This window comes from Doryrhamphus excisus, linkage group LG17 (genome assembly GCF_037039965.1).
Source record: "Doryrhamphus excisus strain RoL-2023G ecotype Guam linkage group LG17, RoL_Dexc_Guam_v1.1, whole genome shotgun sequence".
Lineage (NCBI taxonomy): Eukaryota > Metazoa > Chordata > Actinopteri > Syngnathiformes > Syngnathidae > Doryrhamphus > Doryrhamphus excisus.
In genome coordinates, this window is record NC_136373.1 from 4038431 (window position 1) to 4326788 (window position 288358).

Genomic DNA, 288358 nt, shown 5'->3' on the forward strand with positions numbered 1-288358 from the left:
AACTCAATAGATTGCACTATGGAAAGCGGCAGGATGTGTATCAGGGTTGCGGAATGTGATAAAGCAAGCTAGCTAAACATCATAATGAGGATAGATGATAAGCTAATGTAGATTTGATCTTTTTTTTTTAATGCCATGTGATTGATATTTGAGGTACTACAACAAGACACTTTGAGTTATTATGTTTATTATATTATTATATCATCTCCAACATTGGGTAATACCGGCATAAGGGTAACTATCGGGGTGTAACTCCATCTTTGGTGATTTTTTTTTTTTTGTGGTTTCAAAGTATTTCCAAGCTGGTATTTGGTGTGTGGTATATAATCTATGCTACCAACAATTGTATATTTTATGTGCAACAGGATCAAAAAAAGGTGTATTTTCTGTTTCACTATGAATGTCAATGAAAATAACTAAGTAGTAATCATCTGTACAGTGCGGTGTTGTAATAAGCCTGCAGGAATACACGTCTCAAACACCGTAATCCTTCACGAGGTATGTCAGTCCATCCCGGAGGGGACATTTCTAAAGTGTTTGAAAAGTGTTTTTGTGGAATTTTACATCCCGCATAGCGAATGAAAGATCAGCTTGGCTGATTTACAGTCGAGAGGAGGTAGAAAAGTCGTGTTTAGACACATGGGCATTTCTTCCAGGGGATTTAGCACGCTCATGTCTGATTTAGATCCTTGTGCAACTTTGCACTATTATTTCAAAAAGTGTACTTATACTTATAATACTTATTTTGGGGGTACAAATCACCACCTGTTCACGTTATGTTCACACACATGCACACAAAAGGTTGGAGAGATGATCTTTTTGTAGGAAAATAAGCGAGCTGTGCTAAGAGGAGACCTCAAGAGTTGATGTATGTTGTTTTGACACGTGTGTGTCCACAGGCCTGAAGGTTGCAGCTAACCAGAAGACACGGGGGTCAGCTTCAAGTAGGGGTCAGGTCAAATATGAGTCCTTAAGTGACAGCTCTGGAATCCGAATTTACGACACCTCCGAGTGGTTCAATATGTGGAGCGTGTTTTATAAGGTTGACGTACAGTTGATAGTAGCAGGACTACTTGTTGAATTTGCGCTCACACCTTCTGACACATTGATGAAAATTTGACGTAATTATCACTGTAGTTGCACATCACATTTTTCCCCTATTTTATAAATAAAAAACTGATTTCTATCTGCAATTAAATGTGATTAATTCTGAGTTAACTATGGACTTAAATGTGATTAATCACGATCAAATCTTTAATCATATATAATTTAATTTGTTGTTCTTAAAATTTGTTGTGGAACCTCTAAGGTTAAACACAAGCCAGCTTCTGGATTGTTCAGCTTTAGAGACAGTTTTTCCCGAAAGGAAATGTCGGTAGAAATAATCTGTTCCAGGGTCAAGCTGTGGGCATGATGTGTTTGAAGTCACAACTGTCATACAAGTGTAAAATATGAGTCCTTAAGTGACAGCTCTGGAATCTGAATTTACGACACCCCGAGTGGTTCAATATGTGGAGCGTATATAAAAAACGTATTTCTATCTGCTATTAAATGTGATTAATTCTGAGTTAACTATGGACTTAGATGCGATTAATCACAATCAAATCTTTAATCATATATGATTTAATTTGTTGTTCTTAAAATGTGCAGTGGAACCTCTAAGGTTAAACACAAGCCAGCTTCTGGATTGTTCAGCTTTAGAGACACTTTTCCCCGAAAGGAAATGTCGGTAGAAATAATCTGTTCCTGGGTCAAGCTGTGGGCATGATGTGTTTGAAGTCATAACTGTCATACAAGTGTAAAATAATAATAATAAATATAAAATATAAAAATATAATTTCTCCTACTTATAAATAAAAACTGATTTCTATCTGCGATTAAATGTGATTAATTCTGACTTAACTATGGACCAAATGCGATTAATCACGATCAAATCTTTAATCAATTGACAGAACTAATTTCAAAATATTTTGACAAATAATAGACCATACTCTACCGCAAAACAGTGATCATTTATGAATTCATTAAGTTTTGAAAACCCATGATATAATAAGAGAGGGATCATGGAGCCACGATATTGCAAGGGAAGACTGGACGACAACAACACTAGTCAAAGATCCTCTATGGATATATTAGATGGATATAAATATAAAGAAGGAAAGGAAGGTTGAAGAGCGATCTGTTGCTTTTACAGCCCCATTATTGCTCTGCTAAGCAAATGTTGTTGCACTTCTGACCAGGTTTGTGTTAGACGTTGGCACGCACACACACACACACACACACACACACACACGTGAAATATGGAACCAATTACTCTACTGAATTTACCTGCAGGCGACCCTCATTGAGCTCACTGTTTGGACTTGTGTAATCAACACCAACCCTGTGTGTGTGTGTGTGTGTGTGTGTTTGGTAAAGTGTTATGAGAGTGGCATATAGTTCATTGATGGTCAGGTATAAATGAAGGCGTCATAAGAAGATGATAATGTATACAAGTGTGCCACGTTCCACGAGTCACAGTGAGTTTATATAAATAAAGCAATAATGTACGCCCCTTACACACCATGGGACACTTTAACTACACCTCAACATCGACATTTTCTTGATTTCTTGTTCTTAAAATGTGCAGTGGAACCTCTAAGGTTAAACACGAGCCAGCTTCTGGATTGTTCAGCTTTAGAGACACTTTTCTTCGAAAGGAAATGTCGGTAGAAATAATCTGTTCCAGGGTCAAGCTGTGGGCATGATGTGTTTGAAGTCATAACTGTCATACAAGTGTAAAAATAAGAAGCAGAGATGAGGATGCTGAGGTTCTCATTGAGAGTGACCAGGATGGATAGGATCAGGAAGGAGTACATCATAGGGACATTACATGTTAGAGGCCTTGGAGATAAAGTCAGAGAGGCAAGACTGAGATGGTTGGGACATGTAGAGAGTCACAGTACATGTTGGAGTACAGAGATGAGGATGCTGAGGTTCTCTTTGAGAGTGACCAGGATGGATAGGATCAGGAAGGAGTACATCAGATGGCCATTACATGTAAGAGGCCTTGGAGATAAAGCCAGAGAGGCCAGACTGAAATGGTTGGGACATGTCCAGAGTCACAGTACATGTTGGAGTACAGAGATGAGGAGCTGAGGTTCTCTTTGAGAGTGACCAGGATAGACAGGATCAGGAATGAGTACGTCAGAGGGACATTACATGTAAAGTCAGAGAGGCCAGACTGAAATGGTTGGGACATGTCCAGAGTCAGAGTCACAGTACATGTTGGAGTACAGAGATGAGGAGCTGAGGTTCTCTTTGAGAGTGACCAGGATAGACAGGATCAGGAATGAGTACGTCAGAGGGACATTACATGTAAAGTCAGAGAGGCCAGACTGAGATGGTTGGGACATGTAGAGAGTCACAGTACATGTTGGAGTACACAGATGAGGATGCTGAGGTTCTCACTGGGAGTGACCAGGATGGATAGGATCAGGAAGGAGCACATCAGAGACACATTACATGTTAGAGGCCTTGGAGATAAAGTCAGAGAGGCCAGACTGAGATGGTTCAAATGACACATCGTCTCAGTTATGGGGTTAAAGGTTTGTGGTGGTGATCCGAGCGATTTTAAAACATGATAGAAGACATGATACACCACAGTGTCTTGAAAGGACAGCACAAACTGTCTCTAAACAAATTAAAGGATGAGCATGGTGGTCCTGTCTTCCAGCAGGGAGTCAACCGGCAGCCACATGAAAAACATCTAAACATCAACAGAAGATGTTTAGGCATGGAAAAGGCCAATAAAAGGAAAGTCTTAAAAGGGTCAAAGAAGACACAAAGTACCATGATGGATCTTTTCAAGACTATTTAAATTACATGTCATCAACAGTTGATAGACTGTTATGTTGTTTTTATACTTTCCTGTGCTTAGGGTTTTTTCGGGCTTAATCATGTATGTCAAGTGTGTTCCAGTTTGTGCATTGTTAGCGCCCATGTGCTAGCTGTTTCTTAGCTTGGATGTATGGTCATATTTCACATATGGATTGTGCCTGAGGAACAAAATTCCAAGAAAAGTACAGTTTCCCTTTAGACTTAAAGGGGATCTATTATGCTTTTTCAACTTTTCTGACCTATAAATGTAGTTAGAATGTTGTATTCTTGTGTTAAGCGATGCCAAAGTTTCAGATAATGAGGTTTGTGTATTTAGAAGTGAGTACGGGATGACTCAAAACGCTCGGTTTCAGAGGGCGTGGTAAAACTGACCACTTTGTGATGTCACAGAGAGTAGACTTCCATATATGGGCGTGGCTGTAAACTATATAAGCTCTCGGCCTTCCCCAATGTTCTGTTTCCCCCACACTTCATTTTTTACACGTGTATGACATTTACGGCTATTCAAATGTTACTTAAAAGAATCAGTAATTGAATTCAAAGCAGTAATACTACATTGAAGGTGTTTTATTGTTTTTACGTTACATGACTCAATATTCAAATAAAACATTAAAAGTGGCAAAATTGCATTTACATTTGTTTTATTCAAGACTTAAGGGGAGTTTTACATGTTTTATTTTTATTTAGTTTGATTTTACATTCATTCATTCATTTTCAACCGCTTATCCTCACAAGGGTCGCGGGGGGTGCTGGAGCCTATTCCAGCTGTCAATCACAATCACAGAGCACATATAGACAAACAACCATTCACACTCACATTCATACCTATGGACAATTTGGAGTCACCCATTAACCTAGCATGTTTTTGTCATTAACCTAGCATGTTTTTGTCATTAACCTAGCATGTTTTTGGAATGTGGGGGGAAACCGGAGTACCCGGAGATAAACCATGCATGCACTGGGAGATCATGCAAACTCCACACAGAAATGACAAAGGGTGGGATTGAACTCAGGTCTCCTAGCTGTGAGGTCTGCACGCTAACCACTCGACCACCGTGCAGCTGGGGTCTTTTACATTTGTATGTCAGTAAAACACTTGCCTGTGCAGTTAATAGATTAGTTCATTAGATTATTAAATGTGAATTTAATTATTTTTAAAATTAATTTAATTAATTTAATTTAAAACAAGTTGGAGACCAAAGCCTTTCCATGCATGCTATATTATGTCCATGTGTTTGTGTCTGTGTGGATTTATGTGTGTATATATAATATATGTACTGACAGGAGTTGTAATACTTCCCTCAACACTCCGACCTATCTCCTAGGTACTGACTGTCTGCACATTATCCCTCAGCATGTACTATGTGTGTGCAGTACATGCACGCGTGTGTATCTGCGTGCACAAACAAAAGGGAAACAGGCGGTACCGGTGTACATCATAAATAAAAGGTCACAGTTGTATGTTCATAGCAATAGCATGACACGATGCACAGAAACACATGTTGACTGGGAGATAAGCTGCTGGTCGTAAAACTAGCAGAGTGACGGGTGTGTGAGATTTCATGGCGGACATCAGAGAAGCATATGTGCTTTTAACTCCAACGCTCCTTACATCGCTCCTTTAAGATATTCAATATGTCTGATGAGCTTGTAAAGAACTAAAAATCAGATACACGATACAACATATTAAAATGACATTGAACCCTTTCAGACTCAAACACTACTCAAATATATTTTACATAACAGGAGCATGCTGTTGTTTTTTTAACGTGGAACTGCATTTTGGGGGGAATTTTATTTCTTAAAAAAGAGTCAATGTGAGCTAGCTAACAACGGACGTCATGGGAAATATCTATTTTGACGCCGTAGCCCTCACAAAAGTGTTCCATTTACATAAGTGACTTGTGCTACTACGATATTGTTATTGTAGCAGCTAACACAATTTTTTTTAGCTATTTAGCTATAATTTAGCTATTTAACTATAATTTCTCAGATGGAAGAGTGGATACCTAGCTCTCAATTTCGCTACAAAAACATAACTCCTTTGCCGTCAACATTTCTTACCTTAGGACTGGAGGACACGTTTTGTGCTGGAAGACACAGCCATCCCAAGGAGCATGGACATCGTAAGTGTTGTATCAATACACATAGCCCTCACAAAAGTGTTCCGTTTACATAAGTGACTTGTGCTACAGCGATATTGTTATTGTAGCAGCTAACACAATTTTTTTTAGCCATAATTTAGCTAGTTAGCTATAATTTCTCAGATAGAAGAGCGGATACCTAGCTCTCAATTTTGCTAAAAAAACATAACTCCTTTGGCGTCAACATTTCTTACCTTAGGACTGGAGGACACGTCTTGTGCTGGAAGACACGGCCATCCCAAGGAGCGCGGACATCGTAAGTGTTGTATCAATACACCTAGAAAAAAAGTTTGGTTAATGTTTATCAAAATACATATAGTATATCAAACATTGCAATGTTGTTGTGTTTTTTTAGAGGGCTTCATAGTCAAAATAGTCCCACTAGACTTGGAAAGACATGTTTTCATGTTTCACATAAGGATTGTCAATGATTCGAAAAATTCACCCCAAAAAGGTGCAGTTGCCCTTTAAAGACCTACTGGAAAAACCCGAGTCAAAGATCCTCTATATCAGTTCTCATCAAACTACCAAAGAGGTGAGGGTGGTGACCTTGTCACCTTTGTGCCACGGCAACAGCCTGCAGGCGTGCACCCTCAGAGTCCGTGGGATCCTGGGAAGGTGCAGGAATGTGTGATTGGAATACTCATAGCTTAGAGGGAGTCCAGAGAGGATGGAGGTAAGCAAGGGATGGATTAAATGACAGCAGAACACACACACACACACACAAAAATCACATTTGCAGCACTAAAGAGAAGTCTAATTTCCTGCAGACTTGAACTAACCAAAAGTCTTCACCCAAACATTTGCATCACACTCAGATGAATCTGGTGACGGCACACAACACAACGTTGCATACCGGCTGCTAAGACGTGACTGAAGGGTGCTGAAAGGTTTTCACGCAGTCATGCATGCCATGTCAGAGTTGAAATACTAGCGACTACGTTTATCCTGGCCTCGCACGGCACACTGGTGAACTGGGTTGTCTCTGACAGTGTAAATCAACCGCAACACACACACACACACACACACACACAGCTGCCAAAGCGGCTTAACTGAAGATACAACTTGGGAATAAAGGGGAGAACACCGGAGAACAATGTCCGAGCGCTGTTTTCACCCTACACCTTTGGGTTAAAAGATCGTTGACGTGTTTGGAAAAACATTTCAACACACGGCCATCTTTCATTTCAAGACTAAAAAGCTGTTTACACTAAAGGTATTATTGGATCCTACAGGTGTTAACACACTCAGGGCCCACTGGGATCACTACGCAGGGACCACACGGTATACGCTTCTATGACACGATGGATGGATGGATGGATGGATAGATACTAGATTACTGGATGGATGGATGGATGGATGGATGGACTCTAGCCTCTTCTTGAGTGTATAAAAGACCAGGCAGGGAAAGGAAGGGTGCTTTTTTTGCAGCTGCGCTGTAATAAGACCCGCTTACTTGTAGGCATACAGGGACTGCAGATAAGCCCGGACGTCTGTATTAGGTATTGTTGTCAGGAATAAACAATCTGGTTCCCATTCTATAATTTGGTTCTTTCAGATTCCCTTATCGGGGCGGCACGGCTGTCTAGTGGTTACCGCGCAGACCTCACAGCTAGGAGACCAGGGTTTGATTCCACCCTCAACCATCTCTGTGTGGAGTTTGAATGCTCTCCCTGTGCATGCGTGGGTTTTACTTCGGTTTCCTCCCACTTTCAACTTCAAATTGTCCATAGGTATGAATGTGAGTGTGAATGGTTGTTTGTCTATATGTGCCCTGTGATTGGCTGGCCACCAGTCCAGGGTGTACCCCGCCTCTCGCCCGAAGACAGCTGGGATAGGCTTCAGCACCCCCGCGACCCTCGTGAGGAAAAAGCGGTAGAAAATTAATGAATGATGAATGAATCGAAAACACAGTAAGAATATAAGTAAATCAAGGTGGTGAGAATGTGTTGTCAATTAGCAGCAGCTGATCAATGCTAGCAGGGAATGATTTAATGAATGAGGCTGGAATGAAGGGAAAGAATCAAACAGGTTTGTTGTTCACACGAGGCCTCTGATGTGGGCCCAGAAATAAATATTTAATCATGGAGGCTGTTTTTTTTTTCCTAGCCTCTTCTAAGATGTAGCCAGGAAAGAGAGGCCCTCAGTGTGCTTAGTTGCTTCATTGTCAACAAATGTTTCCATTGAGTGGTGGACTCTCCCAGCTCTTTACATTCCCAGCTTTCATTCAGGTCCGTGCTTCACGGGTGTAATTCATTAGCGGATCGCACACATGAAAGCTTGCACATACAATGGCTTGTGAATGAGGGTGACACATATGTGCCTTTCAGTTCAAGGCTTTGATAAGCATTCGTCACCCTGAATGAGTTTTTTTTTCTTACTGGTTGAAACCATGTGATAATGCTACTTGCAGCGATCACATGTACGCGCAAGGAAACAATCAAGAAATACTTCAGGTCAAGGCTTTGATAAGCATTCGTCACCCTGAATTAGTTTTTTTTTTCTTTCTGGTTGAAACCATGTGATAATGCTACTTGCAGCTATCACATATAGGACATAACTAAGAAATACTTCAGTTCAGGGCTTTGATAAGCACTTGTCACTCTGAATGAGGTTTTTTTCTTTCTGGTTGAAACCATGTGATAATGCTACTTGCAGCGATCACATATACGTGCAAGGAAACTACCAAGAAATACTTCAGTTCAAGACTTTGATAAGCATTCGTCACCCTGAATGAAGTTTTTTTCTTACCGGTTGAAACTATGTCATTTTGCTACTTGCAGTGATCACATATACGCACAAGGAAACAACCAAGAAATACTTCAGTTCAAGGCTTTGATAAGCACTCGTCACCCTGAATGAGGTTTTTTTCTTACTGGTTGAAACCATGTGATAATGCTACTTGCAGCTATCACATATAGGACATAACTAAGAAATACTTCAGTTCAGGGCTTTGATAAGCATTCGTCACCCTGAATGAGGTTTTTTTCTTTCTGGTTGAAACCATTTGATAATGCTACTTGCAGCGATCACATATACGTGCAAGGACATAACCAAGAAATACTTCAGTTCAAGCTTTGATAAGCTCTCGTCACCCTGAAAGAGGTTTTTTTCCTTACCAGTTGAAACTATGTCATACTGTTACTTTCAGTTATCACATATACGCGCAAGGAAACAACCAAAAAATACTTCAGGTCAAGGCTTTGATAAGCACTCGTCACCCTGAAAGAGTTTTTTTTCTTACCAGTTGAAACTTTGTCATACGGTTACTTTCAGTTATCACATATACGCGCAAGGAAACAACCAAGAAATACTTCAGGTCAAGGCTTTGATAAGCACTCGTCACCCTGAACAAGGTTTTTTTCCTTACCAGTTGAAACTATGTCATACTGTTACTGTCAGTTATCACACACTATACGCGCAGGGACATAACCAAGAAATACTACATCTATCTCACACAAGTAAGTGGTGTACTTGTGGTGTACTACTTCAACTTTAGTGACTGGTCACTATTTGGAGACACATTTTAAATTATTTGCAAACAGCAATAACACAAGAATCAAAAGCATCCCTCTGGGTAAAGATTTACACGAGTGCTACATGAGTGCTGCTGACCCTCGGGGGCTGTGATTCATTGACGGGGAAAAGGAAATTCCAACATGCACTGTGACATTGTGAAGCAGAGCATCCTATGGAGTATAATGTGGCGCAAGAGCATGCAGCACAGCATGCATCGTCTTCCTGATAGAGACATTTGGAAGCAGAATCTGGGCCGCATGGCAGTTTTCCAACAGGATAAGGAAGAAGATGCTGAGGAAGCTGAACGTGATGGTGATGGAGTGGCTAAGAAGTACGAAACCAAATTGAGCACCTGTGCGGCACCCTCAAGCGAAAGGCCACTGTTGTATATTCCATTATTTCCTATGGGAACGTTTGTTTAAAAATGTGAAAGTTCGAAAGGTTTCAAAGTTCATGTGCACGTGTGAAAGACTTAAATATGTGTCACCAGCGCCCCTTCGTGTCACACACAGCTGTTTCCAACCTCAACATGTGTCTTTCAGAATAAATGCATGGCGCATGGAAGGAAAAACAAGTTAAAAAGACTCCCTGTAGAAATGCAGGAATGTGGAACCTCTTCAATCTCCCTCTGTCACGTATCACCACGCTCCTTATGCACACACATCATGCAAACATGCACACAAATGAGAGACGCGGTGCACATGGTCAGCACCTGTCCACTGTCTTTTATGAGCCGTGAAGCCCACTGGACACACATTAAAACTCCCTCCTGCTTCTCCCACCCCAGACATTAAAAGAGTGTTTGGACTTAGCGTAAAGTCAATAAGCACAACAAAAAAATAGCAAGTTTTACAGTGTATTTTGTGAAAAAACACACAAAAAAATGACAATTTCTAGACAGATTTAGTACCAGAAATATAAATCGTCCGGCGCACCAATGTGCGCAGCCAATTTGGTAAACTGTGCTGCGCCAAGATGAGCGAGATGTGTCCACATTTTGTGACAATTTCGCGACAAAACAGCAGCCTAAAAGCTCACCAGCTTTGATCTGGTCTATTCTTGGCGCAGTCGAAGCGCAGCCGGCGCAGTGTTAAATTGGCTGACAGGCGTGCAAAGCACACCGGCAGATTTTTCATGGTGTCATTTCAATGCAATAAACACAGCAACCACTACTTAATGTGGGTCTGTTAGTTGTAATGCACATACAGCTTTTTTTTAAAAAAAACTTGTGTCTGTTTTTGTTTGTTTTTAACACGTTTTTACATTTTTCAAGGGCGGGGGTCTGTTAGCTTTAATGGCACATACAGCATTTTTTTTTTTTACTTTTGTCTGTTTTAACATGTTTTTACATTTTTCAAGGTTTTTTTTTTATGTCTATTCCATTTATAAAAGATTCCCATGCAGCAAACTGGACAACTTCACGGACAAGTTGCTGACAGCGTTGAGATTATCAGGAAGTCAAAGCTCATGTAGCGCTGTGAAATGTGGTGGTTTTTTTTACCCATTCTACAGATCTTACCTTCACTCAGAGGTGAGCGGAGGCTTTAAAAGGATTAAACATGATGGACGAGCTGGGATTAAAAAAGGCAAGGGAAGAGATTTTCCCTTTGAGTGGAATTGTTCCAGCCATGTTTTGACTCTTGGCGTAAATCTGTCAACAGGACAAAATGATGTGTGATGCATGACGAGAGACATGAGATGAGAGAAAGAGAAAAAAAAATAGTTTCCACTGTTTACTGTTTCTACAAACTTCCATCAACAATCCTCAGTCACCAATACCAGAAACAACTCTATGCTACAAATAAAGAACCTAAAAAGCAATAATAGTCTCAAATAGTATACTGTATGTGTCACTTCAGCTTGTTTATGAGCATCAAACATGAGAAAAGACTTGAAGGAAAAGCTTCCTTCTTTGAGCCAAACTATTTCACGGACAACAACTTTGGAACAAAAGGGGAAAAGGCTTCGCTACACATCTTGAAAAATGTTTAGTGGCTAACTGTATGAAACTTTATATCCAATGTAATGCTAAGAGTCTACTGGCCAATGCAATTTCCTGTGGCGCCGAGTGTCACCAATAAGGTGCCTAGTGGCGTGCAGTGGCTCAAACTGGCTCGTGGTGGACCGTAACGGCGGCAAAAATTCAGTTTGGCGGCAAGAAAATGTCAAAATCTTATAAATCTTTGTCGCACCACTTGCATCAAGCAATCAGCGTGACGTGTCCATCAAGTGGAACTAAATGTCGCAAACAATCCGACTATTGGAATCCACTGGAATGTAATGGCGCAAACCAAGTTGCGGCAATGATGCTAGGAGTCCACTGGGCCGGCGCCAGTTGGTGCTAGTTGGTGCCAATGCAATTTGCTGTGTCTCCAATAAGGTGCCTAGTGGCGTGCAGTGGCTCAAACTGCCTCCCAACTGGCTCGTGGTGGCCCGTAACGGCGGCAAAAATTGAGTTTGGCGGCGAGAAAATGTCAAAATCTTTTAAAAAATCTTCGTCGCGCTGATTGCTTGATGCAAGTGCCGCAAAGTGTCCATAAAGTGGAACCAAATGTCGCAAACAATCCGCCTATTGGAATGTAATGGCACAAGCCAAGTTGCGCCAATTATACTCCACTGGGCTGGCGCCAGTTGGAGCCAGTTCGCGCCAAAGATTATGTGATTGGCGGTTAGTAGCTCGCTGTGGCTTCACTACACATTATAAACGAAAGGGACAGCTCACAAAGCTTATTAGCATATTAGCAAATGTACATTATAAACATAGGACCTTTCAGTCATTTAAGGGGGCACTACATTCTGGAAGATACTTGTCATGGTGTGGTTTTTTTTTTCCAAAATGCTTCTCGCGGTCTGCCTTTTGTTCTTTTTTTGCTTTTTGTCCATTTTCTCTCATGCCATTCATCTCATCATGTTTTTATCCCCTCATGCCCGCCAATGTTCCACTCCTGTAGTGAAAGACGAGCCGTCTGGCAGCCATCAGTGTGAGAGGCCTGCTATTATCCTCTACAAGGTAGGACGGACGGATGGAGACGATAGGAATATTGAGGAACAAAGAGGTCCTTCACTGGGAGGAACTCGAACGTGACATTCCACAGACACTCATGTCAATCACAAGTAGGAGGAGGCTGACCTATAAAAAGCACAGCAGGTAGGACGTCCAATGTCACTGAGATGAAATTCCATTCCTCTTCCCGGCCCATCAACTCTTGGCAGATAATACAAGCGGGCCAATGGTGACTATACATAAGGGCCCCATGGAAAGATATCTCACCGGGGGCCTCATCAGCAGGACCGCTAGAAGCTTTCTGTAGAAGATGTTAGGACTGATCCACCACCACACAATATACTGACTTATGACGTGTGTCCCAAGGAGAGAATGCAACCTCTGACCTCCAAAAGAACGGACAAAAGTTATTTTCCTCTGAGCAAAGTGACGGCGTACAAACATGCACCTATGGGAAATTCAGGTTGCCATGATGATGCACGACCATCTCCCTCAAGGTCTGAGATGCTGACGGTTGAACCCCTCGATGGCAAACCACCCAGGTTAGCGCTCCCTTGGTGAGGTCCTCACCTTGCGCTCACCTTTTACGCTTTGACACCTCATCTTGCTGCTGCTACTCACATTAAATGTCAGCTGTGGCTACGTGACACTAAGCATCGAGCTAATGTGCAATTTCCTGCACCTGGGACTGCTTGTGATCAAAATGTTTTGAGGGACATGATAGTATACCGTATTTTCTGGACTATAAGTCGTTCCGGAGTATAAGTCGCACAAGGCCAAAATGCATAATTAGGTAGAAAAAAACATACATAAGTCGCACAAGGCCAAAAAATGCATAATTAGGTAGAAAAAAACATACATAAGTCGCTCCGGAGTATAAGTCGCACAAGGCCAAAAATGCATAATTAGGTAGAAAAAAACATACATAAGTCAGACAAGGCCAAAAATGCATAATTAGGTAGAAAAAAACATACATAAGTCGCTACAAAGTATAAGTTGCACAAGGCCAAAAATGCATAATTAGGTAGGAAAAAACATACATAAGTCGCTCCGGAGTATAAGTTGCACAAGGACAAAAATGCATAATTAGGTAGAAAAAAACATACATAAGTCGCTCCGGAGTATAAGTCGCACAAGGCCAAAAATGCATAATTAGGTAGAACAAAACATACATAAGTCGCTACGAAGTATAAGTTGCACAAGGCCAAAAATGCATAATTAGGTAGGAAAAAACATACATAAGTCGCTCCGGAGTATAAGTTGCACAAGGACAAAAATGCATAATTAGGTAGAAAAAAATATACATAAATTGCATAAGGCCAAAAATGCATAATTAGGTAGAAAAAAAACATACGTACATAAGTCGCGCCGGAGTATAAATTGCACAAGGCCAAAAATGCATAATTAGGTAGAAAAAAAACATACATAAGTAGCTCCGCAGTATAAGTTGCACAAGGCCCCATTATTTCCAATGGGACAAAGAAATCTGTAACCTATTGTATGTTGTTGTATTTTATAAACCATCTGAGCGTTTTTAATATTTAAAAGATTTAAAAGCACTGGGTGTTATTATATTTTGTTTCTTCTTTCCCTGCCTGACCTTCACCGTCTCCTCTTTTGTGGTGGTAGACGGCTTTGGAACAAAGATGAGACAATATTTGTGTACATTTGAAAGCCAAAGCAATGGGAATGTGTATTTACATGAATCCAAGAACTAATTGAAAGCAGCATCATTCCTGCGGACACGTCGTCAACGATGTCCGATGGTCACGTCTGCTATGAATAAAGATTCATTGTAAATAAACTTGATTGTGTCCTCCTGGTCACTGTTTTTATTCCAGTGTTTGAACATGACATTTAACCTACGCCCCTGGCCCCTGCCTGGAACCGCCCTGAAAAGTAGCCATGTTTTGTCTAAACATCTGATCTTTCACCTCCAGTCCCGTCTGAGGGTCACGGCCAGCAGCAGGATCAGTAGGAGTATCAGTAATGATAAGAGCATCATGTCAGTTACATGCAGAAAGGATCATTGAAAAGAAGAAAAAAAAAGTCTAAGAAATTAGGCTTTAAGGTCGGGGGGGGGGACATGTTTAACATTGGAGTCATTTAATTATCTCTGCTGCCCTCTAGTGGCCAGAAATGGTATTTTAGTATTATGGTGGACAGCTTAAATTTACTTTTACGCGACCCTCGTGAGGATAAAACGTAGAATATGAATGAATGAATTTTATGTATATATTTATTATATATTTATTTATTTAAATATATTTATTATTTCACCTTTTAATTAATATGTAATATTTAAACTTATATTTTGGCTGGCTTAAGAATTATTATATATAGGCTGCAAAAAAAAATCCAACAATACTACAATACGATGATTACTGATATTAATCATATAATTGTTGACTGCAATATCACAATTGTCTTGGATTAAAATGTCAATTAACGGTTGAAAAAGTATTTTTTTTTCATTTTAAAATAAGTAATTTATTACCTTGTAATTTCAGGCTTGGCTTGACTTAAAATGACATCCACAAAATCGTTCCAAAACCCCTAATGGCGGAAGTAAGGCTAAATGCATTTATTTTGAAACGCATCCGCCGGAAATGAACGTCACGCTGAGGGTACTTTGCGCACACACCAGCTTCTGTTTTGTTTACATCTCTTTTCCATCTACTGCTGCTTCTAAAACGGATTCTCCCGACTAACCATTGTGGTAAGAACAACAGAATAGAAACCGAGTGTGTTTTTTTTTCCATTATTTCATGTGACCCAAACGAGGATTCTATTGTGTGGACGTTATCGAATTTGGGCTGGAAGCTAAACATGCAGCAGCTAGCCTGCTAGCATGTATGCTTTAAAAAGGACATGATTAAAACTAACTTTTAGGATCTTAATCAGGGATTAACTGTACTATGGCGAATGGGTTTTAACTGGCCGCCTTCAGAGTAATATTTGATTTTATGTTTAAGAGGCGTGCAGAAGGACTTGGCTTTGGTTTAGCTACAGATCAGCATTAAATATAAAGATAAAAGCCAATGATAAACGTCATAAGGAATGTAAAGTATTAAATAAACATGTTGGTAAGAATATCATTTATTAGTTCACAGTAACTAGCTGGCCATCCTTGCAAAATGTATTATTTTGGTAAGAAATTACCATATTGTGATGATTTCCCAGTTAAATTGAGAGCCCTACAGTGGATATTTCATATTTTTATGTATCAATTATAGGCCAAAATATGTTCCTAGTTTTGCTCTAGTAGTTTAATTATTATGGAAGATTTCCACATAATTCACATTTTTATGTATCAATTATAGGCCAAAATATGTTCGTTTTTTTCTAGTTTTGCTCTAGTAGTTTAATTATTATGGAAGATTTCCACATAATTAATATTTTTATGTATCAATTATAGGCCAAAATATGTTCCTAGTTTTGCTCTAGTTGTTTAATTATTATGGAAGATTTCCCACATAATTCACATTTTTATGTATCAATTATAGGTCAAAATATGTTAGTTTTTTTCTAGTTTTGCTCTAGTAGTTTAATTATTAAGGAAGATTTCCACATAATATTATTTATATATATTTACACTTCCTAGATGTGCCTCAAATTATTTTTAATATTCTTAATTGCCATACAAGTGTAAAAAGAAGTTAACCAATGTTAATATTGACGTGTAGAGACAAAAAAAACCTGATTAAAGGTTAAGATTAAGCTCTAGATGTGCCTCAACTCATTTTTAAATTATCACGCAGTAATCTTAATATAGAAACCTGCCCTTTTCTGCGTCTCACATCCAGACAATCTATCCTGATCTTCACTTCAAGGGGAGTTTTCTCGAGACTTGATTGACAGCTGGATCGTCTTGACACTCCGGCAGCAGAGGAAGAGGGAGACATGAGCGAGCTGACGGACTTTCAGCGAGGCCAAATAGTGGGCGCCCAGCTGGGGGGCTTGTCGGTGCGAGACACGGCCAAGTTGTGCGACGTGTCCAGTCGAACGGTCATCAAAGTGATGAGCGTGTACAACAACTACGGACACGTTGCGCTGGCCAGGAAGAACCCCAAGGTCAAAGGGCAGAGCAAAAAGAAAGCCTCGGCTAATGGAGAAGGCGGCGCTATTGGGAATCCACTCTTGGACGCGGACTTACTCAAACATGACGAGCAGGAAAAGAAAGTCACTGAGAACCATGAGGAAGACAAGCAGTAAAATAAACTGCATGTGGACACTATACTTCATTACGGATGGATGCCCAAGTACTACGGTTGGGCGATATGTATCACAATACATATGTATCACAATATTACGATATAAAACGATATCAAATTTAAATTCAGCCGAGTCTTTTATAAAAAACTACAAACCTTAAACCATATAATGAAATTATAAACAAACTATAATGCCTCATCGAGCCACAGTCGCGCTAACACACAACCACTTAGCGTGCTAAACTAAGCTAACCCATGCTAGCTTCTATTCACGCTCTGTACAAAGAGATTCAGCCAGTAATATAATTAATTATAATATATATATACATAATTTATACCAGTATGTCATTTCCGTATCATTAGAAGAAGGTATATAAAAAATATCGCCCAACCGTACTAAGTACTGTATATTCATTTAGCCATTAGTTACTGGACATCCACCTCTGTTTACTGTTTTGTTTTGGGTTTTTTTAATAACAGTTGCTCTTTGCTTGATTTAATTATCTGTAAAAAAGTTGCAGCATGTGTTCAAAAGGTTAAAAAAACGTTTTGCGGATGATAATTTTATGTTCACACGTCTTATTTTGGTTTAAATGAAGACAAATAACCCATGTTTGGGTGTATAAATAAATAAAATAAAAAAGATACAATTTCTGTTTAAACTTCATTTGTGTATATATTCTGCCACTACAGTAGTTTCAATTATCATTCACATAGTTTTCATAGTTCTGTTTTTAAATAAACTATAATACATTAATTTGGATGTGATGCCTATGGTTTTTACACACATTTGCTAAAAATATTGACTCAAATACTTATTGTTTCATGCCAAATACATCAATTATAGTATTTTATGAAGGAAACATTTAATTGCTTTTTAATAAATTGTTCATTTTAATCTCTACTCCCTTCATTAAGTTGTTTTTTGCAAACACCATTAATGATAAAGATAAAGCTAAAGATGGCCGCCATGTCATTTCCAGCCAGCTATCAATCAAGTCATCAATCCCAGCTGTTGTCAGTGAATGAGCAGCACGGCCAAGCTGACTTTATAGTGGACCTTCCTCCACATGACTTCTTTTATTTGACATGCCGGTTCTTAGGGGGGAGCCTGCTCACCTTTCTTGGGCTTCAAATGAGGTGACGGACGACATGGTGGACTTGTACAAGAAACGTTTCTGCCATAAGACAATTGCTGCTTTCTCCAGCGAGGAGGACCAAGAGGACGATGCACAAGATGAGACGGTGAATTTAACTTTAATTAGCATTCATTTGAATTTGTGTACTGCACATGACGTGAGTAGGGAGCGTTTTTACTATTAGTCACTTGCCTAAAAAATTAAAACTACGACTACTCCTCCCTCCTCAGGCAATGGACTATTACTGCGCATGTGTAGATTGATTCCGAAACAAACTTGGCATGTTTGGCTTTCAGTAAAAAGATCCGTTCATTTCGCTCAATTGGTCGTTAGCCTGTGATCTCCCCCCTGTGCATAGACCCGATCAGCAGTGTCGAGTCAGTCCGTTCACTCATGTTCACGTTCGTTAAGACTCAACAGCGCAACAACACGTGATGACGAGTGGTGTGCCGGTCATGAACGAACGGGTTAAAAGAACTAGTTCTTTTTTGTGAATGGAATGAACGCAGGCAGATCGTCCCGCCCTGGGAAAGGAACGGTGAACTGATTCTCCAGCCAATCCAAAAAAGCATTTGCGACTGAACGGCTATTTTCGGGGAGGTGACCTCGTACATTCCCTTCACAAAAAAGAACTAGTTCTTTTGACCCGTTCGTTCATGACCGACACACCACAACCCAGTAGCGATGCAATAGTGTTATAGTGCTGCTTTTCATAAAAAAATATCAGTATTAAAGTGTAAAACTATATTAAATGTTGCAATTACAGTAAAAGCATTGAGATGATTGACTTGTTAGGTAGTAATAATCTCCCAGGTGGACTTTAAGGACTTTATCTGTCTTGGGAAATATAATTTTCTCATTCACACTTCTTAGTAGATGATGATACATATGATTACTATTTCAAATAGTTTTTGGAGGGAGGGGTATGTAAACATGGCTACGGTATGTAAATACCAACTTCAGTTTCAATTTCAAAAGCAGGAAATGTGACCTAAACGGCACACTCACCTTTTTGTAATAATGGGAATAGAAATAAAAAATAGTGCTTGGTTTGCCTTGAACAATGGACTGTAAAATTACGTCAGTTATTTTGATTTGCTGGAGGAGGGGGAGCAGGAGGAAGAGAACCCAGAAGATGAAGATAAACCAGATCCGAGCACGCTGACCGATGACGACCTTAAAGCTGCATTACTTGTGCATGGCGTCAAAGCCGGGCCTATAGTGGGTATGCTTGGAAAACACACATTCAATTGAATTTGAAGTTGCTTTATCTTAAAGTTTTTTTTTAACATAAATGAGAAGTAATGTGTTTATGCTGTAGGCTCCACCAGGCCCTTGTATGAGAGGAAGCTCAAGAGGCTCCAGGCTGGCAGACAGGAGCCCTCCAAGACCGAGATAATTCTGTTGTGTTCTGACAGTGAGGAGGACAATGAAGCAGGTACTACAGTATGACCAGGTCATGTTTCCTGTTGTAGTAAAAGGCAACTATTTTTTTATATTATCTGAAGGTTGCAATGGACCAGAAGAACAAGAAAGCAGCCAGGTGAGAACAAGTTTGACACAAAATGGACAGGAGTATTGGCACTATAAAATTCAAGAATGAAAAAAGAAACATCAATGTAAAATAAAAAATATAATATATTGTTGTATAACAATTACAGTAATACTAGTAAAAAATGTATTAGTATTTTTTTCAATAGTAAAATTTAAAAAAATTAAATATTATGTCACTTAGAGTATAGCAGTTGCTTTAATGTAGATTGCTTGATGTTGTTGCTAGGCAGAATTCATAGGGCTCTGTAATAACTGCTCCTTAGGCCAATAGAAAACTGGCAAATTGTCACCGTTCAATAAAAAAAACATTGTTTCATTGATGGAATCATTGCTCTGTATTCAATATAAAATTCAATATAAAATTTTGATTGAAGACGTTAGCCTAACAGGAAGCAAATAGGTTTATATTAATATTTGTATTTTTATGTACTTTCTACCACAGAATGGACATTATGGTTATCCACAATGCTTTTTGCCTTCATCAAAACTGGTAATTATTCATTCATTCATTTTCTACCGCTTTTAAACAATGATTTTTTTATTTTTTTAAATCACAGTTGGTCATTTAGTCATTTTTTCCGCTGTAGTGTCCTGTAACTTATGTCTCCCGGCATGCTGAAGCCAAGCAGTCTGTGGGGAAGGTTACCAAATCCTCAATGCCAAGTGTTCCCACCGCCAATGGAATGAACACCGCATCAACTTCACATCAACGCTCCGGATTAGAAACCAAGGCAATTATGGCTTTACTCGACCTTGTTGCTTTCAATGTTGACGTTTTGGGTCATTGGTTCAAATAATAGTAATACCTAATCTGTCAGGTTCTGGCTGAATCCATCCAGACTTCTACCTTACCAAGCAGGAAGTTCAGCATCATTCAAATGGTTGAAGAGGGAAGTTACGCCTCACCTTTTCACCTTGCTCGATTCGAGTACAGTAGTCTATTTTATTTTCATGTTTTTCTTTTTTAACCCCTAAACAGATGGAGAGTCGGAGGTCTGATGTGAATGAGAGTGAAGTTCATGAGCATCTGTCTCCAGCCAATAGCGTTAGTGGATATAGATTTATTATTTTAAAAAGTGCCATGTACTGCAGTAGTTTTCAGCTGTTTTAAATACACAAAGTACTGTATGTGAGTGAGTATATAGCCTTGATGTTGGACACAAAAGTTAGTAACTGTAGCTTAGCTATGCAAAATTACGCTCATTTTAACAGCAACTTAATACCCGGTTAGGCTTTTTTTCTGAAGAAAAATTGACATTTTTCAATTTTAACACAATTTTAAAAGTCACTTTTGCATTTTTAGTTTAACATTTAGTCTCTGTGTCTTTATGTGTTTTAGTCGGACACGATGTCAGCGATGGATGAGAGGAGGCGGTCCCAATACTACACTCCAATGGTGTCCCCTTATAAAAGGAAAGAAAAGGTGCTAACTTTTAATGGGGGGTTATATTGAATTCATTCATTTTTTTTACCGCTTTTCCTCACGAGGGGTGCAGGAGCCTATCTTGGGCATGGTACACCCTGGACTGGTCGCCAGCCAATCACAGGGCACATATAGACAAACAACCATTCACATTCATACCTATGGACAATTTGGAGTCGCTAATTAACCTAGCATGTTTTTTGGAATGTGGGAGGAAACCGGAGTACCCGGAGAAAACCCACGCATACACGGGGAGAACATGCAAAAATGGCAGAGGGTGGGATTTAACTCGGATCTCCTGGCTGTGAGGTGTACGTGCTAACCACTCGACCGCCGTGCAGCCTTACTTTGACTTATTTGACTTAAAAATTAAAGGAGAACTGCCCTCTAAAAAAAAAAAATAGTACCCAGAGAAAACCCACGCATGCACAGGGAGAACATGCAAACTCCACACAGAGAACCGTGGTCTCCTAGCTGTGAGGTCTGCGCACTAACCACTCAACCGCCGTGCAGCCTGTTGTATTGAATTAATTATGTTGAACATAATTAATTAATTAATTAAACACTAGTCTGTGCTGCTTTTCATTCAACATCTTTGACCGATTCATTTGCGTGTGCTTTCACAGGACCCAGTCAACGATGCTTTCAAGGACATTAAGACCACACCCATAGTGATCAAGTGAGTGACAACACAATTTAAAATTCCAGCCTTCATCAAGTAAACTGTGGCCATCATAAAACGGGCATTAAATGTCATAGAAGGGTACTTATGGCTTTAGAACGCTTGTTTTTTTTCCCCCCACTTGTGGCAGCGCCACCTGTCGTCGGCCCATCAAGGGTGCAGCAAGGAGGCCCATCCGGTTCACCTACCCTCAAACCCCAGTCAGCCCCACCACTCAGGAGAGAAGGGAAGTGCAACGCCGCTTGGTCCCCATTCAGATCCAATTTGCGGTGTTCATCTTCATCGCCGTGCTGCTTTTTATTGTTGATGACGGGCCTCTGAGTCCACCCTTGGCACGGATATATAAATTGATGCTAAACTTTGGTAGCGAGGGGGCATAAGCAGTCTCGGGACAGGACTAAATGGTTTGTCTTTACACTTCTGAGCATACTTTAAATATATTGGAATACACTATATTGTGGGGTATATAGCACAATTCTATTTTTTTAGGTTTATGTTTTTGGTGAAAATATTTTAAGTCCAGTTATATTTGCTTGTGTATTTTTGTCTTTTTAAAAAACTTTTTCAATAAAGATACTTTGCTATATACAGTACCTGCACTATTGTGATCATTTAAAACAGTTACTGCAAAAGAGTTCAACCAATCCTAAATAAAAATGTCTATGTTGAATTGGTTAGACAAAGGCCAACACAACTTAATTAAGAAACCATTCCCAGCTGGGTTCAAACTGAATTAGTTAATGGCCGCCATGAGCATTCCACAAGATCCAAATCCCTGTTGTAGGCTCACGCTAACTCTGTGCGGTGTACCTCCGGCTCTGGTGACTATATAGCACAATCTGTTGTAGAATACGTTTTAACATTCTTTTGGACACCTTTTTTGGATATCAATACAAGAAATTGTTAATAGTTACAGTGACGGTTTGGCTAGCTAACAAACATTGTACACTCAAGGAACAATATGAAGTAACTGAATGCTATTTAAAAATGACAAACATGAAAAAACACGTTTTTGTACTTACTGTGTGAAGTCAAAAGGCACCAAAAAAACACAAGGGTAGTTATTTTGAAAAAAATGTCATCAATGTCGCCAGATCTAACGAAAAAAATCGCCAAGTTACTCATAGCTTCAGCAACAACTTGTTTACTTCCGGTTCGCGCGGTTCGCTTCGCGCGAAAAGCCTTCTGTGTAATGTAGTAACATCGACATTTATCAACAAAATTAATATATTGTATATTGTATGAATTATTTGAAATTGTAGGTAAAATTGCCTGCAGATGTGAATGAAATTACGTAAATGTATTTAGTAACATCCTAAATGTAAAATATATTTTTGTGAATATTAAAAATTATTTAAAGTAAAATGTTGTCGAAGTTCAAATATCTTTTTTTACACATAATGTTATAACACTATTGTATATTTTTCTAAAAAATGCGGTTGTCCTAATTTTAGGACTAACAGTTTAATGCCAATTTTCCTTTTTTTTCCAACTATAATATTAGCGTTTTCATCCTTGTCACTAATTGGCTGGGAGAAATCACGTGTGTGTGGTATACTACCTAATTCTCAGACGTCCATTTTGGCTCAAACTGACTTCAATCTTATATTAGATGGAAGAAAATAACAGAAAACATTTATTTGGCGTACAAGGCTTGTCGTGTTAATGACGTGAATGACTGTTACTGTTTATGATGACATTTAATTAAATATCTATTTTGATATCGTATTTTATGCTGTCCCCAACAATCCCGGAAGTGCAACGTCACCGGTAAACAGTCGCGACTTCCTAAAGATGGTGTACTTGTCTAATGGTGAGTTATTTTCTAATGCTTTTTAAGTGTGTTAATCTTGTTTCCACGTTACGTCGACCGAGGTTGCTTTAGAGTATTTATTTTAGTGTTTTACAATTAGTCTTATGAAATGTGACGCGAGTATGGAGTTAGTGTTTGTAGCTAGCTAGCTAGCTAGCTAGTTCGCTATCATGTTCTTGTTGAATGTTCAACAAATAACCAATATAACATCAATGTACTTGTTAACATATATGTTCCATGTTTTACGTTCCGTGCTTGATTTGTTTGAAAAATAGGTGAAACGATTGGCTTATGATCGATGCTTGATTTATAAGGTTATGTGTTTCATTACTGACGTATCTTTGTTGTTTGTGTACAACAGGCCAGGTTCTGGACAGCAGAAGCCAGTCGCCATGGAGACTGTCCCTACTGGTTGACCTGTTTTGGGGAGCAGTGGAGTTTTTAGGCCTGTTGTAAGTGAATATTGGTATTGTTGACCCATTGTAAGAAACTACGTGTTTGTAATACTACCCTTTTTCTCCCTTTCCAGTTTTAAAACAATAATTCACCCGGACCTGACAAAGCATGGCAATAACCGTGACTGGTCACGCTTTTCTGATGGCAGAGGGTAAGCACAATTACTTTATTTTAGAATAATATACTTTAAACATTAGCTGAGAATCAAGGTTTCCCGTCTGAGGCAATTTAACCGAATCTAAGTGTTGCACACAAGTGTAAAAGGAAGTTAGCCACTCTTAAGAGTAGACTGTTAACAATAAATGATGTACTCACCCACAGAAACGAGGCACTTGGCAACATACTGTATTTTCATTCTTCTCTTGTTGTTGGCTTTTTAACCATATTTTCTGTTCTGCGGTCATCACATTGTCCGGTTTGGTCATTCTCTGTCACAGTCCTCCGGGTCCCCCTGGTGGTCGAAGGAGGATGGGAAGAATCAACTTTGGCGGAGGTCCCAGTCCTCCACCGATGGGCGGAGGAGGATGAGGAAGGTGAGGCTGCAACACACACTCACCTCATATTCGGTAAACCTGCACAATCTAATGAGATCTAGTACAAAAATTGTTTAAAAAGTAAGAAATCATATTTTTAAATTGGTATTTTCAGATAGATATTAATGTGATGCAGTAAAAGCTTAGAAAACTGCATATTGTTACCACAATAATATATATATTGTACAGTAAAAACATTTCTGTTGCGAACCACTGCATTAATAAATCAGTACAGCGCATTATTGCCTTTTTAATAGCTATCATTGGGTTGTAATATTTATTAATAGAATAAATAATCTTGTTTTTATAATGCCTGTTTTCCTGCAGGTAAACGCCTACACTATTAAATGTGTAGGCGTGGGGGCCAGCGAACTGAGTCACAGCACTGAAGCCCCTCCTTCTCCAGCTGCCACTGTCTTCAGCAGTTTCCTGACGCCTTTCTGGGAATTCCTACACATAGGAACCAGAATGGCCGATCCAGCAGCTCCTCACAACCCCCAAGTTTGCCCCATTTTTGATTTTTCTGAAGCTGTATGACTAGATAAGTTACATATTTTGAGTGTTTTCGGTCGCTGCATGTTGGCAAAACAGTCAGTGGGAAAACATATTGTGAAAATCTGCAATCAAATCTCCATTTGAGAATTTCTGTGTGGAGTTTGTATGTTCTCCGGGTACTCCGGTTTCCTCCCACATTCCATAAACATGCATCTTAGGTTAATTGGAGACTTTAAATTGTTCTTAGGTATGAATGTGAGTCTGAATGGTGATTTGTTTGTATGTGCCCTGCAACCAACCACTCCTCTACCCCTGCTATCCTAGTGACGACAAGCAGCGTATAAAAAGAATTTTCTGCCCTCTACTGGAGTTTGTGCTGCATGTTAGACGGATATTAAAAATGATATACTATTTGGTGAAAATAAAAATCTTCAAAAATGTCATGTGTGAGTTAGTTTTCTCAACAAAATTAACATGTCGTCATATATTTCTGGGGAAATACAGCAAACAGATGCCTGGTACTCTCTACATTTGAGTAAATAAGCATCAATGACCACTGAAATATGGAAATAAAATTCACAGTTGCACCCCCACTGCAAATTATATTTTCCTGTATGTCTTAGTTACTTAATGTACTAATATTCTAAGTATATAGGTGTATAAAGAAGTGAAGTGGATCTTTTAAATCATGCTGTGTATAGTCAAGCTATAATGACCCAATAGTCCATTTGTGTTATTTACAATAAAACAAATACTGTTATTAATTACAATACTGCTAAGACTGAAGCTTATGAAAGCTAAAATGTATTTAAATCAAATATGATTATTTTGTGAAGAAGTAACAACAGTGTTTATTTTTAAGGGACATCAATCCACATTCTTGATGGACATACAGTACATGATCACTCTGACGCAGATGTACAGAAATCCCCTCATTTATATCTAATCCACCGTTTAATGTGATGTAATGTTTTATTTTGCCTTCAAAAAAACTGAAAATGTTTGTTTTGTGCATTTTTCTTTCGTAAACGTGTGCTTTCACCAGACAAAAGCCGCTCGCTCACGAAGCATCCGAACACCAAACCGCTGCCACTCCCGCTGATGGATCCACATTTCCTGCGTGGTGTCCAGGCACGCCAGCACTGCTCCGCCCTTCCACGATATCAGACGGGGGTCCATGTCCTGCAATGGTGACAATAAATAGTACATCATTATAAAATATGTTTATGTATTCTTTTACCGGCACGGCGATCGAGTGGTTAGCACGCAGACCTCACAGCGAGGAGACCAGGGTTCAATTCCACCCTCGGCCATCTCTGTGTGGAGTTTGCATGTTCTCCCCTGTGCATGCGTGGGTTTTCTCCGGGTACTCCGGTTTCCTCCCACATTCCAAAAACATGCTAGGTTAATTGGCGACTCCAAATTGTCCATAGGTATGAATGTGAGTGTGAATGGTTGTTTGTCTATATGTGCCCTGTGATTGGCTGGCCACCAGTCCAGGGTGTACCCCGCCTCTCGCCTGAAGAAGACAACTGGGATAGGCTCCAGCACCCCCGCGACACTCGTGAAATTACCTGAATGAATAAAAATGGCTGCTGGAATGTAAATACATATACTGCATATATAGCTACAGTACTACAGTAAGAGTATTATGCCGCATCAACCAGACAATACACTACCAATGTATGATGCAGAATATTAACCAACTACTATGCGAGCTCAAAAGACTCAGTAAGTGGTATGAATGTGAGTGTGAATGGTTGTTTGTCTGTATGTGCCCTGTGATTGGCTGGCTGGCCACCAGTCCAGGGTGTACCCCGCCTCTCGCCCCAAGACAGCATCCCCCGCAATCCTCGTGAGGATAAGCGGTAAAATAATGAATGAATGAATGAATGATGTTTTGATGCAGATTTGGAGTGGCCAGAAAGGAGCAGGAGGGGATAGAAATGGAAAAAAAGAAAATGTGGGCAGATGTCAAGTGGCTCCACACTTTTACCTTTGGCCTGGTGATAACTTCCACATTGTCTACAAGCCTTCTGAAGGAGGGTGGCATCTTGTTGATGATGCGGTGAAGCAGGAACTCCTGAGCCCCGTGAAACATGAGCCCACCCCCCACCACCAGGATGGAGCTGTACATCTTTCGCTTGGTCTCATCCGACACTGTCGACAGAAGAACAAGACGCCATTTTACATTGACTTGACTAGTTCTGTTGACACTTCCTGCTTTCTACACGTGCTTCCTTTTACCACAGCAGTCGATGCTGTGCAGGATGGCTTTATCCAAGCCCAGCGCTTTGCCTTCAAACTGGCTCATGATTGCCGTCTTCCTGGAGAGGTGTGTGGACATTGGCTCCTCCGTCTCCCCGACCCCCATCAGGCACTCCGCTTGGGCGGCCCCGATCTCCATCTCCCCCTGCACGGCCCCACCGCCGCCGCCACCACTCCCTCTGGGCATCTCTGATAGCTCCCCAACCCCTCCTTGGCCACTCATGTCCCCGTCTAAATTTCCCCCTGGTCTTGAGAGCGCCTTTCGATCTGAGGCAGACTTGGAAGACTGTTGGAAAAAAAATAATAACAAAGGATTTAAGCTACTTTAAATCATATTTAAATCATATACCGTATTCTCCCTTGCAGCTAATACAAAATCCAAGCTATTTTACCTGGTCTTGTTTACTATGAGTGGCCAGTAAATAGAGCTCATCATGAGGGTCCTCGGGGTCGCCTTGGGAACGGTACTGCAGTGACGTCATCTTCTGACCCACGATGCCAAAGGTGCTTGGGTAGAAAAGTCCCATGGGTGCCTATTTCACATGAAGGAAAGATGGAATACTTTAATCAAGCGCATGTTCAGACATGTAGAAGTAGATTTAGTTAATAAGTACCTGTAATTTCTCATCTCCGAGGCGAACCTGATAGAGAAGAGCTGGAGCATCTGGGAAACGTGTTTGGAATTCATGATCTTGTAGTCCAGATATATCCTAATACGAGAAAATATTTTGAAATGATGTGCAAGATTTTCAAAGAAATAAAGAATTGATCATATACGGTTTGCCGACACATACCTGGTCCAAGTGGCAGAGGGTCTCTTTGACTTGTTGCAGCAGCTGACAGTCCAACCTGTTGGAGAGCTGACAGTCTCGGTAGGGAAATCCTGCCCTCTGCAGGAGCCAGAAGAAAATGCGAGTCACGTCCGAGCCGCCGTACGCCAAAGACAACCTGTCAGGTACAAATAAGGGAAAACGCTGAAATTAATTCATTCATTTTCCACCGCTTATCCTCACAAGGGTCGCCGAGGTGCTGGAGCCTATCCCAGGCGGGGCAACACCCTGGACTGGTGGCCAGCCAATCACAGGGCACATATAGACAAACAACCATTCACACTCACACTCATACCTATGGACAATTTGGAGTCGCCCGTTAACCACATACTGGTGAGACCAGCCATGTTGTTTGGTCTAGAGCGGGGGTCTCAAACACGCGGACACTAGTTTGAGGCCCCCGCCTTGATATGAAAGTTTAATGTTAGTGCGGCCCGCGCAAGTTTAAAAGGATGCTGTATGGTATCATGTACCCAGAAAAAATTATTACGTTTGATTAATGTTCATGTTAAAAGTTAAATAACTGTTAATAGTTATCCTCCCTATCCGTGTGGAAGTGGTAAGTTTTTAGCTTTTTTAAGTTTAAAGGAAATAACTTGGAGGCTACCGTTTAGGTCGCTAGCTCTCTAGTTTGCGAGTTAGCATGTGTCTCAAGACCCTGCAGTTGCGCAATAGTATGTTGTAAATCAAAAAAGTATAAATGTGACTATAGTCGTGTTTTGTCATGTCTACAGGGCTCTAATAATGCTTTGTTCATTTTAATCTGAAAAAAATAATTTATCTACCCACCAACTATATGTGGTTTCTTAAGTTTTTATTATTTGCAGTTTTATTGTTATTATTATATTTATTTATTACTGATTGATTTTCTTTCTTCTTGATTTGTCTTCTTGATCTTATTTTGTGCAGAAAAATAAAAATTAAGATAATTGAGAATAGTGGAATGTTTTATCAGCGCTTTTATTGTAGAAAATCAGAACCAAAGCACTGAAAAAGTTTGTATATTTTTCTGTTTTTAATAAATGCGTTTTTTTGGAAAACCTGATCTGGCCCAGTCTCACCCAGACCCTAGCTCCAGTGGCCCCCAAGTAAATTGAGTTTGAGACCCCTGGTCTAGAGACAGCGCCTCTGAGGAAAAGACAAGAAGCAGAACTGGAGGTGGCAGATATGAGAATACTGAGGTTCTCATTGGGAGTGACCAGGATGGATAGGATCAGAAAGGAGTACATCCGAGGGACATTACATGTTAGAGGCCTTGGAGATAAAGTCAGAAAAGGCCGAGGGTGGAATTGAACTCGGGTCTCCTAGCTGTGAGGCCTGCACGCTAACCACTCTTCCACCGTGCAGCTAACGCTAAAATGATTTACTTAAAAACCTTACCGATGCCATCAAATTCAACATGCTGACCTGGAGTTCCGATGTGAAACTCCGTCTTCCACGCAGCAGAGACTGGTCTTCTGGTCTCCGACGTCCACGACGCAAGCGCTGCTCAACCCGCTGCCGAATGTAGCGCACACAGACTCTTGATGCACGATGATTGCTAAACAGAGACACCGGACAATAAATAAGACAAACCTGTGGATTTTTTAAGCAGATCCCCGTCATAAATGGAATACCTGAGAAGTCCATATTCAGGAGCAGCATGGAGACCAACTCCTTGACATGTTGCCTATTGTAGATGTCAGGCACCAAGAGGATGCATCTGTAATACTGAGGATAATCACTAAGCATTAATATGGCATGAAAAGTAGAATACAACTCATGGTCTTTTATGACAAAATATTGAACTTGTGATTTAGCTGTTTTGGGGGCTTTCAATGACCATGGGAATCCATGGGTACCCATTATAACATTGCATGGTCATATCACCTTGTACTTCGGTATGTGACAAAAAAAATAAAATTAAATAAAATTAAATAAAATTAAATAAAATTAAATAAAATTTAAATGTAATTTATTTTTTAAAAAACTTAAATTAAATTTAATTAAATGTAATTTAAATTTAATAAAATTTAATTAAAAAAAAAACTTACATTCTATTAGGAAAGCAGGAAGTGAACAAATGTAACAGTTACTGATTGTAAAAGTACCAGATGGAGGGGTAGGATTTAATAAGCTTTGCTTCTTCCTACTCCTTTTGGACATGTGGAACTGTGAACTGATTATGTGATGCATTCAATTGTAATCTGATGCATGTTCAAATGAAATTAAACCATTACCATTACCAAAGAAATATTGTGATTACACCCACGGCCCACCTCCGGGCATGCCCACTCCGCTGTGATTGGTCACATGCCCAAAGTGCTTTCTAACTATGAACCATATAAAGAAGTCCGCCTCTCTGTGACATCACAAAGGGGAAGTTTTACCACGCCTTTGGAAACCGAGCATTTTTGAGCCATCCCAAACATATTTCAGGGCTCACTTCCAAATGCACAAACCTTGTTATCTGAAACTTTGGCATTGTTTAAGAAGGACGAAAATGCATAATAGGTCCCCCCCAAGCCTAATTAAGAGACCATTTTTTTGGCTACATGGTTCATGACTGCAATGTCCCGTACCTTTAAGTCTTTGAGGGGTATCTCCAGGTGCTTTTGAATAACATGACTCCAAATGGTCTCAAGATCGGCCAGGACCGCCGTCAGTGATCCTCCAGGGCCGGCGTGGACGTTGAGCTGGCCTCTCACTATAGGCCAGTGGATGTTGTAACAGTCTGTTGTCTTCACATACAGCGCCTGCAAGATGATAAAGGAAATAGTTGGGGTTTTTTTAGGTCCTGTTTACCATCCAGATTCACTATACTGACCTCCTCTCCCACCAAGTGCGGCGGATGGTGGGCCGTGTTGGTCCACTTCACTCTGGAGCTGCTGTCCAACACTGCAGGACGGATCTGACAGTTGTATGCTCTTGCCTATAAAGACAAGAATGGACACTTAACACTGGACTGCACGTTAATAATGCTCAGTCAACCAGTATAATATAATAATGCCATAAAAATAATGCCATAAAATGACACACCTGCTCAGCAGACACCGGTGTCCTCCTCACGCCATTGGACATCTTCTTGGACCAAATGGCCTGGTCTACCATTTTCAGTCCGTTCTGCCTCTGCTCATTACTCTCAGGTTTCTGTCAGATAACATAAATGGATAATGAAAATGAGGTCAAAAAGCAAATAAATATGGAAAATCTACAAGTGACGTACGTTTAGACCTTCCCTCAGCAGCCACGCGTCTTCATATCTGGGCTGTGAGCTTTGCTTATGTCGGCGTGCTATCACGTGCGGGATGGTTACGGGCTGATTGTCGGTTGCTCGGCCTATGCGGAGCGTCCTTGAGCCAGGGTGAATGATGATGATATAGTTGCTCTGTATTTGCTGTGAAAATGGACAAAAGGTAAAGAAAACTGTCTATTGTATAGGGTAATTACATTTTAAGTGTGTATCAAGAGTTAAAAAACTTGTTCATAACTTCTCTTCAAAATACAATTGTTTTGTTTTACCACCAAGAAGAATTCTTAGTCAAAAAGTAAGTGGCCCGTACGGGGATCGAACCCGCGACCTTGGCGTTATTAGCACCACGCTCTAACCAACTGAGCTAACCGGCCATGCTACATCATCTCCAAGATTGAATATAATTACAATAGTAAAACATGTGCACTAATGAAAAGTCATTTACAGGATAAAATAGCAATGAACGATCAACTAGCCAACTCACCTCCTGGAGGGGCTCCGTGATGGACGGCGGGGCGATGGGTCTTTTCACCCCTCGCTGCTCCCTTTCTTTCTCTTTGTCTCGCTCCTTTTCTTTTTCTTTTCCATTATCTTGTTCCTTTTCAGCCTGAGTCATGACCTGCGTCGACTAAATTGATGTCGCTGCCTTAAAAAGCTATCTATAGCAAAGATTTAAACCGCCTCACTCAAAGCACGTCGGTCACCAACGGAGAACATTACTTCCGTATTTGGTCACATGACATGAAATAAGCCACACCCCATTGCAATGTAATTCGCTGCTTTAAGGGCTGCATTTTTTGCGAAATAGCACACACTGACCCCTTCAGGATAAAGCGGTACTGCAAGTGTCTTGCATTTGAAATAATAAGTAAATACAGTACAATAATGTACATATAAATGTCACATTTTTATATATTTTATAGTTCGAATTGCAATTATGACATCACATTTACATTAAAGACATTACACAGATTGTAGAAAGTTATGGTGTATAATAATAAATACTTCTACAGTTCAATGGACAACTAGTAATATTTGTTACTGTTCGTTTATGTATTTTTCATGACAAGTGGGGTCCCCTGGGTTATTTTCCCTTTGTCTTTGTCGTCAAAGTAACTTGATCGGCATCTAGTCAGTAACATGTACAAGTCCTATTTTGATATGTCATAACTCGGGTAACATCTTCATATTAATAAACCACATATTCAAACATTCATATACAGTAAAGTCTCGTTATATCGATATTCTCTGGAGTCGGAAAAAATACCGATATAACCGGACTATCCATATATCCAATCCTGCGCCGAACTGCATTAAAAGTGGGCAATAATGCACTCGACATTGTTCTATAGTATAGAACAATGTCGAGCAGCTTGCCTGCAACAGAAGAACCAACTGCGTTCGTGGTTTCTCTCGTGTGTATAGATTCTATACAGGCATGTGTTTGGCCAGCTATGTGGGGCAAAGATTGATTTAAGCTGCTTTTGTATTGATATAAGCAGACCAAATTGGCTGGCGGGAGATGAAAAGGGCATCGTAGTAACCGGATTATCATAATAACCGGGTATCGTATTAACGGAACTAATTATATCATAAAAGACTAGAAATTTGCCGGGAAATGAAAATAGTATCGTAATAAGTAGTAATTTGTTATAACTGATATCGATATAACGAGACTTTACTGTATATCAAACAGTGATGACAGTAGTCAGTGGTTGAGCTTCGCTGGAAGCCACAACACAATCCCTACTTAGTTTTCCTACAGCATCTCTTAACTTCACCGTACTCTTTCCACTGTCAGGTCCAAAGACAAGATCTGCCCTCATCTTCCCATCTTGCCTCGAAGTGTGCAGACTCCTGCAGAGTTTGTTTAAATCCTTCAATAAATAAAAACGTTTGCAGGCGCTGAGTTCCGCAGCCGGGTAACTCTTGTCCTTGTGCTTGCCTAGCTGTAACACCCAAAACTTAGCAAGCTCATTAGCGTTCTTAGCGTGACTCGCCACCATGTTGAGGGTGAGAGGGTAAAGGTCGTGAGCTGCAGCTGTTGCGGAAGGTCCCGTGGCGGCGAGGTTGCAGGGATCAATGTAGCTTGGCTGTAAAAAAAAAAAAAAAAGGAAAAGTGTTAAGTCCGGATCGGATCCTCGGTTCATTTGACATCTTCTTACCGGTGGACAGATGATGAGGACATGCTGTGCAGCTTTGACTTCTTCAATGAGCCAACGCATGGGACCGACTTGTGCAATTCTTCCCTGCTGCCATACGTCGATCGCTACGCTGCAGCTAGCATGCTTCTGCAGAAACTCTGCCAGTACCATGACGGCTTTCTGGAAGGCTGTGCTCTCAGGAGGGTACACCACGAGGACAGACACGGGAACACCGGACGATATAGGCAACCTTTTAAACCCCAACGAAAAAACCAAGTGTCTTCCACATCTTTTAGCTGATTGGAAAAGGAAATTCACATAATTAATAATTTTTTTTATTGATGCATGTATAGAGGTGATTCACTTACACAAAATGCATCCAGAAGTGAGGATCATGCCAGCAGTGAGTCCTAAATAAACGGTCACCAATATGTTGCTAGAGATGTGTGAAGGCTCTGAATCAATGAACAAAATCGTTATCATAACTATTTAATTAGTAATACATTAATCAAACGTATGCATAACTGCAGCAATTGTTTGTTTTACCTGAATGGGGGCTCTCTGTGGTGACGTCAGTTAGCGTTTCCTTACTTTTGGGGTGAAAAGTAGGCTTTGGTGCAAGACCTGCAAAACCTGTTTTGACATATTTACCCAGACATGATAATATGATGACAAGGGCTGTTATTGCACCATAGCAATACCATTGCATTGATACTTATATACTTATTTATTAGACTTATTTATTAGACAGAGATAGGTATTGTCTTGAGTAACCCTAGTTAGATTAATCGTCTGTTCACACCATCTTAGAATGTGATTTTATTATTATTTTTTTTTTACAAGGAGGTCAGCAAAAGGAGAACAAAAAAGTGTACTTGCCGTGTATGGGGCGAGGTATGAACAACGTCTTGAACTTGTAAGCGGGGCCGCTGCCCAGCGGCGGCAAAGGAAGATTGGCTGCTTGGATTAAGTTGGAGCCGTAGTTTGCTTTCACCAAGTAATGAAACCATTTCTACACGGAATGAGAGACAACAGACAATCACAATGAATTGAATGGACTAATGAAAAAGATCCGCCGTGGCGACTCCATAATCAGGAAAAAAGACGAAAGACGAAACAAATATAATTATGATTTTTTAAAAACTATATTATTGATTTTATTGAACATTAAAAGCAGAATTTTATATGCGTTCTAAATTTTATTTAATTGCTTTTTATTTTTTTATATATTATATATTTATTATAATATATATATATTTATAATAATATATATTTTTTTATTTTTGTTTTATTGATTCTATGTAATATTAATACAAAAATAATTGAAAAAAATTAATCAATACCAAAACACATAATTATTTCCAAATATAACAAACTACATGGACTACCCATGTGAGATATATGTATATTTGTATCAAATAAAAATAACAGTATTTTATATTTATTATACTTGTACATACATTACTATTATTATTAAAATTAATTAATTTATGAGAAAAACAGATTTTTATTCTTTTTAAATGGAATAGAATAAATGGACTACCTGAAAAAAATATTTTTTTATGTTTTATTTCATTTGTATAAAATCCAAATAATTTTGTATTTTATATTTATTATTCATATATTTTGTAAGTAATTATTCACTTACTACAAAAAAAAACTTTGATTATTTTTCAATGTAACAAACAAAATGAATGGACTGCTGTTGTTATATAATTTTTAAATGCCTAGAACATTTGCATTAATATTCAACTATTCCACTTTTGAACGTTTGAAGGGCTTTCACTCAGTTGCAGCTAATTATTAAAAAAAATCATTTCATAATTGTTGTGTTGTGTCTAGAAGCATTTTGTGTTGCACTGACAGTTTGAACTATTGGACTTTGTCTGCAAGAAAGTCGCTCTTATTACATAAGAATTACTAATACATAACTCTAGTACTAGTAATACCTGATGTGACCCGGTGATGTCAGCCTCGGCCAAAGGTGGAGTATATTCACAGAGAAGATCAGTTTCCCCCATTAATCGTGTCCCAATCAGGTATTCAATGCTGGCTACAACAACAACAAAAAAAACACAAACATGCTGACCAAATAGTACAATAGTACAAGTAGTACAAGTATCATTTTATGTTATTAACTTAATGATGGTTACCGTCAATGTTGATAGCCCAGCTTACATTCATCATGTCTTTTTGGGACACTTTCACCAATTCAACCTTTAAATCTGCCAGCAGAGATGGGCTGAGATGACTGGTGGGGGGAAATTCTGTAAGAAAAGACAATTACATATATAATACATACTTAAATCCATCATATTGTACAGCAGCAAGTGTTACACTACTTAATGTTAGCACACAGTACTCTGGTTTACGTTCCAAAAACATGCTAGGTTAATTGGCTACTCAAAAATTGTCCATAGGTATGAATGTAAGTGTGAATGGTTGTTTGTCTATATGTGCCCTGTGATTGGCTGGTGACCAGTCCTGGGTGTACCCCACCTCTCGCCCCAAGACCCTAGTGAGGATAAGCCACATAGAAAATAGATCCCTACATAGGTATAGCACATAATTACGACATTATGTGATTTTCAGAGTGTCCACGAATGCATCTCACGGCTGTCTCGTGACAATAAGGAAGTGTCCTTCCGAGGAGCAGTAGTGTGTATATGCGTGTGTGTGTGTAAAAATAAATTCGGCGCCCGGAAGCTAACTTGGTTGTAACCGGAAACTGCGCGTTTACAGGAACACACCACTATACCTAGTAACTATTATAACTATTCCGATTTTGCTTCTTCAAACAATTCAATTTTATACATTTTTATAGGCTTTGCTATAAAAATGTCATACTTGAGAGACAAGGACTCATTATTAGTTATTTTGCATACATTTACAATCCATAAGAACGAACCACCTAGCATGTTTAGCATGAGTGTAGTTTATTTTGAAACTCACAAGTCATTTCAGGTGTTTTCCGGTTACACTGAACTGAGCTTCCGGACGCACCGAATTCATTTTTCCCACACACATACACACACTGAATAACCTAAGTTTAAACAATTTAAAAGTTTAAATGTTGGTCCGTGTGAATATTATATATGTGTGTGAGCGTGTTTATTTGCGTGTCTGTACACGGCTTTTTTAAATAGTGTACCCATTATCAGTATGTGTGTGCGTGTTTATGTGAATTGTGTTCGTGTGTACAGATTTTTTTTATGTGTTTTGCCCTATTTCGGGGCCTATGTGCAAAAAAATCAGTGTGTGTTTTGAGTACATTGTAAATGTATGATACAGCACTTGATTTAACGTAGTTCCACACACACAAACACACGAAAAACGAAACTGAAGTCAACCTACCATCATATTCCCGACACTCCATTGTCTGTAGAGAACCGGCATAATATGAATATGAAAATGATTAGTTAAGAATGTTTAAAACGGAGCAGTCGTCACTCGATAAACCATCAAAGTAACTTACAACCTCTTGTGACGTCACCAGGGCTGAGGCCAGATAAAAGCTGGCAAAAAGGTGTCCTCTCAACATGATGATGACTCAGCCGTGTGGACAGAAATGAATTAATAGATTCGGTGTTAGCTTTTATGTAGGAAATAAATAATCTTGAGGTGGAAATAAAAAAAAACAACCCACACAAAGATTAAAAAAAAAAAAAAAAAAACACCGCACGCTGTCAGTGACAGTTCCGACAGAGACTCCGCCCACTTCCAGCCTTAACAACCAGTCTGGACTCTCGCCTCGTCAAACGGTAAGCTGCATTTATTCTTTTATCATTAATTACCATCTTGTTGCCATGCACTGTCAGTCACACGCCTTTTGTGTTTTGTTTTTACACCATGAAGGAAATATGCCTCTCTATGCTGCAAGTTTCTGCAAAATGAAAAATAATGCATATTAAAAATCAAAAGTATTGCTGGTGCTTTGCACTAAAAGTTTACTTAAGTCTTTGTGGGTCATGAGTGAGACTTAGGACACTGGACACTGATAAGACATTGTTGAGAAATTGCTTTGCACATGCAAAAAAAAACACTTGCAAAAAATGCTAAACTGGCTCCAAAACAATTCTGTAACTTTCTTTTTTTATTTTTGGCCAGTTTAAAGACAGTAACTTGATATTCCAGAATGCAGGCTGAAATTAGTCTGAAATTTAAGCCGACTGGTGTAGATTTCCTGACCCACATAATGCACGTAGTATATGTAGTTTATGACTTGACTTATATTAATTATTAAGTCAGCCTTATTGTATTCATTTATACATTTCTTGGTGTATTGTGTGTTTTAGCTGCTTTTATATAGTAAAGCAGTCATTTTATATGGTTTTATATGTATATCGGTACTTTGGTCAGCACTTTGAAAAAAAGAGGTTTAGTTAAACATTCATAGCCTATGAAATCAATGAGTGACCACCGATGGCTAAAAGAAGGTCAGGTAGCCGTGGGAATGGTAATAGTGTAACAACGGGATGAGATTATATATGAGATATGGCAGCAATGGAACACGGAGATAAAGGGTCATAATGTCGTTGAATTGTAACAAATCGTCATGCACGTGCGGTCAGGGGCGGCAGGTGAGGTAGAGCGTCACTTGTCATAATAATAAACAAAAAAAACAAAAAAACAAAAGTAGAATAGTAACATAAAATATATTTTAAAAAGCATAAACATGACTCAGTTGCACGGTGGTCGAGTGGTTAGCGCACAGACCTCACAAGGGTCGCGGGGGTGCTGGAGCCTATCCCAGCTGTCTTCGGGGCAAGAGGCGGGGTACACCCTGAACTGGTGGCCAGCCAGCCAATCACAGGGCACATATAAACAAACAACCATTCACACTCATATTCATACCTGTGGACAATTTGGAGTCGTCAATTAACCTAGCATGTTTTTGGAAGTGAGGAAACCGGAGTACCCGGAGAAAACCCACAAATGCACGGGGAGAACATGCAAACTCCACACAGAGATGGCCGAAGTTGGGATTGAACTCGGGTCTCCTAGCTGTGAGGTCTGCGCGCCAGCGACTTGAACGCCGTGCAGCCTTATGGACAATTTGCAGTCGCCAATTAACCTAGCATGTTTTTGGAATGTGGGAGAAAACCGGAGTATCCGGAAAAAACCCACGCATGCACGGGGAGAACATGCAAACTCCACACAGAGATAGCTGAGTGTGGGATTGAACTCGGGTCTCCTAGCTGTGAGGTCTGCGCGCTAACCACTCGACCACCGTGCAACCTTTAATACCTTTATTAGATCTCTGTAGACATGTTAGTTAGCCTCCAATTAGCTTCAAAATATGTTTCAAACGTACCGGGGAAGAAGAACCAAAAGTCAGAAACTTACCACTTCCACACAGAATGGGAGCACCATTGGAAGGTGCTTGTCGCTGACACCCTTCCACAAAGGAAAAGCCACTGATTTTGTTTTTGTCTGCTAGAACTAACTCTGAGGTCGTTCCAACTGTCCAATGATGTTTTCTCATGTTCCCACTTGCAGCTGAGCGGTCCACTTAGAACCAGAATGTCGTCTTTGGCCATGTTGGGCCTAACTGGAACCAGACAATTTTGCAGAACGACCCGTTTGCCTTATCGCTTGTTTGTCCTGAGTACCGGCGTTCCCGCTTCCGCCTCCAACCACCATCGATGTCTCAGCACCGCAGCTCCTCGTCAGAGTCCAGCATCACCTGCAACCCAACACAAATCGTACAGTTACATCATTGTGGGGGCGGGGTCAGCGGGATGCGTCCTGGCCAACCGCCTCACTGAGGACGCCGATGAGTCTGTTTTGCTGCTTGAGGCGGGGCCTAAAGACATGTTGCTGGGGAGTGTACGCTTGTCATGGAAGATCCACATGCCAGCGGCGTTGACCTACAATCTTTGTCACGACAGGTACGACAAACACGCGTTGGTTCATCTCGCCACCGAATAGCTAAATGGTGTTCTGCTACGCTCCCAACAGATACAACTGGTACTACCACACTTTGCCTCAAGCCCACATGGGAAACCGGGTCATGTACTGGCCGAGGGGGCGCGTCTGGGGCGGGTCGTCGTCGCTCAACGCTATGGTGTACATACGTGGCCATGCTGAGGACTACAATCGCTGGCAGAGGGAGGGGGCACAAGGTTGGGATTACGACCATTGCTTGCCTTACTTCAGGAAGGCTCAGTGTCACGAGATGGGGGAAGACAGGTACGTGACTAAAGAGACTTCTTGGAATCTTCTCAACTTCTTTTTCCTTGCAAATATTGTGAAGAATAGTATTCTTCTTCAGAGAGCTACTGAGTGGGTTCCGATTAAATGACAAAATGATACCCCTGCAGGTACCGCGGAGGTAGCGGTCCGCTCCACGTATCCCGAGGAAAGACCAACCACCCTCTTCACAAGGCTTTTATTGAGGCGGGACAACAGGCGGGGTACCCCTTCACCGAGGACATGAACGGATACCAACAAGAAGGCCTGGGATGGATGGACATGACCATCTTTAAAGGTCAAAAATGTCTGATGACAAAAAATGTAATTCAAAGCTGCCTTAAAAATATACACAATATTCATATTTTCATTCATTTTCTATTTGCTTATCATCACGAGGTACACCCTGGACTGGTGGCCAGCCAATCACAGGGCACATATAGACAAACAACCATTCACACTCACATTCATACCTATGGACAATTTGGAGTCGCTAATTAACCTAGCATGTTTTTTTGGAATGTGGGAGGAAACCGGAGTACCCGGAGAAAACCCACTCATGCACGGGGAGAACATGCAAACTCCACACAAAGATAGCCGAGGGTGGAATTGAACTTGGGTCTCATAGCTGTGAGGTCTGCACGCTAACCACACGACCGCTGTGCAGCCTTATAACATCAAATTCAAAATTTCAAAAATATTCAAAATAATTATATATAAAATTATTAGGGCTATCAAATGATGTTAATCTGATTAATCACAGTTTTTACATTAATTAATTAACAGCTACATATTAAATTAATATGTCGAGCAAGCTAAAAGATAGCACGCAAGTCTAAAAATAAATTTTTCTAACACTAGTCTTGTTAATAGTAGAAGAACATTTGACAGTGTTATTATGAGTAATAAGGGGTTGCATTCAAAGACATCATGTAAAAATTTTCTGTGTGTTTTATAGTATGCACACATTACAAAACCGAATTAACCTAGCATGTTTTTGGAATGTGGGAGGAAATCGGAGTACCCGGAGAAAACCCACGCATGCACGGGGAGAACATGCAAACTCCACACAGAGATAGCCGAGGGTGGAATTGAACTAGGGTCTTCTAGCTATGAGGTCTGCGCGCTAACCACACGACCACCGTGCAGCCTTAAAACATATAACTTGAAATTCAAAATTTCAAAAATATTCAAAATATAATGATATATAAAATGACTAGGGCTGTCAAATGATGTTAATCTGATTAATCACAGTTTTTACATGAATTAATTAACAGCTCCATATGAAGTGAATATGTCAAGCTAAAAAAAAATCAATTTTTCCAACACCAGTCTTGTTAATAGTTGAAGAACATTTGACAGTGTTATTATGAGTAATAAGGGGTTGCATTTAAAGACATCATGTAAAAACTTGTTTTCTGTGTGTTTTCTAGTATACACCCATTACAAAGCTGCTTTTTTTTTAATTTTTGGAGTGTCCCAGAATACATCTTGTAATGATGGGTCAATGATTGGCAGCAACATATTTTTCAGACATTCTCACATTTTAAAACAAAAACCAGAAAATGTCAGCTTCCCAAAAACTGCTGTAAAAATACTAAATACAATTGTTTTCCTATCTTACTACTGCACCCTTGAAGAGAACAGAAAAAGGTAAGAATTTTTTTCTGCATGCTTTGCATGGGAAAAAATTAGCGCCATCTGGTGCACAAAAAATAAATATGTTTATATTAGATAAATATGGACTCAAAAACTGCATTTTAATTGGTTTTCAATGGGAGCTTTGACAAATTCCACCTAAATTCATTCAATGTCTTGAAACTAAAACATTGTACGTCACTAGGATCTCTTCAGGGTTCTAACATTCATGCTAAATCATTTTGCAGGGAAGCGATGGAGCACAGCCAGTGCCTACCTGAGACCCGTCCTGGGTCGAGCCAACCTGAAGACAGAGGTGCGCTGCTTAACCACAAAGATCCTGTTTGATGGCCGACGAGCTGTTGGAGTGGAATATATTCAGAAAGGAGAGTTAAAACGGGTAAAAGCTGCAAAAAAAAAAAAAAACGTCACTGATTTTGGTGCCGTACACAAACTCCCAAATGTTCTGCAGGTGTTTGCAGATAAAGAGGTGATCTTGAGCGGCGGCGCCATCAACTCGCCGCAGCTTCTCATGTTGTCTGGAGTGGGAAACGCAGATGACCTCAAGCAACATGGCATCCCTGTGGTCCAACACTTACCTGGTGCTTTTTGCTTAATATAGAGAAAAATAATAAGTCAGTTGGAGTAAAAAATATGTTAAAATGTGTTTTAAAAAATGGGTTAAAAATGGTAAAATTAATATTTCAGGTGTTGGCAGCAACCTGCAGGATCATTTGGAGCTGTATGTCCAGCAACAGTGCACTCAACCCATCACACTCTACAAAGCCCAGAAACCTTTCCATATGGTCAAAATAGGCCTGGAGTGGCTTTCCCTGTTCACAGGTAACCACACAAACACGCAGACATTAAACACAACAATTACAGTTAACATTTTGCTCATTTATTATTATATCAAATAAACATTAAAGAAACTACTATGATTATTTTTCGGCCCTTTGTATTGAGTTGTGGACTCCTATAGAGCAGCCAAACACAATAACCAGCACAGAAAGCTTTCCAGATCTTCCAGAATCTGCGCCTATTTGCTGCTTCCCACCCTTGAGTTGTGGACTCCTATAGAGCAGCTAAACACAATAACCAGCACAGAAAGCTTTCCAGATCTCCCAGAATCAGCACCTATTTCCTGCTTCCCACCATTGAGTTGTGGACTCCAAAAGAGCAGCTAAACACAATAACCAGCGCAGGAAGCTTTCCAGATCTTCCAAAATCTGCACCTATTTACTGGTTCTCACCATTGAGTTGTGGACTCCTATAGAGCAGCTCAACACAATAACCAGCACAGAAAGCTTTCCAGATCTTCCAGAATCTGCACCTATTTGCTGCTTCCCACCATTGAGTTATGGACTCCTATAGAGCAGCTAAACACAATAACCAACACAGAAAGCTTTACAGATCTTCCAGAATCTACACCTATTTCCTGCTTTCCACCATTGAGTTGTGGACTCCTATAGAGCAGCTCAACACAATAACCAGCGCAGAAAGCTTTACAGATCTTCCAGAATCTGCACATATTTGCTGCGTCCCACCACTGAGTTGTGGACTCCTATAGAGCAGCTAAACACAATAACCAGCGCAGAAAGCTTTACAGATCTTCCAGAATCTGCACCTATTTGCTGCGTCCCACCACTGAGTTGTGGACTCCTATAGAGCAGCTAAACACAATAACCAGCGCAGGAAGCTTTCCAGATCTTCCAAAATCTTCACCTATTTACTGGTTCTCACCATTGAGTTGTGGACTCCAAAAGAGCAGCTAAACACAATAACCAGTGCAGAAAACTTTCCAGATCTCCCAGAATCTGCACCTATTTGCTGCTTCCCACCATTGAGTTGTGGACTCCAAAAGAGCAGCTAAACACAATAACCAGCACAGAAAGCTTTCCAGATCTTCCAGCTCATTTTTGTGTTTTTCTGCTGCTGTGTGCGTCATCTCCAAGGTTACGGCGCAACGGCTCACCTGGAGAGTGGGGGCTTCATCCGCAGTCGGCCGGGTGTCGCCCATCCCGACATCCAGTTTCATTTCCTGCCCTCGCAAGTCATTGACCACGGGCGCGTAGCCTCCAAGATAGAAGCCTATCAGGTGAGTTTTTATTTGTGGACTAGATCCCAAATGGTCCAGTCAAGGAACTTGTACTCAAATTAGACTTGAGTCATAATTTAAATGACTTCAAATTTGACTTGACTTGGACTTGCAAAATACCGATTTTTTTTTCCCACATCTGCAAATTGATGATGTTGTAAAAGGAAGTGTGTGTGCAGGTGTGGGTGGGTGATTGTTCAGATAACACACCTAACACTCACAGTCACATCACGTGTCATTCAGGGGTTGCTCTGCAAGCGGAATGTTCCTAGGAAGCGTCCTCCTGGCATCATTAGTCAGAAAGTCGTTAGGTCACATGGTGACACAACTGAATCTAATTAGTTTCTTCTCCTTTGGAATGATACTAATAGAAACCGTAAGGTGGTTTTATTGTTATAAGGAATTTTTTATGACCTGGATGAGGTTATTTTTACTCTGGTACAGTGCTAAAGTGCAGTGGAGGAAGTTAGGGTTTGTTACCACTATGAGTCTAATTGGTGAAGAGTTCAAAACCAACATATCAACCTCATACTTTGGTATGTGACAAAAATATATTTTTTTAAATGTTTTTTTAACAAAAATAAAAAAATATTTTAAAAAAATTAAAAAATAATAACTTAAACTATATTCGGTATGTGACAAAAATAAAAAAAAAGAAATTAAAAAACAAAAAAATTTAACTATATTAGGAAAGCAGGAAGTGAACAAATGTAACAGTTACTGATTGTAAAAGTACCAGATGGGGGGGTAGGATTTAATAAGCTTTGCTTTTTCCTACTCCTTTCGGACATGTGGAACTGTGAACTGATTATGTGATGCATTCAATTGTAATCTGATGCATGTTCAAATGAAATAAACCCATTACCATTATTAATTAAGACAAACAACCATTCACACTCACATTCATACCTATGGACAATTTGGAGTCGCCAGTTAACCTACCATGTTTTTGGAATGTGGGAGGAAACCGGAGTACAAAAAAAATAAATTAAATTAAAAATTAAAAATTAAAAATTAAAAATTAAAAATTAAAAATTAAAAATTAAAAATTAAAAATTAAAAATTAAAAATTAAAAATTAAAAATTAAAAATTAAAAATTAAAAATTTTAACAAAAACAAAAAACAACTTAAACTATATTAGGAAAGCAGGAAGTGAACAAATGTAACAGTTACTGATTGGAAAAGTACCAGATGGAGGAGTAGGATTTAATAAGCTTTGCTTCTTCCTACTCCTTTTGGACATGTGGAACTGTGAACTGATTTTGTGATGCATTCAATTGTAATCTGATGCATGTTCAAATGCAATAAAACCAAAAACTGACATCAATTTGTGTCACAATCCTACAGTCTTGTACAGTTCAGTTCAAATACATCATGAGGTAGTCAGCCACATCTGTTCGAGACCCCGGCGGTTTGTAACCGTACCGCACTGATCGCAGGTTCATGTTGGACCAATGAGAAGCACCAGTATTGGCTGGATGAAGCTGAGGAGCACCAACCCAACGGACCACCCCATTCTGCAGCCCAACTATCTGTCGACTGGTAAGTTCTCATCTCTTAACAACATCCGAAATCCCCCGGTTTGAGTCTCATGCTTTATTCCTGGCAGATATTGACGTTTGGGAGTTCAGACAATGCGTCAAACTCTCCCGAGAGATTTTTGCCCAGAAGGCTTTCGACTCATTTCGCGGCACCGAAGTCCAGCCCGGATCTGGTGTCCAGTCCGACGCCGACATCGACAGCTTTGTACGGTCCAAGGCTGATAGCGCGTACCACCCATCCTGCACGTGCAAAATGGGCGCACCCTCCGACCCCATGGCAGTGGTCGACTCGGATACGCGGGTGCTCGGTTTGGAGCGTCTGCGCGTGGTTGACGCGTCCATCATGCCGAGCATCGTCAGCGGAAACCTAAACGCTCCCACCATCATGATCGCTGAGAAGGTGGCGGATGTCATTAGAGGTCGGCCGCCGCTTGTCGATACGCAGGTTCCTGTTTATCAGCCGCCAACACTCAACACGCAGAGATAAATCCCGAACGCTGGTTTATATTTCATGACTTTAAAATCATTCTCCTTTTACACAGAACACGGGTCCCAGTTTTTGTCGGACCGTGTACAAATTTTATGTGTTTGGAGATCTCGACATGAGCCAACTCTTTTTTTTATTTTGATGCTTTTAAGACCTCTTTGCGATTTTGCAAAATAGTCGAAAGTCTGAACAAGAGATCCACCTGTGCCTTTCACACAGATAACCGTAAACTGACTTTGTTGTCCAAAATCTAGCCTTAATGCTGAAATTTAGACAGGTTAAACATGCTTTTTAAAGTTGTGTGTGTCTGTAGCTTTAATAGGCACCTATTATCCTATTGTGTTGTGGTCTCCTATAGAGCAGCTACACACAATAACCCGCACAGAAAACTTTTTAGATTTTCCAGAATCTGCACCTATTCCAGCTGTATTTCCTTTGATTTGTACTTCCTGCCAAAACAGTTCAATTTATTCCACCAACGGCCCACCTCAGGGCATGCTCACTATGCCGCAAAGTGCTTCCTAACAATGAACCATATAAGGAAGTCCTCCCTCTGTGACATCACAAAGGGCCAATTTTACCACGCCTTTTGAAACAGAGTGTTTTTAACCATCTCGAATGTTTTTCAGTTCCCACTTCCAAATGCGCAAAACTTATTATCGGAAAAGTTGTCATGGTTTAACACGAGAATACAACATTCTAACTACATTTATAGGTCAGAAAAGTTAGCAACATTAGCATAGCTTTGTAAGCTACAGAAATTACATTCACCTTTTAACAGAAACATCATGCTAGGTGAGCCTATTAGCAAATAACAAACAAAAAGATCAATACCACGCATCTGACTGACTGACTGTTTTTGGCTTTATTTTAAGATGTGTAGAGAAGCCTTGTTTTTTTTGCTAAGCTGCAGCTGAAGTAGTAGACTTACATGTATTAGTTCATGAGTATTCATTATTCATTAGAATATTTTTGCATTATAGGGGGCCTTTAAGTAATATTTTTAACTACGATACAAGTCAATTAATGTCAAGGATTCAAAATACAAAAACATTAGCTTTTCTTTGATAGCATTTTTGTTAGCATTGAATGTTTTCATCAAACAACATCCGTTTGGTATCCCCCCCCCCCCCCCCCCGTGTCGTCAAATACAGTAAATTGATGTTTCAGTGTGTTTCTTTGCTCGATCTGATGAAATCACTTATCAGCGAGGTCTTCCTTCCTGTTCCAAAATAGAACAGAGGGGGGGGGGGGGGGGTCCTGTTGTAGCTTCGTTAGCTCTGTCAGTCCTACATGATATTTATATCATTTCCTGAACTACTTTGATTCGCTCAAATGATTTGAATATGATCAGCCTTGTGGGGTTTTTTTCCCCCCAGATTTGATTGCATGACTTTTTCTTCGTTCTTTCGACTTCCATCCTAACAAGAAACATTTGTGTTTTGGGCATTAATCCCCTTTTGCATTCTTCCGTAATTATTTCTAGCAAAACAGATGCTGTGCAGCTGTGGTGCTTTTTTTATTGTTGCTTTATTTACACTTATTTGCTGTTTTCTCATTTCAAACTAAACTTCTACCCATAGGACATAAGGTAAAGGGAATTTATCCATTCCAGTGTCAAACTCTGGCCATTGTAAACCCTTCAGTAACTGTTTTAAGTAACATTTCACATATTCTTAATAGGGGTGCAACAATACACAAAATTCATGGTTCGATTCTGTTAATATAAAACCGAAATTACCTTGCATTTTTTTAATTAAAACTTTAAATTAACAGCATTTTTCTCACCTTAAAAGTGCATTTCTGATGCACACATTCTTAGTAGCAGAGTAACTATTACAAATAAATGTTGTAAAGAAATGCTACATGCTACATTTTGTACAGCATTATCAATATGAACGTATTCGATATGAGTCATTTTGACCAAGATACTGTAAAAAACATCAAAGGTTCGTCTATTTGTGCCAGGTTGAGCAGGAATGCTGGTGGATCACAAACAAGATGCTTTGATTAGCCTGCTGCTGTGTTTAATGTAACTGTGATACACAGTCCAGTGGGCCCGATGCATTTAAAGGCAATGAGAGGCGTTCATTTGATTGGTTAAGATTACACTCGGCTGTGTTAAACCCTCTCACGCCTTCTCTCGTCCCTCTTTGCCATTTGTGCCAGTGGGAGGGACGAGGTGTGGGTGCGCCGGATTGCGCTGCTCATGAAAATTACTAAATGCACTGGCCATAACCCATTGGCACCTGCACCTGGTCTACGAAAATAGAGCCCTATGTCTTTTAGCAACATGTTCACTATATATATATATATATAAACTTCTATTATAGTGCTTAATTAAATGTAGCAAGAATGATATGTTGATATGTTTGTTTGACTTTCGGGACATATTATTACAGCAAAGAAACTCTCTACTAATTCCGGAGTGTATGACTTTAGAGGTTCCAATGTGCACAAATAAATAATTAATTATATAGAATATATATACAATATATATATAAATACCACAATAGTGTTTTTACATAGTAGCATCTAATGGTGAAGGCTGTAACGTTGAGCATAACAACCATTACTGTTATTTTCATTTTACTTTTGAGCATGAATTCAAGTAATTGCACCTTAAATGTACTGCAAAAAATGAATATATGTAATTTGTAATAAAATGATGTGTTTTTCGTAATAATTAGCTTTGCACTACGCTATGAGGAATCTTAGCCCTATGTTTGACATCAAATATCTGTATTGTTAAATAAATGCGTTATTTCAGCAAGGTTGTTGCTTTCATTAGTGTGGAAAAACTCAACTGTGGCTGCACGGTGGAGAAGTGGTTAGGCCACACAGCTAAGAAACCCATGTTCGATTCCCTGCTCGGCCATTTCTGTGTGGAGTTTGCATGTTTGTGCGTGGGTTTTCTCCGGGTATTCCGGTGTCCTCCCACATTCCAAAAACATGCTAGGTTAATTGGCGACTCCAAATTGTCCATAGGTATGAATGTGAGTGTGAATGGTTGTTTGTCTATATGTGCCCTGTGATTGGCTGGCCACCAGTCCAGGGTGTACCCCGCCTCTTGCCCGAAGACAGCTGGGATAGGCTCCAGCACCCCCTGTGACCCTCGTGAGGAAAAGCGGTAGAAAATGAATGAATGAATGAATTAAAATAAAATAAAATAAAATAAAATAAAATAAAATAAAATAAAATAAAATAAACTAAAATAAAATAAAATAAAATAAAATAAAATAAAATAAAATTACTCCGGTTTCCTCCCACATTCCAAAAACATGCTAGGTTAATTAGCGACTCCAAATTGTCCATAGGTATGAATGTGAGTGTGAATGGTTGTTTGTCTATATGTGCCCTGTGATTGGCTGGCCACCAGTCCAGGGTGCACGAAGACAGCTGGGATAGACTCCAGCATCCTTGTGACCCTCGTGAGGATAAGCAGTATAGAAAATGAATGGATGGATGGAAAACTTCAACTTCCTGTTTGGAAATAACACTGCTACAATATTTCTGAACATATTCACCAGTCAACCAAGATGGAGAATATTTTATATTTTATCCCCACAAAAGGACTTTTTTTTGGACATGTCACAGTTGGAGGGATTCTGAATGGCTGAATTTAATTTGGTTTTAGGTTCTTTTTGCACACTGACACCTATTCTGGCTCACCGAGGCAGAGCCCCACGCTTGAACTTGAAGATAGTGACATCATTTATTTGTAAGCCGACACACTTTGTCACTTTGTCAAGCAGGAAAAAAAAGAAGAAGCTAAACGCTAACATAACTTGTCCGTCATGCAAATACAAAAATTGATTATGAAGCCTGTCTGAAGGTAAGCAACATTTCTTTCTAAGACCACAAGCTGCTATTTGAATTAAATGTCAAGGTCAAAGTCATGACAGGAAGTATCGCCAATTCGGTTCCTCTGAAGTACTATTCCAATTCAACATGGCCGTAATACTAAGTTAGTAGTCGGTGTATGCAACGAGAGTGAATTACATCCTTTCCTTTCGGAGGATGTTTCCACCTTGATGTTGCCAGTCGGCGTGAGCTATCAATTTAAAACTGAAAACATGACAGGGTCAGGGTTGTAAGACGCAAAAAAAAAAAGCAGCCCCCAATTGGTCCCGGCAGCCCATTGATATGCACGACCACGTCGCTACGGCGGTGACATATCAATCACGCCTAAAAACAGTAGGCGGCTTTATCATCTACTTTCCTCTTAAATTGAAGCGGGATTTATGACAGCGGCATCGCCACATATTGAACAAGCATACAGATGGAGATCGTAAACCACTTTTGTTTTGTTAGTCTGGGGGAAAATTAGTTGAGGGGAGACTGGATGGTTGGCGGTGCTGCTATGGAAATAAAAGCGGTAAAGAAACACTAAAGCTCGTACCGAGTCATCCATATGGCTCCTGGACATCAACTCCACCGCAATGAAACACTCATGATAAAATATTTGGACAGAAAACACAGAAAAAAGGGATATGAAAGCCAAAGAAAAAGCAAAAACATGCAGTATAATGAAAAATCCAATTCCAAAACTCAGCAGAACTGACATTGAAGTATTAGTAATACTGCCTAAATTATTACCATTAACGGCCACATACAGAAAAACTGTAAAAAAAACAAAACAAAACACATCCCATAGCTAACATCATGTCATAAAGCAAACTGGCAAAAACAGACACAACAGCGCCTCTTCAGGTTGCAGCAAGTAGTGCAACACTCCATTTCACCTCAATTGCTTCATTCATTCATTTTCTACTGCTTTTCCTCACAAGGGGATGCTGGAGCCTATCCCAGCTGTCTTCGGGCGACAGGCGGGGTACACCCTGGACTGGTGGCCAGCCAATCACAGGGCACATATAGACAAACAACCATTCACACTCACATTCATACCTATGTCGGCAATTTTTTTGGAATGTGGGAGGAAATCGGAGTACCCGGAGAAAATCCATGCATGCACGGGGAGAACATGCAAACTCTACACAAAGATGGCCGAGGGTGGAATTGAACCCTGGTCTCCTAGCTGTGAGGTCTGCGTGCTAACCACTTGTACGCCGTGCCGCCCTATTTTATTTTATTTTATTTTATTTTATTTTATTTTATTTTATTTTATTTTATTTTATTTTATTTTATTTTATTTTATTTTATTTTATTTTAAATATTTGTATATTGTACAGTATATTATTTTTAATAAATTTATACATAAATGTATTTAATTAATCAACCCTGATGGCCAAGCAAGATGGCCGAGGGTGGAATTGAACACTGGTCTCCAAGCTGTGAGGTCTATGTGCTAACCACGTGACCGCCATGCTGTTTTGTTTTATTTTATTTTATTTTATTTTATTTTATTTTATTTTATTTTATTTTATTTTATTTTATTTTATTTTATTTTATTTTATTTTATTTTATTTTATTTTATTTTATTTTAGCTTAGCTTTGTTTTGTTTTATGTATTTTATTTTATTTTATTTTAAATATTTCTATATTGTACAGTATACATATTATTTTTTTAATTAATGTATACATTCATGTATTTAATTAATCAACCCTGGTCTCCAAGCTGTGAGGTCTACGCGCTAACCACTTGACCGCCGTGCATCCCCCTCAATCGCTTCAATACATGATTAATAACCATCAATCAATCCCACTCAATTGATCTCATATTAACAATCAAGTAATCAACTGATTAATATGCTCATGTGGAATTGGGATTGAATGAAATCCAGAGGTGCTGTGAGACGTGTAAATACGGTGCAGGCATTCAAGGTGAGACGGCGTGTCTGCAGCCAACTCATCGGGGAGAGTGCCGCAAGGAACCAGCACCTCCTTCCTCCTACCTCCTCCTGTTAATCCATTTGTTGGGGCCAAAAAAGGGGACACACAAGCAGAGTGAAGCAGCTGGAAGAGAAGCCGGCAGAAGTGGCAGAATCTGTCCATCCACAGAGAACACAAAAAGGTGAACCCTGCTTCTTTTCATGGCTCCGTTCTTTTTCTTCCTTATTTCTTTCCAGTCAGACGCGAAATGTCATGAACTCATTTTTGGCTTTTAATTATGTTTTAATGATCATGATCATATCTTATATCATTTTATTTCTTCAAACTGTTCTTTCTTATCTCACAGCAAAGCAGAATTTACTTAAATTATTTCTACCATGTTGTTTTTCTCACAACAGTTAAACAGTTAAAATTCATTCATTCATTCATTTTCTACAGCTTTTCCTCACGCTGGAGCCTATCCCAGCTGTCGCCAGCCAATCACAGGGCACATGTAGACAAACAACCATTCACACTCATATTCATACCTATGGACAATTTGGAGTTGCTAATTAACCTAGCATGTTTTTGGAATGTGGAAGGAAACCGGAGTACCCGGAGAAAACCCACACAGAGATGGCCGAGGAAGGAATTGAACTCGGGTTTCCTACCCGTGAGGCCTGTTTGCTAACCACTCCACCACCCTGCAGCCTTATATCAAATTTCATTAATTCATTCATTTTCTACTGCTTTTTTCTCACAAGGGTCGCGGGGGTGCTGGAGCCTATCCCAGCTGTCTTCGGGCGAGAGGCGGGGTACACCCTGGACTGGTGGCCAGCCAATCACAGGGCACATATAGACAAACAACCATTCACACTCACATTCATACCTATGGACAATTTGGAGTCGCCAATTAACCTAGCATGTTTTTGGAATGTGGGAATTGAACTCGGATTCCTACCTGTGAGACCTGCGCTAACCACTTCCACACCGTGCAGCCTTATATCAAATTTCAAAAATATTTAAAATATAATGATATATAATATTATTAAGTTTAGATTAACTTTTAATCAGATTAATCATGATTAATCACTAGACTTCACCATACCCGCGACCCTATTGAGGATAAGCGGCATAGAAAAAAGATGAACGGGATGATTCATCAGTATTAGTAACTAGTAACTGAAATACGCATTTTCACTGTATTTGATGAAGAGAAATATAAATGACAGGACAGGATTATATGTATTTCGATGTATTAACGGCTCCATATGAAGTGAATATATCAAGCAAACTAAAAATCAATTTCCAAAAGTCAAGTTATTTTATACAACCCTTAATCCCAAAGTGGCCTTAAAGGGCTTAAAAAAGTAAATACAAGAATAAATATTTAGGCCCTGTTCACACAGGAATTGTTCCCTAGTGGGCTTGGAAAACCCGAGGTCATTACTTAATATAACAGTCCTAGTCAGAACACTAAACTCATCACGCAGCAACTTAACACTTAAATGGTTTTACTCTGAAATTTCAAACATGTACCAATGAAGGAAAGAAAATAATGTACTCACACTACCGCTTAGGGTGAGGATGAGTTCCTTTCGGAAAATCGAACTCTTACTGCACATTCGTCATGTGATTTCCTTTCTTTTTTCTTTATGTCTTTTATTGTATTTTTTATTTTTGTTGTTTTTCTTTCTGTTGTAAAGTTGACTTGTGTTGAACTTCCGGCTGCCGAGCAAGTTATTAATAGGCTGAAAATCGAATTTTACGCCGACCTAAAGTCCTCTATACCTGTTTCAAAGACCACCTGCCCCCCCCCCCCCCCCCCCACTGCAGCCAAGCAAAGGTCGATATTGTGGACATGCGGTGGCAGCCAATTAGCTTCTTTTTCTTAGGCCAGATGGGATTATATGGTCATACACTGCAACGACGAACAGGAAATCAGAGCCCAACTCAAACAAAGAGCCATTGTGACCAGTGGAAGTAAGAATGTTCTATCCTGAGAGCTCCACTCGGGACCTGGAAGGACTTTGACAGTACTTCCAGGTGGCACAATACAGCCAGTGTTGATATAATGGGATCCCAAGGGGTGGACCCTGGGAGGGATCCGTGCACCGTGTTTTAACTCATTCATGAGCCTCACGTCTCTGAGGGCGTCCATTCCATTCCAGAGTCAGACCCGACAATTCGTGTGTGAGTCTCTGTTTGCTAAGCATGCCTGCGGATGACGTCAGCCCCATTAGGAAAAACCCTAGCCCGCCAATCACTATTTATCAAGGCCTGGATTATGTGATTAAGGCGGTGTGATGGATCAATTGATTAGGCGTCCACCTTGACAAGATGTTTAACTCGGGAATTCACAAGAAGGCTGCCGGCTAAGGTTAGCTAGGTTAGCGTTAGCTTAAAAATGTTTGGAACAGATGGCTGGGTCGTCAATCTTAATCAGGCCAATGCAAAATAATAAACATGTTAATGTTTTTAATTATTATCATTCGTTCATTTTCTACCGCTTTTCCTCACAAGGGTCGCAGGGGGTAGAGTATAACAGTATTACTTTCTAAAATTGTGACAATTTTATTTTGGCAAAAAAAAATTTTTTTTTGGGGGGGGGATATCTTGCGAGAGGCAGTGAGTGGTTATCATGTTGGCCCTATGTGTGTGTGAATGATTGTTTGTTTATAAACAAACTAGCCAACTAGCCTGCCATTGGCTAGCAACCGGTCCAGGGCGGATGGATGGATCTTGTCGATAAAAGTCAAGAGCATTAAAAAGAGCATTTTATTTTATTTTATTTTATTTTATTTTATTTTATTTTATTTTATTTTATTTTATTTTATTTTATTTTATTTTATTTTATTTTATTTTATTTTATTTTATTTATATTTCATTTTCTACCGCTTATCCTCACGAGGGTCGTGATGGGTGCTGGAGCCTATCCCAGCTGTCTTCGGACAAGGGGCAGGGGTACACCCCGGACTGGTGGCCAGCCAATCACAGGGCACATATAGACAAACAACCATTCACACTCACATTCATACCTATGGACAATTTGGAGTCGCCAATTAACCTAGCATGTTTTTGGAGAAAACCCACGCATGCAAACTCCACACAGAGATGGCCGAGGCTGGAATTGAACTCGGGTTTCCTAGCTGTGAGGCATGCTCACTAACCACTTGTCCACCGTGCAGCCAATGTACATGTACAAAAAGCACTAAGATACAAAATTTGGATGCGTGCATAGCCTAGTCGGTTATGCGGGAAAAGTAATATGCAAGGACGCTGTCAAGGCGCTTGTTGCTTTCCAAAAATAATGGCCGCTACTATACATATTTATGATACATTTCTGTGGAAATTCCAATTACACCCCTGCCACACTGCTCTGACAATATCTTACAGAAAAACGTACAAAAGTAAATACAGCAGTCTGGAATGACCAACAGCGTATGGAATCGATTACAACTGGACTGTTCAGGTTGTCTCAGAAGACAAGATGAGATAGCCGTCCTATGTAGGAATACAATAACATGGCTGAGAGAGAATATGATTGCTATAAAAGTAGTTATATACACAATATTATTTTGGAATTTCTGCCTATAGCTCCATGTTTTTGCCCGCCCTCAATTTTTTTTCCTGCCTTGCAGTGATGATGCATGAATAGCCGAGTCGGGGATGGGAAGAATGTTCTATATCTATGTGTGTATGAAATGGAGTGGGCAGGTATATTTTTATTGAAATATTATGTAAGGGAAATGTGTTAATAATTTTTTTATTATATTATACCTTAAAAAAAACTGATATTGTGTAAAAGCTTTTCTATTCTCCATTTTATTAATTATATAAACGTTGCAGCCATCTCAGTCTGGCCGCTAACATGTAATGTCTCTCTGATGTACTCCTTCCTGATCCTATCCATCATGGTCACTCCCAATGAGAACCTCAGCAACCTCACCTCTGTACTCCAACATGTACTGTGACTCTGGACATGTCTCAACCATCTCAGTCTGGCCGCTAACATGTAATGTCTTCATGATGTACTCTTTCCTGATCCTATCCATCCTGGTCACTCCCAGTGAGAACCTCAGCAACCTCATCTCTGCACTCCACAACATGTACTGTGACTCTGGACACGTCCCAACCATCTCAGTCTGGCCGCTAACATGTAATGTCCCTCTGATGTACTCATTCCTGATCCTATCCATCATGGTCACTCCCAGTGAGAACCTCAGCAACCTCATATCTGTACTCCAACATGTACTGTGACTCTGGACAGGTCCCAACCATCTCAGTCTGGCCGCTAACATGTAATGTCCTTCTGATGTACTCCATCCTGATCCTATCCATCTTGGTCACTCCCAGTGAGAACCTCAGCAACCTCATCTCTGTACTCCAACATGTACTGTGACTCTGGACATGTCCCAACCATCTCAGTCTGGCCGCTAACATGTAATGTCTCTATGATGTACTCCTTCCTGATCCTATCCATCATGGTCACTCCCAGTGAGAACCTCAGCAACCTCATCTCTGTACTCTAACATGTACTGTGACTCTGGACATGTCTCAACCATCTCAGTCTGGCCGCTAACATGTAATGTCCCTCTCATGTACTTTTCCTGATCCTATCCATCATGGTCACTCCCAGTGAGAACCTCAGCAACCTCATCTCTGTACTCCAACATGTACTGTGACTCTGGACATGTCCCAACCATCTCAGTCTGGCCTCTAACATGTAATGTCTCCATGATGTACTCCTTCCTGATCCTATCCATCCTGGTCACTCCTAGTGAGAACCTCAGCAACCTCATCTCTGTACTCTAACATGTACTGTGACTCTGGACATGTCTCAACCATCTCAGTCTGGCCCCTAACATGTAATGTCTCCATGATGTACTCCTTCCTGATCCTATCCATCATGGTCACTCCCAGTGAGAACCTCAGCAACCTCATCTCTGTACTCCAACATGTACTGTGACTCTGGACATGTCCCAACCATCTCAGTCTGGCCTCTAACATGTAATGTCTCCATGATGTACTCTTTCCTGATCCTATCCATCCTGGTCACTCCCAGTGAGAACCTCAGCAACCTCATATCTGTACTCCAACATGTACTGTGACTCTGGACAGGTCCCAACCATCTCAGTCTGGCCGCTAACATGTAATGTCCTTCTGATGTACTCCATCCTGATCCTATCCATCTTGGTCACTCCCAGTGAGAACCTCAGCAACCTCATCTCTGTACTCCAACATGTACTGTGACTCTGGACATGTCCCAACCATCTCAGTCTGGCCGCTAACATGTAATGTCTCTATGATGTACTCCTTCTTGATCCTATCCATCATGGTCACTCCCAATGAGAACCTCAGCAACTTCATCTCTGTACTCCAACATGTACTGTGACTCTGGACATGTCCCAACCATCTCAGTCTGGCCGCTAACATGTAATGTCCCTCTGATGTACTCTTTCCTGATCCTATCCATCATGGTCACTCCCAGTGAGAACCTCAGCAACCTCATCTCTGTACTCTAACATGTACTGTGACTCTGGACATGTCTCAACCATCTCAGTCTGGCCTCTAACATGTAATGTCCCTCTGATGTACTCCATCCTGATCCTATCCATCCTGGTCACTGCCAGTGAGAACCTCAGCAACCTCCTCTCTGTACTCTAACATGTACTGTGACTCTGGACATGTCCCAACCATCTCAATCTGGCCTCTAATATGTAATGTCCCTATGATGCACTCCTTCCTGATCCTATCCATCATGGTCACTCCCAATGAGAACCTCAGCACCCTCATCTTTGCTACCTCCAGTTCTGCTTCCTGTGTTTTCTTTAGTGCCACTGTCTCTAGACCAAACAACATTAAATTACACTGTGCTACCAAATGCTTTTTAATTGCATTTTATTCAAACAAGCTAAAATCAATTAAGTATGTGTTGAAATCAATGAACTACCTCACCTTGTTAGACGGTAATTGCTGCCTTTCCATATTTTGCCTTAATTGTCATTGTCTGTATTTTACACACAATAATCAATAGTTATTCAGGTCTGCTGAGTCTGTAGAAATATAATACTAGAGTGGGCTGCCTGAGGTCAGAAGACAAGGTCAAGTGTAAACGTGGCGTGCTGTTAAATAGAATCTGGTTTTGGGGTGCAGGAACACGAGCATGCTGGTGCTGTGTGTGTTTGTGTGTGAAGGGGGGGGGGTGGCATTGTCTGACCTTGTGAGACTTCAACATGGCCAGATTTTATATAAAAAAATAGATTACCTCTGCAAACAATGCTATTCGAATTTAATCCATCTTTTAAATATATGAATAAAGTAGAATGTGAATGTTTTGTCTAAATGTCTATTTTCTCGTCACCCGCCTCCAAACAGGCAAGAAGAGTGTTTGGCTTCAGCACTTTGGTGCTTTTGTTCCATAGAACAATGGCATGAACGGAGTGAGCCCTTTTGTCAGTCTCTATTTTAATCTGTCAACGGTATTGGACACTGGACTATTTCGCCTGAGGCCTTTCCAACGTTACTTGGTCGTGTCGAAGAGCCAGAAGAGCCAGTATTAAGTCATAATTTATTAGAGTCCTAACTGTGTTTATTTTATGTAAGTAATGGAGCAAAGTCGGTGTAGCACTATAGAGTGTGCATACAGGTAGCTTGGTTGCTAATGGCCATTTCCCACCACAATCTTTTTTAACATTTTTTAAACACTGGTAGTCCCGCAATAAATGTTACCGAGCGCTAAAATGCTAAAGCTACTATGTCTATTGAGAGACATCTTGAAGTAACCTCTTTTCTTCAGAAACTTCGAACTGTTCAGTCTCTATTTCCGAATCGGATTGGGGATCCAACACATTTGGCTGTATGTTAACAACGGAAATTTTAAAAAGATAAATCACTGTTTATTATCAATTCCCTTAAAAGTTGGGTTTGGGAATACAAGAACCATGAAATCCCCAAAAAATACAGCTGAATAGGTGCAGATCCTGGAAGAACTAAAAAGCATTTTGTGCTGGTTATTGTGTGTAGCTGCTCTATAGGAGTCCACAATGAGCATAATAGGTCCCCTTTAATTTGTGAAGCAAATATAGGCTAGCTTGTATAATTATGTGACGACTAAACCCGAGTGTAATTAATGCACTGTTGAATTAATTCAGTTGGTCGAGTATTCTTTATTTTAGACAAAAGAAATAATGACAAATTAAATGATTGTGATCTTATCTCCAGAATTCTGAATCTTTTCAATTAGCAGATCTTCCTTAAGTTGATGAGATTTATGATAACACTGATAAGAATACCATTTGAAATAATGATGTTTTATATATATAAATTCAATGTTTTTTTATTCATATTTCCCACTAACCTCCACTTTTACATTTTGCTCATTAGCATAGAGTTCGATACTGTAGTTTAATAATCTATGTATTTCATTTTTGTCATAATGTAAACAAAATGCTAAACACTTGAATCTCAACCATAACAAAAAAAAGGCAAAAAAGTCATTCATGCTTTTATTTTATCATCGAAATTGGACCACGGACCTCTCACAAGGTCTGTACTAGGTCAAATGAGAGAGATCGAACAAATATTGAAAAAGTGTGATAAGTCAAGCGCTAACAAGGGGGATGTGCATGAGTGCTCTGCTAAACGGCGTAAGGGGACAAAATGGCAAAAATCAATACACACACACACACATAGGCGCACACACCTCCACACACACGCACGCATACACTTAATGATCAGAGGGCACAAAGCTGTTTTGATGGTTAATGGCATTGTAATGGCAGCACTGTCAAAACCAAACATTTATTTCTGGGAGGTGATAGCATTATTATTAAAATATGAATAAATAAATAAATACCTGTGTTATTAGCATTTTACCACAAATCACCAAGGTTGTTAATGTGTATTATTTGTTTACCTGATAGCTTTCAGTGAAAGTACACAAAAAGGTTAAAAAAAAAAACTTTTTTGTGCTTTTTCCCTCCAAATTTTGGTGCAAATTTAATTTAATTTAATTTAATTTAATTTAATTTAATTTAATTTAATTTAATTTAATTTAATTTAATTTAAATTTTCATTCATTCATTTTCTACCGCTTTTCCTCACGAGGGTCGCAGAGGGTGCTGGAGCCTATCCCAGCTGTCTTTGGGCGAGAGGCGGGGTACACCCTGGACTGGTGGCCAGCCAATCACAGGGCACATATAGACAAACAACCATTCACACTCACATTCATACCTATGGACAATTTGGAGTCGCTAATTAACCTAGCATGTTTTTGGAATGTGGGAGGAAACCGGAGTACCCGGAGAAAACCCACGCATGCACGGGGAGAACATGCAAAAATTCAAAAAAGGCTGGTCTCCTCGCTGTGAGGTCTGCGCGCTAACCACTCTTTATTTTATTTTATTTTATTTTATTTTATTTTATTTTATTTTATTTTATTTTATTTTATTTTATTTTATTTTATTTTATTTTATTTTATTTTATTTTATTTTATTTTATTTTATTTTATTTTATTTTATTTGAGTTTAGTTGAGTTTAGTTGAGTTTAGTTTAGTTTATTTTGGTTTAGTTTAGTTTATTTTTATTTTATGTAAAATATTTGTATATTTGTACAGTATACTATTTTTAATTAATTTATACATTTGTTTTGTTATTATTATTATTATATTTTTAAGGCCTCATGAAGACCCTGTTGTCATCTTGCCAGATTGATTAGATTATTGTATAATCTGAATGTTTTGAATTCTCGCTTCCTGACACTTTTTTGTCTTTAGGTAAGCCAACAGTGCCTCTTCTGGTTGCATCTAAGTACTGCACTCCATTTTATCTCAGTTTCTTCAAGACACGACTAAACATAACAACAAAATTCCACTAATCATCAAGCTGAACAATCACTTATGGTTATTTTTGACATTTCTTTAATATCCCATTGAGTAATGCACAAAACTCAACGAAGAAATATGCAACATCGAAATTGAAGCCTTGGTTAGGAGGTTTGCGTCCTACATGTGAAGGTGTCAGAATGTCAGATGGAAATATTAGCGGGAAGTTCTCGCTCATAAAATATTTACGTGCCTCCAGTAATCAATGATAGACATTTTATCTTCTTTGTAACCTTTATGAAATTCAATAACTAAACAATATATTGTACTTCCTTTGACCGATGAAAAAAACAGGTTAAATAGTCTTAAATATTTTTAGATCATTCCAGCCAGCCAAGGCGGAAGAAAGAGTCCCACTGATCCCAGTATACACACCAGTACAAACATCCAGAGGAATATCCTGTCGATGACCATGGCGACATACTTCCAGTCTTCTTTCACCTGGTGTAAACAAACAAACAAACAAACAAACAAAAACAGCAGTGAGGAACATGGAAGACTTCAATATTCTTTTAGGCAGCTGTCAGTTTTCACCCTTGATTGATTCTTCATGAATGGCTGACTTTTTTCATGAGGGTGCATCTCACATCTAAATGTCATTCCATATCTGAAGGTGTCTCTTATGAAAAATTCAGGGTTGAATTACCGAGGGTCAGTTGTTTTTCTGACTGACTTTCCAAAAAAAAAAAGACAATTAATTACCAATAGGACAATGATTGTTATTATTTTGATGTAAAGCCTTAATTTAGTTCATAGGGTACTTGTAAATAAATAAATAAAGAAATAAAGAAATAAAGAAAGAAAGAAAGAAAGAAAGAAAGAAAGAAAGAAAGAAATCATTTTAATTTTAATTTTAATTTTAATTTTAATTTTAATTTTAATTTTAATTTTAATTTTAATTTTAATTTTAATTTTAATTTTAATTTTAATTTTAATTTTAATTTTAATTTTAATTTTAAAGAGATAGGGTACTTGACAAATAAATAAGTGAATAAATAAATTTTAATTTTAATTTTAATTTTAATTTTAATTTTAATTTTAATTTTAATTTTAATTTTAATTTTAATTTTAATTTTAATTTTAATTTTAATTTTAATTTTAATTTTAATTTTAAAGAGATAGGGTACTTGACAAACAAATAAGTGAATAAATTTTAATTTTAATTTTAATTTTAATTTTAATTTTAATTTTAATTTTAAAGAGATAAGGTACTTGACAAATAAATAAGTGAATAAATAAATTTTAATTTTAATTTTAATTTTAATTTTAATTTTAATTTTAATTTTAATTTTAATTTTAATTTTAATTTTAATTTTAATTTTAATTTTAATTTTAATTTTAATTTTAATTTTAAAGAGATAGGGTACTTGACAAACAAATAAGTGAATAAATTTTAATTTTAATTTTAATTTTAATTTTAATTTTAATTTTAATTTTAATTTTAATTTTAATTTTAATTTTAATTTTAATTTTAATTTTGAAGCAATAGCGACTTGACAAATAAATAAATAAATAAATAAATACATTTTAATTTTAATTTTAATTTTAAATAAAAAAAATCTTTCAAACATTTATTATAAATTTTATAATAATTTGTTTTATAATATATATTTTTTTATTAATTTTAAAAAGAAAAAAATGTAACTACATAAGGAAAACAGGAAGTGAACAAACGTAACAGTTACTGATTGTAAAAGTACCAGATGGAGGGGTAGGATTTAATAAGCTTTGCTTCTTCCTACTCCTTTTGGACATGTGGAACTGTGAACTGATTATGTGATGCATTCAATTGTAATCTGATGCATGTTCAAATGAAATTAAACCATTACCATTACCATTACCATTTCCTGAGAAGTGATGTTCCATATCTCAAAAAAACAGATTCGTCAACCAAAGACTAGTTGGCCTTGGCGCCTGTCCTTGCCCATCACCCACGGGACTTCCCTGCGTTCCCTTCCATCAGGCCTGGCGACAGGTTGAAGGACCCTGTGTCCCACGTCTGAGCATTCCATATTTTGCTTTGTTCAATATTGAAATATTTCTGGCCACCTTATGTTGTATATTTGTAATATGAGGTTTCCAGCTCATATTTTCATTTATTATGATCCCCAGAAATGTATTTTCCTTCACCCTTTCAATGTCCACACCGTCTATTTGTATTTGCTGGTGTGTGTCCTTTCTGCGGTGAGCAAACAGTATGATTTTAGTTTTACTTAAGTTCAAGGACAATCTATTTATCATCAAACCATTTTTTTAGTGTGTAACCATTTCTTTTCTGATATTTCTAATGATTTCACGTTCAGTGGTATAATCCGCAAATAATACCAGCTTTAAGTCTTTGGTGACTTTGGAGAATAATAATGAAAATAGTATTTAGTGAAAGGCTAACAACTCACCGAGAAGTCATCGTCCTCCGCCCTGAGATGATCGGCGATGTACTGAACTCCCTCAATGGCTCGTTGGACAGCCGGCGAGATGGACGGAATCACCGCCTCTTGTTTCGTGGACTCTTCTTTGAGGCAGTTTGTCTGGGTTTTTTGCTTGGTTCGGTCCGCAGACCCCGTCCAGTTGTCCGCCGGTCCTTCGTTGTGCAGGCAACAGTAACGGAAACTTCCCGATCGACACCGCTGCTCCGCTTTCACAGGAAACTCCCTCTGGTGGTCGCTCATTTGCTCCACGCTGTGGGAGCGTCCGTTCGGGGAGAGTGTGTTAGCGTCTTCTTTGGGGAGGCTGCGAAGGGGACCCAGCGGCAAAGTCGGGGGTAACGACAACTGAGAAGAAGACAAGTTGTGTACCCGTTGGAGATTGGAATACTGTTTAATGGGCGACTGGGAAAAGATGTTAGCTTTAATTGGGGTTTTTTCCTTGAGAGGAGAAGAAGGCGGAGAAGGGGAACAGATGTGGATGTTCGGACTGTCGGATGGAGTCTTCGGAAGGCTTTTCTCCACTTGTCTTATATGAGTAAAACCCGTTTCCACGCCCATCCAGAAGGTTTCCGAATTGCCCGTTGTGGATATCCCGGTGGGACGGTGCATCATTTCAATTAGCTTCTTGCAGTGCTGCTTCGCCGTACCGGGCGGTCTCTTCATGAACAGGACTCGGGGAACCATGTCCAAAAAGACCCTTCGTACCCAGTGAGGCATTCCGTGGGTTTGCGGTGACCTGTGGTGTACGTTCAAAACAAAAACAGTGATAATAATGGACAGCGTGACAAACACCATAGTGAAAAGAAGGTACTCTCCGATGAGCGGAATCACCAGCGACGTAGACGGGATGATCTCGGTGATCAACAATAGAAAAACCGTGAGGGATAGCAAAACCGAAATACACAACGTGATCTTCTCGCCGCACTGCGACGGCAAATAAAACACCAGCACGGTCAAACAGGAGATAAGCAAGCAGGGGATGATGAGGTTGATGGTGTAGAAGAGCGGCAGCCTCCGGATGATGAAGTAGTATGTGATGTCTGCGTAGATCTCCGTACAACACTCGTACTTCTTGGTGTTGTACTTGCCCACCGCGTTCACGATCACCCACTCTCCGCTCTCCCAGTAGTCCATCTGATCCACGTCACTGGCCATGCTGATAAGGTCGATCTTGGCTCGGTCGTACGTCCACGAGCCGAACTTCATTTTGCAGCTTTGCTGGTCGAAGGGGAAAAAGGTGACGTCGATGCTGCACGAGGACTTGTAAATGGCCGGGGGCATCCACTTGATGCGCCCGTCGTGGAACAGGTGGGCCTTGGTGAGGTGGGTCACGGCAAAGTCGCCATCAGCGCTGCGGAAGAGACACAAGATAAAGTGTATTGGTTAGCGGAACTCTTAACTGCAAGACTACAACCTACAAGATTGTTTAAAAAACATGGCCGCCATCAAGCAAAACATTTTTGCGGGGGCACCGGTAGGGTCCTTGCTCTGCTCCGCATGTTCTCCCTGTGCATGCGTGGGTTTTCTCTGAGTATTCCGGTTTCCTCCCACATTCCAAAAACATGCTAGGCTAATTCTAATTAGCGACTCCAAATTGTCCATAGGTATGAATGTGAGTGTGAATGGTTGTTTGTCTATATGTGCCCTGTGATTGGCTGGCCACCAGTCCAGGGTGTACCCGTGACCCTAGTGAGTTGCATAGAAAATTGATATATATATATATATATATATATATATATATTATATATATTAATGGTGTAACGATACACAAACTTCATGATTTGGTTCTGTTTCTTATGGTTCAATAATTTTCTATATAAAAATAATAGGGCGGTCAAACGATTAAAATGATTAATCAGATTAATCATGGGCGCACACATTAATTAATCGTGATTAATCATGATTGATCACCAGCCGCACGTTTTGGGTGATTTGTTATGATTAATCGTGATTAATCACCAAAACCCCGGGTTCAATTCCACCCTCGGCCATCTCTGTGTGGAGTTTGCATGTTCTCCCCGTGCATGCGTGGGTTTTCTCCGGGTACTCCGGTTTCCTCCCACATTCCAAAAACATGCTAGGTATACATGGTATACATAAACTTAACATAATGAAGACTATACATTATTAATCATAATACACTTAGTATACAATAGTATACAATCGATATTTGGGTTATGGTTTTCTCATGTCCACCATGCTGCCTTCTCGCAAGATTACTTATAAAAAATATATATATTTTTTGCCAAAATACAATTCATTTGTCATAGAAAATAATACTGTATTAATACAGTATTTCACAACAAAACACAAATTTATTCTTACGAGAATATTTATTCCTGATGCACCTGAACGCAATTCATAGATTTCATGTTCTCTTGTATGTCGTCTTGACTGCTTTGTTTTCATAGTTGTACAATTCACAGGTTACTTTTACCATCAAAGACAGTCTGGAAACCACAACTACCACCTTCTTGACTTGAGTTGTTTCTTTAATTCACTATTGTTTCTCACTTTTTTTTTTTTTTTTTAATCAAAATGCAGACACTTTTAACTTTCTTTGGTTCCAGAAACACTGTTGAATTCAAGAAATACCTCATGACAAAACAGGAACATGGTGTCCGTGTGATGTCTTGCTGCCACGATGCGTCTTGGGGAACAATAGTCTTCAATGAAGGTAAAACTCATCTTAAATGTTCATTTAGCCCCATCATTCATAACTTATATGTATTTAGAATTGTTTCTTTGTGTAAGACTATAATTGTAATGCTAAAAATGTGTTTTTGAGAGTCATAGACGGGCATTATAACTTCCTGTTCTGGTTGCCATTTTGTTTGGTAGCTAACAGAAGGCTATTTGATTTAAAAAAAAGGACGTGTTCTGCTCAAAAATACATATACGGCATTATAAAATACAGACAGTGTGTTAATGACACACAAAATGCATACAATCCAAGTCTAAATTGTGGCGTAAATTTTTGTTGTTAACCCAAAAAAACATGCTAAAAGTAGCGATGCTAATTTTTATTTCAGCTAGTTTGCTACCCAGCCAGGTTGCGATAGACGGAACATGAACTTAGCATATTTTCATAGTGTTCCTTTTGAGTCCCCTTTAAAGTTTTACTATAAGTTTCATAGTCCAGAGGCCATTTAATCAGCTGAGAGCACAATACGCTTTGTTTGAATGACAAGTCGATTTGGTAATCGTACCCTGCAAATCTTGTCATGTCTAATAAATGTCATTGTTATGTTGGTCATTGAGAATTCCCTTTCACTCATAATGGCAGTCACAGTGAATGCGTTTTATCTGAAGCTCTTTGGAAACACATTTAATTACATTTTATTCTCCTCAGCCTAATGTATTGCCTCGTGCAATGTTCCAAGTTTGTTTATGGCCGTCGCCCATCAAAGATGACCTTGTTCGCAGCTAAAAACTACTTAACGGCACTGGCACAGGAGAAGAGTGTTGGCGGCGTCATCTTGTTTTTGTCCACTAACGCCTTTTCTTGGAATCGAATCAGCAGATTCCGCACATTAATGTTGATGTGATTATGCTTGCCTCAAGGATGGCGCCGTTTAAAAAGCATGGATCATTCTGAGTGACTGCATGAAGCCTTCATAATGTTCTACCGGAGGGTTTGGATGATGAATCCATTTATGAAGTTATGATATGATGAAATTTGTAAATTCTGTCCGTACGGTTGATTCACTATCAGGTAATGTACTGTCAATTATTTGACAATTCATACACTTTTAATTCTCAAAGACTAGGTGGGACCAGTCAGATCAGATAGGACAGCTTTAGTCTGAAAGCTCGGTGCAAGATCCAATCGACTTGTCCTCTAAAGGAGCAGGCAGGCTTTTTTTGGACTGTAATATCCACATTGTATTGTCGCAATATTACAACATATTTCCCAGAAAAATTGCAAGATTATGACTTTTTCAAGAAATATCAGATTTTCTTCTTGTATAATTTTTTTACGTATTTTCCACAAAAGTCCGAATTATAGCAGTACCAAGATTTTTTCTCATTAAAATGTCTGCGTGTGCAAAATATTACTTTATTATGTAAGAATTAGGGTTGTCAAATTGATCCGATTAATCACAGTTTTCACATTAATTGATCATATTTAATCATCATATTTAATCACCATATCACACTATGGCTGAAATAAGTCAATTCTATATATTTTATTGAAAGAAAATACATGACAGGGCAGGATTTGTATGCCTTAACAGTGCTAAAGTAAATTAAATAAAAAAAATCTGTATTGTACCTGTATATTTCTTAGGTATAGCTTTTGAGTGTTAAGTTGCTGTGTGATGAGTTTAGCGTTCTTTGTAAGATGGGTTTGTAAGCTTGTTGATCAGCTCAAAAAAAATCTGTATTGTACCTGTCTTGTAAATTTCTTAGGTATAGCTTTTGAGTGTTAAGTTGCTGAGTGATGAGTTTAGCGTTTTTTTTGTAAGATGGGTTTGTAAGCTTGTTGATCAGCTCAAAAAAATCTGTATTGTACCTGTCTTGTATATTTCTTAGGTATAGCTTTTGAGTGTTAAGTTGCTGTGTGATGAGTTTAGCGTTCTTTGTAAGATGGGTTTGTAAGCTTGTTGATCGGCTCAAAAAAAATCTGTATTGTACCTGTCTTGTATATTTCTTAGGTACAGCTTTTGAGTGTTAAGTTGCTGTGTGATAAGTTTAGCGTTTTTTTTGTAAGATGTGTTTGTAAGCTTGTTGATCGGCTCAAAAAAAATCTGTATTGTACCTGTCTTGTATATTTCTTAGGTACAGCTTTTGAGTGTTAAGTTGCTGTGTGATGAGTTTAGCGTTTTTTGTAAGATGGGTTTGTAAGCTTGTTGATCGGCTCAAAAAAAATCTGTATTGTACCTGTCTTGTATATTTCTTAGGTATAGCTTTTGAGTGTTAAGTTGCTGTGTGATGAGTTTAGCGTTCTTTGTAAGATGGGTTTGTAAGCTTGTTGATCGGCTCAAAAAAAATCTGTATTGTACCTGTCTTGTATATTTCTTAGGTATAGCTTTTGAGTGTTAAGTTGCTGTGTGATGAGTTTAGCGTTCTTTGTAAGATGGGTTTGTAAGCTTGTTGATCGGCTCAAAAAAATCTGTATTGTACCTGTCTTGTATATTTCTTAGGTACAGCTTTTGAAGATGGGTTTGTAAGCTTTTTGATCGGCTCAAAAAAATCTGTATTGTACCTGTCTTGTATATTTCTTAGGTATAGCTTTTGAGTGTTAAGTTGCTGTGTGGTGAGTTTAGCGGTTTTTTTTGTAAGATGGGTTTGTAAGCTTGTTGATCGGCTCAAAAAAAATCTGTATTGTACCTGTCTTGTATATTTCTTAGGTATAGCTTTTGAGTGTTAAGTTGCTGTGTGATGAGTTTAGCGTTCTTTGTAAGATGGGTTTGTAAGCTTGTTGATCGGCTCAAAAAAATCTGTATTGTATCTGTCTTGTATATTTCATAGGTATAGCTTTTGAGTGTTAGGTTGCTGTGTGATGAGTTTAGCGTTTTTTTGTAAGATGGGTTTGTAAGCTTGTTGATCGGCTCAAAAAAAATCTGTATTGTACCTGTCTTGTATATTTCTTAGGTATAGCTTTTGAGTGTTAAGTTGCTGTGTGATGAGTTTAGCGTTCTTTGTAACATGGGTTGACGAGCTTGTTGTTCGGCTCCTATCAAATAAAGAGCTGGACATGTATGGCTTATAGGTGTGGCCTATATATTTACAAATCTATTTGTGATTAAATTTAGTGGTTGTGCCTTAAACGCTGGTGCATCTTATATACCAGAAATTAGGGTACTTTTTTCCCCCTGAAAAAAACTATTTTATTCTGAAGATTATGCAAGACCACACATCCTTTGCATGGACTTTCCGTGCATGATTGTGCCTAATTTGAACATGATTATAACTAGCGGCGGAGGAAAGGCTCACTTGTTGTAGAGGACAATGTCAGGCCTCCAGATGATCTCTGAGGGGATACGGATGGAGGTGACATTATCGTATTCCTCCGGATTCCAGCGCAGCTTGTAATCATTCCATTCCTGAAGGGAAACATTTATCATTGTTACTATACCGCAGCACCGTATTGGACTGTTTAATGCGCACATACCTGCTTGACCCAGACGTTTGTGGTCATCATCTGGTTCTTCTCATCCTTGTTCGGTGTAAACAGAAATGTTTGAAATGAATTAACTTGGAAATAATATCTAAATAATAATAATACAGTAATACTTGAGTGTTCAGAAGCAAGGAGAATATTTTAACACGGTGTAGCTGCAACGTTTGGCAAGCTTGCTGACACATTGCATCGGAGAAGACAACTTCTCCCAGCTACTGACTCGCACTGGCAGGCATGTTCCTGTCTTCTAATTGTGAGTGCAAGGCACCTGAACAATCCAGGCAGGTTTTTGCATTTTCAATTTCTCAGCATAAAAAAAAAAAAAAAAAGTATGCCACCGCTGGCAACACATGTCAGGTTTTTGCCCAGAGTCGACAGGATTTATAGAAAATGTATGTACAAATTTGCATTTAATTTTCCACAGGGCCCGCAAACATGACTACATAATAGGAAAAAAAATAGGAGTTAGTAAATAAACAATTTCCCCATAGAATAATAGTACTAAGTCATTTCTACAATAACAATGAAGTGTAATATTTAAATAAATGTATTCATAGAGTATATTTCCATAATATCAACATACATGGTATACATAAACTTAACATAATGAACACTATACATTATTAATCATAATACACGATATTTGGGTTATGGTTTTCTCATTTCAAACATGCTAACTTTTTATTCTACTGCACGGTGGTCGAGTGGTTAGCGCGCAGACCTCACAGCTTGGAGACCCGAGTTCAATTCCAATCTCAGCCATCTCTGTGTGGAGTATTCCGGTTTCCTCCCACATTCCAAATCGGCGACTCCAAATTGTCCATAGGTATGAATGTGAGTGTGAATGGTTGTTTGTCTATATGTGCCCTGTGATTGGCTGGCCACCAGTCCACGGTCTCGCCCGAAGACAACTGGGATAGGCTCCAGCATCTCTCGTGAGGATAAGCGGTAGAAAATGAATTAATGACTACTTCAACACACCAACGTTCCAATTTTATTCATCGCACAGTCATCAACACAGCTTGTGTACTTCCCTGTTCTTACCCATGTGTTTGCCGCGCACAGACCTCACAGCTAGGAGACCCGAGTTCAATTCCAATCTCAGCCATCTCTGTGTGGAGTTTGCATGTTCTCCCCGTGCATGCGTGGGTTTTCCCCGGGTACTCCGGTTTCCTCCCACATTCCAAAAACATGCTAGGTTAATTGGCGACTCCAAATTGTCCATAGGTATGAATGTGAGTGTGAATGGTTGTTTGTCTATATGTGCCCTGTGATTGGCTGGCCACCAGTCCAGGGTGTGCCCGAAGACAGCTGGGATAGGCTCCAGCATGTACGCGACCCTCATGAGGATAAGCGGTAGAAAATGAATGAATACTTCTGAAAAGTATCGAGAACCATGAGGAACCGGAATCGAAACAAAAAATCGGAACCAGAATTACTCAAATTGAAACAATGACCAACCCTAGACCTGTATCAGATTTTTTTCATATCAAGATTTTTTTTTTTTTAGATTTAAATCCGATATATATCCAAACTACTGGGGTCTGAATAGTGATGTCATCGTTTAGCCGCGTGAGATAAAGGTACTCACCGATGTAGGCAAAAGTTCGTCTTGTCTGAAAATTATTTTTAAAAAATGTCAGTGAAGCAACTCACGTCAATGTCTCAGCACTGAGTCATTTTACTTTATTTGGCTTTTATTTAATTTAATTTGACAGTAGTAAATGTTATTTTTTTACTTTGCTCTGTATAATATATTTAGCCAATGAATGTCAACAATTCAACTAAGCAGAAGTTCAACTAAATTATGACAAAAAAGATTTACTGACCACATCTATGAGCTGAGCGATGGACAGTCCAAAGTGGACCAGAACTGTGTCTGACGAGTTTTCCACTGGCCGAGAGAGTTTGTTGTAACGCACAAACAGATCCTGGAGCAGCTTCTCCTCGGCATGGGCCCGCGGTCCAGCATAGCAAAACACTAGGAGAGAAAAGCAATGAATTAGAAACAGCATTTTGAAGAATTTTTGTGCCATTTATTGATTCACATTTTTTATCCATCTTGGTTATGTTGAGTGAATATTACCGTATTTTCTGGACTATAAGTCGCACAATGCAAAAAATGCATAATTAGGGAGAAAAAAAAAACGACACTGACTCTGACAATGATAAGAGGGACCCCGGCATGTTTGATGGTAAAATTGGCCAAAATACAGTAAGTGTATTGTTACCGTATTTTCCGGACTATTAGTCGCACTTTTTTTTTCATAGGTTGGCTGTTCCTGTGACTTATACTCCAGAGCGTCTTATAAATGAAAAAACTGTTTATGTTGTTTATTGTGTTAGCATAACTTACACCTATTGAGCCTGTTCTCTATTCTTTTATTATTGTTAGAACTTGTCTGTCTAATGTCTGTTTTGGTCAAGTAGTTTGTAAAATAAATAACCCCCCAAAAATGCGACTTATGTGTGTTTTTTTTTTCTACCTAATTATGCATTTTTTACCTTGTGCGACTTATAGTCCAGAAAATACCCTACATGGCGAATCGTAGATTTTTGAGAAAATTAAATGTGGAATATACAATATATTGGGTTAGGTTTTCCAGCTTCCATTTGATAACCACCACCTTTCATTCTAGAAAGCAAAGGCAAGACTAGAAAATGACCCACACAGTCAACGGGCGAGGCACAATGTAATAAATAAATAAACAAATAAACAAATAAACAAATATAAAAACAAACAAACAAACAAATAAATAAATAAATAAATAAAATAAATAAATAAATAAATAAATGGAAGTCTGGCGCAGTGCAGGCGCACCCGCGCCTCCATCCCTCCCACCACCCCCAGTCATATCAGTCATGTCATCTATTCCTGATAGTTACCGTATTTTTTGTACTATAAGTTGCTCCGTAGTATAAGTCGCACAATGCAAAAAATGCATAATTCGGTAGAAAAAAAAACATACATAAGTCGCATTTTTTGCAGGTAATTTATTTTACAAACTACTTGACCAAAACCGACATTACGTCATCTTGGAAGGCAATTTCTAAGAATAATAAAAGAATAGAGAACAGGCTGAATATGTGTAAGATATGCTAACACAATGGTTATTCAGCTACATGAAAAATAAACATAAACAAAAAAGGTGTCCAGTGTTTATGTAACATTAACAGTTTTTTCATTTATAAGTCGCTCTGGAGTATAAGTCGCAGGAACAGCCAACCTATGAAAAAAAGTACGACTTATAATCCGGAAAATACGGTACTTATGATAACTGTAGTGACCTGGAAAAGATATACCATCACATTAAGACAACCTAAGGGGTTCTAATGTCAAGAACTAACACATTTTTGTTAAAATGTAGTCTTAATTTGTTTGCTTTTTTCTGCACTGAAATGAATATTACACAAGTTACTCACTAGCTCTCTGGCTCGGATGTTGTTGTTGCATGCAATGTAAAAAAAAAAAAAAGAAGGCGACCTCCGTTAGACCCAGCTGGCGTCATGGTTACACGAGACAGAGGGGAACGGCAAAAGAGAAGGATGGATGTGCATCAGAGGACACGCTGTGCCTCCACCCACCCAACACTCCTACCTGTGCACCCAATACACCAACCTCCTCTTTTTTAGAAGCAACTCACATTACAGAGAAGATGACCTAGCCGGGTCCCACAGCAATTAGAGACGCGTCCCTAAGCTTACGTGTCTATTTGCATTCTCAGCGCTTTTTTTTTTTACCCCCCCCTCTCTTCATATTGAGTAAGGCTTTCCTTCTATTTGAGCCATTCATCATCATAGCAGTGATTCGTGGAAGTGACTTGAATTGCATCATGTTGGGAACTGATACTACTGCATTATTTAGTATTTCTGATGTGATGCATTCATAGAAATAGACTTGAATTGAGTTATTCTATAAAACGTAAAAAGCACAAGTTATGTCATCACCTCTTTTTGTCTCGAGCACAATAAAGCGTAAAAGACGTATAAATATATTGAGCATTCGGGTTGAAAGGAACGTACGTTTTTGGTAGCGAATTAAATTGATTGAGTGAATTAGTTTGCTGTCTGAAGAAGTATGGAAAGTTTAGCTACAGTGGGAATGGAATGGAATGGAATGGAATGGCCTTTATTGTCATTATACAAGATGTACAACGAGATTGGAGAGCTTCTCCTTTCAGTGCAGTAGTCAAGTTTAAAAAAAAGTATATAAAAGTAGAGTAAAAAAGACAATTTACAAGCTATATACAATAACCTTAAAGCCAAACACCTTAAAACTGAACAATTTGTTGTTTAACCAGAATTTTCTGGGGGAAAAAGTCAAATTTTATGTTTTTTTTTGGTGTATTTTTTATGATGCCAACTAGCGGTGTCACAAGATTTCTTGTAAAAAAAAAAAATATTCATGGACTTTATGCCTGGGACAATAATTAATTAATTAATCACACAATTAATAAAAAAGAATATGCTAATTTTGCCAGTTTCAATATATTGCCATGTGCATGTGTTTGTTTCCAATGTGTCTCGCAGGAAGAGAGTTCACTAGTTACTTTGGTTTTAGCACTTTTTAGCACACATTTATTCCATAGAACAATAGCATGAACGGAGTGAGTGGCTCAGTGGGTAGCGGCAGGGATGGTGATTGCAATATTGCAATATAAAGTAATATATTTTTATTGTACTTTTCAGGGGACCTATTATGTTAATTTTTCCACTCTTTGTATTGAGTTGTGGACTCCTATAGAGCAAGTACACGCAATAACCCGCAAAAGATCTTCCAGAATCTGCACCTATTCCAGCTGTATTTTCTTGGATTTGTGCATACCGACAAAACGGTTTGCTTTAATGTATTCCCCGCTGGTTGAGACCCCTAACTAACCGTGTAGGAGGAGCACTCATTGTCGTACACACTTTGTCAGAAGCACCGCTGGCATCGGTAGTGAAAATGTGGTCATTACACGTTTTTTTTTTTTCAGGATTACCGTGTTCACAATGTTGGTGCCGTGGAGCTCAGGAGAACCGTAATGCGATGGTGCTGCGTCCATATTGCCTGCCTGAGGAGCAGCACTCATTGTCGCACACACTTTGTCAGAGGCACCGCTGGCATCGGTAGTGAAAATGTGGTCATTACACGTTTTTTTTTTTTTTTCAGGATTACCGTGTTCACAGTGAGCACAATAAGAGTTCAATTAAATGTTGCAAACTTAGCTAGCATCTTAATGAATAATTGTAAAAGTAAATTAAGTTAAGAACAATATCGATATCTTAGCACTCAGTCCAAGCTGATGTCCTGTCCCTTCACTGTCCTTCAAACAGGAACCCTCAAATGTATAAGGCGCAGGATCAATATCTTATTAAAAAGAAGCATTTTTTCCCCCCTCTTTTTCCTTCCCCTTCCCGTGTTCCCATGTGACACAAGCAGACAGGTGTCCATCAAAGCGACAACAACAACATACAGTATAAAGGAGGTGTAACCTTTGCTTCATCATCATCAGCAGCAGCTGGCTACAATGCGGCAGATATTAAATGGAGGCGTGCTAAAAGCAGCGTAATGGCTTCAGATGGGAGGGCCAGCGGGGTAACAATGTGTGGGTCAAAGCAGGGACACGGACTCTGAGAAGAATATGGAGAAAATGTTGAATATCAGTCCATTTGATGGACATCAACAAAGGAAAACTGCACTTTTTGGGGGGAATTTTCTGTCTTTTGGAGAGGTTCAATTCCATTCCATTCCATTCCATTTTCCTCCGCTTATCTGAGAGCTGTCTGTTTTTATCTCTTTTTATAGCTTTAGAATGCACAAAATGTGTGTTCAAGTCTCACATAAGAAATGTCTATAATGGAGAAAGTGCTTTTTTCCTTTAAACTGATTTGTAATAGAGATGAGAATTACAAATATTTACAGTAAATGCTTTAAATTTTAGTTGGTGCATTTATTTTTAAATAAATACATGACTTGGAGTGCATGAGAAAGTGGAGAAGACAACATGGTCCAGTATTACCAAGTATATTTGTGATAACACAGCAGCAACAGAGACAATAAGGGGTATTGTGATATTGTAATAGTGGTAAGGAGCTAATTGCTAAGCTAGCACTGATGACCACACCGAAATTTGAGTAGTAATATTTTAAAATATGCATAGCTAGCCGCATGCTGGGAACTCATAAGTGGACTCACTACCATCTTGTGGAGTTTATATTAAAAAAAAAAAACATCAGGAAGTTGCCTACAGCCACATATGTTAATGCTTATGCTTTTTGAACCACCACAAATTATCAAACAGAAATCCGGCGACTATCGGAGACATGTTAATTGGAGCATTTTCAATCATCATCAATATTGTTGGAGACCTCAAAAGTAAGCAAAAATACTGCATTATTATTATTATTGTTGCTTATGTTACTTGCTTGTACAGATAATAACATACGTTTGACTTTCTTATATATCTCATGTTCTCGCTGTGCATGCGTGGGTTTTCTCCGGGTACTCCGGTTTCCTCCCACATTCCAAAAAACATGCTAGGTTAATTGGCAATATGCATATGATTAAAAAGAAGTGGAGACATAAAAACGTACTTCTTAAACTGCAGTTTTTTTGCATTCTACTGTCATACGAGCATAAAAAGAAGTTTAAAAACAGTACAATAAAACTAAAATAAAGCAAAACTAAACAAAATGACTTTAAGTAAATTCTCTTTTAACCCTAAAAGTGAATGTACTTCTTGCTGAGGTAAGGAAGTTTCGGCAAAATATCAGTTCTCAACAAAAAAAGGAACAAAAGGCAATATATATATATATATATATATTAGCCATATATAAATTTAACCACTTTGGTTTCCTCCCACTTTCCAAAAACATGCTAGGTTAATTGGCAACATGCATAGGGTTAAAAAGAAGTGGAGACATAAAAACGTACTTCTTAAACTGCATTTTTTTTGCATTCTTCTGTCATACGAGCATAAAAAGACGTTTAAAAACAGTACAATAAAACTAAAACAAAGCAAAACTACACACAATGACTTTAAGTAAATTTCGGCAAAATATCAGTTCCCAACAAAAACAGGGACAAAAGGCAATATATATATTTTAGTCATATATAAATTTAACCACTCCGGTTTCCTCCCACATTCCAAAAACATGCTAGGTTAATTAGCGACTCCAAATTGTCCATAGGTATGAATGTGAGTGTGAATGGTTGTTTGTCTATATGTGCCCTGTGATTGGCTGGCCACCAGTCCAGGGTGTACCCTGGGTGTCTCGCCCGAAGACAGCTGGGATAGGCTCCAGCATCCAGTAGAAAATGAATGAATGAATGAATTATATCTCATGCTTATTTACCATCAATTGCTAATACATTCATTGACTAGTATTTCTAGTATAAGTATTTCTATTTACTACATGATTTCCTATGGGACAAATTCAAGTTAAGTGATAAGTATAAAAACAACATTATTGATTTAAGCTAATTTATTTGGTTTATCAGTCCAGGAAATTAGCCCAAGTAGCCATTTTTCGCTTTTATGTTCTAGTCGTTTGGTTCATCCAGGTTTAGTTTGCCGCTCGTTGGTATGTCGACACTACCGGACCCAATTCTGTCCCGGTTTGATCAATGTGTTCTCTTAGGCCAATAGTGCACAAGCAGCAAATATGTGTTTGCACTCCGCCTCTGCCAGGGCTCTTTAGCAGGTCACCCAAACAACAGCTCAAAAGAAAAAAAAATCATATATATATATATATATTTGTTCAGCATTTGGACACTGAATAAAAGTCATTAAAAATCATAAAAAAAAGAAAGATTACTTATTAAAAAGCAAGGTCCCTCAAATCTAATCCTGATTTTTTTTCCCATAATGATGCATTAAACTGACATATTAATGGGTACAGAATGGCCCTGATGGAATTAAATACAATATTTATATTTTCATCCCAGTCTGGAATGACTTAAAGTTTTAAGACGGGACACATTCCTCAAAAACACACCCCGATATTTAGTCATAGTAAAAAAAAAAAAAAAGCATAATTACCTGGAGTACATAGATTGAAAAGAAGTAAGCAGAGGCATTTGTTTACATCCATGGTCCTTGTCAAGCAGCGGGACGTCGCCATAGAAACAGTGTGGTCTTTGCTTCAGCGGAGCTTATTAAACAGACAAACGTTAAATGAGTTAATGTCAGCTCGCCGCCGTTCCTCCTCATCCATCTGTCCGCCCTCCTCCCGCCTCCACACTCGTGTCACTCTGATGTCCACTTTTGAGTTTTTAGACAAGAGCGACGCCTGCTTGAATTCAACACACCAGGGAAGGAAAGTGTCTCCTCGCTCTGGTGGAATCTTTGCCTCAAGTGTCTTACGCTTCCCTCCTCCTTTCTACATGCATGACTCCCTCGCCGTGTCTATCATCTCTGTGCCTCCTCCCCACCATCCCCACCCCCCCTCGCTCAGTCTCTGCCTCCCTCTATTCCATTTCGAGCCCCACACTTCGATTCCACTGAAAAAAAAAACAGTTTATCATTCACACTAGTACCAAGAGGTGCCACAAGGTTCTATCCTTTTCCCCTTTCTGTTTTCTACAATTCACATTACTGCATCACACTGACACGGATGTCCACTTTACTTTACTTGTTGGGGACGGTCATTAGTGTTAACTGCCATCTTCATATTAGAAATGAAAAATAAGACTCGAAATAACGCTCAAAGTCAAACTCCACGGTGCACATTCTCATGCGTGGAAACACAAAAGAAACGTGACAAATAATTAATGTTGGTGAATTAAAAAAAAAAAACTCACAAACTTAAAAAAAAGTGCTCCCAGGACAGAAAATAGTCCAAAATTGTGTTGAAAAAAAAAAAACTTAAAAAAACTCACACTAGTACCAAGAGGTGCCACAAGGTTCTATCCTTTTCCCCTTTCTGTTTTCCACAATTGACATTATTGCATCACACTTTACTCCACTTTACTCATATGAGTTTCTATTGTAAACAAATGTCAGAGTTCCTACTATAGTGTGTGTTTATTAAGCGCTACTAGGGTATCGCTAGCTTTAATGCTAATAAGATTTGTTAGTCCATGTTTGTCAAGTGCTCCCAGGACAGAAAATAGTCCAAAATTGTGTTGAAAAAAAAAAAAACTTAAAAAAACTCACACTAGTACCAAGAGGTGCCACAAGGTTCTATCCTTTTCCCCTTTCTGTTTTCCACAATTCACATTATTGCATCACACTGACATGGATCTCCACTTCACTCATTTACTCAATAATGCATGCTTCTACTGTAAATAAATGAGTTCCTACTATAGTGTTTATTAAGCCCAACTAGGGTATCGCTAGCTTTAATGCTAATAAGATTTGTTTGTCCATGCTTGTCAAGTGCTCCCAGGACAGAAAATAGTCCAAAATTGTGTTGAAAAAAAATCTTTAAAATACTCATACTAGTACCAAGAGGTGCCACAAGGTTCTATCCTTTTCCCCCTTCTGTTTTCCACAATTGACATTATTGCATCACACTTTACTCCACTGTACTCAGATGAGTTTCTATTGTAAATAAATGTCAGAGTTCCTACCATAGTGTGTGTTTATTAAGCCCTACTAGGGTATCGCTAGCTTTAATGCTAATAAGACTTGTTTGTCCATGCTTGGTGGTCCAAATTTGTGTTGCTATGAAATAATAAGTAGTCTTGTCCAACCAAAAAACTCACACTAGTACCAAGAGGTGCCACAAGGTTCTATCCTTTTCCCATTTCTGTTTTCTACAATTGACATTATTGCATCACACTGACATGGATCTCTACTTTACTTCCACTACCAGTTGTTCTCATATGAGTTTCTGTTTCGGTAACACCTTGAGATAAATAGAAAGACTCCAAATAATTCACAAAATTAAAGTTACACGCTACACTTATTCATGCATGGGGACGGTTATTAGTGTTAACTGCCATCTTCATATTAGAAATGAACAGAAAGACTAGAAATAACGCTAAAAGTCATGTGTGGAAACACAGAAGACTCGTGAAAAATAATTAATTTTGGTGAAAAAAAAAACTTTAAAAACTCACACTAGTACCAAGAGGTGCCACAAGGTTCTATCCTTTTCCCCTTTCTGTTTTCTACAATTGACATTACTGCATCACACTGACATGGATCTCCACTTTACTCATTTACTCAACAATGCATGCTTCTATTGTAAATAAATGTCAGAGTTCCTACTATAGTGTGTGTTTATTAAGCCTGCTAGGGTATTGCTAGCTTTAATGCTAATAAGATTTGTTTGTCCATGCTTGTCAAGTGCTCCCAGGACAGAAAATAGTCCAAAATTGTGTTGAAAAAAAAAAACTTAAAAAAACTCATACTAGTACCAAGAGGTGCCACAAGGTTCTATCCTTTTCCCCTTTCTGTTTTCTACAATTGACATTATTGCATCACACTGACGTGGTTCTCCACTTTACTTCCACTACCAGTTGTTCTGATATGAGTTTCTATTGTAAATAAATGTCAGAGTTCCTACTATAACGTGTGTTTCTTAAGCCCTACTACGGTATAGCTAGCTTTAATGCTAATAAGATTTGTCCATGCTCGTCTCCGGCAGTGTGTTTGTGTCTCCAAGAAGCGTTTTATCCAGTGATGTGAGATGCCACTGATTACTTTGTATTGTACCTTTTATGAGCACTTTCAGCGTGACAGATGACACACACTTAATAAGCAACCTTGACATTTTTATGCAAAGCTTTTAACTTTAGCATTAAAGTATTTTTTTCCAGCTGTTAAATATCTCTAACAGATATTTCTTTTCAATAAACCCACAGAGAAGAGCCTCCGTAGCGCACATGTCGATATTTCCACTCTAATGAAAAAGCAGCTCTCGGGATCCAGTCACGACTATTCAGCACTGATGTGCCAACACCACCCTGAGGTACACCGTTCTTTGTTGTTCCTGGATTTTTGTGTACAGTATGTGGAGAGCTGATAATGTGAGAGGAGCTCAGCAGTTGGTCGCCACCGTGGGTGGAAATGTGGCTGAAATTAGATAATTACTGACTATTTAATACTTAAACACAACAGAAGCTCTTTGAGAAGCTTAGAGGAACCTAGAAGGAACAGGAAGTTGTCCATACACACACGGCTAACGAGGGCTATTTACGGTAACACCTTGAGATAAATAGAAAGACACCAAAATCCAACTTTCTCATGTGTGGAAACACAGAAGACTCGTGACAAATAATTAATGTTGGTGAAAAAAACGTTAAAAAACTCACACTAGTACCAAGAGGTGCCACAAGGTTCTATCCTTTTCCCCATTCTGTTTTCCACAATTGACATTATTGCATCACACTGACATGGATCTCCACTTTACTCACATGAGTTTCTATTGTAAACAAATGTCAGAGTTCCTACTATAGTGTGTGTTTATTAAGCCCTACTAGGGTATCGCTAGCTTTAATGCTAATAAGATTTGTTTGTCCATGCTTGTCAAGTGCTCCCGGGACAGAAAATAGTTGAAAATTGTGTTGAAAAAAAATCTTTAAAATACTCATCCTCGTACCAAGAGGTGCCACAAGGTTCTATCCTTTTCCCCTTTTTGTTTTCCACAATTTACATTATTGCATCACACTGACATGGATCTCCACTTTACTCATATGAGTTTCTATTGTAAATAAATGTCAGTTTCTACTATAGTGTGTGTTTATCAAGCCCTGCTAAGGTATTGCTAGCTTTAATGCTAATGAGATTTGTTTGTCCATGCTTGTCAAGTGCTCCCAGGACAGAAAATAGTAAAAAATTGTGTTGAAAAAAAAAATCTTTAAAATACTCATACTAGTACCAAGAGGTGCCACAAGGTTCTATCCTTTTCCCCCTTTTGTTTTCTACAATTGACATTATTGCATCACACTGACATGGAATATCCACTTTACTCATATGAGTTTCTATTGTAAATAAATGTTAGAGTTCCTACTATAGTGTGTATTTATTAAGCGCTACTAGGGTATCGCTAGCTTTAATGCTAATAAGATTTGTTTGTCCATGTTTGTCAAGTGCTCCCAGGACAGAAAATAGTCCAAAATTGTGTTGAAAAAAAAAAAATTAAAAAAACTCACACTAGTACCAAGAGGTGCCACAAGGTTCTATCCTTTTCCCCTTTCTGTTTTCCACAATTGACATTATTGCATCACACTGACATGGATCTCCACTTTACTCACATGAGTTTCTATTGTAAACAAATGTCAGAGTTCCTACTATAGTGTGTGTTTATTAAGCCCTACTAGGGTATCGCTAGCTTTAATGCTAATGAGATTTGTTTGTCCATGCTTGTCAAGTGCTCCCAGGACAGAAAATAGTCCAAAATTGTGTTGAAAAAAAAATCTTTAAAATACTCATACTAGTACCAAGAGGTGCCACAAGGTTCTATCCTTTTCCCCCTTTTGTTTTCTACAATTGACAATATTGCATCACACTGACATGGAATATCCACTTTACTCATATGAGTTTCTATTGTAAATAAATGTTAGATTTCCTACTATAGTGTGTATTTATTAAGCGCTACTAGGGTATCGCTAGCTTTAATGCTAATAAGATTTGTTTGTCCATGTTTGTCAAGTGCTCCCAGGACAGAAAATAGTCCAAAATTGTGTTGAAAAAAAAAAAACTTAAAAAAAACTCACACTAGTACCAAGAGGTGCCACAAGGTTCTATCCTTTTCCCCCTTCTGTTTTCCACAATTGACATTATTGCATCACACTTTACTCCACTTTACTTACCGAGTTTCTATAAAATGTCAGAGTTCCTACTATAGTGTGTGTTTATTAAGCCCTACTAGGGTATCGCTAGCTTTAATGCTAATAAGACTTGTTTGTCCATGCTTGGTGGTCCAAAATTGTGTTGCTATGAAATAATAAGTAGTCTAGTCCAACTTTTGATCAATTTAGGGGTGTGTCTGAGTATTGTTGTCCAGTATCTGTGTATGTGAACAACAGTAACGGGTTGAATATGGATTTCATGGTAATGATGAAAGCCCCGAGGGGATGAATCATACGTAACAATGTCTGAATTATTGATGGTGGTCCACCATTGAAGAAAGTTTGTCATTGATCACAACACTCAAGTACATTCTCACTGAAGTCGTGCTCACCGTGCTGTGGACCAGCCCGGGGGGAAGTGACATCACTACAGAGGGTCAGCTACACAGCACTCAACAATGCATGCTTCTTAGTGATTCATATCTACTGCTTTTTCGAACTATGCGTACTCTCCCGGTGTGAACACCCACCCACACACACACACATACACACACACGCACACAGGGATGCATACATAAGCACCCACCACTCGCTAACGCTGCAGATCACCTGTCAATCACAGCTTTAAAATAAACCTTTTCTGCACTTTTGTGGATTTTATGTAAAGCAGTTATACTGTCAAGTTATGCATTGTAATAGTAATGGTTTTATTTCATTTGAACATGCATCAGATTACAATTGAACGCATCACGTAATCAGTTCACAGTTCCACATGTCCAAAAGGAGTAGGAAGAAGCAAAGCTTATTAAATCCTACCCCTTCATCTGGTACTTTTACAATCAGTAACTGTTACATTTGTTCACTTCCTGCTTTCCTAATATAGTTTTTTTTTCTTTTTTAGATTAGATTAATTTAAAAAAAGATATATTATTTTAAAAAATATTATTATAAATTATTATAAAATTACTATTATAAATTATTAGAAATTATTATTATAAAATTATTATTATACATTTAAAATATATATATATATATATATATATATATATATATATATATATATATATATATATATATATATATATATATATATATGTCCCGCTTTCTGAATATAGTTTACTTTTTTATTTTTTGTCACGTACCGAAGTACTCGAGTACGTGATATGATCCCCAAATGGTATTTTAATGAACACAAAAAATGGCAATATCTCCAGTTCAGGAAAAAAAGATAGATGATGCAAGACCGGGTTAGCAACAGGAACAAGAAACTTGATTCAAATCCTCCGGTTGGCTAAATAACCCGAATGGCAAAGTGGCTAAAGGTGCGCCTTGGGGCGCCGCCCTCTCAGGAAGTCAAGGGGATGTCTAAGCGGGAAACAAGAGCGACAAAACGGGTAACCGAGGTGAAACAAAACAAGACAACAGAACCTAACAGAACTCGGGAAGCCGTGCAGAACCAAGACAGTTCTTGACCATCAACGGAATACTCGAAGGAATACTTTGAAGACCTTTCTTAAACCCCCCGAACACGATGAAGAAGCAATGCGTGTGACTGAGGTGGTTGTGATTCCCAACCAATGTGTTTTGTGGACTTGGAGAAGACATCTTGTCGAGGATACTCCAGGAGGATTGGGTATGGGACCACCTGATTCTAGCGTTTTGGTCCCTCTTTACTTAAGTAACCCCAGCGACTAACTAAAACTATTCCCATCACGGAAGTCTGACCAGAAATGGACTCACAGGACCAAGATCGTGGTAAGTCAACTTTGATGTACTACAGTGCTAATGGTGGCCAGATGGTTAATTGTACGAGACCATGGCTGTTTTTTTTTTAGGTTGAGAATCGTGGAAGATGGACTCACAGGACCAAGATTGTGGTAAGTCACCATTGATGTACTACACTGCTAATGGTGATCAGATGGTTTACTAGACCATGGCTGTTTTTTTCTGAGGTTAAGAATCATGGAATCCTCATACACAAAATATGAGGAATATTCTGACTTCTCAGGTTCTGGACAAATGCGATTAACTAAAACTATTCCCATCACGGAAGTCTGGCCAGAACTGGACTCACAGGACCAAGATTGTGGTAAGTCACCATTGATGTACTACACTGCTAATGGTGATCACATGGTTAATTGTACGAGACCGTGGCTGTTTTTTTCTGAGGTTGAGAATCGTCGAATCCTCATACACAAAATACTCAGGTTCTTCTCAGGTTCTGGACAAATGCAAATAACTAAAACTATTCCCATCACGGAAGTCTGGCCAGAAATGGACTCACCGGACCAAGATTGTGGTAAGTCACCTTTGATGTACTACACTGCTAATGGTGATCACATGGTTAATTGTACGAGACCGTGGCTGTTTTTTTCTGAGGTTGAGAATCGTTGAATCCTCATACACAAAATACTCAGGTTCTTCTCAGGTTCTGGACAAATGCAATTAACTAAAACTATTCCCATCACGGAAGTCTGGCCAGAAATGGACTCACAGGACCAAGATTGTGGTAAGTCACCTTTGATGTACTACACTGCTAATGGTGATCACATGGTTAATTGTACAAGACCGTGGCTGTTTTTTTCTGAGGTTAAGAATCGTGGAATCCTCATACACAAAATATGACAGAACAAAAGTTCTGACTTCTCAGGTTCTGGACAAATGCGATTAACTAAAACTATTCCCATCATGGAAGTCTGGCCAGAACTGGACTCACAGGACCAAGACCGTGGTAAGTCTCCAATGATGTACTACAGTGCTAATGGTGATCAGATGGTTTACTAGACCATGGCTGTTTTTTTCTGAGGTTGAGAATCGTGGAATCCTCATACACAAAATATGACAGAACAAAAGTTCTGACTTCTCAGGTGTACGATATTACAATTTACACGTCTCATGGGGCTCGTAGAGGGTCCAAGGAATCTTCAGGTCATTTTCATGTATGCTAAGAAAATGAAATGAAAATTTAGACGGAAACATTGGTTGTATGCCTTTTTTTAAAAAAAAATCATTATTCAATATGGACACAGACGCTCTCATGCATGCTAAGAGCTAAGATAAATATTGATGTAGCTGAGAGGGAGCGGAACATGGGATGAACCATTTTATTTGCTCTTTTGGTTTATTTAAATAAAGCAGAGCCAATTCTGAGCTGCTAGCGACATTTTCAATGCAGCTTGGAATCAATACGGTTTTCGTTGTGGATAAAATCAATCAATAAATAAATACACACAAACATAACTGAGCTAAATTTAATTTATTTGTCAATTTATTTATTTTATATTTTAATATTTATTTTACTATTTTATTTCTTATTTGATCTTTTAGTTTTGGATTAAATTCAATTTGTACTTTTATTTATTGTATTTTATTTTTACTTTTTGTTATTATTATTATTTTTTTATTATTTATATTATTTTATTTTTACTTTTTATTATTAATGTATTTATTATTTATATTATTTTATTTTTACTTTTTGTTATTATTATTAATTTATTTATTATTTAAATTATTTTATTTTTACTTTTTGTTATTATTATTTATTTATTTATTTATTATTTATATTATTATTTTAATAGTCTGTGCAGCACTTTGGAAACTCTGTTTATAAAATGTGCTATATAAATAAAGTGGATTGAATTGGATTGGGATCAATTGGTTGTTTTTTTTTTTAAACATAGCATAGCCTCGGTAGACTGCTTTCAATGGTCTCCGCCAAAGCTAAGCAGCCACAAGAGGTATGACAGTAAAAATCACATTGTAATAATAATAATAGTGGCTGTTTAATTCCATTTTAATTACTGTACACAAGGCACCTCCCTTATAATCCTCTGCAACATTGTCGGGCATGTGCTATTATTATTATTATTATGTTCAAAGTACCGGCATAAAGCAATACTCTTTTTGCATGCACTTTACAGTATATCCTCTCCCAGGCGTTTTTTTTATTGCCTTCTGACTGAAGATCACATTATCCAGCAATATAAGCAGCACATAGCTTGCAATATTGTAGTAAATTACAGTGTCAGCCATATTGCAGGCACAGCTTTATGTATGCTAGTATAAGTACATACTGTAGCCTATAATCTTATAGTGAGTGTTTATGATGACTTTTTGCTAATATAAGACGCCCTTGCAAAAAAACAGTGGGTACTCAAATGAGGCGGTGAACGCACCTGAGGTTGATTACCCTCGTCGGGTACTTAAGCTGACTGCAGAAAGCTGGGGAACGACGGTTTTGTACGTTACTCTATGTTAAACTTGTCGCTGCCTTGCTTCCTGGTCTCTTCCTTGGCACTTTTTGTTAACCTTCTGGATTTAATAAATTCTAAGTTTAACTCACTTGCCCGCGATCCAGACTAAACCAAGAATGTGACAATATCACCATAATTATTAGTACTACATGTATTTTATTAATGTACTGTATTGGGACATATGACTATGACAACATACCATTAGCAACATGCTACATAATGATACCAATATTAATTCAGTATTTTTTCCTTAAAGGTGTTTTTGGTTTTTTTTTTGATCAAGTTCCGTAGCTTGTCAAGATAAATCAAATCCTTCCGAATTCCACAGAAAATTCCACAGATCATAGTATCTGGAATTAGTCCATGATCTGGATCAGTCTTAGATATTTGGAAACTTTTTTTTTCCCCAAGTTGTTTGCCCATTTAGGCTGCACAATGGTCGAGTGGTTAGCATGCAGGCCTGACAGCTAGAAGACCCGAGTTTGATTCCACTATCGGCCATCTGTGTGGAGTTTACATGTTCTCCCAGTGCATGTGTGGGTTCCAAAAACATGCTAGGTTAACTCCAAATTGTTCAAATTGACTCCAAAAGGTTCACGCACCGTAGTTTTTAATATACTTAACTGTCAAGTGTAAAAAGAAGTTAACCACTGTATAATGAAGCTTGGAGAGTACTTGCCTGATGACATGTATAGGATTAAAAAGAAGTGGACAATAAAAACGTACTTCTTAAACTGCATTTTTTGCATTCTACTGTCATACGAGCACAAAAAGAAGTTTAAAAACAGTACAATAAAACTAAAACAAAGCAAAAATACACACAATGACTTTAAGTAAATTCTCTTTTAACCCTAAAAGTGAATGTACTTCTTGCTGAGGTAACTAAGTTTCGGCAAAATATCAGTTCACATCAAAAAATTGTGAGAAAAGACCATATATATTTTAGCCATATATAAATTTAACCACTCTGGTTTCCTCCCACATTCCAAAATACTTAACTGTCAAGTGTAAAAATAAGTTAACCACTGTGTAATGAAGCTTGGAGCGTACTTGCTTGATGACATGTATAGGATAAAAAAAAGTGGACAAAAAAAACCGACATAAAAACGTACTTCTTAAACTACATTTTTTACATTCTACTGTCACACAAGCACAAAAAGGAAGTTTAAAAACAGTACAATAAAACTAAAACAAAGCAAAACTACTAAGTAAATTCTCTTTTAACCCTAAAAGTGAATGTATTTCTTGCTGAGGTAAGTAAATTTCGGCAAAATATCAGTTCTCAACAAAAAATAGTGAGAAAAGGCCATATATATTTTAGCCATATATAAATTTAACCACTCCGGTTTCCTCCCACATTCCAAAAACATGCTAGGTTAATTAGCGACTCCAAATTGTTCATAGGTATGAATGTGAGTGTGAATGGTTGTTTGTCTGTATGTGCCCTGTGATTGGCTGTACTCCGCCTCTTGCCTGAAGACAGCTGAGATAGGCTCCAGCACCCCCTGCGACCCTCGTGAGGATAAGCGGTAGAAAATGAATGAATGGTGGACCGGGACTTGACTTGTTCGACATGAGCAGGACTGACTCGGGTTCTGCGGATATTTTCCTATTTTCAAGTTAACTTTTTACCCCCTACAAAGTGTTTTGACTTTTGACATGTTTTCCAGATGGTGAATCTGTCAGTTCGGCACATTGTTTAAAAAAGGCCACATATAGAGAGCGAGACACACACACACACACATACACACTTACACACATACACACATACACACACCTGAACCTTGTTGCCATGAAAACAACAGCAGGTCCCTTTCAAGGCAGACAGATCATGATGGATATATTTTGAAGGGATGAGAGATGGAGGAGAGAAAAGTTGAAGTTGGCTCTTAACTTTAAATTAAAAGACGAGAGAAGGTAACAGACGCTTTTACAATGAATGTGTCTTGGCAAAGGTGAAGGACACACACACACACACACACACACACATACAAGCTTGAACTGGACATGTTCTTTAGAGACCGCTATCATTTTAGTATTGACATCAGTGTTATATTATATTGATATATATATAACTGATATATTTATATTATATATCATTTTCTAAAATTTCTACAGGTTTTTTTGGAGGCGTCAAAATCAGTGTTTTCTTTGAAACCAACCTACATTCTACTGTCGATTTATAAAGACCACAATAAGCTAAAAACAAACTCATTTTTTTCTAATGAAACAAGAGAGTTTCTTTGTTTCTTTTGGCTTTTTTCCTGATTACGGAGTCGCCATAGTGGATTTTTTTATTTTTGGCTTGAGTTTTAAATTCCGGATGCCCTTCCTGATGAATACCGATGATGCTTACTAGTTGAGATTCCTCCTAAGTCCAGAACGCTAACCACAACAGATTAATTAATTAATTAATTAATTTTCTATCGCTTTTTCCTCACGAGGGTCGCGGGGGTGCTGGAGCCTATCCCAGCTGTCTTGGAGCAAGAGGCAGGGGTATACCCTGGACTGGTGGCCAGCCAGCCAATCACAGGGCACATACAGACAAACAACCATTCACACTCACATTCATACCTATGGACAATTTGGAGTCGCTAATTAACCTAGCATGTTTTTGGAATGTGGGAGGAAACCGGAGTACCCGGAGAAAACCCACGCATGCACGGGGAGAACATGCAAACTCCACACAGAGATGGCCGAGGGTGGAATTGAACCCTGGTCTCCTAGCTGTGAGGTCTGCGCGCTAACCACTCGACCCGCCGTGGTTAAATTTATATATGGCTTTGTTGAGAACTGATATTTTGCCGAAACTTCCTTACCTCAGCAAGAAGTACATTCACTTTTAGGGTTAAAAGAGAATTTACTTAAGGTAATTGTGTGTAGTTTTTGCTTTGTTTTAGTTTTATTGTACTGTTTTTAAACTTCTTTTTGTGCTCGTATGACAGTAGAATGCAAAAAAATGCAGTTTAAGAAGTACGTATTTATGTCTCCACTTCTTTTTAATCCTATACATGTAATCAGGCAAGTACTTTCCAAGCTTCATTATACAGTGGTTAACTTCTTTTTACACTTGACAGTTAAGTATATTAAAAACTACGGTGCGTAATTTGGAGTCGCCAATTAACTCAGCATGTTTTTGGAATGTGGGAGGAAACTTTCGTGCCTGTTATATACAATATTTTTTATACACAATACAGTTATATACAATCACAGGGCACATATAGACAAACAACCATTCACACTCACATTCATACCTATGGACAATGTGGAGTCGCTAATTAACCTAGCATGTTTTTGGAATGTGGGAGGAAACCGGAGTACCCGGAGTAAAAACCCACGCATGCACAGGGAGAACATGCAAACTCCACACAGAGATGCCCGAGGGGGGAATTGAACGCTTGTCTCCTAGCTGTGAGGTCTGTGCGCTAACCACTCGACCGCCCCATCACTGTTATATAAATGTTATAATTATATATTATAACATCATCCTTAAAAGGATGATGTTATAATTATAATAAGGAGGTCGCCTACAGCCACAGCAGTTATTGTCAGTGTTTCTCGACTTGGTGTTACAGACCCTGCCGGTTTGTTTTGTAGACTCCAGTAAATATCAGTAAATTGTATATTGCATGTATGTAAATGGTGTACTGTTGCATATTTAAGGTACAAACGATAGAGTTCAAGACTCGGTTCATTTATTAAAATGATTTTCTAAGGTGACAGACTGATTATTTTCTCCATCCTTTCTTTTCTTTTCTATTCTCTATGGGTGATGTCAGGATGAAATGTTATTGATGGATTACCGAGATTTCGTGGCAGCCGGCATGCTGGGGATCGAACACGGGACATTTCAGTCGCACCTCATGCTGCCCACTTGACTGTGATGGATGAGGGAGCTTCTCGTAACATGCCACAAACATCTCAGGCTGTCCGGGAGCCCCCCCCCCCCGGTGTCATGTGGCTCACTCAGTGACTTTTAATATGCGCTGGGAGTTTTCCTCTAATTCACTTGACATTTTAGAGCTGCCTTTTTAATTCTGAGCCATCTCTGATGAATCCGAAAGCAGCAATGCCCAATTCCTGGTGAATGCCTTCATGGCACATACAGCTGAGTGTCGTTGGCATGACGGTAAAAGCTAATTTTATGTTTGCGAACAATGTCGCTGAGTGGAAGCAAATAAATATTGAACAGTAGAGGGCAAAACATTGATCCTTGTGGAACTCCGCAATAAATAAATGGGAGTTTAAACACTAGCATGCAATTAGAAATACTCTCAGGGTCGAGATTGGTTAGTTTTTTTGAGTAAAGGTCGAATTACCGCGGTCAATGCTGTAGGAAAGCGATAGATTTATAATATTTAAATTTTAATATAATAATATTCATAATATTCATAATATTAATTTAAAATTTAAAAAAATGAAAAAAAAGAAAAAATAAAAAAGAAAAAAATAAATAAAAAAAATGAAAAATTAAAAAATAAATAAAAATGTTTTTTTTAAATAAAATATTAAAACATTTAATTTAAATTTAAAAAAGCGGTAGAAAATGAATGAATGAATGAATAATAATATTAATAATATCAATAATATTATTAATAATAATACTTATATTATTATTATTAATAATAATATTAATAATATTAATGTTTACTTTTAAAAATAAAAAATAATTTAAATTTAAAAAAGCGGTAGAAAATGAATTAAAAATTAAAAATTAAAAATTAAAAATTAAAAATTAAAAATTAAAAATTAAAAATTAAAAATTAAAAATTAAAAATGAATCGAAGGACCAAAAATTGTGAACAGCTCTTTAACGGGTTTCCCAAGAAGCGGGTCAAGCAGACATGTTGTCTGTTTTGTTACGCTAGGTTTTGTAAGCCCATTGAGAGACTTAAATAATAATTCTTAGTAGGATAGGCTCCAGCATACACCCCAAGACCCTAGCGAGAATAAGCGGTATAAAAAATGGATGGAGTTCAGAGCTATACAAGCTATACACTGACTACTCTAAAGCATATGCAAGTTTACATTCTATGGTATTGTCCCATTAGCATCAAGTCATAACAAACCATTGAAAATGTATTTCACTTATTAATTTACAGTAAGAAACCTTAGAGAGATTGTCACCTCACATCAAACCCATTTGGTGTGTCCTTGCCTGCGGTAGCAAAGACTATTTCATTCATGAAGGTATATACGGCCTTTTTTAAACGTCCAAAACACCCATCTTGCTTTCAATCAGAGCTTCCTCTGTCAAGGTTGATCTCGGCTCTCGATAGATCCGCACGCATTGCGCTGCAAATGTTGGCCGCTTTTAACTGGAAATGCAATAAAGTTGACTGTGAAAGAAAGTCATTGCCATGTCAGATCTCTTTTGAAGCCTTGCTTTGCCGTCAATGCCATCATGACACTCTGACTACTTGGATAAAATGACACAAAATCCACTTTTTTTGCCAAGATTTTGATTTTTTAAAGGATGTGGTCCTAAATTTAATTTCATTTTAACGCTTCTGAGCAATAAATTGCTTATGAACACATACGTCTTCCCCATTCTAATGAGATAGAATGAGTTAATATGAGCTAGCTAACAATGCACGTCATTGTGACCTACTTACTTCGACAATAAGAATAACAACAACAGCACGCAGGGCTCACAGCTAGTAAACCCGAGTTCAATTCCACCCAATTCCCCATTTACTACACTAAAACGGTCTGAAACTTTAATGAATGTTAAGGAATGTTTCCTCCCACATTCCAAAAACATGCTAGGTTAATTAGCGACTCCAAATTGTCCATAGGTATGAATGTGAGTGTGAATGGTTGTTTGTCTATATGTGCCCTGTGATTGTATATAACTGTATAGTGTATAAAAAATATTGTATATAACAGTCACTAAAGTCATCATACAGCAACTTCACACTCAAATATACAAACTTGTTCCAATATTAATATAAAAGAAAACCCAACTCCTTAAACATTTTCCCATACTGTATTGCATCTGAGCAAATTGTCCATAGGTATGAATGAGAGTGTGAATGGTTGTTTGTCTATATGTGCCCTATGGTTGTATATAACAGTATAGTGTATAAAAATATTGTATATAACAATATAACAGTCACTAAAGTCATCATACAGCAACTTCACACTCAAATATACAAACATGTTCCAATATTAATATAAAAAAACCCAATTCCTTAAAGGTATTCCCATACTGTATTGCATCTGAGCAACGCATTCATTGGGGTGCTGCAATGACGTTAGCCCCTCACAAATAAAGACACACATCATCAAAAGTATAAGATGCAGATGTATTTACTACACTAAAAAGGTCTGAAAGTTTAATGAATGTTAAGGAATGTTTCCTCCCACATTCCAAAAACATGCTAGGTTAATTAGCGACTCCAAATTGTCCATAGGTATGAATGTGAGTGTGAATGGTTGTTTGAATATACGTGTCCTGTGATTGGTTGGCCACCAGTCCAGGGTGTACCTTGCCTCTTACCCGAAGACAGCTGGAATAGGCTCCAGCACCCCCGCAAGGATAAGTAGTAGAAAATGAATGAATAACAACAATATGTTTACATACATGTATGCAAAATGCAAACACATCCTTATTGGAAAAGGGCCAAGCTATATTTAAAGTAATTAGTCATGTCAGTGTTTAGCATCGATACAATGGATGTGGGATGAGCCAATGTGAAGAATGAGATCAATCCATTTTGGTAATTGTGTTATGATAAATGATATTATGTGTCTTAGGTGGATTTACTATATGGACACCTACTGTCACTGTTTTTTAATTTTATGAATTACTATATCATACTTCCTCAAATAGTGGCCATTTATTTACTTAAATACAAAGATTAGCAGGGATTTATTTGAGGTCATTTCTGTTGTATCATTTTTTTTTTACAGTTTGAATCCCTGCGGCTTTTTACAGTGATGCTAATTTGTGGTTGAGTTCTGGTGTTGTCGTTTTGTGCAAGCGGCCTAATCAATGATGTCCGATTGATTTGATACTGATAGCGATACGGATCTGATACATTATGCAAATGCAGTGTGTTATTAATTTATTGTAAACAACTGTAACGTTTAGAGAAGTTCTCAATAATTGACTTAGTGTTGTCGCGTTCCAATACTATCCCAGTAGTGTCTATTATACGATGACAACATGTACTGTAGATTTATGTTCCGTTTTCCAATCTGAATACACAGTAGAGGCTATTAGCTTTGTTTTTGTTCAAGTTGTGTTGCACAGCTCGTCCTTGTAATAAAAGACAGGCAGACCTTAGCAATAAAAATAAATGATAACTTATGTTATTTATACAAATGTTTATCCCCAACCCAACACATCATTATGTATGTTTGAGGAAGGTCACTCGACCTTGTTAAGACATTGAATCCCTTTTTTCTGACATTAATTATCACCATAGAATATAATACAAAGACAGCATCTGTTGCCAGGGGCAAAAAAAGGTCAATTATGTCTCAGGGTCCACATTTATAATGATAAGAGGAGAATACATATGTATTTATGGGTATTATGTCCCTGTCAGTCCATATGTTGCATCATCATTAACGCTTCCATTGATCACAGAGTCTAGTTATTCATCAGTAAAGGGTCATCACGCCACCCCGTCCCTCTAATGACACTGTTTGAACACCAGTCTCTCTGAATAAATGGTGTGTACCATTGCTACGTTTATTATGAAAGCACAAAAAAAAACACATAAGTATATAGATGAAATCTTACAAGATATGCTAATGCATCCTGCAGGAATTGCAAGTACATAAGCCACCATTTATTAATGAAAATCAAATCTTATTCAAGTAAAATCAATTTTTTGCAAATTAATTGGCTCACAGCATGCATACCCCCCCCCCTTAAAATAAAAATGCCAGTGGTAAGCAAATCTACTATATGCTCAAATGTAGCTCCCCTTTGCCCCCTATTGACACATTACCTCCATTGCACCATAATTGCAGGGAAGTCTGATGCGGCTTATTAAAGATATTTAACCCCCAAAACCACATGGAAGAAATAATAATTTCAAAAAAAAATACTGCAGTAACCATTTAATGAGCATTAAAAACCATCTTCCAAGTTTCTGATGTACATGTGCGTGGTAAACCCCCAAACACGGTGCCTCCATTAAATCTCAGTATCTCACTTTTCACATCATTATTTCATCGTTTAGAGGCAATACATATTTGGTACATTTAAGAAGTTGGGGGAGCTGCTATTTTCATACAGGAAAGATATGGAAGCATAAGTTAAAAAAAAAAAAAGAGAGTGTTTCATGTATCCATTCTATGGAATCTCCCAGCATCACTCCCTCCTACATATCAGTCCAACATAAGACAACACGACAACCACAGTTAAACTTTCCATCTGTAAAGTGGAAAATGAAGAAAAAAGGGAATATTTCATTCAAAAGATGAGTCATGGTTGATGACGCAACTTAAAAACACAAGATAAATTAAGCCCAAAAAAAGTGTGCCAAAAAATCATTGTTTTGGCCCAAGGTGACCCCAGCTGAAGACGTAAACTGTCCTATCAGAAAAAAACATCCTCTGGGTCTCCATCCAAACATTAAAAAAAAAAAAATCAAATGAGGGGTGGCAAGGAAGGAAGAAGAGGCCGTTGTTCTCCGTTTGGACTGCAAAAAAAATACCTCCTCAAAACACCAGTCAGTGCTTGATGGGAAAAAATAAAATTGTGACAAAAAACAAAAAAACAAAAACAGGAGCAGTAACAGAGTCAGTCAATCTTGACGGCGGCGTAGATCTTCCTGATGAACATGTAGGCGGCGTAGAAGCCGATGGTGCCGGTTAGCAGCCAGAAGGAAAGAACCATCAAGGCAGTGTAGCCAAAGTACAAGAGCGAGGGGATGAACTCCACAATGTCCAGCTGAGGAGGAGGCAAGAGGGGACACAAAAAGTGAAGCCGAGGGGACAACGGAGACGCCCGCTTCACCACATCCAGCGGAGGGCACTATTTTTCATTCTTTTAATAACCGACAGTTGGATCCTTTAAACCGCTGATAGTGGTCTTCCTACATTTTTTGGTACTTAAAAAAATGCAATCTTGAGGTGGTTGCAAAAAGTGTAAAATTAATCACTGTTATGATTATTATTGCAACATAAAAACATCAGTGGGACTGCACGGTGGACGAGTGGTTAGCACACAGGCCTCACAGCTAGGAGACCCGAGTTCAATACCACCCTTGGCCATCTCTGTGTGGAGTTTGCATGTTCTCCCCGTGCATCCGACTACTCCGGTTTCCTCCCACATTCCAAAAACATGCTAGGTTAATTGGTGACTCCATGTTTTTAATATACTTAACTGTCACACTTAACTGTCAAGTGTAAAAAGAAGTTAACCACTGTATAATGAAGCTTGGAGAGTACTTGCCTGATTACATGTATAGGATTAAAAAGAAGTGGAGACATAAAAACTTCTTAAACTGCATTTTTTTTTGCATTCTACTGTCATACGAGCACAAAAAGGAAGTTTAAAAACAGTACAATAAAACTAAAACAAAGCAAAACTACACACAATGACTTCAAGTAAATTCTCTTTTAACCCTAAAAGTGAATGTACTTCTTGCTGAGGTAAGTAAGTTTCGGCAAAATATCAGTTCAGAATATCAGAAAATAATGCCATATATATTTTAGCCATTCCTCCCACATTCCAAAAACATGCTAGGTTAATTGGCGACTCCAACTTGTCCATAGGTATGAATGTGAGTGTGAATGGTTGTTTGTCTATATGTGCCTTGTGATTGGCTGGCTGGCTACCAGTCGAAGGTATACCCCTGCCTCTCGCCAGAAGACAGCTGAGATAGGCTCCAGCACCCCTTGCGACCCTTGTGAGGATAAGTGGTAGAAAATGAATAAATAAATAAAAAACATCAGTGACATCCTGTCATATAGAGGATCTTTGCGGATCTTAGGTCAGTAGGTCAACCATTTTGGTGACGTCCTTGTCTTTCATTATTATTATGCACAAAGATAAGCCCACCCCCCCATCAGCCCTTAGTATTATGAAAATATGGCCTCCAGAACAATTTGTGTGCCATCATACCACATCAACACCTTGTGGGCGGGACTAGCATATGACCGTTTGACTTTATTAACACAATGTGAGTGGGCGTTACCTTGTTGGCAAAGTAGAAGACGGCGTACACGAGGACATAGAAGGCTGACCCTCCTGAAACTAGGAATGTTCTCCACCACCATCGGTAGTCCTTTAGCAGAGAAAGTATATGTTGTAAAGGTGAGTTTTAAAAAAAAGTCAATAATAACAGAACAATAATGCTACATAGTGTATGCTGTCTGAGAAACAACCATTGTATAAACACACCTGGCTGCTATTAAAAGAAATAAATGTATATATGTAAATGTAAAACACTAATTACCTCTGCACACAACTGGAAATAAACCATAACAATGCTGATCTGAGAGCAGGAGACCACCAAGATGATGAAGACCAGAAACAGGAAGCCAAAAAGGTAATAAAACTGATTCTCCCAGATGGCCTAAAAGCACACACATACATTGATGATGATGACGTTATAGCCATAGTAACTAAGAAAGTAAACACTCCATTGAAATGATCATACTCACACTAAAAATGAAGAAGAGCTCAATGAACATGGCACCGAATGGGAGGATCCCAGCCATCAGGATTCTAATCAAGAAGAAAACATTTTACATTTTAAAACATATACGGTTTTTAAATCAGCTAAAAAATGACAATGTTAACACTCGCTTACCCTACAAACTTGTTCATGTACCAACGCTGTTCTGGAACCTGCCGAGGGATCTGATTGGTTCGTACAGGGTTGTCGTATGGCTGCTTACGGAAGCCAAAGTAGTATCCCAGGTAAACTAAAGGCATAGAGATACCAAACCACATACACAGCAGAGCCAGCATGGTTGGGAAGGGCACCTGAATGTAGCATGGATCGAAAAAACAGAGCAAATAAAGTCAATATTGTTGATATTGTCTGCCATTTTTTGTGAGTCAAGGACTATAACTCACCGCCCCCGAGGAGTGCTCCCCCCAGATGAAACAGTTGAGTATGAAGCAGATGCCAAAAAACACAGCCGGATACAAAGTTGCAGTCTACATGTTATAAAATAAATATTTACACGCATATCCACGGAGAAAACAGGATGTCAGGTTTGCTTAGTAACAATGGAGACAACTCACACAAAACGCTCCTTTCTTCCACCGATGGCCTTTCAGTGTGCGGTACAGTCTTCCTGCAAAGTAGCCTCCAAAAACACTACACAGTAAAAACATTTTAAGCATGAGACCAATATATTTTGATATTTTGGACCAGTATGCAATGGTTCTTACCCCATAAACACAAAGAGGAAGCACGCAGTGGTCATCAAGGCTCCTCGACTGGATGGAGACAACATACCCAACATGGCAACGACTACATAAACACAAAGAAGGAACACTAAACAGTCAATTAAACTCCTTATAAAGAAAGACATCAACAAATATTATTAAAATACTCACATATCACAATAAGGATCATGCAAAACAGCTGGATCCCTGACCCCAGCAGCGAGCTGAGAATCATGGGGTACTGAGGCGGCCTGAAGACATCACCGTGAACATTCTTCCATCCCGACTCCTCCATTGTGTCTTCCTGTTTGGAAAATGGCCGAACAACAACATGGCTGCAGTAAGCTGGGCTTTAAAGGCGTAGAATCGCTTCCACCAAACAACTTACAATGTCATCCTCTCTGTTGTAATTAGCAATGTCCTTCCTCAAGGTTCTGATGATGATCATACTGAGGATACCTGTGAAAGAAAGGTAATGGCGTACACTTAGAAGAAGCATAGAGTGGAGGTGAAAACCACCAAAGTGACTTTTTTTTAACTACAGTATATTATATTAATTATATATAATATTATTGTTATATTTCCACATTTTACATAATAATAATATAATAATTATTATTTTAATTTTATTATAATTATTATAATATTTTATTATTTTTAAAATATTTAAATATAAATATAAAATAATAAATAATAATAGATTGCATGACAATTTTACAGATACAATACCAGGTGGACTGTTACGTGTAAAATATATAGTCTGCCCCCCCCCCCCCCCCCCCCGTAAATTTTGTCATATCAATGCGGCCCGCGAGTCAAAAAGTTTGCCCACCCCTGATCTAAACCCTTCTATACGCCATTCATAAGTCCAGTTTTATTAAAAAAAATAAAATACATATCTATATAAAAAATGTGCAGAGCTTAATTATAAAATATTAGCAAGATTGAACTTTATCTTTTCCTGTTTCAGCGAATGCTGAGATATGACGTAACACGCAGCTCGAGATGTTCTTTGATTTTAAAAAATGGAGGAAAGCAATCGGCACTGGACTGCTGCGGAAAGTTGGTTTTTATTCAAACTAAATTCCAAGACTGGACGAACGGAAAACTGGCAATACGGAGCAACAAGTGAAAGAAAAACTGGAGGAAGTCGGTATCACGTGATGTTGGTGTTTACGTTTTACTGCGTATGCCCCATTGACTATTCTGGTTGATTATAGCGGCGCATGTAGACACGCGATTGGAATATTCCTTTCCATGGATACCATTGCTTTCGGAAAGGTCATTCGGAAAGAGAAAAACGTGGCTATTGTAAAAGCCCATGAAATGACTAGGGTAGGGTCCCTTTACAAAATGCTACACCCACTTTGCCAACTGATATGTGTGTGTGACTGACAAGAAGAAAAGCTCCGAATTGCTTGGGGAGAAATTGTCTTTTCCAGACTATTTTCTTGTTCCCACCGCAGTGGTGAAAATCCTGGAGATAAACTGGTTCCATTAGCAGGCGTACTCGTGTGACTTTCAAGACAAACTTGCCTGACAGGAAGAAGACGACCACCACAGAGTTGACGATGGAGAACCAGTGAATCTGTACGTCGCTCATCGTCAGGTACGTGTCCCATCGAGAGGCCCATTTCACCTCACTCTCCTGCAAAGGTCACACAAGTCAGTGTAGTCATGTCATTATTTTTTTTTTAGTTACTAGCCACGTTTACATGAGGAGTTTTTCTACATGCGGCGCTATAATCAACCAGAATAGTCAATGGGGCATACGCAGTAAAACATAAACACCAACATCACGTGATACCGACTTCCTCCAGTTTTTCCTTTCACTTGTTGGAATAACTCCGTATTGCCAGTTTTTCCGTTCGTCCAGTCTTGAAATTTAGTTTGAATAAAAAAAAAAATTCCGCAGCAGTCCAGTGCCGATTGTTCGCCTCCATTTTTTTAATCGAAGAACGTCTCGCGCTGCGTGTTACGTCATATCTCAGCATTCGCTGAAAGAACGCACCCGGGAACAGGAAAAAATAAAGTTCAATCTTGCTAATATTTTATAATTAAGAAGAATAATTTTCTTTTTTAATAAAACTGGACTTATGAATGGCGTATAGAAGGGTTTAGATTCTGTTCCAAAGATGGCGCTAATGCACATGAAAGCTGCTTGCCACCCGCCAATAAACAACAGAAGAAGAAAAACACCACGAAGAAGAACGCACCCGTTTGAGCGGGTACAAGATACCTCAATCGGATTGGGGAAAGGAATATTGCATCCCTGTGAATCCCTTTATATATTCATTCAGATTGGCACTTTTCTTTCAGAATGAGGTTACATTCTTTCCGTTTGAGCAAATAACCCGAATGGAATTGGAATATTTGGGTCCATGTAAACATGGCTACTGTTACGTCTGATCTTTTTGAATTGAGTAATGAGCGACAAACATTGAGAAGGAGCGAATATATATTTTTTTTTTTATGGGTATGGCGTGTAATCATTGTCATTGTTATTCAAAGGGAATTTTATACAGTCACTCACCTCCCAGTGCACAGAGTAGGTGAAGAGGACCTCGTTCTCCTTGGTGGGGTCAATCTCCTGCGGAGAAGAGCCACTGGCCTCCGGCAGGGTGCAAGTTTTGTCCTTTTGCACAGCCTTGAGATCTGAAAACAAGTTAATATTTTTTTTTTAAGTGATCGTATGGACAAAATTGGAACCAATGGGTGCTTCCACCTACCTTCTACTTTTACACTTTGGGGTATGACCTCAAATCGCACCACTCTGTAGTTATGCTGCTCTCCCTCCTCCAGCTTTTCCCTGTGGAAGTACAGGATGAAGGAGAGGTGGTTGTGCAGATAAACCTTCGAAGGGTAGAGAAGAAAAGTTACTGAATTGTTGTGAACAAGACATCTTCATTCAATACATTCAACCTACCTTGTTGTTGTCGACAAAGCCCAGTCTGTAGCCGTGTTCAAACTGGATATCTTTAACTATGTCCTTTCTCTGCTCCTCTTCAGCTAATGCTTCCCTACTGAGATACACCTCCAACCTTGTGGCCACCGGCAGGTTATCTGCAATTCTACATACAGTTATGGAAAGTGATGTGGGTTATTATCAAGAAAAACAGAGAAATTGATAGAAAAAAACAACATTGGTCTAATAATATCTTCCATGACTCCTTATTTCTAAAATCACAAATTTATTAAAAATAAGGCTAAAAATAACCAATTACCTAAAAATGTCATCCAATACTTCTCTACAAGAGAGGAGAAATATGGGGAAGAACTAAATCTGAAACACTTATATGCGAGGACTACGTTAAAAAGCCATAGCATTTCAGTATGTGGAATGAAACTATGGAATGGATTGAGTAAGGACAAAAAAAAGAAAAAAATTAAATTAATAAAATTATTATGATTATTAAAATTGTATTATTATTATTATTAATTTAATTTATTTTTAAAAATAACAATAAATACACGATAAATAAATAAACAATGAAAAAATAATTTTTATAAAATAAATACATTTAAAAAAATACAAAAAATACATTAAATCATATTAGGAAAGCAGGAAGTGAACAAATGCAACAGTTACTGATTGTAAAAGTACCAGATGGAGGGGTAGGATTTAATAAGCTTTGCTTCTTCCTACTCCTTTTGGACATGTGGAACTGTGAACTGATTATGGGATGCATTCAATTGTAATCTGATGCATGTTCAAATGAAATACACCATTACCATTACCATGACTGTAAGTAGAGGTGGTGTTAGGGCTGTATATGTGTATTCATGTATAGTGTAGGTTGAAATGAGCATTACAGAGAATGGCAAGACTCACAGGTGAACATAATACTCCTCGTGTATCCTCTCTGCAAACAACTTGCTCTCTGCTTTGCTGAGCTTCTTCTTGTCGCACACCACCTCACATTTCTTGTCCTTGTTCATCGCTACGTCGAATGGTGTGTTCACAATACGGTCTCCGCGCAACACCTCACCTGCAAAAAAAAAAAAAAAGAGTGAGTTGCAATATTATCGAGTAACATGGAGAAGGGTATAGCTTTTATCTTTCACTTACCAAGGTTTTCTCCCTTGTAAACAATAGACGACGGCTTACAATATGGCAGAGAGTAGTATTCATAAGGAAGTTGAGTACGGGAGCTGGTCATCTTCACAGCCTGTGAAGCAAATAATAGGATTTGCTTAATTATTATGCGAAATAGACTTTTAATGATGTTGACAAAATTCTTCTTCTCTTGTTTTGGAGTTTGCATATGGTGATCACTCATCCTCTCTCTTAAAATATACTTTAACGCTTCCCCTTAATAGTGTGCGACCAGGAGAAGATACTAAGATTTTGGGGCTGTGTATGGTTCCTCCACACGTTCCCATAGTTTACATTATAAACTATGTGTCATTTCTTCCCATTACCCAGAATTCAATCATTCAGTCCATGAAAGAACACCAAAAAAATAGACAGTTGCAACAGTGTTCTTACCTTAATATCTACAATGTCTCCTTCATGGAAGTCCCGAGGAGCCACTCCAGGAACATAGAAGGGTAATACCACAGGCAACAAGGACAAGAGAAGCAAGGCCCACCATGTCTCCTGGGAATGCACACAAAACACCTCAAATAAATTAATCGAAAGGCTGGATTAATCAGAATCAAAACTGTATCCGGGCATAAGTCAATGCATGCTCTATTAACAATATGGTTGCAATCCACCAAACAAAATGGAAGGTCTTGAGCTTTGGTTCAGAAGTGTATAAATGTAATGTCATTTTGCACAACTTGATTTATAACTGGCACATTATCAGTACATGTATTATCTTCCGGGGTTATCATTAATGTACATTTAGACTTTTTCTCACTCGATATAATCAGTGCCTTGAGAAACTACGTGATCAATAATTGTGAAGTTTGATCAGCCTTCGGTATTAGCTATAGGGTGTAGCCTGGGATGCTAACAGCTAACACTTGGGAAGCTAACACTTTCTGGTCATTTCAATGAATAAATGAATAAATAAATTTGTCAGCAGCCTCAAAGGGGTCGTTCTATAATTTCAACTGCGCCCAATAGACCTGACAATTAAAAGCAGGACTGTTTTGAAACGGTTTCATCCCCTCTCCATAAAGCTAAAGTGACGTTTCTAACTACCAGGAAGTTAACGGAAGGAGCGTCAACATTCAAACAAACAATCATGTCTGGACGTAAAACGTATCAAGTCACCACCAAATAGCTATATTTCCAGTAAAGCGGACGTTTAATCTACCCATCGTAACAACGCGTCTCTATTAAAAGGAAAACAGAACATAAGGAATGTTTAGGCTGAAGAGAAAGTGCTTGACGCTTCACTCACCATAGCCGCGGCCGCCATTTTGAATACGTGTCATTCGTGACGTCACTATGATACTTTTTTTTAAACCTCATCCGCGAGTGAGTTAAAAGAATTGTGTGAATGCTGAGTCATACATCTAAAAATCTGCTTTTTTTTTTTAGTTTTATCATTATTTTATCATTAGCTCCACTAGCCTAGCTAGCCCCAAATTTCTGAACTGATTTTAACCACTGATACATCAAAATAAAAAAAAAAATTCAACTTAATTCCATATTAATTTTTTTTAAACCCTCTTGTCAGATAAAGATACTTTTACTAATGTTTCATTAATCAAGTGACATGTAGTAATATAGTTAGCATAATGCAGTTATAGATTTGACAACAGAGGGACACATAACATAACTTAATAGAGCATTATAACAACATTAGTGTGTGATTTAATAAGAGTATTTCAACATAATTAGTATGTGATATATTAGAGGGCTTCATAGAGGTAGTAGTGTTAGCACAGTGTGCTAATATAATTAGATTTCAGTGTTTAGTGATTCAGTAATCATAGCAGTATTAACTATAGTAACAAAATAAAAAGAACAGTTTAAGTGGGTCAAAGGTCGTGCAAAGCATATCATTTTGTAAATCTAATACCAGTTTGTAAGTTTTTTTTCCTTCTCTTAACAGGAGCGTAAAGAATACGCAAAACATTAAGGCTCGTTTAAAAAAAAAAACAACTTGATGGGAAAATGTTCTGTGTAAAATAGCGACAGTAAAATCCGGTGGAGGTAGTGTGATGGTCTGAGGCTGTTTAGCTGTTTAACACACATAATACTGAAGAGTGTGATGTAGTATTCCATTAAACACAACAGTAGATTGCAATATATTGTCATATGGTTTTTATACAGTGCTTTTCCTAGTAACGTTAAAATCTCGTTTACCACTATATATTTTTATTCATTATTAAAATATTTTTATTTGAAAAATATTACAATGATGCATGGAGCCGCCGACTAGAACAAGCAAAAAACTTCAGTAAATAATAAAAACACAGCATCACACATTGCTGTCCCTTGATTCAAATCAAAACATTCCAGACATTATAAGCTGTTTACTACTTTAAGCTGTTGAGTCATGTTTTCCTTTCCGCTTTCTCATGCACTCCACATTATTATTATTAAAATTTTAAACATGTTGTTTGTAAGTACACTTGCCGCTATTCCAACATCGGTTCTGCTGCGTTGTGCAATATACTTGTGTATAAAAGTCAACTTTCTCATGCATTCCAAATCATTATGAAATACTAAAATACTGCCTCTTTCCAATTATCGCCTGCTTCTAATTAAAACCGGTAACTCAAAGATTGAGTTAAAACTGTGTATTGTGCATTTTCTTAATCTCTTGAATTAGTTTCTACCATACTTAAAATACATACAATGCATATAAAACATACAGTACAGTAAATGTGTGAAAAATATAGTCAAATGTATGTTGACAAAACCTATTCCAAGATTCAGATAAAGATGGACACACAGAGGACATCCGTAGGCGTGTATGTAAGCATTAGGAAAATACTATAAAGTTTTTTTTTTGTACAAAAATATTATGAAACTACATAGTGGAGTCTCATGGTTGCTGCTGATACTGGCTCTCTGTGGCTGTGTAGAAATCCTCCAGGACGCTTTGCAGGTAATCAAAGGTGGGACGGTCATCCGGTTTGTTCTTCCAGCATTCCAGCATGATATCATAGAGTTCTTTAGGGCAACTGTCCTGACGTTGCATCCGGTAGCCCTTCTCCAGGGAACGTATCACTTCTGGGTTTGTCATCCCTGAATAATAAGGGCACAGGAAGTTAAATGTTGGAATTGGGTAAAACATAGAAATATCTGATGGGATGATCAGTGGATGAAAGTTCCTTGACTTTTCAAAAGTGACTCCGCTGAGGAGGAGATTAGAGATGGGGACGACGCAGTTGTAGCGTTAGCATTATGACCAGGCTAAAGGCTAGACTATGACTAAATCATTATTATCATTAATTAGTGGTAGTTATGATTTTTTTCATTTTAAAATGCATTTGATTAAAGTAAAACGCACATTTAGGGCTTAAATGAGTGTTGTGTACAGAAAATGTGTACATGTTGGCATGTCTGTAATATTTGCCCGTTGAATTTTGTTACATTCATTCATTCATTCATTTATTTTCTACCGCTTTTCCTCACGAGGGTCGCGGGGGGTGCTGGAGCCTATCCCAGCTGTCTTTGGGCGAGAGGCGGGGTACACCCTGGACTGGTGGCCAGCCAATCACAGGGCACATATAGTAGACAAACAACCATTCACACTCACATTCATACTTATGGACAATTTGGAGTCGCTAATAAACCTAGCATGTTTTTGGAATGTGGGAGGAAACCGGAGTAATTAAATGTATATATGGCTAAAATATATATGGCATTTTTCCCCTTTTTTTTGTTGAGAACTGATATTTTGCCGAAACTTCCTTACCTCAGCAAGAAGTACATTCACTTTTAGGATTAAAAGAGAATTTACTTGAAGTCATTGTGTGTATTTTTGCTTTGTTTTAGTTTTATTGTACTGTTTTTAAACTTCTTTTTTGTGCTCGTGTGACAGTAAAATGCAAAAAATGTAGTTTAAGAAGTACGTTTTTTTTTCTCCACTTCAGACAAGTACTCTCCAAGATTCATTATACAGTGGTTAACTTCTTTTTACACTTGACAGTTAAGTATATTAAAAACTACGGCGCGTGAACCTTTTGGATTCATTCATTCATTTTCTACCGCTTATCCTTACCAGGGTCGCGAGAGGGGGGTGGTGCTGGAGCCTATCCCAACTGTCTTCAGGCGAGAGGCAGGGTACACCCTGGACCGGTGGCCAGCCAATCACAGGGCACATATAGACAAACAACCATTCACACTCACATTCATACTTATGGAATGGTCGCCAATTAACCTAGCATGTTTTTGGAATGTGGGAGGAAACCGGAAGAAAACCCACACATGCACGGGGAGAACATGCAAACTCCACACAGAGATGGCCGAGGGTGGGAATTGAACCCTGGTCTCCTAGCTGTGAGGTCTGCGCGCTAACCACACAACCGTGCCGATAAATAAATGCCTTGCCCCCCTCCCAAATCAACATTTTAGTTTGAGTTTAGTGAAAACTCCGCTAGAAAAGGCACAAGATAGCTCCACTCATCGCTCATCTCCGTGCCCTCATTCAATCCCAAACATCAATCACTGTTAGTATGCAAATGAGCAGGTCCACATGGGTGATTATTGACAGTATATATTGACAGATATTGATAGATATATTGTAGATATTGACCAACACATCTCCAATTCACTATAACTTACCTGGGTATGGCGTACGTCCATAACTGATGACCTCCGTCAGTAAAATCCCAAACGACCAGACATCTGACTTGATAGTGAAGCAACCGTAGTTGATGGCTTCAGGGGCTGTCCACTTGATGGGAAATCTCGCACCTGGAAACCAAAACAAAACAAATTACTCACAAGTTTCCTAACAAGACGTTTAATAGTAATGACGTACCTTCTCTAGCTGTGTATTCGTTGTCTTCGATGATACGGGCGAGGCCGAAGTCGGCGATTTTGCACACTAAAGCTTTATTGACCAAGATGTTGGCAGCCCTCAGGTCTCGGTGGATGTAGTTCCTCTGCTCGATGAAGGCCATGCCCTCTGCGATCTAAGATGTAATACGTCACAGTAAAAGAGTCAGATCGGATATACTACTAGCAGGGTCGGCAACCTGCGGCTCGGGGAGCTTCCTTGTTTTGGAGGTGAAGACTCGAGAGGTGAACACTCAAGTTAAGCTCTATGGCACTATGGAAGGACAGTGATAGAAGATCTTGTTTGACAACCTTCTGCAGTGTGTTTGTCAGCGGGACTGATAATATCAACGTGCTACTGGCATTTCAACGGATACCAAATACCTAGGAACCATAACCTTAACTAATCTGCATACTTAAAACCCTTAATCATAATACAACATTAACCGCTTCGGATCTACAGATGAACCTCACCTGGGCAGAGAAGTCAATGAGCTTGGGAAGCGGGACGCGACCGCCTTCATCGCTCTTGAGGAAGTCTAATAAACTACCTGTTGGCACAAGTATACACATGTTAGGCTTGATTGCTTTAACGCCACGAGTATCGCTATGTAGAAGAACAAGATTCATTGGTGCTGTGGACTGCGAACACAAACAATTCATTCTTGGCTTTAACAAATGGTGCGTTCCATAAAAATGGGACATTTCGGAACTATGATCATGAAAGCTGCAATGTAAAATCTGTCCTATTTTTGTTTATACTGTCAATAATCACCCATGAGGACCTTTGTGTTTGCTCATTTGCATACTAACAGTGATTGATTGGATTGGATGAGGGCACGGAGATGAGCGATGAGTGGAGCTGTCTTGTGCTTTTTCTAGCGGAATTTTCACTAAACTCAAACTAAAATGTTGATTGGGAGGAGGGGGGGGTATTTATTTAGCGGGCGTTGATCCCTAAATGGGCGGCACGGCGCTCGAGTGGTTAGCACGCAGACCTCACAGCTACGAGACCAGGGTTCAATTCCACCCTAGCGGGGTTTTCACTAAACTCAAACTAAAATGTTGATTGGGAGGGGGGGGGGGGGGGCAAGGTATTTATTTAGCGGGCGTTGATCCCTAAATGGGCGGCACGGTGTTCGAGTGGTTTGCGCGCAGACCTCACAGCTACGAGACCAGGGTTCAATTCCACCCCAGCAGAGTTTTCACTAAACTCAAACTAAAATGTTGATTGGGGGGGGGGCAAGGTATTTATTTAGCGGGCGTTGATCCCTAAATGGGCGGCACGGTGTTCAAGTGGTTTGCGCGCAGACCTCACAGCTACGAGACCAGGGTTCAATTCCACCCTAGCAGAGTTTTCACTAAACTCAAACTAAAATGTTGATGGGGGGGGGGCAAGGTATTTATTTAGCGGGCGTTGATCCCTAAATGGACGGCACGGCGGTCGAGTGGTTAGCACGCAGACCTCACAGCTACGAGACCAGGGTTCAATTCCACCCTTGCGGAGTTTTCACTAAACTTAAACAAAAATGTTGATTGGGGGGGGCAAGGTATTTATTTAGCGGGCGTTGATCCCTAAATGGGCGGCAAGGCGGTCGAGTGGTTAGCGCGCAGACCTCACAGCTAGGAGACCAGGGTTCAATTCCACCCTCGGCCATCTCTGTGTGGCGTTTGCATGTTCTCCCCGTGCATGCGTGGGTTTTCTCCGGGTACTCCGGTTTCCTCTCACATTCCAAAAACATGCTAGGTTAATTAGCGACTCCAAATTGTCCATTGAATGTGAGTGTGAATGGTTGTTTGTCTATATGTGCCCTGTGATTGGCTGGCCACCAGTCCAGGGTGTACCCCGCCTCTCGTCTGAAGACAGCTGGGATAGGCTCCGCGACCCTCGTGAGGAAAAAGCGGTAGAAAATGAATGAATGAATGTTCCCTAAATCCACGGAATTCGAACCCATTGTCCAAAAGCTGTCCAGTGGGCTGCTATGTGCAACCCTTTAATTGACTATTACAGCAGTAAAAAGCATTGTATTGTATGGAGATGCACCTTTCTCCATGTATTCAGTGATAATATAAATAGGCTCCTCCTTCGTGACCACAGCGTTGAGTCTGACTAGCTTGTCGTGTTGCAGAGTCTTCATCAGATTGGCCTCGGCCAGGAAGCCCTCCACCGACATGCTTCCTGGTTTCATGGTCTTCACTGCCACCTTGGTGTGCTTGTTGTACGTAGCTGAACAACAAAACTACATTTTAGCTTGACGCATTCAAGGGCTAACACAGTAGCAATAAAATTAATAAAATATATATATTTTTTTAAATTACCAAGCCAGACTTCTCCAAATTGTCCAGCACCGAGCCTCTTCTCCAGCTTCAGTGACGACCTCTGGATTTCCCAGGCATCTTTCTCCCAGGGTTTCTCCGGTTTGGGGTTCAGACAAGGGTTGGTTAGGGTTTGGCAGAGACCATCACCCTGCTCTGGGAGTGGAATATATATAAGTATTACAAATAAATATTGTATAATTTAGATATATGGTATTATTGTGTTACACATTATGTCCGCTAGATGGTGCTGTACATCAACACATACTTTTAAGTCTACTAAGGCTGATATATGTAACTATATAATATGTATAACAGTAATACTCACTCTTGTAATGTTTGACCAGGTCCTGCAGGGTGCTGAAGGTGATGCGCGGAGAGATGTAGAATCCTCCATTGTCCAGCATACGTATTTTATAGTGTTTGACGGTATCACCTGATGGGCCATCACTATCTCTGACTGACAAAGAGAAGCTTCCTGTCGTCGAAGAGAAAAAAATGTTTTTTTTTTAAATGGCTATCCTTTTGAGCAAACTATTCAACTCATTCATTCATTCATTCATTCATTCATTCATTCATTTTCTACCGCTTTTTCCTCGCTGGAGCCTATCCCAGCTGTCTTCAGGCAAGAGGCGGGGTACACCCTGGACTGGTGGCCAGCCAATCACAGGGCACATATAGACAAACAACCATTCACACTCACATTCATACCTATGGACAATTTGGAGTCGCTAATTAACCTAGCATGTTTTTGGAATGTGGGAGGAAACCGGAGAAACCGGAGAAAACCCAGAGAACATGCAAACTCCACTCAGAGATAGCTGAGGGTGGAATTGAACCCTGGTCTCCCCTATTCAACTCGATCAATTCAAATATTTAATCAAAGTGAAAGCTACATGTGGCTGTACTTTTTATGACTTTTCTTACATTTCCCGTTGCTTTATTTGCACTCTAACTGAACCTACGGAGGATTTGTATACTTCCTCTTCCTCCATTTTGTCAATTCTTTACTATTTCTAATAATACATGAAGGGAACAAGCCCATGTTTGCTACCTTTCTGGTCACTTTGTAAACTTTTTAAATATATATATATATATTACAGGAGTAATGTTTTTAAGGACCTACTGCAAAAATAGTAGTCAAAGATCCTATATACAAGAAGAGTATGCCACTGTTTTTTAAAATAAAAACCCTACTCATAGATTTTCTGTATTGTGTGTGCAGTTTTTAACCAAAACACACCAGTTAAAGATCATCTTGTATAACAACAGTGCTCAAAGGTCAAAGGTTACATTATCGGTACCCTTAGGTAAACTTATTTTGCAGCCAGAGAGATCAGTAAATTCATTAACATCAATAAAAAAATAAAAAAATGCAGTTTCTAAGGACTAACGACAATAATTGTGAGTCAAAGATCCTCTATATAACAGGAGCGCACTGCTTAAAAAAACACTAACCCTTATTGGTCTCGCTGTCTCGGATCATGAAGGATCCGACTCGGTTCCCGGGGGCCAGTAGCTGTCTCTCAGCGTCTCTCCTGCTGATGCCCTTGAAGAACCACCTTCAAAAACGCAAACATCCATCAGCGCAAAAACCTCCCCAATGCTCCGGAAGGTGACACGGTCATATATTCTATCTTGTTGCTTTCAATGACTTAAAGTGTGAGTCCACTTACTCCTCCGCCTCCAGGGTATCTTTGGCTACGTAATTACTAGGGATGAAGCCGTCCTGACCGGTACTGATGGACATGGCTCTCCACCACTCCCCTGATCTACAGGCACATCATTAAACAGCATTCGTATGATGGACAGTCATATTAATCACTCGAGGTTCTGTACTCACTCCTCCAAAATCCGGAGTTTGTCACCCTTCTTGAAGCCGAGGTCTCCATCGTGGATGGCATCGTAGTCATACAGCGCTATAGCGATGATGTCCCCTGTAGGGATAAGGTTTCCAAGTTGAACAGGTCAGAGTCAGTGTAAGTTAAAATGCTTGTCATTTAGAAACCATGGACCTGTTCTAGTTCTAGTGACATGCTCTCGTCAAAGATCATTCCCAGGTTCCTCGGTTTTGTTTTAGCCGAGAGGCTCAGATCACCTAAAGGCTGGATAGCAGAGTTTTGTTTTGTTTTTTCCAGCGTTCAGCTGGAACAGACTGTTTTTTCCTGCTTGCTTTAATTCCACCAGGTAGTTGATTAAGGAGGTCCGTTTGTGGACCCCAGAAGATTCAAAGGAGCAGTACAACTAAATATTTTCAGCAAGTAAATGGTAATGGTTTTATTACATTTGAACATGCATCAGAAGGGCTGCACGGTGATTTAGTGGTTAGTGTGCAGACCTCACAGCTCGAAGACCAGGGTTCAATTCCACCCTCAGCCATCTCTGTGTAGAGTTTGCATGCGTGGGTTTTCTCCGGGTACTCCGGTTTCCTCCCACATTCCAAAAACATGCTAGGTTAATTGGCGACTCCAAATTGTCCATAGGTATGAATGTGAGTGTGAATGGTTGTTTGTCTATAGGGCGACCTGTCCAGGGTGTAACCAGCATCTCGCCTGAAGACAGCTGGGATAGGCTCCAGCACCCCCCGCGACCCTCGTGAGGATAAGTGGTAGAAAATTAATGAATGAATGCATCCCATAATCAGTTCACAGTTCCACATGTCCAAAAAGGAGTAGGAAGAAGCAAAGCTTATTAAATCCTACCCCTCCATCTGGTACTTTTACAATCAGTAACTGTTACATTTGTTCACTTCCGGCTTTCATAATATAGTTTACGTTTTTATTTTTGTCACGTACTGAAGTACAAGGTGATATGATCCCAAATGGTATTTTAATGAACACAAAAAATGGCAACATCTCCAGGTCAGGAAAATAAGGTATTTAAAAAAGATTTTTTTGTATTTTTTCAAATGTGTTATTCTTTATTTTTTTGTATTTCATTTATTTTTTGTCACGTACCGAAGTACGAGGTGATATGACAATACAATGACATAATGTGTACCATATTAACTGTCAATATAGTGATATATATAGCACATCATGAACAGAATGGGGCCCAGGACAGAGCCCTGCGGGACACCACACAGTACATTTCCGGGCTCTGACATTATGTGATTGGCAGGCACACTAAAACTTCTGCCAGCCAAGTATAAAGTTGGGACCTGACATCCCAACCATGAAGGAATAATGCAAATAAATCTTATTGAGCGCTGTGCGTGTCCAAATTTTAGCTAGCAGTTCCAACCACGGTATGGGACGAGGGTCAAAAATTTAATCGCACATCAAAAAGTGTTGTAATAATGTTAAGTCATTATTAAGACGTTAAATTTGACAACACCATTTTTTAGAAATTTTAAATATAATTATTTTAAAATTCAGTTAGTTTGTCTTTAGTGAATGGGCTAACCTAGCATGATGTTGCTGTTAAAATGTGTGTGTAATGTTAGCACTGAAGCTCACTTAGCTATGCTAGTGTTGCTAACATTATATCTTCCTGTCCCGCTCCTTAACGTTACATTGCTGTATCTGCTATACTGTACATTTTACATACAGTGTATATGTAAATAAAGTACACAGTAGCACTTCTTAGAGTCACACACTTTGTCTGAGAGAGGCGTGGACAAATACAGCTAATTAGCATTAAAGCTACAGACGCACCCTAATACGGTATTGTGGCACCTCTGACACGTATTTAGAATTTTTGAAAAATACTACAACATGACGCCGAGTGCTAGACATGTGCTATACATAGCGCTACTGTAAAAAGATGAAATACACACAAGATGCAGAAAACAAGAACCTCAGGGAGGCAATACAACAGAGGAAGTATGCAAAGAGAGATTGCGTGACGCACCATCTGTTGTGTTGTGTGCACTGGGGGGCATTTTGTTCTGGAAGACACAAAAAAGGGTGAATTTTAACAGCATTATTTTTCATAGTACAAGTACAAGCATTTTTTTTTGACAGACAGGAAAGCCCATGTCTTATCAAAGTAAAAAATCAGGTTGCCGGGGAGAGTTTTGGCTTTAAAATTGTATAACAAGCATCCAGGAAGTAAAAGTGCGATAATGCTGTTATGAACAAGTTGACTGATATCTTAGTGGTTGTTGCCTAATATTGAAGTTTTAATCCCCTTCTGCCACTTCAGCTTTCGTCACTTCTTCTTTCTCAACTTAGGCCAAAAGACACAGGAAGTGACAGCCAGGAGGAACTGCACATTTTTTTTTACAGACATGAGCGGTTGTTGTTGTCTAATATGCAAAAAACGGACACTCTTACGGGTCAACAATGAACAATAGCGACAATAAATACTGTATAAAGTATAGTACATATATACTATAGTACAACAGGGGGTATATGTATTTTTCGTAAGTATGTATGTATTTTTGTACGTTTTCAAGGTCAGTCGTTGTTAAGCTATGAGTGATGCCTCAAAATGTGACCAATTGTGTCCAATGTTCGCTGAGACACACAAGCACCAGACTTGGTTTTTGGTTTGAATTATATCGCAAAAGGGGGCGATAAACGGGGGATTGTTGTATTTGATAATGGTAATGGTTTTATTTCATTTGAACATGCATCAGATTGCAATTGAATGCATCACATAATCAGTTCACAGTTCCACATGTCCAAAAGGAGTAGGAAGAAGCAAAGCTTATTAAATCCTACCCCTCCATCTGGTACTTTTACAAGCAGCAACTGTTACATTTGTTCACTTCCTGCTTTCCTAATAGAGTTTAAGTTTTTTTTGTTTATTTTTTTATTTATTTTTTGTCCTGTACCGAAGTACGAGGTGATATGACCATACAATGACATTAATGGGTACCATAGTAACTGTCAGTATAGTATAGTATAGTATAGTATAGTATCGTATAGTATAGTATAGTATAGTATAGTATAGTATAGTATAGTATAGTATAGTATAGTATAGTATATAGTAGCACATCATGACTGGTTCAAGCTTATTAAATCCTACCCGTCCATCTGGTACTTTTACAATCAGTAACTGTTACATTTGTTCACTTCCTGCTTTCCTCATAAAATAAAAGTTAAAAAGTTTTTTTAATTTATTTTATTTGTTTTTTTTAATCCCAATATATTTTAATTTTAATTTTAATTTTAATTTTAATTTTAATTTTAATTTTAATTTTAATTTTAATTTTAATTTTAATTTTAATTTTAATTTTAATTTTAATTTTAATTTTAATTGTTTACCACCGTAGAGAGACATGCTGAATAACAAATTCAGCTGAGATTTACATAAACCTTGCAGTGATATAAGTGATGTCTCACTGTGTAGGTATTTTGCGCGAATTCAAAAATGTTACAACCTTTCGAGACTTTGGAGGCCCCACTCGACTTTTTGCACTTGCCTGATAAATTGTAATCAAATCACCTGCGCTGTTAGTAAATATGTAACTATAGTAAATGTTCAATCGTTAATGATACTTCAAAAGTCAAAACATGCACACATCCAAAGTCAAGCAGTCCCCCGGGGGAAGGGGGATGGGGGGCGGGGGGGTCATAAGTGAGTCATAATTGTCAGTACAACTAAAGTTACTGCTGCTTACAGCTTTGGAGTTTCCTGTTGTGGGATCTTTGACATAGTGTGTCGTCTGTGCACTTGTCTGCACCTCGTTGTTCCCTTTTCCCAGACGCTCCTGGTCCTTCTTGGAGCCCACGCAGCCCATGGCGCTGTCCTGGTGTACAGTAGGGGGTCTTTGATGCCACCTAGGAATAAAAGTTCAACAGAAGGTTTTAGATATAGGATTTAATGTGCAGACGGAACATTTGAGCCCCAGACTTCTGGTTAGTGGTAGAAACCTAATTAGGTAAAATTACGCACAGGTGACCCGAGTTCGATTCCACACTCGGTCATCTCTGTGTGGAGTTTGCATGTTCTCCCCGTGCATCCCACTACGAGCTGACTAGTGATATAACGTCTTTCAATATTTTTAACTAATAATAGACAATGGGGGCTGCACGGTGGTCAAGTGGTTAGCGCGCAGGCCTCACAGCTATGAGACCCAAGTTCAATTCCAATGGAGTTTGCATGTGCTCCCCGTGCATCTCCCCGTTTTCTCCCACATTCCAAAAACATGCTAGGTTAATTAGCGACTCCAAATTGTCCATAGGTATGAATGTGAGTGTGAATGGTTGTTTGACTATATGTGCCCTGTGATTGGCTGGCCACCAAACCAGGGTGTGCCCCGCCTCTCGCCCGAAGACAGCTGGGATAGGCTCCAGCACCCACGCGACCCTCGTGAGGAAAAGCGGTAGAAAATGAATGAATGTGAGTGTGAATGGTTGTTTGTCTATATGTGCCCTGTGATTTGCTGGCCACCAGTCCAGGGTGTACCCCGCCTCTCTGGGACCTATCCCAGTTTTTTTTCGGGCTAAATTAGTACTGGTTTTCTGTAACTAAGTCTTGGTACAAATAGCCTATGATTAGAGACTGGACTTGACCTGTCTTGTCTGGACTGGAGACTTGGGATTAAAGATTTGAGACCTTTCATATTTAATAGTAACTGTCCAGAATGATGCCTTTGATTTCGATTATTTTTGATCTGACAGTCCAGTCCAGAATGTATAAAGATTGAGTTAAATTACTATTATTATTAATAGCCTATAATACTATTGGCATCTTTTTGTGTACAAGGTATTATAACTTGGATCTTGAACGCCCGGCGCTGTGCATTCTGAGTTTTACCAATCGGAACAGATTGTGGTTGAACTTCTAGGAACCGCTGTGCTGTATGTCCTGGATGATGCATCTAAAATGTGACTGCAAGGCATATAAAAGACATCGTGTCAGAGGATAAGCTTCAGCAAAGACAAATATGCCTTATGGCGTCAATCTGCCAAGTCAGCTGACTGTGCGCGTACCAAATCTGGAATGCTGTTTGCTTGCTTTCAGTGACTGCAGCTGGAAAAGACACATCTTTAAATCCTTTAAGCCTGATTTGTGTCTTTAGGTATGGGTATGTATGCTATGTTTACTTATGTATACAAAGGAAGGCTATTGCTTTGGATGGCGATTTTAAAAGAAACCCAGGACTCAATATGCATTTGTCCTTATGAGTCCATGCAGTCATAGGCTGGTCTTAATGTCAATTATCACCACTACAAGCCAAACACAATTATGTATTAATTGCAGATTAAGTACAGATTAACCACCTGAAATTAAGGTAAATAAAAATACAGTACCAGTACAGAACAAGAAGTTTTCAAAACTCTTCAAACTATTAAAACGATGCTTTGCTGTGTTCAAGTGACAGGAATGAACATGCAGAAGCGCTAGGTATCGAACACCAACCACTTCTACCAAGTTTGCTTTCTACCATTCATACAGAGACCGGGATGAGATTATTGAACCAGACGATGGAGTTTAATACGCAAACTACCATTTTTACCCAGATTCTAATCATAGCGGTAATCACCTATAATGCTTGGTTATACCTGCGTGAAGACTAGCACACTAGCAACTAGCTCTGACTCAGTTCGCTTTCCTCAAATTCCTGTAAAATACTTTACTGATTCTAGAAAAAGTGCTTATCTTATATTTGCAGATCTAGAGATTTATACAAGCAAAAACAACAGATGGCAGCAAGCAACTCGGAGCTTTTCTTTCCGTCACTCACGCACACACCAGCGACCTGGCGACACACACCTACTTGAGTTTGCTTGTGGGTATTTTTTTATTTTTTATTTTTGCATAAGGCTGCACGGCGGACTAGTGGTTAGCACACAGACCTCACAGCGAGGAGACCAGGGTTCAATTCCACCCTCGGTCATCTCTGTGTGGAGTTTGCATGTTCTCCCCGTGTATGCGTGGGTTTTCTCAGGGTACTCCGGTTTCCTCCCACATTCCAAAAACATGCTAGGTTAATTAGCGACTCCAAATTGTCCATAGGTATGAATGTGAGTGTGAATGGTTGTTTGTCTATATGGGCACTGTGATTGGCTGGCGACCGGTTCAGGGTGTACCCCGCCTCTCGCCCAAAGACAGCTGGGATAGGCTCCAGCACCCTCCGCGACCCTCGGGAGGAAAAAGCGGTAGAAAATGAATGAATGAATAATTTGGGTTATTATTTTTGCATAAGTGGGTCTAGAAAAAGATGGGTGGTCTAGAGCATTTGAAAAAAAAAAGCTGAAATGTTGATGTTAATCACAAATAATAACACAAACATATAGCATAATACATATATACTGTTTATTGGGGACCTCCGATATTGGCTTTTTTGCCAAATACCAATATGCCAATACCAACTCTCAATTTCCGATATCAGTGATATCAGTCGATACCGATATGTGTAACATTCATTTTCTACCGCTTATCCTCACGAGGGTCGCGGGGGTGCTGGAGCCTATCCCAGCTGTCTTCAGGCAAGAGGCGGGGTACACCCTGGACTGGTGGCCAGCCAATCACAGGGCAGATATAGACAAACAACCATTCACACTCACATTCATACCTATGGACAATTTGGAGTCGCTAATTAACCTAGCATGTTTTTGGAATGTGGGAGAAAACGAGGAGATGCACGGGGGGAAGAACATGCAAACTCCATTGGAATTGAACTCTGGTCTCCTAGCTCTCCTAGCTAACCACTTGTTGGTTAGCGCGCCATCTTGGGTTAATAGTTTTGTGTTCATTGCTTAGTGTGGAGTGTTTAAGTTTCTCGTGTGGAAGTGGTAAGTTTTTGACTTTATATTTTGCTCCAACTCAATTTCATTCATTCATTCATTTTCTACCGCTTATCCTCACGAGTGAAACACTAAATTTAAAATTAAAAAATTGTAGATGCTAACTAGTTAGCTTAGTACTTTTCTATATGTACTGAGCGTAGGTTGTCTCATATGTCCCTGCAATGATACTGTAGCCTCTAAACCAAGAATAGGACTATGAAGGTGACTATAGGGGAGTTATTTTATGTCTAGAGGGCTCTAATGTTGACATTTATCGTTTAAAGTTATGAAGAGCTTTTCTATGCTCTATGAAAATATACAGTTAATATTGAATCCTACTCAAACTGAGAACTATTTATCCTTGCTGATATCACAATCTTACTGTGCTTTATTGGAATGAGTAAATATTGGACTTCTGCTAAAACAAGTTAGCATTCTGCTAAAACAATTTCATGCTAGGTTTAAAATGGAGAATTTGAGTTGAATGTGCTAGGTTGTAAATAACATTAAATTGGACCTTACTTATAATTTTTAGTATGCATATATGCTGTTTTTATAGCATCATTCTTTGCTGTATGTATGATTTATGTACTTTTATTTTAGATGTATTTAAAATGTCTCCCTCTGGCAGGCATTAACAGTGACGTCACGATATTTACAAAAATTAGACTCACCTCAGCTTAAAACCGAGCCGTCAAAAAGATTTCCCTCGTTTTACCAGTAGGTTCCCCCGATCTAGAATAGTCCACATTTCGTTCTAGAAGCTACCATTAGAACTGAGGCGTGATGCTGTGACTACTGAACCGCACCGCATCAATGCTACCCCTTGGACGAGGAAGTTGGGAGTGTGCTGTTAATCTTCACTGAGCTGATAAAAAAAAAAAAAAGAGGAACCGAGCGTCTCAGCATACATAGACCACACTCTCAGAATCGTTTACACTAATTTCGGACAAATGATAATTAAAACCAAAACGTTTAAAGTATTTTTTTTAGCATATTGAAATTGACCACGAAATCTTTATTTTGAAAAGGCTTCGTTCAACGTGTTTACCGTAATGCTGCGCATAAACTGGAATCAGGAAATGGCAATAAGGGTTGCTGGGCTTTAGTTTTGGGGTAGTAACTCTTAGAATAATGGGGATATAAAAACACCAGCATGGCGTACAATTGGGACCAACCTGGGACCAGTGGTACTTGTCTATAAAGGACAAACATTTTTGTCTTTCACCTCATTGAGATTGGTGTACTCCTTGTTCCGCCATGTTTTCTAATGTAAAGCTATCATGATGCCAGCCTGCTTTGTGCTGGGGGCCGGGAGGGGGGGGGGGGGGTCACATGCATGTGTTGTAGCAGCAATAACACATGACAAAACTACCAGCTCGTCAAGCATAATCCTTAATCAGCATCCAGGATTAGAAGGTTCGGATGAGAAGAGACGGATGAATGGCGATATGGATGATGCGGGGATGAGGATACAAATGTAAAAAGTCAAATGAAAGAGGGAGATTTTTTGGGTATGGGGGGGGTGGGTGGTAGAATCTAAGAGTTTTAAAAAGAAAGAGAAAAGACAATGAGGGATAAAGAGTTGATGGCGCCCCCCCCCCCATCTAATCCACACCCGCATCTGTTCGCCCACTATCGAGTCGCCTCGTGTTGGTCCTCTGCATTCAAAAATACTCCATCCATTTTTTATGCCGCTTATCCTCACTAGAGTCGCGGGTATGTTGTTTTGTCAAAGATCCTTTATATGACATGAGAGGCCTATAGAAAAAATGGTAGCCAAAGATCCTTTATATGAACTGAACTGGTGGTTTAGTTTGATGTCATTCATGGGCAGGATTTGGCACACGGGCCACCAGTTAATTAACACTCACACTTGCATACTTAATTTATTGACAGGTGTCTGTCACTTGTACAGCCATTATAAGTGAATATATACGATGAGTACTCGAGTTCATGTAAAAATATATTCTCTTGTGGTCTCATTTCCTCTAAATGACGACTTTAAGGAAGCAAAAGATCGAAAAGTGGGAGGGCCTCCTTTTGACGAAGATCTTTGACCTCCTGAGAAACCTAAAATCAGAAGTCGGCTTTAATTTATTACACCGACTCCGCTGTGATTGGTCACACTTCCAAGCACTCCGGAGGACTTCCGGACTACTGCCGAAACTCACATTCTAATTTTGTCGATAAAGGAGTAAAAAATAAAAAATAAAAAATAAAAAATAAAAAATAAAAAATAAAAAATAAAAAATAAAAAATAAAAAATAAAAAATAAAAAATAAAAAATAAAAAATAAAAAATAAAAAATAAAAAATAAAAAATAAAAAATAAAAAATAAATAAATAAATAAATAAATATCCAAATTCCAAACTACAAAATACAAAATCCAAATTCCAAACTACAAAATACAAAATCCAAATTCCAAAATACAAAATTTAAAATAAAAAATTAAAAAATAAAATTTAATAAAGTAAAAAAATACATAAAATTATATTAGGAAAGCAGGAAGTGAACAAATGTAACAGTTACTGATTGTAAAAGTACCAGATGGAGGGGTAGGATTTAATAAGCTTTGCTTCTTCCTACTCCTTTTGGACAGTTTGATTTGATATTTGATGATGTGATGCATTCAATTGTAATCTGATGCATGTTCAAATGAAATAAAACCATTACCATTACCAATAAAACCTTTTGGAGTGCTACTAGTAGCAAATGAGCCACTGTTTGGAAACACCTGACTTACCATGTATGAACTCAAAGAGTGGTACCGTGTGTTATATGTTCAATTCACTGAAAAATGACATAACATTGAGAAGTTATAATAATGGAAACTAATGCTTATCGAGGTGACGGGTGAAATCAATATGTTCCAATGCACAACTGCGATCAAATGAAATGCAACAGAAAAATAATAAAAAAAAAAAATGCAAATCTAGATAAAGTAACACAACAACAACAATAAGAAGTCCACAGGGACTAAGAATAAACCCGCTCTGATGCCGTTTTATCACACGCGTCCTTCCGCATGAACACATGCTGTCACAGCTGTACGTGGAAAGTTAACAGTTGCAAAATGTCTGCATTTTGAAAATGAAAAAGGGGAAGAGGAAGTTGTTTTTTTTTTTTTTTTCTGACTTGGTCACTAGAGAGACTGAGTGGATGGTAAAAATAACCAGAGGATGACGGCAATGCCGGGAAAGTGAAATAGGTACAAATGTGTGACATGAATAAGATTACAAGATGTAGCGTGAGAATATCTGTAATACCAATGGCAGTTGAGACATACTAGCTTAAGGTGAATACACCGTATTTACTTGCATATAAGACGCCCTGTGAAGCCTTTCTTCCTGTCACTCACACACAGCAAAAACCATCAGATCTAAACTAGCATGATGAGATTATACAAGAGTGTTGTTGTTCCTATTGTTACATTAATATTGTTATAGAGGGGGCGTCTTGTATTGGTAGCCACATGCTAACTGTCTTCCATTCCTGTCACAGGGAGAGTCCTCTCTGTCCTAAATGTGTTGTATGGTTGACGTCATTTGAGGTTTTCTAACATGTGGAGAAAACTAGCAGATGACACGTGGAAGCAATGCGCAACAATCTGTTGAGACACCATAGGACTGACAGTTAGACGACTGCTTTCACATATGAATATGAATATTATGATCCAATTATCCTTCTAGGGAATTCTGAATGACCAAAAATGAGCTTAAAAGTGGATTTTGTTTTTATATATAACTATTGTTAACGATATACTATAACAGCAGTTGTATGATGCAATGCATGATATGCTGCTTGCTGATGTGATGAAAGTACTTTATGGTAATCGTAAATATAGCAGTACTTTGGTGACGCAAGAGTGGGCAAACTGCGGCCCCAGAAGCCACATGCGGCCCACTAAGCGTTTGAATCCGACCTGAAATTCAAGTATTTCAACACTTAATATACAAACTGGCAACATGACTTGCAAGTTGGATATCTTGTATAGTAAAAAAAAAAAAAAGTAAAATTAAATTACATATTTTGATATGGTCTGGTTTAAAGTGCTCCCAAAAGAAAAGGGAGATGGGAACATACAGCTGATAGTATAACACTTTTACAGATAATATTAAATCAATTCAAATCCTTCAAGGAAAATTATAAGCATAAAATAGTGTGTTAAATATATGTTCTGGCCCCCCCGGACAATTTTGTTCTCTTAATGCGGCCCAAAAATCTAACTATTTGCCCACCCCTAGCTTAGAGAGTGCATGATAGGCTGCTTCCAAATTATAAAAATGTACTACTCCTTGTTGTATATATTCGGGACACAGGATGCAAACTTCCAATTTTCCGATTTACCTCGTTTTCTTTCATAATTTGCCTTATATTTTGACACTTAATAAATTCAGATATCACTCTTTTTAAATATTGACTGTCCTGGCTGGTTTATCATACCAGATGGTGATAGAATAGTCAAGACAGTGCATGATAGGCTGCTTGCTACGATGTTTCCACATGAAAAATAGTAGAAATTTGTCTCCATTACTACTTTTATTATTGGTGTTATACATTTTGATAAAATAACACATTTGGATATCGTTCCTGTTCGGTTTCTCATATCATCAAATAGTCAGGATAGTGCATGATAGGCCGCTTGCTATGATGCTTTTACATGAAAAATAATAAGCTGTATTTGCTGGTACTGTATTTAGAAAATACAGTACCAGCAAATTTGGGTATAGTGACTATCCCGGCCAGTGTGTTGTTGATAAGGTAATAGTCACGACAGAGCATGATATGCTGCTAGCTTTGATGGCTCCAAATGAAAAACAACATTTTCATAGAATACAATTTGCTTGCAATTTTCATAATTTTCTTCTTCCACTATTTGCTTTATACTTCGAGTTTATAGTTTTTTAATAGTCAAGACAGTGCATGATAGGCCGCTTGCTATGATGCTGTCACATGAAAAATAATAAGCTGTGCTTTTTGTTGTCATTTACTAAGAAAATACAGTACCAGCAAATTTGGGTATAGTGACTATCCCGGCCAGTGTGTTGATGATAAGGGAATAGTCACGACAGAGCATGATATGCTGCTTGCTTTGACGGCTCCAAATGAAAATCATTTTCACAGAATACAATTTGTTTGTTTGCAATTTTCATAATTTTCTTCTTCCACTATTTGCTTTATACTTTCAGTTTATAGTTTTTTAAGAGTCAAGACAGTCCATGATAGGCAAACCAGGCCACTCTATCCAAATCGAGATTTGTCTCCATTAGTACTTTTATTATTGGTGTTATACATTTTGATAAAATAACACATTTAGATATCGTTCCTGTTCGGTGTCTCATATCATCAAATAGTCAGGATAGTGCATGATAGGCCGCTTGCTATGATGCTTTCACATGAAAAATAATAAGCTGTGCTTTTTGTTGTCATTTACTAAGAAAATACAGTACCAGCAAATTTGGGTATAGTGACTATCCCGGCCAGTGTGTTGATGATAAGGGAATAGTCACGACAGAGCATGATATGCTGCTTGCTTTGACGTCTCTAAATGAAAAACAACATTTTTATAGAATACTACTTTTGTTATTGGTGTTATACATTTTGATAAAATATCACATTTGGATATCGTTCCTGTTCGGTTCCTCATATCAGCAAATAGTCAAGATAGTGCATGATAGGTTTTCACTGAATCGCATAAAATCCAAAATGACCCTCCGTATATTGGAGCAGGAAAGCAAAAAGCATTTACATAGCTGACCAATAAATGCATAAAAACTGTTTGTTAGTTAGCTAGAGGTCTTGTCCTGATTTCTCCCCGTCATCTTGACCTTCTTCTCTGATGTCATGTCTGTGATGAAATTAGAAGAATGCATTAAAATATGCGATATGAGTGAAAAAGACAAAAAAAAATACTAGAAATGATGCTTACTATCTGTGTCTGAGTCCGACTCCCTGAATGATCTCTTCTTCTTGTAGCGTTGGTTCTCTTGTCCTGATGGACTCACCACCTTCTCTTGTTCCTCCTCCTCCTCTTCTTCCACTGTCTCATTCACTTGCTCCTCAGAGCTCTCTGGTTCCGCTCCGTCCGGTGATGACTGTTATGAAACATATTTGGACTTTTGGATTCAAAGATGACTAGGCTAACGCTAATGTTTTGTATCTTCTTACCTTCCCGTTTGTTGATAAGGAGTCTTGAGTTTGAAGAGCAGAGTTCAAAGTCTCCAGCACTACGACTTTTCCGAAGATGTTACGTGACTTGAGTGAACGCCACAATACGATATTGTTATATAAATGGAAGATGTACCTGGACGTAATGATATAGTCAGGGCGGGGACCTTCTTCCCATGGATTTGCTCCGTTTTTCCGTTAGCTTCTTCATTCTGGTCCTGGTCTTTTATCACCTGCTGGGATTCGAACATCTCATAATAAATCTTTATTGTGACTTATTTGGACCGGTAGAGTACTACCTTGTGGTTTGCGACTTTCTCTTGTGTAGGTACAGAAGTGGTAGGACTTGGAATCGCATCCTTGTCCAGACTATCTCCATCCTGCGATTCCGGAGGCGTTTTCCCAGATTTAGACTTCCCTCTGTCAGATAGATCTAAAGGACCATCGCAGAGATCCCTACGACCTTCTGAAGAAACCCGTTCAGCACTAATCGACTGATTGTTTTTCTTCTCCTGGGACTTTGCCGGTGTGTTGTGTCCCATGTGCTCCAGTAGATTCTTCAAGCGGAAAACCACGGTGGGTTCTTTAGCCGGGGAATGAAAGCCAATCTGCTTGTGCCACTGAGACCTATACATGTGCTCCCGAGGAACCGGAAGACTGGTATGTGGGCTGGTTGGGACTAAGTTGGGAAAACGAGGAAGACTGGATTTGGGATAAGGGTGCATCATCATGTTGGTCCATGCGGAGGATTCAGGAAGAACCCAAGGGACTGGGACGGGACTGCTTTTGATTGGCTGAGGGCGGCAAGGGACGGGGGCCTTGAGGGGATGCCTGCGGGGACTCATGTCGGCATTCATTGGGGGGGAGGAGGTCTTTTGTAGAAGAGTTTGAGGTGGAATCGGAGGTTCGTCTAAGGTTTCCACAATATGAGATCTAAGGAAAAATCACCAATATGTTAATTGATTGACAGCCCTAATTATTTGATTATGGTCTAAAAAAAATATTGGCAATAATGCCATAACGTGAGATCTACGTAGGTTTGTAGGAAATTCTGTTCCATCATGTTATCTTACCTCCTGTCTCTTGCACACGTTGCGTTGTGTTCAGTCTTCCAGGTTGGCAACGCGTAAGTCGAAAGTGAAATAGGCTTATGGAAGAACAAATAAAAACAAAACAATGGCTTCATTTGACTGAACATGCCATGTTTTTTATGGTAATTATTTATCACGCAACTCCTTTTTTTTTTTAAGCGGATAAGGTTATCTTCCTGACCATCTGTCCAGAATGCGACTAAATACCATCCTTCCTTAGACTTTATGTTCAAGTCTTGTCAAGACAAACCAGTTATTGGGCCCTAAACATCCACAATTTTACATATTACATATTACATATAACATATATATTATGCAAACAGTTTGACCCTGGAACCGATTCCATTTTCATAATTTCCCATGTGTGTGTTTAACCTCATAGGTTCCACTGTACTACAGTAAACCTCGGATATATCGGATTCAATTGTTCCCACTGGTTTTGTCCGACATAAGCGAAATCCGTTATATGCGTAAATCGGATTTTATCCATTATAAAAAGGCACTTCCTTGACTATGTTTCCAATGTACCTGGACTGGGCAATGAAAAGAGACGTAAGGTAATGAGAATTGAACTTTATTGGACTCTAAGCATAACAAATTGTTAATTAAGCTAGGCCCTGTTACGCCCATCAGGCCTATGTTATTTCCAATAGTGAGGTATTGACGTCACTCACTTTTATATTTGTCCTAAATCTGGAGCCAGGAGAACGACACGATGCGGCCATCCGATATATGCGAGGGAAATTGGAACGGGACTGGAGATTTTGTCCGAAATAGGCGAAATCCGTTATATAAAATCCGATATCTGCAATGAATTTTTATTGGAAATGCATTACAGAAAAATCGCTCGTTGTGAGCGAATTTCCGATATATCCGAGTCCGATATATCCGAGGTTTACTGTTTGACAGTAAACCAGTAAACAGTTTGACCCTGGAACCGATTCCATTTTCATAATTTCCCATGTGTGTGTTTAACCTCATAGGTTCCACTGTACTGGTTTCAGCATTACATACATGTACCGTAACAGGAATAGTCATGGATGTGAAACTCAATAAACTTACAATGTGACTCGAGTTCATAACCCGTAGTTGTCTGAACTCTGACTGATGCTCTGTTGGGTCAAAAAGAAACCATATTTAATTTAAAATAATGATATATTCCTTTACTGTAACTCTCACCGTCAGTTCTATGATCTGTTTTTCTTGCAACATTGCCATCTGTTGGCTGATCAGGGTGACTGCTGACTGTTGTCATGGCGATGTGTGACACCGATCCGGAAGAGGGCGAAAGGTCAGGGGAGATGTTTGATTTAGCCTCCAAGGGTGTGTTGCTGTGCGAGGAGAGACCGACGTTTTAATTGACGAACCGATTATTAATATGTCACCATATGTCACTCACTGAAGTGCTTCTCTTAAACTGCCAATCTCGTCTCTCAGTCTTCTGTTTTCCTTTTTAAGGTTATTATTTTCTCCACCTACAATACACAGATAGAGGATGGAACGTTAAAGCAAAACAGCAGATAAGGAACCCGGTACAGGGATGCATGCCGCATATTTGTTTTTGTCAACTTTTTACATTCATTCATTCATTTTATACCACTTATCCTCAAGAAGGTGGCAGGGGTGCTGGAGCCTATCCCAGCTGTCTTCGGGCAAAAGGCGGGGTACACCCTGGACTGGTGGCCAGCCAATCACAGGGCACATATAGACAAACAACCATTCACACTCACATTCATACCTATGGACAATTTGGAGTCGCTAATTAACCTAGCATGTTTTTGGAATGTGGGAGGAAACCGGAGTACCCGGAGAAAACTCCACACAGAGATGTGTGATTGAACTCGGGTCTCCTAGCTGTGAGGTCTGCATGCCAACCACTTCTCCACCGTGCAGCCCTCAACTTTTCACAAATTATAATAAATTACTGTCACTACTGTTTTGGTAGTACTAATCTTTTCCATACACTAAAGCGTCCTTTAAATCCATGAATAATTCAATCACTCGTCTATTTATTAGGAAAGTCTACCCAAGATTGTGACGTGCTGGAGGGTCTGCATTTGCGAGACTTCAAACTCCTGCTGCCTCCTTTTGGCCACTTCCTGAGTCACGGTGCATCTGTCGCATAGACCCGCCCTCAACCTGCAAGCATGCAACACACACAAATTTAGTACAACTATAAGCCATAAATAACATACATAAGATAAAAATACATGTTAAGTTTCACACCATACCTGTTCTCCAGAGTCTTGATGTTCTCAGTGAGTAATCTCTGCTGTTCTTTCATCTGTTGGTTCCTTGTGAACAGCTCCTCCATTCGCTTTGTATCACTAATAGACCACATATACATATGTTGTCTTTTTGATGACCAGTCTAAAATGCTGTTATGAGGTATGTTAAACTAATCACCATCACTGTTTAATACAATCCTGTATTAATGCAACTATTATTATTATTACTATTATAATTTGTGGCTTATGTATTTCCAGATGTTCTGTTTATTTCTATTGTGGACATGTCCCAACCATTTCAATCTGGCCTCTCTGACTTTATCTCCAAGGCCTCTAACATAATGTAATGTCCCTCTTCCTGATCCTATCCATCATGGTCACTCCCAATGAGAACCTCAGAATCCTCATCTCTGCTACCTCCAGTCTTTTCCTTCATTGTTCTGAACTGTTTACCCCAAGTACTTAAAATTATCCATCTTCTGTATCTCTACTTGGCTGCACGGTGGCTTGTGTTTAGCGCTCGGGCCACACAGCTAAGAGACCCGAGTTCGATTCCACCCTCAGCCATCTCTGTGTGGAGTTTGCATGTTCTCCGGGTACTCCGGTTTCCTCCCACATTCCAAAAACATGCTAGGTTAATTAGCGACTCCAAATTGTCCATAGGTATGAATGTGAGTGTGAATGGTTGTTTGTCTAGATGTGCCCTGTGATTGGCTGGTACCCCGCCTTTCGTCTGAAGACAGCTGGGATAGGCTCCAGCACCCCCCCAACCCTCGTGAGGAATGAATGAATGAATGTATCTCTTCTCCCTGTAACCTCACTCTTCCACTTGGGCCTTCTTACTCTTAACCATTGCTAAACCTGAAAGTTTGAAATATGAAACGACAAGATTATTCTCTCTCACCAGCCCTTCTTGTTGGACAACTCTTGGACCTTCATCTGCCACCCTGCAATCAAAACAGTGCACCCTTTTTAGTAGTATTTATATTATAAATTATATTTAAATTATTACTATTTATATGTTTTTATTGTATGACACACTTACCCTCAAGCTCTCGCTCATGGACCTCCCTGAGTTTAACAAGAAGCTCATTGAAGCTCTCCATTGCCCACGTTGTCACCTTTGACCTTAAGAGTAATGGTAATTGGTAAAGTCAATGGAAATACTGCAGAGAGGTGTAGAATCTGGAAGATCTAGAAAGCTTTCTGTGCGGGTTATTGTGTGTAGCTGCTCTATAGGAGTCCACAACTCAATACAAAGTGCTGAAAATGAGCACAATAGGTCAGTTTAAGGGCGGCGTGTGGTTAGCGCACAGACCTCAACAGCTAGGAGACCAGGGTTCAATTCCATCCTCGGCCATTTCTGTGTGGAGTTTGCATGTTCTCCCCGTGCATGCGTGGGTTTTCTCCGGGTATTCCGGTTTCCTCCCACATTCCATGAACATGCCAGGTTAATTGGCGACTCCAAATTGTCCATAGGTATGAATGTGAGTGTGAATGGTTGTTTGTCTATATGTGCCCTGTGATTGGCTGGCCACCATTCTAGGGTGTACCCCGCCTCTCGCCCAAGCTGGGATAGGCTCCAGCACCCCTCGCGACCCTCGTGAGGAAAAAGCGGTAGAAAATGAATGAATGAAGGTCAGTTTAAATGATTATTATTGTGTGGAATGCTTTGTGGGTAAGACAGTGTGAAGCAAGCGAGTACTTCAGGCGTCACCCCCCCCCCCCAAATTATTTGGTGTGAAATAATGTAGACAAGGTTTATAATGTCACCAGTGTGCTGTGTTGATGTGCACATGGTTAGAGCCCGAGGAGGGCAATGCAACCACATTTTGCCTGTCAAATTTGGTCGTCATATTAACGATAATTACAACTGGCTGGACCGGTCCTGCCGCCGGAGTGTTTATGTTTCAAGTACACAGCTACTCGGCTTTACATTTTTTTTTTTACGGCCCCGACTACTGTGCACGTGTCAGTACAGGAAGTACAGTAAGTATGTGTGTGCAGGGAAAGTAATGAAGTGTGTCAGAATAGGAATATATGTCACACCGCGCCCACTCACCAGGCCCATATAATAACGTTAGTGACGATTCTGTGTGCTTTTCCAGTGCATATGATTTGATTGTTTTTGAAGTCAAGTATAATCCATTATTTTATATTTTATATTAGCCCATATAGTCCGAGTTCTGCAGATGACCGACTTTGTGGGTTGTCAATATTCATTTTTCCAACACCCTGTTTTCATTTCACTTAGTTTGCAAACCTTTATTTGTAATATTGGTCACCATTTGATTCAAGAGAATATTTGATATTTTGTGTTTGTCTTTTTTTACATTGAAGTCAATTTTGTGTTGAGATGTTTTATAAAAACAATGTTTCATAAACAACGGCTTATCCATATTATCCAGTCCAGTTAAAAACCTTAATATTATCTTTGAACGGTACACTTATTATCCATAAGAGCCTCTTTCCGTCTGTGATTAATTGTGATTAACTACAAACACTTGAAATGATCTTTGAATGGTACACTTATTATCCATAAAAGCCTCTTTCCGTCTGTGATTAATTGTGATTAACTACAAACGCTTAAAATGATCTCTGAGCGGTACACTTATTAACCATAAACACCTCTTTTTATCTGTGATTAATTGTGATTAACTGCAAACACTTGAAATGATCTTTGAATGGTACACTTATTATCCATAAAAGCCTCTTTCCATCTGTGATTAATTGTGATTAACTACAAACACTTAACAAAATCTTTGAGCGGTACACTTATTATCCATAAAAACTTCTTTCTATCTGTGATTAATTGTGATTAACTACAAACACTTAAAATGATCTTTGAACGGTACATTTATTATCCATAAAACCTCTTTCTATCTGTGATTAATTGGGATTAACTACGGACACTTAAAATGATCTTTGAGCGGTACACTTATTATCCATACAAACCTCTTTCTATCTGTGATTAATTGTGATTAACTACAGACACTTAAAATGATCTTTGAATGGTACATTTATTATCCATAAAACCTCTTTCAATCTGTGATTAATTGTGATTAACTACAAACACAATTATCTCTGAACGGTACACTTATCCATAAAAACCTCTTTATCTATGATTAATTGTGATTAACTATGGACACTTGAAATGATCTTTGAGTGGTGCACTTACGTATTATCCATACAAACCTCTTTTTATCTGTGATTAATTGTGATTAACTACAAACACAATGATCTTTGAACGGTACATTTATCCATAAAAACCTCTTTCTATCTGTGATTACTTGTGATTAACTACAGACAAGGTTCGATTAATTGTGATTAATTGCGATTAATCACAGCACACCGCAGGGAATCTTTTCATTCTTTCTCCTCGTTAAATTACTGCTTTTGCTCTACTACAGTTTGTAAAGTTATAATGTAATCACTGTCAATAAAAAAAATATAAGATCAGTCATCAATCTATTATTTTTTTCCTTAATGTTTTGCTTCATGATGATTTCTACTCCCGGTAAATGTGCATGTTCATTCAATCGCACTCACACAGGACGGGGGAAATAATGTATTTAATTTCAACCAGCTCATCATTAATATTATCGTTATTATTTATTTATTTTAGCCAGCTTTGACTATACGTAGGTCTCCATTTTGATGACTGCACTGCACACTCCCTCTCCAACAAGTCGGGATTTGTCAGGTGAAAATATCATCTCTGTGCTGCAAGAAAAGACCTGTCTGCCACTGATGGTCTCTCTCTCTCACACACACACACACATATAGACACTACAGGCACAGTATGACCAAAGCATTACTGCATACATTATACCGCATTATAATATGATGCAGGCATTCGCCTCCCATCCAGACAAATGATGACTGACTCATTGATCATGTAGAAAAATGAATCCACCCAAAGTTATTAATGAGCCTACAGTATGTGCTAAACTAGTCCATGGAGGCCATAAATAGACCCCATCCTCTCAGTGGGTATCACTACCCACCTGTCAAGCCAAGCCATTACCCTGAAGGCACCATCTGTCAAACTCACCTCATACACTGTCCGATTCTTCCTCTGGTTTTTCCCCGACGGATAAACCGGGCGATACGTCCACACAGAGGAAAAGGTATTGCAAGTGATATTGCCTTCTTACACCCTCCCATCCTTCATCTCCCCACCCTAGGAAACCAGTCTGAGCGGTCGTTCCCTTGAGGAACACAAACACCGGGGCCTGGGCAAGTTCTCCCTTGATATTCCGGTTCTGCTGAAATCTCACATAACAAGCCAAACCAGTTTCATGAAGCCCTGTGGTGATAGTGGGACGGGACCGACGAGGCAACCGGCGCAGACACGGTGCATGGCAATCAGACGTTTGTCATTGATATTATCGAAGAAAGACACATTTGAACCTGCAGTTTGTTCAAATTGTACATTTTGAATCATAACAATTATTTTTCCTATGATAACTTGACCAATCTCGTCCAACATTGTCTCTAGCACACCCAAGTATAAGAAGTATAGAACAAGATACAATATGATACATTGCCACCATGTATGATATTTCATACTATTTTATATTTACTAATTAATGTAGTGATGTAAGGTATTTGCGTATGAACCAATCGGGGTTACATAAAGTCTTCGGCGGTAATAATAAACAATTCGAATGACATTTAAAGGATGTGGAAAAAAGGCAGTTTCCTGATTCCTAAACCGGTTTTCTGATGACCAACTTCCAAAGGCTCATTAGGGCCAAACTGTAACATGAAATCATTCATTCATTCACTTCTATGCCGCTTAATGAGCTTAATATACAGTATAAACTGAACTTATATATATATATATATATATAAAATATAAACGTGTATTAGTATAAACTTCAACTCATTTCTTCAATATTTTTTGTTAATTTTTTTTTAGTAATAGTAAGACTTTATTCTCATGATATTAAAACATTTTTCCTGACCTAATTAAAAAAGAAAATTACAACTTTATTTGGTTTTGGTTGTTTGTCATAACATTATGACACTATTTTTCCTCAGAATATTACCTAAAATAATTATTCATCTAAAAAAAGATCCTTGTTCATATTTTGAATTATTATTTATTATTTATTATTTATTATTTATTATTTATTATTTATTATTTATTATTTATTATTTATTATTTATTATTTATTATTTATTATTTATTATTTATTATTTATTATTTATTATTTATTATTTATTATTTATTATTTATTATTTATTATTCAACTTATTCTATATTTTCTTCTCGTAATTATTCCTGTAATATTTTGACTTTATTCTCAAAACATAACTTTTTCCACAACCTAACTTTCCAAGAATTACAATTTTCAATGTATTTTCCATGAAGATACTCCCTAATAATACTGACGTTAACTTGTCATGGACTACTTGTGGGGGCGTCTGTACTGTGTAATGTGCATTTTATTCCACAAGAGGGTGCTATTTAACCTAAAACAGACCACCGGTCAGCTTATTTGCTTTGTGGGTGGAGCTAAACAGTTGGCTGTGAGTCCCGGGGCGTGCAGCACCGCTGGCGCAAAGGTGAAAGGTCAAGTCCGCCATACATCAACCCTGTCCTGTGCAATGAAAAACAAGTCAAGGGTCTTTAGTAATTAGCAAATATGATTTATTCAGCTTCTGTGTGCATGGGACGGTCATTGCTATGTATGTATGTGTCCATGCAGTTGATAAGTGAGAAATGCTTAAGAGCAAACAGTGCGGCACAACTACACAATCCTATCAGTGTGTGTTTTACAGGGTGAGTCCATGTCGCTGACTGTTGTATTCACTGTGTGAATCAATCGAAATGTGCAGTTACTACGTCTGGAATACATTTTTTAAAAATCGCAATTTATGTTTAATTAACAGCTTTGAGTAGTTGGTGTATTACACTATTGACACTTGACAAAAATATCTCAGTCTCCCCCTAGTGGCTGGCAGTGAAAGTTATGAGCGGGTGTTAAAAACAAAATTAATTAATTGAATTAATTGAACAAATTTTTTTTCCCATAGAAAATAATGTAAATGGAACTGTTGCCATCATCATAGATACTTTTAAAGCGCGTCTATTATGCTTTTTCCACTTTTTTGACCGATAAATGTAGTTAGAATGTTGTATTCTTGTGTTAAATTATTCAAAAGTTTCAGATAATGAGGTTTATGCATTTGGAAGTGAGCCCTGAAAAAATTTTGGGATGGCTCAAAACGCTCTGTTTCAAAGGGCGTGGTAAAACTGCCTCTTTGTGATGTCACAAACGGGTGGACTTCCTTATATGGTTAATAGTTAGGAAGCACTTTGGTGTGATCTGTGTGCCCGGACGCTGGCAAACCGTTTTGGCAGGAAGCACAAATCAAAGGAAATACAGCTGGAATAGGTGCAGATTCTGGAAAATCTAAAAAAGTTTTCTGTGAGGGTTATTGTGTGTAGCTGCTCTATAGGAGACCACAACTCAATACAAAGGGACGAAAAAAGTAACATGTTCACATTCTCAAATTCTAGCACACTAACAAAGTCTATCGTTCAATAAACATTGAGGGAAGCAATGTTACAATTTACAGAATGCATATTGTATTCTGCGTCCTTGTGGTGTATTAGATGGATCTATCCGTGCTGTGTTGTTTGTATGTTATTGTATTACAGGGTGTGCAGTCCACATTAGCCAAAGGAGAACCCGTCTATTGTGTTATGCGTCTTAATTGGCTACACAAAATTGTCAATCAATCTCCTTTTGCATCATACTAAATATAGCTAACTGCGTGGGATGCTTGCTAATGTCAATAAACAGTAGAAGAAGAAGAAGAAAAAGGTAAACAGACTACATGACGCTTTGGATCAAGGAATAGGACGGCATCAGGAAGAATATATTTTTAATTTTTCTGTTTAACAAGAATACAAAAACGTTACAGCCAAACTAGATTGTGTCCAATTTAGTGGATTTATTGTTAAATTATTATTATTGTTAAATGGAATTTTAACTTTGAGAGTGTTTAAAATGTGATCAAATGTTATTGACTATCTATTTTTATTCTTACTTATTTTTCAAACTAGCTAGCTGCGTGCGATGCTTGCTAATGCCAATAAACAGTAGAAGAAGAAGAAAAAGGTAAACCGACTACATGACGCTTTGGATCAAGGAGTAGGACGACGTCAAGAGGAATATATTTTTTATATTTCTGTTTAACAAGAATACAAAAACGTTACAGCCAAACTAGATTGTGTCCAATTTAGTGGATTTATTGTTAAATTATTATTATTGTTAAACGGAATTTTAACTTTGAGAGTGTTTAAAATGTGATCAAATGTTATTGACTATCTATTTTTATTCTTACTTATTTTTCAATCTCCTTTTGCGCCATACTAAAACTAGCTTACTGCGTGCGATGCTTGCTAATGCCAATAAACTGTAGAAGAAGAAGAAAAAGATAAACTGACTACATGACGCTTTGAATCAAGGAGTAGGACGGCATCAGGAAGAATATATTTTTAATTTTTCTGTTTAACAAGAATACAAAAACGTTACAGCTAAACTAGATTGTGTCCAATTTAACGGATTTATTGTTAAATTATTATTATTGTTAAACGGAATTTATTTTTATTCTTTTCGTGGCATGTATTTCAGAGGAATGGTACTTTTTTTTTTTTTAAAGTTAAGTCCGTCACAGTGATTGACTATTCCACTTGCCACCTCATCACCACCGCCACCCAAACCACCACAGTGTTTACACTCCAAAGTGCCTTCCATGCAACACCCCCCATCGGAGCCTCCATGCTTCTCTAGTCAGGGGAGATTTAAAGCCATTTTAAAGCCACAATCATTCCTCCTTAGCTGAAACGCAAATGTCCAATTCCAGGCTGTTAATTTGCAAAGTGTCTGCTTGTGCGCCGCGCAGCCTTGCTCTCCTCCCTCGAGTGCCTGACATGCTTGGAGCTGGATAAACATTTATGCAGCAGTAATTTTTAAAGGCCCTCTGTGGTGTCTTGTAAATCTGCACGCGGCTTTTGATGCCTTATCTGCTGCATGTGTGTGTGTGTGTGTGTGTGTCAGCCATGCTAAATGATCACTGCTATCTGCAATAGGATAGTCACTAACAAGCACAAACACACACAGAACACATGACTTCCTATAGCAAATGAATGTAATTCTCAATTTTTTGGAGTGCCCTTGAGCAACCGACACAGGTGATTTACGGTGCATTCACTCTGCGTCAGCTTCTCGGTGATTTAAACTTTGGTGCCGGGCGGTTGAAACAAGGCGGCTTTTGTGTCGGCGCACAGCGTCAATATATTAATGATAAAGAAAGCTTTGCACTGTATGAACACAAAAATATCGTATTTCACTTTTAAATATCAATCATGTTTGTTACTGGGAAGATAATGTTTTTTTTATTAAGAGTAGCTACAACTCATTGAACTTCTGTTTATTTTTTTTCTTCATTTGGTTCCTCAATTTTATGTTGATTTTTGTTTTTTATATATTTTTTTTATTATTTTTATTTTAGCTTTACTGTAATTTTTTTTATTTTACACTTTCTGTAGTTACACTCAAAATTGTTTAGTTGTATTTACTTACTAATTTTTTATTTTATTTATACACCTTTATTATTAGTATTCATATTAAATATTTTTGGTATTTCATATATTTTATTTTTTATTTTTTTGTGTTTTTTTTATTCTATTTGTTTTGCAAAATACACAGAAGTGCAGTAATAAAATAAAGTGCATTTATTCCTTCCTTCATTTATTTTTATTTTATTTATAGATTTTAGTATTGTATTTATTTTTCAGTTATGTAAAGATGCACTCATATTTTATATGTATATTTTACTTTACAATCATATTTTGTCTGTTTTTGTTGTATTTATTTAACAACCCATTCATTCATAAAAAAATATTTAATTTATTTATATTTAATGTTATTTAAAATCAGATTTTTTATTTAAATTTTGTATATTTTCTCATATTTTTATTATTTTTTGTATTAAAAATACTAGTACTACAAGTGTTTAATAATAATTAAATTTTTTGTCTGCATTAATTTATTTTTCATTACAGTTTTACTTTTGTAAATTTGCACACATAATTAGTTATCCTTTTTTGTATATCACAATTATTTATAAATTAAATAAAACTAAAATCATGAATTAATACAGTAATTTGCAATTAACAAAACAAAGTAATTAAAGTGGCTACTATTGCAATGCAAAGCATATGGCAAATAATATGGCTTCAAATGCAAGTGTTTCTCTTCGGCATGACAAAATTCATTTTTCACAATGTAAGCGACCAAAACGATGATGTTAAGTCCCCGTAGACGTGTTCCATGTTTATGTAAGAACGAGAGTGAGGGTGATTTACAAGCGTGTGCTGGCTGGTGCAGGTCAAGGTAATGATCATAAATAAGAGGAGGTTGCAGCATGAACATCATAACAAGTGTAAAGCGCTGGTTAGAATTCCTTCAAGCCGGGAGTGTCGTAACTTACGGCACCTTTTGTGTAAAAAAGGGGCCCCTTGGCATTTTCCTATACATTCATTTAATGTGTGATGCGGTCAAATTTCACATCAAAAGTAACGTTTAAAGTAAATATTATATCCTAGTCCACGTGCTCATATTTTTTTGTGTTTTTTGTCCCACTGTTGTTTTCTGTTTCTATTTGAAATGTGTTTAAAACTTATTAATATCATACCTCCATCAAAAAGTAGGGATGATCAGACTTTACAAAGATCTACCTCCTATTATATGATATTATATTGATATTACAAAACACAAACATATGACTGGTGTGATGGTGGTTTAAAGCTGCAGGTTTTTCACAATTAATATGATTTTTTTTCATTGCATTTTTGACTTTTTAATGATATTGTCGCTAGAACCTGTTAACAAATGTCATCTCCGTCACTTGTTTGCGGCTCTTTTTGAAAGAAGAGGCGTTTAAAGACTTGTTATTGAAGTTTTTGTAAAAAAAAAAAAAAAAAAAAAAAAAAAAAAAACAGGCTTCGCTACACATCTTAAAAATAAGCATGGAGCTTTGCCAATTCTCCATCAAAATTTTGATGAATTTTGCAAAAATAATTTTGCACATGGGCGGCACGGCGGTCTAGTGGTTAGTGCGCAGTGCGCAGACCTCACAGCTAGGAGACCAGGGTTCAATTCCACCCTAGGGCATCTCTGTGTGGAGTTTGCATGTTCTCCCCGTGCACGCGTGGGTTTTCTCCGGGTACTCTGGTTTCCTCCCACATTCCCACATTCCAAAAACATGCTAGGTTAATTGGCGACTCCAAATTATCGGTATGAATGTGAGTGTGAATGGTTGTTTGTCTATATGTGCCCTGTGATTGGCTGGCCACCAGTCCAGGTTGTACCTCGCCTGGGGTAGGCTCCAGCACCCTCCGCGACCCTCGTGAGGAAAAAGCGGTAGAAAATGAATGAATGAATGTTCAAAATAGATCAAGTTCACAGGTCTTCAAAAAGAGGTGTGGCTAAACCTCACAGATTTAAAGCTACAGACACACAAAATGCTGTGTTCCCATTTGTCCGTTTTCTACACCGCTTATCCTCACTAGGGTGGCGGGGCTATGCTGGAGCCTATCTCAGCTAACTTCAGCCCAGAAGCATGGTACACCCCGGACTGGTCGCCAGCCAATCACAGGGCGGTGTTCAAGTCAAAGAAAGTCAAACTTGACTCCAGTTTCTGTGTGAACAGCTGTGTGTGTTAGGTGTGTATTGCATTGTAAAGTTATGATATGAATGTTTCCCTCACGTCTATTTGCAGATTACGTCATGTAGAGCAACACAATATTAGAATTAAACAGTACAAAATCGCTTATACAGGGTCGTCTTATACTTGGCTCAATGTCATACATCTTGTTGGATTTCCTTGAGAACTTACTACACTTGTTTATCAAGTTTGATGTCCTGTTGTTGTTACTCTGACGTCTTCCTGCCTGTACCAGCCTACTTCCTGTGTGGCTCCGGCAACCAGGACGCCTGTGGACTTCCTCCTTGGGATTAATGGATGACTCTCCTGATTTAAAAACAACAAAAAAACATGTTTTTCTCCTTGTCTGTTTCAGCTTCACATATAAGTCCGCATATAAGTTCACATAGTATAAGTCCACATATAACTCCATATATAAGTCCGCATATAAATCTGCATATAAGTCCGCATATAAGTCCGAATATAGGTTCACATATAAGTCTGCATATAAGTCCACATATAAGCCCACATATAAGTCCGAATATAAGTCCGCATATAAGTCCAAACATAGGTTCACATATAAGTCCACATATAAGTCCGCATATAAGTTCACATATAAGTCCGCATATAAGTCCGCATATAAGTCCACATATAAGTCCATATATAAGTCTGCATATAAATCCGCATATAAGTCCGCATATAAGTCCGAATATAGGTTCACATATAAGTCCGCATATAAGTCCGAATATAGGTTCACATATAAGTCTGCATATAAGTCCACATATAAGCCCACATATAAGTCCGAATATAAGTCCCCATATAAGTCCGAACATAGGTTCACATATAAGTCCACATATAAGTCCGCATATAAGTTCACATATAAGTCCGCATATAAGTCCACATATAAGTCCATATATAAGTCTGCATATAAATCTGCATATAAGTCCGCATATAAGTCCAAATATAGGTTCACATATAAGTCCGAATATAGGTTCACATATAAGTCTGCATATAAGTCCACATATAAGCCCACATATAAGTCCGAATATAAGTCCGCATATAAGTCCGAATATAGGTTCACATATAAGTCCACATATAAGTCCGCATATAAGTTCACATATAAGTCCGCATATAAGTCCACATATAAGTCCGCATATAAGTCCGAATATAGGTTCACATATAAGTCTGCATATAAGTCTGCATATAAGTTCACATATAAATCCGAATATAGGTTCACATATAAGTCCACATATAAGTTCACATATAAGTCCGCATATAAGTCCACATATAAGTCCGAATATAAGTCCGCATATAAGTCCAAATATAGGTTCACATATAAGTCTGCATATAAGTTCACATATAAATACGCATATAAGTCCACATATAAGTCTGCATATAAGCCCACATATAAGTCCGCATATAAGTCCACATATAAGTCCGCATATAAGTCCACATATAAGTCCGACTATAGGTTCACATATAAGTCCGAATATAGGTTCACATATAAGTCCACATATAAGTCCATATATATAAGTCCACATGTAAGTCGGCAACCATCCGTCTTCATTGCGTGTAATATAGATGGACAGATGGCCTCTGGGAAATACATCGTGGGGGCTTTCCAGTCGACCAGACTGATGGACTGAAGTCAGGCGGAGAGAGGTGGCTAACAAATGGCTCTGTGATGGTCAATATTAGGTCCACCTCCAAAAAAGCGAGTTCCCCTCTGTCTGGGTAGACGGATTGCCCTGGTCTTGGATGAGGGGGGTGGGGGGGGGGCGTGCTGTGCTTAAGTCAAGGGAGCATTAGCGGAGAAAAAGTCCTGATTTATATGCTGGTGGTAGGCTACAGTCTTCACATCTATAGAGAGTTTGTTCGAAGGCCTTTTGTAAAGTGTGAATTTCGTCTTACATTTTGCTGATTTTGGTCATCCCTGCAATTTTCGGTGGGGGCTAAAATTCAGATGGTAGTACATCACTCTACGTTTATCAATGGTACTGTCTGGGTGTTTTTAAAAAAATGTAAATTCCCCATTCAATGCACCGATAACTCTCACATTCACCGCTCATCACCTTGCCCTCACAACTACAATTACAGTAATTAGTTAAAGCTAAACAAGCTAAAACACAATCAAAGCCAATCAATGTCCACTTCAGGACCATTACATAAAAAATACAAAATATTTTAGCAGGTAACGCTAAATGTTCCAGATTGTTACTTGAATGGAATTATCATAACTGACTTATTCATTCATTCATGTACTATGCTGGAGCCTATCCCAGCTGACCTCGGGCGAGAGGCGGGATACACCCTGGACTGGTGGCCAGCCAATCACAAGGCACATATAGACAAACAACCATTCACACTCACATTCATACCTATGGACAATTTGGAGTCGCTAATAAACCTAGCATGTTTTTGGAATGTGGGAGGAAGTCGGAGTGGTTAAATTTATATATGGGTAAAATATATATGGCCTTTTCTCCGTTTTATTTTGTTGAGAACTGATATTTTGCCGAAACTTACTTACCTCAGCAAGAAGTATATTCATTTTTAGGGTTAAAAGAGAATTTACTTAAAGTCTTTGTGTGTATTTTTGCTTTGTTTTAGTTTTATTGTAGTGATTTTAAACTTCTTTTTGTACTCGTGTGACAGTAGAATACAAAAAATGCAGTTTTTATGTAAAGTTTTTTTTTGTCCACTTCTTTTTAATCCCATACATGTCATCAGGCAAGTACTCTCCAAGCTTCATTACACAGTGGTTAACTTCTTTTTACACTTGACACTTTTGGAGTCAATTTGAACAATTTGGAGTCGCCAATTAACCTAGCATGTTTTTGGAATGTGGGAGGAAACCGGAGTACCCGGAATAAACCCACGCATGCACGGGGAGAACATGCAAACTCCACACAGAGATAGCCGAGGGTGGAATTGAACACGGGTCTCCTAGCTGTGAGACCTGCACGCTAACCACTTGTCCGCCGTGCAGCCCAACTGATTTATTGTGATCCAAAATCCACTTCCCTCACCCTGCTTTGGCCTCATTGGCTGTCCAGGAAGCGGCCACACATCCTGAGAGCATCCAATGAGGAATGAACATTTAGCCAAGCCAATCAAACTTCATGAGAAGAGAGAGTGACAATGAGAGTGTGAGATGCTGGGAAAATATCTGGCCTGTGTTTGGAGGCTCCTTCCTGGCTGACACAAAGCAGAACCTCTCTGATGGGAGAGGGGGAAAAAAAAAAGCAATTAGGCAATGACACCATGGAGTCCTATACGGATCCCACATCACACTGTTTTCATAGGCTCTCTGCGGACCGATAAGGGGGCAGCCTCCGCCATTGGCTGAGGCCGAGCTGACAAATAAAGGAGGCAAGGAAGAGTGATGGGAGAGAATGGAAAAGTAATCCTTCCTCATTTTTTGCTAGCTAACTCCTCCATTTCCAACACATACGGCTGTATGTTAGAAGCGGACATTTTAAAAAGATAAGCAGTTTGTTATCAACTCCTATGAAGTTTGCAGCTAGCATCACACTACACTGGAAACACTTGGGGTTGGGCATGCCTGGAGGCGGGCTGTGGGTGGAGTAAATTAAAACGGACCATTTTCACAGGAAACACAAAATCCAAAAACATACAGCTGGAATAGGTGCAGATTCTGGAAGATCTAGAAAGCTTTCCTTGATGGTTGTTGTGTTTAGCTGGGTGTGGGCAGCTACAATGTGGAATAAATTAAAACTGACCATTTTCACAGCAAACACCAAATCCAAAAACATACAGCTGGAATCGGTGCAGATTCTGGAAGATCTAGAAAGCTTTCCTTGATGGTTATTGTGTTTAGCTGGGGGTGGGCGTTCCTGGAGGCGGGCTGTGGGTGGAATAAATTAAAACGGATAGTTTTCACAGGAAACACGAAATCCAAAAAAATACAGCCGGAATAGGTGCAGATTCTGGAAGATCTAGAAAGCTTTCCTGAATGGTTATTGTGTTTTGCTGGGGGTGGGCGTGCCTGGAGGCGGGCTGTGGGTGGAATAAATTAAAACGGAGTCGTAAAGAACCAAATTATAGAATGAGAACCAGATTGTTCATTCCTGACAACAATACCTAATACAGATGTCCGGGTTTATCTGCAGTCCCTGTATGCCTACAAGTAAGCGTGTCTTATTACAGCGCAGCTGCAAAAAAAGCACCCTTCCTTTTCCCTGCCCGGCCTTTTATTTACGTTAGTCCCTTTTTTGTGTGGGTACGTGTATAAGTATCTTTTGTCTGTATTTGTGAGACTATGTTTGTTTTAGCTTTTATCTTTAGCTAGCAAAATTGAGCAAATACATTCAAACGTTAATAGTGCTTATGAGTACATTGTAGCAACATAGCAACATTCTAAAACTAAATGTACTACTCTCTACGGTCAGTTTGTGTACTTCATTTTTAAAAAAATGACATCGAGAGGGCACCTACAGCCACGGCTGTTAATGTATAAAGGCTAATGCTTCTTTTTAGTCTTTCTTTCTGTTTTTTTTGGACCACATTGACATTAGAGAAGTAGACTAAATGAGTCTCTGGGAGATGAATAAAGTATCTGTCCATCCATCGCGCCATCTGTCTAGCTATAGTTGTGCTATGTGAGTGTGTGTGTCAAAAAGGCCCAACTATGAGATATCCTTCACTTGGACTCAATAAAATCTAGTTCCAGGCCTTCTTGAGTACCTGAAAACTTAGGTAACCGCACATAAAATGCTGTACTTCCTAAAACAATATTTTGATGAATGCTAACACTTCAAGCACATCTTGATTGTTTAACTATGAAATCCATCGTGGTGGTGTTTAAAGGTACTATCATAACAACTACTTATACCTAGTAGTAGCGCACGTGGGTGGTCCATAAGCATAGCGCTTCATTCTTTTTGGTCTATATTCCTCTCACACTCCTCCACCTTTATTCAGTCATTGCATCATCAGGCTCCCTAAACAGGGCAAATTGAAGCAAACACGTTCCGATAACATTCCTTCATCGTATTTCTTTTTTTGGGGTCATTTTCCCGTCATTGGACTTTGTTGTTTTCAAAGGCAAACTTTCTCTTCTCTTTTTTAGCAAGAAATATGAGGTCCGCTAAAAAGCATCACCAAAGTCGTAAACAATTGTCAAGTGAGAGGGAAAGCAGAGCGAGCACAAGGCCCACTTTGAGAGCACATCAAAGGCATGGACACGCACACACACACACACACACACACACACACACCGGTAAGATTTTTTATTTTTTTTTTGTGAAACAAAACCCAGAAATAACTTCAAAGTTTGTGCAAGAAGATTGGGCATTAAACATAATAGTTTATGTGAAACTTAGTCACACGTCAGGCCTTCGTATGCTGTATTTCCGCTCTGAAAAAAAACGCCTGACCTTGAATAAAAGCCTACATTCAGCCTCCATTGTTTTCCGACCGACAGGAGGCCTCAGAGAAGACCCAGGACATGTTGGAGAGACATAGTCTCTCGGCTGGCCTGGGAACGCCTCGGGATCCGCTATAGGAAGAGCTGGACAGCGGGAAGTCTGGGCTTCCCTGCTTAGGATGCTGCCCCCACGACCTGACCTCAGATAAGCAATGGAAGATGAAGTATTATGGATGGATGAAGTATTATATCTGAGTTATAGTAGCTGTAGTTGTAGTCACTGTATGCCCCCAAAATCCAAAACTCATTATTATATTATATTATATTATATTATATTATATTATATTATATTATATTATATTATATTATATTATATTATATTATATTATATTATATTATATTATATTATATTATATTATATTATATTATATTATATTATATTTTTTACTTTAATAATGATTTGGAGTGCATGAGAAAAATCCAAAACTTATTATTATATTATTATATTATTATATTATTATATTATTATATTATTATATTATTATATTATTATATTATTATATTATTATATTATTATATTATTATATTATTATATTATTATATTATTATATTATTATTTCTTACTTTAACAATGATTTGGAGTGCATGAGAAAACGTTTGGCCAGATGCTCAGCCAGCCAAAATTTGACAAAGCAATAAGCATAAGCAGCAACATTTTAAAGCGCATTCAGAGGTAGATACTGTATAGTGACAATGTATGCTGTATGGCTGCTGACCACCGGATGAAGATGCCCCCCCCCCCCGTCCTTTTGAAACAATTAACTTGGAATGCATTCATCTCACACGTTGCACTTCATCCACTGGGGTAATTTAATTAGCGTCCACCCTGATGACTGATTTATGTCCTTTTGGGATGAAGGATGGGCAGAACGTGTGCGAGGCAAGGTGGAAACTATCCATGCGACCAGTGTGTGTGTGTGTGTGTGTGTGTGTGTGTTTGTGTGTGTGTGTGTTGGTCCCCCTTCTGCTGTGGGGTCTGCTGCCTGTCAGAGTAATGCTCTTATCTTCCCCAAACATTTACTTAACCCTTTGTCTTACAGGGCCCAGGACAATGAGAGCCATGAAGAATCCCAGCATGCACACACACACACATACACACACACAGAACACAACAATACTGTACTCTAAAGTAAAGTTCACACTGGTGAAGTACACAACTTTGATCTATATAGACACAGTATTTTATACTTGAATGGTGTAGTAATACACACTACAGTGTATGGTCTGAAGCTATTAAGCCAGGACTTACTTATATTACCATTAATATAAGTATTAATAATATAATATATAATAATAATATAATATTATTAATCTGTGAAGCGAAATTTAGGGACACACACCGAAATCAAATTCCAAAGTAAATATTCACTTTCCTTTCTTTTTCACTGTTGTTACTGATAAATACTTACAAACAATTGTCTTCTCTGTTTCTGTTCCCTAGCCCTTGAAATGTTCACATTTTCACATTTTCACATTACTAAACGTGATTAGAAGTTGTTTAAATCAGTAACTCATGGTATTAAAAAATATTATTACCGCTAAAATGTACTTCCGGTTCCCGAAGGCGCACTTCCTGTTTACTTCCGGTTTCCGAAGGCGCACTTTCGGTTTACTTCCGGTTTACTTCCGGTTCGCGCCAAGGGGAAAGATCGTCTGTGAGAGACTGTTTGAGACTGTGTTAGATGCCACCCACGTTGAATTATCACAAATGAATGCCTTTTCACCACATATATATATAAATGAAGTCAATTAAACGCTACTTTTGAGCTCCAGCTTCCTCATTTGTGGTTTAGCTCGGTGTCACTAACATCCCAGTTCAAAACACTACACTGAAAAGGCACCAATTGAAGATTCATCGTGGTCAAAATGGCGTCCAGTAACAAGTCTACAAGCAGTTCCAGGACTGGTCATTCATCAAGTGTTAACCAGGCTCCAGTTAAAGCAGAGGCTGTTAAGGTGAGAGTGTCATATGCACACCTGAAAGTTGAGAAAGCTAATGTAGATGGTGTTAGCATTAGCATTACAAAGTGTTAGCATTACAAAGGGAAGCTGAAGTCATACTAGAGGAGTTTGAAAACAAGTAATTTTAATCAAAAAAAAAATAAAAATTAGGACGTATAAGTGAATGTGTACAGTCTCAAATACAGAAAAATCAAAGCACTCACCATATCCTTGTAAATTCCCAACTACCGCTGGTCCACAAGTAAGCTCACCCGTCACATTAATAACATGGCATCCCCCCTCAATGAAGACACTTTAGAGCTGCCACCCATTACACTCTTAAAAATGCTGGGTTATTTTTTTGACCCAATCGCTGGGTTGAGCCTGTTGGGTCATTTAATTGGGTTATTTTTATTGAGTTGGGTATTCTGAGAACCCAATTCGCTGGGTTATCTCAGTTGGGTGCTGAGTTATTTGCTGCTGGGTTGTGATTTCCATTATATTGTGCTGGGTTATTTTGGACAACCCAGAGCGTTGGGTAGAATTTTGGACATGCGCAACAAAGCCCCGCCCACAAACTTACTTCGTTCGGACCCCACATTTCATCTGAGGAGACCAATTTCAGCACGGAGCAAGGTTTGTTACATTCCCACTATTGTTTTACCGTATAAATGTCTTTATATTATTATATAACGCTTCATAAACGTGTTAAAATGTAAGTTCGTGAAGCACTGTTGAGTACTAGCTTGAGGAATCGATCGGTAACCTTAGCAAACTTCCATTCCCTCCAAAAGTGGCAAGCGAACACGTTCGCTGGCGAGCTATGTAGGAACCAAACTATGTTGTTGAAATTACAAGAGACATGTGTGATAGTTATGAGGACAACGTCAGTTATCTCGTCAATTTGCCATTTTATGTGATATCAAGTTAAAGAATCTTGTGAATTAATACGAGCGTGCTGATGAACCGGTGTTTTTTTAAGCTAGACTGCTGCATGCTAGCGGGCTTCCGTTAGCCACCGATAGTCCACTGTATACTAATCAGTTTGGGCGCGAATTCGACGACAGTTTTGTAAGTTGCATATAAATGTTTGGACTACTGAATCTTATTTCATTTCATGGTATGTTTGTTCTTATGCACCCTCTTTGTGATGTTTCAGTTCGCTGAAAAGTATCTATGGATGAGTTTGTCAGTTCCAAATTGACTGAGTGGCAGCTACTGGGGCTGATTGAAAGGTAAGTCATCTTCATGCCTTCATTTTATGGGTATTGTTTTACAGTAGCTACTGTGCCTGCTATATGTTATAGACATAAGAAATGGCGGTGGGTCAGTCACTGTTGCTTGTACCAATACCCACATTTTTAACAGAGTGATCCATCTTGTGATTCCAATATATATTGCTGTTATATCAGCCTGCGAGTCAAAGTTTGCTCACCACTGCTGGAGACAATGATGACAAACCCTCTATGGTACACATTATGATCCCAATTGGTAAAAAAAAATGTTTGGGGTGTGTTTTTGTGTTTTAATATAGACCAAGTAAACATAATCGAGACATTTTCTCAATATTATTTTAGGGTTGATTGCAATACGACAACACTGCACAGTAGTGGAACATATTGAAAACAGTTTTATCTAAAATTGTATTATAATATTTAAAACTCATGTTCTCAACAATCTGGTAATGACACCCATAATTGTCCTACAGATGCCAGGGGAGAAGTTGCCCATGACGCTGCTGCCCATCCTGCTCCCTCCGCCTGTGTTTAAAAAGGGCAGGAAATTGGTCCGGGCGAGTATTCAGGAGGTGAAGAGAGCCTTCATCGATGTTAAGCTGGTAAGTAATTTACCTTTCAACAGAAATTAAAATGTAAATGAATTGTGACATGACTCCAGTTGTTCTTTTACACAGTTTTAAAGCAGGACTCTTTTTATGAGGAGCGACTTGAAAAGATTGTATTTCGTGGAATGTGTGACAGCGTAACATTTGGCTGTTTCTCATTTCATGAAGCACTATTCTTACAAGTTGTAACTTGGTGTAAGTTGTTACTCCATAGTGATGTGTGACGTATAAACCACAGACCAAACATTAGACTGGCCAAACCCCCTGAATAAATTGTTGAACACGCCATTGACTTTACAGGTGTCACACTTCTCCCCGTAGAATATATATTGAAATAGCTTCAGTAGAGAGCTGATGACAATTGCTCTGCACTGCTAGAAATACTTACAAAATACTTACCTTTTTTTCTTTTCTCATCATAGGTCGGAGCTAACATGGTGGAATACTTGCAGCAGGCACAATCGCCTACCCATTTGTGCTGCTGCTCACAGAGCCTCTTGTTCTATGTATATATCACTCTCTCATAGCTGTCCCCCTCACCCGTTCTTAAAATGTAATTTTTTTGGACATAATTTGTTCATATGTGAAGGAAATGTTGTGAGTTGTTATATTTGTATGTTCTGGAAATGTAATATAAATATACTATATAATAAATAAATATTTTATTGTTACATTGGTGTCATTGTAATATATTATTAATAATATTAGCACACAATAAAAATAAATAAATTATATATATATATATATATATATATATATATATATATATATATGGTATATTGGCAACCCAACTTGTTGGGTTGAAATAACCCAGCCGTGTAGTAAATATGAACCCAGCGTTGGGTCATATGAACAACCCAATGTACAACCCAATTGTTGGGTTAAGAGAACCAACCCAACTTGTTGGGTTAAAATAACCCAACGCGAGGTTGGTCCTATATTTAACCAGCGTTGGGTTGGGAAACAACCCAGATTGGGTTGTTTTTAACCCAGCATTTTTAAGAGTGTAGCACTGAACCAAAGCTGACAAAGTTAGCTAATCATAATATGCATGCTCAATCACCCCAGCCAGCATCTCACACCCAACTGACCCATTTGCCCAATATATGACACAATGAGATCTTTTTTGCTGAACATGGTACTCTTTATTTGGTGGTGCAACACCGAAGGCTGGATCACATGACAAAATGGCTAGGAAAGTGACCAGGTGAAACGCATTTGCTCAGTGCACGTCAACACGTCTAAAGTTACTTTGACACTTGTTGTGGATTTGGCCCAATCGTGGATAAACTCCCATGTGGACAATGCAAATTCATATGCAAAGAAGCTAATGAACCTATTTCCTACAAGGTTAGAACATGCTCCGGGTTCGTAGAAGCATGGGGCAAAATGGCTGAAGGTTTTCAGCTTAAGTCACTAGACGGGTCAGCAGTTATTCCCCCCCTACCCCTGCATATCGAGTGTCAGGACATCCCCAACAGTAGGAGTGAAATCCCAACACACCTCCAGGCCTTAGAATTAGACCCACATGCTGAAATATTCCTATTACTTGGATGGGATATTTTATGGGGACACAAAATTAGGCAGAGAAACAATGGCCGCCGTAATGGGTCTGGTGTTTGTCTGGGCCATGTTCATATTTGGGCCGAGTGTCAGTATTCTGAAAACTGTAGTCCTTAAAAATGGCTGCCGTTAGTTGGGAGACTTGTATGCTAATGTAGGACTGAATAAACAAAAATAAAACTACCCGCAGTGCATTAGTATTTCATACAAAATAATACTAAGATCTGCATCACCTCACAGTTATGACTAAAGATCGACTTTATCTTACTTATTGTGTGGGAATATGGGCTAATAACTATAAAAGCAATCTTCACTCGCTAAATGTACTGCAAAAAAGGTCAGTAAGGATAATTCATAATGCCGCCTACAGAGAACATACTAACTCCTTTTTTTCTAAAATCACAAATACTTCAACTTGCTGATATAGTTAATTTTTAATGCATAAGGCTAAAAATAACCAATTACCTAAAAATGTCATCCAATACTTCTCTACAAGAGAGGAGAAATATGATCTCAGGGAAGAAGTACATTTCAAACACTTCTATGCTAGGACTACGTTAAAAAGCCATAGCATTTCAGTATCCGCAGTGCATAAGTTTTTAATAAAATATAATACTAAGATCTGCATCACCTCACAGTTATGACTAAAGATCGACTGAAATGAGTGCCACTCACTCTCTGTGGAACCTCTCCACTCATGCTCATTAGCTCCCAATCAAGTTTTTTTTAGGGATGATAATAACCCTAGAGGGGCTCCTCTCCTCCTCCTTCTGTCTTCTACTGTCCTCTCCCTCCGTCTACCTCCCTGCTGAGTGTTATCAGCAGTTCTGCTCAGTGTCCCACTGTCATGTCTTGATGTGATTTATGTCACTGGCTGTGAAGTCCACTTATCTCCCTCCTCTAACAGAGGGATGGATCCCTCCTTCTCCAGCCAGCCTGGCTCCTCTGGCTGCAAGGGAGGAGCCATATGGGTGAAGTGTGGAGGAAGGGATTCAAGTGATTATTAATGTCTAAATAGGAAACTAAGTCAACTCTACCGCCTCTTGAGTTATAGAGTGATACTACAAGATCGGTTGGCTTGGCATGTTTTGCAGTATTTATTAGCATATGCTAACATGTGGCTATATTGCCTCTTCGCTACTCCAAATAATATGGCTGCTTTGTTCCGGATGAGCCAACAGCAGCTATTTATTTCTTCTTGACTTTATTTGGCTGCTGTAAAGACACTTATCTATACATTTAGCTGACGCAGGGGATGGAATGCATGCCTTTGTTTTGTATATACAGTACTATTATAAAAGTACTAGTATAGCATAGTAGTGTGAAATACTTATATATGGATAAAAGCCCATATGCTATATTTTGTGTCATGTATTTTTTTAGCCTAAATCGAGTCAGGAGGAGAAAAGTGGACTCGAATCACAGCACAAAGTCAAACATCTGCTGAGTGTTTTGTGTGCTTTTATGGTACGGTTCAACTCCAAACACAATGGTACTCAATGGTCCTCAATGGTCCTCCTTGTCAACGACCATGCTACTAAGAGGGCAAAGCCATTAGTCCTTGCACAGGTGGATCATTTCGCATCTAAGCTAGAAACCTGGGCCCAAATTTTAAGTAGGAAAAGGTCCTCCACTGTCCCATTGCGTACTCGCATGAGGACATTTGTAAGATCCTCCCTGTCCTGAATTCCGTTAGCCTGCAGCTCAGAATTCCGATTGCTTTTCCCATCAATTCTGATTACTTTTATTGTGCAAAATTCATTAATTCATTCATTTTCTACCGCTTATCCTCACAAGGGTCGCGGGAGGTGCTGGAGCCTATCCCAGTTGTCTTCGAGCAAGAGGCGGGGTACATCCTGGACTGGTTGCCAGCCAATCACAGGGCACATATAGACAAACAACCATTCACACTCACATTCATACCTATGGACAATTTGGAGTCGCTAATTAACCTAGCATGTTTTTGGAATGTGGGAGGAAACCCACACATGCACGGGGAGAACATGCAAACTCCACACAGAGATGGCCGAGGGTGGAATTGAACCCTGGTCTCCTAGCTGTGAGGCCTGTGTGCTAACCACTTGACCGCCGTGCAGTCTTATACATTTATTTTTAGGTATAAATTTATTATGTGGGCTGCACATGCATGCGTGGGTTTTCTCCGGGCACTCCGGTTTTCCTCCCACGGAATCGAACCTGCTGTGTGACCTGCATGCTAACCACTCGTGCACCATGCAGCCCTGATTATTTATAAATGTTTTAAATTCTGTCAAACAAAAGCTATCTTTATTTCACAAATAAACAAAATAGTCATATAAGGGAGATGTCCCAGGGTGAAATTGAACTCTGGTCTCCTCGCTGTGAGGCCTGCGCGCTAACCACTCATCCACTGTGCAGCCCATATGTACCTCAAATATATACCCGCAAATGATTGTAATTTCGCCCCCAGCGGACCCACCCACAAAGTGAAGCCACAAATATAATATAATATATACATATATAATATAATTATGTATTTCTCATAGATTGCTTTGTTCCTCTTCTATAGATCAATGCCTTCCAGCACATGCAGCACTTTGTGTAAGGGATGCAGCAGCGGGCCCAGCATGCCATTGAGGCCGAGGACCAACAACACAAGCTGGAGCTCCACAAACTGATGGCCAGGTTTGTTTTCTTTTTCTACAATTACTTATGTGATGCATGTTGAAATGAAATAAAACCATTACCATTACAATTACTTATGATACTAATGACTGGGAAACTGAGAAATGGTCTTTCTGTCCCCATCTTATAAATACCAACAGCCTTTTCAAGGCTTGCCAGATTCACTGAATGAAAGAAAAACAACTTTAGCACTCAGCTACTCATTAAACACCTAAAAAAGTTTGTGAATTATTGATGGACATTAAGGCTTGTATCAATTTTGCCAGAAAAAAATCTTAGTGATCCCCAATATCTGGAGAATGCTCTGTGGTCTGATGACACAAAAGTTGAACTTTTTGGAATACGTGTGTTCCATTACATTTGGCGTAAATGCCAGATTTCATAAAAAGAACATGGTCTGTGGCTGTTTTGCTGCTTCAAGACCTGGAAGATTTGTTGTCATAAATGGAACCAAATCTTGAAGAAGAATGCCAGGCCATCTGTTTGTGACCTCAGGCTGAAAAAAATGATCCAAAACACATCAACAATTCCACCTCTGAATCGCTGAAGAAAAAAAACAGTCAAAACAGTCAAAGTCCGAACTTGAATCGTGTTGAGATGCTGTGGCGGTTCATGCTGGAAAACCCTCCAATGTGGCTGAATTACAACAATTCTGCAAAGATGAGTGGGCTAAAATTCCTCCACAGAGACTGAACTTCTTAGTCTTAACCCTTTGACCCTGCATCTTGCCCTCTGTCAGCCCACTGTTAAATAGAGACCTGCGGATAATTCTTCATCCTAAAAGAGCAATCTAAGCAGCTCACATCATCATCATCATCATCAACGTCATCCATCTACCTGCCTCTTTCATCTTGGCTCATCTGCGTCACAGTTCTATGTCAAGGTCATGTGATCAGCACATATCAGCCAGTAAATTCAAGTTAGAGTGAATTAGTCAGCTATTACCGTACTGTAGATCAGTTTTATTTCCCCCCCACATTACCCCCAAGTAAACTTTCCAGCGCCACTGAGACCGATTGGGGCGGGGGGGCGTCACCCTACGACCTTTCGACCGCAAACCGCATTCTGAACCACTGCATCATTATAATAGCTAATGGCTGTGTTTTGACTAGTTATTGAAGGATAGTAAATTATGCAGGCTGTGTACTAATTACTCAAAAGTATATTACTTTCTATAGTACTGTCCCTTGAGAGATATAGAAGAAAATAAGAAAATTATTGTGAGAAAATAGGGCTAGTGGTTAGCGCGCAGACCTCACAGCTAGAAGACCAGGGTTCAAATCCACCCTCGCCCATCTCTGTGTGGAGTTTGCATGTTCTCCCCGTGGGTTTTCCTCCCACATTCCAAAAACATGCTAGGTTAATTGTCCATAGGTATGAATGTGAGTGTGAATGGTTGTTTGTCTATATGTGCCCTGTGATTGGCTGGCCACCAGTCCAGTGTGTACCCCACCTCTCGTCCATAGACAGCTGGGAAAGGCTCCAGCAGCCCCACGACCCTTGTGAGGAAAAAGCAGTAGAAAATGAATGAATGAATGTATGTAAGAAAATAGTAACATTTATGAGTATAAACTGTATCATATTGTATCATACAGTGTATTACCTTACATAAGCTAATGATAATCACAACATGCACAACCTTATACTGCATAAATAATTGATGAATAACACTAAAAAAGCCAGTTTAACATCGGATTTCAACTACAAAATCAATGCATCGCTACTGAGAAGCGCTTCAGAAACACTCTTTAAGCTCTGCGTCCCAGCTCATTCATGAGTTGGACCTCCAGAATTCCTTCACTCCTTAGCTTCTAAAGACTATGAACTGTATCGCATTACTGTTTGTCTTTTTTCTGGCTTTCTGGAGTGTGGCATATGAGGTGCTAGCGCACCCTTCCTAGATGCTAATAGCACCTCCAGAGTGGATCCGTTACTGCGATCGGATCCAGGATCATTACTTACGTTCCTAAATCAACATGTCCTCACTCCTCCGGAGATGTTCTTGGCCCCTAAAAGCCTGCTGATGATGCATTCTTGTGAGCTCTTGAAATGGAAGATGGAGGAAACGGGAGTAAATTAGGGCAGGACAAAAAGTTCCCACGCTATGCTGTGTCTGAGTATAGTATATAATTGGCTAAATCCACTGCAGCCAGTCAGTCTTTGGTCTGCACATTCTTCCCCCCTTTCAAGAAAGAGCAGTGAAACAAATAGGGTGCATCTCAGCACAGGAAACATTGAGCGGGTTATCCAGAGTGCACATCCAGAAGCCCAGACAGAAACAGATGATGCTAAGAAACAAGATGCAAAGACGGAGACGGATGAAGATGACGGCCAAAGGCCGGGAGGAAATAAATAAATGAAGGTGAAAGGAATGAAGGGAAGAAGGTGGGGGAAAAGACAAGATGTACTGGCTAGCTTCAGAGCAATGCTTAGAATTTCCTCGGCATGAGTCAGTTAAGATGAGAAAAGTAGGAGTGACTCATTATGTAAAGCTGGGGATCCTTGTGGATTATTTGGATATTTTATAAAAGCTGATATTATCATGTGTAACTGCCAAGGAATGATAGCATTCGCTGGAATTACGGGCCTCTTGAAAAATAAAAAAAAATTAAAATGTTTACAAATTATTGGGACCCCTGTCTGGCGCGGGCGAGGCGCGGGCGAGGCGCGGGCGAGGCGCGGGCGAGGCGCGGGCGAGGCGCGGGCGAGGCGCGGGCGAGGCGCGGGCGAGGCGCGGGCGAGGCGCGGGCAAGGTGAGGCTCAGGCGAGGCTCAGGCGAGGCGCAGGCGAGGCGCAGGCGAGGCGCAGGCGAGGCGCAGGCAAAGTTCAGGTCAGGCGCAGGCAAGGCTCAGGGGAGGTGCAAGCGAGGCGCAGGTGAGATGCAGGCGAAGCTCAGGTGAGGTGAGGCTCAGGGAAAGCTCAGGCGAGGTGCAGGCGAGGCACAGGCGAGGCGCAGACGAGGCTCAGGCAAAGCTCAGGCAAAGCTCAGGCGAGGCTCAGGCGACGCTCAAGCGAGGCTCAGGCGACGCTCAAGCGAGGCTCAGGCGAGGCGCAGGCGAGGCGCAGGTGAGGCGCGGTGCCTCACAATTGACCTCAATTTTTCCCTCCGATTCAGCTTCATTTAAGTAAGCTCACTTGTTTTGACTCTGTGTATTATGTTTGAGTCTTTGGGTTGTAATTTGGTAGACCAGGCCTCACATGCCCTGCGCCCCCGCCTGCGCCGCGCAATACGTTGCAGTATACACATTGCAATCTCAAACTTCTTCGGTAACTAAAACAAGTTGACCATTTCTTTATCGTAGCTTGACATACTAATGAATACACAATAAACACTCTCTAAATAACATATATACAGCCAAATAAAAATAGCATTATGCCCACTAAACATCAAAATTTCCATTTTTCCGAGACTCATCAGGAGGGGGTCAGCTGACGAGACACTGATGGGAGCTGGTAGAGTGGGGAGATAAGATGGATGACACTTTACGACGGCCATAATGATGATTATTTAGTGCAGTGCTCAGGCGCAGAGGTCCATCAGAAGATCAAACTTTGCTCGCTGTGGTGTCTTGATGATGCACAATGATGTATCTTCAAAGCTTTAAGTGCAGCAGGAAATACAGGACATTACATGTAAGTGTAGGGTACCACTCCAGAGGTTACTGGTCCGAACGCCACTAAGAATCACATTTATGGCAATAATAAAATCACCCACTAAATGGGTTTGGCATGGTGAGACTTAAGTGTTTCTCACAAGAACTCAGTCAAAAGAATGCATTCAAATGTGTTTTACGTTTTCTTGAGCTTTTTTTGCTCCACTTTACCCAAATAGTCCCACTGATTCCCTTAATCCTTATATGCTTATTATCCTCTTAATGAGTGTATGTAATGATCACAATTATATAAATATTTAATATATTTAAATATTATATATACGATATTTTAATATTATTTTTAATATTAAAATATTTTATAATATTCAAATATTATATATGTAATATTTTGTCCATATATATATTAATATTAAAAATAATATTACAAATATTTTATAATAATATTTAAATATTATATATATAATATATAATATTTAAATATTGTATATATAATATTTAAATATTAAAAATAATATTTAAAAATATTTCTCTGGGTATTTAAAACCAAATATTTGATTGTATGAACTATTTCTTCACAGACACCTGTTATTTGTTGTCCATGTCTGGACCCATTCAAGGGCGTCTCCATGGCAACTGCTGTCCTGTCGCAATCACACCCTGCGAACTGAAGATCCAAGACTGGGCAACTTCTTCAGACCTACGCACCCATGCTTCCAACGACGCTCATACAGTATGTATATTCGTACACACGTCACTTCGCTTATTCAACGCCTTTGCCGTCTCGTCCGTCCGTTGCGGGCGAATGCGTGGGTTTACTTCGGGTACTCCGGTTTGACTCCCATATTCAAAATATATGAATGTTAGCTTAATAAGCGACTCCAAATTGTCCATAAGTATGAATGGTTGTTTGTCTATATGTGCCCTGTGATTGGCTGGCCACCAGTCCAGGGTGTACCCCGACTCTTGCCCAAACTCGGCTGGGATAGGCTCCATCATACTTGTGTGCTTATAAAGTTTAAAGTCACAGCCTATGTGAGAAATTTCAAGTCAACCCAACGAATACAAACTTTTTTGAACCACAAGACCTAAAAGAACAAGCAGTTGCATGTGTTGTGTGTGACACCGCCAACTAGTGGTCTGGCATGCATATCGCAGTATGTTTCTAGGTTCTTGTCACACATTTCTCCTCTCTCTTTTATTGCACCTTCCCTCCTCATAGATCTCCTCCTCCTCTCATCACCTCTTATTTTCACCCTCCTCCTTCTTGGCCCTTCATCCTTCATGAGGGGGTGATGGAGGAGAGAGGAGGAGGCGGAGAATTAGGAGGGTCTGTGGGGGTTGAGTAAGCCTGGACTTGACCCCTGCTTTCTGGGCTCCGAGGAGTCTCCTCTCCACCCGGGCCAATGACGGATGGAGAGACAACCAGGGACGACACACACACACACACAAACACACACAAACAAACGCACATACATACAAAGGGTGTTTCTTTACTAAAAATCATGAGCTAGATACATCTAGTGTCAAAGTAACAGTAAAATATGGTGGTGGTAGTGTGATGGTGTGGGGCTGTTTTGCTGCTTCAGGACTCCAAGACTTGCTGAAAAAATTGAACCATTAATTCTGAAGGAGAATGTCCGGCCATCTTTTTGTGACCTCAACTTGGGTTCTGCAGAAGGACAATGATCCAAAACACCCCAGCAAGTCCACTTCTGAATGCTTAAAGAAAAACAAAATGAAGACTTTTTCAGGGTAGCAGAAAGTTCCCCCTCCCTTCCTGTAACGTTTTTTTTTTTTCACCCCTTCCTCGAGGAAACAATCAAATTCATGGACGCGGAAGTGATCGTTCTCGGGTGTCGCCGAGCAATCCATCATTCTGTTGTTTTCAGCTCTTATTTTAGGGCTCCACCAGCAATAGTTTGTGAATGTTTAATAAGTCAGTCGTGGGCTAATAATATCAACGTTGGTTGTGATTCATGATGGGTTTTTTTTTCACAAAGAACAAACCGGACATGGCATGCATTGCATGTTAGCCTTTTGCTTGTAATGTCGGTTGTAGTGCTGTTGACCCAAGATAAAAGACTGAATGATCACATGGGGGTTCATTGAAGCCCTCAAAACCTCTTAAAATCCACTGAAAATGTGTCAAAATAGAACTTTTTTTTTTTTTACATATTTTTTACTGTGAGTAGCAAGATAATTATGTTTTGCTTGTCATTTTTGGGCTGCATGAGTGCTGCCCATACTTCACTGACTAGTTTTGACTTATCAGTCAAAAATATTTTATAATATAAATATTTAATAATATATGTGTATCATATTTAAAATATTTTACAAATATTTTATAAAATATAATTACATATAAAATATTTTATTCAAAAAATATAAATATTAATATACTATATAATATAATTAAAATATATATTGTACGATTAGGTATCAGAATATTAATATTATGTAAATATTTAAAATGTTTAATAATATTTAAATATGTACATATTATATACATATATAATATTATAATATTTAAAAATAATACTTAAAAATATTTTTCTGGGTATTTAAAACTTGCCTAGATTTCAGTGCTTACAGTGCATCAACTATTGTTTTTGCAAGTTCAAAATCCTCTTTGTAACACTTTGGTATTTTTATGGAAAAAACTATGAATCATTAGTAATATTTAATAATATATATGTATCATATTTAAAATATTTTACAAATATATTATTATATATAATATATTATATATTTATAATATAATAATATATTATATAGTGTATTATTATGTATTAGAATATTAATACTATATAAATATTTTAAATATTTAATAAAATGTAAATATTTAAATATTATATACATACATAATATTATAATTTTTAAAAAATAATATTTGAAAATTTAAATATTTTAAAACTTGCTTAGTTTTCAGTGTTTACAGTGTATCAACCATTGTTCATGCAAGTTCAAAATCCTCTATGTGACACTTTGGTATTTTTATGGAAAAAGCTATGAATCAAAGATCCTCTACACAGCTGGAGTGATCTTTTGTTTAAAAAAAAAAAGTGTCAGAGAAGCAGGACTATAGTATTTTTCATTGGCATTCAGTCTGGCCACCAGTTGAAAAGCCCTGACAGATACAGTACAATGTAGTAACATATACGTATATACAGTAACATACTGTAATATACAGTAACTGTAGTGTCCAACTTGCTACCTTCCACCTGACTAACATGTTGTGGTATATAGCATATTATACCCTCTCCCAGCAATAGCAAAGATGTGCTGCCATAAAGCAGGGTGGTGTTGTTGGCGTTGTGTCGCCTGCGTGTCGCTGTGTTGGCAGTAAAGCGACCTTGTTGCTGGCTCCATGCCATAAAACACAGTTGGAACACAACCTTTGAACGGTTGATCAGTTGGCGCACACAGAGACACGCACACACACACGCGTGATGATGATGATGCTCTTCTTGCTGAATATGCATGCAAAGATATAACGGAGTGACGAATGAAATTGGTGGGATTCCTTTTTTTTATTACATTCATTTCTCATCCATCAAATTAATAACAGATAGTTAATCAGATTCTGAAGAAGAAAGAGTCTTTTTTTCCTTTTACAATAATTACCAACAAAATACAGACAATACAATTATAAGACAATTATAATTATTTCACTCTTAATTTAAAAAAAAAAAAAAAAAAAAAAAAGAGCCATTGCACTTTTCACACAGCAACTGTCAACTTGAAAATCGGGCCAATTTACAACCGTCATATCTAACCGAACAATTGCTCACATAACCTCAGCGTGGAGGTCACTCGGCAACATGGCCGCCCCACAAACACATCACGATGACTTTTAACTGCCCTTATCTTAACATAAATAATGCGTCCATAAAAGTTAATCATCTACGTGTTGCTGATGAGATGTGCTCATCAACAACCCAAAAAAAAAAGTAACATGTTCTCATCGTGTTCTTTTCAACAAAAACACAACAAAAATATGCTTAAAATGAATGCATGTGCATGTTTTTGTTTTGCATTGCTGTAAAAATAGGTAGTTAGCTTGTAGCATCCTTGCGTCCACCCCCTTGATCAATTAAAAAAAGTCTTTAATTGACAGGTCCGCTCATATATATATTAAAAGTGGGCTATATGCCGTCCCACTTGGGTGTCCATGAAAGTGTGTTCAGGCGGCTCAGTAATAATGATGTTGGCTCATGCTTGGGAAAGAGCGCACCAGGAGTTCTGTGCAGCCATGGATGTTGGCGTAAAAACATAATCCTCGTATTTAATGTCCACGTGCGATGATGATATCGTTGTGTTCAACTGGCTAGCCGACTGCAGAGGACAGAAATTAAAGAAAAAAAATAATTAGAAGCAGTTGATAATTGGACAGAATTGGACATTTAAAAAAAAATACTTGGAGTGCATGAGAAAGTGAACTCTGTGATAAATTGGCGTTAATTTGAGCATTTATGATACTACTTCCTGGCTTAGAGGAGATGATTTATTGATGATTTATATTAACTGAAGTGAAAAAATTGATTATATGATTCAGTATATAAGGGACATATAAAGCAATACTTTGTGTATTTCTCCATTTTCCCACTTAGCATACTACTTCCTGGTTTCGAGATGGTTCGAGACTACCTGAGACGTGATGGTCTGTCCAGCGTAGGGTGAAGGGGTCAAGTTGGGTTCACTCTTGATGGTGGAGGCGTGTTCTGACACGGTGAGGGACGATGGTGAGCTGCTGTCAGAGGTGGTGGGCGGGGCTAAAAACGATAACAAAATCTAAGTATCTATGTAATATCAATACACATTGTTGGTATTTGCTTCAGGGTGCGCTTGTTTTTCACCACACCTGTAGCTGACTTGGTCTTAGGCATCTTAGGTTTGCGTTTCCTGGTCTGGATACTCTCTTTCTTCATGGCCAGAGGTCTGGGCACCTGGATGGAGGAGATGTCCCTCATTAGTTGACTCCAGTGCAAAGACATAAATCCATACATACATATATATAAAAGTCATACAATTTGTATTTGTAGTCCTTTTTTTGGATTTTAGGATTTTCTCAATTTGGATTTTTGGACCATGTTTTAGAAATCTTTGATAAAATCACAAGTTTTTCAACAAAACCATTTGAGTATCCAACTGGATTGATGAATGAATGGAAAACCCGTAGAACTCCATAACCACGGTTCCTAATAGGGATTCACGATTTGGGATTCAAACCTTCTTGCTGTCCAACTAAATACAAATTCCGGACTGTCCGTCCGTTTTGTATATCTGAATTTTTAGACTCATTCAAACAACTGCTTCAAAAAAAGAAACCGCACTGGAACTCTTGAACATTTCTGGTCAAATTCCAAGTCATTCAACAACCGAACTGACTGACTACCAAAGATGGTAACCATTGGTTTTTGACTCCTGGGTTGAATGAATGGCTGGGAAAACCAGAGGACTCCACAACCGGAGAACCTAATAGCAACGTAAAGCTCTACAGAAAAGTCCAGAAGCAGGATTCAAACCGGGAACTAAGTCAAAAGAGCTAAATAATGGATTCTGGACTCTTGGTTGAATATCTGAATTGTTAAAGGGGAACTGCACTTTTGCCCATCATTCACAATCTTTATGTGACACAGTTATGCTAGTCAACAACAACAGCAGCAACAACACTTACAATCTCCATTCTCATTGGGATGGCTGTATCTTCCAGCACATGACGTGTGCTCCAGTTCTCATGTGAAAAATTTTGACGGCAAACAAGCATCTTATTGAGTCTTAGCAAAATCGCTAAATCGAGAGCTAGGTATCCACACTTCCGTCTCTGAATGACGCTGAAACTAGCGATTAGCGAGTTGTCATGTTAGCTAGTATCAATGCACCCTAGGAAAGACACTTTGGTAGTGTTTTAAAACATCAAAATACAGTAAGATACTGCAACTATTATATGTTATCATCCTGGTACGTGTTAATGTATGATCAGAGCATGTATATCACACCATGTAATATGTGTATGCCAATGACAGCACTGTAAGCTAGCTGATATTAACTCATTTTCTCGTGTTATAATACACAGAAAAGGGAAATAACTAATTTGTTTGTGAATGATGGGCAAAATTCCCCAAAAAATGCAGTTTTCCTTTAAACTGCTAAGTCTGGTTACATACCCCGTGCAGTTTCATGTAGAGCCCACACGCGTTACACACTGGTTCTCCTTCAGCGTTGCGTCTCCACAGCGTGGTGGTGCTAGTGTGACAGTTTGTGCAGCACAGACCAGCTCGGCGGGATGTGGTTTGCTGTAAAAGTAAAAAAAAAAAAAAAAAGTTGGACTATTTTTTCAGTTTTGGCTCAGACCCAAAAGACAGATTGCCTTGGACTTTTTTTTTGGGGGGGGGGGAAGAATCACAGGATGTCAGTGCAAAGACTGGCAACGTACGACAAAGATGAATTACAGCAGCAAGGCTTCAATGTGAAAATAGCTATTGAGTCATTAGTTGGACGGGCTTTTACACAGTAACATAAATAATGATTATTTTTGCTGCACGTTGGTTGTGTTTGAGCAGCCACATTGCTCGCAAACATCTCGTCCAAGGGCAAGGTCACTGCAGGACGAGCACAGCTGCTCTGTAGATGCAAGCTGGTGGGAAATAAGCAGCCGTGAAGCCTTGAAACGGCACTCGCCACCTGGGATGTTTTTTTTTTTTTTAAAGGAATACAAGCTGGTTTGACCAAGTTCTATCACTGGTTTACTCAGGACTTACTAACACAGTCTTTGCTTTTTAGCATTGATCGAGCTACAAAATAACCCACCATGGAACCAAGGAGAGTTGTGCTAGCACATTGATAACATACATGCATATATTTTTTATGCCGCTTATCATCACTAGGGTCGCCAAGGGTACACCCTGGACTGGTGGCCAGACAATCACAAGTCACATATAGACAAACAACCATTCACACTCACATTCATATATGAATGTGTCCAGTCCAGGGTGTACCCTGCCTCTTGCCCGAAGACAGCTGGGATAGGCTCCAGCACCCCCGCAGCCCCTCATGAAGATAAGCAGTAGAAAATGAATGAATGACTGAAAATTCATCTTAAGGGCGGCGGCCGAGTGGTTAGCTAGGAGGTCAGAGCTAGGAGACCAGAGTTCAATTCCACCCTCGGCCATCTCTGTGTGGAGTTTGCATGTTCTCCCCGTGCATGCGTGGGTTTTCTCCGGGTACTCCGGTTTCCTCCCACATTCCAAAAACATGCTAGGTTAATTGGCGACTCCAAATTGTCCATAGGTATGAATGTGAGTGTGAATGGTTGTTTGTCTATATGTGCCCTGTGATTGGCTGGCCACCAGTCCAGGGTGTACCCCGCCTCTTGCCTGAAAACAGCTGGGATAGGCTTTAACACCCCCCGTGAGGATAAGCGGTAGAAAATGAATTAATTGATGAACTTTGTATGGAGTTGTGTACTCCTATAGAGCAGCTACACACAATAACCTGCACTGAAAATGTTTTAGATTTTCCAGAATCTGCACCTATTCCTGCTGTATTGTCCATTAGGGCAATCAGTCTCCAATTAACCTAGCATGTTTTTAGAATGTGGGAGGAAACCGGAGTACCCGGTTTCAGGAAAAAAAACATATTCAGTTTTCATAGAGTTTGGCTTTAGACTGCACCAATGGAACAGATTCATCACAAAAACCGATATTCCACTTTACTATCACAAACACTAAATGAAATGTACTACGGAGCAAAAATCTGCATATCTGGACCATGATGCCAAATACTATACGTAAAACAATATAAATACTAAAACCCCAGTGTACTTACCAGCCTCTTCTGTGGTTTAATGAGTGGCCTGTTGATGCCGTTCATCTTGTGGTAGAGCCCGCAGGCGTTACACAGGTAGTGTCCCGTACCATCTCTACGCCACAGCGGCGTCGAGATGGAGCCACAGTTGACACACTCCCTGCCTTCGGTGGGCATGTCCTCCACCAGGTCTGAGTACAGAAATGAAACACTTTTAAAGAAACACAACAATAATAATAATAAATACAAATACAATACTGACACCCTCTACTGACATGGAAAGAGATCAAAACCCGCAGTGTGGAGACAGACTGATGGAGGGAGGGGGGACTGTTATCACCCTAGAAAGATCCTGGGTCTCTTCTATCCATCACATATTTGACAAACGACAAACGCCTGGCATAAATTGTATCAACATTTATAATATTTCATTTATTATGGCATAGCTTTGAAGATTGCAGTCAAACGTTTGGAGGCAAATTCTCATGCTACTGAATAATAAAGTGTCCCCAAACGTTTGACTGGTTCTACACACGTACAATTATATCAATTTCTCCAATATTGACAGACCTGGAGAAATGATATCATACCCATCTAGTCAGAAGAATCATAAAATCCTACTTCTATTTTATGGATCATATATCTTTGTTTAAAATAGACAAAATAGACAATGTTTTCACTTTATAAGTCCCCTTTCGAGGACTCCTGTAGAGCATGGCCACTTCGCTGTAGTTGGTCACACTCCCGAGTACTTCCAGACTACTGCCGAAACCCACGTTCTCATTTTGTGCCTTCCATCGCCAAGCAAATCCCGCCCTACACAGCCAGACCTAGCTCTTATACCACCAGAAAGCAGGGCAGAACCAACCAACCAACTAACACCAGTCCCGGGGGAGCTTGAGTATATATTTCATACATGCAAACTATACTTTAAGCTTATAATTCTAACAATCCACCAGGAATTATTTATCTTATTTTATCTGTAAAAGTTATTGTGTCTGTTTTTGTGTCCGCTTTCAACAATAATTACATTTAATTTCATGTATTTATTTTATAACTGTACATGAATTTGACTACACTTTTTCTACATGGAGAATTTTTTTAGGACAAAGTATTTAATAGTTTTTATTATTTAATCAGCTTTTCACGAATGGGTGCTGTGATACTGTATTTTTTTTAAAGCCTTCCAGAGTGCCGTGCTTATTGTTTTTACCTATAGACTATGCTTTATGAAAACGATGTCACGTGACCAGAAGTGAGCCACCCTATAGGCCACCATGGATGCAGTCTTGTTTCATTAGGTATAAACAATCATAACAACAGTGACTATTTCAACCCAACTTGTGCATGTGTTCTGGTGACATTGGAAAGTGTTTGATCACAGTGGAGGTGATAACTGTTCCTGAATGGGGGGGGGGGGAAGGGGGGGTCTCTTGTGTGTATTGAGGCCTTTGCTCGAAACACTGCACTGTTGCTCAGGGGGATTAGATTAACATTTTAATTGCAGGTTTACTCACTTAAAGAATGTGTATTGTCTTGGTCCAAAGTGGTTTGGATTGTTTTAAAACACTTTGATTCAATCTGGCTGCTGACTTGTTAGGGTCATCACTTCTAACATGGGGTCTGCATGATATTAATTTCATATTATAAAGCAAAATCTGATCATAATAATAATAATAATAACGCTCATGTAATAAAGATAACCACAAACAGCCAATAAATATAACACATTGATCATAACAATTAGCATAACAATTGCTTTCACAAAAATAATATCATGGTCTTGATTTTGTTTTAAATAATATTTAATATAAATTATGTTAAAACTATTATTTTAATTATTATTTTAAATAAAAGTGTTTTAACACTGAACTTCATCATAATGAGAACTGTTTCTAATATTTTGGTTACATATTTGGCTACAGGAAATGGACATAAATATTACAAATGCAACAATAACACAATTATAACTGGGATCTGGTATTATAGGCATCAATTTGAAATGTAATGAAAACTATGTGTTATTATATTTTTAATACAGTTCATAAATTTATGTTTGATGTTGTGAAAGACGACTAGAATTAAATTGAGACTTTTGTATAAATAGCATACTATTATTGTGTGTGTTTGATTAATTAATACAATGAAAGTCGATTACATTACAAATAATTAAGTGTGTTTATGATGTAATAATAACAGCATAGAAAATTCTATCGAAATATTTTTTTATACATATTGGTCACTTTTTATTGAAGTATCATTAAATTATCTATAATAATACATAATTTTATATGGCACTTATCCTCATAAGTGTGTATTAAATAGCAGAAATGGTGCACTTTATAGCGGGCCTACCGAGACTGGAACGCCGCGCAGACATGCCTCCTTGGCGGCCTTGCAGGCTCATCACCCCGCTCTCGAACGGTCCCGGCGTCCAGGAGGAGGTCGCCATCTCCGGGCTCATGTATGCGTACGGCGCCGTGTAAGACCCACCGGCCACGGAGCGCACCAGGGCGCCACCGAGCTGCTCCGCGGCACGAGCGCTGTTTCCGAGCACGAGCGGGCTCTGGTAGGCTGCATCCCGGCCCGCGTTGGTGCTGAGAGTCGGTGGTGGCGGCGGAGGAGGCGGGCTGTGAGAGTAGGAGAAGCCGTGCGGAGGGTGAGGGCTGGCGGGTGTGGCGAAGGACGGGGAGTCGGTGCAGGCGTTCTGGGACCAGCCGTGGTGATGGTGGTGATGGTGGTGGTGATGAGCACCGAGGCTGTGGGACTGGAGGGGCGGGTCGCAGGTCTGCAAGTAGGGGAGAGTGGGCAGCATGGCCGGGACTCTTGTTGGGGGTACGTAGACGGCGGAGTTGGCCGAAGGATGCATGTAACTCCCGGTGTCGTGAGTGTATGGAGATTGCCCGGAGGACAAAGTGAGGCTCTGATACATTTTCCTCTGATATCTTTAATTTTTTTTAAAAAACAAATTTTTGGGGAGTCCTTTCTGCACAAAACCCAAAGGTACCCCTGCATCCTGCATGTGGAAGACACAATTATTGCATGTTAAAAAAAATAAATCAATGAAGTTGAGATATCCTGAAGGCAGTGAACTCCGCATAGATAACAAACTGCTCCATATTTTAGGCGCACACACACACAGAATAAAACATTAATGATAACACAAGAAAGCATACATGCGCATTAGTGTTTTATCTCACCAGATAAGGCCAGTCAGGCGATTAAAAAAAAACTCCTAAAGAATTCCAAATGTCACCTTTAAAAAAAAAAAGGTTTAGAAGAAGGAACGATGATTTTGTGGAAAGTTCTGCACCACAAACTTCAAAAGCAAAAAAAAAAAAAAAAAGACGTTTTAGTCCTTAAAAAAAAAGTTAGTCCAGGTTTAAAGCCGGTGTCCCCCTTCCCCGCCACTCCTTCCTTTTTGGAGATACTGTAGATAGTGGAGGGACCGTGGCTGATAATTGCTGATAGGAGTATGTGTGGACGCTCTCTCCCACTGGAAATTTTGTATCCCCGAATAGGAACACGTGACCCGGCATGGAGGTAGGCCCAAAGGAGGAGGAGGAGGGGTGGGTGGGGGTGGCTTTGGGGGGGGGGGGGGGGGGTTGCAAGGTGCTGCATGGTGCAGCAGGATGAGGGCCCATGGATACATGGACACGGACGTGGAAACACTTTCTGGGTGGTTGCGTCTGGAATAAAAAAAATATATAATTTAATTAAATTAAATTTTTTTAAAAAATTATTTGTATGCACTTTGGAAAGTAATAATGAACTAGATACATGATACATTTTTAATTATTATTACATTTGTACCAAATTTACATTTAGTTAACTATCGAACTATTTACATTAAAATATTTAAATCACACTAACATGAATTGGGATTAAAATTAATCCATACATATTATGTTTTTTTAAAGCTTCATATAGGCTAAATTCACATTTAAAAAACTATATTATTACAGTATAATGACTGACAAGGTTACTAATTAATTAATCATTACTAAATTACTTACTTTTGTTTTTTGGATTTTAATGTCTTCATTTTTATTACTTACTGTAACAAGAATAAGTCCAAAACTGGGCAAATAAATAAAAATGCTGTTTCATGTTTTTAACATAATAAATAGTAATACATAATAATAAATAAAAAGTGGGTCTAGAAATTAAGAAAAATCTAGCAATGAAAAATCTAAAGACAGCAAATTTAAAGGCCTAAATGCTACATATATTATTTTTAAAGATGATATACAGATATATAGTTCCTAGTATAAGGTGTTTAAAATGAGTATATGTAGAATACAATAGTTTTAAAAGGGTACTCCTTCAGACTAATGACATTGTCTGGTCTGGAGTCTTCTATAATTAACACTTCATACTTACTTGTCAATGGATGCCATTTTAACTAAGGCACGATTGGCCGTTTTTCTTGTTGATTTTTTTTCATATTTTTCCTCTAATAAATCAACCTATATTCGGTATCTATGTGAGCGTCAAGCCGAACGCATAAATCAAGAATGAGAAGTGAGTCATTTTGAGTCCAAAGTGCAATACAGGGATTATTTTGATCAAGTGGCAATCATTTTACATTTGTTTTATGGAATCCCTATAATTAAATTAATTTGTTTTACCCGTAGAATTACATAGAATTAATATATTTTATCAATATCAATTATATTTTATTACCTTATTTAGTTTAATTTGAGTTGAATGAAGAAGAAAAAAACAAGATCAACAAACACAAATATATTATAATGTACAACGTACTTCCTTTAACTTAAAACATATTAATTGAGTTAGTCCAATGAGTTATTTGTTTTCAGTGTACTAATACTTATAGCCCCCAAAACCCGGACCAGGATAACCAGGATAAGATAAAGTGGATGCATGGATCAAAACGAAATAAAAACAAAACCTGGGACTAAAAGGACGATTAGAAAACAAAACATATTCTATAAATGAAACTTATCCAATTAGATTGTTGCTATTTCTAAATTCAACATTTAAACAACGAATAAAACGTATGTATAATCATATAAAAATATGTTTTTGTTTCGTTTTTCTGCTCCAGAGTTCCCCCTACAGGTTTGACTTGTTATCTATACTTACTTACTGTGCGCTAAAATAATATATTAAAAGTAATATTAAAAATATGTATGAAAAATGCTCACCCACAAAGTAACAAAATTAAAAAATATATATGTTTTTTGTTGATGTTCCAGTACTACTGTAAAGTTATTACCCAATTGTGGTAAATAAAAAAAAAATGTCAATAATAGTTCCACAACTGGCAACTGAGTATTGCATTTAAAGGGCACGTAGAGGTAGATAAAGCTGCTGGCACCATCTTGTGGAGTTAATGAAACTCTATCTGGATGAGCCAGTGGCGTCATTAGGCCTATTTTAAATAAATTTATATTTTTTATTGATTTAAAAAAATATATTTAAAAAAAAAAATGTAATTGATTTTTTAGTAATTTTTATAGATTTTTTTTACAAAAAAAATCTCTGACCAATTTTCTTATAATAGGGCAAAAGCAGGCTAATAAGCAAGCCAATTAGCAGGCTAACACTAGCCTACTACTACTGGTAGTAGTAGTACTACTACTATTACTACTATTACTATTACTACTACGACTACTGATTCTGATTAGTAATAATCAGAAGAAGAACAATGATGATAGTAATAATAATAATAGGCTAATTAATAATATAATAATGATTATTATATAATTAATCACTGTCCACTGGTTGCAGAGCTTGAGCAGCAGTTTTGCAGTGCAGATTATGTGTACTTTTGTACTTTTGTGTAAATGTAATAGTGGCCTAAAACAAGTATCTCTGAGTATCTCTACTAAATCTGCCCTAAAGTGGGAAAGTTATAAGTTATAAAGTTTTGGATTTTTTTTTTTCTTTTGGATTACATTCATTCATATCCGGTGCATCACCAGGGGGCTAAGTCCCCCCTTATTCAGAAGCTATAGTGACGCCCCTGGTTTGAGCGCTTAATGTGTTTTGATGTGGTGCTCATTAGAAACTCAACAGTTCATTGAATAGAGTTGTTGATTAGCTCAAATTCCGACTGTTTGTCTATGTTGAGCAGCTGATGTTGAAATTCCAAAGCATATATTTTTCTCGAAATACTGACTGGTTCAACTTTGTCCGTAAACTCTCCTTGCACGTCTTGCATCAGGCCCTGCCAAAAAGGCCAACGAGAGGCTTTAGCGCACGTCTCTCACTATAGGAGTCAGATAGCCAACATACGAATGAGGTGACGGGTGAGGACTCGCTCCACCGCAGCCTCATTTAAACGCTCCATCATGATTTCTTGCTCACTGCCCCCCCCCCCCCCCCAAACCCCCAACCCCCAACCCTCGGTCAGTCCGTGGTTATGTCAATAAGAAGCTGCGGTCCGCAAAATGTGGCGAAAATCTTTGTGTCCCAAAAGGCCTTTTTGATCTCCCGCTTAAAGGCGTCCTTTTAACTGCTGCATTCTTTTGTGCCGGAATGCAATGGAATGGCTCCTCTATCGTCTTATTTACGTGCCTGCAAGATAACTTAGGAATTTTCCTAAAGTATTTATTGTCTATCAAAGAACACGCTTCTGCTGTTGCGTGTGTGTGCTGTCATGTTTTAAAGCTGTTTTATTTCTCCCCCTTCAGCCCCCCCCCCCCACCTCCTTCTTCTTGGTCATTGTTGCAAATTGATGCAATGATCCCCTCCTGATAAAATCCCCACTGGTCTTCATTCATCACAGGCGTTATCAGCCCCAGCCGGCCTATAGGCCAAACCAACCATGACCCATTAACAGTGACTTACAGGAATTGCAGCCATATTGGTGGACAATTGTACAACACAGCAGCAACAGAACCAACCTGAGGTTTTCTTACAGTCACACACACTTACACCTTTGTATGAGTGTGTGTGTGTGTGTGTGTGGCATTCTTTATAGTCGCCCAAAAGTTGTTTCCCTGGGGGGGGGGGGGTCTGTTTTTTGAGATTTCTTCTTTCTTCTTACCAGAGCCTTTCTTACTGTCACACACACGTACACCTTTGTATGAGTGTGTGTGTGGCATTCTTTATATTTGCCCAAAAGTTGTTTCCTGGGAGGGGGGGGGGGGGGTTCTGTTTTTTTGAGATTTCTTCTTTCTTCTCACCAGAGCTTTTCTTACAGTCAGACACACTTACACCTTTGTATGAGTGTGTGTGTGGCATTCTTTATAGTCGCCCAACAGTTGTTTCCCTGGGAGGAAAAGTCGGGGTTTTGAGATTTCTTCTTTCTTCTCACTAGAGCTTTTCTTACAGTCACACACACACACACTTACACCTTTGTATAAGTGTGTGTGTGTGTGTGGCATCCTTTATAGTCGCTCAAAAGTTGTTCCCCTGGGGGGAAAGTCTGTTTTTTGAGATTTCTTCTTCCTTCTCAGCAGAGCCTTTCTTACAGTCACACACACTTACACCTTTGTATGAGTGTGTGTGTGTGGTATTCTTTATAGTTGCCCAAAAGTTGTTTCCCTGGGGGGGAAAAGTCTGTTTTTTGAGATTTCTTCTTTCTTCTCACCAGAGCTTTTCTTACTGTCACACACACTTACACCTTTGTATGAGTGTGTGTGTGTGGCATTCTTTGTAGTCTTTAAGTTGTTTCCCAGGGGGGGGGGGTCTGTTTTTTGCGATTTCTTCTTTCTTCTCACCAGAGCTTTTCTTACTGTCACACACACTTACACCTAACACAGAAACCTGCCAGGTGGGAAATGTGTGTTGAAAAGATTATAAGGTTAGCATGCTAATGTTCGTAGCGATAATAACTGGTGATCTGAAAATTTGCTAATTTAGCAATTTTTACTGAAGAAAAATGTACAAAAAATACAAATACAAAAGCATCCATATATCCATGTCCCGATGTGCATTGTTACTTAGCTCATATTAATTTGTTTTCTTGTGAGAAAAGGCACAGAATAGGGAAAGAAATATGTCTTCATGTTTCATATAAGGATTGTGAATGATGGGCAAAATTCCCCCAAAAAGTGCAGTTCCCCTTATTGATTTCATGACATCATGAGGTGGAACAGCGGCCATGTTGTTGAAGAAGATGCTAAAGAATTAAAAAAATAAAATAAAATAAAAAAAGATAGTCGCTATCTAAGCAGACCGATTCACACTTCATTTCTCCTCCTTACGTGATGGCAGACGACTGTGTTCACTCTTGTTTGTCTTCTTCACCTCAGATGGAGTGATGCTGGATGTAGACCGACAGCACAAGCTCATGCATGGTTGCTATCAGTCTGCACTCACACACGTGTTTGTAGGAGAGTGTGTGTGTGTGTGTGTGTGTGTGCCATTCTTTATAGTTGCCTAAAAGTTGTTTCCCCAGGGGAGAAAAGTTGGGGTGTTGAGATTTCTTCTTTCTTCTCACCTGAGGTTTTCTTACTGTCACACACACTTACACCTTTGTATGAGTGTGTGTGTGGCATTCTTTACAGTCGCCCAAAAGTTGTTTCCCTGCGGGGGAAATTCTGTTTTTTTTAGATTTCTTCTTTCTTCTCACCTGAGGTTTTCTTACTGTCACACACACTTACACCTTTGTATGAGTGTGGGTGTGTGGCATTCTTTTTAGTCGCCCAAAAGTTGTTTCCCCGGGGGAGAAAAGTCGGGGTGTTGAGATTTCTTCTTTTTTCTCACCTGAGGTTTTCTTACTGTCACACACACTTACACCTTTATACGAGTGTGTATGTGGCATTCTTTATAGTTGCCTAACAGTTGTTTCCCTGGGGGGGAAAAGTCTGCTTTTTGAGATTTGTTCTTTCTTCTCACCTGAGGTTTTCTTACTGTCACACACACTTACACCTTTGTATGAGTGTGTATGTGGCATTCCTTATAGTTGCCCAAAAGTTGTTTCCCCGGGGGGGTTGTGGGGAGTCAGTTCTTTTGAGATTTCTTCTTTCTTCTCACCAGAGCTTTTCTTACTGTCACACACACTTACACCTTTGTATGAGTGTGTTTGTGGCATTCTTTATAGTTGCCCAAAAGTTGTTTCCCTGCGGGGGCAATTCTGTTTCTTTTTTAGATTTCTTCTCACCTGAGGTTTTCTTACTGTCACACACACTTACACCTTTGTATGAGTGTATGTGTGGCATTCTTTATAGTCGTCCAAAAGTTGTTTACCTTGGGGGTGGGGGGGGGGGGTCCTGGGTTTTGAGATTTCTTATTTCTCCTCACCAGAGCTTTTCTTACTGTCACACACACTTGCACCTTTGTATGAGTGTGTGTGTGGCATTCTTTATATTCACCCAGAAGTTGTTTCCTTCAGGGGGGGAAAATTCAAGGTTTTTTTAGATTTCTTCTTTCTTCTCACCAGAGCTTTTCTTACTGTCACACACACTTACACTTTTGTATGAGTGTATGTGTGGCATTCTTCATAGTCGCCCAAAATTTTTTCCCCAGGGGAGTCCGTGTTTTGAGATTTCTTCTGTCTTTTCATCTGAGGTTTTCTTACTGTCACACACATTTACACGTAACACAGAAACCTGCTCGGTGGGAAATGTGTGTTGAAAAGACTGTAAGGTTAGCATGCTAATGTTCGTAGCGATAATAACACATGTCGCATGCCACATGTCCTCACGTTTACCCCGATTCCCCCGGCTTCCTGCATGCTGTACGTCATCTTCCTATACGCTAGCTGTGCTTCTGAGTGGAGCGAATTCGAAGAGTTCCAAAACCAGCCTTCCTTTCGGTGTTGCACAGCTGGGGAATGTGAAGTAGGAGTCAGCCTAATCTCCAGCACCTATGGGAGACTGGCTCCTGTCTGCCCAGGCTTCCACGCTCCTATCTGTGTGTTTCATTTCAGCCTGTCACGTCCTATCTGGGATGCTGGTGCTGCTTCTACTACTGGAACTGCTGGACTACACACACACACACACACACACACACACACACACACACGCCTGGGAAATACTCACAGAGATTACTGAGCTGCTTCTCATGAGAATTGAGTAGGATTTGACAATATTGATAGTTGAGCATTGCATCAATTAATTTAATGATTTACGACAAATTACACAACAAATTAGTCAGTTTTCTCACCATATTATTAAAGTCAATACAGTTTATTTTTGTCAATACAGTGATTAATACAATTGATTTATCTAAAGTTGGTGATTATTTTTCTTTCTAGATATTTGACACACACAAAATCAATTGGGTGGAAGCCGCCGCAGTCTTGCTAGCTAGTGTTTAAACACAATAGAAATGAACTAGCACGTACAGATTATGTACTTTGCAAACACAGCGTGAGTAATTTTAGTTTATTTTAGTTTTATTTGACAGTGTTGTTAATTGTAAAAAAAAACAATGCCTGCACACTTTTGATGCTTTTTCAGCCATTTATTCCCGATAGGTACATAAATAGATAAGTACACAGCTGCAACAATGCAATAAATTCCAGACTGCATTTATAGTACAAGAAAATGATTCAAAAATTAATAAACAGACACAACTTTTAACCTGACATAACTTTACAAAATGCAATATTTAAATACACCATTGTTTCCCAATGAGCAAAACCAACGTGTTCATGTTCCTTCTAAGGGTAGTAAAAGTGTGCAGTGTGTGTGTGTGTGTGTGTTGAATTGGAAGTAACACACCTGCCGCTGTCTGTGCAGGGAATAAAGTTCACCTCTCGCTCTTAACAAGCTCAACTTGTTGGTAGCACGGGTGAAATTTGTGTTGCCTTCATGGTAAATTACTTCGTCATTATGTTTGAAGACTTCCTGTTATACAAAAAACATTTTTTTTTTACTTTTTCTAAATAAAATAATTAAAATAAATGATTGGAAGCACTCTATGAAGGTTAAATAATATTAATGTTAATATTATAATTTTTTTACATAATTTTAGTGCAAAAACAACACACAAATGGTGAGTGAACCAAGAGACATTTTGAGCCTGCAGTGAGCTGGTTGCATCCGGCTGATGTGGTGCAGTCTGAACGCTGGTAAATGATCTGTGTAAAATAGCCTTTTATGGGACTGGAGGGGAAGATCTTTCACACCCTGTTTAACTCGTTATCAGGATTTAGTCCAAAAGGCTCTAACGTAAGTGGAGTTGTACTTGTTAGCAGGGATTCAATGGGGGGGGGGGGGGGGGGGGGGGGGTTATGTCTGTATAGCTGCTAATTGGGTATGTAGTGATGTACTTTTTTCGCACCCACAAATTCACAGTCCTTGCATTTGTTCAATGAGAGACTGGGATTCTCAAAATAGCATGTGGCTGGAGTCAACCTCCTGATGTACAGTATCTTTTAAAATGAATTCCACAAGATGGCAGTCATGGGTGTTACATTCGTTGTACTGTTGTTGACAATGAACTCGGAACTCTTACAATTTATGCTAGCTCTGCACTTTAGCTCCTTACAGCTATTACATTACAACATTGGTTCTGTCGCTGCTGGGTTGTACAGTATACTTGTTTATAAATTAGCTGTGCCGTCAAAGATAAATAGATTTTTCATGCACTCAAAGTCAAACAATTAAGTTGTTACATATGAGTTTTCATATTTCACAAACACTTTTAATGATAATGATAATGATAATGATAATGCCGTGGGAAAACACATTGACCATGAGATAACAACAAATTCCATTGCAACCAAACAAAATATTATACAAATAATAATAACATATGAATAATAATAATACTAATAAATGATAATAACAATAACAATAATAATAATAGTAAAAATAAAAATAAAGAAAAATCATTTCTGGTTTATTTCTAATCTCTTATTAGATGAGATTATGCAAGGGATACGACCACCTGTGTCAGTATTGTCCCATGCAACACACACTCACTCACAGTCACACGCACACACACACGCACACACACACACAAAGTTGATAAACTTCAGTTAATAGCAGGACTAAATCTCCAGACATATTTTTTCCACTATGACCCTTGTCCCTGTCAACACACATAATAATAATAATAATAATAGTCCCCAGTGCTGGGAAGTGTGCAGGTGCAGTACACCAAATGACCAAAAGAGGGCGGTATAAACTTTCTCACCAATGCTATGAACAAGAAGTCTGCACTGCGTCTCCACGTGCAGAAGTCACTCAGCCTTCACACTGTGTTGTAATCCAAATATACTATAAATGTATATATTATGAATAGAATAGTCATACAACTGATGTGCATTCTTAGGGCTGGCGTTGGGAAATGTTGACATCATATGGATATCTGAGCAGTGTCAACGCAATATGGAGGCATCATGGTATATTATTAGCAATGCTACTATAAATAGCAGTAAACTAGCATTTGACCTCAGTTGACCATATTAGTGCTCATTTTATTTGTTTCAGAGGTCATTTCCCCAAACAAAAAACAAACCGTACAAGCTGGAAGAAGGTGAATGTTTAGTATTTACCTCTGGATGCGCTTTAAAATGTTGCTACTTCATTGTTGGTGTGAAAGTGATGTGTGTAGCATTGTATGGCATTGCCATATTATTGTTTACAATGAAATCATCAGCGTTGCTAATGCTGGCTCAGCAGTTTGTGCCTTACAGGCTATTACAACATTGGTTCTGTTTTTGCTGTGTTGTGAAAAATATTTATATTTATAAATGACCATGTGAAACACATTTTGTGATTGTTTACCATGAAATCATCAGCGCTATTAATGCTGGCTGAGTAGTTTGTGCCTTACAGGCTATTACAACATTGGTTCTGTTTTTGCTGTGTTGTGAAAAATATTTATATTTATAAATGACCATGTGAAACACATTTTGTGATTGTTTACCATGAAATCATCAGCGCTATTAATGCTGGCTGAGCAGCTTGTGCCTTACAGGCTATTACAACATTGGTTCTGTTTTTGCTGTGTTGTGAAAAATATTTATATTTATAAATGACCATGTGAAACACATTTTGCGATTGTTTGCAATGAAATCATCAGCGCTATTAATGCTGGCTGAGTAGTTTGTGCCTTCCAGGCTATTACAACATTGGTTCTGTTTTTGCTGTGTTGCGAAAAATATTTATATTCATAAATGACCATGTGAAACACATTTTGCGATTGTTTACATTGAAATCACCAGCGCTATTAATGCTGGCTGAGCATTAGCGCCATACAGCTATTACAACATTGGTTCTGTTTTTGATGTGTTGTGAAAAATATTTGTATTTATAAATGACATGGGAAAAACATTTTGCAATTGTTTACAATGAAATCATCAGCGCTGTTAATGCTGGCTGAGCATTGGCTGAGCTACACACATCACTCCTAGCTGTGAGGCCTGCACGCTAACCACTCTACCAACGTGCAGCCGTAGACTAAGCAATACCTAACAAAAAATACATAAACAAATGATAGGATGCAGAACAACAACAGTATTTGTCAAGACTTTGAAGTACATAATGTAACATTCCACCACAATATTTAATGGAGCTCGGTTGTTTTATGATTGCACTAATTGCAAGCATCCTATATGCTTGACATTCTGGGTTCTGAGCACCCGTAAAGGTCACATCCTAGAATAGCCCTTATGCACCACGTTGACTCAAAGCCCTGCTGAGCTGTGCAGTATTTAAACACCAAATTCTGTCCTGAAACGCAGTGCTTCTAAATTTCAAAAAAATGGCTGTATATTAATTAGAAAAGTATGTGTGTGTGCGCGTATACACCCTCCAGAGCAATAATCTATTAAATATGACCTCTGTAGACAATGACAGATGATCCGTCATGGCCCAATGGCGGCTTGATTATCTGTCATACTGGGTGAGGTCTAGCGTGTTTGCTTCTTTTTTTGTTTACAAATGAAGGCAGCACTATTTGCTCCTATGTATTCTGTCCATTGCTGTTAATTTGAGAATACCCAGTGTTTTTATTTAATTGTTAAATATATAATATTGTATTAATGAAGAATTACTTATTAAACATTAAATTATTAATATTAAATATATATCACATTGTTGTAATTTAATTTAATTTAATTTAATTTAATTTAATTTAATTTAATTTAATTTAATTTAATTTAATTTAATTTAATTTAATTTAATTTAATTTAATTTAATTTAATTTAATTTTACCTTATTTAAAACATATTTCTGGACAGTATTTTGGCCTTTTTTCGGTCAGTGTCGCAAAAGTTCTAAAATTGGAGGTGAACCATCAACGTTTAGTTGTTGCTGATGACATCACTGGAGGTTATCATAAAGGAAATGTGTGATGATAAACATAGATGCAATGAATTAAATTTTGTTTACAAATGAAGGCAGCACTATTTGCTCCTTTGTATTCTGTCCATTGCTGTTAATTTGATAATATCCAGTGTTTTTATTTAATTGTTAAATAAATAATATTGTATTAATGAATAATTACATATTAGAAATTAAATTAAATTAAATTAAATTAAATTAAATTAAATTAAATTAAATTAAATTAAATTAAATTAAATTAAATTAAATTAAACATATATCTGGACAGTATTCTGGACTTTTTCGGTCAGTGTCGCAATAGTTTAAAAAAATTGGAGGTGAACCATCAACGTTTAGTTGTTGCTGATGACATCACTGAAGGTTATGTGTGATGATAAACATAAATGCAATGAATCAAATATCAAATACACAAGCTAATTAATTTTACCTTGCAAATGAAGACACTTATTACACACAATGCACACTTATGTACGCGAATATTACCTCTAAAAAGCCACTACATGACAATATAACTCTGTAAAGTCCCTTCCTGTTCCTGAGTGGGTCACTTTTTGTTTTATTTAATTTATATTGTACTTTTACTATTATTTTACTAATACTTCATAGACTAATGCCAATAATTTAAATATTAAATTAACTTTACCAAGTAGTTAACAGATTATTATGTACTTTGCAAACACAGAGTGAGTAGTTTTAGTTTATTTTAGTTTTATTTGACAGTGCTGTTCATTAAAACAATGCCTTTTTCAGCCATTTATTCCCTATAGGTACATGATTTGTGTTAGCGTATTCATGCTCTTGCCACTGTGTTCTCCAGTGTGGAAGACCCCAGTCCATAATCACATTAGGCAGCACTTCACAAAATAAAGCAAAAAGCAAAAAAAAAAAAAAAGCCTCCCTCATCACATCCACACTAAGTGGGCCTCCAAGGTACGGGGGCAACCCTCCCAAAGCATCGGAACTTGCATAATTTGTGTGCAAGCGGGAAAACAAATGAAGGTACTGCAAGAGGATGACAATTGACTCCAATGTGCAACATTACATTTATGATAATAAATGGACTTTTATCAAGCAGCGTGTCCTTGCAGCTGTGAGCTTTGCTGCCCGAGGCTTTTTTTTTTTTTTTTTGATGTACATGAGGTACATGAGGGACATTTGAGCTTGTTATAAAGAGAGAGAGAGAGGGTCGTGTGCATATATGTCGTCCTATACAACGCCTGTGCTGTTTATTAAAATGTGACCGAAGGCTTCCTGTACGGGTATATTCTTGCGCAATACCAAGGTCACATGACTATAGTGAGACAGCCACAAAAGCGCACCAGGACACTCTGATTTAGTGCAAATGTAAGTCAGGTATATTGCACAACACAGCAGCAATAGAACCATTCATTCATTCGTTTTCTACCGCTTATCCTCACGAGGGTCGCGGGGGGTGCTGGAGCCTATCCCAGCTGTCTTCTGGCGAGAGGCGGGGTACACCCTGGACTGGTCGCCAGCCAATCACAGAGCACATATAGACAAACAACCATTCACACTCACATTCATACCTATGGACAATTTGGAGTCGCCAATTAACCTAGCATGTTTTTGGAATGTGGGAGGAAACCGGAGTACCCGGAGAAAACCCACGCATGCACGGGGAGAACATGCAGACTCCACACAGAGATGGCCGTGTGTGGAATTGAACCCTGGTCTCCTAGCTGTGAGATTATTCATTAATAATTAGCATATTTTTTTAGACTGCTTAATGTTTAATATTATATTAGGAGTGGTTAAATTATTTTTATATATTAATATTAATTAATCGTGGATAGTTAATTAATTAATTAATTATAAAATATAATATTAATTCATAATTATAAGAAATTATATTAATTATTAATAATACCTCACAGCTAGGAGACATGGGTTCAAATCCACCCTCGGCCATCTCTGTGTGGCGTTTGCGTATTCCCATGTTCCCATGCATACGTGGGTTTTTCCCGGCTACTCCGGTTTCCTCCCACATTCCAAAAACATGCTAGGTTAATTGGCGACTCCAAATTGTCCATAGGTATGAATGTGAGTGTGAATGGTTGTTTGTCTATATGTGCCCTGTGATTGGCTGGCCACCAGTTCAGGGATAGGCTCCAGCACCCCCGCAACTCTCGTGAGGATAAGCGGTAGAAAATGAATGAATGAATATTATTAATAATATGATGGTGACAGTTTGACCCTGGAACAGATTATTTCTATTATTTCCGATTGGGACAAATTGAAGGCTGACTTGTGCTAAGGAAAAAAACCCAGAAGACAGCAAATGAGGATGAGATGACTTCACGCCATCCAACTCACTAATGAAACTATTAATTGAATAAATGCAGAATGTTGTTTTGACTTCAGTGGCCCATGAAATGAGTGAGTGTGCACTGTGTATATTTTGCTGCTGCCCTTGCTTGCATTTGCTTGTGTGTGTGTGTGTGTGTGCGCACGCATGTGTGTGTGTGTGTGCAGGCCCGGCCACAACAGAGTGACAGTACGCCCAGTAAGCACATTTCCAACAGGCTAATTAAAGCTTCTCCGGAATAAGGCCAGGCTTATTAACATCTCAGCACCACCACTAAAATCTGCTCATAACCCAACGAGGATCAATGCTCTTCATTAGGGGCAGGACCCAATACCGCGGCCCTGCAAAGCCACCTTTAGACGGCCAAATGAATACTTGAAGGGAGACGCAGAGGTGCTGAAGAGGCAGGAAGTGAGACGCGACCTGAGAGTGCGCCGTTCGCGCATCACCTTGTAGTTTATACCAGGACACTTCAAACTTGTGCAAGACGCAGCCGATAAAGTGGAACCTCTAAGGCTGGCTGTGCAAGCGTAAAAAGAAGTTAACCACAGTCTTAACCTGAATTCACACCAGAAGAGTAATACACCATATTGACATATTACGCAACCTAACGGAAATGTTCCAAAACAAAATGTTATCTGTTTGGTTGAATATGACGATTATTTCTATTTTCCTCCGTTTTTAACCTATAAATGTAATTACAATGTTATTTTCTCGTGTTAAATGATGCCAAAGTTTCAGATAATGAGATTTGGGTATTTGGAAGTGAGCCCTGAAAGAAGTTTGAGATAGCTCAAAACACTCAGATTCAAGAGGCGTGGTAAAACTGACCCTTTGTGATGTCACAGAGGGGTAGACTTCCTTATATGGACGTGACTGTAAGTCAGTGAAGCTCCCTTAACTCCCCCAAGCTCTGCTTCTCTGTTTACTCGTTAGCAATGACTTTTTTCGGGAGTCCCTGATTCCCGACCAACAAAAGATATACGGTAATTTCCGGACTATAAGTCGCACTTTTTTTAATAGGTTAGCGGTAAAAGATATTTTAAGAAAACAACCTGACCGGGTCATTTTTGACCCACTTATGGAAGGTTGGGGTAGTAACACAAAAACTAAAATTTATTAAAATGTATAAAAGGTCAGTTAAAAATGTGAATGGCATGATATCAAAAATGTGATTTTTGAGGAATACCTGGAATATGAAATGATAACATTTTTTTCATTTCGAAGATATTTCAAGAAAACAACCTGACCGGGTCATTTCTGACCCACTTATGGAAGGGTGGGGTAGTAACAACACAAAAACAAAGGTTTCTTAAAATGTATAAAAGATAAGTTTAAAATGTGAATGGCATGATATCAAAAACACGTTTTTTGAGGAATACCTGGAATATGAAATAACATTTTTTCATTATGAAGATATTTCAAGAAAACAACTTGACCAGGTCATTTTTGACCCACTTATGGAAGGTTGGGGTAGTAACACAAAAGAAAAAAATTCTTAAAATGTATAAAAGGTAAGTTAAAAATGTGAATGGCATGATATCAAAAATCTGATTTTTAGGAATACCTGGAATATGAAATAACAATTTTTCATTACTAAGATATTTCAAGAAAACAACCTGACCGGGTCATTTTTGACCCACTTATGGAAGGTTGCGGTAGTAACACAAAAACTAAAATTTCTTAAAATGTATAAAAGATAAGTTAAAAATGTGAATGGCATGATATCAAAAACATGTTTTTTGAGGAATACCTGGAATATGAAACTATAAAATTTTTTCATTACGAAGATATTTCAAGAAAACAACTTGACCGGGTTATTTTTGACCAACTTATGCATCTAAGGGTTAAGGATCTTCTAGGAATTTGAACCTTAGGGTCATTTTTGATTGCATCTTGGTAAGTTTAACAAAGAAAATCCGGTCTGTCATTAAATCAAGGTTCTTTTAGCCGAAGCTTCTTGCTAGAATAAAACAGTATCTTCCTAAGGCTGACTCTGAAAGAGCAATCCATGCATTCGTTACTTCACCCTTCAATGACTGTAATTTATTGTACATCGGGTTGGACCAGGGCTCTCTCTGGTGCCTGCAGAGTACAGAATGCAGCAATACAATACAGCAATACAAGCACACTGACTTCGTTTTTACAGTCCAATTTCAAATGTTACGTTTTATTTTTTAAATGACCCCGACTTATTTGCCTGAACTGCTGCCGCCTTACACTCCAACCAGAACCTTGAGCTCTGTAGACCATCTCCAAATGAGAATCAAAACCATAAATAGATAGAAGTTACTTTTTTTTTCCAAACAAAAGGCTTATCCCAGTATGGCTAAAATCTGTTATATGATAATTTATTTGTTTTCTCACAAATCAGCAATCTAATCTAAGAAATTAAACGTAACGTCCCTGTGCCAAATCTCCGAGCCCAGACATCTTAGCGTCAGCAGTACGGTGAGCGATTTATGACGACGAGAAAGAGCAATGGCCTCGAGTGACGATAGCACCGTGAAGGCTAACAGCTCTGGGGGGGTAAAAAAAAAAAAAAAAAAAGGCAGCTCAGATGGAGAGATGTGTAGAAGAGGAAGAGGAAGAAGGAGGAGGAAAACACTCAAATAGATTAAAGACGATAGAAAGAGTCCAGAATGTTTGTGTGCGTCTGTCTTGGCAATCCATTATCTATTAGTTGTTGGCTGGTTTTTGTACGGAATATAAGCTATCATTAATGGACATGTGGATGACTTTATAGGTATTCAATGGGAACCACATCGCTAATGTCAGCACTTACGTACGGTGCCTCTGCAACATAGTATGTAGTGGTTTGGTCAGTTCGTTCCGACTCAACAGTGCAACAACATATGATGACTAGTAGTGTGTCGGTCATGAACGAACAAGGTCACCGACAGTGTCGGTCAATCTCTCGGTCTCGATCTTTCAGTCAGCTAACCCCACCCCACCCACAGAGCGAAGTGCGACGATAGGATAAGACAGGTAAGAACGCAGATAGTTCCGCCCTGCAGAAGCAACGTTGAACTGACTCTCCAGCCAATCAAAACAATAAAATAAAATTTCAACTGAACGGATTGAACAGGTATTTTAGGGGTGGTGACCTCGTTCATTCCGTTCACAAAAAAGAACTAGTTCTTTTGACCTATTCGTTCATGACTGACACACTACCATGTTGTTGCACTGTTGAGTCGGAACGAACGTAAACATGAATGAACGGACTGACTCGACACGGCTGACCGGGTCTATGCACAGGGGGAGATCACAGGCTAACGACCAAAATGAACAAAATGAACAAAATGAACAAAATGAACAAAATGAACAAAATGAACAAAATGAACAAAATGAACAAAATGAACAAAATGAACAAAATGAACAAAATGAACAAAATGAACAAAATGAATACAGAGCGAAGCGCGACGATAGGATAAGACAGGCAAGATCGCAACGTTGAACTGACTCTCCAGCCAATCAAAAAAAAACCAAAACATTTGCAACTGAACGGATTGAACGGGTATTTTAGGGGTGTTGACCTCGTTCATTCCGTTCACAAGAAAGAAGAAGTTCTTTTGACTGGTTCGTTCATGACCGACACACTACTAGTCATCACATGTTGTTGCGTTGTTGAGTCGGAATGAACGTGAACATGAGTGAACGGACTGATTCGACACGACTGATCGGGTCTATGCACAGCGGGAGATCACAGGCTAACGAACAAAATGACCAAAATGAACAAAATGACCAAAATGAACAAGGTATGGAATGAACAAGGTCACCGCCCCTAAAATACCCGTTCAATCCGTTCAGTTGGAAATTTTTTGTTTTGATTGGCTGGAGAGTCAGTTCAACATTCATTCTGCAGGGCGGGACTATCTGCATGCTTGCCCGTCTTATCCTATCGTCGTGCCTCGCTCGGTGGGTGGGTGGGGTTAGCTGACTGAAAGATCGAGACCGAGAGATTGACCGACACTGTCGGTGACCTCGTTCATTCCGTTCACAAAAAAGAATAAATTCTTTTGACCCATTCGTTCATGACCGACACATCACTAGTCCATCACATGTTGTTGAGTCGGAACGAACGTGAACATGAGTGAACGAACTGACTCCACACGGCTGACCGGGTCTATGGACAGGGGGAGATCACAGGCTAACAACCAATTGACCAAAATGACCAAAATGAATAAAATGAACAAAATTACCAAAATAAACGGATCTTTTTACTGAATGAACCAGAATGATCCGGTTCACTGAAATTAACAGTTTTGCCCACCACTAATGACTAAGACACATCAATTTAGAGTAGTGAATACCCGGTAGTGTTACCCGGAAGAATGATTAATACTTGCCAGATTCAAAATGCGCCATATACTTTATACCGTATTTATATTATATATCCCATTTCCACATGGATTACCTCAGAAAACCCTTGCTAATTTAACAGTATAACTGTGTTCACTTTCTATGTCCGCAGCCTCTATTCACCATGAGTGCCCAAGAGCAGAACTTGGTCTCCTACTCAGAAGCGGGATTCAACCGACTCACCAAAATCTACGCAACCTAACCGGTGAGATCTTTTGTACATATAGATGCACCATACTCACATACAGTGATGGGAATAACGGCGTTTAAATAAATTGATTGAGATTGACCGACACTGTCGGTGACCTCGTTTATTCCGTTCACAAAAAAGAACTAGTTCTTTTGACCTGTTCGTTCATGACCGACACACCACTAGTCATCACATGTTGTTGCGCTGTTGATTCGGAATAAACGTGAACATGAGTGAACGAACTGACTCCACACGGCTGAATTGACCGAAATGACTGAGATGAACAAAATGAACAAAATGAAAAAAATGTAAAAAATTTAAAAAATTTAAAAAATGTAAAAAATGTAAAAAATTAACAAAATTAACAAAATTAACAAAATTAACAAAATTAACAAAATTAACAAAATTAACAAAATGAACGGATCTTTTTACTGAATGAACCAGAATGATCCGGTTCACTGAAATGAACGGTTTTGCCCATACAAAAAAGTTCCTTTTACTAAAGCTTATGACAAACATAGTTGTTACCTTTAAGGCTACAAGTTTTTTTCAATTATTCCAACCAATTTGGAAGTAACGGTGACCCCCCCAGAGCCATTAACGATGAAGGCATTATTACTGTAAAAAAAAAAAAAAAAGCAAAGACCGAATGCACACGGAGGCAAAATGCAGAGGAGGGTGTTTTTTTTTTGTTTTTTTTTTACCCTTGGATTGCCCTAATTATACAGAGCATTGATTTTACAATGCATCCATGGATTGATTAGAAGAGCCATGCACCTTCCCTAAGGAAGGAGGGCTCGAGTCTCCCTGCTCCTTTCTCCTCTAATTGCACCTGTCTGTCGTCTTTGTTCCCTTTTTTCCACCGTCGTCCTAAAAGAACGGCTTTTCAACCTACCCCTTGCAACTTTGCAACACGATCTAATGTCAAAAAAGACGACACCGATGTGTTTTGGGTGCTACCAAATTGTTGGTTCCATAATGAATTGCTAGGACTACGTTAAAAAGCCATAGCGTTTCAGTATGTGGAATCAAACTATGGAATGGATTGAGTAAGGAAGTCAAACAATGCACAACGATGAGCCAATTCAAGAAACAATACAAGAAGTTGATGTTTGCTAAATACAAGGATGAAAAGGTCGCCAGCCAATCACAGGGCACATATAGACAAACAACCATTCACACTCACATTCATACCTACCATATTAAACATGATATTTTAAATTAAATTAAATTAAATTAAATTAAATTAAATTAAATTAAATTAAATTAAATTAAATTAAATTAAATTAAATTAAATTAAATTAAATTAAATTAAATTAAATTAAATTAAATTAAATTAAATTAAATTAAATTAATAAAACATATTTCTGGACAGTATTCTGGTCTTTTTTGGTCAGTGTTGCAAAAGTTTAAAAAATTGGAGGTGAACCATCAACGTTTAGTTGTTGCTGATGACATCACTGGAGGTTATCATACAAGAAATGTGTGATGATAAACATAGATGCAATCAATCAAACAAAAAAAAACTTTTTTGTTTACAAATGAAGGCAGCACTATTTGCTCCTATGTATTTTGTCCATTGCTGTTAATTTGATAATATCCAGTGTTTTCATTTAATTGTTAAATAAATAATATTGTACTAATGAAGAATTACATATTAAACATGAAATTTTAAATTAAATTAAATTAAATTAAATTAAATTAAATTAAATTAAATTAAATTAAATTAAATTAAATATCATTTTACATTATTTAAAACATATTTCTGGACAGTATTCTGGTCTTTTTCGGTCAGTGTCGCAAAAGTTTTAAAAATTGGAGGTGAACCATCAACGCCGTGCAGCCCCCTTTAAAATATTAAATTGCATTTATTCTACAACATATTTGTATATATCTCTTCCAATTGCTTCCAATTAATGCCCTGTGCTCTTTACGTTATTCTTCTGTGAATGAATGTAAATCGCTACAAGAATATGAACACAGTATCTACTGTATATGATGTCCCTTCACTGTATTCTATCACCACCTTTCCATCTTCCAGCCGCCCCGCTTCCTTCCCACGGGTCCCATAAACTGCTCATGTCAGAAGAAAGAGCAGAGATTATGTTTATCTTGCCATGAAGAGATGATTATTATAAAAGTCCACAGTTCATTGCCCGCAGGGTGCAAAGAAAAGTGCCAGGCAGAAAAAAAATAAATAAATCAAATAAATAAATCATAGTGCAGAAATGGATAGAGACGCGTGTGTTTAAAAATCAATTACACAGTAAATATGACACGAGTCAGCAACGACGCCCTGAGGATAGGCAGGATATATGCTCCAGCCTTCACATCAGTAAATCTCAACTCCCTACAAATGAATTACTCATTTTATGAACAGGAAAATATGTGTGTGTGCTGCTTATGTACACAAGCCTGAACCCCCATGGCGGCTTATTAGAAATTGATGAGGCAGAGTGAATAATATTCATGTCCGGGTGAGGAGGGAGGAACATTTTAAGGAAGATCAGGGTTCGATTCCCCAGCTCGGGTATCTCTGTGTGTGTGGAGTTTGCACATTCTCCGAGTACTCCAGTTTCCTCCCACATTCCAAAAACATGCTAGGTTAATTGGCAACTCCAAATTATCCATAGCTTGTGTATTTTATAGTTGATTCATTGCATCTATGTTTATCATCACACATTTCCTGTATGATAACCTCCAGTGATGTCATCAGCAACAACTAAATGTTGATTGTTTTAATTTAATTTAATTTAATTTAATTTAATTTAATTTAATTTAATTTAATTTAATTTAATTTAATTTAATTTAATTTAATTTAATTTAATTTAATTTAATTTAATTTAATTTAATTTAATTTAATTTAATTTAATTTTTCATTAGTATAATATTATTTATTTAAAAATTAAATAAAAACACTGGATATTATCAAATTAACAGCAATGGACAGAATACATAGGAGCAAATAGTGCTGCCTTCATTTGTAAACGAAAAAAGGTGTTTTTTTTTTTATTCATTGCATCTATGTTTATCATCACACATTTCCTCTATAATAACCTCCAGCGATGTCTTCAGCAACAACTAAACATTGATGGTTCACTTCCAATTTTTTTAAAACTTTTGCAACACTGACCGAAAAAGACCAAAATACTGTCAAGAAATATGTTTTAAATAATGTAAAATAATGTAATTTTTATTTTATTTTATTTTATTTTATTTTATTTTATTTTATTTTATTTTATTTTATTTTATTTTATTTTATTTTATTTTATTTTATTTTATTTTATTTTGTAATTCTTCATTAATACAATATTATTAATTTAACAATTAAATAAAAACACTTCCTTCATTTGTAAACAAAAAATGTTTTCTCCGGGTACTCCGGTTTCTTCCCACATTCCAAAAACATGCTAGGTTAATTGGCGACTCCAAATTGTCCATAGGTATGAATGTGAGTGTGAATGGTTGTTTGTCTATATGTGCCCTGTGATTGGCTGGCTGGCCACCAGTCCAGGGTGTACCCCGCCTCGGGTGTTGCTGTTGAAGTAAATGTAATCTTGAGCCGGTGACATACAGCAGCTTTAAAGCAAAGTGTTCCAAAAAGAGGTAAAGTGCTGAGTGAGTGAGAATAAGAGCCCCCAAAACACCCCCCCCCCCCACCACCACACACACACACACTCCGGCAGAGGTATATAGAAAGGACCAATAACAGCTGCTTACTGTCCCTCTAATTTCTATTTACGTGACTGCTTCCCCGCAGGGAGTCCTAGTGATGGATTGACTACTTCACATCTGCTGCAGTGAGTATGCATTTTTTAATGCCCTTTTCCCTCACTTTCACCTTAAAGGAGCGCCATTGAACAACTTAGTTGATTTGCTCCACGTCGCCCCCTGTAGTTAAGCATAGGAACTTTCACCCATCCATACAGTACCCCTGTATATCCCAGCTACGTGCTTTCCCACAGGGAGAATCCGATAATTAGATGGCGGATATCCACAGTGGCTTTCAACAAAACAGGAAGTGTGAAACATTGCATTGTATAATAACTTTATTGTACATACAGAACAGAACATTCATTCATTGTCAACATGCATGAGTCACATAAAGACTGCATCAGGAGGTTGCCTACAGCCACTGCTGCACTTTCTGACCAAGCGCTGATTAGACAACACAGACATTATTTAGGATATACTTGTTACTTGAAAAGAGGCGTTCATTGTAATATTTTCTAATTACTTTATTGATTTTTTTTTCTTTTTCGGTTGACCGTTCCTTCAAAATCATGATTATGATTATAAATTATTATATTATAAATATAAAGTATGATTATTAAATTAAATTAAATTAAATTAAATTAAATTAAATTAAATTAAATTAAATTAAATTAAATTAAATTAAATTAAATTAAATTAAATTATGTAAAATAAAATAAAATAAATATTATTTTACATTATTTAAAACATATTTCTGGACAGTATTAAATTAGTATTAGTACTTTTATAACAGAAAAGTTGTGATGTCATACGTTATCATGAAATATCCAAACTGACAACTGCCATTGGTCTACTGCTTACATCCACTAGGGGGCATATTATTATATTTCCATGGGGATTTATTATTATTATTATTATTATTATTATTATTATTTGTATTTCAGCCCAATCATTTATATTTGAAAAAAGAACAATGCTAGTAGTGCTTGCAGTGACGGAGTAGTAACCAACCTTAATACCCCCCCCCCCCCCCCCCCCAACCCCCCAACCCCCTCCAGACACCTCCTCCTCCCTTTGGGCCTTCCTTAGCTGCAGCAACCTTGAAACCTGATAAGGAACAATAAACCATAAATCAACACAAAATGGGGTTGAGGTGGGGGGGGGGGGGGGGTTGCAAGTGAGAGAAAAGTGGGTGAAGACGGCAGAGAGAGACGAGGGTGGGGGTTGGAGGGGGGGCAAGTGCAGCCTTTGCGACAGCTGTCATTCCCAGTTTGGTTTATGGACATCAGACGCTGGCCAGGTCGCGGCGCTTCACTGTTCGCTGGACTCAGCAAAATGGAAGATCACTCAGCGGAGGGGGGGTTGGGGGGGTGGTGTCCTGACCTTCAAGGAGGGGTAAGGTATTGGGGTAAGAGAGACGAAGGGAGGTAGTAGTGGTCAAAATCCCCGGACATGACAATTTCATCCATTCATCCATTCATTCATTTTCAATGCACTGATTTTCACTGGGGTTGCTGGGATAAGCTGGAGCCTATCCCAGCTGACTTTGGGTGAGAGGCGGGGTACACCCTGGACTGGTAACCAATCGCAGGGCACATATAGACAAATAATCATGCATTTGTGGTATTAATGATATGTCACATGTTTATGAAACACATCTAAACTAAGTGAAAATGTTCATTGATAAAGTCAAATAGAAGCAATCTTGATACACACACACACACACACACACACACACACACACACACACTGCAACTGTTAACTGAAAGCGATGGAACGATAAAACAGATTGCAAGGTGTCATTCGGCCACAACTATTTGGCTGACCAGACGCTGACCTCAATATCATCGCTCAGCACGTGACAGATGAAACTGCCTTACCAATTTACCAACAGTCCACTTCAGACCTCCACTTGATGGCTTGTGTTTGGGAACGGCTTCAAATGTGTTGTAATGGATGCTCCCCTTTTAGAGTCACTAGCCGCTTATACATGGACCCAAATATTCCAATTGGATTCGGTTTATTTGCTCAAACGGAAAGAATGGAACCTTTGTATACACCTCATTCCGAAAGAAAAGTACCAATCCGAATGAATATATAATGGGATTCCCAGGGGTGGAATATTCCCTTCCCCAATCCGATTGAGGTATCTTGTACCCGCTCAAACAGAAAGTTGTCAGACTGCGGTCTTCTTCGTGGTTTTTTTTCTTCTTCTGTTGTTTATTAACGGTTGGCAACAGAATATAAACCCTTCTATACTTTATTCACAAGTTTATTCAGTTTTTATTAAAAAATAAAATATATAGGGCTGGTCGAGTGGTTAGCGCGAAGACCTCACAGCTAGGAAACCCGGGTTCAATTCCACCCTCGGCCATCTCTGTGTGGAGTTTGCATGTTCTCCCCGTGCATGCGTGGGTTTTTTCCGGGTACTCCGGTTTCCTCCCACATTCCAAAAACATGCTAGGTTAATTGGCGACTCCAAATTGTCCATAGGTATGAATGTGAGTGTGAATGGTTGTTTGTTTATATGTGCCCTGTGATTGGTTGCTGACAGCTCTATATAAAAAATGGATAAAACATGTCCCAAGTTTAATTATAAAATATTAGCAAGATTGAATTTTATCTATATACACCCTGGACTGGTGTATATAGACAAACAACCATTCACACTCAAATTCATACCTATGGACAATTTGGAGTCGCCGATTAACCTAGCATGTTTTTGGAATGTGGGAGGAAACTCCACACAGAGATGGCCGAGGGTGGACTTGAACCCTAGTCTCCTAGCTGTGAGGTCTGCGTGCTAACCACTCAACCCCCGTGCAGCCGATAATGTTTGACTTTTCTTTTTTAAAGGGGACCTATTATACTTTTTCTACTTTTCTGCCCTATAAATGTAGTTAGAATGTTGTATTTTTGTGTTAAATAATGCCAAAGTTTCAGATAATGAAGTTTGCGCATTTGGAAGTGATCCCTGAAAGAAGTTTGGGATTGCCCAAAACACTCTGTCTGGAAAGGCGTGGTAAAACCGTTCCTTTGTGACATCACAGAGGGAGCGGACTTTCTTATATATAAATTCTCTCCCTCTCTGCTCTACTGTTTACTTGCTAACAATGGACATGGTTACCATCTATTTATTGTCTCTTTGTACTATTTGTACCTGACATTCCTATTGACTGAAGCCTGAGTATAAACCACATACTGACTTAGGTTCCACGTATACATGTGGTTCGGTTCTCTGGTCCAGACCAAATATTAAAAACCAGATACTTTTCGTTCATAATGATAGTTTTATCATGGGATCAAAGTCTTTGCAGTAAAAAAAAACCAAAGCATAAAGTAAACAGTGTGTAAGTGTGTGCGTGCGGACCATTAGCGAATGTAAAGTAAGCCATTCAGCTTGATTCAGCACTATTGCTGAATACCAGTAGAATGTCAAGGGAAATGTTGGATTATTTATTTAGCAGGAAAGATGGCCGCTTTGAGGATTTTTTTTAAAAGTATGTATGCGAAGTCATGTAATTATAAATATGTGTGAGCCGATTTAATTTTCAACTATTTGCCCCCTTTCTTGTCTCTTAAGGGAATATGCTCTTAATCGGATCTGTGTGATAAATACCATAGACAATAACGGACAGGAAGTGGATCTACTTTTCTTTGGCGACTTTGAACCAATTACTGAACCGTGATTAGGGTGTAAAAATGGAGACGAAATCAATAAGTGTACCCACATTGGGGGGGGTTGTAAGACAGGTGTACCACCGTATTTCTACATCCATGGACAGTTGTTACCTAACAGGAAGGTGACACTGTCCCCCAGCAGGGTGTCTCAAAGGTCTTCACTCACCAACCCTCCGGACCAATTTTTATCACTGACATCTGAGCTGCCCCCCCCCCCGACATACCCCCCCTTACTTTAAACTAAAACTCAACCGGTGTCCCTGCATTGGGTCTTTCTTTAGCATTGACTAAATGGTCCGGCTGTTTTTGCCCCCCGGCTATTTGAGGATGCATCGGCAGGGGGAACTTTACTGTTCCAATATGGGGGGTGGTGGATGGGGGGGGGGGGCTCCTGACAACAGCAGATTATACCAGCTGTTGCCACCTTTAAAGACAGCAACATGTCATATCTCGTCTTTCTTCTCTGGACAGGCTTCTTTTGATATCTTGTGATACTTTTTGTCTTTTAGGGTGCTAAGATTTATTGATTTATTGTTTTTAATTCAGGCCTCTTGGTAATATCTACCAATGTGTCATCTTTATAGAATTGCATTTTCAATCATAGCCATGATCAGTACACTACAAAAGCTATGCAAATAATTCCAATCTGAATTATACTGCAGTGTGAACTCATCCGCCCGACTGCTTTTAAATGTGGTGCCACATTTGGTGCTTTCGAGGGTCCCGTCAAAGTCAAGCTTTTCCACTTTCCTACTTATTTTGAGATGAGATTCATTGAGATGAGTTTCACTGTTTGTCTGCATGTCCTCTGCTTCCAATGAAGGTCTTTTTCCTCTCTAGTTTTCTCTCACTCTCACTCTCTCTCTCTCTCGCTGTCTTATCACCTCTGTCCCGACACAGGTAATGAAAAAATGTGGCAAAATGATGAATGAAAAAAAAAACAATAAAATAAAATGCAGACTGTTTTCTGATAGAGAAAGACAGGGAAAAAACACGGTCTAAATATCATATTTTATACACATATGGCCCACGGGCCGCAGTTTGAATACCGAAATGATGCATCTGTCTGGACGTTCCTCCGTTTCCTCCCACATTCCGAAAACATGCTAGGTTAATTGGCGACTCCAAATTGTCCATAGGTATGAATGTGAGTGTGAATGGTTGTTTGTCTATATGTGCCCTGTGATTGGCTGGCCACCAGTCCAGGGTGTACCCCGCCTCTCGCCCATAGACAGCTGGGATAGGCTCCAGCATCCCCCGCGACCCTCGTGAGGAAAAAGCGGTAGAAAATGAATATAATATAATATAATATAATATAATATAATATAATATAATATAATATAATATAATATAATATAATATAATATAATATAATATAATATAATATAATATAATATATAGTGTAGTATAAAATAAATTTAAATTAAACTAAATTAAAACTATAATTAAATAAAATAAAGTATAATTAGTATAATATAATATGATATAGTATATGTATATAATATAATGTAATGTAATATAATGTGTTGTGTAGCGTAGTGTAGTATAAAATAAAATAAAATAAATTTAAATTAAACAAAATTACAGTATAATTAAACAAAATAAAGTACAATTAGTATAATATAATATGATATAATATATGTAGTATAAAATAAATAAAATAAAATATTACATTAATGTGCAAGGAAACCGGAGTACCCGAAGAAAACCCCCCCACACACAGGGAACTACATGCAAACTCCACACAGAGATGCCCAAGCAAAGATTCGAACCCAGATCTTCCCAATGTGTGGCCAACATGCTAACCACTCGGCCACCCCATGGCTTGTTAATATTATTATTATTAAATATACAAAATAATATTTTATTGCATTTTTATAAATTTAAATAGGCCCTAACCCTTGTAATTATATCAAAATATACTGTTTTGTGTTAAACTATAGCATGTTAAGCACAACATGTCATCAAAATGTTATCCATATTGTGGAGTGTGCTGCCATTTTTAGGGGGGAGGGGGTGGCTACCCATCGTAACGTCCTTTACATTCTGGTGTGTGCATTCATATGCAACCTTGCAAGAGTGTGTCGAATTGCACACTTATATTTGCATGTATGTGTGTGTGTGTGTGTGTGAGTGTAAAAGTGACTCAGTGTCTCCCCTCGTCCCTCCTACCTCCTTTTCTGGGGTGGTTACGTTAGGTGGGGTGCAGCTATAAAAGGAAAGAGCTCTTTTAGCCTGTGATGTAGCGCTCACACACACACACATATATATATATATATATATATATTCTAAGGATAGGGCAGCAAGAAGATATGGGCCAAAGGGCCAGCTGAGTTTACTAAACTTTCACAAGAGACTGAAATAGGCAGGAAGCTTTAGAGCAGGGCTACTCTATTACAAATTCAGTTGGGCCACATTTTTAAAAGAAGAGCTGTGGCTAGTAGCCGTGAGCAATCGGTCGGTCGGCTCGGCTGTTGTGTTCATGGTCTAATACTACGTTAGGAATTTTCACAGAAATGTTCTGAAGGCTTGTTTTTGCAGATTATATTTGTTTGTGTATATATTTCATACGCGTCGAGCCAACCATTATAATCAGTGTTCTCCAGTCGAGTATATGCCGGACTTCTTCCATGTACACGTCGCAGTTCCGAACATCCTGAGTGTCAAGCCGTTGGGCGTAAGACCTTTTGAGATGAATAAAATTAAATAAAACTAAACAAAAATGAAAATGGACAAAACAAAATAAAATTAAACAAAACAAAATTGAATTAAATAAAATTTTATAAAATTAAACAAAACAAAACCAAACAAAATTAAACAAATTAAATAAAACAAAACAAAAATGAAAATAGACAAAACAAAATCAAATTAAACAAAACAAAATTGAATTAAATAAAATTTAATAAAATTTAATAAAATTTAATAAAATTAAACAAAACAAAACCAAACAAAATTAAACAAATTAAATAAAACAAAACAAAAATGAAAATAGACAAAACAAAATCAAATTAAACAAAACAAAATTGAATTAAATAAAATTTAATAAAATTTAATAAAATTAAACAAAACCAAACCAAACAAAATTAAATAAAACAAAACAAAAATGAATTAAATAAAATTTAATAAAATTAAACCAAACCAAACCAAACCAAACCAAATTAAACCAAATTAAACCAAATTAAACCAAATTAAACCAAATTAAACAAAATTAAACAAAATTAAACAAAATTAAACAAAATTAAACAAAACAAAACAAAACAAAACAAAACAAAACAAAATTGAATTAAATAAAATTTAATAAAATTTAATAAAATTAAACAAAACCAAACCAAACAAAACAAAAATAAATAAAACAAAACAAAAATGAAAATAGACAAAACAAAATCAAATTAAACAAATCAAAATTGAATTAAATAAAATTTAATAAAATTAAACCAAACCAAACCAAATTAAACCAAATTAAACCAAATTAAACCAAATCAAACAAAATCAAACAAAATCAAACAAAATTAAACAAAATTAAACAAACCAAACCAAAACAAAACAAAACAAAACAAAACAAAACAAAACAAAACAAAACAAAACAAAACAAAACAAAACAAAACAAAACAAAACAAAACAAAACAAAACAAAACAAAACAAAACCCCAAAACACCAAACACCAAACAGCAAACAGCAAACCAAACCCCAAAACCAAACTCTACATGCAAACTCCACACAGAGATGCCCAAGCGAAGATTCCAACCCAGATCTTCCAAATGTGTGGCCAACATGCTAACCACTTGACCACCCCATTAGCCTGTTAATATTATTATTATTAAATATACAATATGAGTTGATATGGTTTTTGCAAAATGGAGTTTTAATACTTTTGACCTTACATTCCCACACAAAAAACACGTCTTCTGGATGTGGCGTCAACATGTGAGGACATATTGACTCCATAATTACAGATCTGTACAGCCCACATCACAGCCTTTTGTATGAGGTGTTACTCAATGGGGTTCTTATGTACATAGTGTACATTTTTACTAGTCATTCCTTCAAAAAAAAGTTGGGCATTTGCTTCAATATATAGACAAAATAATGATATAGCTGTAGAGCCCCCGAAATGGCCTTTAATTGAGGTTTGAGTCGACATGATTTGTTATGAAGTGTATCGCTTCTGCACTCCATTGTTGGTGAAAAGATCATTAGCAGAGCACGCTATGTATACACTTTAAGGAGTGACACTTTAAGCTGTAAAAATCCCTGATGCCTAAGAACTTATATGATGAATATCAAGTGTAGACCTTCACACACAAACACACAACATGCGGCCGACGCAGCACATTCTCCTTCGAATGTTAATGTCTCAATTCGGCCTGTGCCAAAAGGGTGAAGAGCATCGAGAGAGATAGAGCCAATGGTAGCTTAATAACGTCCGTGTAACCTTGTCCTCGTTCATCTTTTTGTTCTACACAAATGTTGACTGAGGTTAAATGCAATACAGACACAGGAACGCAAATAGATGCCAATTATTATTTTTCATGTGGTTCCATTTCTAGTGACATTCAATTCAGTTTTGTTCTATTATTACTTTCATAAGCAACACCGCTATTTAATGTTATGTCTTAATGTTTAAAGAATAGATTATTAATATTAATAGTATGACCACAACAATAACAAAATGGCATGATGATTGCTGTGCTCGTTATAAGGATGACTGGATGTTGGGTTTATAATTCATAGTGTCGTATTGTGAGTTTCCATATGACACCGAATGCAGAGAAGGGCTCCATAGGATAGGCTCATATGCTGGAGCCTATCCCAGCTATATATTTTATTTTGTTTTGTTTTGTTTTGTTTTGTTTTGTTTTGTTTTGTTTTGTTTTGTTTTGTTTTGTTTTGTTTTGTGTTTTGTTTTGTTTTGTTTTGTTTTGTTTTGTTTTATTTTATTTTATTTTATTTTATTTTATTTTATTTTATTTTATTTTATTTTATTTTATTTTATTTTATTTTATTTTATTTTATTTTATTTTATTTTATTTTATTTTATTTTATTTTATGCGGCATGGCGGTCTAGTGGTTAGCGCGCAGATCTCACAGCTAGGAGACCAGGGTTCAATTCAGGGTATGAATGTGAGTGTGAATGGTTGTTTGTCTATATGTGCCCTGTGATTGGCTGGCAACCAGTCCAGGGTGTACCCCACCTCACGCCCGAAGACAGCTGGGATAGGCTCCAGCACCCCCGCGACCCTCGTGAGGAAAAGCGGTAGAAAATGAATGAATGAATGAATGAATATTTCATTATTATTTTGTTTTATTATATATTATATGTATTTTATTTTATTGAAACATATTTATCCAAGGACTTTTAAAGGGAAACTGCTCTGTGTACATTTAAACACAACATGTAACATTGACACTATACATTCTTGCATCGTAATAATAAAGGTGATCTGTGTCGGCATTAACCGAGATATACAGCTCTTCCTGCTGCCGATATGGTCTAATTAACAGCCATAATAATATTCACTGTTGAGGTAATAAAGACTGTCAAGGCAGGTGTTGAGCCAATTAACCATTAAAGTGAATACAAGCCTCTCTATGTTCTAGACTGTACGAGTCTAGCCACATTGTATTGAGCAGCCAGGACATTTATTTCCTCTTTGCAACTTCACCGATGTTCAAAGATGTTTGTTTTTGTTACTTTGTAACTCATTTGTCAAATCATAGCCATTAGCGTTATTGACCGATCTCTACATCATAACATTCATTGAAATGCTCCCCTTGTGCTGACTGAAAGTATTGCCGTCAGCTTGGCTGTGATTTACAGTGACCTATACACAGTCATTTCCACTCCAAATAGCTGGAGCTAGGCTTTTAATTTCAAATAAAACACCAATGTCATTTCATCTTTGGAGAACGGGTAACTCCAGCATGATGTCATTTTGCCTCGGTTCTGGACAGTTGACAGTTTGAGCTGAAGAAATGCTGCTCATTTTAAGAGCTATATTATTTTTGGTACCTGTCATTTTTATTTTCAAATAAAACACCAATATAATTTCATCCTTGGAGAAGGGGTAAGTCCAGCATGATGATTTTGCTTCGGTTCTGGAAAGTTCACAATTTGAGCTGAAGAAATGCTGCTTATTTTAAAAGCTAAATTATTTTTTGTACCTGTCATTTTTTATTTTAAATAAAACACCAATGGCATTTCATCTTTGGAGAACGGGTAACTCCAGCATGATGTCATTTTGCCTCGGTTCTGGACAGTTGACAGTTTGAGCTGAAGAAATGCTGCTCATTTTAAAAGCTATATTATTTTTGATAATCTTTATGATAAGTAAATTACAGTACTTAATGAGGACTGAACCTACCTAACCAAAACCATTACTCATTAGCTCCTGAGTAACTGCTTAAAATGAATGTTCTACTCGACTTCTTTCCCCCTGCCTGAGTCCGGTCATCAGGGGCTGAAATGCGATGCCGTCAGCCCCCCCCCCCCCCCCCCCCGTAAGCAGAGCTCTGTTACCGAGGCTTGTAACAGCCGTATGGTGGCTATTTTAGCGCCGACGCTTGTGGCTGTCAAATCCAATGGCAAGGGCGGCACTGATCTGTGGCGGCAGGCGGGCGAATGCCGTGGCCTCATGGTCGACTGCACAGCCATTACTGTTTATAGCTGAGCACACACATGTGTACATGTCTTACAGCATGACCTTGGTGTTTGCATGGAAGTACTACTGCCGGAATGTACAAAGTAATATGCATTTTTTGCAATATGTCCTTTAAATATAGAGGATTTTTATCCACCCCACCCCTGCGGAATACTTGGTATTACCCAACTTTCTTTCTCTACCTAAAGTTCATTTTAATGTATGTTTGGCATAAATGGAGGCAGCTGAACTGCGGAAACATGAAAAGAGTACTTAAGGACCTCAAACAATGCACAACGATGAGCCAATTCAAGAAACAATACAAGCAGTTGATGTTTGCTAAATACAAGGATGAAGAGTCTTGAACCAGTCATGATGTGCTATATATATCACTATATTGACGGTTACTATGGTACCCATTATGTCATTGGATGGTCATATCACATCGTACTTTGATACGTGACAAAAAATAAAACTTTTATTTTATTTTATTTTATTTTATTTTATTTTATTTTATTTTATTTTATTTTATTTTATTTTATTTTATTTTATTTTATTTTATTTTATTAAAAAACAATTATACTAGGAAAGCAGGAAGTGAACAAATGGACACCTGAACCTAATAAAAAAAAAAGAATAAATCCTGACCAAAAAGAGGTAAATACCTGTATTGGCAACCTCGTCTGAAAGAGAGATGGCACCCCTTGTCGGACACACTTTGTCAGAGGTACCGGAAATTAATTTAGTGTCAGAATTTAATGCATCCTTGTCATTCCAGTAACGTCCGGAACCCATCAGAAAATGAATGAATGTACCTACAATAAAAAAGTCATCCCTCTACAGAAGAACCTCAATTTGCGTACGCCCTGGTTAAGGTGTTTTTGGTTAAAATTCACTCCACAATTTTGCGTCGATTTGCATGCATTCTACGGTTATACGTATGTCTATATGTGCTCTGTGATTGGCTGGCCACCAGTCCAGGGTGTACCCCGCCTGTTGCCCGAAGACAGCTGGGATAGGCTCCAGCAACCCCCGCGACCCTTGTGAGGAAAAGCAGTAGAAAATGAATGAATTAATTAATTAATAAACAAAATAAGCCAAAATTGATACAATATAAAAGTCATTTCATGGTTCCCTATCTATTTTATGGCTGTACAGTTGCTAATTTGCATACTTCCCTACTTATATGTCAAAAAGTTTATCATATTCCTGAGGACGCAAATTTTGACAATGTAGTTATTTTGCACTAAATGACTTACGTCTCTTACGTGTAAATTGGAACCACTCGAGTAAGTCCCGCCCCTTCCCCTATGTATCAAAAACGACAATGATTGAGTGCACTTCCTTTTTTCTGCACTTCTTAGTGTGGAGTGTAAGTGTGCAAATTGAGACACAGCCCGTCTCTCCGAATGTAACGTCTCTTGTAAATATTTACCGTACCCTGATACTGCGCTCCTCTTCTCCTTGACCCCCCAAGTGTTTGCGCCGTCGTCTAGATTTGCCCCCATCAGCACTTTATTCCTTTTTCCGCCGCTCTCCTCCTCCTTTAGCTATTGGGGGCAGGGGTGGGGTTGAAGTGCCAATCCTACAATCCCTCACTCCGGGAATCATGAGTTGTGTGTGAGGTAGGTGGTTGGGGGGGGCTTTATCATTGTCTGACTGTCCTTCAAGAATTACCTCCACCTTCCAGAACCTGAGTCAGCATCAGATCACCTTTTTTTTAAGAGAGAATGTCGTTAATGGAGTCTACTGTTCTACTTCTTCTACTAATAAAGCCAAAAGGTTCTCTTCGGCTTCAACTCGTAGAATATTGCACAGGACTACAATTTATCAATCAAAGATGCCAAACAACGTCACAATAGACTCAAAAGACTGGACAAAGTCCAGCCATTAACACCCAAATCAATCTTTTCATACAAGGACACTTACCCTTTCTGCCGTTCCCCCGTACTCCTTGCACATTTGATTTTAAACGCAGCTGCCATTACTTTAATCAATTTCCTAGTAGATGTTCATCAAAATGTGCTAATTTTTTGAACAATAACCAATAACTGTCGGGCATCATCACTGCATGCCCATAAATCCTGAATATGCATGGGAGTGTGTTACCGATATGGTAAAAATGAAATTCCCAAATGAAGTTTAGAATAAATAAAACTAATTAACTTTAACTCTTGTGTCCCTGCAATGACCCCATAGCTCCCATTTTAGCGATTTGTTGTAAACAAAGTATTATAGGAGTGTAAAAGTGCTTTTATAAGGCTCTAATCATTCTAAAAAAAACATGTTTTCTAACACAAAGTTACATTTGAGATCACAATCTAGAACACTGAGTAGAAAGAGATACTTTATTAATGTCATGATCTACCCTTGTTTTGGTCTGCTGCCCCCTGTTGTCTCATTTCTGACCTGCAGTAGATTCCTGCCTTGTTCTCCTGGTCTGCACACCTGTTGCCCATCAGCTTTTAGGCCTTCTTTGGTTTCTATGTTTAGCTTTTGGGGTCTTTTGTTGTTCTTTTCCCTTTGTTTACTATAAAAATACTTTTTATTTTAATTTGCCTTGGTCTATGCTCTCGGGATCCTCAATACCTGGCACGGGTGCCACCCAGTGTAACAATTAAAACAAAGAGTTTCAAACAGAGTGGGTAAAAAAAGACAAAATAAGAAGTCAAATTTAATTTCAGGGTCAGGCAAAATATTCTGACACATTTGTAGGTTAAATAAAAGGCAAATAAAGTAAAGAAACAAGAAAGTGTTTTTTTTCCCAAAAGTACATACATATAATGCCATTTTGTTGATTTTAGTTTCAATGCAGATCTAGCTCTGAAGTCGGTAACCCATAACAAGATGATGTTTGGAGCTGGTACGGGATCATATCTACCAAGATTGAAGTGTAAACGGAACGCTCGTTATGTTGCAGTTACAGATTTGTTTGTTTTGATAAACGTTTCCATAAATAAAAGCACCATGCTCACCAGTCCAATTCATGGCAGAAACTGACAAAGAAACAAAAAAAATTGCATTATAAAGAAAAAAAGCAAAATGGCATTATATGTACTTTTGGAAAAAAAATAACTTTACTTTATTTGCCTTTTATTTAACCTACAAATATGTCAGAACAGGATAACTTCTTTTCACTCTATCATGCAGTGTGACGGTAATGTGATGCCATGTCATGTCTCATCAATACTTTTACATCTCTGTCTTGGCGACTCGTGGGCAGAATACTACATATAACTTGTCTTTCAATATTTTTTGACAAATAATAGACAACGACACAACAGTGATCATGAATGAATTAATTCATACTGAACTCGAAACCAGGACAATGCGACAAAATAGACGGCTGTGAAGCATACGAGTGTATTCAAGATGGTGACAAATTTGTACAGGTTTGCAGAAACACTGAAAGTACCCCCCCCCTCCCCCCCCAACCGCCTCTCTCTACCCCGTTGACAGTTCACCGCATCCCCCAGGGGGACCTTCCCACTATTTGAGAAGCACTGCTTTAAAGGAAAACTGTGATTTTGAGGGGGAATTTTGCCATGAACACCAACATAGAGAATGGTAACTGTGGTTTCCCTCGTCCATGAATGCATCCTTAACCTTAGTACTTTGTCAAAATCCGACTTTAAAACATTTGAGGTCGCCGTTTTGCGATGGAAACAAGATCGTTACCATTTTATCCGACACTTCTCTACCATCCCCTTTTGTCCCAATTTGGGATTTTTTAAAGGAATTATTAGAATTTATTGCAAAGGATGCGTACATTCCACTTTAAGCTTCTGTTATTCATTCATTCATTCATTCATTCATTTTCTACCGCTTTGTCCTCACGAGGGTTGCGGGGGGTGCTGGAGCCTATCCCAGCTGTCTTCGGGCGAGAGGCGGGGTACACCCTGGACTGGTGGCCAGCCAGCCAATCACAGGGCACATATAGACAAACAACCATTCACACTCACATTCATACCTATGGACAATTTGGAGACGCTAATTAACCTAGCATGTTTTTGGAATGTGGGAGGAAACCGGAGTACCCGGAGAAAACTCCACACAGAGATGGCCGAGGGTGGGATTGGACCCTGTTCTCCTAGCTGTGAGGTCCACGCGCTAACCACTCGACCACCGTGCCGCCCGCTTCTGTTATTTGCCTACAAAATATTACATGGGTTGGACCTAGAAACCTCCACTCACTCCACGCCGAGCTACTACCTCAGGAGAAATTTTTAAGTCCCGACTTAAGCCTTATTTTTAGTCTTCAGTAATAATACCAGTGAGCAAAAACGAGTGAAAAAAAAAATGTGTTTGATTACTGTTGATTCTACTTTTTTTACTGCTGACTATTTATTGACATATAATACAATATATGGTCGACCTCACTTGAGTGGTGACAGCCAGCAGCAGCACTTTCAGGTTAATAAATGAGCCACAAATGGGTGTTGACCTCCATAAGATACATAAGATAATTAAAAATGTTGCTTTGAGTCAGCACAAAAAAAAAAAGCACAGCCCATCAACGTATGACAACCTTGACGTTCGGACTGGATGGTTTGCGCACTTTAAGATTGTGGCGAGCTTCAATGGCACAGGAATTGGACTTGGACTCTAAGAGCTGGCAGTGAAATTTAACCCAGTTAGATGGAAACCTGGTTGTGCTCTGGAGGATGCACAGGCCAGTCGGTCAGGTGAGACCATGGGTCGCTAGAGGGCCAGATGATCCTAGTGGATGGTCCATGGTCTTCTCTTGGACTCTGTCTACAGGCAGCTTCAGTCAGTAGTAATCAAGAACAGGTTCTCCTTCTACCTCTGGTCTGTAGTGGATGGGGTCAACTTTGTGGACTCCTGGACCGTTGTCTGGTGTGCCCAGAAAACTGTTGGTCATTGCAGATCCCAATTGCGGTGAGTGAGATGGGTGGCCAGATTGCGGTTAACCATTCGATTCGAATGTAACTTTGGGGATGTAAGACCGTTGAACGGGTTTTCTTGGCTTTGGATAAACGTTGCCGAAAGTCTGGGACTCAAAGTTCCATCCCTGGTCATTAGCCACGTTTACATGGACCCAAATATTCCTATTCAATTCGGGTAATTTGCTCAAACGGAAAAAATCTAACCTTTGTATACACCTCATTCCAAAAGAAAAGTGCCAATCCGAATGAATATGTAATCAGATTCCCAGGGGTGGAATATTATTTTTCCCAAATCAATTGAGGTATCTTGTACCCGAAAGTTGTAAGACTGCGTTCTTCTTCGTGGTGTTTTTCTTCTTCTGTTGTTTATTGGCGGTTGGCAAGCAGCTTTCGTATGCATTAGCGCCATCTGTGGAACAGAATCTAAACCATTCTATACGCTATTCATAAGTCCAATTTTATTAAAAAAGAAAATATATATGTATATAAAACATGTGTCAAGCTTAATTATAAAATATTAGCAAGATTGAACTTTATCTTTTCCTGTTCCCGGGTGCGTTCTTTCAGCGAATGCTGAGATATGACGTAACACGCAGATCCAGACGTTCTTCGATTTTAAAAAATGGAGGCGAGCAATCGGCACTGGACTGCTACGGAATTTTTTTTTTTAATTAAAACTACATTTCAAGATTGTACGAATGAAAAACTGTCAATTTATTCCAACTAATGAAAGAAAAACTGGAGGAAGTCGGTATCACGTGATGTTGGTCTTTACGCTTTTTGACTATTCCATTGACTATTCTGATTGATTATAGTCGCGCATGTAGACACGCAATTGGAATATTCCTTTCCATGTATACCATTGCTTTCGGAAAGGTCATTTGGAAAGATTCCATTCGGAAAGAGAAAAACTCCTCATGTAAACGTGGCTATTGTGAAGCTTCTCTCCAAATATTTCTTTGTTCTGGTGTGGGACGTTTTAGACTTTAGACCACTTGGTAGAATATCCCGTCGCCACAAGGACATAGCAGGTTCCTCTACTCTGTGACCGGAAAGGGCCCCAGGACATCAACTTCAAAATGACCCCCCCCCCCCACCAAACAGTGAACAAGCCGGATCCACGGGATCTCGGCCAGGACCCTCTCCATCAGGCATTTAAAAGTAGCTGGGGCATTGCAAAGCCCAAATGGCATCACTCTGAACTGCCAAAGTCCTTGGAGAAGGATTTGGCAGTCTACCAGGGCAGATCAACAAGACGAAAGACCCAGTTTCCACCAAAGCTTTTCCTACCCGGGTGGTCAAGTCGAATCTGTGGTTCTGTGGGGTCATGTTGGCATGATCACGGGTCACAGTTCTGGTTCTGTAGCGGTTTTGAAAAGCTCTTTATCTAAACTCCATCATAAAGGCTACAGGACAACACACTTCCAATACATCATTTAGTGCAACATTTGACTTAAAAATAGTCTTAGTAATAGAATATTTATCTAAGTCAGTGGACATGGCTGTGTAATTAATATTCACATTTGCATTTTTGAATGACATGTCAGCTAGGAGGGCGATCCATAGAGACGCCTTATCAGCAAATTTGCTCCTGTTGTGATCGCTGGTTGCATGCTAAGTACACAAAGTTACACAAGTTACCTATTGTCTTTGTCTGAGGAAGGCTAGCTATCCTTTGTTTCCCTACCTTGTTTTCCACTACCTATGACAAGTATTGCACAAAATCGCAGCAACAGAATCAATGTTGTAATAGCGGTAAAGAGTAAAGTGCTGAGCCAGCATTAATCGTGCTAATGTGGTCATTGCAATATTTTAGTCGCAATATTTTAAAGCACATGCAGAGGTAGATAGGTTAAAAAATTTTACAAAAAAAATCCTAAAATTTAAATTATATATATACATATATATAGTATAAAAAATGTATATATAAATAAATTAAATTTAAAAAACTAGAACTATATTAGGAAAGCAGTAAAGAGTGCTGAGTCAGCATTAATCGTGCTAATATGCTCATTGCAATATTTTAGTCGCAATATTTTAAAGCACATGCAGAGGTAGATAGGTTAAAAAAAATTATAAAATATAAATATTTATATATACATATATAGTATTATATATATATATATATACACTATATATAAATTAAATAAATTAAACTGTATTAGGAAAGCAGTAAAGAGTAAAGTGCTGAGCCAGCATTAATTGTGCCAATGTGCTCATTGCAATATTTTAGTCACAATATTTTAAAGCACATGCAGAGGTACATAGGTAAAAAAATATATATATATATAAATTAATAAATTTAATTATAAAAACTTAAAAACTATATTAGGAAAGCAGGAAGTGAACAAATGTAACAGTTACTGATTGTAAAAGTACCAGATGGACATAATAAGCTTTGCTTCTTCCTACTCCTTTTGGACATGTGGAACTATGAACAGGATTATGGGATGCATTCAATTGTAATAAAACCATTAGATTAAAATGGGAACTACTGGTTACTTTTGTAGACCATGCTTCTGACGCTATTGGAGACTTGGCGGTTAATTGAACACGACACCTGGCACGTCCCTCTCATGCTGGTCACACACTGCTGTGGGATGGTCTTCCATGTGTTGCTGTACTGTATAAACAGAATGAATGGGGGATGAATTCAGATGAAGCAAATTTTCCTGGTTTGGAGTTAGTGTCAAGTCAGGTGTCAGTCATGACTTTATGAGTGTCGAAGCAGAAGAGAAACACAATTTAGAAACATTACTGTATGATTTAGCTGGCAATGTTTGGCCAATCTGTGTGTGGCTGGATGAATTATGTGCAGCAGACAGGCCGGGTGTAATGTGTCAGCTGCAAATCAATGAACACATCTAAATATAGACTTGTCTCATGTAACGCTGACACAATCAACCTCCGTTCACATACACACACACACACACACACACATTTTTTTAAATAAAAGCCATTGCATGACACATGACATAGCATGCACACTTGTTTTTATGTTACCGAAGCAGCTTCTCATGTCAAAACTATGGGTGGCACTATCTACACTCAGCATGAGGCCTCCTCAATTTGATCATCAGCCAGAAACAACATTTTGAAAGAGAAAATAAAGTTAGAATAGGGCTGCATGGTGGTTAAGTGGTTAGCATGCAGACCTCATGGCTAGGAGACCAGGGTTCAATTCCACCTGGGGGGTTTTCTCCGGGTACTCCGGTTTCCTCCCACATTCCAAAAAAAAACATGCTACTCCAAATTGTCCATAGGTATGAATGTGAGTGTGAATGGTTGTTTGTCTATATGTGCACTGTGATTGGCTGGCGACCAATCCAGAGTGTACCCCGCCTCTTGCCCGAAGACAGCTGGGATAGGCTCCAGCACCCCCGCGACCCTCGTGAGGAAAAGCGGTAGAAAATGAAGTGAGGCCTGAAAAAAGTTTGGGATGGTTGAAAACGCTTGGTTTCAAAGGGCGTGGTAAATCTGTCCCTTTGTGATGTCACAACGGTGTAGACTTCTTTATATGGGCGTGACTGTAAGCCAGATAAGCCCTTATTCTTCTCTGTTTACTTGCTAACAATGGCTCATACGGGAAAAACACCAACATCAGGCACAAGTGCTTGGAGTTTTTGATTGAAGTTTTCTTGAGAAACTTCGGACTGTCCAGTTTTGCGGAATGTCCTTAAAAACCACTGATCACTTCCGTCGAATAAAGGATGTTTGACTAGCGGGGGGGGACACACTCTGTATGCATGAAGACATGGTACGAATAGTTTTAACTTAAGTTATTTGTTTCTTAATGTTGTAATCTGTCAATGGTCGCCTTCCAGCTGAGAAAATCATCGATTGCAACCTTTTGCACATCTCAAACGATGACTGTACCTTAATGTCAAGGTCGGTACAGTGCAGCGACAATTCAAGCGCCGAGAATAAAGTTAAACAACGATTCAATTATCCTTATCGACAGCGTAAGCGTGCGTCAGTGCCATCAGTATTTTGCTATTCTGTGGCTGCACGATGGAGAACGGAGAAAGGGGGGGATGGGGACGCGGTGCTGGTCCTTAGAGGGTCTTGGACATAAGGGACAAGCTGCTGAGACATTGATGGATCTCAGTACTGTTTTCCATAATCATTTTCCTGGCTGCACCAGGAGGGACGGAAAGGGGGGGGTGGGAGTCGGTCGGGGGTGTGCAGACAAAAGAAAGCAAGCATGAAGTGTAGCCAAGACTGAAAGTGGGAAGCCATGAACTAACATAATAGGATAGACTCCCCCCCCCCCCTTGGACAAAGATTTCACTTCCCGGAAAAGATGAACTAAACATCAGCTGAGTGATAGAGCAACGCTAAGCTAAGGCTATTATAAAGTAGAGACGTTGAGGTGATGTGTTGGTCGGAGGGGGGGTTTTGGCCACGGGGGCATCGTGAGAAGTGGCTGATGAAAAAAGGCTGTGGGGTCTGGCTGGGATCATTTGTTGAGATATAGGTGAGATAACGGCAGGATTTGGACCCGCGGCGCACTCGGAGCCTGAGGCTGCCAGAAAATATAAAGTGGATTTTTTGCAGCCTTAAATCGCTACTTGATGCTTCCTAGCTTCCTAGCTCAGTCTTGGCACCTGTTGATGGCTGGAGTGTTTAGCAGTGAACCAAAAGCTAGCCTTGATGCCGGAATTTCGACAGTAGTTACTAAGCTGTACTGGGGACACTCCGATTTGTGCGACTAGCCATGTTTACATGAGGAGTTTTTCCTCTTTCCGAATGGAATCTTTCCGAATGACCTTACCGAAAGCAATGGTATACATGGAAAGAAATATTCTAATCGCGTGATTGGCTGGCCACCAGTCCAGGGTGTACCCCGCCTCTTGCCCGAAGACAGCTGGGATAGGCTCCGGCACCCCTGCGACCCTCGTGAGGAAAAGCGGTAGAAAATGAATGAATGTACCTACAATAAAAAAGTCATCACTCTACAGAAGAACCTCAGTTTGCATCCGCCCTGGTTAAGGTGTTTTTGGTTAAAATTCACACCACTATTTTGCGTCAATTTGCATGCATTCTACGGTTACTTGTACAACATAGCGCAGGGGTGGGCAAACTACGGCCCGGGGGCCACATCCGGCCCGCCAAGTGTTTGAATATGGCCCGCCCAAGTATTTCATTTAAACTCAACATACAACCTGGCATCATGGCCTGAGCCAACCTTTTGATGGTTTTATCAATTTGTTTTTTTGACATGGTCTGTTGTTTACAAAGTGCTCCTGAAAAAAGGGACACAAGCACATAATAATAATAATAATAATAGTTATTATTATTAGATTATTAGATTATTATAATTATTATATTAATGCTAATTATTATATTAATTATATATAATATTATTGTTATATTTGCATATTTTACATAATAATAATATAATAATTATTATTTTAATTTTATTGTAATTATTATAATATTTTATTATTTTTAAAATATTTAAATATAAAATAATAAATAATAATAGCAGATTGCATGACAATTTTACAGATACAATAATACCAGGTGGACTGTTACGTGTAAAATATATATTCTGCCCCCCCCCGTAAATTTTGTCATATCAATGCGGCCCGCGAGTCAAAAAGTTTGCCCACCCCTGACATAGCGCATGTCTTGTCATGTTATTAATAGACTGCGTGACTCCATCTGTATTCTTGATTATTATTTTTTTTAATCAGAAAATATCCTTCCTTGTTAGCAAACAAGATGGCAGAAGTTTCAGATAATGAGGTTTGTGCATTTGGAACATCTTTTTTTTGTAATTATAATTATTCACATAATATTTTCACTTAATTCAACTTAATTTCCAACCTAATTTCCCCCCAAAAAACTTCAATAAAGCTTTATTTTGTTTTGTTTGTTTCCTATTATTACGACCTATATTTTTTAGAAGGTATTTATTTTTTTATTAAATTTTTTTCTCATAATATTTTGAGTTGATTTTCATACAATTCGTTCTTCATTTTCATTTTCTCTTTTTTTCACTTTATTCTTGTAAAATGAAGATTTTTTTTTCATTTCTGCTTTCTTCTTTTATTTTTTAGACTTTATTCTGTTGGAATTTTTTTTCTCCAAAAATTTCAGCTGTTTTGTTTTGTTTTGTTATAATAATAATAATAATAATATAATCTCATAATATTATGACTTACAACTTGTTTTTTTCCATATTTCAACTTTATGCGACTAAAATATTATTTTTCCTACTAATATTACAACTTTATTCCATAACATTTCTTTAATTGTTTGACTTTATTATTGTATGCGACTAAACTATTATTTTTCCTACTAATATTACAACTTTATTCATAACGTTTCTTAATCGTTTGACTTTATTCTTGTAAAATTACAGCAATTTTTCCTGGCTTTTTTCTTGTTATAAATCAATATAGTCCATGCAGTGTATCCCTACTAAGAGATGACTGTATGATGATATAAACGGCGAGCATCATCATCTTTGCTTCATTTATTGACGCGCCGCCACACCTCCCAGTCTTCCCCCGCAAGGCACCTCCCACATCGATGCCCTCCCACCCTTCGGTCGGTCACTCCCAGCAGCGATGATTGGGAGGCTATTTTTTGCCCCTCTTCACTAAATAAGGCCGTGTACCATGGCCAGGAGATGGGGGGGTTGGGGGGGGGGTGTGCGGCCCTTGCCCCCTACCTTGGTATAAAACCGTCGGGACGGTGGGGGTTTCCTCTGATCGCCCTCCCTCCTTCCTCGCTCACCTCTGTCTTACCCCCCCCTTGCCCCCCCCACCTTGTCCTTTAACTCCACTTTGACTATAACTTGCTTTTTTGCTCAACCTTTAACACTCAAAATAAGACCAGCAGCTTTTTCTTCATTGACGAGTCATTTATTTTGGAGGCTACTACTTTTTTTTTTTTATTATTGCCTTTAATTTTGGAGGATTTTTGTATTTTAATTTTGGAGGGGTCACAAAGGAATATGATTTGCAAAAGGACCAGGAAGCCAACACAAAGAGTAAGCAATAATTATGATTATAATTATAAAGTAATATGTATATATATATTTATAGCTTATAGATTATCTTTAACATTAAAATTAACATTCCAGCACATTATGGTGCTCAAATTTGGATATGAAAATATATTAAAGAATTGTGTTTATATTTTCATTCATTATTTATTATTGTTTTATTAATTTCAGAAGAGTTAAGATATGCAAGAAACTCCTGGAATTAAATTGTATTTATTTATATATTTCTATAATTATTTTATAATTTTTATGTTTAATAAGTTTATATAATTATTACTTTATAATAATAATTTCTTATTATTATTTTGCTAATATATTTATTTTATTTTAACTTTAAAAAATGTATTAATTTTGGCTATTATCATTGATGTTGGTTGTTTATTTAACATTATTTTAACATCTAAAAATTTAATTAATATTAAAAATAGTATTATTATATTTTCTTTATTTGGGACATTATTTTTTTCCATTTAAAAATGTGCAAATAATACATTTGTTATTATTATTTACTTTAAAAAAGTCCTTAAATAGTGTTTTATTTGAGTGTCTTTAATGATTTATTATATTAAATCGAATATTAAATAGAATTTTTGATAATATTTGCTGCACTCGGCATCAAAAAGTTGTACTAAAATACTGCTAAATTCTGAAATAATTTTTTACAATTTTATCCTCCTCATTTGGTGCCCTTCATCTCCGTCTCTCCCTATCACGCTCCGTCATCTCCTTCCGTGTGCGCTTGTCCTCGGTCCAACATGGACGGACAGCTGACACATTCCGCTGCCCAGTCATCACTTCACAACCCTCTCAGTGGTTATTGGTTCCTTTTTTTTTTTTTTAACTATCAATTCCTGCCTGCACTGGGTCACCCCTTCATCTCCTCCCCCTTCCATCCTCCACCTCTCTCATTATAACCATCAAGGGAGAGAGGGAAGGCAAGTCCCGTGACCCTTTTCCTTTTCTCTCCTCCTGTCCTCTCCTTCACTCCTCCTCCTCTTTCCTCTTCCTCTCTCCGCATCCTTAAACTCTCCATCGCTGATTCAGCTCCCAGCCAGCCTCCGCCTGCAGTGACCGCCTCCACTCCGCACGGGCCGCCCAGCCTCTTCTGGACCACTTTGACATCCGCTAGGTAGGTGTCTTTCACGTGTATTCACTTTCCTTCATTGTGTTCATATGTGGATTTAATAATTATTCTTATTTTTGACATACTGTGTTCAAATTATCCTGACAGTGAAGCTTGCGATGCACGTGGTAAGGGGATGAAAAAAAAACAAAACGCTGACACGGCACATTTTTACTCAGGGTTAAAAGGTCAAAGGTTGCGGTTGTGCATCCTGGTTGGTTGAAGTTGAGTTCCATACTGGCGTTTGTGAGATTCAGACTTGTAGTGTTGAAATGCAGTTATAGTCTTTTTGTTTGCCTATGTGAGTGTTTGGCATCAATATGTGTGCAGTGTAATGAAGAAACCGATTCCACCAAATTTTATAATATAACAGTTTTTGGTACAGCGTTGACTAGAAAAAAATATAAATACATGCAAATAATTTTTTTTTATAAATTTATTTAATTTTATTATTGTAAAAAAAAATATTGCCAATGAAATATTCAGACAAAAACTTCTTCTTACACTTGCATTTATTTAAATTTATATTTTAATACCCAAAATAAATAAGGAAAAATTCTTATGTTTTTTGTTGGGCAGCGCACCATTTGCACTTGTACCCAGATCTGCACCAAAAATAATGTTTTTTTTTTAATTGTTTCTTTAAAAATTTACTTTTTATTTTATTATTTTAAAATGTAAATGCTGGACCTGAAAATACATTTTAAAATAGTCTTTCAACATGAACATATACTGTATTTTTTTAATAATTTTGTATTGATGTTAGCATCTAATATAAATCCTATTAATCTACAATAGTTGTATCTGGATTTGCGACCAAAAAAAAATAATTGTGCTCTGACATTTCTGCATTTTGTGAGCAAAATATTATATATATATATATATATATATATATATATATATATAGCCATCCATGTGTATATGTGTGTGTGTGTGTGTGTGTGTGTGAGTTTTTTCCAGAAGGCAAAGAGTTTAATAATAGCTCGATGCAAAGTGTCTAAAAGTATCACGCATGTGCTCCTAATCCGCTACCCATGCTAATTTTACCGACTTTGCAAATACCGTGGAGATCAGTGATGGTCAGCTGTTTGGTCAAGCCCCCCCTCTGAGAGTATGCTGGAGGTGGCAAAGTGTCGGGTGTCCAATAGGACTCTGCTGGTTATAGTGGACCTGCAGTTGTTAGAAGTGGACATGTGTCCTGGTAGGGTTTTTTTTTTTAATGTAGTATATGCAAATATAAATCATGAAATCATGATAGTAGATCATTTTATCACAAATATTCCGACATTCTCTGCGGGAAATTTGAAATTCCTTGCTGATGTATTGTACAGTATATTGCCTACTGCCTTTTTGCGTGCTGAAATTCAGAGAGTCAACGCAGGATCATGGTTTAAAAACAGCATAGCATATTTTTTTTATATTTAATTAATTTAAATTTTTTTTTTTTTTTACTAAAAATGTGAACTACAGTGTACACACACAAAATAATGAGTATGTTGCAGTAAAACTGGGATTAGAATTGAATTAATTTGAGACACACTATATATTTTTATGTATATTATATTATATATTATTATTATATTATATATTATATTATGCTGTGTGATTGGCTGGCGACCAGTCCAGGGTGTACCCCGCCTCTCGCCCGAAGACAGCTGGGATAGGCTCCAGCACCCCCGCCACACAAAAGCAGTAGAAAATTAATGAATGAATATTATATTATTTATATTTTATGTATATTATATTTAATTGTCTTCATTTTTTAGCACATCCTAACCTTTTATTTCAATTTTATTATATTTTTTCCGGATTTTCCAGTGTTTTCCATACTAGGTTACGTAAAGAAAAACTGGATGTGAACAACTGTGGAGGCCGCTACTTCACTTGTCATTATAATCACATTTATTAATGAATTTATTAACTAATTTTCATTTTATTCATTTGTTATTTTTCCAATGCATGCTCACCTTCTTTAGTCGATCCCACAGCGCTACTTTTAGTGTCGGGAATTCCACTGGCTTCACCCTCCATATTGTATTGTATCGGCGGTCCTGTTGTGGTGACTGGCTGCTGATTTACTAAAGCTTTTCTCCAGGAGTGGAAAGAACAGAAGGGAGGACGTAACGAAGGATGAGTTGTGATTTATAGTCAAGACTTTTACTTTAATTACTAGCGCCGCTAGCTCTGACGTGTGTGGGCACTGTTTAACCAATGTTTGAAGCACACAAATATGCAGGCGTGTTATGTATGTTTAAAGCAGATGGCAGGACACGGGGGACAAATTTTGCACTTTTACACCATCTGCTGTCTTATGTCTACATTTATTTAAAACAATCTTGCATTTATTATTGTCCTGTGTCAGCAAATTGGAGAATACTTTGCGCTAATATTGATGTAATCAAATACTAATACCTTGTACGTTTTTTTTTTTTTTTACTATGTCGTCTGAAGCAATGGTTCAATTTATTAAAAGCCCGACTCAGCCTTTGTACATTTCCTTATAAATTACTATTGATTCTACACAAAATGGTGTGTGTGTGTAGAAAGATCCAATAAGTACAATTAACATAGACAATCTTTGAGTCGGTCCTTAATAACATACAAGCACTCCTATCCTCCTATTTTTGCAGTGGGTCCTTAAAAGCATCAAAGTGCTCCTATTGGTCTCAGTGACAGGACAAGCTGCTATACGTCAAAGTAAAAGTTTTGTGCAGTGAAGGTGAGGAGGATGGGGAGGGGTCCAGAGAGAGAGAGAGAGAGACTGCAGAGGCAGCACATGGGACGTTCAGTGACTATAGGAAAAAAAAAAAAAAGAGTAAAGGCATATCTTCCTTACAGTCTCTTTACTATGTCTTGATGCATCAAGGGAGGGGCTGCAGACGGGGGCGAGGTGCAATACAACATCTGCCACTAGGACGTTGCAACACACACACACACACACACATATTGCTGTCGTCGTTACTTCACATGATAGTGACAGTCAAGGTGAAGTGTGACAATGCTGAGTGATGACATCATCACCAGATGTTGTGCTTAGATTCTTTCGTCCTACACTGACCGATTACTACTGCAGTTTTAGTCTTGTAAGGATAGTACTGCAGTTTTTTGTTCTGCATTTTTAGTTTTGCAGCTTTGCCCCCCCCCCCCCCCATTTAGTCCTACGTGTTTTTTTTTTATCTGTGTTCTGCAGTTTTTGTGCCACATCTTTTTGTGATGCAGATTTAATTCATTCATTTTCTGCCGCTTCACGGGGGGGGGGGGGGCTGGAGCCTATCCCAGCTGTGTTTGTGCGAGAGGCGGTTTTTAGGTTTTAATCCCGCAACTTTAGTTCCCAGTTTATCCCGGTCACTTCCGTCCTCAGTTTAGTCCGTCATGTTTTAGTCCTGTAGATGTAGTCCTCAGTTTAGTCCATAGGATATCCTTATATGGTTCATAGGCGTGTGACCAATCACAGCAGAGTGGGCATGCCCGGAGGTGGGTCGTGGGTGGAAAAAAAAAATAAAGACCGTTTTGGCAGGAAGCACAAATCCAAGGAAATACAGCAGGAATAGGTGCAGATTCTGGAAAATCTAAAACGTTTTCAGTGCAGGTTATTGTGTGTAGCTGCTCTATAGGAGACCACAACTCAAATACAAAGTTCATTCATTCATTCATTTTCTACCGCTTATCCTCACAGGGGGTGCTGGAGCCTATCCCAGCTATCTTCAGGCGAGAGGCGGGGTACACCCTGGACTGGTGGCCAGCCAATCACAGGGCACATATAGACAAACAACCATTCACACTCACATTCATACCTATGGACAATTTGGAGTCGCCAATTAACCTAGCATGTTTTTGGAATGTGGGAGGAAACCGGAGTACCCGGAGAAAACACGCAACCTCCACACAGAGATGGCCGTGGGTGGGATTGAACTCGGGTCTCCTAGCTGTGAGTTCTGCGCGCTAACCACTTGACTGTCGTGCAGCTATAATGATGATTATTATTATTATATTAAATGAGACCTATTATGCTCATTTTTTGACCCTTTGAATTGTGGACTCCTATAGAGCAGCTACACACAATAACCCGCACAGAAAACTTTCTAGATCTTCCAGAATCTGCACCTATTTCCTTGGACACACCTCAGTCACTGTCAAGCTTATCCTCATTGGGGTCGCGGGCATGCTGGAGCCTATCCCAGCTGTCTTCCGGCAAAGAGGCAGGTTTTAGGTTTTAGTCCTGCAAATTTAGTCCTGCAAATTTAGTCCACATAGTTCAGTCCTGCAGCTTTAGTTTCCAGGTTATCCCGGCCACTTAAGTCCTCAGTTTAGTCCGTCATGTCATAACTCCCTAAACTTTACTTTACTTTAACTCCTATACCCAATCTAAAACCCAGTTTTTCTCAGTCCTGTTGTTTTAGTCTTGTAGGACCAGTGAGTGGATCTTGTTAGCATTATTTCCTGACGATGTCCCGTGTGGATGACGTCAGGATGGGGGTGGGGGGATGCCATGAAGGACTGTGGCCTGCTTGGGGGACATACTTCTTTATATGCCCATATGAACAAGAGCAGCTATGGAATGTAAAGAAGTATGTATCTCAGGTTGGGACATTTGGCGACCAACAGATTTTTTTTTTTTTTTTTGTCGTTATTAACTACTCCGCACTAGGATACTTTTAACATGTGCTGTTCAAGTCATTTTGTCTGATTGGCAGTATGAGTTTGCATAATATCTCCGCCCTGATGTGCTCCGGTTGAGTCCACTCAGCTTTTGATGCTGCAGAAATCTTCCTAAAGTGGTGATGCTGCTGCACACACCAGCATTTTCTGCATAGATTATTTTCAGGTATCTTTTTCATGCTTCTGTTATGTGTAGATGGAAAATGTTGAAAAAGAATCTTTTCTTGGTTCACTCGTATATTGCACACATTTCCAGTAAATGGTGCAGTGATTAAATGATAGCTAAATGGATAGCATGGATGATGCTGCACTCTCTAAAATGGGGGTGTTAGCCATCAAGTCGGTAGATGCATATGATGTAACAAAAATTAAGGCTGTGAGTGAGTGAAAACACAAAAACGTTCATTTCAAACTGGCCATCACCTCATCAAAATAAAATTATTTCCATATTTTATCTCATATTTTATCTCAGCCACCTGCGTGATTGACAGATTTGTAGAACTCGGCGCTCTCAGTGTGCCTCGGAAGCTGACAGTGCACTGATGGCTTGTGATCACTTTGGGGCGCATTTTTAGAGAAGAGCTGAACTTTCAAGACCAACATAAACATTGTAACTAAGTAAAACAACTTTAGACTAACTTCTTTCATCAGAAAAAAGTTTGTTTCTAGCCTTTTTAAGTCTTTATAACTGGAAGATCTTTATTATAGAAGTCACTCGATGACATCATTGTTACAGATGCTGTAGGAAAAAAGCATAAGCTGGTAAAACAAACAAAAAAGTGAATAAAAACACCTTAATTAGGTTTTTGAGTTACAAACAAACTTAATTCTTTGTTTGTTTATTTAAAATTAGCCATCAATTCATCAAAATGAAATTTTACTAACTTTGTATTGGGCTGCACAGGCCTCACAGCTAAGAGACCCGAGTTCAATTCCACTCTCGGCCATCTCTGTGTGAAGTTTTCATGTTCTCCCAGTGCATGTGTGGGTTTTCTCCGGGTACTCCGGTTTCCTCCCACATTCCAAAATCATGCTCGGTTAATTGACGACAAAAGGTTCACGCACCGTATTTTTAAATATACTTAACTGTCAAGTGTAAAAAGAAGTTAACCACTGTATAATGAAGCTTGGAGAGTACTTGCCTGAAGTGGAGAAAAAAAACCCCATAAAAACGTACTTCTTAAACTGCAGTTTTTGCGTTCTACTGTCAAACGAGTACAAAAGGAAGTTTAAAAACAGTACAATAAAACTAAAACAAAGCAAAAATACACACAATGACTTTAAGTAAATTCTCTTTTAACCCTAAAAGTGAATGTACTTCTTGCTGAGTTAACTAAGTTTCGGCAAAATATCAGTTCTCAACAAAAAATAGTGAAAAAAGGCCATATATATTTTAGCCATATATAAATTTAACCACTCCGACTTCCTCCCACATTCCAAAAACATGCTAGGTTAATTGGCGACTCCAAATTGTCCATAGGTATGAATGTGAGTGTGAATGGTTGTTTGTCTATATGTGCCCTGTGATTGGCTGGTCACCAGTCCAGGGTGTACCCCGCCTCTTGAAGACAGCTGGGATAGGCTCCAGCACCCCTTCGTTAGGATAAGTGGTAGAAAATGAATGAATGAACTTTGTATTGAGTTATGGACTCCTATAGAGCAGCTACACACAATAACCTGCACTGAAATTGTTTTTGATTTTTGAGAATCTGCACCTATTCCTTGGATTTGTGCTTCCTGCCAAAACGGTCTTTATTTATTCCACCCACGACCCACCTCCGGGCATGCCCACTCCGCTGTGATTGGTCACACGGCCACATTGCTTCCTAACTACGAACCATATAAGGAAATCCGCCTCTCTGTGATTTAATTTCTCAATGTAATTCTCATAGCATACCAACCTTTTCCTCATAATATTACAGCTTAATTTTTTTGGACATTACAAATTTTAAAAATTGGAGGCAGTCAATCCGGTGTGAGCGTATGATATATAAAGCAATGCCAAATAAGAGGAGCCTATCGATGATGGTGTTTAAGTGTGTATTATATGGAAGGGGGTGATGTTGTGGAGGGGAGGGGTATTGTTCTGTCACTTTTCCTGTGTCAGCAGGTGGAAGCTCTCATCAGGACATTAAATATGCAACAATGCTGACTGCGGCACCATGCTGAGCCAGCCCGAGACTTACAACTCTAGGGTGGAAGGGGTCCTTTTTAAAAGTGAAACACACACATACACACCCACATAGGGGTACCCCGACCTTGCATTCATTGATAAGTATATTGCACAATATAGCGGCAACAGAACCAATGTTGCAATAGTAGTAAAAACACATTACTGATGAGTATTGATGAGAAAAAACTCTATCTCTCCTTGACTAGATGGTCATTTATTAATTTAAGTACAACAAATGGAGCATTATTGATAATCACATACTTACAGTAATGGCTGTACCATGTTATGACTCATTGTTTAGACCAAGGATCTCAAACTCAATTTACCTGGGGGCCACTGGAGCTAGGGTCTGGGCAAGGCTGGGCCGCATCAGGTTTTCCAAAAAAAACAAACAAAAAAACGCATTTATTAAAAACAGAAAAATATACAAACTTTTTCAGTGCTTTGGTTCCGATTTTCTACAATAAAAGCTCTGATAAAACATTCCACTGTTCTCAAATATCTTCATTTTTATTTTTCTGCACAAAATAAGATGAAAAATAAATAAACAAATCAAGAATAAAGAAAATCAATTAATCAGTAATAAATAAATAAAATAATAATAATAATAATGATAATAATAATAACAATAATAATAACAATAACAATAATAATAATAATAATAATAATAATAATAAAACAGCAAATAATAAAAACTTAAGAAACCACATACAGTTGGTGGGTAGACAAATTATTTTTTCAGATTAAAATTAACAAAGCATTATTAGAGAGAGACTATAGTCACACTTATACTTTTTTTATTTACAACATATTGCGCAACTGCAGGGTCTTGAGACACATGCTAACTCGCAAACTAGAGAGCTAGCGACCTAAACGGTAGCCTTCAAGTTATTTCCTTTCAACTTAAATAGCCAAAAACTTACCACTTCCACACGGATAGGGAGGATAACTATTAACAGTTATTTATCCTTTAACATGAACATTAATCAAACATAATAATTTTTTCTGGGTACATGATACCATACAGCATCCATATCAAACTTGCGCGGGCCGCACTAACATTAAACTTTTATATCAAGGCGGGGGCCTCAAACTAGCGTCCTGCGGGCCGCATTTGGCTCGCGGGCCGCGTGTTTGAGACCCCTGGTTTAGACTAACTGGAGTAGTACCCCCTTTGTTTGGCACACACATAAACACACACATACACACCACAAAGAATCTGATCAGTCCCCTACTCTGGGATGGAGATCAATGCTGAGGTCATTTGTTTCGATCAATTAAACAGACATCTGCTTGAATTAGACTCCAGTAGATTGTGTGTGTGTGTGTGTGTGTCTGCATCGATATCTGTCCTTTACGTAGAAACCGCAAGACAATGGCTAAAAGGTGAAGTGCTCCGATTGTACTCTATAAAGTGTAAATGATGACAACATCTAAGACGGAGAGAAGAAAAGAAGAAAAATCTGGTGTCCAGCCAATCACAGGGCACATATAGACAAACAACCATTCACACTCACATTCATACCTATGGACAATTTGGAGTCGCTAATTAACCTGGCATGTTTTTGGAATGTGAGAGGTAGAACATGCAAACTCCACACAGAGATGGCCGAGGGTGGAATTGAACTCGGGTCTCCGAGGTGTGAGGCCTGCGTGCTAACCACTTTCCACTGTGCAGCCGATAATGTTTGACTTTTCTTTCTTAAAGGGGACCTATAACACTTTTTCTAATTTTCTGACCAATAAATATTGTTAGAATGTTGTATTTTTGTGTTAAATGATGCCAAAGTTTCAGATAATGAGGTGTCCGCATTTGGAAGTGATCCCTGAAAGAAGTTTGGGATGGCTCAAAACACTCGTAATGGTAATGGTAATGGTTTTATTTCATTTGAACATGCATCAGATTGCAATTGAATGCATCACATAATCAGTTCACAGTTCCACATGTCCAAAAGGAGTAGGAAGAAGCAAAGCTTATTAAATCCTACCCCTCCATCTGGTACTTTTACAATCAGTAACTGTTATATTTGTTCACTTCCTGCTTTCCATAATACAGTTTAAGTTTTTTGTTTTTTTTTAATTTAGAATTTTTCTGTACGGAAGTACAAGGTAAATTCTGTTATATTTGTTCACTTCCTGCTTTCCTAATATAGTTTACGTTTTTATTTTATTTTATTTTATTTTATTTTATTTTATTTTATTTTATTTTATTTTATTTTATTTTATTTTATTTTATTTTATTTTATTTTATTTTATTTTATTTTATTTTATTTTATTTTATTTTATTTTTTTGTCACGTACCAAAGTACAAGGTGATATGACAATACAATGACAAAAAACTAAAAAAAACTAAAAGGTGTATAAATATATCTTTGGGATCAGGTGTTCTGGTTGAAAAAAAACTATAAATACATTTTTGTTAGCGAATAATTTAAGAATGAAATATGTTTACTACTACTATGTACTGTTGTAATTTCCTTGTTGTTTACGCTGTAATTAACCTGAAGGCTGAGGCGCAGTGGTGAAGTCACCCACCCCATACCCTGTTTCAATTCTGCTTCAAAATGTATTGACTCACATCTATAAAATTGATTTTTATGCAAAAATTAATGCTATTTCCTCCCTTTACTCATGTTACGAATATGGAATGACCTTTAAATAATCATGCCTCACATTTTAGCTGCTTTTTTTTTTTTGCAGCTACATGTTCTAAATGAAACTATGATTTGAGTGGACAAGTGACAATAAATCCACTGCTTCGGCCCACGTGATAGAATATTATGAGGAAGCTTGCGTATGGTTTATGGTGCTGAGGAAAAATGAGCTAGAAGACGGTAGCCTCAGCTCCGGTCTAATTTAATGGCTAGTGTATTCCTCCATAGCTGCTGTTTCATTTACAGTAGATATGAGGGGGGGGGGTGCTGCCTTTAAATGAACACAGCATTGTTGTTATGCATTATTTTGTGGGACTTAATTAAAATAACAAGGGCACATACTCAAATGTGTGAAGCTCAGATTGTGTTTGTGTTATGTTTAGAGAGTCGTAATATTACCTTGAAATACCTTTGGCTGGATTTGCTGTTAGGATTTTTTGTTTTTTTTAATGCATTGTCTTAAAGTTGATGACATCAATTTTTTTTATGTATATATGAATGGACAGACAGATGTTGCCAACTTTTCAGTAAGAAAAGTAGCCATTGGCCCTGGACCTGTCAACAAAAGTTTGTTTTTAGCCTTTTTAGGTCTTTATAACTGGAAGGTCTTAATTAAAGAAGTCACTCGATGATGTCATTGTTACAGATACTGTCGGAAAAAAGCATAACCTGGTAGAAGAGACAAAAATGTGAATAAAAACACAATAATTAGATTAAATTAATAATTAGATTAAATTAATTAAAACACATAATTGGGTTTCAAATTACTATGACTACTATTACAAATTACTAAAAAAATTATGTAATTTTTTTCTTTGTTTAAAATTGGCCATCAAATCATCAAAATAAAATAACTTTCAAAAGTTTGTATTGGCTGCACGGCGACCGAGTGGTTAGCGCGCAGGCCTCACAGCTAGGAGACCCGAGTTCAATTCCACCCTCGGCCATCTCTGTGTGGAGTCCGGGTACTCCAGTTTCCTCCCACATTCCAAAAACATGCTAGGTTAATTGGCGACTCCAAATTGTCCATAGGTATGAATGTGAGTGTGAATGGTTGTTTGACTATATGTGCCCGGTGATTGGCTGGCCACCAGTCCAGGGTGTACCCTGCCCCTTGCCCAAAGACAGCTGGGATAGGCTCCAGCACCCCCCACGATTCTTGTAAGGAAAAGCAGTAGAAAATGAATGAATGAATGAACTTTGTATTGGCTGCACAGCAACCGAGTGGTTAGCGCACAGGCCTCACAGCTAGGAAACCCGAGTTCAATTCCACCCTCGGCCATCTCTGAGTGGAGTTTGAATGTTCTCCCCGTGCATGCGTGGGTTTTCTCCGGGTACTCCGGTTTCCTCCCACATTCCAAAAACATGCTAGGTTAAAAGCAGCTACACACAATAACCCACTCAGAAAATATTTTAGATTTTCCAGAATCTGCACCTATACCAGCTGTATTTCCTTGGATTTGTGTTTCCTGCCAAAACGGTCTTTATTTATTCCACCCACGACCCGCCTCCGGGCATGCCCACTCTGCTGCGATTGAGTACACAAAATGCAGAGCAATAGTGCTTTCACTTTTGATGCCCCAATACCATAAAACTCCCTTAGGACGGCAGAAAAAGTCACTAGATTTGTCGCTCGTTGCTTGTTGGATTATCACCAGATCTAGCGACAAAAGCGCCAAGTTGGCAACAATGTATGCAAATAGACAGACAGCTGTTTAAACTGCTTATGTGAATGGACCGACTGGTGCTCACAGCATGTATTTGAATTATAAATTACAGTCCAGGGTGTACCCCGCCTCTTACTCAAAGACAGTTGGGATAGGCTCCAGCATCCCTGCGACCTTAGTAAGGATAAGCGGTAGAAAATGAATGAATTAATGTTTGAATTATAAGTTACAGTCCAGGGTGTACCCCAACTCTCACCCGAAGACATCTGGGATAGGCTCCAGCACCCCTGCGACCCTAGTAAGGATAAGCGGTAGAAAATGAATGAATGAATGAATGTTTGAATTATAAGTTACAGTCCAGGGTGTACCCCGCCACTCACCTGAAGACATCTGGGATAGGCTCCAGCACCCCTGCGACCCTAGTGAGGATAAGCGGTAGAAAATGAATGAATGAATGTTTGAAGTATAAGTTACAGTCCAGGGTGTACCCCAACTCTCACCCGAAGACATCTGGGATAGGCTCCAGCACCCCTGCGACCCTAGTAAGGATAAGCGGTAGAAAATGAATGAATGAATGAATGTTTGAATTATAAGTTAGAGTCCAGGGTGTACCCCGCCTCTTACCCAAAGACAGCTGGGATAGGCTCCAGCACCCCTGCGACCCTAGTGAGGATAAGCGGTAGAAAATGAATGAATGTTTGAATTATAAGTTAGAGTCCAGGGTGTACCCCGCCTCTCACCCAAAGACAGCTGGGATAGGCTCCAGCACCCCCGTGACCCTCATAAGAATGGAGAAATGGATGGATGTGAAATGATTGGGATATTTCTACATTATATGTGAATGGACTGACACCTGTTTATAATTTATAGGTCAATGTACATACAGTGGACTGCCATATGTTTATAGTACATGTATAAAAACTCAGTTAACGTTCCTTTGCTATTGCCGCTCACAAGAGAAACAGAAGTTGAAGGAAAAAGGAAGTAAGAGAATGATGCGTTTATGTCTCTTAACAAGAAAGGCAGTGATCAATATTCTTTAAAAAAAAAAAAAAAAAAAAGAAAAGAAAAACAATGGAGAATCAGACCAAGGTCGTAAAAGGACATAAATTACAGCGAGCATGAGTGTCTTCAAAGTAAATCTCTCCCGAAAGCCATAAAGAGTCATACATTGTGATCGGTTCCCCTGAATCGTTGTGTGCTTTGCGATAATTGCTTCCATTTTGTTGCTCGGAGACAATTACAGTATATGATCGCTGGATTAGTATCTGTACCGCCGAGCGTTCAACACACGGATGGGAAGGAATGCTGAATCAGCAGCAGAGATTCGGCGCAACTCGGAGGTTTAGTGAACAGAAGACGAAAAACGGAGAACAACCTTTTATTAGCATTAACGGCGTGTGTGTGTGTGTGTGTGTGTGTGTGTCGGCCTCAGGCTCTTGTAGCACTTATGGGGTCCTTTTAGGAGAAAGTGAACACCCCACGCCGCGGATGTCAGCACATTGCCTTGACGAGATCAAATTCTATTAAGTGTGAAACAACACAACACACCTCTAACCTCTAATAGCTTACTATGTAATTATGTTTTTATGTTTATGTAATTATATAATTACGTGACAAAGGGGTATTTTTAGGACCTGAATGCGGAGAGACAATTATTTTTAATCATATTACTATTCCTGATTTATGAACTTCATTGTATGAATCGCTGACAGATTCATACAATTATTCAGAGTAATGTTGCTATACACCAAAATATATTTCATTTTTATTGTGTGACTGCTGAGAGACAATAATTAGTGCTAATATAATCCTTAAAAAATATTTTTATTGTATTCAAAGCAAGTCATTCACAATAATAGTATTATGTATTTATATGTATGTTTAACAGTGTCGAATACTTTCTTTGTTTCACTACCTGTTGTCAATTTCAGCCCGTTTTGTGACATGTCAAAGAAATAAATACCCAAAATTTAAGTATATAAACTTTGAACCCTGCCACTTATACGGCTGTTCTAATCTTGTGACATTTCCTGTACTGCTACTAATTGTTTAAATACTGTGACGCTCACCAGTCAGTGACGAAACGGTAACAAAAAGGGAACTCGTGATGCGCTTGTAGCTAATATACAATAATATCCCATGTTGCATTTCTTCCCAGCAGTGTCATTCGGGATATTACTGTATGCTTCTTACCTACCTTTGGAGTGTTAAGTTGCTGCGTGATGATTTTAGCCGTGCATATTCATATATGTGACTGAAATCATCACACAGCACACAGGTGTTAAGTTGCTGTGTGATGATTTTAGCCATACATTTTCATATATATAACATATATATATGTCATAAATATATTCACAGCAACAGGTGTTAAGTTGTTGTGTGATGATTTTAGTCATACATATATGTGAATATGTATGACTAAAATCTATATTATATATAATAATCTATATATATAATCTATATTTATATATATGACTAAAATCACCACAAAGCACACAGGTGTTAAGCTGCTGTGTGATGATTTTAGCCATAAATATTCATATATATCATATATACATTCGCAGCAACAGGTGTTAAGTTGCTGTGTGATGATTTTAGTAATATATATGAATAACAATGTATGGCTAATATATAATATATAATATACATATATATATATTAGCTAATATATATATATATTAGCTAATATATATTAGCTATATATGTATATTAGCTAATGTATGGCTACTATATTATATATATATATATATATATATATATATATATATATTAGCCATACATTGTTATTCATATATATGACTAAAATCATCACACAGCAACTTGATGATTTTAGTCATATATATGAATATGTATGGCTAAAATATATGTATATATATATAGAGAGAGATATACATATATACATATTCATATATATATGACTAAAATAGTCACACAGTACACAGGTGTTAAGTTGCTGTGTGATGATTTTAGCCATACATATTCATATATCTATAACATATATATATATCATATATATATATATTCACAGCAACAGGTGTTAAGTTGCTGTGCGATGATTTTAGGCATACATATTCACATATATATATAAAACTAAAATCATCACACAGTAACTTAACACCACATGATGGATATGATCAAAGAAACCATAACTGATTTAATGAGCCATTTTCAGTTTCACTGTACAGGTATGTGTGTGTTTGCATTGTTATTATGCATGAAATCATATTTGAAATCCTACTTGTATTGGTGTAAAACCCTATTTTTATTATTGTTGTGTTAATGCTGAGATACAGTCATTCAGGCTAATATTATTAGTCATGGAAATCTGATTCGTATTATTTTCATTGTGTGATTGTTGAGAGGCATTCATATTGACGGTGTTATGAGTGGACAAAGTATGTTTAAAGTGTGACGGATGAGATCTGTGTAGCTAAAGAAGTGTTCCTTAGTACTTGGGTTTTAAACTACATTGGACAGTATGTATATCAAGAGGACCTTTGTGACCCCTTTGCGGCCTCTAATGAATCACGGCTGAAATAAGTAGAAGTGGTGGTGGGTTGCGTGTTCGGAGTGTGCCCGGCATACAAATGGGAGTTGCCGGTAGGTTGAGGGAGGAAGGTAAAGACAAAAGACAAAAGGCAGCCTTGCAGTCCTTTTGTCAAGATCCTGACGTCACTCAAGATTGCTTGATTTAACTTTGTTGGTACCCTTCCTGCAGTCCTCTTAAATCCAGTCTCAAGTCAAGCTTTTCCCCATCATTCCCACTTGTCTCCGTTTTATCTTTGCCTGGAAGTCCCATGTAGATTTGTTTTTTATTTTATATATCCTTATGTGAGTTTACCATCAAATAATTGGCCGCCTCGAGCATCTTTAAACAACCACATTTCCACCGTGTTGGAAACTTCATCTCAGCATTTTCCTGCCACATAAAATGAGCGCAGCGACATTGGCAGGACCGTTATTCTCCTCTTTGTCGTCTTTTTATTCCTGTCATTAAAGTTATGGATGAGGGCGCTGGTATGTTGACAACGTGTTCCAGCAAGGAGTCAAGGCTGCTTGGATTTAGATAACATACTTCCATATCTTGTCGAGGTCGATATACAGTATATTACAGTATACTGACTGCGATTGCCATCCTATGGAAAGACTTTTATTGACATAACTTAACCTACCGTTATTAGTTTCCACTACAATAACTTTACTGCATGAACACTCTTCAAAGATCATTTATTTGACAGACGCGCTCTGCTGTTTTTAAGTACATACTGACAAATAGCTAGTCCAAACACTGAACTAATTTTTATTCCGTGCATAGCAAACAAGGCGGGATGTTTCCATGGACAACTACCTACCTTTTACGTGTTAAGTTGTTGTGTGATGATTTTTGTCGTACATATTCATATATATGACTAAAATCACCGCACAGCACACAGCTAGTCCAAACACTGAATTAATTTTTATTCCGTGCATAGCAAACAAGGCGGGATGTTTCCATGGACAACTACCTACCTTTTGAGTGTTAAGTTGCTGTGTGATGATTTTAGTTGTACATATTCATATATATGTTAAGTTGCTGTGTGAGGATTTGCTAGTCCAAACACTGAATTAATTTTTATTCCGTGCAGAGCAAACAAGGTGGGATGTTTCGATGGACAACTACCTACCTTTTGAGTGTTAAGTTGCTGTGTGATGATTTTATTCATATACGTATATGACTAAAATCATAACACAGCTAGTCCAAACACTGAATTAATTTTTATTCCGTGCGTAGCAAACAAGGCGGGATGTTTCGATGGACAACTACCTACCTTTTGAGTGTTAAGTTGCTGTGTGATGATTTTATTCATATACGTATATGACTAAAATCATAACACAGCTAGTCCAAACACTGAATTAATTTTTATTCCGTGCGTAGCAAACAAGGCGGGATGTTTCGATGGACAACTACCTACCTTTTGAGTGTTAAGTTAAATTAAACAAGTAAAGGCATGGAGAGTGTGAGAGAAAGGAGGATATAATTAAATATGTCATCCTAAATAGCTATTGATCGTCTTTAGGGTGTTACCGTTAGATTAAAAGATGGGAGGAATAAAAGAGCTTTGAGGATTAAATTGTTTGCGTGAAAAATAAAGATGATAAACACTGCAATAATCACAAAGTATGAGCTTGGAGATAAAGCTTTAATAAAGTCAAGGGGTATAAGTTAGTTAGCATGTATTGTGTGGGCCTGCAGTGTAGATAGCATTATCATTGCGGCGTCGTGATAAAGGAGAAGTTCATACGTTTCGCTACCTGAGCACAGCTGCCGCTCAAGGTCAGTATGCCTTTTTTTTTTCTTATCCAGAAGACGTGTTTTATCTACAGGGAGAGTGAAGCCGGAGGATAAAAGGGTTTGCTTCAGTCTCTTCCACCGACGAACCAATCAGGTGCAGGAATACTGCTGAGTCAAGCGCAGGGTGCTGCTCACGTTTGGATGCAGGAGGGAGGACGGGAGAAATCAGTCAGTCATTGTCTGCAGTGCACTGCAGCATCATTAGCACTAACCCTAACTGCACTGTCAATGTACATACAGCCTGTATAGCAGTGTTGATGTACTAGGACTATAGTACCGTTACTACAACTACTTGTTTTCCTTAAAATAAAATCAAAAACAGCAGAGCAGTCTTTTTCATATGAGAGGACAGTCATAAAAAAAGTCAAAAAACCTTTATTTAAAAAGGAGCGACCAACTGAAAAACGTACGTCAAAAATCATCTATATGATCTAGTTCGATTCCGCCCTCGGCCATCTCTGTGTGGCGTTTGCACGTTCTCCCCGTGCATGCGTGGGTTTTCTTCCGGTTTCCTCCCACATTCCAAAAACATGCTAGGTTAATTGGCGACTCCAAATTGTCCATAGGTATGAATGTGAGTGTGAATGGTTGTTTGTCTATATGTGCCCTGTGATTGGCTGGCTGGCAACCCCGCCTCTCGCCCAAAGACAGCTGGGATAGGCTCCAGCAACCCCCCACGACCCTCGTGAGTATAAGCGGTAGAGAATGAATGAATTAATTTTGTATTGCGTTGTGGTCTCCTATAGAGCAGCTACACACAATAACCCGCACAGCAAACGTTTTAGATTTTCCAGAATCTGCACCTATTCCAGCTGTATTTTTCCTTGGATTTGTGCTTCCTGCCAAAACGGTCTTTATTTCACCCACAACCAGCCTCCGGGCATGCCCACTCCACTGTGATTGAGCACACAAATTGCAGAGCAATACGTGCTTTCACTTTTGATGCCCCAATACCAAACAACTCCCCTGGGACGGCAGAAAAAGTCACTAGATTTGTCGTTCATCACTTTTGACAATGCTGGCTCCAGTATACACCGAATACAGCTGGGATAGGCTCCAGCATGTCCGCGACCCTCATGAGGATAAGTGGTAGAAAATGAATTAATGAATATTCACAGCAACAGGTGTTAAGTTGCTGTGCGATGATTTTAGCCATATATAATCATATACATGATCTTTGGCAAAAATGCTTAAAAATATTAGGACTGTTCTATTGTAAATTTCCGTCCCCCCCCCCACCCCCCTTCCAATGAATTAGCAGGAATAAATAGAAGTGAAGATAAAGCCTACAGACATAAGACAGGTCAGCGTTTTTCACCGCTACTTTAGTATAGTGTAGTAGGCCTTAAGCATTAAGCCAATTACCAACTGGCTGACAGCGTCATCAGACATGCAAAGTGTTTCGGATGGCGTGTATATGTATGTGTTTGATTCCCATGCAGCATTACAGAGGATTATTGCCTTCTTAAGTGGATTTTAATGGCTGTTCTCTTCATGGTGGCCTCACTACTGTGCAGGCCTCCCCGTAGCGGTCAAGAGCATGACAGGAAGTGGTAGTCTTTGAGGCCAGAAGCTGCGGCGGCTCAGAGCTGACGGGAGGTCATGCTTGTCGAGCTCTGGCGTCGGGCCATGAAGTGAAAATGAGACGTTGAACAAGAGTGACAGAGTCTGCCGTGGGACTGACTTGGAAGTGGAGGACTCACCGCTAGGCTGGCAGCTGTTCTGTAACAACGCTAGCGCACTTGCAGCTATGCGCGGCTCCCCCGGGATACCTCGCACCCTCACTGACCTTCCTGCCGTGACCCGCCTGACTGACTTTCCCCGATGCGTCGTCCCCGCCTGTCCCTCTTTGCTGGTGTCAAACTGTCCCTCGCCGCACCTCCTCCTCCCTGGTTTTCAATATATGGGCAGGAATGCAGTGGGCAGCACAGACCCAGAATAGACAAAAAGCCAGCCGATCCCCATCAGACCTAAGGAGGCCCACCTAGTACCATAGTACATAATATGAACTCTTTCCGTAATTCCACATTTTCTGGGACTAAAGTTCAGTTTGAAATGGGAGATTGTGACAATTTTGCCCGTTTCTGTTTTACCCAATTTCCCATTCCTCATACAACTCATACGATACGTGTTCAGCTCATTCATATAAAAGCAATCTTCACTCGCTAAATGTACTGCAAAAAAAAGGCCAGTAAGGATAATTCAGAATGCTGCCTACAGAGAACATACTAACTCCTTATTTCTAAAATCACAAATACTTCAACTTGCTGATATAGTTCATCTTCAAACAGCTAAAATAATGCATAAGGCTAAAAATAACCAATTACCTAAAAATGTCATCCAATACTTCTTTATGATCTCAGGAATGTTTGCTAAATACAAGGATGAAGAGTCTTGAACCAGTCATGATGTGCTATACATATCACTATATTGACACTTACTATGGTACTCATTATGTCATTGTACGGTCATATCACTTCATACTTCGGTACGTGACAAATTAAATTAAATTAAATTAAATTAAATTAAATTAAATTAAATTAAATTAAATTAAATTAAATTAAATTAAATTAAATTAAATTAAATTAAATTAAATTAAATTAAAATACATCTCTACTGATGTTGGATAATTATGTGTATTTTTCTATGTGTGTGTTATTTTAGCAATGTTGTTGTTTTTTTATATAAAACATAAACATAACATTATTCATATTGGACATGTATTTTCCATTTTTGGGGAAATGCAGGTTCAATTCACAACTTATGCATGAAGAGACTGTGTTGTATAAATAACACTAGTGAGTTGTGAATATTTACATTTGCAGCCACGGGATATTGATAGCTCGGATTGCAGGGTCAATACTCTTTAAGCAGTCGATTCGCTAATGATTAAATGCTAAGCTATTGCCTAACAGACTCAGGAAAGGGGTGCAATTGTTATGAGATTGCTGATCGCATCATAAAGTATGTCCACCAGGCTATAGAAATATGAAAGATATGAGTGTTTGTCCTATAAGTCAGATTGACGTGACATTTGTCACATTCTATACAAAACAAATGACACTATAACTTTAGGGTGTTTCGTCCAATCACAGCAGAATTTGGTGTACGCCTTTAGGGGAGTCATTTGTGTGCTCAATCACAGTGGAGTGGGCATGCCCGGAGGCTGGTTGTGGGGGAAATATAGACCGTTTTGGCAGGAAGCACAAATCCAAGGAAAAATACAGCTGGAATAGGTGCAGATTCTGGAAAATCTAAAACGTTTGCTGTGCGGGTTATTGTGTGTAGCTGCTCTATAGGAGACCACAACGCAATACAAAATTAATTCATTCATTCTCTACCGCTTATACTCACGAGGGTCGTGGGGGGTTGCTGGAGCCTATCCCAGCTGTCTTTGGGCGAGAGGCGGGGTTGCCAGCCAGCCAATCACAGGGCACATATAGACAAACAACCATTCACACTCACATTCATACCTATGGACAATTTGGAGTCGCTAATTAACCTAGCATGTTTTTAGAATGTGGGATGACACCGGAGTACCCGGAAAAAAAAACCCACGCATGCACGGGGAGAACATGCAAACTCCACACAGAGATGGCCGAGAGTGGAACTGAACTCAGGTCGTGCAGAGAAGGGCATAGTAAGAATCCAAAAACTTACCACTTCCACATGGAATGAGAGGAATCTTTTTTCACAGGGCACATATAGACAAACAACCATTCACACTCACATTCATACCTATGGACAAATACCTTGGACTCCTATAGAGCAGCTACACACAATAACCCGCACAGAAAACTTTGTAGATCTTCCAGAATCTGCACCTATTCTAGTTGTATTTCTTTGGACTCACATCAGTCACTGTCAAGCTGTTTTCATATAGACAAACAACCATTCACACTCACATTCATACCTATGGACAATTTGGAGTCGCCAATTAACCTAGCATGTTTTTGGAATGTGGGAGGAAACCGGAGTAGTGCAGATCGTGCAGAGAAGAGCATAGTAAGAATCCAAAAACTTACCACTTCCACATGGAATGAGAGGAATCTTTTTTCACAGGGCACACATATAGACAAACAACCATTCACACTCACATTCATACCTATGGACAAATACCTTGGACTCCTATAGAGCAGCTACACACAATAACCCGTACAGAAAACGTTCTAGATCTTCCAGAAAGAATAGACAAACAACCATTCACACTCACATTCATACCTATGGACAATTTTGAGTTCATTAACCTAGCATGTTTTTGGAATGTGGGAGGAAACCGGAGTACCCGGAAAAAAACACACACATGCACGGGGAGAACATGCAAATTCCACACAAAGATGGCCATGGGTGGAATTGAACTCAGGTCTCCTAGGCTGCGTGCTAACCACTCGTCCGCCATGCAGCCACTCAACACAACCTATTGTCCATGCAAACAAACATGTCCTACCACGATAATTGTTGGGAAGATAGAAAGACAAGAAGACCTACTTTATTTGTTTTGTTTGCTTTTTTCCGTTTTGCATTCCACCGTAATTCCCTTCATCTACGTCCTCCATCTCTGCTTGATTGTTGTGTTGTCATATTGTTCGCTTTTGTCTATGCAAAACATACGTTCCTTCAAGGGCGACCTCTGATAAGGGAGGCGTGTGTTTACTATGTGTCTGCATATTTCTGTGTTTTTTTTACTTGCTTCCACTGACTTACATTGTCCTACTCTTGCAGGTGTCCATCCAGACCACCCCCCCCACCCCCTACCTAAAGTACCACATATGTAAATGCTTTGCTAAAGCTGGTAAAATGGAACCAAATCAACTGTTGACTGGATTTGGTCCCCTTCAACCAGCTGTAGCTGTGCATTGATCGCTCCGACGACTGCTGAATGCAAAGACGCCGGAATTGAACCTGCGGAATGGGGAATCGGTGCTGATGCTGCATTAATTATGACATTTGGACTCAGAAATCACTGATGCTGAACTGATGCTTAGCAGATATTTACAAATTTTGTTTAATTTTATATTTTCAATTTTTCGACCGAGTGGTTAGCGCGCAGACCTCACAGCTAGGAGACCAGGGTTCAATTCCACCCTCGGCCATCTCTGTGTGGAGTTTGCATGTTCTCTCCCGTGCATGCGTGGGTTTCCTCCCACATTCCAAAAACATGCTAGGTTAATTGGTGACTCCAAATTGTCCATAGGTATGAATGTGAGTGTGAATGGTTGTTTGTCTATATGTGCCCTGTGATTGGCTGGCCACCAGTCCAGGGTGTACCCCGCCTCTCACCTAAAGACAGCTGGGATTGATATTTACTAATTTTGTTTAATTTTATATTTTCAATTTTTTTTTATTAAAAGTAGGGCGGCACGGCGGTAGAGTGGTTAGCGCACAGACCTCACAGCTAGGAGACCAGGGTTCAATTCCACCCTCGGCCATCTCTGTAAGGAGTTTGCATGTTCTCCTCCGTGCATGCGTGGGTTTTCTCCGGGTACTCCGGTTTCCTCCCACATTCCAAAAACATGCTAGGTTAATTAGCGACTCCAAATTGTCCATAGGTATGAATGTGAGTGTGAATGGTTGTTTGTCTATATGTGCCCTGTGATTGGCTGGCCACCAGTCCAGGGTGTACCCCGCCTTTCGCCCGAAGACAGCTGGGATAGGCTCCAGCACCCCCGCGACCCTCGTGAGGAAAATGCGGTAGAAAATGAATGAATGAATGAATTTACCTTGTACGTAAACTGGGTCAATTGTGTGTTGCTATAAATACCTTTTCATGTACTTTGTACAGCTATCATTGTATGACTTTGTTTTGGCAAATTTCATCAATAAAATATACAAATTTTCAATGCCGTTTATTGCCTTTTTATTATGTTAATGTATCACGCATGAATGCCAAGTACAGCATTGTCCAAAAGTCTTGGACCACCACAATAAAGTTGGTTCAAGATCCCTTATTATGCTGTTATTATGATGTTGTAGAAAAATCTCCCGCATTTGTTTGCTGAACGTTTGAGAGGTCATCATTATCATCGCTTTTGATGTTTCATGGCATTGTGGCTGCACGGTGTTAAAGTGGTTAGCGTACAGGCCACACAGGTTTGATTCCCTGTTTGATTTTGGAGTATTATGGCACCTCTGGCACTTTGGAAATTGGTGAAAAATACTATAACGCTTGCCCTTTAATGACCTTTAAGGAAGTTTGACAGGTAGGGTGGTGCAAAGGAGGAAGCCATGGGAATTTAGTGAGAGTGTATAAATATGCACATACAGTTATTTATTTTTATGGTTTCAGTCACTATACTATGTATATATTTTTTAAATTAAAAAAAATGTTTTTAATTTATAAAAATTCTGAAAATAATGTCACCTTTCTTCATAATATTATTATTATTTTTTAATTAAAAAGACAAAATTATACACTCATATGTTTTGTCACCTACAGTATAACCATATGGATGTTTTTCCACATAGCTTAGCATATATTGACCTACATTTACATTACATTGCCCCCCAAAATCCTTCAATTTTTCTTTAGCGGCCTTTGCTGGAAAAAGTTTGGACACCCCTGCAGGATGCGGACAGGTTTTGTGTGTTTGTGTGTGTGTTTGTGTTTGTGTACTTACAGCTGTGATGAAAGCTCTCCTGTCAAGAACGTAGAATCGAGGGAATCAAGCAGAACCTTACAAATAAAGTCGCAAATAAACAAGCGATGCGGCGACGCTTTGATTAAGATGGCGGTGTGTTTACAACTCGTTACATTTGTAGGATTATTGGATGTTTGTGTTTCAACGAGGAGAAGAAGAGAACAACTGTTATACTTAGGACAGATATTCATGCAGTACTTTTTGAACAATTGAAATCAAATGAATACGGAGCTTGGCATCGTTTCAGGAGGATGAACAGAAGAAGTCCAAAGCCGAGACGTTGGTGTGAGAGCGATGGACGAGGTACGCCACCATATTTGAATGGATTGTGGATGCTTGTGCTATATGGTATCTGTTATCTTAACTGTTATCCGAGCTTTAGCGAAAGCCGGCAACAGCCGCCTGACAACGACAATGATGAGAGGGAACCTGGCGTGTTCAGCAGGGGTCAAATGGAGTAGACCCCTCTTAAAAGGTAAGCCAGCTTTTGCCAACAGTAATGTCACTCTTTACCGTAACAAATTTATCAGCGCACTGTGGACCAATCCCTAATGCACCAAGTGTCATAAAACAATGGCGGACATTTTAATATAGAAATTGAAATGCTGCTAAAAGGATGAGTATTATATTCACCGTGTGTGTGTGTGTATCACCCTTCATTCTATTGATTGTATAGAGCAGGGGTGTCCAAAGTGAAGCCCGGGGGCCATTTGAAGCCCACTTGGCTTTTTTAAATAAAAAAAAAAACATGGTCAGGCAAAATGATTTGAAACATTTGTAGGTTAAATAAAAGGCAAATAAAGTAAAGAAACAAAAAAGTGTTTTTATTTTCGAAAAGTACATATAATGCCATTCTGTTTCATTACGTTTAAAAAATGAAATCAGTCCAATTCATGGCAGCAACTGACAAAGAAACAAAAAACAATGGCATTATAAAGAAACAAAGCAAAATTAACTTTACTTTATTTGTCTTTTATTTAACCTAAAAATGTGTCAGATCATTTTGCCTGACCCTGTACAATGAAAAAAGAAAGCCCTCCAATCATTCCGGTCAACTTAGACAAGCATTTTTGGACTACGTTCTTAAAAACAGTGTTTCATTTGTAGATTAAATAAAAGGCAAATAAAGTAAAGAAAAAAATATATATTTTTGAAAAGTACATATAATGCCTTTGTTTTTCGTTTCTTTACTTTATTTGCCTTTTATTTAACCTACAAACGTTTCAGATCATTCCAGTCATTCCGGTCAACTTAGACAAGCATTTTTGGACTGAAACAGTGTTTCATTTGTAGGTTAAATAAAAGGCAAATAAAGTAAAGAAACTAAAAAGTTTTTATTTTTGAAAAGTACATATAACATTATTGTTTTTCGTTTCTTTGTCAGTTGCTGCCATGAATTGGACTGATTGAACTGATTTCACTTTTAAAACATAATGAAACATAATGAAACTTTTCGAAAATAAAAACACTTTTTTGTTTCTTTACTTTATTTGCTTTTTATTTAACAATTTTTTCAGACCATTTTGCCTGACCCTGTACAATGAAAAAAGAAAGTGTTCCAATCATTCCGGTCCACTTAGACAAGCATTTTTGGACTAGTTTCTTAAAAGTATTGTTTCATTTTGAAGATTTTGTTTATATTGGCGTTCCAATTAATCCCCACACGGTAATTTAAATTGGGGTGTCACGTGACTATATGTTTTTGTTTGTATAAGCCAACTAAGAAAAGGATGACTGATTACTGACTTAGCCACCAATTGTCCAAAGGTCTTTTGTCAATTTCTCATGATTCAAAAATGTTAACACTTTCATGAATATGAAAAGCAATTTGACCACAACCCATAGGGAGCGCCAAAAGTCATTAAAAAAAAAGAATACCTCTCACCTTTGCAGTTTTGTTCAAAGCTGATATTTGCTGACAAGGGCAAAAAAAAAAAACAACCCAAGTCTCCTCTGAGACAGCAGCCTGATGTTGAAACAAATGAGGCGACAGGAGGGAGCAGACGGCGCCGTCACACTGATGGTTGTCTTCCGGGGGAGGGGTTGTCAATGTTTCTAACACTCCGCCAACGACTAGGGGTTGGGCATCCTTTCAATTTGAACGATTCCGGTTCCTATTGATTCTTGATTTTGATGCTTTTAAGTAGCACGGTCATAAAGATGTGCCTAATTTAAATGGGAATTGGGGAATTTTGCCCATCGTTCCCAATCCTTGTATGATGTGATGTCATCAGTCACAATTTATTTCCCTTTTTTAAGCATTATAACACAAGAAAACAAGCTAATTTCAGCTAGCTTACAATGCTGTCATTGGAATACACCTATTTCGACGATGAAACCCTCTTAAAAAACCTTGTATCATTTGATATACACACTCTGATCATATATTAACACGTACACTGATGATAACATGTAACAGTTGCAGTATTTTGCTGTATTTTGATGATTTAAAACATTACTAAAACTTCTTTCCTATGGTGTATTGATACTAGCTAGCTTACACGACGCATGGCTAATCGCTAGTCTCAGCGTCATTCACAGACGGAAGAGTGGATACCTAGCTCTCGATTTTGTTACAATACCTCAACAAGATGCTCAGCATTTTCTTACCTGGACTGAAGTGGACTGGAGCCCACGTCATGTGCTGGAAGATACAGCCATCCCAATGAGAGCGAAGATCCTTGTTTTTGACTAGCATAACTGTGTTATCAAAAGTTTCGGTGGTGTTTTAAATCATCAAAATACAACAAGATACTGCAACTATTACATGTTATCAGTGTACGTGTTCCCAATGACTACCTTAAAATCGCTGAAATTAACTTGTTTTCTTGTGTTTCAGCTAGCTTACAATGCTGTCATGAGAATACACTTATTTTAGCTATGAAACCCTCTTGAAAAAAAACATCATTTGATATACACACTCTGATCATACATTAACACGTATACTGATGATAACATGTAACAGTTGCAGTATCTTGCAGTATTTTGATGATTTAAAACACTACCAAAACTTCTTATCGCTAACACGACGAATTGCTAATCGCTAGTCTCGCTAGCGTCATTCACGGACAAAAGAGTGGACACCTAGCTCTCGATTTTGCTACAAAGACTCAGCATTTTTTTTTTTTTACCTGAGGATCGGAGTCCACGTCATGTGCTGGAAGATACAGCCATCCCAATGAGAGCGGAGATTGTTGTTGTTGACTAGCATAACTGTGTTATCAAAAGTTTCGGTGGTGTTTTAAATCATCAAAATACAGCAAGTTACATGTTATCAGTGTACGTGTTCATGCATGACCATAGCATGTATACCAAAGGGGTCCATAGTCGAAATAGGTGTATCCCAATGACAACCTTAATATCGCTTAAATTAACTTGTTTTCTCGTGTTATAATGCACAAAAAAGGGAAAGAAATATGTATTTTTTGAATGATGGACAACATTCCGGGTGGCACGGTGGTCTAGTGGATAGCGTGCAGACCTCACAGCTAGGTTACCAGGGTTCAATTCCACCCTCGGGCATCTCTGTGTGGTGTTTGCATGTTCTCCCCGTGCATGCGTGGGTTTTCTCCGGGTACTCCGGTTTCCTCCCACATTCCAAAAACATGCTAGGTTAATTAGCGACTCCAAATTGTCCATAGGTATGAATGTGAGTGTGAATGGTTGTTTGTCTATATGTGCCCTGTGATTGGCTGGCGACCGGTCCTCTCGCCCGAAGACAGCTGGGATAGGCTCCAGCACCTCCCGCAACCCTCGTGAGGAAAAGCGTTAGAAAATTAATGAATGAATGAATGAATGGACAACATTCCAAAAAAAAGTTCCCAATTAAACAGTTCATATGTCTCTAATTTCAATCCTCTCGTCTCATCAAGTATGCGTCTTTACATTAGCGTGAGTCCCCGGTGTTGTGTCTTTACTGATCAGTCTTTAGTGCCGCACAGTTCAATTCAAGGCTGCCATCAGCGTGACAATTAGGCCGGTAAATAAAGATAATGTGAGCCATCGGGACCTTAACTGCTGCGCTCCCAATTATCGGTGCTGAAAGTAGTAGCGAGTTAAAGTGAATGAGGCTACATCTGGAGCTAATACCGACGACCAATCCGGGAAGACAAAACAAAGAGACCTTGATACCACAGGAGAATTATGTTATTCTTTGGAATCTATCTCTGAGAACAGAATGCTACTGTTTTTAGAAGCTACTGCAAAAACATCAGTCAAAGAGCATAAAGATCATAAACGCAAGATTTTTTGTGCATTATAACACAAGAAAATGTGTTAAAATGAGCTAGCTTACAATGCTGTGATTATACATTAACATACACTGATGATAACATGTAATAGTTACAGTATTTTGCTGTATTTTGATGATTTCATTGGGATGGCTGTGTCTTCCAGCACAAGACGATTTGATTGATTTAGTTACTGCCGTTACTTATTTTTGAGATGCATTTATACCGTACTTATGCTAGTTCCGTCAAGAACAACAGCACAAGGGACAACACTTACGATGTCCGCTCTCCTTGGGATGGCTGTGTCTTCCAGCACAACACGATTTGATGATTTAGTTACTGCCGTTACTTATTTTTGAGGTGCATTTATACACATACTTATGCTAGTTCCGTCAACAACAACAGCAGCAGCGACAACACTTACAATGTCCGCTCTCCTTGGGATGGCTGTGTCTTCCAGCACGAGACGATTTGATGATTTAGTTACTGCCGTAACTTATTTTCGCGGTGCATTTATACCCATACTTATGCTAGTTCCGGCGACAACACTTCCGATGTCCGCTTTCCTTAGGATGGCTGTGTCTTCCAGCACAACACGATTTGATGATTTAGTTACTGTCGTAACTTATTTTCGAGGTGCATTTATACCCATACTTATGCTAGTTCCGGCGACAACACTTACGATGTCCGCTTTCCTTAGGATGGCTGTGTCTTCCAGCACAAGACGATTTGATGATTTAGTTACTGCCGTAACTTATTTTCGAGGTGTTTTTATACCCGTACTTATGCTAGTTCCGGCGACAACACTTCCGATGTTCGCTCTCATTGGGATGGCTGTGTCTTCCAGCACGAGACGATTTGATGATTTAGTTACTGCCGTAACTTATTTTCGAGGTGCATTTATACCCGTACTTATGCTAGTTCCGTCAACAACAACAGCAGCAGCGACAACACTTACGATGTCCGCTCTCCTTGGGATGGCTGTGTCTTCCAGCACAACACGATTTGACGATTTAGTTACTTCCGTAACTTATTTTCGAGGTGCTTTTATACCCGTACTTATGCTAGTTCCGGCGACAACACTTCCGATGTCCGCTTTCCTTAGGATGGCTGTGTCTTCCAGCACAACACGATTTGACGATTTAGTTACTTCCGTAACTTATTTTCGAGGTGCTTTTATACCCGTACTTATGCTAGTTCCGTTAACAACAACAGCAGCAGCGACAACACTTACGATGTCCGCTCTCCTTGGGATGGCTGTGTCTTCCAGCACAACACGATTTGACGATTTAGTTACTTCCGTAACTTATTTTCGAGGTGCTTTTATACCCGTACTTATGCTAGTTCCGGCGACAACACTTCCGATGTCCGCTTTCCTTAGGATGGCTGTGTCTTCCAGCACAACACGATTTGACGATTTAGTTACTTCCGTAACTTATTTTCGAGGTGCTTTTATACCCGTACTTATGCTAGTTCCGGCGACAACACTTGCGATGTTCGCTCTCGTTGGGATGGCTGTGTCTTCCAGCACAAGACGATTTGATGATTTAGTTACTGCCGTAACTTATTTTCGAGGTGCATTTATACCCATACTTATGCTAGTTCCGTCAACAACAACAGCAGCAGCGACAACACTTACGATGTTCGCTCTCCTTGGGATGGCTGTGTCTTCCAGCACGAGACATGCTCCAGTCCTCGGGTAAAAAACTACTGACAGAAACGAGCATCTTGTTAAGTCTTTGTAGCGAAATTGAGACTAGCAAATAGCGACTAGTTGTGTTAGTCTGTGAGATAAAAATAGTTATGTCATGTTAGCTGCTACAATAATAATATCGCCGTAGCTCGGTTAATGTACAAGTCACTTCAGTACATTCGCCAAAGAATAAAGCCTTTTGTTTTGCAATCAACAAAGAGCTGTTCCTGGTGGAAAGGTTGCCAGTAAAGTGATTGCAAGCCTCCTTGACAGTATTGCACATTTCAGCAGTTTCCATTCACATTGTCCACATGTGGTGTTGCCTCTCTGATATGTGGAGACAAGGTCCAGTGCGACTCTCACTCTCTTTGGCACACACTCCACACACACACACACACACTCACACACACTTCCCCAACCTCATCGCTCATGTTCCGCCAAGCAATGGTGCAGAACAATTCAGGATCACATCTATTTCAATCTAAAATAATAATCCTTGTGGATAGAATAAATTATGGAGGCGACTCTCGCTGTGTTAGCACCAAGCTAATGATGCACAACCGGGTTATGTTCTTCATGGTCCAGCAGATGAATTTCACCTGACTTGGTTGGTCCGCCGACGTTTAATCAAGAGAACTTGTGAAGTCTTCATTCCGGGACCCTTGTACTTTGGAAAACGGTACCGATTTGGAATGTTTTTTCAAAATCCACCATAATTCCAAAGTGACTTTTTAAAGCTGTACTATAGGGAATCACACGTGTGAAAAATCAATCATTTATCTTGCTTAAAAAGGCTGCTTTTGAAGTAGTGTGTGTGTTAAGTTGCTGTGTGATGCATATAGTTTTGATTCCTTTAAATTCATTATTTCTCTTTAACCAAGCAAAAATATGGTTTCTCTGATTACTCGATTAATCGACAAATGTTTTGGTCGAATTACCAAAATATTCAATACCTACAGTCTTGATGGAAATAGTATACATATATATATATATATATATATACATATACTGTATGTATATGAATACTGTACTGTGATTGTGCTGAGTGCAAGGATGCTGACTTCGGGGTCCGTGGTTCTTCATGGTCCAGCAGATGAATTTCACCTGACTTGGTTGGTCCGCCGACGTTTAATCAAGAGAACTTGTGAAGTCTTCATTCCCGGGACTCTTGTACTTTGGAAAAAGGTGCGGATTTGGAATGTTTTTTTTCAACATCCACCATAATTCCAAAGTGACTTTTTAAAGCTGTACTATAGAGAACCGCATGTGAGAAAAATCTATAATTTCCCTTACTTGAAAAGGCTGCTTTTGAAGTAGTGTAAGTGTAAGTTGCTGTGTGATGCATATAGTTTTGATTCCTTTAAATTAACCAAGCAAAAATATGGTTTCTCAGATTATTTGATTAATCGACTAATCTTTTGGTAGAATACTCGATTACCAAAATATTAAATACCTACAGCCTTGATGGATATATTATACATATACTGTATGTACGTATATGAATACTGTATTGTGATTGTGCTGAGTGCAAGGATGCTGACTTCGGGGTCCGTGGCATTCATCACACTCACTCATACACACTGCAGCAGCAGCCCTGAGGCCTGACCCCGCTTTAATTATGAGCCGCCCAGCTAATCAATAGGAAAGAAAGATAATCCCATTTCAACACTCCATATGCATTTATGCCTGTGCCACCAGCATCGGCCTTCATTGCCATCAGATTGTGTTGTATATTTCAATGTACGTGTTCCATAATGTGCTGCAGAGCTTGACAATAACTACAACAATATAAATAATTATGAACAGAATTATTATCATGGAGCATTGTTTTAATTAACAGTGTGTGTTATGCAACATGTATAGTTTAAAAGTGATTTTAATAAACCCTACTGAGAACACACTAATTTGTGTGTCTGTAGCTTTAATGCTAATGAGCTGTTTTTTTTTACATGTACAGTACATCATAATATCACTTTATTTCCTGTCACGTCATTCCACTCCTCTGTGTCCACAGTAACGGGCCAGTAAAAAAATGACAGATGTCTTGCATCCATCAGAACCCGAGCTGGATTCTTTGCCGGGACATGACATCATTCCACGCAAAGCGATACTTCACTTTTACATGGCACGTTATGGCGGCCATGTAATGCACAGGGAGGAGTCGTCAACTCATGAAAGGAATACTTTACCGTCCACTCCATACTGATAGACTTACAATACAGCTAAATGCAATACAATATGAAGTGTTTATACACTTAATACGCTGGTTATTCATTATGCATTGGAAGTATCATGAATGTTCAGCATCCAGTAGCTTTATTTAACTCCGCTTGTATATGCCATTTGAAATGAAAAAAGCCATAGCAATGCTGGAATAACTCCAGAAATAAGGTGGAATAAAATGGAATTATTCTAGCAATAAGGTGGAATTATTCCAGCATTGCTATGGCCTTTTCCATGCAAAAATGATCCCAGAGTTATTGCTGGAATTATTCCATCTTATAAGATGGAATAAGATGGAATAATTCCAGCAATAAAGTGGAATTATTCCATCTTATTCCAATTTATTGCTGGAACCTTTTTCCATGCAAAAATGATCCCAGACTGAAATGAAAATGAAAATAAGGTGGAATTATTCCAGCATTGCTATGGCCTTTTCCATGCAAAAATGATCCCAGAGTTATTGCTGGAATTATTCCACCTTATAAGATGGAATAAGATGGAATAATTCCAGCAATAAAGTGGAATTATTCCATCTTATTCCAATTTATTGCTGGAACCTTTTTCCATGCAAAAATGATCCCAGACTGAAATGAAAAAAGCCATAGCAATGCTGGAATAAGCAATAAACTGGAATAAGATGGAATAATTCCAGCAATAACTCTGGGATCATTTTTGCATGGAAAAGGCCATAGCAATGCTGGAATAATTCCACCTTATTGCTGGAATAATTCCATCTTATTCCGGTTTATTGCTGGAACCTTTTTTTCCATGCAAAAGTGATCCCAGACTGAAATGAAAAAGGCCATGGAATAAGCTGGAATAATTCCACTTTATTGCTGGAATTATTCCATCTTATTCCGGTTTATTGCTGGAACCTTTTTCCATGCAAAAGTGATCCCAGACTGAAATGATATTATACTTGTACTGTTGTTTATAATGAACTCATTGTATTCTCGCTTGAGCAGTTTGCTACTAACCGGTATGGCAACATTGGTTTTGTTGCTGCTGTCATTTTTCTTTCCACTTTCTCATGCACTTCTAATCATTTAGTTGCCAAACTAACATTTTGATATGCACATTTATCGCTGCATAAACTTCAAGATGTTGCTACCCAGTTGGTGTTGTGAAAGTCTTGCATGTTATACTTGTCGTACTTAGAAATCTGTTATTACAACATTGGTTCTGTGTTTTACAATAATAAAATGTTACACTTGTCGTACTTACAGCTCAGTTATTACAACATTGGTTCTATGTTTTACAATAATAAAATATTACACTTGTACTAACAACTCTGCTATTACAACATTGGTTCCATGTTTTACATTAATAAGATGTTACACTTGTCGTACTTCTACTCCACTATTACAACATTGGTTCTGTATTGTACAATAATGCAATGTTACACATGTCGTACTTACAAAACTCAGCTATTACAACATTGGTTTTCTGTTGTACAATAACACAATGTTATACTTGTCGTACTTACAACTCAGCTATTATAACATTGGGTCTGTGTTTTACAATAATAAAATGTTACACTTGTCGTACTTACAACTCAGCTAATACAACATTGGTTCTATGTTTTAAATCATAAAATGTTGCACTTGTTGTATTTACAACTCTGCTATTACAACATTGGTTCTCTGTTGTACAACAACACAATGTTATACTTGTCATACTTACAAAACTCAGCTATTACAACATTGGTTCTGTGTTATACAATAACACAATGTTACACTTGTACTTACAACTCAGCTATTACAACATTGGTTCTGTGTTGTACAACAATACAGTGTTACACTTGTCGTACTTACAACTCAGCTATTACAACATTGGTTCTATGTTGTACAATAACACAATGTTACACTTGTCGTACTTACAACTCAGCTATTACAACATTGGTTCTGTATTGTACAATAATAAAATGTTATACATGTCGTACTTACACAACTCTGCTATTACAACATTGGTTCTGTGTTGTACAATAATGAAATGACCATGTGGTCAAAGAAATGTATGTTTTCCTTCCACTTTCTCATACACTCAAATCATTATTAAAGTAAAAAAGAATACCAGTACATTGTTCTATGTTCTACAACAATTTGGGGGCTTTTGGAAGGTGACAAAATGGTTTGATAATGTATTTATCTATTATATATATTTATATATTATATGTATATATATATATATATTACATCATATTATGTATTTAGATTAGTATTATAATTTCTATTGCATTATATTGGGATTGCAAAGCATAAGTCAGCCAACTGACTGCACACTAGATCAGAACGCCGGGACTATACTGCCCTCTTGTGGTGGTAGTTGGACTGCAACGGTATATAGCGGAACCTTGGTTACCATCAATCATTTGTTCCCGAGGGTCTGACGCTAACCAAATACATTTTTCCCAGAAAAAATAATGTAAATCTAATCCCATACGTTCAAGAAAGTCAAAAATTTGTATGGTAATGGTTGAATTTTATTTGAACCTGCATCAAGTTAGATACTGCAGAGAATATTGAGCATTACCTTCATGTAGGGTAAGTCAAGTGGTCCGTGAAAAATGTATTTGCCATGTTTGTTTGCTCTTTTATTTTCAATTCCAACCCCCTTTTTGTCATTTAATATAATTAATCATTTATTATTATATCAGCTTGTTTAATTAAATGTATGCATTTGATTAAACAGAGGGGTTGTTCAGGAATATGTCATATAGTGCAATGTTGCCCTCTAGTGGTCATATGTTGTATTGTAATGTTAAGGCCACAAGAACAATACCATCATAAAGTCTCAAAAGAAAAAAAGTCATATTTATACGAGACAAAAGTAAGATAAAGGTATATTCAATTAAAATTTCATGAGTGAAAAAGAAAGAAAATAAATAATAATAATTTATAAACATAAAACATAACATGTCTACATAAAACAGAATAAATCTGTTAAGAATTAATATTATTAAAAAAAATACTAAATATAATATAATAATAAGGGTTGCTATCACTAAGCACTCCAACACCTGAACAATCAGATGGGAATTTCAGCTCTTCCTAGACAGCCGGTACTTTTGGTTCGGCTCCGAAATGACTCCTCGGATTAAATTTCCAACTACTTACCGTAAAACAAAACAACATCAATAAGCATTGCACGTCCAACTTATAACTTAACATTTACAAAGCTAGAAGACAAAGCAGTACCCTCTGTCTTTTTAAGATAAAATAAAATGATAAAAAAACGACTCGTTCGCTTCCACGATCGTTCACAAACGACCCATCACTAGCAACAACGTGTTTGGTGTCAGCATGCAGCAAGCAGCACACTGACAGCACATCTATCTCTCTCAGGAAAGCAGCCGTGATGTACATGGAGGTCCATTTCAAGGTAAAGTAAAGCCTCTGACCAAAAAAAGCATCGTTTTTAACATTGGGGTCATTAACATGCGGCAAATATGCCGGAAGCATGCGTCGTGTTTACCGAGCACACACACTCAAGGTTGTCGTCCATTGTAGTCCATTCTCAGACGATATGTGTCATGGAGGCTGACGATGACGTGTTGCTATTATTTTATTTTTTACATTGTTTGTCACACAAAGGTTAGGGTGTTTCCCGCCATGGGGGGGTTGGGGGTGGGGGGGGGGGCACCTTACACCCAGCATTCATGAGGAGGGGAAAAAAAAAACATGGCAACCTGCTCGATTATATTCACTCTTTAATGGCGATTCGGTCTGATTATTCATTGTCACCTTCAATTGGCATATAAAAATATATCACATTTTAGCATTTTATATCCAGTCAAAGGACAATACAAGACACATTGATGCATTTGAGCGTAGTCGGTGTACAGCTTTTATTTGTGACGTCCTGAAAATGAGTCAACATAAATATATTATTGTGTAAATATCTGGCAACAAAATGGAGTTTTCGTGATTATTAAGATGTTTTCTGGCTAAATTGAGCCTTAACTATTTTTGCCTTTTGTCTTTTTCATCATGGAGTCATGAACGTTGACTCTAACTCAGACAAGTGAGGCCTGTAGTTCTTTGGTTTGCCGTTGTGGGGTCTTTTGTGACCTCTTGTATAAGTCATTGCTGCACTTATTTTGGTTGGCAACTCCTTGGAAGGTTCACCGCTGTTTGATGTTTTCGAATTGTGGCTAATGGCTCTCGCTGTGGTTCACTAGAGTCCCAAAGATTTAGAAATGGCTTTATAAACATTTTTAGACTGATATGTTTCAATTGCTGCTGGACCTACAATGGCTTTTGTTACCATAGCAATAGGCACAAGGGTTTGTGGACTGTTTGTGACCCGGTTCATAGAAGAACAGATGAGGTCCAGAGCAGGAGGACAGCCTGCCTGCCTCATTGTTCACTGAAGTGGACAAGCTAGCCCCACTCAGCTTTCCATGTCTTTTGTTCTACGTCAAAGGCATCGGTAGGGACTAGGACGAGCAAATTCACACTAGAAATATGTCAAGGTAATATCGGAGACAGCGCTCATTTCTCCTACGCCTGAAAGCAGTCGTCACCAGCAAGAATGTTGGCATTTATTGTGTTTGGATGCATGGCGAGCAGCATATCATGCACTGTCTTTGTTTGTGTGTGTGTTGTTGTTGGGTTTTTTTGTATGTTTATGTCCCTTTTTCCATGCAAAAATGATCCCAGCCTGAAAAAGGCTATAGCAATGCTGGAATAATTCCAGCAATAAGATGGAATAATTCCAGCAATAAGGTGGAATTATTCCAGCATTTCTATGTCCCTTTTCCATGCAAAAATGATCCCAGACTGAAATGAAAAAGGCCATAGCAATGCTGGAATAATTCCATCAATAAGCTGGAATAAAATGGAATAATTCCAGCAGTAAGGTGGAATTATTCCAGCATTCCTATGGCCTTTTTCCATGCAAAAATGATCCCAGACTGAAATGAAAAAGGCTATAGCAATGCTGGAATAATTCCAGCAATAAGATGGAATAATTCCAGCAATAAGGTGGAATTATTCCAGCATTTCTATGTCCCTTTTCCATGCAAAAATGATCCCAGACTGAAATGAAAAAGGCCATAGCAATGCTGGAATAATTCCATCAATAAGCTGGAATAAAATGGAATAATTCCAGCAGTAAGGTGGAATTATTCCAGCATTCCTATGGCCTTTTTCCATGCAAAAATGATCCCAGACTGAAATGAAAAAGGCTATAGCAATGCTGGAATAATTCCAGCAATAAGGTGGAATTATTCCAGCATTTCTATGTCCCTTTTCCATGCAAAAATGATCCCAGACTGAAATGAAAAAGGCCATAGCAATGCTGGAATAATTCCATCAATAAGCTGGAATAAAATTGAATAATTCCAGCAGTAAGGGGGAATTATTCCAGCATTCCTATGGCCCTTTTCCATGCAAAAATGATCCCAGACTGAAATGAAAAAGGCTATAGCAATGCTGGAATAATTCCAGCAATAAGATGGAATAATTCCAGCAATAAGGTGGAATTATTCCAGCAATAAGATGGAATAATTCCAGCAATAAGGTGGAATTATTCCAGCATTTCTATGTCCCTTTTCCATGCAAAAATGATCCCAGATTGAAATGAAAAAGGCCATAGCAATGCTGGAATAATTCCATCAATAAGATGGAATAAAATGGAATAATTCCAGCAGTAAGGTGGAATTATTCCAGCATTCCTATGGCCTTTTTCCATGCAAAAATGATCCCAGACTGAAATGAAAAAGGCTATAGCAATGCTGGAATAATTCCAGCAATAAGATGGAATAATTCCAGCAATAAGGTGGAATTATTCCAGCACTTCTATGTCCCTTCTCCATGCAAAAATGATCCCAGACTGAAATTAAAAAGGCCATAGCAATGCTGGAATAATTCCATCAATAAGTTGGAATAAAATGGAATAATTCCAGCAGTAAGGTGGAATTATTCCAGCATTCCTATGGCCTTTTTCCATGCAAAAATGATCCCAGACTGAAATGAAAAAGGCTATAGCAATGCTGGAATAATTCCAGCAATAAGATGGAATAATTCCAGCAATAAGGTGGAATTATTCCAGCACTTCTATGTCCCTTCTCCATGCAAAAATGATCCCAGACTGAAATTAAAAAGGCCATAGCAATGCTGGACTAATTCCATCAATAAGTTGGAATAAAATGGAATAATTCCAGCAGTAAGGTGGAATTATTCCAGCATTCCTATGGCCTTTTTCCATGCAAAAATGATCCCAGACTGAATTGAAAAAGGCCATAGCAATGCTGGAATAATTCCACCTTATTTCCTCTAATAAGGTGGAATTATTCTAGCTTTTGCTTTCGTTCTAGAAAGCAAATGCAAGACTAGAAAATGATCCACACAGTCAACGTTGGAGGCACAATATAAGGAAAAAACCTTGAATGAACTTGAAGAAGTTCTTTTTCAGACGCATAACAAGCACTTCAGAGCATTTCCTCGCTTCTTCAGAAGCCTTTGTGTATGGCAACGGAGGAAAGACCTCCCTGACCCAAAACAAGCAGGTTTCTGCTGTGAAGATAAAACAAGTTATTACAATGCCTCATACTGATCTCACTTTGAAAACACAAATGAAAAAGCATTTGTGAGAAGCACAAAGAAAGCCTATAGAACAAGTGTGTCCTTGGTTCGATCATTTAGGATTGGGCGCGGGGGGGTACGATACACTCAGCTCATGAAACCAGACGATAAACGATATTGAGATGAAAAAGAGACGTATTTGAAGATGATTTCAGAAAACTGTAATAACAAAATACAGTATAGTACTGGACAATTTGAACTTAGAAGAACTTCCTGTATACAAGGCTAGTTAGCGTGAAATACAAGTATCAGACGATATCGATACCGTCCTTTTTTCCACTGATATGGGATGATACCGTTCTGTAGATGGATGGAAGTTTGTTGACAGGGCTACTATGTTGTTTGTTTTTCTGTCCATTTAAGTTTAATTTATGGTAATGGTTTAATTTCATTTGAACATGCATCAGGTTACAATTGCATTAAGTGCATCAAATGCATCAATTGGGTACCATAGTAAGTGTCGATATAGTGATATATATACAGCACATCATGACTGGTTCAAGACTCTTCATCCTTGTATTTAGCAAACATCAACTGCTTGTATTGTTTCTTGAATTGGCTCATCGTTGTGCATTGTTTGACTTCCTTACTCAATCCATTCCATAGTTTGATTCCACATACTGAAATGCTATGGCTTTTTAAAGTAGTCCTAGCATAGAAGTGTTTCAAATTTAGTTATATTTCTCGTCTCTTGTAGAGAAGTATTGGATGAAATTTAATTTAATTTAATTTAATTTAATTTAATTTAATTTAATTTAATTTAATTTAATTTAATTTAATTTAATTTAATTTAATTTAATTTAATTGTATTTAATTTAATTGTATTTTATTTTGTATTTTTTGATTTTAGAACTAAGGAGTTAGTATGTGGGTGGTTACCACACAGGCCTCACAGCTAGGAAACCCAAGTTCGATTCCACCCTTGGCCATCTCTGTGTGGAGTTTGGATGTTCTCCCCGTGCATGCGTGGGTTTTTTTTCCAGGTACTCCGGTTTCCTCCCACATTCCAAAAACATGCTAGGTTAATTAGCGACTCCAAATTGTCCATAGGTATGAATGTGAGTGTGAATGGTTGTTTGTCTATATGTGCGTATATTAGCGGTAGAAAATGAATTAATGAATGAGTTAGTATGTTCTCTATAGGCGGCATTATGAATTATCCTTACTGACCTTTTTTTGCAGTACATTTAGAAGATTGCTTTTATAGTTATTAGCCCATATTTCCACACAATAAGTTAGATATGGTAGAACCAGAGAGCAATAATTTCTGATTTAGAACAAATTTTGCTTTGCACCACCTTATGTTGTATATTTGTAATATGAGATTTCCAGCTCATATTTTCATCTATTGTGATATTTTTCTTCTCTAATTGAAAAGCTGCATTTTGTGTTGTCATCGAGTAATATTTACATTTGTTTTGTGATCTGAAATATTTAATGCTGACAGATATGCCCCCAAAAATCAAATCCCATCACCGTATCTGCATCCACGTTTTACAGTTTATTTACAGTCTTCACTATTTTCCCTTCCTGAAATGTGAGAGGATGTACTCACTTTCATGAAGATTGAGACTAGAATCACAAACTCTTGAACAGTACTAGTGGTTTTATGTCCCAGGTGGATTAAATAGCATCAGGGCGAGTACTGCCCTCCCCCATGGGCGTGCTGCCTCAGCACTCCGCTATAAGAGGCTTTCGGAGTTCTACAAAACTTATTTTCTCTTCAATCTGCCCACTCTTTTCTCCAGATTTCTCCAGACACATTGATCATGTGTGAGGATGGAGGTAGGTGACTGGAGCTCACTTTATTTATAATATTTTGGTTATGAATTCACTCGTGTATGCAGATTAAGGGTCAAATATATTTGTGTTAAAGGTACTCAAATCGATAAAATGTTCAAGTGTCAAAGATTCAAGGGGAAATGATTGACTTCGGTCATTCAGTCATTTTTTTTAAGAGTATATCACTTTAACCTGTACAAACATTCTAGTTATCATTCATTTCATACTTTTCATATCTACTGTTTGAATGTAAATTGTAGTACAAAGGGATCTGTATGAAGTACAAGAATGAAGTAGACAAGGGTCACATGAGTCTGTACAGTTTTTGGTTTCATTGTGACTCCCTGGTGACTTATTCTGGGCTGAAACTGAATTAAAATGCAACTGAAAATGAAAATGTGACCCCCCCACCCACCCACCCACTTGGGAGTTTCCACTATTCTGTGAAGACGTTGTACTATCTCACCAGAGTATTCTAGTCACACTTCTGTATTTTTTCATTATAGTGTAAATACTTCAATGAATGTTTACCTAATAAATAACCGATGGGGTCTGAAAAAAAGAGTGTTAACATTTGTGGCTGTAGACAACCTCCTGATTTTTAAAAAATTCCCTCTGCAAGTAGTATCTGCATTTAAAGGGGACCCTTTTATGGTCATTTTCTGCCCTTTGTATTTAGTTGTGTACTCCTATAGAGCAGCTACACACAATAACACGGCACAGAAAGATCTTCCAGAATCTGCACCTATTCAACTGTATTTTCTTGGATTTTCAAAACGATCTGTTTTAATTTATTACACCCATGGCTTGTCTTCGGCCACTCCGAAGCTTCACCCCACCCTCCACCCACTTGGGAGTTTCCACTATTCTGTGAAGACGTTGTACTATCTCACCAGAGTATTCTAGTCACACTTCTGTATTTTTACATTATAGTGTAAATACTTCAATGAATGTTTACCTAATAAATAACCGATGGGGTCTGAAAAAAAGAGTGTTAACATTTGTGGCTGTAGACAACCTCCTGATTTTTAAAAAATTCCCTCCGCAAGTAGTATCTGCATTTAAAGGGGACCCTTTTATGGTCATTTTCTGCCCTTTGTATTTAGTTGTGTACTCCTATAGAGCAGCTACACACAATAACACGGCACAGAAAGATCTTCCAGAATCTGCACCTATTCAACTGTATTTTCTTGGATTTTCAAAACGATCTGTTTTTAATTTATTACACCCATGGCTTGTCTCCGGCCACTCCGAAGCTCTCCCGAGGACTTCTGGACTACTGCCGAACCCCACTTTCGAATTTCGTCGGTATAGGAGTTGATAATAAATGAATAAAGATAAGTTGTAACTCATGTCTTGTTTTTTGTAGGATGCCATGAATCAACCAATCATGTTGCCTTATGAAACACCAGAGGAGCCTTAAGCAGCATTCTGCACTGTGGATGGACATCCTGCACAAAAGACTTTGTGGATTTAAACCTTCATCCGATTTTTGAGTCGACTTGTAACTATCTGGTTGTCTCCCCCAGCCAAGGACCGTCAATGCTCAATGCAAATGCGTCCTTCAGCTCCAGGCAGGAGCTCCTTGACTTTCATAACCTTCCCTTGAGTCCCTCTCTGGAAGCCGCCAGCCCCGTGGACTTTGACACCGAGGGTCCGGTTAGCTCAAGACTGCGGGATTCCGTCAGTCCGAATCGACCATGTATTTACACCAGGGATTCCACTCTTCCGGGGCAGCACTACGCAGCCCAGCCCCCCACACAGACTGGAATAAAAGCGACCTCCATGCACTCCAGTCAGCTATGCGGCTGGGGGGCTCTGACACTCAAAGCCATCCAAGTGTTCAACACCCCGCGATGGGTGCTGTTCTTCCTCAGCGTGGCCTCGTTCCTCCAGGGGATGATCATCAATGGCTTCATCAACACGGTGGTCACGTCCATCGAGAGGCGCTTCGATCTGCGCAGCTACCAGACGGGCCTCATCGTCAGCTCCTACGACATCGCCGCGTGCGTCTGCCTCGCCTTCGTCAGCTATTTCGGCGGGACTGGGCACAAGCCTCGCTGGCTCGGGTGGGGGGTTCTCCTCATGGCGTTGGGCTCTTTGGTGTTTGCATTGCCTCACTTCACCACGCCGCCCTACCAGGTCAGCATATCCGAGCAAGTCGAGATGTGCTCCGGCAACCGGACCAGCCTGTGTCGGGACAGCGATGGCGGGGGGCTGTCCGGGTATCGTTTCGTGTTCATGCTGGGGCAGTTTCTCCACGGCATGGGCGCTACACCACTTTACACTCTTGGAGTCACGTACCTGGATGAGAACGTCAAGTCCAACTACGGGCCTGTTTACATCGGTAAGTCACGTTTTGGTAGAGCGGAATCTGCTTTTAGCCACAAACTGTCTATGAAACCGGATTATTTCTAAACTATAAACACTTTTGAACTTGCAGAACAGGAAGTACTTTCTAAAAAAAAAAAATGACACACCCATGCATTGACTTTCTCTTCCCCCAGGGATTTTCTACACTGCAGCCATTGTGGGTCCAGCAGCAGGTTATCTGCTGGGGGGTTACTTCCTCAATATTTACACAGAGATCCACCTCACGTGAGTCTGCGTGTGTGTGTGTGTGTGTGTGTGTACGCCCTGTGGAGAATAAGAATAGAATTAGTATTTAAATATCCCCTAATATGCAAACATTACCTTTTTAGTTATGTTGTAACAGTAATATGAGTCCCTACTGCTTTCCTCACGAGGGTCGAGGGGGTGCTGGAGCCTATCCCAGCTGTCTTCATGCGTGAGGCGGGGTACACCCTGGACTGATGGCCAGCCAATCACAGGGCACATATAGACAAACAACCATTCACACTCACATTCATACCTATGGACAATTTGGAGTCGCTAATTAACCTAGCATGTTTTTTGGAATGTGGGAGGAAACCGGAATACCCGGAGAAAACCCACGCATGCACGGGGGAGAACATGCAAACTCCACACAGAGATGGCCGAGGGTGGAATTGAACTCAGGTCGTGCATAGAAGGGCATAGTCAGAATCCAAAAACTTACCACTTCCACATGGAACGAGAGGAATCTTTTTTTCACCGGGCACACATATAGACAAACAACCATTCACACTCACATTCATACCTATGGACTCCTATAGAGCAGCTACACACAATAACCCGCACAGAAAACTTTCTAGATCTTCCAGAATCTGCACCTATTCTAGCTGTATTTCCTTGGACTCACCTCAGTCACTGTCAAGCTGTATTCATATAGACAAACAACCATTCACACTCACATTCATACCTATGGACTCCTATAGAGCAGCTACACACAATAACCCGCACAGAAAACTTTCTAGATCTTCCAGAATCTGCACCTATTCTAGCTGTATTTCCTTGGACTCACCTCAGTCACTGTCAAGCTGTCTTCATATAGACAAACAACCATTCAACATGCAAACTCCACACAGAGATAGCCGAGGATGGAATTGAACCCTGGTCTCCTAGCTGTGAGGTCTGCGCGCTAACCACTAGAACACCGTGCCGCACCATTTGGAACTTTAATAATAATACATTTTATTTGTATAGCGCTTTGACGTTAACCCCCCTTATTTCACTCCACTGGGTGCCATCAGGACAGACATGACTCCAGAGACTCCGTTGTGGGTCGGTGCTTGGTGGATCGGTTTCCTGGTGGGAGGAGCAGCAGGTCTGTTGGTGGCGTTTCCAATCCTGGGCTACCCAAGACACCTACCAGGTGCTTAACATCTTGCAGTACGCAAAGTTCAGAGTCTTAAAAACCTGACTTGAATATCAAACATCTGCAGGTTCTCAAGAGCACAAGGCCATGCGGGTGTCCGAGGCCCACCAGCTAAAAGACGGCAGTCACACCACAGCTTTTGACCCTCAGTTTGGCAAGTCTGTCAAAGACATGCCCAGGTTTGTGTCTAATGTGCTAATTTGTGCAAGAACATATGGATTTATTTACTAATCCCTTCCCTTCCAGGTCTGTCCTGCTCCTCCTAAAGAATCCAACCTTCTTGTACTTGTGCTTGGCGGGGGCCACCGAAGCCACCCTCATCAGTGGCATGTCCACGTTTGGTCCAAAGTTCTTGGAGGCACAGTTCAGCATCAGTGCATCTGAAGCTGCTATGTGGTTTGGTAACAAATTCTCATTATTTTCCATTGAGAAAAGTAGAAGCATAAGTGAAGCGTTTTCTACTTCTGAAACTGGATGACTCAATGAGAAAAGGAAGTAAGGACACAGCTAGCATAGCAATGTAGCCCATCTTCTTCTTGCTGATATACAGTGGTGTAAAAAGTGTTGCCTGATTTTTATTTTTGCATGCTTGTCACACTTAAATACCGACAGCAAAATGTGGTGGTGGTAGTGTGATGGTCTGGGGCTTTTTGATGGTAGTGTGATGGTCTGTTTGATAGTGGTTTGATAGTGGTAGTGTGATGTTCTGGGGCTGTTTGATGGTGGTAGTGTTATGGTCTGTTTTGATAGTGGTAGTGTGATGTCTAAGGCTGTTTGATGGTGGTAGTGTGATGGTCTGAGGCTGTTTGATGGTGGTAGTGTGATGGTCTGTTTGATAGTGGTAGTGTGATGGTCTGAGGCTGTTTGATGGTGGTAGTGTGATGGTCTGTTTGATAGTGGTAGTGTGATGGTCTGGGGCTGTTTGATGGTGGTAGTGTGATGTCTGGGGCTGTTTGATGGTGGTAGTGTGATGGTCTGGGGCTGTTTGATGGTGGTAGTGTGATGTCTGGGGCTGTTTGATGGTGGTAGTGTGACGGTCTGGGGCTGTTTGATGGTACTAATGTTACGGTCTGGGGCTGTTTGATGGTGGTAGTGTGATGGTCTGTTTTGATAGTGGTAGTGTGATGTCTAAGGCTGTTTGATGGTGTTAGTGTGGTGGTCTGGGGCTGTTTGATGGTGGTAGTGTGGTGGTCTGGGGCTGTTTGATGGTGGTAGTGTGATGGTCTGGGGCTGTTTGATGGTGGTAGTGTGATGGTCTGTTTGATAGTGGTAGTGTGATGGTCTGGGGCTGTTTGATGGTGGTAGTGTGATGTCTTGGGCTGTTTGATGGTGGTAGTGTGATGGTCGGGGGCTGTTTGATGGTGTTTGATGGTGGTCGTGTGATGGTCTGGGGCTGTTTGATGGTGGTAGTGTGACGGTCTACTAATGTTACGGTCTGAGGCTGTTTGATGGTGGTAGTGTGATGGTCTGTTTTGATAGTAGTAGTGTGATGGTCTGGGGCTGTTTGATGGTGGTAGTGTGATGGTCTGGGGCTGTTTGGTGGTAGTGTGATGGTCTGATTGATAGTGGTAGTGTGATGGTCTGGGGCTGTTTGATGCTTCAGGACCTGGAATACTTGCTGTGATAAATGGAACCATGAATTTTACTGTCCAGCAAACAATCCTGAAGAAGAATGTCTGGCCATCTGTTGGTGACCTCAAACTGAAACTGAAGCAGGCCAAGATCCAAGAAACCACCTCTGATTGGCTGAAGAAAACCACAATGAAGACTTTGGAGTGGCATTGCCAAAGTCCTGACCTGAATCCTAATGAGATGCTGTAACATCATGACCTTAAAAAGGCTTCATGCTGGAAAACCTGATCATTTGACTCAATTCCAACAATTCTGCAAAGATGAGTGAGCCAAAATTCTTCCACAGCGCTGTAAGAGACCCATTGTACAGTTGCTGCTAATGGGGGCCCCAGTAGCCTCGCATCAAGTATGCCCAAAACAATTTTTGAAGTGATTAACAAGAACGGTGGAGCTACTCATTACTGAGTCCGACTGAGAGTTTCTTTGTAATTTTTGGAGCTATGGCCTATTTTCAACACTCATTGAAATGTACTTAATATTTCATATTTGATATGTGTAGTTCTGGCTTATGAACAAACGGTCCCTTTGCTTTAGGCTTCATGGTGGTACCAGCAGGAGGAGGGGGCACCTTCCTGGGCGGCTACATTGTAAAGAGACTGAACCTCCGCTGTCGAGACATCATCCGTTTCTGTGGGGTCTGCGCCGTCGTCAGCCTGATCTCTATCTTCATCTTTGTCGTCCACTGCCCCAACGTGCCAATGGCCGGCGTTGATGCTCCGTACGTGGCGTCAGTCAGTCACGCGTATGACCAGCCCAAGCACCCGGACAACAATGGAAACTGGTAGGAAAAATCCTCCATGCCAAATCATGGAAAAATCAACATAATCTGTCAGTATTAAGCATTGGGTACATTGAAACATATCACATAGTAAAATTGACAGTTGGACATGTAGCAAAGCTTATTTTAGGCTCCTCTCCTTGCATTTTGTATCAATTGTTATATATTTGTTCACTTCCTGTATTCCAAATATACCCTTTGCTAGTTTAAAATATATTGGCAAATGTGCCACTACAAATAACATTGCTAAGTCATGTTAGTACTGTACACAGAAGTGGTTAGCATGCAGGCCTCACAGCTAGGAGACCCAAGTTCGATTCCACCCTCGGCCATCTCTGTGTGGAGTTTGCATGTTCTCCCCGTGCATGCGTGGGTTTTCTCCGGGTACTCCGGTTTCCTCCCACATTCCAAAAACATGCTAGGTTAATTGGCGACTCCAAATTGTTCAAATTGACTCCAAAAGATTCACACACCATAGTTTTTAATATACTTAACTGTCAAGTGTAAAAAGAAGTTAACCACTGTATAATGAAGCTTGAAGAGTACTTGCCTGAAGTGGAGGGGGAAAAAAAACATAAAAACGTACTTCTTAAACTGCAGTTTTTGCATTCTACTGTCACACGAGCACAAAAAGAAGTTTAAAAACAGTACAATAAAACTAAAACAAAGCAAAAATACACACAATGACTTTAAGAAAATTCTCTTTTAACCCTAAAAGTGAATGTACTTCTAGCTAAGGTAACTAAGTTTTGGCAAAATATCAGTTCTCAACAAAAAAAAGGGATAAAAATTTAACCACTCCGGTTTCCTCCCACATTCCAAAAACATGCTAGGTTAATTGGCGACTCCAAATTGTCCATAGGTATGAATGTGAGTGTGAATGGTTGTTTGTCTATATGTGCCCTGTGATTGGCTGGCCACCAGTCCACAGTCTCGCCCAAAAACAGCTGGGATAGGCTCCAGCACCTCCTGTGAGGATAAGCGGTAGAAAATGAATGAATGAATACTTCGACACACCAACGTTCCTTTTCCACATGATTCCACATTTTATTCATCGCGCAGTCATCAACACAGCTTGTGTACTTCCCTGTTTTTTCCCCGTGTTCTTGGCGATGGGTCCTTCAGGAGTTCCTCAGTCCCGCAGAGTTTAACAGTGGCCTGCAATGCCGGGTGCGGCTGCACCCAGGAGCTGTACAACCCGGTGTGCGGTGCAGACGGCCTCATGTATTACTCCCCCTGCCACGCCGGCTGCAGCGGCATCAACCACACAGATGTGTCCACTGGCAAAAAGGTAAAGACAAAGTCAATAAAACTAGGATGGTGATGCACGAGTGTCTTACATCTGTGGCGTCCTGTGTAGGTGTACTCCGGTTGCAGCTGCGTCGCGGCCAACGGATCACTGGAACGCGCTGGAGTCGCCGTGGCGGGGAAGTGCAGGAGCACCTGCAACCACATGCCGGCTTTCCTGGCTTTTTGCTTCATCATCATATGCTTCACTTTCCTCTGTAGCATCCCGGCACTCACCGCCACGCTCAGGTCGGGCATTAAAATATGGCAGCTGTTTCATTAGAGGTGTTTTTATAGATATATGTTAACTCTTATATGCCTGTAGGTGCGTGCCTGACAGCCAGAGATCCTTCGGACTTGGGATCCAGTGGATCATAGTTCGTACCTTTGGTAAGGTTACAATGAAACCTTTATAGACGCTTTTGTCTGATAATATTCTCATCATTTTAAGATTTTATTCCAACTTTTTTCTTGTGAAAAATCTGATTTGAATCTTACAAGACAAGATTCAGTCTTGTAAATTACTCTTAATAATTTTAAGGTTTTATTCTACTAATATTTAACACTGAAAACAATGGACGGACATAAGGTGTAATGGTAATGGTTTTATTTCATTTGAACATGCTGCAACCGGATTACAATTGAATGCATCACATAATCAGTTCACGGTTCCACATGTCCAAAAGGAGTAGGAAGAAGCAAAGCTTATTAAATCCTACCCCTCCATCTGGTACTTTTACATTCAGTAACTGTTACATTTGTTCACTTCCTACTTACTTTACTTTTACTTTTACTTTTACTTTTACTTTTACTTTTACTTTTACTTTTACTTTTACTTTTACTTTTACTTTTACTTTTACTTTTACTTTTACTTTATACTGTTATTTTATACTGTTATTTTGTCAAGTACCAAAGTAGGAGGTTACTTTACCTTACTTTACTTTTATTCTGTTATTTTGTCACTTACCAAAGTAGGAGGTGATTTTGCTTTGCTTTGCTTTGCTTTTGCTTTGCTTTTGCTTTGCTTTGCTTTGCTTTGCTTTGCTTTTGCTTTGCTTTTGCTTTACTTTTGCTTTACTTTTGCTTTACTTTTGCTTTACTTTTACTTTTACTTTATACTGTTATTTTATACTTTTATTTTGTCAAGTACCAAAGTAGGAGGTTACTTTACTTTACTTTTATTCTGTTATTTTGTCACTTACCAAAGTACGTTTGCTTTTGCTTTGCTTTTGCTTTGCTTTTGCTTTGCTTTTGCTTTGCTTTTGCTTTGCTTTTGCTTTACTTTTACTTTTACTTTATACTGTTATTTTATACTTTTATTTTGTCAAGTACCAAAGTAGGAGGTGATTTTACTTTGCTTTGCTTTGCTTTTACTTTTACTTTATCTTTATACTGTTATTTTATACTTTTATTTTGTCAAGTACCAAAGTAGGAGGTTACTTTACTTTACTTTTATTCTGTTATTTTGTCACTTACCAAAGTAGGAGGTGATTTTACTTTGCTTTGCTTTGCTTTGCTTTGCTTTGCTTTTGCTTTACTTTTACTTTACTTTTACTTTTACTTTATACTGTTATTTTATTCTGTTATTTTGTCACGTACCAAAGTAGGAGGTGTTATGACCATCCAGTGACATAATGGGTACCATAGTAAGTGTCAATATAGTGATATATATAGCACATCATGACTGGTTCAAGACTCTTCATCCTTGTATTTAGCAAACATCAACTGCTTGTATTGTTTCTTGAATTGGCTCATCGTTGTGCATTGTTTGACTTCCTTACTCAATCCATTCCATAGTTTGATTCCACATACTGAAATGCTATGGCTTTTGTTATGGTCTTATGCTTTGATCTTAACTCGTCATCCGCCCTTCCCCCGCAGGCGGCATTCCGGGACCCATTGCCTTTGGCTCCATGATCGACATCTCCTGCTTACTGTGGCAGGATCAGTGTGGAGATCAGGGCTCCTGTTACGTCTACCAGAACTCAGCCATGAGCCGCTACACGCTTGTTGCGGGCATCATCTACAAGGTAAACACAGGAAAACCCAATAGTAGACTTCACCCTATTGGCTTTTGGTATTCGCTCATCTCAGGTTTTGGGCACCGTCTTCTTCTTGCTGGCCAGCGTCTTGTACCAACCTCCTCCTGAGTCGCCTCAAAGCAGCTGCCAAAACACCAACCCGGAAAGCGGGGACTTGAGCAACTTGAAAGATCTTCCAGCAGATGGCGTCATAGTCAACCTGCATGCCAAGTTATGATGTTGAAGAACCATTGGATGATGCTATGGTGCTTATCTCAGATACCTTCAGCCTTCTCTCAGCCAAAGGTAGATTTGACAACTTTAAAAGACAATTTAAAGAATGAGGTGTCCATGAAGAACCAACGTTTGGTCCTTCTCATGTCTTATAGTCTTTGCTCTTAACCAACCTTCTCCAACTTGTCCGATTAGCGTCTAGGTCCACAGACTTCCACACTGAAATCAGCCAATTAAAATCGGTCTACAGCTTTGACGATTGTCCTACTATCCCCAACCATCCTCCATGTCCGTGTCCGCCAATTGGAGCAGTTCTGGTGAGAATGTTGACCATTTTTTAGTTTGTGTCCATGTCCACTGCAGTCCTTGACCAACCTGCCAGATTAGCCTCGAGTTGATATGAACTTTCCACACCAAAATTTGCACCAATTGGAGATCTTCTGAATGTTGATTGGCCCTTCCTTTTTTACCCGAAAAGTGCATTAGAAGCAAGTTGGAAAAAATGAGTCTGGCATTTTATGCCATTTTTGGATGCTTCTGGGGCCCCTGTTGAGTGTGTGTGAGGTTTCCCATGTTTTTCTGACCAGAAAAGTGCATTAGAAGCAAGGTGAAAAAATGACAAAAAACGACATACTAACCCCTTACGTTTTTTGGCAAAAATCACTGCGCTAGAACTCTGGCATTTTCTGCCATTTTTGGATGCTTCTGGGGCCCCTTTTAAGTGTGTGTGAGGTTTCCTGTGTTTTTTTGACCAGAAAAGTGCATTTGAAGCAAGTTGAAAAAAATGACAAAAAACGACATACTAACCCCTTACGTTTTTTGGCAAAAATCACCGCGCTAGAACTCTGGCATTTTCTGCCATTTTTGGATGCTTCTGGGGCTCCTGTTGAGTCTGTGTGACGTTTCCCCTGTTTTTTTGACCAGAAAAGTGCATTAGAAGCAAGTTTAAAAAAAAAAACGAAAAAACAAAAACGACATACTAACCCCTTACGTTTTTTGTCAAAAATCACCGCCCTCAAACTCTGGCATTTTATGCAATTTTTGGATGCTTCTGGGGCCCCTGTTGAGTGTGTGTGAGGTTTCCTGTGTTTTTTTGACCAGAAAAGTGCATTAGAAGCAAGTTGAAAAAAATGACAAAAAACGACATACTAACCCCTTAGGTTTTTTGGCAAAAATCACCGTGCTAGAACTCTGGCATTTTCTGCCATTTTTGGATGCTTTTGGGGCCCCTTTTGGGGTGTGTGTGTGAGGTTTCCCCTGTTTTTTTTACCCAAAAAGTGCAAACAGATTAGCATTGATGCTAACAACACTACTTATGGTGGTCAAGATGAGCTATTTGCTATTTGCTAACTGTTCGCCAATAAAAAAAAAAGCCATGACTTCATAAATGAGGAACAATGAGGAACTTAATCACTCTTCCATCAAGTTATGTAGTATTTGGAACTGTTACAAGTGCTCATGACACCAAAACACTTGCTAATATTATTTTTGCCGTGAAATATGACACTGAAATGCATATTTTTATTTCTAGTTAATGGGAAAACGCACATGTACAGTATATTTTTTTTAATGCAGCAAGGTCTGTGTTAACATTTAAACCAACTTTGCTTTCGACTAGATTGTTGCGACACGTGACACGCTATTAGCAGCTTCAGTTTAATTTTGAAAGACAAGCACAGATCATGTCGATTTATTCGCCCCATAATTCTATGATTAAATCATTTAAATAAAAAAAAAAATCTCAAGAATTTTAGCACAGTTACAACTTTTTTCTCATAACTTTCTTACTTAGTCATGATTAAATTACAAAAAACGTAGTAAAACTTATGTCATTTTTCTCACAAAAAAATTTTGTGTGTGTGGGGGGGGGTTGATTTTACAACGTTAATGTTGTATTACAATGTTATTGTCATTATACAGTATTTACATTGGCTTAATTCTCCTTGAAATGAAGATGTCACTTCCTGTCATGTGATTGTTGATCACCAAAAAGTGCATTGTTACTTCACTTCCTTGTGTGACTATTATATTTATTATATTGATGTGATTATTTTCATGTTGAAGCTCATTCAGTCATGGTTGACTGTACAAATACGCCAAAGCGGCTTCCTGCTTTCTCGCTGCCTTTCATACGCAATAGTTGATGTATGAGATCATGTTTGACGTGATTTCTGGCTGTAAAGGAATTATTCCATATGTTGTTATTGTTGTTATAGTGGACTGAGTGAACAGTACAGTTTTGATATGTGTTTATTTTTTGGGGGGGTACTATGGACTGTGTTTTTTTTTTTTTTAAGGAAAGGTGGAGCTGAATTACGCAACTTTTTTACAGGCTGATTCAAAGATGTCAAGTGTTTCATAAATAAATCTTCACATCTTAAATGTGACTTTGTGGTTTACTTGAGTTATTCATGATCAGGGTTAGGATGTTTTTGACCCGAAAAGTGCATTAGAAGCAAGTTGAAAAAAATTAAAAAAACAACATACTTCTGTAAAAAAAATGACAAAAAACGACATACTAACCCCTTACGTTTTTTTGTCAAAAATCGCCGCCCTCAAAATCTGGCATTTTATGCCATTTTTGGATGCTTCTGGGGCCCCTGTTGAGTGTGTGTGCGGTTTCCCGTGTTTTTTTGACCAGAAAAGTGCATTAGAAGCAATTTGAAAAAATGACAAAAAACGACATACTAACCCCTTACGTTTTTTTGTCAAAAATTGCCGCCCTCAAAATCTGGCATTTTATGCCATTTTTGGATGCTTCTGGGGCCCCTGTTGAGTGTGTGTGAGGTTTCCCGTGTTTTTTTGACCAGAAAAGTGCATTAGAAGCAAGTTGAAAAAATGACAAAAAACGACATACTAACCCCTTGCGTTTTTTTGTAAAAAATCGCCGCCCTCAAAATCTGGCATTTTATGCCATTTTTGGATGTTTCTGGGGCCCCTGTTGAGTGTGTGTGAGGTTCCCCGTGTTTTTTTGACCAGAAAAGTGCATTAGAAGCAAGTTGAAAAAATGACAAAAAACGACATACTAACCCCTTACGTTTTTTTGTCAAAAATTGCCGCCCTCAAAATCTGGCATTTTATGCCATTTTTGGATGCTTCTGGGGCCCCTGTTGAGTGTGTGTGAGGTTTTCCGTGTTTTTTTGACCAGAAAAGTGCATTAGAAGCAAGTTGAAAAAATGACAAAAAACGACATACTAACCCCTTACGTTTTTTTGTCAAAAATCGCCGCCCTCAAAATCTGGCATTTTATGCCATTTTTGGATGCTTCTGGGGCCCCTGTTGAGTGTGTGTGCGGTTTCCCGTGTTTTTTTGACCAGAAAAGTGCATTAGAAGCAATTTGAAAAAATGACAAAAAACGACATACTAACCCCTTACGTTTTTTTGTCAAAAATTGCCGCCCTCAAAATCTGGCATTTTATGCCATTTTTGGATGCTTCTGGGGCCCCTGTTGAGTGTGTGTGAGGTTTCCCGTGTTTTTTTGACCAGAAAAGTGCATTAGAAGCAAGTTGAAAAAATGACAAAAAACGACATACTAACCCCTTGCGTTTTTTTGTCAAAAATCGCCGCCCTCAAAATCTGGCATTTTATGCCATTTTTGGATGTTTCTGGGGCCCCTGTTGAGTGTGTGTGCGGTTTCCCGTGTTTTTTTGACCAGAAAAGTGCATTAGAAGCAAGTTGAAAAAATGACAAAAAACGACATACTAACCCCTTGCGTTTTTTTGTCAAAAATCGCCGCCCTCAAAATCTGGCATTTTATGCCATTTTTGGATGTTTCTGGGGCCCCTGTTGAGTGTGTGTGCGGTTTCCCGTGTTTTTTTGACCAGAAAAGTGCATTAGAAGCAAGTTGAAAAAATGACAAAAAACGACATACTAACCCCTTACGTTTTTTTGTCAAAAATTGCCGCCCTCAAAATCTGGCATTTTATGCCATTTTTGGATGCTTCTGGGGCCCCTGTTGAGTGTGTGTGAGGTTTCCCGTGTTTTTTTGACCAGAAAAGTGCATTAGAAGCAAGTTGAAAAAATGACAAAAAACGACATACTAACCCCTTACGTTTTTTGTCAAAAATCACCGCCCTCAAAATCTGGCATTTTATGCCATTTTTGGATGTTTCTGGGGCCCCTGTTGAGTGTGTGTGCGGTTTCCCGTGTTTTTTTGACCAGAAAAGTGCATTAGAAGCAAGTTGAAAAAATGACAAAAAACGACATACTAACCCCTTACGTTTTTTTGTCAAAAATTGCCGCCCTCAAAATCTGGCATTTTATGCCATTTTTGGATGTTTCTGGGGCCCCTGTTGAGTGTGTGTGAGGTTTCCCGTGTTTTTTTGACCAGAAAAGTGCATTAGAAGCAAGTTGAAAAAATGACAAAAAACGACATACTAACCCCTTACGTTTTTTGTCAAAAATCACCGCCCTCAAAATCTGGCATTTTATGCCATTTTTGGATGTTTCTGGGGCCCCTGTTGAGTGTGTGTGCGGTTTCCCGTGTTTTTTTGACCAGAAAAGTGCATTAGAAGCAAGTTGAAAAAATGACAAAAAACGACATACTAACCCCTTACGTTTTTTTGTCAAAAATTGCCGCCCTCAAAATCTGGCATTTTATGCCATTTTTGGATGTTTCTGGGGCCCCTGTTGAGTGTGTGTGAGGTTTCCCGTGTTTTTTTGACCAGAAAAGTGCATTAGAAGCAAGTTGAAAAAATGACAAAAAACGACATACTAACCCCTTACGTTTTTTGTCAAAAATCACCGCCCTCAAAATCTGGCATTTTATGCCATTTTTGGATGTTTCTGGGGCCCCTGTTGAGTGTGTGTGCGGTTTCCCGTGTTTTTTTGACCAGAAAAGTGCATTAGAAGCAAGTTGAAAAAATGACAAAAAACGACATACTAACCCCTTACGTTTTTTTGTCAAAAATTGCCGCCCTCAAAATCTGGCATTTTATGCCATTTTTGGATGTTTCTGGGGCCCCTGTTGAGTGTGTGTGAGGTTTCCCGTGTTTTTTTGACCAGAAAAGTGCATTAGAAGCAAGTTGAAAAAATGACAAAAAACGACATACTAACCCCTTACGTCATGGTCCATGGGACCAGAGTTCAAAGCCTGGTCAGGACAGTTAAGTTAAGTTACGCTTGTTTTTGCTACCTCTCAAGGTTCAACATGCATCGTAATGATCACCTCCATTATAACATGCGGCAAGCTTGCCAGCTGAATGGCGCAGTTGGTAGCAGCGGTGCGTCACGGTCGATGGGACCATAGTTCAAAACCCGGTCACGTCCAATGTTGCTTGTTTTGCAATTTTGTCAGGTTCAGCATGTATTGTGATCATGACCTCCGTTATATCATCCAGCATGCTTGCTGGTTGGGTGGCTCAGGTTGTAGCACCGCTGATTCATGGTGTGGGAGCGTTTGGTTCAAATCCCAGCAGCAGTTGCAAAGGTAGCAATCTTGTAGAATTTTTATTTGAAGTTTTGTAAAAAATGTTTAAAAGCCAGCCGACTATTCCTATCCACCCCACGCGCAACCTCCCTCACAACCGCCATGCCCCCCCCCCCCCACCTCGCCACCCTCCACCCCTCCGGCCATCCCCCACTATACGAGTTTGCGCACACTTAACTCCACCTACTTCTCATTTTATGTTGACTTCATCCAGTTGGAGGCACATATTTAATTAACAATCCCTCAAGAGGCGGGATCATTTTGGAGGCGGGATCCCGCATAATTTCAAGTTGAGGGGGGAAGTTACACACACCCCTCATTGTGCCGACTGGGAAGGCAACGCCCTATCACTTTTGTTTTTGTTTTTTTTTGGCCCGACTAGGATTTGAACACAGTACTCCAGCACCATGAATCTGCGGTGCTACCAATGGAGCTAGTCAGCTGGCAGACATTCGTGATGTTATAACGGAGGTGATGACTACGATGCATGTTGAACCTTGAGCGACAGTAAAAAAAGCAACAGTTGACGTGAGCCGGTATTGAACTCTGGTCCCACGGACCATGACCTAACACTGTTACCAACTGCGCCATTCAGCCGGCAAGCTTGGTAGATGTTATAACAGAGGTGATGATCTGGATACACAGGAGAAATAGCAAAACAACTAAATAAGAAGACTGCCCTGCCTTGGTATTGAACCCTGAGAGTCTGAACCATGATCAACTGCTTCTGTCCGCCGAGCTAGCCACCACTCCAGCTTCGTTTGAGGAGGTGATGAGATACAGCAAAACAATGCAGGACATGGCTTGGTCTGACCGGGTATTGAACCATGACACCATGCCCTGTGCTTCAACACTTCTACAACATGAGCTAGATAGCAGGCATGCACTCGCCACTTGGTGACACCCCCACCCCCCCCCCCTCTATCCCCCATCTTCAGCTTGTCCTTACCGTGAGAACGAAGAGGACTTCGGTGCTTTTATGGCAGTTTTGCTCTGACTTCTTATTGGCTGTCAGTCAAACATCGACACACCCCTTTTTCAGTGCCAAACATGGACACGGCCTTCCAAACTGCTGTCAATCAAACATGAACACACTATGTTTGTGTATCATGGACACGCCCCCTCTTGTTTAATATGTCAAGTACTATATCGAGGGGCTCACCCTGGACTGGTCACCAGCCAATCACAGGCTTAAACTTAATATGACGTTTCCTTCAGCGTGTATGAATGTCTGCTGTTGAGCGCGTGGGTGTCACGTGACTGGCTGTCAACGTTGTGTGTGTGTGTGTGTAACACGTGAGAGCAAAGATAGTTTGTGATTAAAGTGTTGATGCCAAATGAAGCCCGATGAATTCCATTTTTTGGGTGAAGAAGAAAACAGAAGGAAAATGTGAGCAAGAGCTGTTTTACTTTGATTCATTGGCACTGCAGTTACAAAGATCACCTCAAACACTGATTACGTCGATTCTTACTATGTTGCTGTGTGACCACTAGAGGGCGGGTTTTGTATACGTGTTTTGTATACGTGTTATAAGCGTAAAAAAACACTAGGGGGCGTTCTAGTCTAATCCACTTGATAAGCTGAGGAACGATTTAAGTAAAGGCTAACAAAGTCAGCATACCAATTAAGCTCTAACTCATTCACTAGCAAACAATTGATTAAAAATCCTAAAAATGTTTCACAACAATGAAATTAAGCTTTTTAGTTGAGCTTCAGACTAAATAAAAGTAGAAATCTAAGATAAACACAGCAAATTGACATTAGTCACATGACCACAAACTCTGGTGGTGTCAAGGAGGAAGGGGCGGAGTCTCATTCTGAAATCTGCAGCAACACAAAATAATAGATTTTTGATTTTTTTCAGGGGGGGGGGTGTGACTAAACAAAATGTTCTCAGACAGTTGGACTCACCACTGCGACCTTGCTGATCTGTTGGCGGGTTCGAATCCGTGCCAGGTGACAAAAAAATGACAAAAAACGACATGAAAAAATGACAATGACAAATATTCCAGGTCTCAAGTTTAAACAAATGTTTATTGAAATAAAACAGATGAATCCTTCTTTTAAAACACACATTTAAACGGCATCATCAACTTTAAAAGGAATAAATATTCAACCATGTGCAAAACATTTCTGTCATATTTAGCGGGTTGGGTTTGGCATGGCCTTTTAATGAGACACAAACACATGACATTTAGCATGTACAAAAACGTTTATTAACAGAACAGGAAGGTGCACTTACATGAACGTGTGTGAACATGCCTTGGGGGGTCTGCAGCCTCTACCAATGAGAATTGTCTAATGGGTGTCCCTGGTGTTAAAAGTGTTACCGTGTGATGATTGGGGTTAGTTTTACAGTAAGAAGATCATGCTTTGTCCCCTTTAACATCCCATGCGTTTAGTGCTATGACCATGGACTCACAACTGACTGACAACTTAATGCACTTATTTCCTAAATAGGAATTTATGAGGCCAAGTTATTATTATTATTATTATTTTTAACCATGCCATGCAGGGGCTTCACTACCTCATTAAAATATCTTGGAGTTCTTGTGTCATATTTATGTTTCTAACCTATGTTTACTAACCTTATCATTTACTAATAGCATGTATAATAATCATGTTTTGTGTTTGGAAAGTCATGTATGAAGTTATTGTATGAAGACCATTTTTGTTATTCTAGCGCAGGGGTCGGCAACCTTTACTATGAAAAGAGCCATTTTACCCAATGCCCACTGAAGAAAAATAGCCTGGAGCCGCAAAACATATAGTATGTTTAAAACAACATTGGAGGGAATTTGGGGGTATCAAAGTAGTTCAGATAAGAAAAGATGAGTTGGAGTACTCTTGCTAGTTTTGGAGATAAACTTACATAAATGTATGTGTAAACTACTGTAAACGTAAAAACAAGTTCCCATGCCGCTGTTTTTAAATTATCTCGAATTTATTTTTTAGATTTGTAGGTAAGTATTACTTGTTTTTCTTCATGTACTGAACTGGATAGCAGTCAGAACTCACTCAGGATGCATTCATGGTCTCAGACAAAGTTGGATTTTTTAAAACTCATTACAAAAGACGTGCATTTTCCCCACTCGGGTGTTAAAAATATTCAAGCATCGCAAAGGGAGCCACAATAAAGAGGCTGAAGAGCCACATGCGGCTCTGGAGCCGCAGGTTGCTGACCCCTGTTCTAGCGCAAAGGGGAAATTTTTCATCACTTAAATTACAAAAAAAAGACAAAATAATTACTTTATGCAAAGTAAAACTATTGTGTAATTGTGAATATTTTTTCCAAGTTAGGCTACTTCCTGGTTTATAAACAATTTTTTTTTCCTATAGCACAATCAAAAAAAACCCATCAAAACTAGGGATACTTAGCGGCCCGATATCAGCAGAAAAATACAATATTGGTATCGGAATTTTTTTTTCTTTTTTTTTCTATAGCACAATGGGAACATTTTTGTAATTCAAAACAGCAAAAAAAGAGAAAATTAATTCCTCTAATGAAAATGAATCAATTGCCCGGTGCGTTTATTTTATTTTTTTATTATTTTTTCAGCATTCAGGATACTTGTTGTTTGATAATGGTTGACATTTGGGGGCCGTAACGTGCTTTTTGTCACTTAAATTAGCAACCAAAAAAAAGAAAACCTTGAAAAAAAAGTGAAAAAAATCCTTCAGCATCATTTTTTGGGTTTCGCTGTCTTGCTAACCGCTAATCCACCGTGCTGCCTCGTCCAACCAGAGTGATTTAATTACCGGGTGTGTTATTTGTGTTTTTATTTGTTGCTAGTAAGCTAGGTGAAAGTTGTCTATCGTGACTCAAGCTACTTAGCATAAAATAAATTCCATAATCACATATTGCTGTATATGTTTAGCTAGCAGGCTACTTCTTGGTTGATGTACGATGTCGAGATAGTATTAAAAAAAACATAAGCGGAATGTTTTTCGAGACTGAAATTTTGGCTAGCTTTTTTTTGTGATTAAAATTCCAAAAAAAAAAATTTAAACAAAAGAGACTAGTAGGCTACTAGTAGGCTATGTACTTCCTTGTATACATATGTAGTATTTTGGACTGCTCTATTTTTTCAATTTTAGCCTAAAGGAAATGTGTTTTAGTGACTCAAATTAGCATAGAAAGAAAATAATTTATTGAATAAATTAGTGTTTGTTCGGTTCTACTTCCTTGTTAACAAACAGGAGTTAACGTCACCTCTTGACTGAAATTGCCAACATGGTTTAATACATTTGTCTAATTAATGTCAAACAATTACAGCATTTGTGTTTCTTTTTTTTAGCTAGCGGGCTACTCCCTCGTTGATGTACGATGTCGAGATAGTATCAAAAAAACATAAGCGGAATGTTTTTCGAGACTGAAATTTTGGCTAGCATTTTTTTGTGATTAAAATTCCAAAAAAAAAAATTAAACAAAAGAGACTAGTAGGCTACTAGTAGGCTATGTACTTCCTTGTATACATATGTAGTATTTTGGACTGCTCTATTTTTTCAATTTCAGCCTAAAGAAAATGGGTTTTAGTGACTCAAATTAGCATAAATAATAATTAAGAAAAATAAGAATAAATTAGTGTTTGTTCGGTTCTACTTCCTGGTTAACAAACAGGAAGTACCTCTTGACTGAAATAGCCAACATGGTTTAATATATTTGTCTAATTAAAGTCAAATAATTACAGCATTTGTGTCCCTTTTTTTTTGCTAGCAGGCTACTTCCTGGTTTACATAACGTGGAAATATTTTTTTTTTGTTTTCACAAAGAAATACATCAAAACTAGGGATAATTAGCGGCTCGATATCAGCATAAAAATGCGATATCAATATCGGAATTTTTTCTAATCATGGAAACAGATATTGAGAGTTCGTCCAAAAAGCCAATCTCAGGCATCCCTAATCAAAACACATCTCTTTTGTATTCTTCACTCACATTGTCTTGAAGGTCACATGACCAGAAGCAATGGGCGGAGCTACTTGTGTCCGGGCCATCCTCTCTCCCCACAGGAGGCCTCACCGGTGAAGGACAGAGGCGAGGGAGCATAGAGGTCAGAGTCTGTGTCGGATTCGCCCTCTGCTAGGAAAGGTCTCACCTTGGCACATAGCGGAGGCGGGGCTCCAGGGTCAGATCCCGCTGCGGGTCCGCCTTCTGTTCCACCGCCTGCAAAAAAAGAGGGCCCGAAAAAATCCTCTTTTGCCTGAGAGATGCTGAATCCGCTGAAGGAACGTTCCAGTTCCTCGTGGTCCACCGACGGGATGGATAGAGACGTGTCGCTTTCTGCATTGGCGCCCTCCTGCGGGCGCCGCCTCTGCCTGCGGTGGCGTCTCCTGCTCAGGGATCCGCTATCCTGACTGGAGCGGTCGTGGAGCGGAGCCGGCGGGGGCGGGAGACGGAACAGAGGCGGGGACTCGGGGGTGTTGGCTAAGCTGCTGCTCCAGGCCGGCTGGCTGACAGGGTGCTGGAGCTGGTGCTGCCACGAGGTAGACGGGCGACTGCCCGACGGCGTCGCCGCTGACCCCGACGCATCCGATAAAGGGTCTTTACGCTCGGTGGAAGACTGGATTTCAGCGACGCCTGAGCACGCCTTGACTTCCTTTTCGGCCTCGACGACCTCCTCTTTCTCCTCCTTGGTGTGCTCCGGGCTGTGGTAAGGCGGGGCCGGGTACGGTTCCTTGGAATTAAAAAAGGCCTCCGTCTCGGAGCGAGGGATGCCCATACGTTGAATATACGCGTGGACCAGAAAATCCACCTTTCTGTCCATGCAGACCACCTGTAGAAGAAGAAAAACACAAAAGTAGCTAATTGTATGAAAACAAACCGAAATGGTCGCCCTTACCTGCTTCTCGACTTTGACCAAACGTCCCATCATGCTTTGGTCCTCTGTAGCGTCGGCTTCCCCTTTAGGACCTTTACCCACGATCTGGTCAACTCTAGCATAGCATAAAATCACATCACTTAAAAACACATAAACACACTTTATGCAATATGCGGTATTTTAATCTCAAAGGTAATTTGTGGAGTTTCTGGCCTTCGGGAACACAATCAGACCAAGGACAGTGCTGTCCAAAGAAAAAACATCGAAATTTTGAATTTGCCGTATTGCTAACATTAATCGGCATACTAAATAATGCTAAACATCGCTAGTTGCTACGTATATATGAAGCTTCATTTTGAAAACCCGTACACTACAAACTGCGTACAACGTACTGCTGCCGTGTTTGTTTACAAGCAAACTCCACACAGAGTACCTTTAAAATGAAAAAATTATATTATGTATTAATTTTTTTTTCTATTGTCATGCTACCAATGATGCGTATTAACAAATGAATAGCTGTAAAAAAAACCAACAGTGGAACCTCTAAATGTGGCTATGCCATACAATATGTCCAAAGCGACAACTACGCTTAATAATGGAATACATTTAGTCACATGATAATTCTGAACGCTCTTCTGACATCCCATACAAGGAAGCCTGTGACGTCACAGTTAGCCGTTCTTATTTTGGGGGGAGTACCCGGGTACAAGAGGGGAAGCTGTACTATCCGCCAAACTGTTGAAGTGTATTGACTTTCCAATGTTGAAGAGTCAGTGTTTTGTCTGTGTAGCATTATAGTGCGTGCATACAGGCGGTAAGGATGCAAATGACAAGCTCAACGATGTCTGCAGTTGTTATTAGCCTTCTTCCACCAAAGTCACTGGTAGTCCCGCAAAAAAAACCATGTAATGACCGCATTTTTAGAAAACCCGAGTTCATGCACTGTTACACCCGCAAACATCATAACAGCCCACAAACGTAATAAACCACAAACATAATACAAATCTGCAGCTTTGAATGTAATAATCCCGCAAATGTAATACATTTCCCACAAACGTAATAAAATTTGCCTACTGCAAACGTAATACTGAATTTTTTATTTTATTTTTTTAATTATTACATTTTGTTTGTGGGCGTACATGTGCGTTTTAGTTACAGTATATTATTGTATGAGTGATTTTGTTTGTATATGGGAAAGAAATAATCAAAATAAATAATAAAATATAATAATAATAATAACAGTTTTGGAAAGCTAAAGAAATCCAGCTGAATAGGCGCAGATTCTGGAAGATCTAGGTCGTTTTCTGTGTGGGTTATTGTGTGTAGCTGCTCTATAGGAGAGGAAATGAACATAATAGGTCCGCGTTATCGTCTTTTTACACTTGTATGGCAATTATGAATGGCGGTCCTCGAGAGCGGTTGGGAGTGTGACCAATCACAGCGGAGTGGGCGTGCCCGGAGGTAAAGCCGTGGGTGGAATAAACAGACCGTTTTGGAAAGCTAAAGAAATCCAGCTGAATAGGTGCAGATTCTGGAAGATCTAGGACGTTTTCTGTGTGGGTTATTGTGTGTAGCTGCTCTATAGGAGAAGAAATGAACATAACAGGTCCGCGCTATCGTCTTTTTACACTTGTATGGCAATTATGAATGGCGGTCCTCGAGAGCGGTTGGGAGTGTGACCAATCACAGCGGAGTGGGCGTGCCCGGAGGTAAAGCCGTGGGTGGAATAAACAGCTTTGGAAAGTTAAATAAATCCAGCTGAATAGGTGCGGATTCTGGAAGATCTAGGACGTTTTCTGTGTGGGTCATTGTGTGTAGCTGCTCTATAGGAGAAGAAATTAACACAATAGGTCCGCTTTATCGTCTTTTTACACTTGTATGGCAATTATGAACGCAAAAATGCAACTTTTTATTCCAGTTTCTTTAAGTACCAGCAAATGCAAAGTCATGGAAGGAATGAAGAGGTCCCACTGTATCTGAGAATGAGGCAAGCATGTCCAAGTGTGAAGTGTTTGTCGGATGCACACAACAAAGTGGATACATGCATGTTTAGTACATGTACAGATTTAGCAAACTTTACAGTGATGAATGTGAAAACAGGAAAATGCAACAGTCCGCATGCAATGTCATGTCGCAAAAATTGAGTAGGAAAGCATATACAAATATTGATATAAAAACAAGCCAGGGTCCTTCAGTTAAAGGTAGCTGCTTGCAAAATGGTTACTCTGGAGGTGCATGTCTATGGACCTAACCTAGGGGGGCCTTCAGTGGGCTTCTTATGACGAGGTGTGGATGGGGGAGGGGGCCCAACAATCATATCTATCCTGGCAAAGCACACAGACACGAGATGAGTGCAATCCAAAAAAAATGAAGCAACAAGGGAAATCCTCAATATATTCCACTCGCAGAAGACATAGGACTCTAATTTTGTGGCGCAGCATAATTTGATCCAGCGCATCACTATGTGTAACCAATTTGGTAGACTGTACTGCGCCGAGATGGGATGTAGCGGCGCACCATGGGAGGTATCCACATTTTCAGCTTGGCGTAGTGACAATTTTGTGACAAAACAGTGTGCCCAAAGTGGCGCAGCGTAATTTCATCTAGCGCATCATTATATGTAACCAATTTGGTAGACTGGACCGCGCCGAGATGGGGCGTAGCGGCGCACCATGGGAAGTGTCCACATTTTCATCTTGGCGTTGTGACAATTTTGTGACAAAAGAGCGCGCCCAAGGTGGCGCAGCGTAATTTGATCCAGCGCATCACTATGTGTAACCAATTTGGTAGACTGTACTGCGTCGAGATGGGACGTAGCGGCGCACCATGGGAAGTGTCCACATTTTCAGCTTGGCGTAGTGACAATTTTGTGACAAAACAGTGCGCCCAAAGTGGCGCAGCGTAATTTGATCCAGCGCATCACTATGTGTAACCAATTTGGTAGACTGTACTGCACCGAGATGGGACGTAGCGGCGCACCATGGGAAGTGTCCACATTTTCATCTTGGCATAGTGACAATTTTGTGACAAAACAGTGCGCCCAAGGTGGCGCAGGCGAAGCGCAGCTCGCATAATGGTAATTTGGCTGAGAGGCGCACAGTGCAGACACTTCAAAACCTTTTTTCAGATTGTCAGGCACATTTCAGTGAAATAAATATTGACAGAACCGGCATGTAGAGGGCAGGTGCGCCTCGACTGCGCCTGGTCTACGAAATTAGAGCCCACACAGTACATCTCTTCTGACAGCGTATGTGTTTTCCTGTTGGAATATATTTACTATTCATGTTAGATATTTAGGGGGACCGAAACAAGAGAACTCCAAACAAGGACATGTTGCAATCTACTGTAAAATATTAAAATTAGTGTTTTTTTTAACTATAATAACTGAATACAACACATGTATTGTGATAAATGAAACAGGCAAAATGGCTTATCTGCACATGTGTGTATCCAGCATAAAATGAAATAAGAACATTAGCATAATTTCATCACCATATGAAGTCCTCAGTGATGATTGAGTATCTCTGCAATGTGAGGATTATTAGCTTCTACATTGTAAAGTGAAAGTAGACTTGCCTGGATTGTAGGTTCTTAATACGGGTCAGCATGTCCAGATGTCCCGCAGAATACTGCTCGATCACATCCATGACATCGTATGGTCGGAGGCTCTCCTTGAACCTCCTCTTGGACACCAGGAACTTCATGATGCTGAGGAAAGACATTTAGGAGTAGGGATTATCCACTTGGAACATCCGAGGCATTCCATCGGATGAAGAGTAAACTTACCATATTGCTCGTATGGCAACCCTCAAGCCTGGCGGTAATTCCTGAGTGAGAAACTCACAGTGGCAACTTTTGTCGTCGCCAATGTCCTCTCCTGGGAAGCTGGCCTCTGCAGTGCAAAGACAAGGACGTCCTTAAAGGAGATTACTTTGGCCGACACATTTTAAATAAAGCAAAGCTCTTCCTTTTATCCTCAGAATAAAAAATGTGTGTGAGCCAGTTTGTGTGGGATTCAAACTTTAGGGCAGAATTTGAACATTTGACGTTACAGGACGTTACGTTAAGGAAGTTGTTTTTTGCAACATAGTGCATTCAGGCAAAGGCATCTATACTAGGGGTGTAACGGGTGTTTTTTGGTATGGTACTAAGAAGTTCCCACATAGAACATGTTGACAGACAGGAGGTGAAACAAATACAGTGCAGCTCTAAGAGTGCCAAGGAGATGCCACAGCTTGAAAACCTTCTTCCGCTGTTAAAATCTCCAGTTTAGGAACACTTCACCTTCCCAGGATTGTTATGTTTACACAAAAGCTAAGCGATTTCATGTCTTGCATTTTGTTCCCTTAATGTACCGGGCCGTGACCTTGAACGTAGGTGATGACGATTGTTCCACCCGCAAACGTAATAACTGGCCACAAACATAATACAAATCTGCAGCGTTGAATGTAATAATCCCCGCAAATGTAATACATTTCCCACAAACGTAATATATATTTTTTTAATTTTTAATAATTAAAATAAAAAAATTTGCCTACTGCAAACGTAACACTGAATTTTAATCTTTTTTTTTTTTAATTATTAAATTTTGTTTGTGGGCATACATGCACGTTTTAGTGACAGTATATTATTGTATGTGTGATTTTGTGTGTATGTGGGGAAGAAATAATAAAATATAATAGTAATAATAATTTTATTAAAACAATTGCAATTATCACAATTATGTTATCTTTTTAAATTTAAAATAAATTATAATTTAATAATTAAAGATTCCTTTAATGTAGGGTTAGGGTAATGTAATAAAATTTGCCTACTGCAAACGTAATACTGAATTAAATTTTTTTTATTATTACATTTTGTTTGTGGGCGTACACGTGCGTTTTAGTTACAGTATATTATTGTATGTGTGATTTTGTGTGTATGTGGGGAAGAAATAATCAATGATAATAATAGTAATAATAATTTTATTAAAACAATTGCAACTATCACAATTGTTATCTTTTTTAATTTAAAATTAAAAAAAATAATTGTAAAATTTTAAATTATAATTTAATAATTAAAGATTCCTTTAATGTATTCAAATGATACTTATTGAATAATATTTTTTCCACAAAAAAAAAGAATTATCTTGTTAAAATCCTCAAAATGACATCACACCTTCAACCCTCATTAAAAGAAGAAAGAAGAAAGAACAACAACTACAACCACATTTTGTCTCATATTACATTTGTGGGAAGTTATTACATTTACAGATTTTCACTTTCCCACATATGTAATCATTTCCTGCAAATGTAATAGTTATTACAGTTGCAGGAATTTTGCGGGATTATTACATTCAAAGCTGCAGATTTGTGTTACGTTTGCGGGTGTAACAGACGCCGTACCATTACACCCCTAGTCTATACACATATTTGTCATGCAATGTAATGATCGGGGGCCATTTCTCTTCATACATTGGCACCACTTGACTTGAACCCACCACTGACTTACCTCCTCCCGCTATCATTGACAATGAGCTACAGAGCCCTAAGTGACACCCATGTAAGACAAACATAAGAGGGGTTCAGGTCAAGTGAACACATTTGAGCAGATTCCGGCATGCATGTTTTGTCTTTGTGCCCGATGTCAGCCAACTAGAAGAATATCCCAATGTCTTACTTATTAAACCTTCAATTGCTGCAAGGAGAGAGAAGGGAGAGACATGGAACACAATTCATTATGGATCCTTCTAGAATGACAACCTGTTAGAATAGATTGGTAATAGTTGAAACTAATGGACTTCATGGATTATAAAATTGTATATATAACAGGGGATATGCAAAGTGAAGACACGCCAGTCAAAAACAGCCTAACCACTAAAATTAGCCCCACTCTTAAACGCTCACACTGGCCAGACTCCAATGCCACAAGTGAGTTCAAAAATATGCAAAAATATGACTATAGCCACGTATACATGGACCTAAATATTCCAATTGCATTTGGTTTTATTTGCTCAAACGGAAAGAATGTAACTCATTCCGAAAGAAAAGTGCCAATCCGAATGAACATATAATGGGATTCCCAGAGGTGGAATATTTCTTTAAAAAAAAAAAAATAAATCTATATAAAACACGTCCCCTGTTTAATTATAAAATATTAACAAGATTGAATTGGATCTTTTCCTGTATAAATTTATCCCGGGTGCGTTCTTTCAGCGCATGCTCAGATATGACGTAACACGCAGCTCGAGACGTTCTTCAGTTTTATGGTAATGGTAATGGTAATGGTTTTATTTCATTTGAACATGCATCAGATTACAATTGAATGCATCCCATAATCAGTTCACAGTTCCACATGTCCAAAAGGAGTAGGAAGAAGCAAAGTTTATTAAATCATACTCCTCCATCTGGTACTTTTACAATCAGTAACTGTTACATTTGTTCACTTCCTGCTTTCCATAATACAGTTTAATAAAAAAAAATAATAATTTTTGTCCCGTACCGAAGTACAAGGTGATTTTAAAAATGGAAGCGAGCAATTGGCACTTCTTTCAGCGTTCTTTCAACGAATGCTGAACTATGACGCAACACGCAGTTCCAGACAAAAAAAAAAATGGAGGCGAGCAATCGGCGCTGAACTGCTGCGGAAAGTTTGTTTTTGATCCAAATTAAAGACTAGACGAACGGAAAACCTGGCAATACGGAGTTATTCCAACAAGTAAAAAAAAAAAACTCGGGGAATCGGTATCACGTGATGTTGATGTTTACGTTTTACTGGGCATGCCCCATTGACTATTCTGATTGATTATAGCGCCGCATGTAGACAAGAGATTGAAATATTCCTTTCCATGTATACCATGTTTTCAGAGAAGTCAATCGGAAAGAGGAAAAACTCCTCATAAACGTGGCTAAACGTGGCTAATTGGGTGTTAAACCTAATATAAACCTTAAACCCAAATTGCAACCCTAAACCTAACGCCTTACCCCACCATAATATAACAATGACTCCTATGCTTAAACCCTAATTCTAACTCCCAACAAAAACCCTAACTTTAACCAAACTAATACTACTGACTCTAAACCTTAACCTCAACCCCTAAACTCTAATGACTGGAATATTAGCAGAATTCCCTTGAGCTAAACGTTCCAATTTAAGGTGCTCTAAGAAGTTCCCCAATCTAATTCAAGTGTTTGTTTTATTTTACCCTCAGAGTTTTGCCGTGAGGCGCTGCCCCGGACTTTGAAAGCATGCTTGGGCCCTCCTCTGTTCTTCTCTGTAAAGCTCCAGCTCTTGGAGACCTTGCCAGGGCTGACTTCAGCGCCATCTTCCGGACCAGGAGACTGATCTCTCCCTTTGGCCAAAGGAGCCTTGGAAGGACTGGGGAACACTTTGTCCTTCAGGCTTGCCTTCCGACTAGGAGGACCAAGTCATAAGATGCTCAGCCAGAGTAAGAAGTGTATCAGAACATAAAACATCATCATCTTATATTCCTGCTTTTTTGATGCAAAAAAAAAAAAATGATCGCGGTGGATCTTACCTTATAAGAACCTACAGCGGAAGAAGCCATGTCCATATAGTAGGAGCATAGTGGAGCATTCAGCGGGCCTGGCAAGCAGCGGGAAGCTACAAGCAAGCATGCACGGGACGCAAAGTGACATCTCAAAAAGGGAAGAGTTGTGCTCCTTCTATGTGCAAAAAAAAAAGGACAACATGCAAATAAGGAAATAAACCATCATATTCATCGTCCCTTGTGGTGAAAAGGCAGCCATCAAATAAAACTGACATTATAAAAACAATGAAATACATATTGAATATAACTGAATAAAGTATCTATCTTTCAATTAGATTGTAACCAAGGTGCAGGGGAAGTGATGCACACAGACTTGCAGTGCAGTGGGGGTGAGTTCATGTGCAACAACTATACCTAAAAGTTGTTGGACAGCACCCGCAAAGTCTGTCATTGTGTGCATTGTCATTACTGGAGCGGTAGAGGAGACACAAAACAAAAGCTGTGGATACAATGACAAAAAGAGGCCAAAAAAAACAACATTGTTTGCAGTCAAAATGTCTTCCTAAAGGTCCCATATTATATTATTGTGTTGGATCCACTTCATACAGTAGATGCTAGATGTTTAGTGTTCATAAACAGGCTCTAGGGCAGGGGTGGGCAAACTACGGCACGGGGGCCACATCCGGCCCGCCAAGTGTTTGAATACAGCCCGCCCAATCTTTCCAAAGTATTTCATTTAAACTCAACATACAACCTGGCATCATGGCCTGAGCCAACCTTTTGATGGTTTTATCAATTTCGTTTTTTGACATGGTCTGTTGTTTACAAAGTGCTCCTGAAAAAAGGGACACAAGCACATAATAATAATAATAATTATTATTATTATTAGATTATTAGATTATTATAATTCTTAGAACTATTATGATTATTATAATTAATGTAAATTATTATATTAATTAGATATAATATTATTGTTATATTTGCATATTTTACATAATAATAATATAATAAATATTATTTTAATTTTATTGTAATTATTATAATATTTTATTATTTTTCAAATATTTAAATATAAATATAAAATAATCAATAATACTAGCAGATTGCATGACAATTTTACAGATTTTACAGATACAATAATACCAGGTGGACTGTTATTAAAAGTTAAAAATTAAAAAAAAATTATACTTAAAATATATAGTCTGCCCCCCCCCCCGTAAATTTTGTCATATCATATCGGCCCACGAGTCAAAAAGTTTGCCCACCCCTGGTCTAGGGACACATATTGCTGCTAGAAAAAAAAAATTTGCAACCTTGCTTCCTTAACCGATCCTCTTGTGTTAGGGTCGGCACCGACCCGTTTTACATTTTAATGCATAAAAAGAATCACATAACATTTGTTTATTGCATCAAGGCTTTTTGACTTAGTCAGGAAACTCTATTTCAACAAAATAAAAACAAAAAAATAATTTTTACTACATTTTAAAATGGTCTGGTGTATGACCACTGTATATATAATAATATGACTATAAAGCAATATTTTGAGCCAAAACTGAAATCATAAGTACACAATTAGCAACCGGCTCCTCTTCTCATCACGTAAGCTTCAGGGGATTCTCATTTTGTTGCTGAAAACAATAACTTTTTCTACCTTTTCTATATATGAGTCAAAATTCACCCAAACACCATACATGTTTCTTTATTGATTAATACTAAAATGAGAAAATAAATAAAAATAATTTATTTAAGAGATATGTTCTATAGCCCTCAGTAATAACCAGGTAACAAAAGAACCGTCAATTTATTAATATGATTCTTTTGAGGTTCATTTTACCATTTTTGGAAAAATTGAAATGGAGGGGTATAATGACAAATAAAGGCCTACATGCCCACACCAAAAATATTAAAACCAACATTTTCATGGATGAGGAAGCCTAAGAAGGTAACCAAGACACAAGAAGCAAATTTGATGGTAACTTATTGTTTTTAGTGTATTTTATAGCTGATAATATAATACATGGGTCAAAAGCGACCCGTTAACATAAGAGAAAGCTAACACAAGAGGAATGTTAAAATTCGGATTAAATCTAGCAAATTATTTCAGGTAATTTCAACACACAACTAAGTTTCTCCAACTTCATGTGACTTCATTTTTTTTAGGTCAAATAACCAAATATTTTGGTTGTATCAACAATGTCAATCAAGTCATCTCAACTCATTTTCAAATCAGGTTAACAAATTATTTCAATTTAATTGTGAGTTGAATTTCCTTGAGCTAATTAGTTAGACTGAATTAAAAGTGAGTTGAGATGACTTGAGTTCTATTTTTGATTTAAAAAAAATTAAATTAAATTAAATTAAATTAAATTAAATTAAATTATTACATCAAAATTTTAAGGCAGCGAGTTACAAATTATTTTAAGTCGAGTCAACTTGGATTTTTTTACATTGTAGAAGTGACTTTTGCATAATAGGGGACCTTGCCATACAAACACCCAATTAGTTCCAAGCTTTATTGTTTTCAATTCACTTTATTGAGCCTGCAGTCGCAATAAAGTGGTGCTGTGCTGTCAACAAGCACATGTCTCTTTTGTCAAAATAAAGAAATAAAGACAAGCCAAGCATTGAGTGTTCAAAAATCATCAATTTTTCCTGTATTGATGCTGAATGCTATTTCAAACAAATCAGCTAATTGATGAGATGTATAGTAAAAGCATCGTGTATGCAAATGCGGCATAACCATTCTTGAAGGAGATGTTCATGACGCACAACCGCACCCACAACACACACACACACCTACACACACACCCAAGAAAGAGTGGCTCAGCAGCAGCAGCTAAAAGCAGAGTTGAAGAGAAGCCAAGAGGAGATAGAGACAAGTGAATCAATCATATTACAGACCTGGGAGAGCTTTCTGTTTGGGAATCCTTCCTGTCAGAAGAATGGATACCACACTTGAAATGGAGCATCTACCAAGTCCTAATATTACAGATAGAATTCTAACAGATTATTTCATGAAAAAGTGTTAAAGTAGCAAGAATGTGTGCTGTGCTTTCAATTAGAAAATACAATCAAAGTCATCACTCTAACGAAGTGGTTCTTGTTCCCACTAATGGACTGAAATGTACAGCATGACTCTACAGAACTTGGAATAGGGAGCAGTGAAGCAGAAAAGCGTATTCAGGAGTCAAACTGCAGAGTGAGTAGGACAAATTCATACAAGCTGGCAGGTCTCTACTCATATTGAAAGCCCCCCTAAGAGTTGACCACGCCCCCTACCCAGAGGGACCCACCCCACTATGTGAGAATAAAGAACTCTGTGCCATAAAGGCATCCTTTTTTATACCGCTTATCCTCACTAGGTTCGCGGGTATGCTGGAGCCTATCCCAGCTGACTTTGGGCAGGAGGCAGAGTACACCCTGGACTAGCCGCCGACATAGAAAATGGACGGACAAGTTATATGTAGTATTCTGGTTACTAGGCATCAGTAAAGTTATGAGACATGACGTTAGATCCCCATTACCTTCCACACTGCAGAGCCGAGCCAACATGCCAAGGCTGAGACGGACATGCCAAGGCTGGGACGGACATGCCAAGGCCGAGACGGACATGCCGAGACGGACATGCCAAGGCCGAGACGGACATGCCAAGGCCGAGACGGACATGCCAAGGCCGAGACGGACATGCCAAGGCTGGGACTAAAAAAATTCCAAGGCTGGGACTAAAAAAATGCCAAGGCTGAGACGAACATGCCAAAGCTGAGACGGACATGCCAAGGCTGAGACGGACATGCCAAGGCTGGGATGGACATGTCAAGGCTGGGACGGACATGCCAAGGCTGGGACTAAAAAAATGCCAAGGCTGAGACGGACATGTCAAGGCTGAGACGGACATGCCAAGGCTGAGACGGACATGTCAAGGCTGAGATTGAATGGGGGAAAAAAGGCTCTCCTCATATTCCGTGTGGAAGTGGTAAGTTCTGGGCTTATTTTTATTATTATTTGAAACACCTTCTTATCTTTTGAATTTTAGAAATAAATTTAGAAGTAAATTGAAGAGACTATAACTAGTTGGCTCTGTAGCTTGCTATGCTAGCAGTTGATGTAAACAAAGACAAATAGGAGTGTAAAAGAATGTGTTCATACCTGAAGGACTTCCCTTTCAGATTCCTCAGCAGGTCCAATTGATTCAGAGGTGGAATTATTCTGAGTTGGGGGGGAAGAAAAGGCCTTTAAAATGTTGAGTCATTTTATAAATAAAAACGTTTTCACCTCAAAGGTTGAATTTCGCCTACAGGTTCTTGATTCAATTCAATTTGGCAGCTGACTTTTTTGCACCGTTCATCACCCTTTCACCTCCATTTAGAACTTGAATGAAAAGGACACGTTCTAAGCAGAACAGACCAGGGGCGGCATCCTGTCCCTTAATGAAATCTGTGCTGTGGGAGCCAATAAGGCAGACTGGCTGCAGACTGGAAGTGTTTGGTGGTCAGAAAAATAAAGCAACAATAACTCAAAACAGTGATGTTATGACAATAAAGTTGTCAGTAATGAGCTAAAAACTCAAGATTTTATTAAGAAAAAGCTTTAAACGTAATAATTATAATAATGATTAATTATTAAATGTGTATAATTATTAATAATTAAGTTATATTATGTAAAATATGTTGAAAAATATAAACTAATACTCCACTTGTAATTGTAGACTAAGTAATTGAATAGCAGGGATATTAATAATAATGTAATAATCATGATAACATTAAAATACATTACTATATTACAATAAAGTTGTAGCATCATGTAAACAAAAGGCACAATATTGTGTGAAATAAGTTGGATTTTTGGCATTTTAATAAATAAAAAATTAAATTAAATTAAATTAAATTAAATTAAATTAAATTAAATTAAATTAAATTAAATTAAATTAAATTAAATTAAATTAACAAATATAGAATTTGTCCAGCATAATGTTGCTATACTATGCGGACCCAGTTTATTTCTTTAAGTGATTTTTTTTTTTTACTGTTTTACCGTTGTCCAACAACACTGACACTGAGTGATCACTTAATACCTGTACATTGGCATAGCGACGGTCTGCTCATAGAAATCCCAAGTAGATATCAAATCCGTGCGGGAAAGGTTGGTTGCATAAAACCTCCAAGCAGCCTGGAAAACGAAGAAAAAAAAGACAAAACCACCAAAAGAGTGGATAATTGCCGACAAATGACAACGAGCAAAAGTAAAAACATTGTTGTGTCCACATGCATAACCTGGATCAGGCTTGCTGCAGGGTTACGTCTCTTTTCGAAATGCTTCTGCCTGTGTTGCTCTTGGACTTTGAGGGCAAAACCAGAACCAAGGATGCCCTGTTCAAGAGTTATGGGAGCTGTCATTTTTTGTTCTCAATCAGAAATAATTCCACACTCTTTATCGCTCTCTGGTTCTACCATATCTTATTTATTGTGTGGAAATATGGGCGAATAACTATAAAAGCAATCTTCACTCATAAAATGTACTGCAAAAAAAGGTAAAAAAAAATTAAATTAAATTAAATTAAATTAAATTAAATTAAATTAAATTAAATTAAATTAAATTAAATTAAATTAAATTAAATTAAATTAAATTAAAGTTGCTGAATCTATTAATAAGAAATAAGACGATTGATTCACTCACAGCAGGAAGTGCAAAGAAGGCCACGCCGATCATGCTGAAGGTGGCCGCCAATAAGCGTCCATTCCACGTCTTGGGGACCTTATCTCCATAGCCAATTGTGGTAAGAGTTATCTGGGGATGAAAATCTTACTAAAAAGGGTGACATCATCATTTTACCCATTGCGATGACTTTGCGTTTATCCTACCAGTCCCCACCAAAGGGCGTCAGCGTAGGTCTCGAACTCTTTGTTAGACTCCTTCTCCACAGAGTAGACCAGGAATGAAGCCAGGATGAGACACAGGAAGCCAATGTACCATGCCGTGATGAGCTCCTGCGGAGGCATCCAGAAGAAGCATCAACGTTAACTGAGGATGGATGCAGAAGTGCTGCCGGCACTGCGGGGCAACTGCGGTTCATTGAGGGGTAAACAGGAATTCCAACAGGTACTATGACATTGTTAAGTATGATTCTCCATTTGGGAAACCGGGACGAATTTCAATCTGGTTTCCGTAAATTTCATTCCACGGAAATTGCTTTACTGGAAGTGTCTGCTGATTCAGGGAATTGTCTTGGTCCTTCTGGATCTGTCGTCAGATTTTAACACAGACCATCCGATCCTTTTGGGAACGCCGAGACACCATGTTGGTCTGTCACGGTCAGTCCTGCATTGGTTTTCTTCCTATCTATCTGGTCGTAGCTTTAGTGTTGCAATGTGGAGTCCCTCAAGGTTCTGTTTTGGGGCCTACTCTGTTTGATCATCCAAAAGTTCAGTGATGTTTCTTATGATCGACTTGCTGATGACATCCAGCTTTACTGCTCCTTCAAGGCATCTGAGGTTCAGAAGTTAGACTTTCTGAAAAGCTGTTTATCAAGAACCCAGCCAGCGCTAACTCCCTGCAGCTAAATGCTAATAAAAAAAGAAACACTGATTCTGGCCCCTGATGACTCTATTCCAGGAATCAAGCAGTGACTTAGGTCAGTCATTCAAAGTTGCTACTTCACCTTGCTGTGGGCGTACACGACCGAACCGAGTAGCTTCCAAGTCCCGCCGCGGCGATCCATACGCAGCATGCGGAGGATCTGCAGAAATCTCAGACTTCTGATGGCTGACGTGGCAAAAACATTGCCTTGCGATCCGGCCGCCAGCACAGACACCGAGGCAACCAGCACCATCATGTCTGAGGAGAGAGGCGCATCACACTGAACGTTCAAGTTAAAGTCCTTAAAACACAGGGAATCCATAAATGAGATTAAATTTGTCACCTATGACGCAAAAAGGCTTCCGGGCAAATTTCAGCCTCCCTCTCCATCCTCTGTATCGAGAGCAGCAACCGGCCGCCCATATTCGCACAATGTACTCCACTCCAAACACCACAATGGTCACGATTTCCTGGAGGAGCAGGCAACAAAACCGGTGACAATAACAGTTTAGCACCGAGACGGCACAGCGTGTTGCAGAAAAATGCAGAAATACCCACCAGGATGTACAAAGCACTCTCTGAGCTATTTTTGAACTCTCTAATGGTGGCAAAGACGGAGAGAATGAGACAGGAAAAGACCAAGAGGAAGCTAAGGCCAGACAGGAAGAAAGGACAAGAGAAGGGAATCAGTACATGATTTGATCAAGGAAGCGCAACACATTTACATGAACATAAAAAAACACAAAAAAAAACATATGAATAATATAATAATTGATAAGTAAAAGCCAGATCAAAGAGGTGGGTCTTGAGCCAGTGAATGCTCATCCAAGAGGTCACAAAAGACCCCACATCAACATCCAAAGAAAAAGTAACGCCGCATTTCAGGAAAAAAAAACATCATGCCAACAGTAAAATAAGGTGGTGGTAGTGTGATGTCTGTGTTGGTTTTGCTGCTTCAGGACCTACAAGACTTGTGCACAGTACCGGAGAGGTCACGAAAGACCCCAAAACAACATCCAAAGAAAAAGACTGGGCAAAAATTGCCTGCATCAAAGAGTTGAATCCTCTTGAATGCTCATGCAAGAGGTCACAAAAGACCCCACAACAACATCCAAAGAAAAAGACTGGGCGTGGAAGAGTTCCAAGACCAAAACCACTTCTGAAAAAAAATGATGATGATGTGGTGTAAAAGTAACGCCACATTTCAGAAAAAAAACATCATACCAACAGTAAAATAAGGTGGTGGTAGTGTGATGGTCTGTGTTAGTTTTGCTACTTCAGGACCTGGAAGACTTCTGCACAGTACCGGAGAGGTCACAAAAGACCCCACAACAACATCCAAAGAAAAAGACTGGGCAAAAATTGCCTGCATCAAAGAGTTGAATCCTCTTGAATGCTCATGCAAGAGGTCACAAAAGACCCCACAACAACATCCAAAGAAAAAGACTGGGCGTGGAAGAGTTCCAAGACCAAAACCACTTCTGAAAAAAAATGATGATGATGTGGTGTAAAAGTAACGCCACATTTCAGAAAAAAAACATCATACCAACAGTAAAATAAGGTGGTGGTAGTGTGATGGTCTGTGTTAGTTTTGCTACTTCAGGACCTGGAAGACTTCTGCACAGTACCGGAGAGGTCACAAAAGACCCCACAACAACATCCAAAGAAAAAGACTGGGCAAAAACAGCCTGCAAGGAAGAGCTCCAAGACCAAAACCACAGAAAAAAAATCCCAAGACCTTTAGGAAAACACTACACCACTACACAGTGCAGTACCAGAGAGGTCCATTGGGTGTTTCAGTCTATTTAAAGGAACACCATAACCAACAAGAACCGATGCAGATGTCATTGAAACACATTCACATGTTACCAACCGTACATAAGAACTGTAGAAAGCGACGTTGTCCGTTTGGCCCTATTAGCATGTAGCATATAGTCTTAGATATAGTCTATAGTCTATAGAAATTCCTCTGCAACGGCAAAATGACTCGATTGATCTCATGCCTGTGGGTTGGAATATCATTTCACATGAGATTCGATATTGGGATGCGGTTCTGTTGGTCAATACAACACAGACGGATTCCTAAAGCTTGAATTGATGATGTTGGGAAATGAAAACGTCATCTATGGACGGTGCTCTCATTTACTGAAACCGGCCAAGTAGCTCATTTCTGATGACGGACATAAATTAGAGTGGGAGGACGGGAAATTCCATATGAATTAAATTGACGCTTGAATGTAATTAGAAATAAAAAAAACTATTCATTCAATCCGAGAGGAGGATTATTTACGACTTTCCGACACTTAAGTTAGGTAGAAGATGGTTTCTGCACACACACCTTCAAATGACTTGCAGCAGCGAGCATTTCATTGGCTGCCTGATAACGGGATTATAAGAGCAAGGCACTCCTGGAAGGAATCCAGTGCTAAGCTAAATGGAGAGCGCCTAGTGAAACTCAATACAGGTAATGGGAAACGAGGCACAAGATGAAAGGATAAAAAATACTAAATACATCAAAATCAGTCATGATCAACATTCATTCTGATAAAGAAATGTCACTTACACAACGCAGAAAAAAGATTGGCTTTATACTCCTAATCACTGTTGCCAACTTGTCGACTAAATCTGGCGACACTCCAAAACTCGACATACAGTATTTTTTTCCACTAGCAATAAATCAAGCTACTTTTTCTGGCGTCATTGGAGAGTTTTCCAGTATTTGGGGACTTAAAACTGAAAGCACGTATTGATCTTCAGTTTGTGGTCCAGAGTTCGAGTGTTCGCTCCAACAGATAAATACCCGTAAGTCCCGAGTCAGTAAAAAATTGCGAGTTTTGAACGACTCAGTCAATACTCAACCATCCCTAGTAGTATTATCTCTGGATGAATTGTTTTTAATATGTTAAAAATGTCTGTGGAAGTTACAAAAACCTAGAGATTTTTAATAAATACATAAAAAAAAACAATAGAAATAAAATAATAACAATTGATAAGTAAAAGCCGGATCAAAGAGGTGGTTCTTGAGCCAGTGAATGCTCATCTAAGAGGTCACAAAAGACCCCACAACAACATCCAAAGAAAAAGACGGGGCAAAAATGGCCTGCATGGAAGAGTTTGTGGTCCAGAGTTCGAGTATTCGCTTCAACAGATAAATACCCGTAAGTCCTGAGTCAGTAAAAAATTGTGAGTTTTGAACGACTCAGTCTATACTCAACCATCCCTAGTAGTATTAGGAATTGTTGAATTGGATGAATTGTTTTTAATAAGTTAAAAATGTCTGTGGAAGTTACAAAAAGATTTTTAATAAATACATTAGAAATACAAAAAATACAAAAAACAAAAAAAATGACATAAATAAAATAATAACAATTGATAAATAAAAGCCAGATCAAAGAGGTGGTTCTTGAGCCAGTGAATGCTCATCCAAGAGGTCACAAAAGACCCCACAACAACATCCAAAGGAAAAGAATGGGCAAAAATGGCCTGCATGAAAGAGTTTGTGGTCCTGAGTTCAAGTGTTCGCTCCAACAGATAAATACCCGTAAGTCCTGAGTCAGTACAAAAATTGTGAGTTTTGAACGACTCGGTCTATACTCAACAATCACTAGTAGTATTATGTCTGAATGAATTGTTTTTAGGATGTTAAAAATGTCTATGGAAATTACCAAAAAACC

General features: G+C 38.8%; 13 protein-coding genes, 2 long non-coding RNA genes and 1 other non-coding gene across 33 annotated transcripts in view; 7 read left to right on the plus strand and 9 right to left on the minus strand.

The window, feature by feature from the left end:
- Positions 1-15158: 15158 nt before the first annotated feature.
- On the plus strand, positions 15159-17444 carry LOC144901946 (uncharacterized). 2 transcript variants are annotated; one of them, XM_078797928.1, is made up of 2 exons: positions 15159-15265; positions 16380-17444. In XM_078797928.1, the coding sequence occupies exon 2, from the start codon at positions 16450-16452 to the stop codon at positions 16759-16761; it is 312 nt and encodes a 103-aa protein (XP_078654054.1). In that variant the 5' UTR covers positions 15159-15265; positions 16380-16449; the 3' UTR covers positions 16762-17444. The 2 variants fall into 2 exon arrangements, with proteins under 2 accessions (XP_078654054.1, XP_078654053.1); XM_078797927.1 differs by having other exon boundaries at positions 15175-15265; positions 16353-17443.
- A 351-nt stretch (positions 17445-17795) lies between these two features.
- LOC131137061 (lamina-associated polypeptide 2, isoforms beta/gamma-like) lies at positions 17796-22148 on the plus strand. Its single transcript, XM_078797984.1, has 8 exons — positions 17796-18005; positions 19004-19124; positions 19221-19337; positions 19408-19442; positions 20391-20498; positions 20793-20876; positions 21503-21555; positions 21689-22148. Exons 1-8 carry the CDS (start codon positions 17850-17852, stop codon positions 21936-21938), a joined length of 924 nt encoding a protein of 307 aa, XP_078654110.1. The 5' UTR covers positions 17796-17849; the 3' UTR covers positions 21939-22148.
- A 1085-nt stretch (positions 22149-23233) lies between these two features.
- On the plus strand, positions 23234-24364 carry selenok (selenoprotein K). Its single transcript, XM_058085471.2, has 4 exons — positions 23234-23371; positions 23733-23823; positions 23901-23978; positions 24265-24364. The coding sequence occupies exons 1-4, from the start codon at positions 23353-23355 to the stop codon at positions 24362-24364; spliced, it is 288 nt and encodes a 95-aa protein (XP_057941454.2). The 5' UTR covers positions 23234-23352.
- Positions 24365-25808: 1444 nt separating this feature from the next.
- On the minus strand, positions 25809-31941 carry actr8 (actin related protein 8). The gene is made up of 13 exons (XM_058085460.2): positions 31670-31941; positions 31159-31329; positions 30972-31082; positions 30760-30864; positions 30515-30688; positions 29570-29663; positions 29361-29493; positions 27918-28071; positions 27738-27833; positions 27516-27656; positions 27103-27409; positions 26852-27015; positions 25809-26037 (listed from the first exon to the last, which is right to left on the minus strand). Exons 1-13 carry the CDS (start codon positions 31799-31801, stop codon positions 25894-25896), a joined length of 1926 nt encoding a protein of 641 aa, XP_057941443.2. The 5' UTR covers positions 31802-31941; the 3' UTR covers positions 25809-25893.
- trnai-aau (transfer RNA isoleucine (anticodon AAU)) lies at positions 31486-31559 on the minus strand. The gene has a single exon. It is a non-coding gene; the product is annotated as a tRNA-Ile (tRNA).
- Positions 31942-32668: 727 nt separating the features above from the next.
- Positions 32669-36970, minus strand: il17rb (interleukin 17 receptor B). 4 transcript variants are annotated; one of them, XM_078797791.1, is made up of 8 exons: positions 36684-36970; positions 35508-35596; positions 35279-35382; positions 34209-34341; positions 33876-33962; positions 33698-33784; positions 33351-33625; positions 32669-33278 (listed from the first exon to the last, which is right to left on the minus strand). In XM_078797791.1, exons 3-8 carry the CDS (start codon positions 35348-35350, stop codon positions 32874-32876), a joined length of 1059 nt encoding a protein of 352 aa, XP_078653917.1. In that variant the 5' UTR covers positions 35351-35382; positions 35508-35596; positions 36684-36970; the 3' UTR covers positions 32669-32873. The 4 variants fall into 4 exon arrangements, with proteins under 4 accessions (XP_078653917.1, XP_078653915.1, XP_078653914.1 ...); XM_078797789.1 differs by having other exon boundaries at positions 33876-33953; positions 35483-35596; XM_078797788.1 differs by having other exon boundaries at positions 35483-35596.
- chdh (choline dehydrogenase) lies at positions 36658-45401 on the plus strand. 2 transcript variants are annotated; one of them, XM_058085461.2, is made up of 10 exons: positions 36658-37090; positions 38815-39220; positions 39291-39521; positions 39653-39819; positions 41408-41559; positions 41632-41761; positions 41868-42002; positions 43115-43257; positions 44698-44800; positions 44868-45401. In XM_058085461.2, the coding sequence occupies exons 2-10, from the start codon at positions 38853-38855 to the stop codon at positions 45284-45286; spliced, it is 1848 nt and encodes a 615-aa protein (XP_057941444.2). In that variant the 5' UTR covers positions 36658-37090; positions 38815-38852; the 3' UTR covers positions 45287-45401. The 2 variants fall into 2 exon arrangements, with proteins under 2 accessions (XP_057941444.2, XP_057941445.2); XM_058085462.2 differs by lacking the exon at positions 36658-37090 and having other exon boundaries at positions 38468-39220.
- A 14120-nt stretch (positions 45402-59521) lies between these two features.
- chrna4b (cholinergic receptor, nicotinic, alpha 4b) lies at positions 59522-76842 on the minus strand. The gene is made up of 6 exons (XM_058085438.2): positions 76521-76842; positions 70326-70477; positions 68488-68532; positions 68310-68419; positions 62340-63720; positions 59522-60384 (listed from the first exon to the last, which is right to left on the minus strand). The coding sequence occupies exons 1-6, from the start codon at positions 76600-76602 to the stop codon at positions 60259-60261; spliced, it is 1896 nt and encodes a 631-aa protein (XP_057941421.2). The 5' UTR covers positions 76603-76842; the 3' UTR covers positions 59522-60258.
- Positions 76843-92945: 16103 nt separating this feature from the next.
- tm9sf4 (transmembrane 9 superfamily protein member 4) lies at positions 92946-102239 on the minus strand. The gene is made up of 18 exons (XM_058085530.2): positions 102193-102239; positions 101328-101438; positions 100908-101007; positions 100671-100827; positions 99765-99909; positions 99568-99691; positions 99372-99493; positions 98375-98486; positions 97227-97297; positions 97010-97142; positions 96842-96923; positions 96692-96767; positions 96521-96604; positions 96252-96427; positions 96103-96166; positions 95895-96014; positions 95634-95723; positions 92946-94384 (listed from the first exon to the last, which is right to left on the minus strand). Exons 1-18 carry the CDS (start codon positions 102208-102210, stop codon positions 94235-94237), a joined length of 1935 nt encoding a protein of 644 aa, XP_057941513.2. The 5' UTR covers positions 102211-102239; the 3' UTR covers positions 92946-94234.
- Positions 102240-102953: 714 nt separating this feature from the next.
- Positions 102954-117865, minus strand: hck (HCK proto-oncogene, Src family tyrosine kinase). The gene is made up of 13 exons (XM_058085318.2): positions 117424-117865; positions 113635-113794; positions 111918-111954; positions 109909-110002; positions 109742-109837; positions 109524-109627; positions 108394-108543; positions 108069-108221; positions 107794-107976; positions 106224-106300; positions 105733-105886; positions 105534-105665; positions 102954-103991 (listed from the first exon to the last, which is right to left on the minus strand). Exons 2-13 carry the CDS (start codon positions 113752-113754, stop codon positions 103789-103791), a joined length of 1503 nt encoding a protein of 500 aa, XP_057941301.2. The 5' UTR covers positions 113755-113794; positions 117424-117865; the 3' UTR covers positions 102954-103788.
- A 3216-nt stretch (positions 117866-121081) lies between these two features.
- Positions 121082-130421, minus strand: rbbp8l (retinoblastoma binding protein 8-like). Of its 4 annotated transcripts, none has more exons than XM_078797823.1 (14): positions 130294-130421; positions 127285-127367; positions 127144-127186; positions 126243-126338; positions 126038-126150; positions 125411-125486; positions 125191-125342; positions 125074-125123; positions 123994-124067; positions 123220-123853; positions 123057-123153; positions 122921-122943; positions 122682-122847; positions 121082-122600 (listed from the first exon to the last, which is right to left on the minus strand). In XM_078797823.1, the coding sequence occupies exons 1-14, from the start codon at positions 130404-130406 to the stop codon at positions 122539-122541; spliced, it is 1782 nt and encodes a 593-aa protein (XP_078653949.1). In that variant the 5' UTR covers positions 130407-130421; the 3' UTR covers positions 121082-122538. The 4 variants fall into 4 exon arrangements, with proteins under 4 accessions (XP_078653949.1, XP_078653947.1, XP_078653948.1 ...); XM_078797821.1 differs by having other exon boundaries at positions 122921-122985; XM_078797822.1 differs by having other exon boundaries at positions 123057-123156.
- Positions 130422-145542: 15121 nt separating this feature from the next.
- On the plus strand, positions 145543-146818 carry LOC144901975 (uncharacterized). Its single transcript, XR_013630170.1, has 3 exons — positions 145543-145592; positions 146066-146194; positions 146623-146818. It is a non-coding gene; the product is annotated as an uncharacterized LOC144901975 (long non-coding RNA).
- Positions 146819-157553: 10735 nt separating this feature from the next.
- On the minus strand, positions 157554-164812 carry gata5 (GATA binding protein 5). Its single transcript, XM_058085547.2, has 6 exons — positions 164203-164812; positions 161869-162038; positions 160209-160337; positions 158903-158987; positions 158689-158813; positions 157554-158376 (listed from the first exon to the last, which is right to left on the minus strand). Exons 1-6 carry the CDS (start codon positions 164777-164779, stop codon positions 158254-158256), a joined length of 1209 nt encoding a protein of 402 aa, XP_057941530.2. The 5' UTR covers positions 164780-164812; the 3' UTR covers positions 157554-158253.
- A 45180-nt stretch (positions 164813-209992) lies between these two features.
- LOC144901998 (uncharacterized) lies at positions 209993-241373 on the plus strand. The gene is made up of 4 exons (XR_013630217.1): positions 209993-210028; positions 233396-233451; positions 233531-233623; positions 241085-241373. It is a non-coding gene; the product is annotated as an uncharacterized LOC144901998 (long non-coding RNA).
- A 3191-nt stretch (positions 241374-244564) lies between these two features.
- slco4a1 (solute carrier organic anion transporter family, member 4A1) lies at positions 244565-261734 on the plus strand. 5 transcript variants are annotated; one of them, XR_013630215.1, is made up of 13 exons: positions 244565-244674; positions 251032-252009; positions 252170-252260; positions 253295-253416; positions 253487-253598; positions 253666-253820; positions 255586-255832; positions 256955-257120; positions 257190-257365; positions 257442-257506; positions 258998-259146; positions 259211-259935; positions 260104-261734. XR_013630215.1 is itself a non-coding variant. In XM_058085620.2 (12 exons), the coding sequence occupies exons 2-12, from the start codon at positions 251205-251207 to the stop codon at positions 259373-259375; spliced, it is 2253 nt and encodes a 750-aa protein (XP_057941603.2). In that variant the 5' UTR covers positions 244565-244674; positions 251032-251204; the 3' UTR covers positions 259376-259981. The 5 variants fall into 5 exon arrangements, 3 of the variants coding, with proteins under 3 accessions (XP_057941603.2, XP_078654368.1, XP_057941604.2); XR_013630216.1 differs by lacking the exon at positions 260104-261734 and having other exon boundaries at positions 259211-259443; positions 259567-259981; XM_058085620.2 differs by lacking the exon at positions 260104-261734 and having other exon boundaries at positions 259211-259981.
- A 5259-nt stretch (positions 261735-266993) lies between these two features.
- Positions 266994-288358, minus strand: part of LOC131137330 (potassium voltage-gated channel subfamily KQT member 2-like) — a 26596-nt gene continuing 5231 nt past the window's right edge. The window contains exons 2-17 of one of the 6 annotated variants that reach the window (XM_078798239.1): positions 285243-285333; positions 285028-285154; positions 284767-284942; positions 283970-284095; positions 283785-283895; positions 283382-283477; positions 283183-283277; positions 282258-282317; positions 281013-281042; positions 278526-278579; positions 277806-278014; positions 274409-274514; positions 274199-274330; positions 272875-272946; positions 270644-270737; positions 266994-270577 (exon numbers count right to left, since the gene is read on the minus strand). In XM_078798239.1, coding sequence (XP_078654365.1) covers positions 269780-270577; positions 270644-270737; positions 272875-272946; positions 274199-274330; positions 274409-274514; positions 277806-278014; positions 278526-278579; positions 281013-281042; positions 282258-282317; positions 283183-283277; positions 283382-283477; positions 283785-283895; positions 283970-284095; positions 284767-284942; positions 285028-285154; positions 285243-285333 — 2377 coding nt within the window. In that variant the 3' untranslated portion in view covers positions 266994-269779. Of the gene's footprint in view, positions 270578-270643; positions 270738-272874; positions 272947-274198; positions 274331-274408; positions 274515-276280; positions 276299-277805; positions 278015-278525; positions 278580-281012; positions 281043-282257; positions 282318-283182; positions 283278-283381; positions 283478-283784; positions 283896-283969; positions 284096-284766; positions 284943-285027; positions 285155-285242; positions 285334-288358 lie in introns of all 6 variants that reach the window. The other 5 variants (XM_078798240.1, XM_058085161.2, XM_058085155.2 and 2 more) reach the window with 5 other exon arrangements.

What these genes read in the sequence shown, in the direction of transcription:
- LOC144901946 (XM_078797928.1), top strand. Translation starts at nt 16,450, where the DNA reads ATGAGCGAGCTGACGGACTTTCAGCGAGGCCAAATAGTGGGCGCCCAG.
- LOC131137061 (XM_078797984.1), top strand. Translation starts at nt 17,850, where the DNA reads ATGCCGGTTCTTAGGGGGGAGCCTGCTCACCTTTCTTGGGCTTCAAAT. An exon ending in TGAGGAGGACAATGAAGCAG is followed by an intron (nt 19,338 to 19,407) that starts GTACTACAGTAT and finishes TATTATCTGAAG; the next exon opens with GTTGCAATGGACCAGAAGAA. An exon ending in AAGAACAAGAAAGCAGCCAG is followed by an intron (nt 19,443 to 20,390) that starts GTGAGAACAAGT and finishes CGAGTACAGTAG; the next exon opens with TCTATTTTATTTTCATGTTT.
- actr8 (XM_058085460.2), bottom strand. Translation starts at nt 31,801, where the DNA reads ATGACTCAGGCTGAAAAGGAACAAGATAATGGAAAAGAAAAAGAAAAG. An exon ending in TACCCCTCAAAGACTTAAAG is followed by an intron (nt 29,664 to 30,514) that starts GTACGGGACATT and finishes GATTATCCTCAG; the next exon opens with TATTACAGATGCATCCTCTT. An exon ending in CCCTCTGCCACTTGGACCAG is followed by an intron (nt 27,834 to 27,917) that starts GTATGTGTCGGC and finishes TTCTCGTATTAG; the next exon opens with GATATATCTGGACTACAAGA.
- il17rb (XM_078797788.1), bottom strand. Translation starts at nt 36,705, where the DNA reads ATGGAGTGTCGGGAATATGATG. An exon ending in GGAGTGTCGGGAATATGATG is followed by an intron (nt 35,597 to 36,683) that starts GTAGGTTGACTT and finishes CTTTTCTTACAG; the next exon opens with AATTTCCCCCCACCAGTCAT. An exon ending in CTGGGCTATCAACATTGACG is followed by an intron (nt 35,383 to 35,482) that starts GTAACCATCATT and finishes TTGTTGTTGTAG; the next exon opens with CCAGCATTGAATACCTGATT.
- chdh (XM_058085461.2), top strand. Translation starts at nt 38,853, where the DNA reads ATGTCGTCTTTGGCCATGTTGGGCCTAACTGGAACCAGACAATTTTGC. An exon ending in GGACATGACCATCTTTAAAG is followed by an intron (nt 39,820 to 41,407) that starts GTCAAAAATGTC and finishes ATCATTTTGCAG; the next exon opens with GGAAGCGATGGAGCACAGCC. An exon ending in GCCCAACTATCTGTCGACTG is followed by an intron (nt 44,801 to 44,867) that starts GTAAGTTCTCAT and finishes TATTCCTGGCAG; the next exon opens with ATATTGACGTTTGGGAGTTC.
- chrna4b (XM_058085438.2), bottom strand. Translation starts at nt 76,602, where the DNA reads ATGGCGACGTCCCGCTGCTTGACAAGGACCATGGATGTAAACAAATGC. An exon ending in TTTCAATCTATGTACTCCAG is followed by an intron (nt 70,478 to 76,520) that starts GTAATTATGCTT and finishes TTTCTCTCCTAG; the next exon opens with TGTTTTGCTATGCTGGACCG. An exon ending in GACATTGTCCTCTACAACAA is followed by an intron (nt 63,721 to 68,309) that starts GTGAGCCTTTCC and finishes TCTCTTCCGCAG; the next exon opens with CGCTGATGGCGACTTTGCCG.
- tm9sf4 (XM_058085530.2), bottom strand. An exon ending in CCAAAGTGTAAAAGTAGAAG is followed by an intron (nt 99,494 to 99,567) that starts GTAGGTGGAAGC and finishes ACTTGTTTTCAG; the next exon opens with ATCTCAAGGCTGTGCAAAAG. An exon ending in ATTTCCAGTTGTGTGCAGAG is followed by an intron (nt 95,724 to 95,894) that starts GTAATTAGTGTT and finishes TCTCTGCTAAAG; the next exon opens with GACTACCGATGGTGGTGGAG.
- hck (XM_058085318.2), bottom strand. Translation starts at nt 113,754, where the DNA reads ATGGGCTGCGTGGGCTCCAAGAAGGACCAGGAGCGTCTGGGAAAAGGG. An exon ending in GATACCCTGGAGGCGGAGGA is followed by an intron (nt 109,628 to 109,741) that starts GTAAGTGGACTC and finishes GCGTTTTTGAAG; the next exon opens with GTGGTTCTTCAAGGGCATCA. An exon ending in AGACAGCGAGACCAATAAGG is followed by an intron (nt 108,544 to 109,523) that starts GTTAGTGTTTTT and finishes CTTCGACGACAG; the next exon opens with GAAGCTTCTCTTTGTCAGTC.
- rbbp8l (XM_078797820.1), bottom strand. Translation starts at nt 130,406, where the DNA reads ATGGGAGGGTGTAAGAAGGCAATATCACTTGCAATACCTTTTCCTCTG. An exon ending in TTATGAACTCGAGTCACATT is followed by an intron (nt 124,068 to 125,073) that starts GTAAGTTTATTG and finishes TTCTTCCATAAG; the next exon opens with CCTATTTCACTTTCGACTTA. An exon ending in ACGTGTGCAAGAGACAGGAG is followed by an intron (nt 123,854 to 123,993) that starts GTAAGATAACAT and finishes ATTTTTCCTTAG; the next exon opens with ATCTCATATTGTGGAAACCT.
- gata5 (XM_058085547.2), bottom strand. Translation starts at nt 164,779, where the DNA reads ATGTATCAGAGCCTCACTTTGTCCTCCGGGCAATCTCCATACACTCAC. An exon ending in TTAAACCACAGAAGAGGCTG is followed by an intron (nt 160,338 to 161,868) that starts GTAAGTACACTG and finishes TTACTTTTACAG; the next exon opens with CAAACCACATCCCGCCGAGC. An exon ending in TCTACATGAAACTGCACGGG is followed by an intron (nt 158,988 to 160,208) that starts GTATGTAACCAG and finishes TCCTCCATCCAG; the next exon opens with GTGCCCAGACCTCTGGCCAT.
- slco4a1 (XM_058085620.2), top strand. Translation starts at nt 251,205, where the DNA reads ATGCTCAATGCAAATGCGTCCTTCAGCTCCAGGCAGGAGCTCCTTGAC. An exon ending in CTACGGGCCTGTTTACATCG is followed by an intron (nt 252,010 to 252,169) that starts GTAAGTCACGTT and finishes CTCTTCCCCCAG; the next exon opens with GGATTTTCTACACTGCAGCC. An exon ending in GCACTCACCGCCACGCTCAG is followed by an intron (nt 257,366 to 257,441) that starts GTCGGGCATTAA and finishes ATATGCCTGTAG; the next exon opens with GTGCGTGCCTGACAGCCAGA.